This window comes from Sturnira hondurensis, unplaced genomic scaffold (assembly GCF_014824575.4).
Source record: "Sturnira hondurensis isolate 20B ecotype Veracruz unplaced genomic scaffold, ASM1482457v3 Scaffold0008860, whole genome shotgun sequence".
Lineage (NCBI taxonomy): Eukaryota > Metazoa > Chordata > Mammalia > Chiroptera > Phyllostomidae > Sturnira > Sturnira hondurensis.
Genome location: NW_028081491.1, coordinates 473035 through 694171, shown reverse-complemented (window position 1 = coordinate 694171; position 221137 = coordinate 473035). Strand labels below are relative to the sequence as shown.

Below are 221137 nucleotides of genomic sequence, written 5' to 3'. Positions count from 1 at the left end.
ATTAAGCTTTTCCTTTTGCTCTGACTCGCTTTTTCATGGTGGAGATCTCTCTATATTGTATACTGAGATTTGCCTCATTCTTTATATTCACTGTATAGCATTTCATGATATGTATAACTTATTTGACAATACTATTCCATATTGTTCTCCTATTGATGGACATTTAGGATGTTTTGATTTTTTCTAATATTTTAAACATTAATGCAATTAACATTCTTAGTTATGCCACATTAGAGACATGTGCAAAATGATGCTGGGTTGGAAAATTACTACGTTGAAATCTATAAAACTTTTTAAAATATATTTTATTGATTATACTAATACAGTTGTCTCAATTTTTTCCTTCCCTTTAATCCCCTCACCCTGTACCCCACTCCCACCAGCATTCCCCAACTTTAGTTCATGTTCATGGGTCATACATATAAGTTCTTTGGCTTCTACATTCCCCATACTATTCTTAACTTCCCCCAATACATTTCCCATACTATTCTTATCTTCCCCCTGTTTTGTGTGTACCAATTATGCTTCTTTTTCCCTGTACCTTTGCCCCATTCTCCCCCTACCCCTCCATGCTGATAACCCTCCATGTGATCTCCATTTTGGTGACTCTATTCCTGTTCTAGTTGTTTGCTTAGTTTTTTTTTTTTAGGTTCAGTTGTTGATAGTTTTGAATTTGCTGTCATTTTACTGTTTGTATTTTTTATCTTCTTTTTATTCAATAAGTCTCTTTAACATTTCATATAATAAGGGCTTGGTGATAATGAACTCCTTGAACTTGACCTTATCTGGGAAGCACTTTATCTGCCCTTCCATTCTAAATGAAAGCTTTGCTGAATAGAGCAATCTTGGATGTAGGTCTTTGGATTTCATGACTTGGAATATTTCTTTCCAGCCCCTTCTTGCCTGCATAGTTTCTTTTGAGAAATCCGCTGACAATCTGAAGGGTACTCCTTTATAGGTGACTGTCCCCTTATCTCTTGCTGCTTCTAGGATTCTCTCCTTCATTTTAATCTTGGCTAATGTAATTATGATGTGCCTTGGTGTGTTCCTTCTTGGGTCCAGCTTCTTTGGCACTCTCTGAGCTTCCTGGATTTCCTGGAAGTCTATTTCCTTTGCCAGACTGGGGAAGTTCTCCTTTATTATTTGTTCAAATAAGTGTTCCACTCATGGCTGTTTCTTTCCCCCTTCTGGTACCCCTATAATTTGGATGTTGGAACATTTAAAGATGTCCTGGAGGTTCCTAAGCCTCTCCTCATTTTTTTGAATTCTCATTTCTTCATTCCTTTCTGGTGGGATGTTTTGTTCTTCCTTCTGGTCCATTCCATTGATTTGAGTCCCAGTTTCCTTTCCACCACTATTGGTTTCCTGTGCATTTCCCTTCATTTCAATTAGTTTAGCCTTCATATGTTCCTCTAATTTGTGACTATAATCTACCAGTTCTGTGAGCATCCTGATAAACAGTGTCTTGAATTGTGCTTCTGAGAGACTGGCAATTTCTTGGTTGCTTAGAGTTATTGGCTCTGGGACTTTGAGTTCTTCTTGTGCCATCTTTTGGGCTGTTCATGTCTGTTCCATAGCAGGATCAGATCCCTAGGCGTTCAACAGAGCAGGGCAACAAAGTCGCTGGGTTGTGACGCTGTATGTGGGGGCGGGGTCAAAGAGGAACAATGGCGTCCCGTCTGCTGCCTCCTGCGCCGCCGCCAAAGGTGCCGCAGCTGCCATCGTCACCTGGGCCCACGCGTTTCGTCCCACTGCACGCGAGTGTGCCACCGCCATCAGCCCTCGCCCCCTTGGGCCTGCGTGGTCCATTTCACTGTGTGTGAATGTGTGACCGCGGTCAGTCTGCCCCTCACCCTGACTAGTTCCGGGCCACTTGCGTGTCTAGGTCTGGAGATCTGTCCTGCCCAACCCTACTCTGCTGCTGGCTCCGCCTCTCTTACCGTCCCCGTTGAACGGTTTGTCATTGTCGGACTTCCATATAATTCAATTTTCTGGTCTTTGGCTGTGTCTTTGTTCTCCAAACCTTTGTTGTATTCAAACTTGGTTGTGGGAGAAGGCACAGTGTTTCCACCTATGCCTCCATCTTGGCGGAAGTCCTCTGATGTAAATATTTTCTTGTCTGTTATTTTTTAAAGTTTTTTTTAAGATATAAAAATGTTCTTAGAGAGAGGGGAAGGTAGAGGGAAAGAGAGGTAGAGAAACAGCGATCAGTTACCTCTTGCATGCCCCCAATCGGGGACCTAGCCTACAACCCCAGCATGTGCCCTGACTGGAAACCAAACCAGCAACCTTTTGGTTCATAGGCTGACACTCAATCCACTGAGCTACACCACCCAGGGCTTATCTGTTACTTTTTTTACAATGTTTACAGTATCTTTTATTGTTCAGATATTTTTAATTTTCATACATTTAAACCTGACAATTTTTCCCTTGATAGCTTCTGGGTTCTGTGATTTGTTAAGGGTCTTTCCAACCTCAATTACAAAGAAAGAATATTTTGTTCTGATACTTTCATAGTTGATTTTGGTGTAAGCTTACTATCTCACCCTGAATTTGTTTTCATGAATGTGATATAAAGTGCAAACTAGGTTATTTTGAAAATCCTAGTGAATAACTGTAACAGAGGCAGTTAGATGCTCATCAAAACATTACTGCTTCTTCCTGGGCATAAAGCATTCGGCCTCTCTTAGCCTTCTTTGCAGTGAAGTGTGACCATGTGACTAAGCTGTAGGAAGGAAATATCAGTAGAAATTATGACCCTTCATTTATGCCCAGCCCAAAAATACTTCCTTTTTGCACCCTCCACACTCTTTTTCCTCTTCTGACCAATGCAGTTGAGTGGATAGCCATGGAAACCATGTTTTGAAAGTGCTAATATCCTAAGATGGCAGAAGTCTTGATCCTTGAATCATATTTGAAGGAGGACCACCACCAATCAGGAACACTCATTTTGGATTTTAAGTGAGAGAGAAGTAATATTTTCTGTTGTTGAACATTATAGTTATAGCAGCTAGTGTTTCCTTAACTAATATAAGAGCCAATTTTTCCAACAATATTTATGGAAAAGTTCATCCCTTCTCCACTGAACTGAGATCCTTTTACCTTCATCATACAGTAGTTAATTGGGCAGCAGCAGAGCCATGGCACTGTTTTGTCAACTTGGGCATGGTACATACCTCTAAGTCTGTTCCCCCCTAAGTAAAATGGGTTCAGTGGGAACGTGGTATGTAGTGAGCTCTCAATAAATGTTAGTAGTTCTCAATGTTGTTATATGTTAAATCTCATTAAGCGTGGGCCTGTTCTAGTCCATGACATGTTAATCAATTCCTTACTTGTTTATTGTGTCCTATTCCTTTTTCCTTTTTTCTATAATTCAATTTTTGTCAGACCTAGTACCACCTGTACACCTGGACACTTGGCCCCCAGCTCTATAGGCTCATGCTCTAGGTTTCCTCCAGCCAGGCCCCTTCCCAGCGGGTGAAGAGTCCTGGGGTGTGGATACAGACAAGGGTAAAGAGTAAGCCTCTACTGTCATCACAGTCTGGATGTGTAAGTGCCCTCCTATGGTGCCCAGGCTATTTTGAAAAGGTGCTAATGAAAATGTTCTCCACTCCACAGTTGCAACTTTACACTTACACAGGCCATGATGTGTGACTCAAACCTCCAAAAAAAAATTCTCCAAAGTGGTCCTCAGAAACTCAATCCAGACCAGAGCTCAGCCTGGTTGAAATAATCTCTAGGCCAGAGGCTGACTATCATGGTGGTGAGGGCATGGGGAAGAGGTTGGAGCTGAGGATATAGGGGCCAAAGAGACTGGAGAGAATATAGGAGCTATATAATGTGGTTGCAGAAAAAAGGAGTCAGAAGGACTTGTTTGAGTTTTAATCAATTAGAAGAATTCTAGACTTTTATGCAGAAAACCACTGTGCTCTGGTCTAAATGTTTGTGTTCCCCCAAAATTCATATTTTGAAATCCTCTCTCCCAAAGGTGATGCTATTAGCAGGCAGAGCCTTTGGAAGGTAATTATTTCATGAGGGTGAAGAACTTATGAATGGGATTAAAACTCCCATAAAAGACCCAATAGAGCTTCTGCCCTGAGAGGATGCAGCCAGAAGTCTGTGACCTGGAAAAAGGCCTTCAGCTGATGGTGCTGGCAACTCAATCTTAGACTTCCAGCCTCCAGAACCGTGAGAATTAAATTTCTGTTTGCAAACTCAAACACACATACACACACACACCTACAAAAGACATTTTGTAACAAGAGGACTATAGTTTCATACAAATACAATGGACTTGTAAATTTTGGGCCCATGTAGACCACATAGAAAATAATTACCTTACTGAGTCTTACCGTTATGGGAGCACAGTATAATTTTTCTTGGCTGACTGTGTAACTTGAATAATCAGATACAAATCATTGTTAGCAGTTTAGTGACACTAGGCATAACCTGATAAACCTCCTCAGCTTGTGACTGCCATATTCTCGGTAATATAGGGACACGAGGGATCCAGAATTCTCACACAAGAGTGTTGGGAGTGGCAGTCCTGATGGAAGGCAGCCTCAAGGGATTTGCCCTGATACCACTTTTCACAGCAAACATGATGTTTTTACTTAGGGTGTGTTTACATATCGACACAAAATAGCAAACACTTTTGCAAAACTTATACAAGATTGAGGCAGTTTTAATTATTCATACAAATAGATTTTTCTATCATTACCCCTGCAATTGTTTTTGTAGACACAGGTGGTGATTAGGGCATGCTGACCCCATCTTCTAAGCATTTCTCAACACCCCTGCTGTCAGCAGCACTAGGAGATGGGCGGTTTTACCCTCCCACATAGCCTTGATTGCAACCGAATGACTGTGAGGTACTAATATTTATTCTCTTATGCTTCACAAAAGACATAAGCTTTATTATTCTAGACCCACAGTGATGAATTATCAGCTGGATTTAGAATCAAGTTTAAAATAACTTGTGGCTATGACTAAATATTACTAATTTGGCACGTTAGATAAAATCCAAAACAGATTTAAATGAGGCAGTTTAATGAGACAGCTATTAATAATTTCAACAAGCACTTAAGTCTTGAAAGAAGTCATCAAAGTGACTTGGGATTTTTATCGCACTGACCATCTGTTGGATGCCCTAGTTGTAAGCTTTTCTCAAACGTAGTCAGCACATTATGTATCTATGTAAGCTTTCTGCTGTAGCATTTTATCTTAATTATTGCCAATTAATTAAGGTAAGTAAGGACAAATCTATTTTTAAGTCCTATTCCTCTTCTTTGTGTCAGAGGTCTGAGATTAACTTTGAAGAATGGTGTCGGTACAGTTACCGCTGATACATATTTTTAAAAACTTTTCATTCACGCCCTGGCTGGTGTGGCTCGGTGGATTGAGTGCAGGCTTGCGAACCAGATGATCGCGGTTCGATTCCCGGTCAGGGCACATGCCTGGGTTGCGGGCCAGTTCCCTGCAGGGGACCTATGAGAGGCAACCACACATTCATGTTTATCTCCCTCTCACCTTCCCTTCCCTTCCCCTCTGAAGATAAATAAATAAAATCTTTTAAAAAATTAAAAAATTTAAAAAACCTTTTCATTCATAACTAACTGACTTTGGACTTACAGGAGAGTTTGCAGAAATAGTAGAGACAGTTTCCAAATATCCCTCACTCAGCTTCCCCTAATACTATCACCATAGCCAATGATCCAAATCAGGAAATTAACATTGGAATTATTAAGTAAACTACAATCCTTACTCAAATTTCACCATTTTTTCCACATTCTTCTTGCAGTATCTGTGTAAAATCCACAGAGAACAGGTTATCCTTTGGCCTTATTATCCTCCAGTCAATAACAGTTGTACAGTGTTTCCTTGTCATTCACAATCCTGACACCTTTGAAGAGAATTAATTGCACTGTTGAACACTGTTCAACTTGCATTCGTGACTGGTTTCTTTCACTAAAACATGTTTTAAAGGCTTATCACGCTGAGGGATACATAAACATTTCATTCCTCTTTATGGCTGGAGAGTATTTCATTGCATGGATAAATACCACATGTTGTTTATCCATTTACTAGTTTGTGGATATTTTGATTGTTTCTACTTTTTGGTTGTTATGAAGAGTGGTGGTACGAACATTCATGTACAAGTTTTTATGTGGATGTATGTTTTTATTTCTCTTGAGTAATACCTAGAAGTAGAATTGCTGGGTCATACGACAACTATGTGTTCCACTTTTTGAAGAATTGCATAATTGTTGGTGAAAGACAAATGCCATATGATCTCACCTGTAAGTGGAACCTAATCAACAAAACAAACAAGCAAGCAAAATATAACCAGAGACATTGAAATTAAGATCAATCTGACAGTAAGAAGAGGAGAGGTAGGAGGGGATGATGGGGAGGAGGGGGGAAGGGTTTTCAGGAATAACTATAAAGGACACGTGGACAAAACCAAGGTGGGTGGAATTAGGGGAGGGAGGTGGGGATGGTTGGGGGGGGCAAGTGTTTGACTAACAATAAAGTAATTTTAAAAAACAATATTCAATGACAGCTATGTACATTTATGATGCATTTTATATTTTTTAGATCTTCATTTCAACCTAATGTATTTATTTTCATCATTCTAAAAATAATCAAAATAAATATTAGGGATGTTGAATTAGAAAAAAAAGAACAGCATAATTGTTTTCAAAGCAGCTGCATTATTTTACACTTCTACCAGCAGTGCATAAGGGTTCCAGTTTCTTCACATCCTTGCCAACACTTGCTATTATCTGTTTTTTTAATTATAGCCATCCTCATGGGTGGGATAATGCTTAATTTTTAAGAGCTTTTTAGATTATATAATATTGGCCTTTTGCCTATGGCACATATGCTCTAAATACTTTCTCCCAGGTTGTTAATTGTCTTTGGACTAGATTCAAGAAATTTTTGTAATGCCCTGGTAGGGTGGCTCAGATGGTGAAAACATCATCCAATACATCAAAAAGTTGTAGGTTGGATTCCCAGTAGGGGTATGTGGGAGAGGCAACCGATTGATGTTTCTCTCTCTCTCTCTCTCTCTCTCTCTCTATCTCTCTCATATCAATAAACATATCCTTGGGTGAGAATTTTGAAAAAAGTTGTCACACAAATTTCTTAGAAATTTCATCTTTACCTTAGTAACTTAAGACTCCATCGTTGTCATATAGTGTTACCTATGTATTTGGGTCTAATTTTAACTTTATGTTCTATTTCACTATTTGCCTATTCATTCACCACTGATTTAATGTTTTATTTTATTTAAAATAGATTTTATTGATTATGCCATTACAGTTGTCCTATTTCCCCCTGCATACCCCTCCCCCATCAATCCCCCCCTTTCATTTATGTCCATGTATCTCAAGTTCTTTAGATTCTGTATTTCCCATAGTATTCTTGCCCTCCCCCCTATCTATATTCTACCTACTGTCTATGCTACTTATTCTCTGTACCTTCTCCCCCCTTCTTCTCCTCCCACTCCCTTGTTGCTAACCCTCTATGTGATCTCCATTTCTATGGTTCCACTCCTGATTTAGCTGTCCTCTTGGTTTGCTTCTGTTTTAGGTGTGGTTGTTAATAACTGTGAGTTTGCTGTCCTTTCACTGTTCATATTTTTCATCTTCTTTTTCTTAGGTAAGTCCCTTTAACATTTCAGATACTAAGGGCTTGGTGATGATGAACTCCTTGAATTTGATCTTCTCTGAGAAGCACTTTATCTGCCCTTCCATTCTCAATGAAATCTTTGCTGGATAGAGCAATCTTGGTTGTAGGTCTTCGGATTTCATGACTTGGAATCCTTCTTTTCAGCTCCTTCTTACCTGTAAAGTCTCTTGAGAAATCAGCTGACAGTCTGATAGGAACTCCTTTGTAGGTGACTGTCCCCTTATCTCTGCTGCTTCTAGAATTCTCTCCTTCATTTTAACCTTGAGTAGTGTAATTATGAAGCACCTTGGTGTCTTCCTTCTTGGGTCCAACTTCTTTGGGACTCTCTGAACTTCCTGGATTTCCTGGGAGTATATTTCCTTTGCCAGACTGGGGAAGTTCTCCTTTATTATTTGTTCAAATAAGGTTTCCACTTGTTGCTGTTCCTCTTCCCCTTCTGGTACCCCTATAATTTGGATATTGGAACATTTAAAGATGTCCTGGAGGTTCCTAAGCCTCTCCTCATTTTTTTGAATTCTTGTTTCTTCATTCTTTTATGTTTGGTTGTTCCTTTCTTCCTTCTGGTCCACTCCCTTGATTTGAGTCCCAGTTTCCTTTCCATCACTATTGGTTTCCTGTGCATTTCCCCTCATTTCAATTAATTTAGCCTTCATATGTTCCTCTAATTTGTGACTATAATCAACCAGTTCTGTGAGCATCCTGATCACCAGTATTTTGAACTGTGCATCTGAAAGGTTGGCTATCTCTTGGTTGCTTAGATTTATTGCCTCTGGGGCTTTGAGCTGTTCTTGAGCCATAATGTTTTGGTCTGTTCACACCTGTTACATATGAGGGGCAAAGCCTTAGGTGTTCACCAGGGCAGGGCCACCCAGTCACTGGGTTGTGATGTTGTATGTGGGGGTAGGGTCAGAGAGGGGCAATGGCAGTTCTCTCTGCTGCTTCCCACAAGCAAATTGGGCTCCTCTGGTGCTGGTTTCCAGGTGTGTGGGTTTGTGTACCCTCCAGGATTGTGTGGGTCTCTACAGCGAACTCTCTGTGAGCCTGGGAGCTTTTCCCGGCCCCTCAACCCTGAAAGTCTTTCAGGCTTTGGTGCTTTCAGGCTCTAATTCCCATCGCTGAGGCCCTAGCCTGAGCAGTCTCACTGCTTGCTCCTCTGCTTGGTTTATCAACACACAAATGTGTGGCCGCGGTCAGCCACCTCACGCTCTCACTGGGTCCTCCCATTGCTACCCCACACCTGGGTTCCGCCAGCCACTGCTTGTGCTCTTTCCTGCCCGACCATGCTCCGCCTGCTGACTCCGCCCCTCTTACGGGTCTGGCTGAATGGTTCATTGTTGTTGGACTTCTGTACAGTTCAATTTTCTGTGTTTTGGCTGTGTTTTTGTTACTAAAACTTTGTTGTCTTTAAACTTGGTTGTGCAAGGAGGCACAGTGTTTCCACCTACACCTCCATCTTGGCCAGAAGTCTCTTAATGTTTTAATTATAGTGATTTATGTATATTAATATCTAGTAATGCTAGTTCCCACACATTTATGTATACATTTATGTATATTAATATCTAGTAATGCTAGTTCCCCTTTTTCTTTTTCAGTGTTTTCTTGGTCATTCTTGCATGTTTGTTTTTCTATATTAACTTTAGTATCAACTTTTCTGACTCTCTAAAATGGCTCGTTGGTATTTTTATTGGGATTGCATTAAATTTACAAATTGGAAAGAACTTATATCTTTATAATATTCAGTCACTCCACCCAACAGAGGAAGTCTTTTTATTTTTTCAAGTCTATTTTCATACCTTTCAGTGGTGTTTTAGCTCTTCTCCTTCTTTTTAAATTTAATCTTACAACCCTGGTTAGAGTGACTCATTGTGTTGGATGTACTTCTGCAAAATGAAAAGTCACCAATTTGATTCCAGTCAGGGCACATGCCTGGGTTGTTGGCCATGTCCCTTCTTGGGAGTGTGTGAGAAGCAACTGATTGATGTTTCTCTCACACTTTGATGTTTCTCTCCCTTCCTTCCACTCTCTAAAAATAAATCAAATCATTTTAAAAAATGTAACTTTACATACTTAATCTTGTTTGTTGCTATAGTAAATCATGTTTCCTCTAACATTATGTCTTCTGTTTATTGTTTGTGTATATAAAGACTTTTGATTTTTGTATGTTAATGTTATATCCTGCTATTTCACTGAATTATTTTGTTTAAATTAATTTTAGTATTGATTTTTCTGGAAGTTTCCAAGTATACTCTCATATCATTTGCATGACAGATATTTTTACTTCCCTACCCATTCTGATGCCTCTAATTGATTACTCTTGTTTAATTGTATTGGTTAATACCTCTAGTATAATGGTGAATAGTAGTGAACAGTGCACATCTTTGTCTTCTTTGGAATTCTAGAAGAATTAACTGTAGTATTTTTCCATTAAATAAGAAAGTAGGCTTAGGAGTAAGGTATATATACATATATTTTTTATATCATGTTAAGAAAGTATTCTTTAATTACTGTGTTCTTGAGTGTTTCATGATAAATAGGTGTTCACCTATTCAAAGGCTTCTTCAGCTTCTATTAAATAATATTTCTATTAGATTTATTAATATTGGCTATGACATTAATTGATATCAAGCCAAATTTGCATTCCTGGAATAAATCCCACTTGGCCATGGTGTGTTATTTTCTTTTTTTTAAAATTTATTTATTTACCTTTAGAGGGGAAGGGGAGAGGGAGAGAAACATCAATGTATGGTTGCCTTTTGTACATCCCCTGCTGGGAGTTGGCCTGCAAGGATCTGGCCTGCAACCCAGGCATGTGCCCTTACTGGGAATCGAACCTCGATCGTCCGGTTCGCAGGCCCACACTCAATCCACTGAGCTACACCAGCAAGGGCCATGGTGTGTTATTTACTTAATGTGATATTGAATTCTTTTTGGTAACATTCTGTTTAGAATTTTTGTATCAATATTCATGAGTGATATTGGAAAATAGTTTTCTTTCTTTATACTGTATCTAATTTAGATATGTTATATTTGCTTCATAAGAGGAATTAGGTTTCCTTCCTTTTTAATGTTCTAGGTTAATGGTTTAGTAGATTCCCCTGTGAAATCATATGGGTCTTATGCTTTTTCTTAGTGTAGTTACTTAATACTTTTTTCTGTTTCTTCTGTGGATGTCAGTTTCTTTAAGCTCTTTAACTCTTGTGGAGAATTATTAATTTGCTCTAGGTTTTCAAATGTATTTTCATTGATGTATGCAGAGCAGTTTCATATGGTTTTAATTTTTTTTCTTGCCTCAATGGTTATCTCTCCATCAGAAATATATGAAAGTATCTGAAAATCAACAGATAGTCATTTATAGTATGTGTTAAGAACCCTAATACAACCCTGGCTGGTGTAGCTCAGTGGATTGAGCATGGGCCTGTGAACCACACAATCATGCCTGGGTTGCAGGCCAGTTCCTGGTTCCTGGCAGGGGATGCACGAGAGACAACCATACATTGATATTTTTTTCTCTCTCTCTCCTTCCCTTTCCCTCTAAAATAAATAAATAAAATCCTAAAAAAATAAAGAACCCTAATACGATATGTGATAGTATGTAGAGAGAATTTCTTCTTTTTCTTGGTACATTTCTATATTACATTTTCCAGTGGAAATATTCATATGTTACTCATTTACATTTTTAAAAAGCCATATGGACAAAAGAATAAGGCTCAAGAGGACACACACATGCACAGGGGAATGGCCTCTAACTGCTAAGTGTCTGCTATACAGGGTCTATGGCTCAAAATACTGCTCTACAAATTAACTTGTCAAGATACACGAGTCAGAGCCCTGGCTGGTGTAGCTCAGTGGATTGAGCACAGGCCTGTGAACCAGAGGATCGCAGTTCGATTCCCAGTCAGGGCACATGCCTGGGTTGCAGGCCAGTTCCCTGCAGGCCAACTTCCAGCAGGGGATGCATGAAAGGCAACCATACATTGATGTTTCTCTCCCTCTCTCCTTCCCCTCTAAAGATAAATAAATAAAAATAAAATCTTAAAAAAAAAAAAAAAGATACACGAGTCAGCCCATTGTGTTAACAATTACATTGCAACTGGAGCACATTTTTGAAATGATGACATTATTAGTTAAATGAGCACATTCTTAATGTATATGCTGCCCCTCTTCCCAACCTAAATGGAAAGCCTCTTTGTGAACTTAGATGAAGACTTCTCTCATAGTAGTAACAGAGTCCCCTGGTTATACCAGGTACTCAAATGTTGATTATTACTTTGACATAGTTATAACACCTTATAATGATGCAAAGCGCCTCCACATATTGAGTATCTCTATTAGGTAGATTTGGAAGGGTATCTGCATTTTACAGCTGAAAAAAATCTCAGAGAGATTCAGTGGCTTTGCTCAGGCCATCTGGCTCACACACGGTGGCGTTAGGGGTGGCACCAAGTCCACTCCTCTTCCCCTTGTGCTGCAGTGATCATCACGGCCTGACTTCTCCCAGGTCATGGTTTAATGCCCACCACAACGTTTGCACAACAATAATGTCCATAGCAGAGCTATCACACTGGCAAAACAATTTAGATATTGTGCTTTTAAATGCTCACTCAAGCCTTAAGAGGGTAATTATGTAATGACTTAGGAATCCCAGTCACTTTAAAAGACTTACTATAATGACAGAAATGATCTGTGATGCTAAGAAAAAGAATCAAATACATTATATTGCTTAGCATTTCTATTTAGCTGAAAGTATTCAATAAGTTCTTAGTCATTCCACTCCCATTCACTCAACAAGTATTTATTAAATGCCAAGTATGTGCCCATGATGGTCCTCAGCACTGAGGATACAGTAGTGATATCCTCTGGAACTCTCACTCCAGTGGAAGGAGACAAATAACAAACAAATGAGTATATTCAGTGGAAAATTGTAGAGGAATATAAAGTGGGAAATGGGGCTTTAATTAAGCCGGTCAGTGAAGTCTCTCTGATAAGCAGACATCTGAGCAGGCATGTAAAAGAATTTAAGGATTGAGCCATACTGGGGAAAGCTAGCTCCAAGCAGAAGGAACAACAGGTAGAAAGGTCCTGGGGCAGGAAAGAAAATTCTGTCATTCTGAAAAGTGTAGAAGAGAAAGCAAGTTCTCTCTTCCACAGAGGCTTGCAACTGCTCAACATCTCTTCCAAGATTCAAGAATGATTGTGCAGTGTTTTGTATTCACATGACTGTTGATGTTTAAAATAAGCTTTCTGCCCTGGCTAGTGTGACTCAGTTGGTTGGAGTACTGTCCCATAGCTGAAAAGTTACAGGATTGATTTCTGGTTGGTGCACATGCCTGGGATAATATTTATCCCCAGTGTACAAGAGGCAACCAATTGATGTTTCTCTCTCACATCAATGTTTCTCTCCCTCTGTCCCTCCCTCCTTTGCCCTCTTTCTAATAACAAAAAGCATGTTGAAGAATCAAGATGGCAGAGGAGTGAGTGGTAGATACCCTAACCTTCTCCCAGGACCAATCTGAAAGTAGCTAAATTGTGGGGAAATCATCTAGAATAAACAACTGAACAATAGTGGGAGAGAAGCCGTATAACTATGTTCAGACAGAAGGAACAGCATCACCACAACGAGACTGGGAGTCCAGAGGAGGTGTGAGAGAGTGGGCTGTGCTCCCATGGGTGGCAAATTAAGTGCCTGAAGGTTATTTCAGTGGCTAGAGGGTTTCCTCCAAGAGGTGTGGGGTCTACATCCAAAGCTAAATTCCCCAGCCTATGGCACCACAGCCCAAAAAGAACCCAGATAGCATCCAGCTTTGAAAAGCAACAGGGTTTCTCTGTGCTAGGCACAGACAGCTGGAGTCACAGAGAACCATTTAAAGGGCCAATGCATACATTTACCCTGGGCTCTGACAAAGGTGGGGACAGAGTGGACTAGAGACGATTGAGGAGAGTCTGGGGTTGGTGGCTTTAGGGAGAGGACTGAGAGAGTAGCCACCAGTCATCCCCCATACTGCAGGAGCCATCTTGTTCAGGTAGACCATTCATCTCTGAGTGGCAGGAGCCTGAGGGGAAGCAATAGCCCCACTCACAGGAAATACTCTGCCCTACCCTGTGGTGCTTAAGCCTGACTGCAGATTATAGGCTGATTAGATTAACAGCTGAAGAAGACAGCCACAGACTATGGATCACTGGTAGTCTTGAAGACAGTGGTAAACACTAGAATCTACTGAGATGAGTTCCACCACAGCTTTCTTCATGGTTTGTATTATTTTTCTCTCCTGCATAACATTTGAACATTCATTTCTTGTCTTTCAAGTTTGTGCCTATTAGGTCACTAGTTTTTATATTAGTTTGTTTCAAATCTTCTATTTTGCTCCTCCATTATCTTACTCCATTTTACTTTCTTCCTTCCTTTTCAGTTTTATATTCTCTCTTTCTACTACTTGTTTCCATTCCACACTGTCATTCTTTCTCCCTGCTCCAGCCTCTCAAAACCATTTTTCTTGTCATTAGTCACCTCACATTCTTTTTCCTGATCTTAAAATACCCTTATTCTCTCTCCACCTTTATAAATCCTTGCTCATTGGTTCTGGATATGATACTTGTTGTTACATTTCTTCAATTTATTTCTAGATCTTCACTATTTGTTTGAATTTCAAATTTTACCATATCCCTTTCCTATTCTATTTTGCCTTCTTCCTGCCCTTTCTTTTTTTTTTCATTTTAGATTTTAATTTTTCCCTAACTTAGCCTAGTTTTCATTCCTCACTCTTAGTATTCCTTCTTCCTCTGGCCTTTCAAAATCACTTCCCTTTCCTCTTAGGCTTTTCCCCCCTTTTTTCCCTCTTATTCCCATCCCACCTATATTAATTAGTTCATTTGTTGTTGATAGTGCTGTGGTGGATCTTTTTCTACAATTTGGTTCCTATTTTTAAAATTTATTTACTTCTGTTTTCTTTTTCATTATCTCTTTCACTATATATTTTTAAAATTTCTGTTTAACAGGTGCAAACAGACCAAAATATGGCTAAAGAAGAACTCAAAGCGCCAGAGCCGATAACTCTAAGCAACCAAGAAATAGCCGACCTATCAGATGCACAGTTCAAAGCACTGGTAATCAGCATGCTCACAGAACTGGTTGATTTTAGTCACAAATTAGAGGAGCAAATGAAGGCTAAACTGATTGAAATGAAAGAAAATGCACAGGAAACCAATTGTGATGGAAAGGAAACTGGGACTCAAATCAAGGGAGTGGACCAGAAGGAAGAAACAACCAAACATAAAAGAATGAAGAAACAAGAATTCAAATAAATGAGGAGAGGCTTAGGAACCTCCAGGACATCTTTAAATGTTCCAATATCCAAATTATAGGGGTACCAGAAGGGGAAGAGGAACAGCAACAAGTGGAAAACTTATTTGAACAAATAATAAAGAACTTCCCCAGTCTGGCAAAAGAAATAGACTTCCAGGAAATCCAGGAAGCTCAGAGAGTCCCAAAGAAGTTGGACCCAAGGAGGAACACACCAAGGCACATCATAATTACATTAGCCAAGATTAAAATGAAGGAGAGAATTCTAGAAGCAGCAAGAGATAAGGGGACAGTCACCTACAAAGGAGTTACTAACAGACTGTCAGCTGACTTCTCAAAAGAGACTTTACAGCCAAGAAGGGGCTGGAAAGAAATATTCCAAGTCATGAAATCCAAAGACCTACAACCAAGATTGCTCTATCCAGCAAAGCTTTCATTTAGAATGGAGGGCAGATAAAGTGCTTCTCAGAGAAGATCAAATTCAAGTTCATCATCACCAAGCCCTTAGTATCTGAAATGTTAAAAGGACTTATCTAAGAAAAAGAAGATAAAAAATATGAGCAGTGAAAGGACAGCAAACTCACAGTTATTAACAACCACACCTAAAACAAAAGCAAACTAGGAGGACAGCTAGATCAGGAGCAGAACCATAAAAATGGAGATCACATGGAGGGTTATCAACAGGGGACTGGGAGGAGGAGAAGGGGGGAGAAGATACAGGGAATAAGTAGCATAGAAGGTAGGTAAAAAATAGATAGGGGGAGGGCAAGAATAGTAGGGGAAATATAGAATCTAAAGAACTTGAGACACGTGGTCATAAACTAAGGGGGGAATGGTGGGGGAGGGGGTGTGCAGGGTGGAGGGGAAGGAAGGGGGAAACAGAACAACTGTAATGGCATAATCAATAAAATATATTTTAAAAAAGAAAGGAAAGGAAAAAATTTTTCTGTTTAAATCTAATACTATACATTTCCCTTCTCTTGCTCCATTCTGCCTTTTTCATTCCCTTTTTCTCCACTTAGACTGTGTTCTCTCCCTCTTTGTCTTCCAAAAGAAGAGAAGAATGATCACCAATGGCTATCGGCAGTTGCAAAAGCAACACCAAAAGCCGGGTTCACACTCAGGTGAGAACACTGTGCCTCCTCCTCATGGTTTCAGGTGCTCTACATGTTCAGAGAAATTTCTCTAGTAACAAACTATAGAAATGATTCTTGAAATTATAGTTTTCTCTTTTTTATTTGCAATATAAATTTTACTTTCTCCTATTGACTTGCCCTGATTCCCTACTCTTATTATTGCTCCTCCTTCTACCCTCTAAAAGTCATTTTTCTTTCAGTTGGTCACCTCAAGGCTAACATTTAAAGTAGATTGAGAAATAATTAGCTTCCCAGACAAGAAAAAGCTAAAGGAGCTTATTAACACCAAATAAGTACTGCAACAAATATTAAAGGACTTCCTAGAGGAGAAGAGGAGGAGGAAAAGGAAGAGGAAGAGGAAAAAGAAGAAGAGGAAGGGGAAGAGGAGGAGGAAGAGGAGGGGTGGATGGGAAGAAGGGTAGAAGGGGAAGGGGCAGGAGGGGGAGAAGAACAGAAAGAAAAAAGGGTCTAACAATATAATGGCACTTAATATGTATCTATCAACAACCACCTTAAATGTAAATGGTTTAAATGCTCCAACCCAAAGACATAAGTAAGGTGAATGGGTAAGAAAACACCCCATACATATGCTGCCTTTGAGAGACACATCTCAGATCTAAAGATACACACAGACTAAAAGTAAATGGATGGGGAAAGATAATTTATGCAAATGAAAAGGAAAAAAAGCTGGGGTAGCAGTACTTATATTGATAAAATAGACTTTAAAACCAAGGCTATAGTAAGAGAAAAGTCACATTACATGATAAAGGGAACAATCTAGCAAGAGGATATAACCCTAGTAAACATTTACACACTCAACACAGGAGTATCTAAATATGTGAAGCAAATCTTGATGGACATAAAGGGAAAGATGGACAAAAATACAGTCACAGTTGGGGATTTTAACACCCAATTGACTTCAATGGATATATCTTCCAGGCAGAAATTGACAAGGAGACAGTGGCCTTAAACAACACACTAGATGAAATGGATATCTTCAGAGCATTTCATCCCAAAGCAGCAGGATATACATCTTTTTCAAGTGCATATGGAATGTTTTCTAGGAGAGACGACAACTAGGACACAAAGCAAGTTTCAGTAAATTTAAGAAGACTGATATTGTATGAAGCATCTTCTCTGATCACAATGCTATGAAACTAGATATCAATCACAAGAAGAACACTGAAAAACACGCTAAGACATGGAAGCTAAATAACATGTTATTAAACAATGAATGAGTCAACAATGATGTCAGGGAAGAAATTGAATGATACCTTGAAAGAAATGAAAAGAAGGGCACAACAATCCAAAACCTGTGGGACACCGGGAAACCAATCCTAAATAGGGAAATTCATGGCATTAGAGGCCTATCTCAAAGCAAAAAAAGGAAAAAAGAAAAAGCTCAAATAAACTATCTAACTTCACACTTAAAGGAACTTGAAAAAGAAAAACAAAGCCCAAAGTGAGTAGAAGAGAGGAAATACCAAAGATCGTCGCAGAAATAAACCAAATACAGTCTGAAAAAAACAATACAAAAGATCAATGAATTCAAGAGCTGGTTCTTTGAAAAGATAAACAGGATTGACAAACCTTTAACAAGAGTCATCAAGAAAAAAAAGAGAAAAGACCCATATAGATAAAATCAGAAATGGAAAAGGAGAAATAACAACTGGCCCAAAATAAATACAATGGATTGTAGGAAAATACTATGAACTATATGCTAATACACTGGACAATCTGGACAAAATGAATAAATTCCTAGAAAGGCAAAATCTTCCAAAACTAAATCAGGAAGAATCAGAGAATCTGAATAGACAGATTACACCTAGTGAAATTGAACCAGTAATCAAAAAACTCCCAACAAAAAAAATCTTGGACAGGATGGCTTCACAGGTGAATTTTACCAAACATTCTGAGAATAACTAACACCTCTCCTTCTAAAACTCTTTCAAAAAAATTGCAGAGGAGGAAAGGCTCCCAAACTCATTTTATGAAACTAGCATTATTCTAATTCTGAAACCAGATAAAGACCCTACAAAGAAAGAAAATTAAAGGTCAATATCCTGATGAACATCGATGCCAAAATCCTCAAGACAATATTAGCAAACTGAACAGAGCAATGCATCAGAAGATCATACACCATGATTAAGTAGAATTTATTATGGGAATGGGATCTTGGTACAACATTCATAAATAATTTGTTTGTATGATTCCCCATACAAACAAAATGGAAAATGAAAACCACATGATCATATTAATAGATGCAGAAAAAGCTTTTTTAAAAATATATTTTATTGATTATGCCATTACACTGGTCCCATTCCCCCCTTCCTTCCCCTCTACCCTGCACACCCCTCCCCCACCATTCCCCCCTTTCGTTCATGTCCATGTGTCACAAGTTCTTTAGATTCTATATTTCCCATAGTATTCCTGCCCTCTCCCTATTTTCTACTGTCTATGCTACTTATTCTCTGTAACTTATTCCCCCTTCTCCTCCTCCCACTCCCGTTGCTAACCCTCCATGTGATCTCCATTTTTATGGTTCCGCTCCTGATCTAGCTGTCCTCCTAGTTTGCTTTTGTTTTAGGTGTGGTTGTTAATAACTGTGAGTTTGCTGTCCTTTCACTGCTCATATTTTTTATCTTCTTTTTCTTAGATAAGTCCTTTTAACATTTCAGATACTAAGGGCTTGGTGATGATGAACTTGAATTTGATCTTCTCTGAGAAGCACTTTATCTGCCCTCCATTCTAAATGAAAGCTTTGCTGGATAGAGCAATCTTGGTTGTAGGTCTTTGGATTTCATGACTTGGAATATTTCTTTCCAGCCCCTTCTTGGCTGTAAAGTCTCTTTTGAGAAGTCAGCTGACAGTCTGTTAGTAACTCCTTTGTAGGTGACTGTCCCCTTATCTCTTGCTGCTTCTAGAATTCTCTCCTTCATTTTAATCTTGGCTAATGTAATTATGATGTGCCTTGGTGTGTTCCTCCTTGGGTCCAACTTCTTTGGGACTCTCTGAGCTTCCTGGATTTCCTGGAAGTCTATTTCTTTTGCCAGACTGGGGAAGTTCTTTATTATTTGTTCAAATAAGTGTTCTACTCGTGGCTGTTTCTTTCCCCCTTCTGGTACCCCTATAATTTGGATGTTGGAACATTTAAAGATGTCCTGGAGGTTCCTAAGCCTCTCCTCATTTATTTGAATTCTTGTTTCTTCATTCTTTTATGTTTGGTTGTTTCTTCCTTCTGGTCCACTCCCTTGATTTGAGTCCCAGTTTCCTTTCCATCACTATTGGTTTCCTGTGCATTTTCTTTCATTTCAATCAGTTTAGCCTTCATATGTTCCTCTAATTTGTGACTAAAATCAACCAGTTCTGTGAGCATGCTGATTACCAGTGCTTTGAACTGTGCATCTGATAGGTTGGCTATTTCTTGGTTGCTTAGAGTTATCGGCTCTGGGACTTCGAGCTGTTCTTAAGTCATAATGTTTGGTCTGTTCCAACCTGTTATGTTTGAGGGGCGGAGCCTTAGGTGTTCACCAGGACAGGGCAACCCAGGTCACTGGGTTGTGACACTGTATGTGGGGGTGGTGTCAGAGAGGGAAAAAATGGTGCTTTGCTCCACTCCACTCTCTCTCAGGTTTTTTTCTAATTGGGCCCCTCTGGTGCTAGTTCCCAGGTATGTGGGCCCATGTACTCTCCAGGACCCTGTGGGTCTCTCCAACGAACTCTCTGTGGACCTGGGAGCCTCTCCTGGCCCCTTGACCCTGAGAAATTCTTTCTAATTGGTGCTTTCAGGCTCTAATTCTCACTGGGGCCCTAGCCTGAGTGGTCTGTCTCACTGTTCACTCTTTTCCTTGGTTTATCTGGGTGCAAATGTGTGACAGCAGTCAGCCAGCCACCCTGCGCCCCCACTGGGTCTGCCCGTCGCCACCCCATGCCAGGGATCCACCAACCACCTCCGCCTCCGCTAGTGGGTCAGTCCAACTGAACGGTTTTTCCAGCCAGACCCCACTCCGCCACTGACTCTGCCCCTTACCGGTCTGTCTGAGTGGTTTGTTTTTGTTGGACTTCTGTACAGTTCAATTTTCACTGTTTTGGCTGTGTTTTTGTTTCTAAAACTTAGATGTCTTTAAATTTACTTGTGGGAGGGGGCACAGTGTTTCCACCTACGCCTCCATCTTGGCCGGAAGTGAGAAAAAGCTTTTGATAAAACCCAGCACACACCTATGATAAAAACTCTCAGCAAAGTGGGATTAGAGAGAACATACCTAAACATGACAAAGGCCATACATGACAAACCCACTGCCAGCATCATACTCAATGGGCAAAAACTACAAGTGTTCCCCATAAGATGGGGATCAAGACAGGGATGGGGAACTTTCACCTCTCCTAGTCAATATGGTACTGGAGGTCCTAGCCACTGCAATCAGAGAAGAAGAAACAGAAGGCATATATTTGGAAAGGAAGAGGTGTAACTGTCATTATTTGCAGATGACATGATACTGTACATAGGGAACCCCCAAGGTTCCCCCAAGAGAACTGATAAATGAATTCAGCAAAGTAGCAGAATACAAAATTAATATCCAGAAATCAATTTAAATTTTATATGCCAATAACTAACAGGGAAATTAAGAAAACAATACAATTCACAGTTGCTTCAAAAAGAATAAAATACCTAGGAATAAACCTAACCAAGGATGTAAAAGACCTGTACTCATAAAATTATGAGACACTGAGGAAAGAAATAGAAGATATAAATAAGTGAAAGCACATACTATGTTCATGGATAGGAAGAATTAACATCATTAAAATGTCCATACTGCCCAAACCAATCTATAGATTCAACACAATTCCTATCAAGATAACAATGACATATTTTACAGAACTAGAACAAATATTTCAAAAATTTTATGGAACCACCAAAGGCCACACACAGCAACAGCTGAGAAAGAAAAACAAAATTAGAGGAATCATGCTACCTTATATCAAACAAGGTCATAGTAATCAAATCAGCATGGTCCTGGAATAGAAACAGATACATATATCAACAGAACAGAATAGAGAGAAATAAACTCATACCTTTGTAGTCAATTAATATCTGACAGAAGAAGCAAGCATATACAATGGGCTAAGGATAGTTTATTTAATAAATGGTTTTGGCAAAATTGGACAGATACGTGCAGAAAAATGAAGCTAGACCACTTTCTTATAACGCACATGAGGATAAATTCAAAATGGACCAAAAACTTAAAATATTAGACCGGAAAGCATAAAAATCATTGAAGAAAACATAGGCAGCAAAGTTTCAGACATTGCTCGTAGAATATTTTATTGGATTTATCTCCCCAAGCAAGGGAAACAAAAGAAAAAATAAACAGTGAGACTATATCAAACTGAAAAGTTCTTCAACAAAATAATCAACAAAATAAAAAGACAACCCACAGAATGGGAAAACATTCGTCAATATATCTGATAATGCAGATTGGAGGAAAATGGCGGCAGAGTAGGACAGAGTAACTCCAGTTCTCATATCCCTGGGAGAAAATCCTGGCATATTTAATGAAGAACAGCGCAATCAATTCCCCAACCAACAATTCCCCAGCACTTATGAAAATAAGAGACCAGAGATAGTGATGAACCAGACAGCTACAGGTCATTGGGGTCTCAGGGACTCGAGTAAGGACGGAGGCGGCCAGGCCAGCGGCAGCCATTGGCCCATGCCTAAAGACCTCAGAGCCATGGCTGCTGCAACGGTCGGGGCCCAGTGGCTTCCGCCTGCACCCAGCAACAGGGGCATCTGCCACAGAGGATTCATTGGGACCCGGCACCTGTGAGTAAAGACAAAAGCGGCAGCAGCAGGGCCAGCTGCCCTCAGGAGCCAGGTACCCCAGAGTAAAGTCAAAAGCAGCACCGGCGGGACCAGCAGCCATTGGCCGGCGCGTAAAGACCTTGGAGCTGCTGCTGCTGCAGCTTCCAGGGCCCAGAGGCTTCTGTCTATGGCCAGTGTCAGGGCGTCTGTCACAGAGGACTCATCGGGAGCCCAGCACCTGTGAGTAAAGACAAAAGCGGCAGCGGCAGGGTCGGCTGCCCTCAGCCAGTCTATAATGCCTCGGAGCCACTGCTGTTGCCGTGTTAGGGGTGTAGAGGCTTCCGTCTGTGGCCAATGCCATGGAGGACTCTTTGGGAGCCCGGTACCCAGTGGAGCCTTGGGCCGGCTGAGGGGTCCTTGGAAGACAGCTGGCTCCATCCTTCCCCATCTAGGCAGGGCTGGGTGGCAGAGACCTGTCTGCCTAGGTTTTCAGGGAGGGTGGCAAGGACAGGGGGCCGTGTTCAATTGCGATCTCTGTGGTTGCCAACCCACCAGCCCGCCAGCCCAGGAAATTTGAGAGGAGCATTGTCCTAACCGGTCGGGTTGGGGATTGGGCTGGGCTGAGAGGCAGGCTTTCTGGAGAAGTTTTTATTGGAAAGTGGACTGAGGTGTTCTCCTGTGAAGGCAGCTTGACTTGCTTCTCACCCAGCCACAGGACTGGGAAGGACCAGTACCAGATCCTGTGGGACCTAGGCAGCCTGTTGGGTGGGCAGGCGCCCGCACCCCAGTCTGGTAGCCTGGCTGGCGCCCGGGTGTGCATCTGGGCCTACAACCCAGCCCACAGAGGGGTCCTGCCGAAACCCGAACAACCAGATTGGACAGTTTGAAACCAACAAGGAAGGAGGGTTTTTTTGTTGTTGTTTTTTAAAAACTTTTTAAAAACTTTTTTCAGTAATCGTATATATTTTTTAATTTTATTGTTGCTGTATCTTTCAGTACTCTGTTCCCCTCCTTTCTTCTTTCCTGTTTTAGTCCTTCTTCCTTTCACCCCAAACTTATTGCTTTTTCCTCACTTCTCTTGCCCTTTTTTTGTGTGTGTGTGTGTTTGTTTGTTTGTTGCTCGCTATACCACTGTATATACTTCATAACACATCTCTTGGGTCTTAGCCCACTTTACAGGTTCCTGAATTCTATTACTGTAGTGATTAACTCTACTTGCTCACACGCTATGCCTATTTACTATTCTTTACTCTCACCTTACCTCAAAATCTGACCACCTGCAACCTCACTGCTTTCTAGATACAACTCACAAGAATCCCTCCCCAACAAGAGACTTAACTTTGGTCTATCCTTTCTTAAAAGTGGCAAACTGGGTTGAAGATTACAGTTAACACTATATAGAGCCTAATATTATAGAGGCTCTATTATAATAGAGCCTCTATTATAGTTAACACTATATAGAGCCTAAAGATCTTCTATCTTTTCTCTACCGGCTGTGACTGTAAATATCATAAAGTACTCTCCTGCTGTCATAAACCATTTTGCCTCCCCCACCAGCTGATCACACACATACAAAGAAAGGAGTAGGTGGAAGCAGAGAACATCAAGATACCTGCAGGAGACTGCACCACTGAATTTTACAGTTATTCTACCACAGAAGTTCACACCATAAACCTAGGGTGTCAGAACAGACCAATTTAAGAAGCTGAAGCTAACAAGAAGAGTCTCATAAACAATGGGAAGACAAAGAAACAATGCCCAAATGAAAGAAAAGGTGGAAGTCTCAGAAATAATGTCAGAGGAAAGAGAAGCAAGTCAGCTATCAGCTATTGAATTCAAAGCACTAGTTATGAGGAAATTCAAAGAGCTCACAATGAGCTACCAGAAACTAGAGGGGAGCTGCAATGAGCTCTCCGAAAACTATATCAACATGAAAAAGGAAATAGAAACTATCAGCAAAGGCCAAGAGGAAATGAAGAATACAATTTCGGAACTGAAGAACAAGTAGAAGGAATGAAAAGCAGGATCAATGAGGCAGAAGATTGGATCTGTGAGTTGGAGGACACAGTAGAAAGAATCTCCCAGAAAGAGCAAGAAAGGGAAAAGATGCTCATAAAGAATGAAGAGGGACTAAGAGAAATGCAAGATAATATGAAATGTAATAATATCCGAATAATAGGAATACCAGAAGGAGAAAAAGAAGAACAAGGGATAGAAAACCTATTTGAAAGAGTAATGATGGAAAGTTTTCCTAATTTGATGAGAGAAAAAGTTATATGAATCCAGGAATCACAGAGAGTCCCATTCAAGAGGAATCCAAAGAGGCCCACTTCAAGACACATCATCATTAAAATGGCAAAATTCCAAGACAAAGAGAGAATCTTAAGGGCAGCAAGGGAGAAAAAGGAAGTAACATACAGGGGAGCCCCAATAAGTTTAGCTACTGACTTCTCAATGGAAACACTCCAAGCAAGAAGAGAATGGCAAGAAATATTTCAAGTAATGAGAAACAGAGGCCTACAACCAAGGCTACTTTACCCAGCAAGGCTCTCAATCAAGATAGAAGGCCAAATAAAGAGCTTCCAAGACAAAAGAAGTCTAAAAGAATATGCCTCCACCAAACCAGCTCTGCAAGAAATAGTAAAAGGACTGCTTTAAGGAAAGGTAGGAAAAGAGAGAGACAGAGAGGAACTGTGGCACAAAAATGGCAATGAATAAGTACCTATGAATAATAACTTTAAATGTAAATGGATTAAATGCTCCAATCAAAAGACATAGAATAGCTGAATGGATAAGAAAGCATGACCCACACATATGTTGCCTACAGGAGACCCACCTCAGGACAAAACTCCATCACAGAATAAAAGTGAAAGGCTGGAAACAAATTTTCCAAGCAAATGGTCAAGAAAAAAAAAAGCCAGGGTAGCAATTCTAATATCAGACAAAATAGACTTCAAGAAAAGGGCCATAAAGAGAGACCCAGAAGGTCACTTCACAATACTCAAGGGAAGAATCCACCAAGAAGACATTAACATCATAAATATATATGCACCCAAAATAAGAGCACCCAAATATATAAGAAAAATCCTAGAAGACTTCAAGAAAGATATTAACAGCAACACAGTTATAGTAGGGGATTTTAACACTCCACTGTCAAAAATGGACAGATCTTCCAAACAAAATATCAACAAAGATATAGCTGCACTAAAAAATACCCTAGATGAAATGGACTTGACTGATATATAGAGCCCTTCATCCCAAAGAAGCTAAATACACATTCTTTTCAAATGCACATGGAACATTTTCAAAGATAGACCACATGATAGGACACAAAATGAGACTCAACAAATTCAAAGAAATAGAAATCATACCAAGCATTTTCTCTGATCACAAGGGACTGAAATTAGAAACCAGCCCCACAGGAAAAAACCCAAAACACCCAAAATCATGGAGACTGAATGGTATGCTATTAAACAACAAATGGGTCAAGATTGAAATTAGGGAAGAAATCAAAAAGTTTCTGGAAACAAATGAAAATGAACTCACAACAACCCAAAACTTATGGGACATGGCCAAGGCAGTCTTGAGAGGGAGGTTCATAGCAATACAGGCTTACCTAAAGAAAACAGAAACATTTCAAACAAACAACCTAACCTGACACCTCCAAGAACTTGAGGAACAACAACAAAGACAGCCCAGAGCAAGTAAAAGGAAGGAAATAACCAAGATCAGAGCAGAACTAAATGACATAGAGACTAAAAGCACAATTCTAAGGATCAATGAATCCAAGATTTGGTTTTTTGAAAAGATAAACAAAATAGACAAGCCTTTAAGTAGGCTCATGAAGAAAAGAAGAGAGAGGACCCCAAAAAACACAATCAGAAATGAAAGAGGAGAGATTACAACTGATACCACAGAAATAAAAGGGATTGTAGGGAATTACTATGAAGAATTGTATGCAAATAAGTTTGAAAACCTAGGTGAAATGGACAAATTTCTAGAAAAATATAATCTTTCAAAACTCAATGAAGAAGAAGTAGAAAGCCTGAACAGACCAATAACAGCAAATGAAATTGAAGCAGTAATCAAAAAACTCCCATCACACAAAAGCCCTGGACCAGATGGTTTCACAGGAGAATTCTACAAAGCATTTAAGGAAGAGCTAACCCCTATTCTTCTTCTTCACAGACTATTCCAAAAAATCCAAAAGGAGGGAAAACTCCCAAACTCTTTTTATGAAGCCAGCATCATCCTAATTCCAAAACCAGATAGAGACACAACAAAGAAAGAAAACTTTAGGCCAATATCACTGATGAACACAGACACTAATATCCTCAACAAAATATTGGCAAATCGCATCCAACAATACATTAAAAAGATCATACACCACGATCAAGTGGGATTCATTCCAGGGATGCAAGGATGGTTCAATATCCGCAAATCAGTAAATGTAATACACCACATAAACAAAAGCAAAGACAAAAATCACGTGGTCATATCAATAGATGCGGGGAAAAGCTTTCGATAAGGTACAACACCCATTTATGATAAAGGTACTCAGCATAGTGAGAATAGAGGGAGCATTCTTCAATATAATAAAGGCCATATATGAAACTAAAAGCTTTTCCACTAAGATCGGGAACAAGACAAGGTTGTCCACTTTCACCACTTCTATTCAATATAGTATTGGAAGTTTTAGCCTCAGCGATTAGGCAAGAACAGGAAATAAAAGGCATTCAAATCGGAAAGGAGGAAACAAAACTGTCATTGTTTGCACATGACATGATAGTGTACATGGAAAATCCTATAGACTCTACCAAAAAACTGCTTGAACTAATAAATGAATTTGGCAAAACAGCAGGATACAAAGTCAATATCCAGAAATCAAAGGCATTTTTGTATACTAACAATGAATCAGCAGAAGCAGAAATCAAGAAAAAAAATCCCATTCAATATAGCAAAAACAAAAATAAAATATCTGGGAATAAATCTAACCAAGGAGGTAAAAGACCTGTATGCAGAAAACTACACAACACTGAAGAAAGAAATCAAGGAAGACACAAACAAATGGAAACATATACCATGTTCATGGATTGGAAAAATTAACATCATCAAAATGTCCATACTATCCAAAGCAATTTACAGATTCAGTGCAATACCTATGAAAGTACCAATGGCATATTTCACAGACATAGAACAAACACTTCAAAAATTTATATGGAACCATAAAAGACCCCGAATAGCAGCTGCAATGTTAAGAAAGAAGAACAAACTATGAGGGATCACAATACCTGATATCAAACTGTATTACAAGGCCACTGTAATCAAAACAGCCTGGTACTGGCATAAAAACAGGCACATAGACCAATGGAACAGAATAGAAAACCCAGAAATAAACCCAACTCTCTACAGTCAATTAATATTCGACAAAGGGGGCAGTAACATAAAATGGGGTAAAGATAGCCTCTTGAACAAATGGTGTTGGGAGAACTGGACAGCTACATGCAAAAAAAATGAAACTTGAGCACCAACTTACATCATACACTAAAATAAATTCAAGGTGGATAAAAGACTTAAATATAAGCCGTGACACCATTAAAGTCCTAGAGAACATTGGCAGGAAAATATCAGATATTTCACGCAGCAACATTTTTACTGATATGTCCCCTAGAGCAAGGAATATAAAGGAAAGAATAAACAAATGAGATCTCATCAAAATTAAAAGCTTCCGCACAGCTAAAGAAAACAGCATTAAAATAAAAAGACAACCAACTGTATGGGAAAACATATTTGCCAATGATAGCTCAGACAAAGGTTTAATCTCCAAAATATACAAAGAACTCACACGACTTCACTCTAAGAAGACAACTAATCCAATTAAAAAATGGGGAAAGGACTTGAACAGACCCTTTTGCAAGGAGGACATACAGAGGATCCAGAGACACAGGAAGAGATGCTCAATATCGCTAGCTATCAGAGAGATGCAAATTAAAACCACAATGAGATACCACTTTACACTGGTGAGAATGGCTATCATAAACAAAGCAATAAACAACAACTGTTGGAGAGGGTGTGGGGAAAAGCGGACTCTAGTCCACTGTTGGTGGGATTGCAGACTGATACAACCATTATGGAAAACAGTATGGAATTTTCTCAGAAAACTAAAATTGGACTTGCCTTTTGATCCAGCAATTCCACTAGGATTGTATTCTAAGAACCCTAAAACACCAATCCCAAAGAACCTATGCACCCCAGTGTTCATAACAGAACAATTTACAATAGCCAAGAGTTGGAAGCAACCTAGGTGCCCATCAGTAAATGAATGGATCAAAAAACTATGGTACATATACACAATGGAATTTTATGCTACAGAAAGAAAGAAGGAGCTCCTACCTTTTGCAACATCATGGATGGTACTGGAAAGCATTATGCTGAGTGAAATAAGCCAGGTGTTGAAGGACAAATACCATATGATCTCACCTTTAAGAGGAAGCTAAACAACAAAACAAACAAGCAAGCAAAATATACCCAAAGACAGTGAAATAGAGAGCAGGCTGACAGTGACCAGAAGGGAGAGGGAAGGGAATTTCAGGGGAAATAGGGGAGGGATTTAGAGGAACATATATAAAGGATACATGGACAACAACTGAGAAGGGTGGAAATGGGAGGGAGGCGGGGAGCACGGGGGGGGGGGTGGGATGGGAGTAATAGACAGAAAAGTGTACTTGAAAAATAATTAAATAAAAAACTGGGGGACTTCCGCCAAGATGGAGGCATAGGTGGAAACACTGTGCCTTCTCCCACAACCAAGTTTGAATAAAACAAAGGTTTGGAGAAACAAAGACACAACCAAAGGACAGAAAATTGAATTATACGGAAGTCCGACTACATCTAACCGTTCAATGGGGACGGTAAGAGGGGCAGAGCCAGCAGCGAGCAGGGTCGGGCAGGACAGGGCCCCCGACCCAGGCGCGCAGGCAGACGGGAACCAGTTGGGGTGCGGGGCAGACCGCAGGCGCATATTCGCGCACAGTGAGACAGACCACGCAGGCCCCAGGGGGCGAGGGCTGACGGCGGTGGCACACTCGCGTGCAGTGGGACAAAACACCTGGGCCCGGTGACGGCAGCAACTGCGGGCCGTGGCGGCAGGCGGCAGATGGGACGCCAGAGTCCCTCTTGGACCCCGCCCCCACATACAGCGTCACAACCCAGCGACTTAGTTGCCCTGCAATACCGGTGAGAGCCATTGTCGCTCTTTGACCCCGCCCCCACATACAACGTCACAACCCAGCGACTTAGTTGCCCTGTTCTAGTGAACATTTTAGGGCTCTGATCCTGCTATGGAACAGGCACGAACAACCCGAAAGATGGCACAAGAAGAACTCAAAGTCCAAGAGCCAATAACTCTCAGCGACCAAGAAATTGCCAGCCTCTCAGAAGCACAATTCAGGACACTATTTATCAGGATGCTCACAGAACTGGTAGATTATAGTCACAAATTAGAGGAACAAAGTCACAAATTAGAGGAATATATGAAGGCTAAACTAATTGAAATGAAGGGAGATGCACAGGAAACCAATAGTGATGGAAAGGAAACGGGGACTCAAATCAATGGAATGGACCAGAAGGAAGAACAAAACATCCCACCAGAAAGGAATGAAGAAATGAGAATTCAAAAAAATGAGGAGAGGCTTAGGAACCTCCAGGACATCTTTAAACGTTCCAACATCCGAATTATAGGGGTACCAGAAGGGGGAAAGAAACAGCCACGAGTGGAAAACATATTTGAACAAATAATAAAGGAGAACTTCCCCAGTCTGGCAAAGGAAATAGACTTCCAGGAAATCCAGGAAGCTCAGAGAGTGCCAAAGAAGTTGGACCCAAGAAGGAACACACCAAGGCACATCATAATTACATTAGCCAAGACCAAAATGAAGGAGAGAATCCTAGAAGCATCAAGGGATAAGGGGACAGTCACCTACAAAGGAGTACCCATCAGACTGTCAGCGGATTTCTCAAAAGAGACCTTACAGGCAAGAAGGGGCTGGAAAGAAGTATTCCAAGTCATGAAATCCAAAGACCTACAGCCAAGATTGCTTTATCCAGCAAAACTTTCATTTAGAATGGAAGGACAGATAAAGTGCTTCTCAGATAAGGTCAAGTTCAAGGAGTTCATCATCACCAAGCCCTTATTATATGAAATGCTAAAGGGACTTATCTAAGAAAAAGAAGATGAAAAATATGAACAGTGAAAGGACAGCAAACACACAGCTATTAACAACCACACCTAAAACAAAAGCAAACCAAGAGGACAGCTAGATCAGGAGTGGAACCATAGAAATGAAGAACACATGGAGGGTTAGCAACAGGGGGGTGGGAGGGGGAGAAGGGGGGAGAAGGCACAGAAAATAGCATAGATGGTAGGTAGAAAATAGATAGGGGGGAGGGCGAGAATAGTGGGGGAAATATAGAATCCAAAGAACTTGAGACACGTGGTTATAAACTAAGGGGGGCAGAATGGTGGGGGAGGGAAGGTGCGGGTGGAAGGGATTGAAGGGGGGAATTGAACAACTGTAATGGTATAATCAATAAAATATATTTAAAAAATTGGAAAAAATATATATCTGATAATGGGTTAATATTCAAAATTTATGAAGAACTTATAAAACTCGACAGCAAAAATCAAACAGCCCAATTAAAAAATGGGCAAAGGACCTGAACACACACTTCTCCAAAAAGGACATATAGATAGTCAATAGACATATGAAAAGATGCTGAACATCACCAATCATCAGAGAAATGTAAATTAGAATCACAATAAAATATCTCACACCTGTCAGAATGGCTATCATCAATAGATCCGCAAACAAGTGCTGGCGAGGATGTGGAGAAAGGGGAAATCTTTTGCACTGTTGGTGGGAATGCTGATTGGTGCAGCCACTATGGAAAGCAGTATGGAGATATCTCAAAAAATTAAAAATGGATCTGCCTTTTCACCCAGCCATCCCACTCTGGGAATATATCCAAAGGAACTCAAAACACTGAAAAAGCATAAGCACCCCTATGTTCATTGCAGTGTTATTTACAATCTCCAGGATATGGAAACAGCACAAGTGTCCATCAGTACATGAGAGGATAAAATAAATATGGGATATTTACACTACTCGGCTGTAAAAGAAGAAAATTTTATCATTTGCAACAGTATGGACGGACCTGAAGAACATTTTGCTACGTGAAGTAAGCAAATTAAAGGAAGATAAATACCATATGATATCACTCATACATGGAAGCTAATGAACAAACTGAACTAACAAGGAGAATGGGGACAAACTCATAGATGGAGAGCAGATGACAGAAAGTCCAGGGGGAGGTGAGAGGGTGGAGGGATTGAGCAAACAGGAAAAAGAACTCGTGGAGGTAGACAACAGTGTGATGATTGCTGAGGGGTGATATAAGGGGACTGAGTGGTCATGGAAAAATATGCAATAAAGATTAAAATTTTTAAAAAGGCTAATTAGGTAATAGCTTTAGTTTTCAAACCGAGAAGTTTGAGGCATTTTTCAATTACTAAAAAGAAAATAAATGCAGACAATATAGGCCTTTTGTTCAGTAAAAGTAATCAATATAAATACCCCTTGTTACAGCAATTAGTTCAATTCAGTGACAATGATGCTGATGTTGACGTTCAAGTCCCCTTTCTTCTCTGGCTGGGTTAACAGCTCTAAACCTTCACACGCTGCAGTGCCAGCCGGGGCCACGTGTGGAGAGGAACTTGTTAAAGGGGAGCCAATACAGAAGAAAATAAAGCAGAGAGAACGGCAGTAACAGAGCCAATCAGGTCCTAAAATAGTTTACCCCCAAAGTCCTTTGTTTCACTTATTCCAGATGGGTTTCCTGGGCTCACAACTGGAAGGACCCAGAAAAATGTAGAACTCAAATGTTCTGAATTCTAAATTATTTAATTCAGCCTTGATGCAGTAAAGTTATAACCAATCTCAAAATTTTAATAGTAGGAAAAAATTTAACTTCAAAATTTTAACTTCAAGTGAGTAAAAAAACGGTTCTATTTGCTCAGTGCTCTGAGGATCAAGTTGCCACCAGAAAGTGGCCTGGAAAAAACCTCAGTGACACCAAGGAGAACACAAATATTAGTAGGTTGGGTACAGATCCTTTCCAGATTTAAAACGTCTGGTCATAAGTAGATTCTGGCTTGCTAGAAGTTCTCTTATAGCATCTTGGTTGTTAATGGTTTGTGGTTCTACAACCCCTAACTTTGAGACTATGCACTTGCTTTATTCATTTGCTGTGAGAAACTGAATTTGAACTCATTTATCAACCTTGTAACAATTAAATCAGAAACTCAGTTTCACTGGTGTTATCACAATAGACTCAGCTGGCATAAAGGGCAGAAGAAATTCTCTCAGAGTTAAGAAAAAAAATTTTTGTGTATATTATGCAAGAAGAAACAACAAAAATAAATATTTTTACCTTTTAAAATTTACTTCTTTGGTTTTATCTTCCCATCAAAATATGAGCACAGGACTGATTATAATCATCCTAATTTTATAGAAGAGACAAAATAAGTGAAGAGATAGTAGTAATCCAGTTGTAGAACAGAGTTATGTGGAATCACTCTGGTGATTGACAAAACCACCTTTCACAGCCTATAGGCCCATCCTCCTTGGCCCTCACCCAGTTGTTGGTCCCTGAATGTAATTAAAAGTAATAAAGCTAAATGCTTTTTTAATTTTGAACTGATTTCTCTGTGTATTTAAATCAATCTTGAAGGTGTCAGTATATTTTATTATTCCTAATGGAATTCATATATTAAATAACCAAAAATAATTTACATTTTGTATGTAGTTAAACTTCACTGCATTTCCACTGGTACCAGTAAAAAGTGGCTGTGGAAGGGATAGTGGGATTATTCAGCATCCACACCTCACTGGTTTTTTTTGGTATGTCTTATTATCTAAACTATATGGATGTGTGTGTGTGTGTGTGTGTGTGTGTGGTTTTGATTTTTTTCTGTTTGATATCATAATTACTAGACATAGTTTTTATGCCTTGGAATTATTAGAAAGTTTAGTCTATTCAACTGACCACATTAAATATAATGTTGCAAGTAACTTGTGCTAATGTGTGAAGTTGTACTTCAGGAATACACTCATGAATGCAATCTCTCAGAAAAATGGTCAGGAAAAAATGTGAGGCTGCTTAATAAGTTACAATCAGTAAGTTCTACATCAATGAATAGCTCCGTAGGAGCTAATACCAGCTAGAGGTTACTCATCTCTATTTCAGTGTTTTTAAAGGTATATATCTTTTTAATTTCTGTATTGGTTTTTAGAGAGAGGGGAAGGGATGGAGAGAGGGAGAGAAACATCAACGTGAGAAACATAAATCAGTTGTCTCTCAGATGCTTCCCAACCAGGACTGAACCGTGAACCCAAGCATGCACCCTGACTGGGAATCAAACCCACAACCTTTAGGTTTACTGCCAACGATACTCCACCAAGTAGGCCACACAGGCCAGGGCTAAAAGCATTCTTAACCCTGAAGCAACTAGTATTAGTTTACCGATAACTGTTTTAGGCAGTTATGATTTGGGAATTAGAATAGAGTGCTCACAGGGCGTGCCTTAAGAACTTGCTGTGGTTGGCTATCTCAGAAATGATAGAAGGAGAACGGGGGAATGGGATGTCTTTGAATGTCCAGTAGGAAGATGACAGGCCCTTCTCTCAAGTGGTTATGATTCTCTGGTGGTGTGGTTTCGTGAGGGCAGCTTAAAAATGCCGGAGACAACTTTGGCTTGCAGAATTGCTTCTCAAAGTGTGGTCTCTGGTGCATATGGTGATTCTGTGGCATGAAGAATCTTTGGAAATTTCATTCACTTCATAACAGTGAGGCATTGTTCTAACTCTCTCTACTCTCAGGACTGATTCAAAATGATGATGACGAGAGTAGTAATGTTGATCGTAACTTCGACTGAGGGCTTATACTCCGTACCAGGCATGGTTTTGAACACTTTGTACACATTATCTGGCCTTATCCTCACAATAACCCTCTGAAGTAGGTACCATTATTGTCTTCATTTTACAGAAGAGAAAACAGGCCACACAAATGAGGAACATTGCGAACCAAACAACCGTGGTTCGATTCCCAGTCAGGGCACATGCCTGGGTTGCAGGTCAGTTCCCAGCAGGGGACACACAAGAAGCAACCATACATTGATATTTCTCTCCCTCTCTCCTTCCCTTCCCCTCTTAAGATAAATAAATAAAATCTTTAAAAAAGAGAGATAGATGATTGGAAAATTGAAAAAAAAAGAGGAACATGACCAAGGTCACAAAGTTAGTGGCCAAGCCAGGATTTAAATCATGGTCTAACTCCAAAATACATGTTTTTTATTTTATTTTTAAAAATATTTTATTTATTTATTTTTAGAGAGAGAAATATCAGTGTGTGGTTGACTCTTGCACGCCCCCTCCTAGGGTCCTGGCCTGCAACACAGGCATGTGCCCTCACTGGGAATCAAACCCTCAAGCCTCTGGTTTGCAGGCTGGCACTCAATTCACTGAGCCACACCAGCCAGGGCTGTTTTTTTTAAATGTGGTAAAATATACATAAAATATTATTTTAACTGTTGGACAGGATAGCAAAATCAAGGCAGGAAAGAGGAGGGAAACACGTCTCACCCACTAACTCAGCAGCTCTGAACCTGGTCCAATAATATTGCCAGGTGTTCCAATATCACAGAAAATACCACGCTAACACGGGAGGAGGGCAGTCCTTGAAATTCTATGAATCGTCTCTACTATCTGGGAAAGAAAGCCTTTGAAACTGTGTATTCATCCTAAGGTCTGGAAGATGGTAGGAGATACAGAGTGCCAAAGCCCATAAAACAACTCTGGTTAATTGCCTACCTCTGGTCACTATCTGTTTTACAAGGGAGTCCCTAATGCTTTCACAAATAACTGGGTAGCTGCCTCAACTTTAATCAACTGCCTCTTGTCATGTACCTATTTTATAACAATATGAACAAAGAGGTTCTGGAGCAAGATAAGGATTTGGGCTAACAGACCCCCCCACATATACCTAAGTTTGGGTACTCATGTCTTTCCCCCTCCCTCTCTCCCCGAAACCTGCCAATCAATGTGTACTTCTCCACTCCATCCTGCCAACTATGTAAGTCCTCAAAACAAAGGACTCTCTTGGCTTTCTGGCTGCCTGGCCTCAGGCCACCCAGCCTTTGGCCATCCTTGCACTTGCAACCCTGGCCTTTGGCCATCCTTAGCTTTCGCTGCCATTACCCTGCTTTGCCTATGCCTTTTGCCTCTCACCTAGGAAGATCTAGGCCCCTGTTTTCCATGACAAATCACCAATAAACCCTGCTTGCACACTAATAGATTTGTCGATCTGTAATTTTTTACTGTGTAGGTGAGAATAACTGAGTTTCTGGAATTTGCTCCCGTACCATAACCGCTTTAAAGTGTGCAATTCAGTGGTATGTAGTACATTCACATTTTGTATAACCATCATCACGATATAGTTTCTGGAAGTTTTCTCCACCCCAACACACTACCTCATGCCCATTACACAGTGACTCCCCATACCCTTTCCTCAGAACCCCTGCTAACTGCTGATCTGCTTTCTGCCTCTATGGATTTGCAAACTATGGGCATTTCATATAAATGACATCATATGATATCTATGTCTTGCTTCTTTCACTTAGCATAATGGTTTCATGATTCAACCATATTGTAGCAAGCATCAGTAACTGATTCCTTTTTGCAGCCAAATATTTATCCATTGTACCAAATTTTGTTCATGTGTTCATTAGTTGATGTACGTTTGGATTGTTTTCATTTTTTGGCTGCTGTGAGTAGTGCTGCTATAAACATTTGGGCACAAGTTTTTGTTTGAGTACCCGCTCTCAATTCTTTAGGTAAAAACATTACAGTCTTTTAATCATAAACTTATGCTGACTAAGGAGACGACCAAAATATCTCAACATTTTCAGACATTCAACAAATTTCGAGAATCTATTGTACAACCACATAGAATGCTAAGCACTGGGTATATAAATTGCAATGAAAAGGTCAGATATCATCCTTGTCCTCCTGAGGAATGACAGAAAATTAAATAAGTGAGTAAAACACAGACCTGGCAGCAGTTAGGATTAAGGGTTCCTTTTCCACTTGCTACTAAAGGAAAAGTAAAAAAGGGCAATGATGCACCTGAGCCAGATGCTCTAACAGGATTCTTCTGGATGCAAGAAACAAGTACAACTAAGAGTAGCTTAGTCCTGGCTGGTGTGGCTTAGTGGATTGAGTGCCAGCTTGCAAATCAAAGGGTTGCTGGGTGGATTCCGGGTCTAGGGCACATGCCTGGGTTGCAGGCCCGCGCTCAATCCTCTGAGCTACACCAGCCAGGGCAATAAAATTTTTTAAAAAATAAAATAAAATAAAGAGTACCTTAAACAATAATGGCATTTATCATTTTATATAATAATAAATCTGAATAGGAAGATTCCTGAGCAAAGTAAGTTAGCAACTCAATATCAGGAACTAGGTTTTCTCCATGCCTTTGGTCTGCCATCCTCATAGTCACAATAGGGAATGACTACTCAAGGCATCATGTACTCTTCTCAAAGAACAGAAGTGGGAAGATGGCAGATGCCCTCCCAATCCCTTTTTAGGTATAAGAAAAATGCTCCCAGGTATCCTCCAGAATACTTCCCCTTGGACCTATTCTGCCAGATTCGCATCACAAGCCTATTCCTACACTAATCATTAGCAAGGGAATAGAAATACAATACATGATTTAAGATTAATCAATTTGGAGGCTGAAAGAGGGCCCAACTTCCCCTGGGGCATACAGCCACCTATACCCTAACAAAATACAGGTTCTGGGGAAATGTAAGAGGAAAGAAAGAGCTGTAGGATGGGCAGCCAAGAGTGTCTGCCCTGGGGCCTAGGCAAGAGTTGCTGGAAGAAGTCCAGCTTTTTGTGTTCTCTGAGCTACAGGCCTCAACTGAATGTCTCCAAAGAAAAACAAACAAAACCCCAAACTTCAACTTGTCCAAGGCTGAACTTACGATCCTCATCAAAGTGTTCTCTCCCAGTGCTCTAATTCTTTGTGAGTAGCACCACCATTCCAGCTGTACCAGAGAGAAAAACAGGTCATCATACCCCCTCTTGCTCCTCCTCAACCATATCTATGTATCACCAAGACTTATTGATAAAACCTGCAAAATAGCTCTTGAATCTACTACTCTCTTTACCTACACTGCCATCATTCTAGCCCAAGTCACTATCATCAGTTCTTTCCTGGAGCTCTGCAACAATCTTCTGCTTAGTTGAACTCCCTCCAAGTCCTTCAAGTTGCAGCCAGAGTAGCCTTTTCAAACATATGCTCATGTTTAAAATTTGCTTCCTACTGCTCTTAGAATAGAGAGCAAATAAAGTCTTCCCTGGACTCTTTGCAACCCAGGTCACAGGTCTTCCTGAGTTTGTGAATGGGCTGTGCTCACCCCACCTTAAAGATTTCTGCACCTACCCTTGCTTCTGTTCGTTGCCATCTTTCGGATCTCTGCTTAATCAGCACTTCCTAGGGAAAACTTCAGATTCCTTTGCTATCTCATAAAGAAGTCCGTGCCTTTCCTTCAGGACATTTTTCTTCGTACTACAAGATCCATGAAAACACGGAGCTTCTATTTCCTACAACACAATGCCTGGCTGATTGTAAGTGTTCAATATATAGTTGTTCAATGGAAAAATGAATACATAAGCTTCAGAGAAGAGTTGCCAATAACGAATGTGACTCCAGTCCCAGAGAAAACATAAATAAGAGCTGCAACCCACCCACACAGACTGACCTGCACAGACTACAAAAGTTGGAGCCCCTCCCAGTAGCTCCGCCTCTTGGAACCGGCCCCTCCTTTTGAGTGGAGAGGTGGGGCATAAGATTGCCGGACACGGCAGCAACCGGCCTCTGATTGGGTTTTCAGGGTGCCCGCTAGGAAAAGGGGCGTATCCTCGGGCTCTGATTGGCTCTCTGGAGGCGTGTGGGCAAGAGGTGGTGGCAGCGTGGTGCTGACGCCGGGCAAGAGGCTAACCCGGCGGGTAGGGCGGCAGAGGCGTGCGTGATGGGCCCTTGCCACCAGCTTCGCTGAGACTCGCTCGCGTGGGCTGGTCTCGGCCGGTCCGCAGTGGCCGCAGCAGCATGAAGGGCGCTCTGGGGAGCCCCGTGGCCGCGGCGGCTGCAGACGCCGCGATGCAAGAGAGTTTCGGCTGCGTCGTAGCCAACCGCTTCCACCAACTGCTGGACGACGAGTCGGACCCTTTCGACATCCTGCGCGAGGTCGAGCGCAGACGCCAGCAGCAGCTGCAGCGCAAGAGGCGAGAAGAGGTGGCGGCAGTTGGGACCGGGGCCAGCAACCGCGGTGGTAGGAGCCCGGCCGGGGCCTCGGGCCACAGACCCGGCGCGGCCAGCGGCCGGCGGGAGTCCCAGAAGGAACGCAAAGGCCTTCCGGCTCCCGGCGCGCAGCAGCCAGACAGCCCCGGAGGAGGCCCGCAGACACCTGGTATGCGTGCCCGGCGGGTACCTAGGCGCCTCCGAGTGGGCAGAAGGGGGAGGGGAATGGGGTCATGTAGGTCACCGTTCTAAAGCTGCCCCAGTACTCCCAGTATGAGACTGGTCACTAGAACTTGATCCAAAAAAAGGGAGGGGGCTTGGGAATAGTTGGGTGAGCAGAGGGTCCTTATGGCAGAAGAAGATTAGAAAAGAGGGACGGTGCGGGGCGGGTGTCTTGCCCCTTCCGACCTTTCCCGGTCCTTTCTGGGGGCGGGGGCTGCAGGTTTGGAGTAGGGGGTCTCAAAACCCAGAAACAAAGCCTTGACAAGTTGGGCAAAGTTAAGGGATACTGCTGGGGTGGTGTGTGGGTTAAAAACTAGGGTCGCTACTCCGGGGCTCACCAGTCTAGAGCTAGTAGGGACCTTCTCCATCCTCCAGCCCACCCTCTCTGCAAGATCCGTCTCGGGAAGCAAAAAGAGGGGCATGCTGGGAGGGGAGCCCCACTTTAGGGAGGCTGGGTGCACACGGCCTCTGGCGGTGGTGGCGAAAGCCCAGGGTGTGTGAAGAATCGCTAGAGTGAGACGTGCGGGCCTCTGTGATGGAGTGAAGGCCTGGGTGACCGCTGGGGTGAGATGTGACGTCGGCGCGAGCAGAATGCGGAGGGGTGGACGTGGGGTCCCCGGAACCTTCAACCCATCCCCTTAACGTAATTTCCAGTATTGAACCGGCATTATTTTTCAGTACCGCTCGTGGTGTTGATGGGATGTGTGACTTGTCATTAGCTCAGGCTGCTTTCTTTAACCTCTCAACAAGGATATTCAAAGTTTCCCACTCCCTGTTTAGTCAGAGTTGCTGCGCAGGGCTTGGTGTACTACTATTTGCATATAGGGAGGGAGGGTGCTGAAGAGTTCGTTTCTCACCTGAACTACATCAGTGGTATAGTCATCAAGACTACACCTGTGTTTACTATTTTCCTAAAACATGGCAGGCAGTAGTCCTATGGTTTGCCTGAGAGTGTTTAGATTGAGATGTGTAGCTCCATCACTGCAGCCAGTATTTGGCAGTGTATTCAATATTCAATTCAGCTTTACTGGCTAGTTCCTGGCTTGATAACAGTTGTGCATCCCACAAACTGGCAGTTACAAAACAGTCACGGGGATGGAAAGTACAGCAGAGGGAATATAGTCTGCCAAGTGGGTAGTAAAGTTATGGGAGGGATCACTTCCTAAGTTACATAGATATCTAACCACCATGCTGTACACCTGAACCTAAAATAATACTGAATGTCAACTGTAATTGAAAAAAATAAAAAAAATTAATTGTACATTCCAACCCCAAGCAAACAGCTGTTTTAAGTATTGGGGCTTTGACTCCTGCACCTAGGTAATGTTTACCTTTATGTTTGAAAAGTACAGTCCAGCGATATCACTTGAAAATACGAAAATCAAGTCACTGTAATACAGATGTTGAAAATTATTTAAAATGGTATTTCAAGACGCCTTTATAGGCCATAAGTTTGTGAGTATAAACAGTGAGTGAGACTTGAGATGTGATGTGCATTTTGTATTGTTTTATTTTTCTCTTAAATTTATTTTAATATGGTAACAAAAGAATAGAGAAAGGCTAAGCTTTTCCTTTCCCTTTATTTTTTAACAAATGAAAATGTATATTTTATCCTTGAGAATAGTGTGAAACTGCATTTAGTGCTAACATCACTTTGTAACCTTTGTAAAATTAAAAATGGCATGCATTTTTGTTATAAAGATTTTAAGCAGGTTAGAATTGTAAGAAGTGAAAATCTCTTCTTTTTCCTACTGTAAACATCTTGTATATATAGACAAATGCACAAAGCTGTTTCTTTTTTTGTAAATTTAAACGATGTAAACCGGATTATAGTTTGCTTCTTTCACTTAGCATTATAATCTGTTATATTGATAACTTTTTTTTCTGTCACTTGTTCAGGAGCCAAGTGAACTGGCTTTTGATATCTATATTAAAGATCTTTAATTAATTTTGTAGTACGAGTGGAAATATTGTCATTCTAGTTGGTTTTCAAGTTTGTGTTATTTCAGGAGCAACAGCTCGTTCATTCCTATTTACTTGACTGCTGTACTAAACTTATCTGTAATGAGTGTTAGAGAGATGTTCACTCGAGGTTTTGCAGCCCTAATTGATATGGACTGTGCTTTTCTAGCACTCAAAAATTTTAATGTAGTTAGCATATTGTGAGTGAATGCTTAGTGTTGTCAAGAAATAGTCAAAACATGTTTGACATATAATGGAAACATTTATTAATCTGAAAAGAATGTGGAAATCATAAGGGTTTTTCATGGAGGTTTTAAATGTCCTTCATTATTTAACAATATACAGTTGACCATTGAATAACACGGGTTTGAACTTCTCAGTTCCACTTATATGTGGATTTTTCAGTTGACCCAAATTCAGGGGTCAGCTGTACATTGATCCTTGTTTGAGCCTTGCTCAGTAAATTCTTTCTTGAAGTCTTCAGAGGTTTTTTCGTCTTTACTTTTCTTAGCTTTCCAGAACTATTGTTTTTGAGTCAAAGGTCAGCTTGTTTTGTAGGAAATCTCATTGCAAATTTTATTGTATTCTGCCCCTTCATGGGCTTGGATTTAGATCAGTGAACAACTGTATGAGCCAGCCTTTTATTGGAAAGGACTGCTGAAATTCATTGTTTGGGTTATCCACTTGGAGCTGCTGATCCAGCACAGAAAAACAAATGAGGTTCTGTTGCGATCTTAATCTCTTAGTACTAAATTGTGGGAAAACAACTGTACCCCTATCATCTCTCATGTTGAATTGGGCTCAATTTATACATAGAAACTTTGGAAGAAGTTTTAATATGAAGTATGCAGTAAATGTCACTTTAAGTTTTGAATGATCAATTCCAAATTTAACTGATACAACTCAAAAATAACCTTGAGGAAGAAGAAGGTGGTATATGCTCCTAAGTAATTTTGTAACTGAGTGTAGATTTTAAGATTTTAAAAAACATTACAAGTTATAAATAGGAAATTTGAAGCTGTATTAAAATAACATTTACATTGAGAGAAAAGTACTTAAAGGTGTTATTACTGTTGACATGTTTGCTTATGACTGTTTTGTCATGGTCTATTATCATTTTCAACTTGTTAAATAATTCATTTGCATAATATTTTCTATCTTACGTTTCAAATGAGTCCTCCAAATCTTATCTCTGCTAGAAAGTATATACCCTTGGATCTGGCACAGTGTTGCTGTGCCACTGGGCACGAGTGGCAGCCTCCGTTTTGTCTCCGCAGTAAAAGCATGGTGCTCTGTCACATGTCCCCTGTTCAGACATGTCACAGGTTGGATTGTGACTTCAGTACAAGCTGTAAACCGGATTTAAGCATTTCTAGGTTATGGAACATTAACTTTGAGGTTGAACTTAGATCTGTCATATAACTTTTCACATTTGAAAAAGTTATGTTAAGTAACTTGTAGAATTTTATGTTAGTGGTATCACACACATGATTTTTTGCTTTAAAATGATATCAGTAAAGTATTGGGACTGTGTTAATACGTGTGCCCAGTTTATAAAATTTAGATTAAAAATATTAAGTGGGAAAATGGAAAAATATGTATAAATATTGGGTTGCACAAAAATTCCATTTAATTTATTCCGTAAAATAAAAGGCATTTTTCATTTTCACCAATAACTTTATATTTTGAGTGTGTCATCTGTCTTCATGTGATATAATTGATTGTTCTCTAATAGTGTCTCAATTTGATTGCTCTCAACTTCAACTGGTCTATGTGACCTTGGAGCATCGTCCAGGGAGAAATTTCCAGCGTGAAGCTTTGCAAACCTCTTTTGACATGCCCCATCAGTCACAGCGCCTTTTCTATACACTGCAAAAATCTATTTTTGAGTTCCAGTTGTGTTTTTATCTTGAAATAATACAGCATAATGTACTGAAAATGTTGTGTATTTTCTTCCATCTTCAATATTAAAATGGCTGTACAAAAATTCACCAGTTTCTTTAGGTGCACTCTAATATGACAGCTGTCACAATATAGTCTAATAACATTGTTTTGAATGAAGTTAAAGACAACAAAGCACTACTAGAGATCTCTTAGAGAAGAAGCCAAATGAACTTTTTGGCCAACCCAAGACATTCCTTAAGAATCACATTTATCTAAGTAGGAGTGGGAACCGATTTCAAAAATACTCATTAATTCAGATGCATTTAATATTTGTATAGCCATATAACCAATTGAAGGGTAGTTTATAGAAAAATCAAAGGTACTGGAATAAACATTGTACATAATGTTTGAGATGGAAACTTTTAAAATATATACAAAGAAAAGATTAACATTTTTGGAAGATGATTTAAGTATTGGAAAAAGTTTTTCAGTATTAGATGCTTATAAGACATCGCCATAACATTTTTAAGGCATCAAACTGGAGGGGCAAGGAGTAAAGTGAGGAGGGAGGGGAGGAGTGAAGTGGTCGTCCCTGTCCCAGCTGAGTGTTTGGCCCCATGGATGAGAGATGTCTCTTTGGGTGCTTACTGGCCTTTGTATGATTTGGGCAGTACAACTTTGGCTTCATATTTCAGAAGTATGGTCATAAATACATAAATATCATCAAATAGCAGGAAAATCTTTTTCTAAATAAAAGAGATAGTAGTGGTACAAGCTATATTTAAAACCCAAATGAAGCCTTAGTAGCTAATGCTAAACTATAGTTGGGACTCTAAAAGTGCAATTTAAAGTACAGTGTGTTTATCCTAAAGTTTTTTTAGATGTAGTTTAGCTACCATGTTTTGATAAAGCTGCTTTTGTGAAATGTAGTTGGTTTAGCAATTATATCTGTAGCTGTCACAGACACGTTGTGATATACCTGTCACTAGAAATAAGTTGGTATGGTTTAATCATGCTTAATCATGTTTTCTAGAACATAAGGGAAAACATGTAATTCAATAGAAACTTAAAACATTTATATGACTTAAAACTTTTATTTAAAAGCAGTTGATGCTGGACTATAGTAATATCAACTTTTCTTCTCTCAGCTTTTCCAAATTTTCTGATTTTCCCACGTCCTTGGTTTCTAGCAAAGTGAAATGTAAAAGTAACTGTAAGTAACGTGCTGTCATTGGTGTTCCACCCCTCCCCTTTGATGTTTTACTGGCAGGCCATAAGCGAACTCCCAGAAGAGGAGAGCAGCAAGGATGGAGTGATAGCCGGGGGACAGAGGTGACGCAGGATAGAGCAGAGCGGAGATCCTACAGGGACTATCAACCCTACGAGACTGAGAGGCAGGTGGACTCTACACCCGAGAAGTTTACAGATGACAAGTATGTACTGCAGACAGATCTTGGCCAGGAGGATTGAGAACCGGAATGGTTTTCAGACAATGACTAGCCTTTGTGACTTTTTCGTAGTGCTGGCCCTGGGTATTGCTTGTCAATTTAAATAACAAATCATATGTCCTTAGATGCCATGTGAAGGATCTTCCATATATCTCTTAAACAACCTTAAGTCTTGGTTCAGGCAGTGATTTCATGATGAATTATTTATTGGTAACTATGAAAAGTACTCATAAAAAAAAACTGCATAGGAGTATGTTCAAGCGGTTAAATTTTCTTCTGAAGTTTAGGCTAGGGATATAATTATGTTTTTGATTTAGCATTGTTAATGTAGATCACTGATGAATTTAAATAAATTGCTAGCTCTGTAATCAGGTCCGTAGGCTATCATGATGAAATTTGAAGAAGAGCTCATGATGTGTAACACCAGTTTCTGGCTCCCATACTTTAGCAAGTGCTCTGACCCAGAAGATGGTCTTGGGCTGGTGCAGTCTGACACCACCCTTGAGTGGCATCATGCAGACCATCTGTGCTCACCTGTACACAGTAGTAGCAGTTCTTTGTGTCTTATGCTTGGCAGTAACAGGATGGATGCTTTCTGCCTGAAGTTTTTGTTTAATTATTAAACCCACGTAGTACTGAGTTTAGACTAAATCAAAACAACCTGTGAATCACATTTAAAGGTAAATAAATTTTAAAAAGGCTTAAGATGCCTTGATCAAATAGCTCATTTGGTTGGGGCATTGTCCCATATACCAAAGGGTTGCTGGTTCAATCCCTGGTTCAGGTACGTACCTACGTTGTGGTTCGATCCCTGGTTGGGGTACAAACAAGAGGCAACCGAAAAAATAGTTTTCATCTTTCTCTCCCTTCCTCTCTCTCTAAAAATCAGTGAACATATCCTCAGGAGAGGATTAAATTTTTTTTTAAAAAGGCTTGAGGAAACTAGAGCAGTGTGTAGTGTAATTTCCAGGGAGCCTTTGTTCTCAAGTCTCTCAACTTCTTGACTACTAACCCCATTTACGATCCTGGCTACAAGTTAGAACCAAAGAATATGGCTTTGTAAAACTCAGTGTGAGCGGATGGCGACTTCTACAGACATGCTCCCTGGCAGTTACACACTCAGAACATCAGTGTATGGTGCATCTGCCACCACGTTGGAGGTGAGGGTTAGAGAAAGGCCTAATTCTACCTTTTTTGGTGGTTACTTCAGAGAAAATTGTGGCCACTGTGTAATGGCCACAGTCTGCATGCTTACAAAGAGCCTTCTGGATCCGAGCTGCTTAATTTTTAGGAAGCATTTGTGTGTTTTTTTCTCACTTTAGGAATTTATTCGGTGGAAATAAGAAAATTATAGCTCAAAAACACAAGCCCATATTTCCAGTTATTTTTTAGTTGCAAAATTATGAGTCTTTAAAAAGGATGAGATAGGTCCTTACATGTTAACATGAAAAGACCCCTCTTAAGTGAAATCATACACGTGTGTAAGACTAGGGATTGTGTGGGGTATGGGGTGTGGAGGTGTTTTTTTCTTTTTTCTTTAAAAATGATTTCAGATTTACAAAAAGTTGTAAGAATTATACGAAGAATTCCCATATATCTTCATCCAGATTCCCCAAATGTTAACATTTTACCACATTTGCTTTATTATACCATTCTCTCTCCTTTTCGTTCCCTCTCAGCCTCTCCCCGTACACATTCGCTCTTCTGTCTCACATGAACATATCTTTTTTGTCATTTGAGATGAGAGTAAGGTGCAGAAATGCCCCTTTATCTGAAATACTTTAAATGTATTTCCTAAAAACATGGTATAATTATCAAATTTATTAACATCCATACAGTTCTATTTAATTCTCTAAATTACATACTCTACAGCCTATTCCGATTTCACCAGTTGTCCTAGTAATGTCCTTTCAGCAAAAGAAAAAAAAGTTTGGTTCAGGGTCCAGTCCAGGAATGTGCATTGCATTTGGTCTTCTTTAACTGGGAGCAGCTCCGTGGTCTTCCTTTATCTTTCATGAATTGGACTTTTTTTTTTTGAAGCATAGACGCCAGCTGTTTTATAGAACAGCCCAGAATTGAGTTTGTCTGGTGTCTCCTCATGGAGCAACCCTATGCATTTTGGCAGGAATACTGCAGAAGCGATGTCCTGTGTCCTCCTGTATCATATTAGGAATATGTAGGAATTTTTACTTTCACAGAAATTTGAATTTTTTTGGTAAGTCATGTGTCATCAGAAAAGATACTTTCCTTAGTTTCTTTAAAAGTACTTTTCTATAATAAAGGTCCGTAAGATCTTTAATAAAAGCAATTTATAGTCTCTTCAGACAATTTGGAAAACATGTACAATTATAAAGAAAATTAAAACCACCTATCTTACCATCTGAGATGATTACTTTTTAAAAAATATATTTTACTGATTATATCATTACAGTTGTCCCATTTTCCCCCTTCATTCCCCTCCACCCTGCACACCCCCTCCCACCCACATTCCCTGCCTTTAGTTTATATCCATGTGTCACAAGTTCTTTAGATTCTATATTTCCCACACTACTCTTGCCCTCCCCGTCTATTTTCTCCCCACTGTCTATGCTACTTATTCTCTGTGCCTTCTCCCCCCTTCTCCTCCTCCCACTTCCCTGTTGCTAACCCTGCATGCGTTCTTCATATCTGTGGCTCCGCTCCTGATCTAGCTGTCCTCCTAGTTTGCTTTCGTTTTAAATGTGTTTGTTAATAACTGTGAGTTTGCTGTCCTTTCTCTATTCATGTTTTCTATCTTCTTTTTCTTAGATAAGTCCCTTTCACATTTCATGTAATAAGGGCTTAGTGATGATGAACTCCTTGAACTTGACCTTCTCTGAGAAGCACTTTATCTGCCCTTCCATTCTAAATGAAAGCTTTGCTGAACAGAGCAATCTTGGATGTAGGTCTTTGGATTTCATGACTTGGAATACTTCTTTCCAGCACCCCCCCCCTTGCCTGTAAGGTCTCTTTTGAGAAATCAGCTGACAGTCTGATGGGAACTCCTTTGTAGGTGACTGTTCCCTTATCTCTCACTGCTTCTAGAATTCTCTCCTTCATTTTAATCTTGGCTAATGTAATTACGATGTGCCTTGGTGTGTTCATCCTTGGGTCCACCTTCTTTGGGACTCTCTGAGCTTCCTGGACTCCCTGGAAGTCTATTTCCTTTGCCAGATTGGGAAAGTTCTCCTTTATTATTTGTTTCAAATAAGTTTTCCACTTGTTGCTGTTCCTCTTCCCCTTCTGGTACCCCTATAATTCAGATGTTGGAGCGTTTAAAGATGTCCTAGAGGTTCCTAAGCCTCTCCTCATTTTTTTCTTTTAGTTGTTCATTCTTTTCTGTTTGATTGTTTCTTCTTTCTGGTCCACTCCATTGCTTTGAGTCCCAGTTTTCCTTCCATCACTGTTGGTTCCCTGTGCATTTTCCTTCATTTCACTTAGTGTAGCCTTCATTTTTTCATCTAATTTGCAACCAGAATCAACCAGTTCTGTGAGCATCCTGATCATCAGTGTTTTGAACTATGCGTCGAGAGACAGGTTGGCTATCTCTTGGTCACTTAGAAGTATTGGCTCTGGGGCTTTGATCTGTTCTATTTGAGCCATAATGTTTTGGTCTGTTTGCACCTGTTACGTATGAGGGGCTGAGCCAGGGCAGGGCAACCTAGTGGCTGGGTTGTGATGGTGTTATGTGGGGGCGGGGTCAGAGAGGGAGCAGTGGTGTTCACTCTGCTTTCTCTGGGATTTCAGTCCCCTCTGCTGCTTCCCACAAGCAAATTGGGCCCTTCTGGTGCTGGTTCCCGGGTGGGTGGGCTTGTGTATGTTCTAGGACCCTGTGGGTCTCTCCAACAAACTCTCTGTGAGCCTGGGAGCCTCTCCTGGCACCTCAGTCCCTTGGTGCTTTTAGGCTTTATTTCTCATCGCTAGGGCCCTGGGTTGTGCGGTCTGTCTCACTGCCCTTTTTTTGCCTGGTTTATCTGTGTGTGGATGTGTGTCTGCGGTCAGCCAGCTGCCTTGTGCGTCTCACTGGTCTTGCTAGTTTCCTCCCTGCAGCTGGTTCTGCTAACCATTGCCTCTTCCTGCTGTTAACACCTCTCTGCTGGCCACTAACTCCACCCCTCTTACCGGTATGGATGAATGGTTCATTGTTGTCAGATTTCAGTAGAGTTCAGTTTTCTGTCTGTTCTGGTTGTGTTTTTGTTTCTAAATCTTTGTTGTCCTTAAATTTGGTTGTGCGAGGAGGTATATATAGTGTTTCCACCTATGCCTCCATCTTGGCTGGAAGTTGATTACTTTTAATACTTGGCTTAGTTTCTTCTTTTTTAAAAAAAATTGTTTTAACACATAGATGTGTATTGGGTTGGCCCCAAAGTTCACTTAGTTTTTTCTGTGTGATAGCTGTAGGAGTACTTATCATATTTTTAGGACCATAAGACACACCTAGGTTCTAGAGGAGGAAAATAGGAAAAAAATTTTAAAGCAAAAAATGTGGTAAAATATTTAATAACCTGTGACCCCGCTTTATCACACCCCCCACAGTGAGCCAGGTAAGCTACATTCAGACTATAAGATGCACCCTCTTTTTTCCTCTGAAATTTGGGGGTGGTACATCTTGTAGTCTGAAAAATACAGTAGTTGTCTGTAACTTCATTTGAAGCAATTTTGTTAGATTATATTGTGACAGCTGTCATAGCACCATGCATTAAGAAAAATCTTAATCAAAATTGGTGAATTTTTATGCAACCATTTTAATATTGAAGATGGAAGAAAATGTACAACATTTGGGCATATTATACTTTATTATTTCAAGAAAAGTAAAATGCAAGTGAAACACACACAAAAAGATTTGTGCAGTTGTATGGAGAAGGTGCTGTGACTGATCAAACGTGTCTAAAATAGTTTGCAAAGTGTCTTGGTACTGTTGACATTTTGGTAAAATAATTCTTTGCTGTGCGGCTGTCTTAGGCATTGAAAGATGTTTAGCAGCACTCCTGGCCTCTACCCACTAGAAGCCAATAGCAGGAGATAGCCGACATACTCCAAATATCCAAATCAATAAAATTACTGGTAAAAATGAAAATGTCTTTCATTTTAGAGAAAAAAAACTAAATGAACTTTTTGGCCAACCCAATACTTAGAGCTTAAGATGATAATGCATATACACTAAGTATTTTATATATTCTTTTCCATTTGACATGGTGGAAGTCTTTTCCATGTCATTAACAATGTTTGGTGAGCATTTTATTATCACCTATTGTTTCAATGTATTATAATGTAATCATTTCCTTAGTGTTAGACCTTTGTTCAGCTTCCAGTTGTTTGCTTTATAAAGAATTCCCAGTGAGCAGCTTTTTATATATGTAGGGACTTTCCCAGATGGAGTTCTGGAGGTGGGAGTCCTAATTAGGGGCACGAAGCAGTCCTTCTCATGGATCCCAGCGTGGGCCCAGAAGCACTTCAGTGCAGGTTGGATGGATACATGAAGTGTAAAACTAAACAAAAATTGTGTATCAACACATAGTGACAAATCACTATCCTAGTAACCTATCAATTTACTCTGTCACTAATGATCTATAAAAGCATTTCTCATAGCACTGTCTCCAGACTTAAATATAATAAGTTAATGTTTGATTTTTGCTTATTTGGTAGTGAAGATGGTTATCACCTTTCATTCCTATAACACCTATACATGTTTATTGGACAGAATTATAGGATCTTGATAACCTTAACAGACTATCTGACTAATTCGATTCTCTCAATTTATGGGTAAAGAAACAAAGACCCAGAGTTTCAGCAATGTGGTTTCTGGTCACAGCCAGCTAACATGGATTTTTATCCCACTAAGGCAGAACCCATGTTTTCACAGAGAAGCAGTGTCACAAATGGTGCTGGGAGTGACTGTCAGTGTAGCTGTGGTAGGGGTCAGCCACGTCACTTGTTGCATATGGTCTGGGGGCACAACCGCTGTTCTTAGGGAAGAATGTGGTAGGGATGCATTCCTTTAGGCTCCAAATGATGAATTTAGGTGAACTCTTAGAACACAGACTATTAGGAAATTAGTCTGCCTCTGTCTGGACACACTTGGCTCTTTTCTGCAATTTACTGCTTGTCATTTAAAGTCAGTTCCAGTTCCAAAAGAATCACATGTTTAATTTTTTCCCTCCTCATAAAGAAGCATTTTAAAAAAACTATATATACATAATACATACCATTTTAACCACTTTTTTTAAAAAGATTTTATTTATTTATTTAGAGGGGAAGGAGAGAGGGAGAGAAACATCAATGTATGGTTGCCTTTCGAGCGTCCCCTGCTGGGAGTTGGCCTGCAGGGAACCAGCCTGCAACCCAGGCATGTGCCCTGACTGGGAATCGAACTGCGATCCTCTGGTTCGCAGGCCTGTGCTCAATCCACTGAGCTACACCAGCCAGGGCTTTAACCACTTTTAAATATACAGTTCAGTGGCATTAAGTCTACTCACATTGTTGTGTAACCAACCATCATCTCTGTCCTTCTCCAGAGCCTTTTCATCTTCCCCAGGTGTACCCGTTAAACACCAACTCCCCACACCCTACCCAGTGCTTCGTTCCCTCTGCCTGTAAGACATACTCATGTCTACTTGTCAGGATTGTTGTAAGAGAGTGGGTGACAAGTATGTAAAGTGGGATGCTTGGCTCAAAGGTTATTTTCCTTCCTTTAGCTTGTGAGTGCGTCACAAAGCTTCTGAAGTGGAGTATAGGATTCTTTGGTATCACTAACCTGTGCCGAGAAGGAATATTTTATAATAAGGGGAAGTAAACAGTTGAGAATATATTTAATTGGGGCTGGGGGTAAACTTGTGCAGTAAAGTAAAAAGGATTAAAAAATACACCAGAACACACAGGGCTATTTTTATGGCAGTTTCAATCACTATTACAATTTAAATGAATTTGTAATTTTGTCTGTATCTAATCTAGATTTTATGTAAATGTAGACCTGATTTTGACTGTTGGCATTATTTTCCTTGTATATTTTTCTTCATTTCCTCTCAGTTTTTAAAAAAAGATCTTATTTATTTTAAGAGAGAAGGGAAGGGAGAGGGAAAGAGAGGGAGAGAAACATCCATAGGTCACCTCTTGCACGCCCCCAACTGGGAGCCTGGCCTGCAACCAAGGCATGTGCCTCGATGGGGAATTGAACCTGTGACCTTTCAGTTCTCAGGGTGGCACTCAATCCACTGAAACATACCAGCCAGGGCTCAGTTTTTAGGTAGGTTTTTTTCTTTTCTGGTCCTATCCAACTTCCTGGTTAACAACTTACTTTTCTTTTGTCATTGTTTTAGAATTCTGTGTAGGTACTTCAGTAGAGAGTCAAGATTTTACAACAATAAACTCTTAAANCTTTAACCACTTTTAAATATACAGTTCAGTGGCATTAAGTCTACTCACATTGTTGTGTAACCAACCATCATCTCTGTCCTTCTCCAGAGCCTTTTCATCTTCCCCAGGTGTACCCGTTAAACACCAACTCCCCACACCCTACCCAGTGCTTCGTTCCCTCTGCCTGTAAGACATACTCATGTCTACTTGTCAGGATTGTTGTAAGAGAGTGGGTGACATGTAAAGTGGGATGTAGAGACTTCAATAGAGAGTCAAGATTTTACAACAATAAACTCTTAAAATTTGGTTTGGGGGTTATTTTCTAAGTTTTTTTGTACATTTGGAATAGCAACGATTAATGAGCCCCCTTTAAAAAAAGTTTTGGTAAGGGGAAGTGGGAGACAAAAGCCAACTTGCAAAGTTAGTTTAGAATGGGATTTCTTACAGAGACTGGCATGAAGTTAGTGATCCATGCGCCTCTAGTTCTTTATCTTTTCGAGTAAGGAGAATTAGGAGTTTTACATCTTTTTACCCATGATGGTATAGTAGCTTTTTTTTTTAAGTCCTCACCTGAGAACATCTTTTCATTGCTTTTAGAGAGAGAGGAATGGGGTGAGGGAGAGAGAGAAACATGGAATAACAGAGAAACACTGATTGGCTGCCCCGTGTAGGCTTCCATGACTAGGATCAAACCTGCAAGCTTTTTTTTAAAACTATTTTATTCATTTTGCTATTATAGTTTTCCCAATTTTTTCCCCTTTACCCCCATTTTGCCCTTCTCCCCCCAGCCCTCCAGCATTCCCCCCTCTTAGTTCATGTCCATGGGTTGTACATGTAAGTTCTTTGAGTTCTCTGTTTCCTATACCATTTTTGACCTCTCCCCATCTATTTAATTCCTACCAATTATGCTTTTTCTTCCCTGTACCTTTTCCTCCCTATTCCTCCCTTCCCGCTCCCCATCGGAATTCCTCCATGTGATGTTCATTCTCTGATTATGTTCCTATTCTAGCTGTTTGCTTAGTTTTTGTTTTCATTGTTTTTCTTTTCCTTTTTTTTGAGGTTCATTCGTTGATAGTTGTGAGTTTGTTGTTGTTTTACTGTACATAGTTTTGATCTTCTTGTTCTTAGATTAGTCCCTTTAACATTTCATATAATAAGGGCTAGGTGATGGTGAACTCCTTGAACTTGACCTTATCTGCCCTTCCATTCTAAATGATAGCTTTGCTGGATGAAGTAATCTTGGATGTTGGTCCTTGCCTTTCATGACTTGGAATACTTCTTTCCAGCCCCTTCTTGCCTGTAAGGTTTCTTTTGAGAAATCAGCTGATAGCGTAACAGGAACTCCTTTATAGATAACTGACTTCTTTTCTCTTGCTGATGTTAAGATTCTCTCTGTCTTTAACCTTGGGTAACTTAATGATGATGTACCTTGTTGCATTCCTCTTTGGGTCCAACTTCTTTGGGACTCTGGGCTTCCTGGACTTCCTGGAAGTCTATTTCCTTTACTGGATTGGGGAAGATTTCATTATTTGTTCAAATAAGTTTTAAGTTTCTTGCTGCTGTTGCTCTCCTTCTGGTCCCCCTATAAATTGGATAGTTGAATTTCTAAAGTGAGGCAGAGAGAGGTGTGACAGGCCCTGGGTCCAGTGGGTGTGGCAGGGGGAAGGTGGGGGTTGGAGAAAGGGCCCAGTTCTTGGCTTGGGCACTCTTGTGTTGTGAGTTGGGGACCGCAGGGGGAGCATGGTGAGTCACTGTGGGTCACATACCTGTAGGGCTGGGCATGTAAAGAGGGGTATGTCCAGTAAGTATCTGGTTTTGTGACCTGGAATCAGAGACACCCCAAGGGAGAGACATGGGGTCGCGTGAATGAGGGTCAGGTAGCATTAGCACAGGGGTGAGGACAAGGTGTGTGGCGCTGGTATCCAGAAGAACCAGGGAGGCAGCTGTGTGCAGAGCACCCAGATATGGTCGGTGGAAAAGGCAAGGTGCAGAAGTTTCTCTCCTGTGACTCTGGATCTGCCTGCCCCTGAGAAGTGCCAGTAAGCAGCTGAGGAGCACGGGAAATACTTTGGCATTTTGTACTGTATATGGCTATGATATATTACAAAAATAATTGTTCAGGGACAGATGGGGAAAGAGAAGCCAGAAAGGTCAGAGGAAAATTAGTGCTGGCCATGTCACCTGGTGAATAGGTGTCAAATAACTTAAAGACAAAATTTACGATTGGACTTAACAACCAAGAGGTTTTTAAATTTTTAAGAGGTTGTTAAATTTTTAAAACCAAGAGGTTGTTAAATAAGAATTTTTAAAATTCTTATGTGTTTGAAAGAGAGAGAGAGAGAGAAACATTGATTTGTTGTTCCACTTATGTATTCATTGGTGATTTCTTATATGTGTCCTGACTGGGGATTGAACCTGCAACCTTGGCATACCAGGACAATGCTCTAACCAATTGAGCTACCAGGCCAGGGCTTTGTCCTTGGAAGTTTATGTGGAGCAATGAGGGTGGAAGTCAGGTTGTCCTAGGATAATATATTCAGCTACAAATGTCACTGATTGGTTATGTATTTGGGAGGAGACATAATTTGAAGTTTAACTATTTTTCTTAGTATACATAACATTCCAAATTTAACTTAAATATTTAGTATTAGAACTGGAATGAACCTTAGAGTTAGTTTATCGAACCTCTCATTTTGTAAATGAAGAAACCAGATCCAGAGAGAGAAAGGGGTGTCCCTCTAGAGATTAGTGTAAGACCTGCCCAGGGCCTACTTCTTACTGGCTCCCCCACTTAGTAGCTTTGGACAAATTACCTATTTCCCTGTGCCTTGGTTTCCTCATTGCCTCATGGGCAATAGTTACATATTATAGATCTGTTGCCAGAGGTAGTATGTATTCAGTAAAAGTTAACTATTAATTATTCAAGCCACCATTCTTTCCAGTATACTACAGCCATAATGTCTTGATAGAATTTTCTTTATTAACAAAAGTCTTAGCTCTTTAACTCACCACTTTCCATTTTACCCATGTTTTCCTAGACCCGTTGACCGCTTTGATCGAGAAAGACCACTAAGAGGACGTGGAGGCCCGAGAGGGGGCCTGCGGAGCAGAGGCAGAGGTGGTCCCGGAAACAGACCTTTTGACCGTTTTGAGCAGAGAGGGAAACGGGAATTTGAGAGATATGGTGGGAATGATAAAATGTAAGTTTCTTCGTAAATGCTATTTTCACTTTAAGATCTTAGTCATCATAATATGAATCTGCTATATGTTAATATTTAATTGACTTTATATTAGTATACTGTCATTCAGAAAGAGCTGATCCTGGGATAACTTTTAGATCAGCTTCTCTGAGTTGGAGATGGACTAGAGGCCAGCTTCCAGTTTAAGGGAATATCCTTTCTTTCTCTAGAGCAATCAGAACCGAAGACAACATGGGTGGATGTGGAGTTCGCACCTGGGGATCAGGTAAAGATACCAGGTATGGTGCAAATGTGTGCATTCTGTGAACCTACAGCTAAGTGGAAGTCTTGATCTTAATTGGCCTTTCATGGAAATTATGTCCTCTGTTGTGCTTGCAGTGCCTTTATACTGTGTTCCTTTAAGTAGAGATTGATTTTAGGCTTTTGTTTAACTTTAAATAATGGGTTTGCTATGTTGTAATTAGATTTGAAAACTGTTTTTAAAATTCTTTTATTTTGTCTTATTTTAGCCAAACAAACTTGTGTGTTTGCTCATGCACCAAACAAATGACATTACATTTACAAAAGCCTCAAAATGTGTTTTTTTAATTCCTGGATATTCTATATTTCATTTTTCTGTGACTTTCCAAAGTTCTTATATACATTGCATCTTCATTTCCTGAAATCATTTGCAGATTGAAGCTCAGTGACAAGTTTTGCCTGAGGTTCAAATTTGACATTTCTCTGAGGCCTCGTGGTGTCTCAGGTCTGTTCCAGTTTTGCTCCTTAAAGGAGGTACGTGGTTCTGCTGTGTCTGTCATTTCACTGCTGCAGGGATGATGCCTTCCTGGTGTCTGCAATGGGATAGGCAGGAAGTACTTCAAGGCAGCGTAGGGTGACAAATGAGTCACCCTAGGACATGTTGCAGGGCAGGCTTTCTACAAATTTGAACTCGTGAGAGGATCCAGACTTCCAGTTTTCTTCTTTTGAATATAAGCTTTTTATATAAATTTATTTTTCTTAAATTGTTATTTTTAAAGACAAATTGTACACAATAATATCAAGTATAACATCAGATTTACTACCATTGCACATTGTTGTCCTTGAAAGGAAAAAAAAACTTGTTAAATGTTATTGATCTGGGCTTCCATAGGGTTTTTTTTTCACTTATGAGAATTTAATGAACTCCTGCCTTTGTGGCTTCAAGCTACCAGGACACAGGCCCCACCAAGACTCCTTATCTTGTCCTCAGCTCTCCTGCTGAGGAATTTGGCCTTCACGGTGACAGGCTGCTTTGGGAGCTGCGGTGCCCCAGGACTTTGCACTAGGCTGATCCCATCACAGCAGTGATGGGAGCAGTTCCAGTCTTGTTTTCAGCAGCATTTACCTGTGTCTACTTACTGACCAAGGTCCACAGTTCATCAAGGTTGACAGTGGGGCAGAAGCTCTGGTTCCTCTTTAAGTGGTCATGCCTCGTACCACCTTCCCAAAGTAACCTGGGTGGTGTTTGTCGGAGTTGACCCTGTGATGATGGAAGGCACCAGCATTACCTTGGCCTCTCGGTTGCTTCCTGTGCTTGATGATGTGGCTGCGGCTGTGGCGCACATGGCCCCAGAGTTTCCAGGTTTTCCTCAGTCTGGATGGTGTGTGGGTGGCTGAGATGCCTCCATAGGATCTTTTTTTTTTCCCCCCAGAGCATTTTTAAAAAGATTTTATTTATTTTTAGATAGCTGAGAAGGGAGGGAGAAAGAGAAGGAGAGAAACATCAGTGTGTGGTTGTGTCTTGCTCTCCCCCTACTGGGGACCTGGCCTGCAACCCAGGCATGTGCCCTGACTGGGAATCAAACCGGCAACCCTTTGGTTCACAGGCCAGCACTCAATCCACTGAGCCACGCCAGCCAGGGTAATAGGCTCTGGACTCTAAATCTTTTTATTTTGTTTTATTTTACTGTGATTATAGATAGATTATATATTTTTAAAAAGCAATACAGACAACTCTTGGATTATCTGATTTGCTACTTTAATGCTACCACTCCATTTCAGTTTGTGTTTGAACTTAAAATTATTTTTGGCTCCAAGTGATAACTTACCCTAAGGTGTCAGCCTTGGCCTTGTAGCATGAAGAGGTGACCACATGTGCTCCTGGCAGAGTGGCATGTCTGATGTGAAGATGAAAGATGCCCTGTGGCACTCATTTTGGATTGATTTGTTAGTTATAAAGTCAGAGCTCTTAGGTGGTAATAATCTAGAATCAAAAGATTTTCCTTAGTGTAAGACTTTAATTGCTTATTTAATAAATTGAAATTTTGATTTGCCATCATGAATACCATGTAGTACAGTTGAATTATGTGCAACTTTTGATTAATAGACAAGAGCAGAGGTGAGCCCAACACAGGAAGTGATGTGTCTGTTCACAGCTGGCACGGCCGGATGCTGCACAGTCCAGTGTAGGTGTGAGGGCTTCACTGTAGTTCACAGTTCCTGTTTGGAGATATTAGCAGCCTAATTAGATTTGTGGACAAGCTGCTTTTAAAATGGTGTGGGCTGAGCCTTTTCCAGTGTTACGGTTTTCAGAACAGTTTGATTGTGAGAAACAATCAAAATCTCTTTTCCTGTGCTGAAAACAGAATTTGTTCCACCAACAGTAGTTTAACAAGTATAATGTCAGATATTACGTGCTTGTTACCAATTGAAATAGACACCCGTGAGTGCGGTTTTCAATAATGCTGCCTTCCACCTTCTGTTGCGAAGAGCAAGACAGTTTATGTAGTTATCAAGTAACATTTGGCTAAAATCTGTTCACTGTCATAGATTTGGTTAAATGTGAAGTTTGATTGAATGAACTAGAAAACAAAGCCTTGAGGTGTTCAGCATCGTTTTGTGGAACATGCTTGTGTAAACAGGCATGTGCTGTGTTAGAAAAACTGAAGTCAAAATACAGACCCGGGAGCTCTGGAGTGGTAGCTCAGGCAGCTGGAGCATCATCCAGATGTGCCACGGCTGCAGGTGTGACCCCTGGTCGGGACAATGACAAGGAGCAACCGACGAATGCATCGATAAGTGGAACAATGAACTGATGTTGTACACCCATGCTCTTTCGCTCTCTCAACAAAATAAATGAAAAATTAAAAACAAGGTAGACTAAGCTGTGGAGCTAGATCATCTAATCCAACATGGATGATTACTTTAAACAAAATAACAAAATCTGCCAGAATAAATTGTACCTAATTTTGAAACATGATTGTTTTGTAGTTTTGGTCATATGGTTCTATAAGAGCTATAAATACAATGTTAGTTTTGGTTTATTCATAAAATAATAATTAAAAAATAATTTAGGTCAATACAGGAGAGACCTGTGATTTTTTTCTTTGAAATCAGTTGCTCAAGTTTTAGAAATACAGAATTTTACAGAGTGTTTTTGTTTTGTATTCTGCTTCTCTTTTCCTTCCCCATGTCTTTGTAGCCACTGAATGAATTTTAATTGTTGAAAGCTATGAACTGTCGGTATACCTGTGTTTTTTATCCCCTTGGTTTATTATGTGGTCAAGGGAGTAAAGAAAAAATTGGAGTAATCTAATGCTGAGGCTGCTGCTGGACTTTGGGGCTCCCGGATGCTAAAAATTCCCATGACCCCATAGGGTCAGGCAGGTGTGCAGAGGCAGCCTTTGTGATGGGATTTGTGCTAGGCAGAGCAACAAGGATGTCCTTCCAAACACTAGTGTTTGGAACTGGTAGGGTAGGCTCATTCACTAGAGTGTCATCCAAACACATCAGGGTTGCGGGTTCAGTCCCTAGTCAGGCCACATAGAAGAATCAGTGGGGCCCTGGATGGGGGCTCATTTGGTGGGCAGTGTTGTCTTGTGCACCAGGAGGTTTTGGGTTTGATCCCCAGTTAGGTCACATACCTAGATTGCATGTCTGGTCCCCAGTTAGGGTGCGTATGGGAGGCAGCCAATCAATGTTCCTCTCTCAGAATTTTCTCTCACATTGATATTTTTCTCTGCCCTGCCTCCCCTTGCTCCCGCTCTCTCAAATCACTAAACATATCCTTGGGTGAGGATTTTTAAAAAAATCAACCAATGAGTACATAAATAAATGGAGTAACAAATAGATGTTCCTCTCTGTCTCTCCCTTTCCTCTCTCTCAAAAAATCAATAAATGAAAATAAACACAAGTGCATTTGATTTAGGACCCTTTATAAAAGTAAAATATCATTAAAATTTTATGTTGAGAAACTGAGTTGTTTTACTAAAAGTTGATTATAATAGCTTTGATTTGAGAATTTAAAAATAATTTAAGAAGTCTATTCTGTTATTCTGTTACAGTTCAATTTATATTTACTTTTGAAAAAGTAGCTTATTTTATGAAGCTGGGTTATGTATGTAGTATAAAATATTTCTAACATGTGTAATATCCATTATATTGACATTCTATATCCATTATATACTCAAGTCATATACAAAGTCGATATAATTATTGACGAATTTTAGCATTTTCCTGAAAACGAAATTTCTTATGCTGGGGCTTTTTAAAAATATTTTATTTATTCGCTTTTAGAGAGAGGGGAAGGGAGGGAAAAAGAGAGGGAGAGAAACATCTATCCATTGCCTCTCGCGTGCCACCACCAGGAGACCTGGCCCACAGCTCAGGTGTGTGCCGCACCAGTCAGGGTAGGACATTTTGGTTTTTAAGTAATGATCAAATGGGGTTAATGTTACCATAAAAAGGAAGATTAAAACCATATTTTTAAAAGTTCTCATTGTTTTACATTGTATTATAATTTTTGAATATGTAGATTGTGTGTTTAGATGTGATGGTATATAAATCGATGTTTCAAGCCTTATATTTCTAGTATAGTTGTTATCTGGTTGTTTGTAATTCTACACACTTATTTTTGTGGAGTGTTTTTACTTTTTTACCATTTTTTAGAAGTCTGACAGAAGCCCTGGCTGGTGTGGCTCAGTGGGTTAAGCACCAGCCTGCAGACAGAAAGGCTGCTGCTGGTCCGATCCCCCAGCAGAGGGCGCACGCCTGCATTGCCAGCCGGGTCGCCAGTAGGGGGTGTGCGAGACACAGTCACTCAGTGTTTCTCTCGCTCTTATTCTCCCTGCTTTCCCCTCTCTAAAAATAAATAAATAAAAATTTCTAAAGAGTAAAAAAAAAGGTCTAATAGCGCATATTCTTACCTATTGTAAGTCATTTTATGGTCCCTGTTAATACTGGGAATTTCTTAAGTTTATAAGAGTTTTGAATAATTCTTCTGATTCTATTTAATCTGGTTTTAACTTTAGGCCATTCATAGAAACTTTTGTTTCTCAAAGTACATTCCTTTCACATTTGTGGAAATAATTGATGTGTATTAGCGGATAAGAGCATTTTCTCTTTTTCATTTTGATGTGGATTGCCTGTATGTGTATATATAGGAAAGAGAACATTGAAATATTTTTTCTATTTGGAATATCAACATTGATATGAATAAGTTTGTATGACTAGAATGGTCTCGCTGCTTTTCAGTGATGTGGAGCCACCTGTGCCTGTGGAGGAGCCCCCCATGGTGGAGGAACCCCCAGACCCCCTGGAGGAAGGGTCTCCAGCCAAGTAGGTATTTCATTCCTTTTTCCCATTGGGTTATTGGTCTTTTTCTTACCGATTTCTATGAGCTCTTCACAGAGCAGAAAGCTTATTTAGCCTTTCATCATATCACAGAGGGTTTATCTACTTAATGTATTAATGAATAATTGAACTAATTAGCCCTGGCTGGTGTGGCTCAGTGAATTGAGCCGTGGCCTGTGAACCGAAAGGTCACCAGTTCAGTTCCCAGTCAGGGCACATGCCTGGGTTGTGGGCAGGCCCTCAGTGGGGGGCGTGTGAGAGGCAGCCACACATTGATGTTTAAAGAAAGAAAACAAAATAAATAATTGAACTGATTAATATTCAAATAATCTAATGAATGGTTAGTAATGATAATTAATGGCTTAAATTCAAGCCTTCTGCCCTGTGCCCATGCCTCTTTTCCATCAGCAGTGTGTACTGTGTCTGGTCTCTCTCTTGTCCTGACCCCTTCTCTTGTACCTTTATTCTCTACTTCCTCTTTCCTTTGTGGGGCTAAGGTCTCTGGTCCATCTCTAGCATTCTTGCCAATTCTTTATACTCCTTTGCCCCTTGGATTTTTTGTTGTACCTTGCTAGCAGAATCTGCCGCCCGGGTAACTGCTAGCTGTCTGCCTTCCTTCTGCCTGCACCCACAGGCCGAGCACTACACGTCGCAGTGGGGCTGACAGGAACCCCTGTAAACTCTTGATCACCAGCACTCTGAAATGAGCCCTCAACACTGCCCAGCAGTCTCCATTGCTGGGGTATACTCTTTCTCTCCCCCACTACCATGACTGGTTTAATCCTGCCTGTCTCCTCAAATCTCTGTCACTGACATTTGCCTGAACCTGCTCTTTCATTTTCTAGATACATCTTTGCCCCTACATAACAGGGAAATTAGGAGCCACCAGATGGCTCCTACTCCCCTCACCTTCCCACTCCCAAAGGTGCGACCTTGCCTGTACCTGCATGGCTTCTAGCCTCCTTGCCCCACGGTGAAAGGGAGGCGCCATCTCTCCTCCCACCTCTTCAGGCTTTGGAGCCTGTTCGTTGCTAACTTCACAGAAATCTCACAGTGTCATGTATCTTCTCCCTTTATAGTTGTACTCACATCTTTCCTCCCAACCCTGGTCTTCCAATCAACATTTAAAAAATTAACATTGTAAACATGCTCAATTTCTCCTGTTTTCTCCTTTTGCCCCACATTCTCAGTCAGCTAAACTTTTTCAGGTGTGTGTTCTTTCTTCCTTGTCTGCCTTCTTTCTTACTCTTCACTCTAGGTCTGGCTCTGCTTTCATTGCTGTTCTGAAACAATCACCACCTGTCTCCAGGCCTAATGTATGTTTTAGTCTGTGCTGCCCTTGACCTCTCAGAACATCAGACTTTATTAATCTTATTAAGCACACCCTACCATTGGTTTCTGTGATTCCGGAGTTCTCTGGCTTTCCTTCTGCCTCTCAGCTCCTTTGCAGACTTATCCTTATCTCTCTGGCCTTTTAAAATACTGAGTTCTTAAGGGCTCTGCCTTAGACCTTCTTTCCTTTGTGTAGTGTCTCCTTATAGGAACTCACAGACCATGTAGTTTGAATTGTCATTTATATACTGACTCTAGAATACATGGCTCGGGCTCCAAACTTTAGCATGGACTCTAGGCCTATGTATCCACCCTCCTACTGGACACCTCCCCTTGAGCATCCTCAGTGCTCCTCCTGCACAGCATGTCCACAGCTGAGGTCCACATACCTCCGGTTCTCATCAGGTTTTGCGTCTTGGGGGACAGCATTGCAATCCAGCCAGTTGCACAGAACAGAGCCTAGGGGTCATCCTTGAGACCGCCTCCTTTTTGATGCCCTTCGTCCCCAAAATCCAGTGTGTCACTCTGCCCTGATGATTGGTATGTTTTTCTAATATCCGTTACCTTCAGTCACCATCATAGTCTCAGTTATTGCCATCTGACCTGTCACTATAGGTCCTAATGGGGCTCCCTGCATGCTCACCTTCTACCAGCCTGTTGCCACACTGAAGTAGCTTTCACACTGGCAATCTGATTGTCATGCCCTCACACCTGGTAAGACCCCCGTGGCTTCATGTCCCTTTTCTGTTCCTTGTCCTGACCTTCATGGTCCTGTGTGGTCTGGCCGCTGCAGAGTTACTGTGTGTTCTCTGGGATCACCAGATGGCCCTTATTTTATGTTCCCTTCCCCTCACTTGCCATAGGGCTTTTACAAGTACTGTTTCCTTTTTTGTCTTGTAGCTCTCTTCCAAATCCCCTTCCACCCTTCACCTATTTAACTTTTACTTGTCCTTCAGCTTCCAAGGGGCAGGGTGTCTATTGGTTTAAGAATATGGACTCCAGCCTTGGCTGGTGTGTCTCAGTGGTTTGAGTGCTGGCCTACGGACAAACCAAAGGGTGGCCAGTTCAATTCCCAGTCTAGGGCACATGCTGGGTTGCAGGCCACGTCCCCAGTAGACAACGAAGAGACAACTAATTGATGTTTCTCTCCCTCTCTCCCTCCCTTCCCCTTTCTAAAACTAAATAAATAAAACCTTTAAGAAATGAAGACTATGGACTCTAAGCCCAGTATGCTGGGTTCAGATTCTAGCTCTGCCACTTACTGGCTTGAGCAAGTTATTTAATCTCTCCGTTTCTCAGTTTCCTTCATCTGTAAAATGGAAGTAATAATAGGATCTACATCAGAGGGTTGTTACAAGGGTTGGTTGGGGGAATCCATATATGTGTTATGTAGAGTAGGACCTGGCATGTCATTGATGCCATATAAAAATATCTGCTATTTTTATTGTTACTTACTGCAAGAAGAAATTGTTACAATGAGGATTTTGAAAGTTATTAAGTTATCATTCAAAACAACTAAGAAATAAATTTAAAGATGTAGATTATCAGTTACAATGAACCTTGGCTGGGGTGGCTCAGTGGATTGAGTGCCGACCTGTGAACCAAAGGGTCACCAGTTCAATTCCCAGTCAGGGCAACCCAATTCCCCTGGTCTGGGTTGCTGGCCAGGTCCCCAGTAGGGAGTGCACAAGAGGCAGCCACGCATCAATGTTTCTCCCTTCCTTCCCTTCTGTATAAAAATAATGAAGTAAAATCTTTAAAAAAACAGAGCCCTGGCCAGTGTGGCTCAGTGGGTTGGCCTGCAAACCAGAGGGTCACCGGTTCAATTTCTGGTCAGAGCACAAACCTGGATTGTGGGCCAGGTTCCCAGTAGTGGGTGCGCTGGAGGCAACCCCACATTGATGTTTCCCTCCCCTTCTTCCTTCCTTCCCCTCTCCCTAAAAATTTAAAAAATCAAGTCTTTAAAAAAATAAAAAAACACTTACAATGAACAGCTGGCCAGCAAACCTAGTAGAATTGCAGGGCTGCACAGACCATGCTGAGTTCTTGTTTCTGCGTTGTCATGTGTTAAAACTGTTACTGAAATCTCTTAATTGCACAGTTACAAGATTTTGGTAATTTCAAAATTAGGCTTGTATGTGAGAAATACACTAAAAATGGTGATGCTCTCTAATCTGGGCTTTGCCCAAATATTAATCTAACACTCAAGCTTTTGACATTTAGCTAGTGTATATTCAGTGCACCTTTTGGCTTAGAACTTCTTGAAGGGTGCATTTAATATATCAGTCTTATAATTTTGGGTTTTATACCTAGGGTCCTGATCCATTGTTTTTAAAAAAGTAATAAGTATTTATTTGATCCCTTTTGAGTTGATTTTTAAATAAGTTTTGAGGTATTGATAGAAGTTCCTCCTTTTTGCATACACAGTCGTTGTAGCACACTGAGCACCATTACTGAAAATCGGTTGCCCATGTATATGAGGGTATATTTCTGTACTTTCTGTTTTGTTGGTCTGACTGTATTATACTGGTATCACACTATCTTGATTACCCTAAGTCACTTTTTTTTCCTTAAGCCACTTTTAATCTGAGTTTTCTCTTTTTTTCCCTTCTTATAACTTATTTGTTCGAGAAACTAGGTCATATGTCCAAAGAGTTTCCGAGAGTCAGAATTTTATTGACAGCATCCCTGTGGGCAGCGGTGTACCAGCGGATACTCAACATTTGGTTCTCTGGAATGAAAAGCCCACATCTGTTGCATTTGCTGGTTTCTGTAGTGTAAACACTCTTACCATGGCTGGTTTACCAACATGACATCCCTGAATGCAGAGTCAGGGAGAGATGTGCAGTACATAGCATTATGTAGTATTTCCGCTATACACATACAGTAGGCATAGATAACCCTAAGAGCACAAATAAAGGTAAAATGTGCTGAAGTAATTAGGGAATAGTGATTTGTGGGTGTTATTTAAATTTTTAGATATAGTTAATTATAAGTTTATGTAATTTAATTTTTAACAATGACTATGTTTAATAGCTGGTTCACGGAATTTCTGAAAATCTATGCTACAAGCCAGTTCCAGCACAGCATTTCATGTAGAGTAGATGAATGTTTTTCTCTGTCTCTCATATTTTGTGTATTTCCTGAAAATTAATAATTGAGAGATAAAAGTTTGATCAAATTCAGGTTCAGTTTTTTAAAAATATATTTTATTGATTATACCATTACAGTTGTTCTATTCCCCCACTTCATTCCCCTCCACCCACACCCTCCCTCCCCCACCATTCTCCTCCCTTAGTTTATAACCACGTGTCTCAAGTTCTTTGGATTCTATATTTCCCCCACTATTCTCGCCCTCCCCCCTATCTATTTTCTACCTACCATCTGTGCTATTTTCGGTGCCTTCTCCCCCCTTCTCCCCCTCCCACCCCCTGTTTCTAACCCTCCATGTGTTCTTCATTTCTATGGTTCCACTCCTGATCTAGCTGTCCTCTTGGTTTGCTTTTGTTTTAGGTGTGGTTGTTAATAACTGTGTGTTTGCTGTCCTTTCACTGTTCATATTTTTCATCTTCTTTTTCTTATATAAGTCCCTTTAGCATTTCATATAATAAGGGCTTGGTGATGATGAACTCCTTGAACTTGACCTTATCTGAGAAGCACTTTATCTGTCCTTCCATTCTAAATGAAAGTTTTGCTGGATAAAGCAATCTTGGCTGTAGGTCTTTGGATTTCATGACTTGGAATACTTCTTTCCAGCCCCTTCTTGCCTGTAAGGTCTCTTTTGAGAAATCCGCTGACAGTCTGATGGGTACTCCTTTGTAGGTGACTGTCCCCTTATCCCTTGCTGCTTCTAGGATTCTCTCCTTCATTTTAGTCTTGGCTAATGTAATTATGATGTGCCTTGGTGTGTTCCTTCTTGGGTCCAACTTCTTTGGGACTCTCTGAGCTTCCTGGATTTCCTGGAAGTCTATTTCCTTTGCCAGACTGGGGAAGTTCTCCTTTATTATTTGTTCAAATAAGTTTTCCACTCGTGGCTGTTTCTTTCCCCCTTCTGGTACCCCTATAATCCGGATGTTGGAACGTTTAAAGATGTCCTGGAGGTTCCTAAGCCTCTCCTCATTTTTTTGAATTCTCATTTCTTCATTCCTTTCTGGTGGGATGTTTTGTTCTTCCTTCTGGTCCATTCCATTGATTTGAGTCCCAGTTTCCTTTCCATCACTATTGGTTTCCTGTGCATCTCCCTTCATTTCAATTAGTTTAGCCTTCATATATTCCTCTAATTTGTGACTATAATCTACCAGTTCTGTGAGCATCCTGATAAACAGTGTCTTGAATTGTGCTTCTGAGAGGCTGGCAATTTCTTGGTCGCTTAGAGTTATTGGCTCTGGGACTTTGAGTTCTTCTTGCACCATCTTTTGGGCTGTTCGTGCCTGTTCCATAGCAGGATCGGAGCCCTAAAGTGTTCACTAGAATAGGGCAACTAAGTCGCTGGGTTGTGACGCTGTATGTGGGGGCGGGGTCAAAGAGGGACTATGGCGTCCTGTCTGCCGCCTGCCGCCATGGCCCTCACTGGTGCGTCAGTTGCTGCCCTCACCGGGCCCACGCGTTTCGTTCCACTGCACTTGAGTGTGCCACCGCCGTCAGCCCTCGCCCCCTGGGACCTGCGTGGTCCGTCTCATTGTGTGTGAATGTGCGACCTCGGTCAGTCTGCCCCTCACCCCAACTGGTTCCGAGCTGCCTGCGCGTCTGGGTCGGGGGCCCTGTCCTGCCCGGCCCTGCTCGCTGCTGGCTCCGCCCCTCTTACTGTCCCCGTTGAACAGTTAGATGTAGTCGGACTTCCGTATAATTCAATTTTCTGTCCTTTGGTTGTGTCTTTGTTTCTCCAAACCTTTGTTGTATTCAAACTTGGTTGTGGGAGAAGGCACAGTGTTTCCACCTATGCCTCCATCTTGGCGGAAGTCCAGGTTCAGTTTTTTTGGCAAGGTTGTTTCATAGGTTGTAGAAGGTCACTGATTATCATTACATTTATCCATTGAGGCTGCAAATTGGTCATCTAATTTCTGTCATTCTTTTTTTTTAAGATTTTATTTATTTATTTTTAGAGAGATGGGGAAGGGAGGGAGGGAGAGAGGGAGAGAAACATTAATGTGAGAGAAATGTCATTGGTTGCCTCTTGCATGCACCCTGACCAGGGACTGAACATGCAACTCAGGCATTTGCACTAACAGGGAGTCAAACCTGTGACTTTTTGCTTTGCGGGACAATGCCCAACCCACACTCATCAGGGTGAAATTTTTTTGTGTTTGTTTCTTTTTCCATGCTGAAAGTTCCAGTTGTCAGTAACATTATGGTATTACTCATTTGTAACACAAACTGCGGTCACAAGTAGTATTATGGACACCACCTCCAATAATACTATTGCTACACAGTTATAGAGATAGCTATAGAGAGGAATGAGTAAATTCCTATTTTAAAGGCACTTTTAACCATTTCTTCTGCCCTGACTGGTGTGGTTCAGTTGGTTGGGTGTCGTCCTGTAGAATGAAGGGTTGCTGGTTGGATGTCTGGTCAGAACATTTGCCTTGCGTTTGCCCTGTCCTGGGTTGGGACACATGGGGCAGGTAGCTGATTGATGTTTCTTTCACACATCAGTGCTTCTCTCCTCTCTTTCTCCTTCCCCTCTCTCTAAAAATAAATAGATAAAATGTTTTTAAAAAGTTTCTTCTGTTGGGTACATCACCAACTTCATAAACAATTTCATTAATTTTCCTTTTTAAACCAGTGATCCTTTACTCTGCAGGAGAGCGCCTAACCAACTGAGCCACACTTGTCAGGGCTTAATTTTTTCTTTTTCTTTTTTTATTTTAGAGATTGAATTTTAGTTTAAGTTTGTTTTATAACTACATAAAATATTTACCTGTTTTCAAAAGCGCAGTCTAATACAGCTTCTATCTCTGGTCTTTCCCTGGTTTATACTATAATTTAAAAAAATTGTATGTGTATATATTTGTATTGCTTTCCTGGTGAATACTAACATATATTGCATTTCACCTTGCTTCTTCGTCAATACATCCAGGTGGTGCACCATAGCAATATACAGAGAGGTATTTCTCATTATATTTTATTTTATTTCATTTATTTATTTAGGGAACTTATTAAACTTATTTTCTTTTTTTTATTGTGCAGTTACAGTTGTTTCCATTCCCCCCCCATTACTCTCCCATGCCCTACCTTCCCCCACCTCCCACATTCAGTCCTGCCCATGCCTGGTTATCTTTGTCCTTGGGTCCTTTATACACATTCCTTGGTGACTGTTCCCCTTCTTTCCCTGTTATCTCACTGTCCCCTCTGCTTACTGCCAGTTTGTTCTTTATTTCCATGTCTCTGGTTCCATTTTGCTTCTTTGTTTTATTGATTAGGTTTAACTTGTAAGTGAGATCATATGGTATTTGTCCCTCACTGCCTAGCTTATTTCACTTAGTGTAATGTTCTCCAGTTCCATCCATGCTGTCACAAAGTGTAGGAGTTCCTTCTTTCTTTCTGCTGTGTAGTATTCTATTGTGTAAATGTACCATAGTTGTTTTTTTTTTTTAAGATTTTATTTATTTATCTTTAGAGGGGAAGGGAAGGAGAGAAGGAGAGAAATGTATGGTTGCCTCTCATGAATACCCTGCTGGGAACTGGTCTGCAACCCAGGCACGTGTCCTGACTGGGAATCGAACCGCAATCGTGTGGTTTGCAGGCCTGCGCTCAATCCAGTGAGCTACACCAGCCAGGGCTGTACCATAGTTTTTTTGATCCACTCATTTACTGATGGGCCTAGGCTGTTTTAGCTCTCGGCTGTTGTAAATTGCACTGCTATAAACATTGGGGTGCCTAGGTTCTTTTGAATTGGTGTTTCAGGATTCTTAGGGTATAATCCCAGAAGTGGAATTGTCTGGTCAAAGGCAATTCCATTTTTAGTTTTTTGAGGAAATTCCATACTGTTTTCCACAGTGGCTGCACCAGTCTGCAATTCCACCAACAGTGCACTAGGGTTCCCTTTTTTCCACAACCTCACTAACACTTGTAGTTTATTGATTTGTTTATTATGGCCATTCTGACCCATGTAAAGTGGTATCTCACTGTGGTTTTAATTTGCATCTCTCTGATGGCTAATGATGCTGAGCATCTTTTCGTATGTCTCTGGCCCTTCTGTATGTCCTCCTTGGAAGTGTTCAGGTCCTTCGCCCATTAAAAAAACTTTTTTTATTATTTATTTTCAGAGAGAGGGGAAGGGAAGGAGAAAGAGAGGGAGAGAAACATCAGTATGTGGTTGCCTTTCATGTACCTCCCACTGGGGATCTGGCCCACAGTTCAGGCATATGCCCTGACCGGGAATTGAACCAGTTACCCTTTGGTTTTGCAGGCTGGCACTCAGTCCACTGAGCCACACCAGCCAGGGCCCTTTGCCCATTTTTTAATTGTGTTGTTTGTCTTTGTAGTGTGGAGTCATGTGAGTTCTTTATATATTTTGGAGCTCAAACCCTTGTATTTAAGTCTTTTATCCATCTCAGCTTTAGTTTTGTGTATGGTGCAAGTTTTGGTTGTTAAGTTTCATTTTTTTGCATGTAGCTGTCCAGTTCTCCCAACACCGTATGTTGAAGAGGCTATTTTTACTCTGTTTTATGCTCCTGTCCCATTTGTTGAATATTAATTGACCACAGAGACATGGGGTTATTCTGGGCTCATTACACTTATGTATGTATGTATGTATGTATGTATGTATTTTTTTATTTACTTATTTTAGGAGATTACTTTTATTTTTATTTATTTTTTTGAAAATTTTATTTATCTTTAGAGGGGAAGGGTTAGGGAGAGAAATATCAATGTATGGTTGCCTCTCGTGAGTCCCCTGCTGGGAACTGGCCTGCAACCCAAGCATGTGCCCTAACTGGGAATCAAACCTCGATTGTGTGGTTCACAGGCCTGTGCTCAATCAACTGAGCTACACCAGCCAGGGCTTATTTTTATTTTTGATACTTTTTTCCTTTTTAAAAATTTTTACTTACTTATTTTAAAATATATTTTATTGGTTATGCTATTACAGTTGTCTCATTCCCCCCCTTTATTCCCCTCTGCCCTGCACACCCTCTCCCACCTGCATTCCCCGCCTGTAGTTCATGTCCGTGGGTCATACAGATGAGTTCTTTGACTTCTACATTCCCTAAACTATTCTTAACCTCTCTCTATTTTCTACCTACCATTTATGCTACTTATTCTCTGTACCTTTTCCCCCTCTCTTCCCCATAACACCATAAAAATCTTCCCCACTCACTCCCCCACTGATAACCCTCCATGTGATCTCCATTTCTGTGATTCTGTTCCTGTTCTAGTTGTTTGCTTAGTTTTGTTGTGTTTTTTTTTTGGTTTGGTTGTTAATAGCTGTGAGTTTGTTGCCATTTTACTATTCATATTTTTTATCTTCTTTTTCATAGATAAGTCTCTTTTACATTTCATATAATAAGGTCTGAGTGAAGATGAACTTCTTGAACTTGACATTATCTGGGAAGCACTTCATCTGCTCTTCCATTCTAAATGAAAGCTTTGCTGCATAGAGTAATCTTGAATGCAGGTCCTTGCCTTTCATCACTTTGAATACTTCTTTCCAACCCCCTTCTTGCCTGCAAAGTTTTCTTTTTTGAGAAATCAGCTGATAGTCTAATGGGAACTTCTTGGTAGGTAACTGTCTCCTTTTCTCTTTCTGCTTTTAAGATTCTCTCCTTATTTTTAATCTTGGCTAATGTAATTATGATGTGCCTTGGTGTGTTCCTCCTTGGGTCCAACTTCTTTGGGACTCTGAGCTTCCTGGACTTCCTGAAAGTCTATTTCCTTTGCCAGTTAGTGATGTTCTCCTTCATTATTTGTTTAAATAAGTTTTCAATTTCTTGATTTTTCTCTTCTCCTTCTGGAACCCCTGTGGTTTGGACGTTGGAATGTTTAAAGATTTCCTGGAGGTTCCTAAGCCTCTCCTCATTTTTTTGAATTCTTGTTTCTTCATTCTGTTCTGGTTGAATGTTTCTTCCTTCCTTCTGCTCCAAACCATTGATTTGAGTACTGGTTTCCTTCCTGTCACTGTTGGTTCCCTGTAGATATTTCTTTATTTCTTTATAATGCAGTCTTCATTGCTGCCTGGGCCTTTTTTATGGTGTTGAAGTATAACTTCAACTCCAGTGAGTTCTTGGAGTATCCTCATTACCAGTAGTTTGAACTGTGCATCTGATAAGTTGACTATCTCTTCATCACTTAGTTGTATTTTTTCTGGAGCTTTGATCTGTTCTTTTATTTGGGTCATTTTTTTTGTTTGTTTCAGCATGCCTGCTATGTAGTAAGGGACGGAGCCTTAGGTATTCACCAGGTCAGGGCAACCCTGGTTGCTTCATTGTGACACTGTATGTGGGGCAGGGGTCCAAGAGAGAACAATGGCACTTGCTCCGCTCTATGCCAGTTTTTAGTCACTTCCCCCACTACCCACAAGCAAATAGGGCCCTTCTGGTGCTGATTCCTAGGTGGTTGGGTTTGTGTACATCCTGGGACCCTGTGGGTCTCTCCAACAAACTCTCCTGTGAGGCTGGGAGTTTTTCCCCCCTTCAACCCCTACAGGTGTTTTGTATCATGTGTTTGAGGCTTTATTTCCCTACACTGGAACCCTGGGTTGCTTGGTCTGTCTTGCTCCACAGTTGTGCCTCCTGGTTTATCTGCACGTGAATGTGGGACTGCCTAGTCTGCAAGCCACTGCTGGGCCTGCCAGCTGCTGCCTTGCCGAGAGTCCTCTCCGCCCTCCTGTCTATCTCCCCGCCTCCTACTGGTCTGGGTGAATGTTTCTTTTTTAACTCCTTAGTTGTCGGATTTCCATACAGTTCAATTTTCTGGCAGTTCTGGTTGTTTTTGTTTTTTAAATTTGGTGGTGTTCTTTGGTTGTGTGAGGAGGCACAGTGTGTCTACCTATGCCTCCATCTTGGCTGCAATTTGTGGGCTCATTACATTTTAAACTGCTTAATGTTCTGTTTATTATCTAATTTTTTCCACCAAATTTTCTCAGGATGAGTTTGGGTTCTTCCCAGCATTTTAATATTACAAGTTTTAATGTCTTTTCATATTTTTTGCAATATTAGTTTGGGATATATTTTAATATCAGTATTTTCCAACCTTATTATTCATAATTTCAAACACAGCAAAGGTTAAAGTATTTTACAATAAACACCTATACCCATCAGCTAAACTGATACAAACAAAAGTTATTATGAAATGTAAAAAGAGTAAGTCTACACTAATTGTTTTTGATAAATGCATATACTTGGGAGACCCAAACTCTTATCCAGATAGAGAATGTAACACATCATTCCAGGGAGTTCCTTCATGCTTCTTCAGAGATATCCTCTGCTTGGATGGTTTAGTGCCAGCTTGGTATTTAAAATCACGTTACAAATGTGTCTTTCTGCTTCCTCTGTGATTAGGTTTCTCTTCTGATTTTGCTTATATTTTTCATATTATTAACCTGTAATCTAGAACTTTGAATTACATTTGCTCTTTAACTCTGATGGTATGATAGATTTGATTCCCTTTCTGCTCACACCCTTAATGATTTTTTTCCATTAAACCTTATTGAGCCCTGGCTGGTGTAGCTCAGTGGATTGAGTGCTGGCCTGTGAAGCAAAGGGTCACTGGTTCGATTCCCAGTCAGGGCACATGCCTGGGTTGCAGGCCAGGTTCCCCAGTAGGGGATACATGAGAAGCAACCACACGTTGATGTTTCTCTCCCACTTTCTCCTTCCCTTCCCCTCTCTCTAAAAATAAATAAATAAAATATAAAACAAAACAAAACAAAACCTTATTGATATGTAATTCCTATACTATATACTTCATCAACTTAATCCGTACAGTTCAGTGGTACTTGGTACCAGTTTTTTAATATTGTGGTCAGGTATATGTAACATGAAATTGGTATTTTAACCACTTTCAAGTATACAGTTTAGTGGTATTAATTACATTCACATTGTTTGTAGCCATCCCCACCATCTTTTCAGAACTTTTCACTGTTGTAAATAGGAATCTGTGCCCATGAGATAGTAACTCTCATTCCCCCTGCCCCTCAGTCTCTGATCACCCGCTTCTCCTTTGTCTCTGTGACTCTGCCTGTTTAGATGCTGCTTAGCAGTGGAATATATAGTATTTGTTCTTTTGTGTCTCACATCACTCAGCATAATGTCTGGTTTATCCATATCATAAGATATATTAATATTTCATCTCTTTCTTTTTTGTATATTATTTCTTTTGGTGGTAAAATAGGTGTAAAATGAAATTTATAATTTTGATCATTTTAAGTGTACAATTAAGGGACATGTAGTACATTTCACAATGTTATGCCACCATCGCCATGACCTAGTTCTAAAGCATTTTTTCTACTCCATTCCCATAAGCACTCAGTTCCTGTCTACCCTCCCCCAGCCCCTGGCTAACACTACTCTGCTTTCTGTGTCTGTGAAGTTGCCTTTTCTGGATATTTCATATAAATGAATCGTATGTAAACTTTTTTACCTGACTTACCTTACATAACAGTGTTTTCAAGATCTATTCCTGTTGTAACATGTGTTACTTTTTCATTTCTTCTTATAGCCAAATACTCTTTATTATAGAGGTATACCATATGTTGTTCATTCATTTGTCAGCTGATGGACATTTAGACTGTTTCTATTTGGTTATTATAGATGAAGCTGCTATAAACAGTGTTATTGAAATTTTGTGTGATTCTTAAACAAGAATCACGTGGAAGTACGTTTTTGCTTCTCTCGGGTGTACGCTCAGGAGTGGCATTGCCAAGTCAGATGGCAGTTCTGTGTGTACATTTTTGAGGAACTGTCAGACTGTTTTCCAGCGTGGCCACACCATTTCATGTTCGCACCAGCAAAGCGTGAGGTTCCAGTTTCTCCACATGCTCATCAATTTGTTAAATGTCTTTTGGGGTTTAAACATCCCAGTGAGTTTGCAGTAGTGTAAGTTGTTGTGGGTTTGGTTTCCCCAATGGCTAATGATGTGGAGCATCTTATTGGCTATTTATAGACCTATTTTTGGAAACATATCTGTTCAGAACCTTACCTATTTTTTGTTGGGTCTTTTCTGTTTATCAATTTGTAAGAGTCCTTTCCATATTCTTAGATGTAAGTGCATTATCAGATATATATTATCAAATATTTTCTACCATTTTGTGGGTTGGTTGCCTTTTTACTTTCTTGATGGTATCCTTTGTAGCGTAGAGGTTTCCAGTCTTGGTGATGTTCAGTTTGCTTGCTTTTTCTTTTGTTGCATGTGCTTATGGTGTCATATATAAGAAACCATTGCCTAATCCAAAGTTGCGATAGTTTACCCCTTTGTTTTCTCAGGTTTTTTAAATTCTAGTTCTTGTGTTTATGGTGTGAGGTAAGGGTCCAACTTCATTCTTTTGCTTGTGAATCTCTTGTTTTCCCAGCACCTTTCTTGAAGAGACTGTTCTCTTTCTGTCTTCGGTATCCTGGTCCAAAAAATCAGTTGATCATAAATGTGAGGGTTTATTTCTGGACTTCATTAACTTACATGTTTATCTTGTTTTCTTTTAAAAACTTACAAATTTAAAGTGGATATTTCTGAAACTAGACATTTGTGGCCCATTATTTTATAATCTGTTCATGGTTTCCTCCTTTATTTTTTTTATCTCAATAGTGTCTCCCATTTTCTTCTACAGTTATTTCATTATGCATAATGCCACCTGGGAAGGGGGTGCCTGGCAGTCAAGTGCAATGTTCGTGTAACATTCTGTTTAAAGACTGCTTTGAACACAAACAGGAAGTATCTTAAGTTGGCAATGATGGCATAAAATAAGGAATTTTATGGCTCAAAGATTTTCTTATTTAGATTTGAGGTGCAGTGCTGTGAAAGTATGTTCAACAAATGGTTATGACTTTTTCTTTGATAAAGTAGACATTTCAGACCCATCCAAAATTAATCTTTGTGATTATATACTTTCTAGAGTTCCTGAGTTGGAGGTAGAAGAAGAAACTCAAGTTCAAGAGATGACCCTAGATGAGTGGAAAACTCTTCAAGAACAGACCAGACCAAAGCCTGAATTTAACATCCGGAAACCTGAGTCCTCTGTCCCTTCCAAAGCAGTGGTGATCCACAAGTCCAGATATAGAGATGATGTAAGCACGATGTTTTGTATGTGGAGGTAATCTTCACTGTTACCTTACTGGAAAGGACATGGGCCTTTCCACTTCTGTTTTGAAAACGTATCGTTAGTAGTGGGCATTCTAGTTGCTACCTAAGAGTAACTGAGATGATGTGTGCCTAGTTTACGGAATCTTTATTGTGAAATAATTGAATCTTGACCTGTTGACAGTTAAAGCGGTAGTAGGACAGTGGATTCTCCTCTGGACTCAGAACTGTGCTGAGACTGGGCAAATACTTTAGGTTCATTACGCTTCATTTTTGTCTTAAAAGAGATATACAGAATGTTTCATGAATGATGCCATTTCAAAGGGTGACTGACTATTCTGCATTCCATGATCTGATTACCCTCACCTCCAATCCTTGGAGCATTTCGCTGGGAGGAGTTGACCATTTTAAACTGGTCGGGGTGCTTTGCACTGTGAGGCCTTTCTTGTGTTCCTGCAGCAGCTTTGCTCCCTTTGCAAAACAGCTGACACTCAGACGAGGCGGCTGGATGGGCCTAGACAGGCCCGGCAGCCTATTGTCCAGCCAGGGTTGCTCCCAATGTCTCTCTCCTGTGAGGGCCTTACTGCTCATGGTTTATGTTCAGCTCTTTAGCAGAGGCTTCAGCTTTGAAAATATTTGTCAGCACATATTGATAAGTATGGTCAGCGAGTCATTTAATTGTATTCTGTTTAAGTTTTTGAAGTTATTTTAATTTTAAAATTTATAATTGGCACCATTCAGCCACAGCTGTTTATCTTGATACCAATGTCCGTGTCAGTGGTGGTGATGAGCAGACTCCTCCTCTGCTGGATGCTGTTCACTTATTTTCTGTTGGAAACTCAGGAGTGTTGCACCAGGTAGATTTGCCTGTGTTCCCATTTACACATAGGTTAGCTGTGTTCTTTGTATGAATACTTTCATTAAAGGGTTATTTATTATTTTTCAAAAATATTTTTTTTATTTATCTATCTTTAAAAGGGAACGGAAGGAGAAAGGGAGAGAAACATCAATGCATGGTTGCCTCTCCTGTGTCCCCTGCTGGGAACTGGCCTGCAACCCAGGCCTGTGCCCTGACTGGGAATCGAACCACTATTCTCTGCTTCAAAGGCCCACGCTCAATCCACTGAGCTACAGCGGCCAGGGTAGAGGGTTATTTATGATACACATTCGCCTCCCATCCTCCTGTTGGGTCCGTGCAAGCTCTCAGAGGCCTTACGAGTAAGTTTTGAGCTGTCCCACTACCAGTGACTTTTTGTACACATACAAGTCTCTGGGGGGATTTTTTTTTACAAGTACATCAGTTAGCTGGGTTAGTTCTTGTCTTCTTCACTTTCTTTGTTCTTTTTTGTTCTGGGGAATTGTGAATAAAACCTGGCCTAAAACAAATGTGCAGCTGACATCTCAGGTAAAAATAGAAGCTGTTCTTCCTTAATCCACACCAGACGCACCCTCCCTGGCCCCAGAGAGAGGGCCCCAGGAATATTTGAAGCAGCTGGGTTGGCTGAGTCATCGAGCTTGGTCTCTGAGAAACACACACACAATTTGGGTCCTTGTTAATATTACAGCATTGGAGATTTTAGCTGGGAATTGTTCTTAAAGCAGCATAAGCCAAAAATCTCGGTGTGACCAGTTGACTTTGTTCTGGGCACCCTAAGAGACAAAAACACCTGAATAATGAGTCTTACTTCTTGGAGCCCTGTTGTTTGCAAAGTTCAGACCAACACTAGCCTACAGATAGAGCCAGGCCCTCCAGGCACTTGGCCTCTGACTGTAGCTCACTCAGCATCCGTTGCACATTGTCCCTTCTTACTGGGGAGGCGCTGCCTGGTCCCTGTGGTTTTCTAAACCAGGAGGCATTGGTTTATTATTTTGCAGCCTACTATTTTTTTGGTGTGTATCTTTTTACCAGAATGCCAGTTCTCCTGAATCGTTCTTTTCTTCACCTTTTTTTTTTTAGCTACAAGAGGCCATCTATTTAAGGTCTCTGCTTTATGTTAATCTGGGATGTTCAAGGGACATAAATGTCAAACTTGAAACCTATAATAAGCATATAGTCAAAAGGGGTTGATGTGCTCAGGGAAATGTGATTGTTTTTTAAAAACATGTATTGATAGACTGATTTTAGAGAGAGGAAGGGAGAGAAAGAGAAACATTGATTTGTTGTCCCACTTATTTATGCATTCATTAGTTGCTTCTTGTATGTGCCCTGACTGGAATCGAACCTACAACTTTGGCATATAGGGATGATGCTCTAACCAACTGAACTACCAGATGAGGGCAGGGAAATTTGATTTTATTTCCTTGACAAGTTGTAGGAACATTTAACCTATAGCACTATGGGGTTTCTCATCCAAGATCATTGACCTATTTCCCTAGGTTTATATTTTACTTAATGGTGAGGGTTTTTTTTAAAGATTTTATGTATTTATCTTTAGAGGGGAAAGGAAGGAGAGAGGGAGAGAAATATCAATGTATGGTTGCCTCTCGTGAGTCCCCTGCTGGGAACTGGCCTGCAACCCAGGCAGGTGCCCTGACTGGGAATCGAACCGCGATCCTTTGGTTCACAGGCCCTCGCTCAGTCCACTAAGCTACACCAGCCAGGGCTTAATGGTGAGGTTTTTTTCAATCCATTACTAAGAGTTGAAACCAAATCAGAATTGGAGATTTATTTAATATAGTTTTATTTTAAGAAGAGATAGACGTTATTTGACCTCTTACAAGAAAATGTACTTTCTCAAAGTATTGTATAAAGCAGTTCTTAAAAAGCAGTTGGCATTCTTTCTTTAGCGTTGGTGGCAGTCCTCAGACACCCACACTCTGTTGTGTTACTATTTTCATAGAGTTCAAGTAAGAATTGTTCATTGCAGATCTTGCCGTTTTTAACATATGATGTTTGTACGGTCAGCACCTACACTGAAAGGAGTTTCTCCAGCAAGTTCTCTTCAAGGAAGGAGAATATTTCCTTATTTATCAAAGTGACGTCTGTGAACAAATAAAACAAAAGGCAGATATTAAAATGTTTTAATCTGCCCTGGCTGGTGTAGCTCAGTGAATTGAGTGCGAGCTGGGAACCAAAGGGTCGCCAGTTTGATTCCCGGTCGGAGCACATGCCTGGGTTGCAGGCCAGGTCCCTGGTGGGGGCCACGTGAGAGGCAACCACCTATTGATGTTTCTCTAACTCTCTCCTTCCCTTTCCTTCTCTCTAAAAATATATAAATAAAATCTTTTAAAAATGTTTAAATCTTAATCAAAATAACATTTGGATATAAAACATTTATCTCAGTTGTTGTTAGTCATGTCAAATTTTATATCTTAACCTGTTAAACTGGTAGAAATTTGGTCTCAGTGGAAGTAATAGTAAGTTCAAAGATGTTTGGACTGTGAATACAAGAATGTGTGGCTGTGAAATGTGACCGCCACCCCTCTCTGCGCTGGATCCAGAGCCGCCCTGTCACCTCCCTCTGCAGCCCTGCAGCCCGTGGCACATCAGGGAGGGCCGCTTCTGGCCGTGAGGCTGTCCTGGCTTCCCTGTGGCCCGTCGCTGGGACCCTGAGCCCAGTGTCTGTTCATGGAGATAGCTGTGTGCATGTGCTTGATGCTGTAACTGTGTTTCAGATGGTAAAAAATGACTGTGAGGATGACACCCACATTTTCCGGAAACCAGCCAATGACATCACATCCCAGCTGGAGATTAATTTTGGCAACCTCCCTCGTCCTGGGCGTGGAGCCAGAGGTGGCACACGGGGCGGCCGGGGAAGGATCAGGAGGGCAGAGAACTATGGACCCAGAGCAGAAGTGGTGGTAGGTATTTGTATTTTAAATCCTGGGTGGTTTTCTGAAGAACCCGAGAGGACGAGGATGTCCTGGGCCTGCCTAGTCTGATTTCGGAGGGCCATCCAGTTCTGTTGCGTGCTCTTCCTGTCTAGTGTGGGTCTGAGGTGGTAGTGTTCGGAACGGGGATGTCAACATCATGGGCATCCGTTGAGTACAGCCCAGCCCTGGCCCCCAGGGTCTCCAGGAGGCCCACTGTCAGCCCTGAAGGTTCCCCACAAACCAGAGAAAAACTCGTCTGCCTCAGGCAAGATCCCCAGGCCTCACTGAATCAGTTTGTGTGACAGTTGCCTACTCATGATGGCCTGATTGTGTGCCCTGTACCCTATGGCACAGACAGAATGCTTGACGGCTCAGCCCATTCTTCCACACTCCTCAGCCAAGTCTGCTCTGCCTCTAGGTCACAGACTAGTTGCTCCTTACCTCACAGGACCTTGCCTGCTCACCCGAACAGCTCCGGCAACCATGCCTACTCAGAGAAGGCTTCTTTGATTGCATTTCCTAGCAGACCAGCTCAGAGTCCTTGAGCAGGGGATTTTGTTTCTTCTCTTTGAAGCATCATCTCCATTTGTGATTGTGTTCTCACTGGTTGGATTATCGATTGTGTCAGTGGACAGCAGCAACCGCTGCTTTTCTCCGTTTCCGTGTTCATCATTGGTTTCCCCAGACCTACCTAGCACAGTGCACGTGTAGTAGCTGCTTTGTAAACATTTTATGAGCAAACATATAAATACCTATTCAGTGGGAGTCAGGGAGACGGCCCTGTGGCCAGTGTGGCCCTGGAGTCCTTACGACAATGAGCAGGGGCCGCCCCTTGCCTATGGCTGGTCTGGGAGATGTTTTTGCTGCCCGATTCCCTGGCTTCTGGAAGCAGCCCCAGGGAGGAGTGCCTAGGTTGCTCTACTTGAGCAAGATGAAAAAAGGGTTCTGTTCTGAGAATAGAAAATACATATTCACTCCTCTGCAATACCTGAGCTCTAGCCACCCTCAGCACTAGTGTGGAGTGTGGTGCTGTCTGTCCCCCGCCTGCCCCTCCCCTGCTGCCGGCTCAGAACTGCCCTCAGGCCCCTCCTACGTCATGGCAAGTTGCATTGTTTCAGAATCCATGATCTCTTGCTCATTCCCTGAGGCTTACCTCTGGGGGAACCTGCTCTTCCTGAAAAACTTTCCCTGATTGCAATGTGCACTGTGCCACCAAGTTGCTTTGGACACCCTAGCGCGGGGCCTCTGTTTCTGGAGTCACCAGCAACTTTCCCAGTCTGTCTCTCCCTTCACCTCTCGATCCCCTCCAGGGCAGGACTCGTCTGGAGCCGTCCTTACAGTTCCACATAGTGAACAGCCCTGTGTATTGGATGAAGGAAGTGCCAGATACGAAAAGGGGGAAGGGGAGGGGGGGGCACTGCCTGGCACTTTGTAGTGGGGACGGGAGTGAGAAGGGAGAGGCACCCTTGGACTTTGCAGCTCAGAGGTAGCACCTCACCTGCCGCCCTGAAGCTCTCCTCTTTCCAGTGGGGCCCTGTCCCTCCCCTAGGTGACAGCAGGTGCCATGTGTCCCAGTGTTCTGCCCAAGTAGGAATGGGGGAAATGACCATTGGTTTCAAAACTTTTCTTTCTTAGATGCAAGAAGTTGCTCCAAACCCGGATGATCCTGAAGACTTTCCTGCTCTGGCTTGAGAGTCCTGTTTCCCTGGCAACTCGGAACAGCACTGGCACCCCTGTGAAGAGACTCTTCTTGCTGTGGGGAAGAGACTCAGACTCTAACGCAATAGATACTGCTTCTCCCCCTTCAGTGTGAATTTGTGGCACTTTGTGACCCGGGGTGGGGAAGACAGGGATTTTCCCACTTACTCAGAGCTACAGCTTCAGGCAGGGGTTAGTCTGGCACTTCCCCAAGAAGGTGGAGAGTGGGGATTATTTTTTTATGGAAGGACTCCCAAATGAAGTTTAAGAATAATGTTTGAACTGTGTACATAGAGACTGTAAAATAGAATCTACTGAGTCTGCTCAGTTGTATAGATACTGGAAGGCTGTGTCTGTCCTCAGGACCAGAGGAAATACATATAACTTGGATCGTGAATTTAAAGCAGTCACAGCTTAGTTTTCAGAGACCAAGAAATTAAAATACAATTGTATGTACTATTTACTTGTAAATGTTACACTCTCCCAGGATTTTTTGAGTTCTGGTTTTCATTTAACCAACAATTCTAAACAGCTATTGTGCAGTCACCGGTCACCACTCTGGGACAATTGGGATACGTTTTGATCTAAAGGTTTAAGCTGCCTCATGGTTTCCGTGACCACACACAGCCCACGTCTGGTGTAAATGTGCGTATTTAGTGTTTGGGCGGATTTTAGATGAGTACTAAGTATTTGATTTTTAGAATCACGTTATTTGCCCCACCAAACGAAGAGGGTTCCAGGTGAGTGTCGCACCTTCATACCAGCTTCTTTTCTCCTTCGAAACTGGAGTCCGAATTCAGCACCTCTGTACAAAAGCCCTCTGTCCTTATCCCGGGCAGGACTTGTAAATGACTGTTATTTATTGCACATCTACATAGTTTTTCTCAGTCCTTGCACCAATTTGGGTTCCTGTTTCTTTCCTTTGGTGAATGTCTGGGGCTAGGGGCAACCACAGAGGTCCAGTAACTCCCCAGGTCCCTGTGAGGTTTAGTGCCAGGCATGGCGGCTGGGCCAGAGGCAGCTGTCAGGGCTGCTGGAAGCTGGGGTGATGCTCTCCCCACCTGATTGCAGAACCGTGGGTAACATTTGCCTGTTGTCATACAGTTAATGTGCTTGTTAGAATTTGAGCCTTGGTTCTAGAATCAGGTCTTTTTCCTCCTCTGCTATACTGTCTAAGATGGCTCTAAACTGGAGTGTAAATAAAGGTTGGTATTACTTCCGAACTTGTGTATAGAAAACTAAATTGTTTGGTCACACCAAGGTCAAAAGAGAATGTTAGAAAAAGCCCCAGTAAAGAGTCATTTTGTTGAGAAATTGAAACTGAGCCCCTAGCCATGTGACCGGCAGTTGAGGACCTTCACTGTGGGTGACAACCTACTTTTGTCTCTTCTCATTGATACCCAAGTGCTGAGGTGTCTTAGTTGACCCTTTTATTCCCTCTCCCTACAAAAGACACAATGACTGGGTACCTCTGACTAAGTTAAGAAACCTTGTGAGGATGCCTGACAGGCTCAGTCATCATAATCTGCTGGTGCAACACGAGGCTGCCATCGGAGTGGACGTGAAGCTCTCGTGTTGTCATTTTCCCTTGGCTTTGACGATTAGTAAAATGGAGATCCCGTTCAAGGAAATTCCCTAGTTTTGTGGTAGCACTTGCAAAGCCTGTAATGGTAGGTTTAATGTTTGCAAACCCTGTAGTCTCCCCGACACACTGGAGAGTCCTGTGCCCCGGAGCAGTCTTGGGGACCTGACTGAGCTACCTCTTAGGGATGTGGTGAGGCAGAGGGTGTGGAGTTTCGGTCACCGGGTTGCTGGCAGTCCAGTGGCCCATGAAGACAGCAGGACACTGTATTAAGGCCTAAACACAAGGCAAGGCCTTCCAGGTCAAAGTTCTCTGACCAGTAACTTTATACCAGGCCCATTAACCTCACAAAAGAAAACTCCAGGTGTGACAGCTTCTGGAAAGCGGAGGTTAAGCGCATCTGAGTTCCAGGGCAGGTGTGCCAGCTGCAGCGTGACCCAGGTCCCTTCTCAGCCAGGAGCTCACTGCTGGACCTCAGGCTGCCTGGGCAGCTGCTGAAGACCTGACAGCTGTCACCCTGCCTATGTGGATGAGGTCTGGGAAGAGGCAGCCTTGCTCCAGAAGCTGCTGCCAGCTGGGATGGGCTCAGCCTCAGGAAGGCGAAACCCAGGGCATCTTTAGTCTAATGGTGATAAGCACCTAACGCTTTCATCCTGTGCAAGGAGTGGCCGTGCGAGGCACCCCCTTCCCTAATGTTGGCCAGTGGTTCAAGTCCTCCTCAGTTCACTAGCTCGTCCATGCCATCCCAGTGCGTAGGTATTTCAGGGGTGACAGCATTGTTTTTCTCTCAAAGCACACCATACGGTGTTAGCAAGTCCCGTGAAGCACCTGGACTCCGAGCTGGGAAAGGTCAGCCCTCAATAAAAACAGGCACTGCCTCTTCCAAGCTATTCCATAGCCACGCTGCTAGCTGTGGGCCGGCCTGTCCTCCATCTCAAGACAGCATTACCAGGTTGGAACCTAAGCATATGCCCTGGCTGGGAATCGACCCCACACCCTCTTGGTTTATGAGATGACACTCCAACCGACTGAGCCACTGGCCAGGGCCCATTTTTCTTTTGCTGCTGCTGTCGCCAGATCATGCTGTATGAACAGCCACCTGGCCCTGGCCCTCTCCAGACAGTGGCTGGAAGGTGGGCCCAGGGGCAGCTGGCACTGTTCCCTGTGTGCCATGTGTGAGGCCGAGCCTAGCTGTCGCAGAGGAACAGCCTGTGTTTATGTGGTAAAAAGAATGAAGAAGGAAACCAGGTACCTAAAACAACTCTTTATTGTAAAATACAATACAGATCAAAATGCGAAACTTCTTTGTAATCACCACCTAAGTTGAGAGACTGATTTCCCCAGGAGCCCACCCACCCTCAGAAAGGAGCCACTATCCCCACTGACGGACGCGCTACCAGCCCCCGCTTCGTGCTCCATCTGGAATGACCGCCTTCTGCACTTACTGCTGTGCCCTGTGCTGTGACTGTCTCCCCACTTTACAGCCAGAGACGTGGAGGACATCCATCTTCCTTGCACCAGAGCTAATACTTGGGCAGGGATGAGATGGGATGAGGCACAGAAAATTCAGTTCCCCTGCCCCAATGGTCTTTCTACAGACTTCTAGAATTTCCAGTTAAATGACCGGTATCGGGCAAACCTGCTAGGAGAGGGACAGGGAGAGGGACAGGGAAAGGCCAGGGAAAGGTCATGGACTGCAGGGACCCACAGAGGCACCATTATGTGCTGTGTGCTGCTGGGTGAGCCACGGCAGCCCTGCCACACTGCTCATTTGCAGGGAAAACCGCAGTGAGTTTGCCCCAGAGCACGGTGGGATTAGCAGTGTGCTTAGAAAGCTTCATGAGGTCTGCACAGGTAGAGATGGCAAGACTTCAGAGGCCACAGATTGGGAGATTAGGTTCAAGGTCCCCAGCAAGGTGGAGACAAGAACACTCTCCTGGGGGTTCATACAGCCAAAAGGCCTAGCAGTTCCTGACACCGCCCGAGGCCCCTTTCCGTGGCCACAAAGTTTCCCATGACTCAAGGCAGTAACTAGGACTCGCCCCAACCAAACCACAGTGGCTTTCAAACCTGTCACAGCTCTACTATGGGCAAAGCAGGTCCCATGTGTGGAGAGAGCAGGTCGAGCCAGTGCAGCAGAGAACCAACTGCCTTCTAATCAGCTTTGTCCAAAAAATAAATGAGCAAATAAATAAATAAATAAACAAACAAATAAATAAAGTAGCCTGATTTCAGAGGGCTTACTTGGGGGCACAAAATCTTGTAAACTGGGAAGGAGTGACATCAACTTACACGTAAGCCCCTCAGGGCATCTGCATTCTGAAACCATCAAGGGTGAGAAAACCGCTGGAGAGCAGACACGGCGTCCAGCCCCAGGGGACCTCAGCACAGGATGGACCACGACCAACACGGGCACACAGCACCGGTGGCCCTGCTCTGCACTTCCCTGCCCTCCCAGAAGTTACTGGCAGCATTAGAGCAACAGGGAGGGACAGTTTTAAAATAGGTAAGACGTAAAATGTTCAGCAGTGCAATTGGTCAGATCTTGCACGCTGTGGCAGTGAAGGCAAGAGAGAGGAAGACTGAGCAGGGACGCTGGGGAGGTTTGCAGTGAGAGGGTAAGGTGGGTAGGAAGGAAGAGAAATGCAGAGGCCGGGGGCCTCCATCACAACCCAGGGATTTTCACCCGGGGTCCTTGAAAGGCCTGCCTGGGGGCGTCCTTGGGATGACTGGTGAATGGCTCCTTTACAGCACACTCCCAGGGGGCGCCCACTGGGTTGGGTTGTCCCAACCCAGGACCGTGGCCCAACACAAAACTGTAAACTTACTTAAAACATTGATATGTTTTTGTTTTCACTGCATTTGTAGGTACAGCACCCGTGGATTTGGCCAGTGCACAGCCAGTTTATGAACTCCTCAAAATTTTGTCCAAACTTTTGTGGGGAGATAGAGGGTCTTCAGCTTTCATCAGGTAGTCACTGGGGCTCCTAAAGTAAGAAAGTTCAAGAAACACTGTCTACTGACTTGGGATTGAACTGCTCCCATAGAGGCACCTGCCGGGTTGGGTCCCTTCCCTGACCCAGTGAACCCCCTGGGTCACCCACCAGAACTCTGGCCCTGTGCTGCAATCTCAGTACCAGGTGAAAGAGTCTGAGGCACGGGCCTGAAGAAACCGGTTTAAATCGCACCTTGGATGTCCGCTGGCGAACGCTGTGCCGTCTGGGAGAGCCCTCCCCTGGAGGTCTAGTCCCTGTGGAGCCCGAGCCAGATTAACAGACGGTCTAGAAAGTTTACAGCCCGTGACAGCCAACCATCGCTGGAAAAGGGAGGAAGTAGACAGAGTTGTACTCACAACCCTGGGCTGGTGTTAGGGAGTCGGTCACCGGGGATGGCAAGGACATGCTCTAAACTCCATGGTTAACTGCAAGGCAAATTTGGGGTTGGCCACAGTGGAATGACTGAATAAGAGCAGTCCAGGATGGCCACCTGCGGTCCCTCCGCTGTCCCGTGTATCACCCAGTTCTGTAATCTCATGGCCCGAGACAAAAGCCCGGTGACCTCTGTGCCTGCTGCCCTGCAGGGGTTGTCCAACCCGTGGCCCAACACAAAACTGTAAACTTACTTAAAACATTGATATTTTTTCGTTTTCACCAGTGTTTGTGTATTTACTGTGTGGCCCAAGACAACTCTTCTTCTTCCAGTGCGGCCCAGAGACCCCACAAGTTTGGACACCCCTGCCAGGGAATAAGCCAGGACCAGGCAAGAAGGCAGTTTGCCCCCCCACCCAAGACCAGACCTGAAGTCTCAGAGGAACCCCGGTTTCATGAAAGTCAGGAGCACTGCTGCAGGGCTGAGCTCCACTGCAGCCCCTCTAGGAATGAAACCTTTCCCGGGGCTGCTCCTCGGCCCACTGGGGCTGGGGCCACACTGCACAAGGCAGGAGAATGATATGCCTTCAGTGGGGTCCCACGAGCATCTGTGGCTCTTTTCATCATAATGCTGCCCAGTAAGCTGTACTGGAAGCACATCAGCTGTTCCAACATGAATGTGGTTGGAAATGTGTGGGGGCGTTTGGATTGTCCAACGGCTGGAAACATGACTGGCATTCATGTGTGTGGGGGGGGTGCGGCAAAGGGCTGCATTCTCCAGATAGCCCTACTCAAGGAAGAATTGTCCTGCCTGAAAAGCCATCTTGTTTTCCTTAGAGAAGCTTATCCATGCTGAGAAGAAACCATTGTCTTTCTCCAAGTAAAACAAAGCACAAATCATACCACCCTCTTCGGTCTTTCTTTCCCCAGACAAAGCCTCTTCCTGCCTACAGATATATGTAGCCATTATAAGAATCTGAGGGGTCCAGGCCAGTGCCCTAAAGATGATCAGCCCACGTGCTCTGGCCCTGCTGGGTGGGAGGCCTCCTTACCTGGACATTTCCGGGTAGATGGTGCCCCTGTCATCCAGAAGCATGTCAAAGCCACGCAGACTTGCTAACAAAGAGACGAGACACAGTTAGGGCGGGGTGGTGAGGAGGACCTCTTCCCACATGGGCCGGGCCAGCATCCCCTGCCAGGGCACTGGGGAAAATGGTGCACCAGTAACAGGGACATGGTGTGCCAACCACTTAAAAGACAAAGGCCCCAAAGCTGGACAATGGAGCAGCTAAAAACACGGGACTGTACAGAGCAGGAGTGACACTGGGCAAGGTCCTGCTATTAACTAACCAGCTCAGCAACGACAGCCGCTGCTGGGGGGCGTGCAGGAGTGTGCGCACTGTCAAAGTCCTTTCGGAGAGCATTATGGCGATATTTTAATTTTAAATTAAATATATATGGCTCTTAATGTTCCAGGCACTTGCTCTAAATAACTAGCAAAATATTAATTCATTTAATCCTCATACAGCCATATTAGATGTTGTCATCCGGGCTCCAAAAACACGGCTATTAAGAGGCAAAGCTTTGTATCCAGTCTCAGACCAGAATCCATGCTCTCAACAATGATCCCAAGCTACTTTTTGATGTGATGGACATCCAAACCTTAAAATTTTGCATATTCTTGACCTAGAAGTATCTTCTGTAAGAATCTATCCTAAGGAAATAACCGGCATCACCCAGGAAGTCATAGATGAGAATGTTTACTCAATGTTATAACAGCAAGAAACCAGAAAGCACCTACGTGGTCAACCACAATGAGACTCTCAGAGCAGGCGCACACCACGGAGCAGGTGAGCAGCGTGCGGACCCCTCCCGCCACACTGCCTCCCAACACACCCACAGCTGCCCTTCAGACACACGGGAGGTAGACAAGTAAGAGGTTCTGGGTATTTATTATGCTGCAGGCTGGCTCAGGGCCCCGAGCTAAGGCACACGCACTTTGATCCCATTTAATCTAAACACCACACAATTACTAGTCCAATTTTATAGATGAACCAAGTGAGGGCGAGGGGGCAGATAAAGGATCCCACGGTCACACGACAGGGGGCAGAGCTTGTTTCAGAACGCACACCACTGCTTTCTCATCAACTTGTTATCAGTAAACTCCGGGGGCCTCACGAAGGGACCTCTGAAGTTTCTCCCTGCCCTGGCTTCGGACAAACCACTCTGGAGACTTACCTTCAGTGCATGAATTTCCTCTCACAAGTCAAAAGTTTGACCTCTCCTAAAACACATGAAATTATACAGCAGGTACAAAAGATATCAGATACCGAGGGACCATAATCTGCAACCAAAATCTGTCTCTACCCAATTACCTAGAGGAAATTATTTTAAATGTATAAAAAATTGACTTATTGAGAGCTAGGAGCCAGACACTGCTTTGAGTACATAGCATGTATTATCTCACCCAATTCTCATACTTAAGATAGAAATTCTTTTTACTCCCATTTCACCTAAATAAGAGGGTTTAGCAGATTGTCCATGTGGCAGATGGGCTCTAGACAGCGTAGTCAACAACACAGGAAACAAGTATCTACAGGCCAAGGGTCTCAGGTGCGTCACACATACTGCACAGCCCTGGGAGACAAGCTGCTCCCAGGAGAAACAGACACACCTGGTGATTTCATCCAAAGCCTGGTAGGCCTCAGAGCCTTCCTTGCCACCAAACGTACCTTTTTCATCGTGGTCACATACGTCAAGCTGCTTGGCCCACACAAGCTCCAGTCAATCGCCAGGAGGTCACACCCAGTGTTGGCCTCCTGGTAAACCATGGTGCGAACAAGTGGAGCTGTAGCTTTCAACAGGGGGCAGAGCCTGCAAATCCCACCCTGGTCGTAGTTTGGATAAGGTGAGAAGACAGTTCCCTTTGGTTTGCGCTTTGAAAACTCATACCCCAGCATGGATCAAAGCTAAGTTCCTTAGGGACCTAGACAACACTCTTTACAAACAGGCTTCTGTGTCAGACACAACCTCTGCCATGATGACCCGGGCATTAGGCCTTTAGGATCCTGCCCTGCAAGAAACCATTCAAGAGGGAAGGTAGGGGAACAGCCCAGTGGACGGAGTCCCTGGTTAGATGCATCAGGACAAGGCGTGCTCAAGCTCTAGTCCTGCCTTTCACCCAGCCCTTTGATCCTGACCTTGGCAGGTAAAATGAAGGGACTACTGTCTCTGACCCCTGAGGGCCTGATGGATGTGTCTTACTTTCCCAGAGGTGAAACCCTGACATCGTTGGAGCGGGTGGTGGGTGTGGGTAGAATGACTTCATAATAGGAGTGCTATCACCTGCTCGCTGTTTTATCCTAGGGATGGACCAAACGGTATCCCCAGATTCTCGTTTAAACCCGTGTCCCCAGTACCTTACAATATGACTGAACTTGGATACAAGGCCTTTAAAAGGTGATTAAAAGGTGAAGTTGAAATGAAACCATTAGAATGGGAGGGGGGAGGATGGGGGGTGGGATGGGATGGGAGTAATAGACAGAAAACTGTACTTGAAAAATAATTAAATAAAAAAATTGGGGGGGGGGGGAAGAAACCATTAGGATGGGCCCTTACCCAATCTGACTAGTGTCCCAAGAAAAGCAGATGAGGCCGACAGAGGAACGCCATGGTTGGAGTGCTCAGACAGAAAGCCGAGGAAAAGCATTGAAGGGACCAACACTGCCGACACCTTGACCTCAGACTTCCGGCCTCCAGAACTTCGGAAGCACAGATTTCTGCCATTGGAGCACCCAGCTGGCAGTGTGGTGCTTCTGTGCCCTGGCAGACACACACAGAGTGTCACAGCCACATTAACTGCCCCCACAATTCGGGATGGTCAGTGAATGAACACAAACAAACCTAGATTGTTTGGTTGACACTTTTAATTACATGATTATAATTACACAATTTCCACTATTCAATATTTTGTATAAAACCAGTTACAATACACATGATTTTTCAAATACAACATGTATCAAACTACATAGATATGCAAAGTTTACACGCCATTAAGAAGCTTTATTTTAAAAATACCTTCAGGAAAATAAACATTCATTCAACCAGTTCTTTCAGCTTTATAAAATATGATTAGAAATATACATTTTAATTAAAAAAATCAAGACAATGATTGACCAGATACTGATTAATCAGTTACATTTTAAAACTTTTAATACTCTGTACATGAGTGCAGGTTAGATAAAGTATGCAAATTATTAATATAAAACTGCAGTACTAAAATTAGATGACATACCTGCTGACATTTAATTCTACTAGGCAACTGAGGAGGTACCTTCCTACCCAGTACTGGTGAGCTATCCAGTCTTTCTGCACACCTGCAGCACCCCCACCTAGCGGCATGGAGAACACTCAGACTTAGAAGACAAGAGCAGCGAACCTCACAAGGCAGATTTAGTGAGAGAAGTATGGAAGAATCAAAATAGGCTTTTTACGTCGAGTTTTGATGAGCACTGCTTTCCAAAATGCAGGAATAAAAAATGCACAGAGACGCAGCAGACCTCCTTTAGAACAAACATGAGAGGAACGCACTGCTCATGTGTCATGGACACAGATTCAAGCAAAGGAAAGGCTCCCGGAGCTCTTGGCACAACACGGCCCAGACGCCTGAGGGTCCACACAGCCTGCTGTCAGGGATCGGGCTCCCAAAGGAAACCCCTTCGTCGAGTGAGAACACTGGGGGGCGCCTCGAAAACTTGTCTGGGCCCAAGAGAAGAGGTAGAAATCACCCCTGAGAGGGGGAAGAGGTCAAGGGAGGAGGAAGGTAGGGGATCGAGTTTGGAACAGAACTCTCCCGGAAACTGGAAGAGCAGCATGCAGCTAGGACGCAGCTACCCTGACACGTCAGGCTACCTGTCTCAGCGAGGCGCTGCTCAGGATGGCCTTCTTCACAACAGGTCACAGAGAGTCCTGGTTTTGAAGAAACACCAAATAGAAGTCTGTCTAGATTTCCCGGCACCAGTGCTGCAGACACCCATCCTCTGGGTTGTCCCTGACTTTTGATGATTTGAGTGCTCAGAAAGCTTCAAGAGTACCTAAAAATATTTCCAATTTTCATTGCAATGGAAATGACCATGGTGTACTTTTGAAGCTATCTAAGTCTCTTAAGGTAAAGGAATCTCTCCACCTGACTTGCTGTTTCACATTCCATTGCAAAAAGGTTTCCTGCAATAGCTTGAAATTAGAATCTCAGGAGATTCTGGGTGTGCTGATTGTTCGGTTGCGGGGTGTGTGTTGATTGTTCGGTTGCGGGGGGGGGGGGGGGGGGGNGGGGGGGGGGGGGGGCGGGAAGAGTCCACTCTTACTCACAGCAAGAGCTTTCCATCAGTCTGACCCAGAGACTTCCTAGATTCCAGGTATGTCCTCCAAAGTTTAACACTGTTGCTATGTCCTTCTGTGTTCCAAGAAATGACTATCAAATCACTAGTTTCCTTTGACTAATTTCAGCAATGAGCCTGTTAAACACAAGGATTTTTAGAGAGCGCCACAGTGATAGGAATTCTAGCTGGAAACATGAGCAGCCAACACAAAAAGGCCATTAGTAAAACAGTAAGTACTGTGGTTAACACTGAAGTCCAAATTTTCATTCTTGGTCAAGACACCAAATGGCTTATTTGCTGGGAGGGGATAGCACATTTACTTGTTCTGACATAATAAAAAGCCAAACCAAGCACAGTTCAGATGGAAATTTGATTCTCACAACTACCTGTATTATATTTATGCAGGAGATCACCTTTAAAAGTGTAAAGGGAAGAAAATTTGCCCTGAGAATTCAATGTTTATGCCTGGGCAGTTTGAATATCTAGCATTCTCTCTCTCTCCCAGAATGATCCAACAAATGGAATGTTTCTCCTCCTACCCAAAGCTCATTGGAAAGCAGTCTTCCCATCAGGCAAGTTGGTCTTTGTGTCTATGAATTTCTAGGGATAGAAAAACCACTGTTTTTCCGAGATCCAGGCCCCAAAGTGTAAAAGCCAGCATGACCTGACCCCCTCGTGGCCTAATGGGGAAGTGCTGCTTGTGTGGCCAAAACAACGGCAGCTTCCACTGCCCCTCAAAGGGAGGCAACCTCAGGAGAGTAAATACAGAAGTGGAGTCAGGGCCTTCTGATTATTTTTGCACTGACACACTTTAATCTGTTCATGCCAACCACTTCTTCTTCCTCACAGTTCTGTTTAAAGGACAGGTTTAAGAACATGAAATTATCTACTGACCCGATTCATTCATCTCATAATGTGAAGGCATTTCACCTTTCAATAATGTATCCCCCGATCCTCCAAACTAGGACAGGCCAACAGTGGTTAACAACAGCTACAACCATTCATTCACTTAAAAATACTTTTGTATAATGGACCCCATTTTTTTAGCAGCAAATAAACTCTGTGTTTGTGATTGCTTTACATCACAGACTCTGCTGTGTGTCTGTAGGGGGAGAAGGCACTGCACAACGAGTCAATTCCCTAACCAAAGGCAACAGTGAGTGTCTTATATACAAACCACTGAAACCCACATGTGAGTCACTGTCACTGAAATCAAAGGTTGTATGAATGGCCTTGGGCTGATCACATTACCAAAAAGTCCACAATGGTAGACAGAAAGACCCTAGCAAAGCAGTAAGTTGTTTTTTTTTTTTTTTAAAGCTACCATTGTTTTGGATTACTGTTTCCAAGGAGAAACAGCAAAAGTGTGAGGTTTTTCCATGCTAAGAAGGAAGTACGATTTTAATCTGTATGACTAGGCAACCAAATAATTTAGCCTCTAAATGACATAAAAAGGAATGACTCCAACAATCTTCCAACTCTGAGGCCAGTTTCTCCTCCGAGTCTTCTAAAGCTACTACCGATATTCTCTTGCAAGTTTTAGGACACCAGCGCACCTACTGCTCCTTCGCGTCACAACCTGCAGCAGTCTCCGTACGTGGCTTTCACAGAGTCTTGTTAATAAAGCACTCTTTGGTGGAAGACAAGCAGCTTGGGTACTTAACACAGTGAACATTACAACAGTATCACAGATATTAAAGTGAAGATGATTACACCAAATAGTATCAAATTACAGAAAGTACCATTTAAGTAATGCCTGCTTTATATTTATAAATTTTGACACAGGGTGAACAGAAAATAAATAGGTAAAAAACCTCCATCAGATGCTTAATTCCTCTGAAGGCCAGCAGCGAAAATGATTGCCATCACAGGGACACACACGCACCCACAGAGTAGTCAGCCCTCCGATCACAGAGGGCTTTGGTATTTACACCTGAGACGGAATTTACAACAGCTCTTCCGTTGTTCAACGTGAGACGTTTCTACACAAGGAGAGCTGGGCTGTCCTGAGGTCATCCCTTGTACTCAAACCTCATGTAGTTATTTCAACTCCAGTGGACATTTTCTTCATTGAATAAACTTCTTAGGTGGAAAGCAGCTAAGGCTTTTTCAATTTTGTTTTGTTTCCAAAATAAATTGTGCTAAGTCCTGTTGTAGTTTTCTGTTCCTAGAGTCTTCCTTCAGTTCTGGTCACAGGGTTTTACTTAACGCAAGACTGTTTTAGTCCTTGAAATGGAGGGACTACGGGGGGGAGAAAAAAAAGGATTTTACCATGAAGGTTTCCAAGTGTCCTGTACGTAGTTATCAAAGACAAGGAAGGCAACATAATAAAAAATACTGACATGCTAAAGAGTATACTCTTCGTATAATTCTTTAATGACAAACACTTTGGAAAAAACAGTACAATACCAACCATAAAGACAAACAGGAGAGAAAGGCAGAGCAGAAAAAGGTTCAGTTCTGCAAAAATAAAAATAAAAAAAATAAAAAAATAAAAAACAGTCAAAATAAACGAGGGGGGGCAGGCAGAAGCAGCTGAGCAATGAGAGTACCATAATGCCATTAAGGGCATTTGCTGCAAAGCACTCCTTTTCCTTCTTTCCCTCTGAGGAACCAGGCTGCGGGAAAAGCGAAAAGACGAAAAGATAAAGAAGTGTTACTCGATTGTTGCCCAAGCCAGAATTCGGTCACAGAAAAAAGCTCGGGCACGTCAAGCAGTTTCCAGTTCAGCGGAGCGCGCCGGGCACCGCACCTGCTCCGCACCTTCCTCCGCACTCAGCGTGCGGCCGCAAGGGGGCTGCCCGCCGACTCCTAACCAGGTGCCACCAGTCACTCCAGGCAAAGACACCAGAAGACCCCTTGTCCATTCGTCAATAATTACCCTTGATTGACCCTCACCCTACCTCCCTAGTTCCGTTCCACAATTTATTACTTTACACTCTCAGGTAAATAGCAACTTTCAGAAAGTTGAGAAAAACTAAAGCTCAAGAAGAGAAAAACCAATTCCAATCCCTCACTGGGACGATGACGACAACGCTCTACCAGAGTGGCTCATCTACATCCACCACGGGGCTTTCGGAGACTTCAACAGAGCACCGAGTATAAAAGTCCAGGTCAGTTCACAAGTGGGAAAGTATCTGGAATTCCAAAGGTAGATTTACATTTTAAAAGGTCAGAGGTAACCAAGCATTTTTAAAAAAAGAACATTTAGATATACGACATTCTGGGGCATCTATAAGGATGTGCTTTTGGAGATAATGGCAATAACAAAAACTAAAGCCCAGAGGTGATGGAACAGTCACTGGGAAGAGACTCTAAAGGGCAAGACACAAAATGACAGGAATGATGGTGGCAAGAATCAGAAATGAGAAGACTTAAAAAGACCCCCTGCTAAAAATGTCCTAACTACAGGGCTGGTAAAGAGCCCTCCCAATATGAATAATGAGGCACAAGACCCCCCAGAGCAATGACCACTGGGTGGGTTTGGCAGGTGGAGCAGAAAGTGATGGTTCCCAAAGATGCAACCTGGAATAAAAAAATTATTGTATATGACAGTGTTCTTAGCAAACGGATGAGGTTATAACTGAAACAGAAAAGAAAGAAAAGACTGCTGCAAAGAAAGAGCATAAGCTGACAGAAGCACGCACGCAGTGGGCGAGCTGTAGGCAGACAGGAACTGAATGATGTCAGTGAGGTGGGTTCTCAGAGGCACAATGGTGGCATTTTCAAGACTCAACTAAGAGAGCTCTCCAGAGAGTTCATGAGAGAACACTGAAGAACAGGCCAATTCTTCACTGGATTTATTAGTAAAAGAAAAACACTGAAATGAGTTTCTAGCTACAACAAGAAGTGGGAGGTGTAGGAGCACATCAGTTTACTTCTTTCTGCTCAGGAAGGGGATGAGGAAGATACACACCGAACCGCCTGGCACGGAGGGTCAGCTGCCCACCACCCGCCACCAGATGCTGCCACTGCCAGAGCAGAGCTTCCCCCACAAGGCTGAGGGTGAGGTACCGCCTATGTTCAATGGATGCATGAGGGAATAACCATCTGCCATGAGAAAAACAAATGCTTATGACAATAGGCGGGGTTTTTTCAAGTATCAAATATTTGGCCTTTTCACATGTTTGTGGAAAAATTCTCCAAAGCTGTAGAGCCTCTCAGTAAACTGTCGAAAGTCAAGAGGACCATATCAATTGGAAGTGAGTTTAGGTGAGGTCTTCATCCTGGAAATCTCTAAGAACAGAACAAGGCATAGAAATGAGAGGTCAAGTTCCTACGGCACAATGAAATGACGACGACGATGACGACGACACGTGAACAACATAAGCCTGCAAAAGAGAAGGCTTCACAAATGGGAATGACAGCAGACTGGCAACCCTGGTGCCTTATTTATGAACATACACTGAAGGAATGAACTATTTGTTTTTGTATTGTTGTCTAAAGAAAGGAATTCTATTCAAAACTTTACAATTACTAAATAAACTTAGCTCATGCTTTTTGGTCCTGAATCGGATTATGCACAAAAATGTTAATCCCCTCATCACTCTCCAACCAAAAATGAATTACTATTCAGTAGGATAAAAGCTTCAGTTTACAGCTTATCTGCCTCAACTCCCATTATTCCCTGGAAGCCAGGGCTGGGACCCATATACAACATATTTTTCTTTTGGGAGCTGTAGGTGGCTCACAGGGTGACAGGAACACAGGTCAAAGCCCCAAAGGAGGCAAAGGAGCCCCTGCACGAAGGGGGCTGGCGAAACACAATGAAACCCAGTGAGTTCTCACTACTTTACTTCTTTACCCTTCCCAATTTCTGATAGTCCTCTTCAGAAAATTAAAAGTCGTCTTTTTGCTTTTCAACACTATCCCCAATGCCTGGAAACTGCTTTGGGCAATTTCAATGTTTAATCAAGCACATTCAGTCCGAACTCAACTAGACGCCCCTCAGAGCATCTGGTCCCGGGAACTCGGGGAGACGCTCACTGCACAGGAAGCATCTCTGCTGAGAACACAGGTTGAGACCACTAGACAGGACCTCGGTGGAAAAACTGTGCCACGGCCACGCCCCTCAGAGGAGCGAGGTGTGACCAGGCCCACCCCATGGGGCTCCCAGACTCCGTTCCTCTGAAACCTGAAGAGCACAATCCAGAGAGGGGGAAGCAGAGTAAATATGCAAGACACACAAGACTGTAACGGAAGCCTGAGAAACTGTACCTAAAAAGATTATGTCCATTCACCAACAGCAGGCTTCTTCCTTTAATTTTTAGTAATTTAATTCGCCTAAAAGTGTCAAAGTTCAAACAGTCCCATTTCATTCCATTTATTGTAATAAAGTTGGGGGGAAAAGGATAAAAAAAGAAAAGAAAAAATCTCCAACTGTCTTACCAACCATAACTGTTAATACTACAGCATATTTTCCTTTATCTTATTTTAATACTTATTTGGAAATATATACATTTATAAATATTTATAAATATAAATATTTATACATCTATACATTTCTATATACATTATATAAAGCACATTGTACATTCTCAAAATTAAGAGAAATACTCCGTAACAATCATGTACAGCTCTTTTCACTTATTGCTTCATGAGTATTTACCCAGATCATTAAATTTTCTTTAAAAACACGGCTCTAAATTTATTTGGTATAATTCATTAATCTTTAAACCCTATTTCCTCTTTCTCACTGCTATATATAACATTTTGGTTTTATGTTATAATGTACCTAAGTCTTGGATTTTTGGTCAACATTTCTCTACTATTCTTCTTAAGTGGAATTAGTATGAACGGCTAATACTTTTCTAATGAAAAATTTTAAATTCTAAAATCATGAGTCAGTGCCTGACTCTCAAATACTTGTACTGGGGCACGATCACATTCTCATATAAGTAAAATTGTAGAAAGGAATCAACAAAGAGGAAAAATAGCAGAACCGAACAATTTCTTAATAAAGCAAAACACACGGGGCCCTCTGGCCTGCCAGTGAGTCCTTTGCGACACAGACTGTGGAGACCACCCCAGAGCCTCACTCAGCACTGGAGATGGGCACCTCTGGCCAAACCCTCACAAACACGGGGGGGGGGGGGCAGAAAAACGACAAAGAAGCACGGAATCTGTGCAGGACGTTTTACTGAAGCCTGGTCTGGGCCGCCTTCCGCGGCCTGTGGTACTAGGAGGGGCTTGCTGTGCCAGGAACTCAGTGCCTCGCACAGGACCACACAGGCTGCTGCCTCCGGCCTGCCTGCCACTCCTGAGGTGATACTATGTGCCTTACAGGCTCCTTCCTCAAGAGGGATCTGTTTTTAGAATATGTTAAAAATAAAACGTCTGCCTTCAGTTCATGACAAATATCCAAAGATAACAGTGAGTAATGGTTTTAGTCACAGAGCATTCCATTTCTGCCCTCATTAATGACGAAAGTGAAAGCTGCTGGGCTCGGAGTGAAAGAACGAGTCCCCTTAGGTATGTACTGAGGCCAGGAGGGCAGTCTCTGGGTCAGAAAGGTCACAACTCACTCATTCCCCCTATTTCCACCATCATAATTGTTTGTACTGAATTCCCCAACAATTACGCTGAATCTGATACACAGAAAGATTTCCTCCAAGTCCTGACAGAGACTTTGGAAATTCTTAATTAAGAACTTCCAAATACGACATTCTCAGCTTTCCCATGTTATGACTCAGGCACCACATTTCCAGCACTGAGAATATCTTTGAAAAACAAAACTAAACAACAGCCTGCATTGAAATGGTCCAGATTTTCTTACATGACAAACCAGTCAAAAACACTCAATTAATTTCCCATCCCAGGGACTCTGCTTCTCCTATCTCCATTTCTAGCTCCAGAAGACTAAACTGAGAAACCAATGCTTGGAACGTTTCGGGAGAGCAGGATTCTTTTCTCACCTTTTAAAACTGCTTTTTCTTGAAGCAGATCTGGTGGCTCTTTTAGTAACGCCTGCACTGCCAGAAATGCCAGGTTCAGGCGTTTTACAGCTCTGAACACTGGACTGAAGGATTACTCTGAAAACAGTTGGAAAAAAATAACATTATATTCACGGAAACAATCTGCAAATACTTGACAGGAAGGCATTTTTGCACATTAGTGCAATTATTTAATGAGGAATTGATAGGATTTGCCAGAAACGCATTTGCCAACAAACCGAAACACATTTTTACATCGAGCTCTTTTGAAATGAAGCATCTCATTTCTCTATGTGGGTCACAGAAAGATAATTAAGAGTTACTTTGGTTTTGGAAAACAAATGACCTGGCATTTTCAACAATTCCTACACCAGATAAATCAATCAGTAAAACAAATCTGTGTCCCAAAGTCAAAGTAGATTCCCAGAATTCTAGTCATATAAACAAGAACTCATTGAAACCCCCTAAAATTCTAAAGAATGTGAACATAAATATCTATACAATATTTACTCCTCAGAGCTGAGAGTAAGGGCAATACACTCTGAATCAATACCAATTTTATAAAAACATCCCAAATTTTAAAAACATGTTCAAGCAAAATGTGAGTTTTGTCCGGATTACAACTATTTACTGGTCACCAAGTACCCATTAATAAGAAAGTGAAACCGCTAAATTTTGTAAGACTTGATTTAATTGAACTCTAAAAGCCTCAAGGAAGCGATGCCTCTGGGAGTAAATTACCCCAAGGTGTATTAATGAATCAGAAAGAACTCCCCAAGATTAAGCCCACGTGTATGTTAGGTGGAAGGTGGCTTTTCTTGTTTTGTGTTTTTTTTTTAAAGAGACAGGGGGAAGGAGGGAGGGAGGGAAACATCGATTGGTTGTGTCCCGCACGCCCTCGACGTGGGACCTAACCCCCAACCCAGGCCTATACCCGTCTGGGATTGAACCTGCTACCCCTCACTCTGCTGCAAGACATGCCCAACCAACTCAGCCACACCAGTCAGGGCTGAAGGGTGTTTTTAAATTCCTCACCCAATTGTCACAGGGAAAAGAGGAGAAAACATCAAGTGATAATGACTGAAAGGCTGAAATGTATGCACACACACTTATATATTCCATCTTGGTTTCTCTGTAAGAGAAAACACTGACTTGAAAGAGCTTCCTGTTCTCATTTCCAAACATAATGGTAAAGTGGCCGATGATAACAGACTTGAAACCATTTTCTCAGAGTAAAAATAAACCGTTACAACAAACCAGTAGTCCTGCTTCCTATGCCTGCATTACCACTGTTAGTTAATAACCAAAGCCAGGTCCTTAGACACTGTAAGTTAGATTAGTAAATTCCTATAATCTTAGCATTACCCGAAGCACTAAATATTCAATCTTCGGTAAAATGCTAATTTCCCATCACTAAAGAAACAATGGGTTGTCCTGTACCAGACAGAAGTCTGGAGATCGGTGGTGTTCCAGCTGTTTGGGGAGAGGAGGGAGAGGGCTGAGGGGGGCTGCCACCCCAGCTCCCAGCTCTTTCTGCTGTACCCACGTAGGGTTTCTGAAAGCCTTAGGACACGGCCTTCCGTCTGGCTGAGGGGCAGTGATCTCAGGTAAATGAGCCACTGCTCAACTCAGGATTCCTCACAGAGTTTTATCACCCTAAACGTTGAATATTTCAGCAAAAGAGAAAAAGTATAGGCAGACACAGCTACGTGATTAAAGACACCAACTTCCCTGGCATATGAATTCTACTCCTGAAAACTAGGATTTATTTTAAAATCCTTTCTTATTCTGTAAAATGAGGGGGTGATATTTGGTGATCTTTGCTAAAAATCTAAATCCAGAGTTGTTCACAAACAAAACAAAACAACAGCAAAATCCAGCCCAGGATGCCTCCACAGACATTTCTGATGCCCAGGCCTCCTACGCTGGGCTGCCAATGTTGTCTCAAGGCCTCTCGTCTGCTCACAAGGCTCATGGTTTTTATCCCCATTTTTACAAATGGAGAAAATGAGACTCCTGGGGGCGTTTTTGAAATACCACACCTACTTTTGGAACAAGGCCATTTATGGCCAAAAGTATAGACAAGCACCACACTGTAAAATGAATGATATGAGGAAAAATAAGAGTCAATACATTGCCTACTTGGGAAATTGAAGCCCTGAGTTCTTAAATTACCTATACTGAAATATCTTCAAGACAAGTTCTATTCAAGACAGATACTCCTGCTAAATCCAAGTTTAATTTGATAGAAAACTTTAAAAAAGTATTTTAAAGTACCTTTAAGACTATTGTAAATAATTAATGTGAAACTTTGAAAATCCAAGCATGACAGGCATTTGGTATGTGTTATCACACTAATAAAAATTCAGGCACCAGTTATTTGCAGTAATGACAGAACAGTTATTATATCTGTAGCTTGTGTATCAATAAAGTGGGGGGAAAACCCAGCAACTATGCTTAGATACTACCTGTGATATTCTAAAAGTCACACCAGGTAAGGTGGCACAGGCTGGCAAATTCTGACCCAGGCTAAAAGGGAAGGAACTACATCCCACTCTGCAAACCAGGCCAAACACGTAGATCTGTGGAGCACCATTCAGCACCTGTGTTTTCTCCTTTCCATCTTTCCCTGGCAGAACCCTTGATCCTACTCTTTTCACCTCCTGACCACACTGCAGGTCACTTAGTTCTCTGCAGTATTCACTTTGTTCTGAGCCCCAGTATTCCCAGATTTTGGACCCAACAATGTCTGCAACTTGACACTACAGCAAAACAAAAACTGAAAAGCCAGGCCTCTCGCCTATTAAGCCACAAAATGCTCTGAGCATAAACACCCCCAATTCCAAGAAGCGAATCCATCAGAGCAACTATGCGCTATGTATGCTGGTTGTCGACCACCGACACAAAACAAGCTTCCCAATGATGGGCCCGAGGCCCTGCAACTTCCACAGGATCTACCCCACTAAGGGCTTGGCCCAGCAGCTCAAGTGTCCTTGTCAAGATCTCCACACGTGCCACCTAACAACGTATCATGCTGCCAAAGGGAAGTGCCAACAATGGTGCCCAGGAGCCATCACCTCAAGAGACAACTATGAGGATTATACTTTTTAAAAAAAAAGATTTTATTTATTTATTTTAAATAAAAAAGATTTATTTTATTTATTTAAATAAAAAAGATTTTATTTATTTATTTTATCTTTAGAGGGGAAGGAGAGAGGGAGAGAAACATCCATGTATGGTTGCCTTTCATGTGTCCCCTGCTGGGAGTTGGCCTGCAGGGAACTGGCCTGCGACCCAGGCATGTGCCCTGACTGGGAATTGAACCACGATCCTCTGGTTCGCAGGCCTGTGCTCAATCCACTGAGCTACACCAGCCAGGGCTGAGGATTATACTTTTTTATATCATTGTTGCTGTTAAAAGCTTCTGTTTCTGAAAATTCCAAATTAATCAGTCAGGCTAGGTTGAATACTCTGCTTCGGGTCTAATCCAATGGCAAATGTTAGTCATAACAGAAAAAGTTAAACCTTATATAGAATAGTAAAAAGAAAAGAGCCCAATTAAACTCATTTAACTTACCCAGGAAAATGATTTAATCACAAAGTACCTAGGTACTGTTAAGCAATGTGCCACCCATTTAGAATCACACCTATTCAAGATAGCTTTGCCACAGCAAATACTTTAAAATAAATCTATACAGTACCTAATGCCCTTGAGTCTGAATATCTAGAAATCTAAGATTACTAAGAGAAACAAAGGGAAAAAACACCTAAAAGGGTAATCTATATTAGAAATACAGCTCATCAGCTTATATAGTAAGTTTGTATTTAATAAGATATTTAAGAAATAGCATAAACAGAAAAACAAGCAGCTTTTCCTTAATTCTGAAAAGAATGAAGTTGGCAAGCTTTCATCTGAATGAAACCACAAAGACTGGACTTAGTTACTGTGGCATTTTATTTTGGAGGAGGCCCTAGAAGGAACTTTTGTATTTCTTTATAACTCCCAAGTCTCCCAAGTCCAAGTTGGAGCAAGGAAAGAAATTCTTGAAATACGAGCCAAAAAAAAATTTCAAGAGAAAAAAGAATGCAACCTGGACATAAGAGGGCGGCGGCCAACCGCAGCCCCACAGGGTACACCTCCTGTCCCTGGGCTTCCTGACTACCACACCCCAAAGTGGTAGTCCCTATTACCTATACCCCCCCCTCCCCGCCTTAAGCTTTTTGCCACACCCTTCTGCAGAAAAGAAGTGTCTTCACTGTTAAGGTATTCATTTAAGGATGAAAGATACCGAGAGAATACAAATTCTGTTTAACCTAATAAAGGCATTTTGGTTACTTTCAGGAAAGAAGGAAAGTAGGTGTAAGGAGCACTGAGGGTCACGTAGAAACACAAAGGTAAGCAAAGAACTGTGGTCTTCGTGGCTTTCCTAGTTTGGGTTAACATCAAGTTTTGAAAATTGTACTTAATGGTAAGGTGGGCAGCGGGGGAGTTAAATGGGAGAAGAGAAACTTCTGCAAACTCTCAAGACAGAAGACTTACCAGGGAAGCATCTGCCTGCCGAGAGCAGGCTGTGCTCACTGGCAGAAGCAGAGGGGAAACAGGATGGCATGCTCGCTAGACCTTCAGGCTGCAAAGTCAAATCTCTACTAATGGCAGAAAATCAGTGGGAAAATTACTTTTGCTAGATTGGAAAGGGCATACCAAAGATACTTCTCTAGAAAATTAGAGGAAAGTTCTACGAGACAACTGATCGAAAGAAAAGCACCCCAAATTATTCCAATCTAACTAAATGAAAAGAAGCTAGGTCAGTGTATTTTAAAACTGCAATTTCAAAAAGCCCATTAAGAGGAAGCACAACTTAAAAACGAAGTGTGTTGTTTTTCATATCCCACGTATGAATAGTGAAGGCCTTCCTCCCCGCCACCATCCCATTAACTGAGGAGCTGCAGAAAAAGAACCTTTGAAAAAAGGCAAATCAATAAAGCTAGGAGAGCTCGCAGTGAGGAAAACATGCATCAGGAGACACACACTGGACACCAGGGCGAGCACTGGTAGAGAAATGGAATGGAACACTTACACAGCAGCTATTGGCCAAAGGGTCTTGACGGCTACTGTGTTCTTAAACCATCGAGACAGAATAGCACGATGGGAAGAATGTAGTCACAAACAATCCACCAGATGACAACACTACACAGTGCAGAGGTCAGCACAGCTAGGGGACATCTGGAAAGGGGGTGAAGGGGAAAGAACAGATGTTCAAATTGGAAGACAAAATAAATAAAATGATAAATAAATAAAGCCATGTGTGAATGTTAGACACCCTGTGACGATGCAAAGGGGTTGGAAACAAGGGTGGAGTTTCTCCATTTTGTGTTAGCAAAAACATGCCGTCTCCAGTATTAAACTGCCTTGGTACTTGGTAACAAGAGTAGACCCAATCTCTAGTCTAGTAACTGCTCCTATGTTAATTGTATAATACATAAATCAAGAGACGCTGTTCTATAACAAATTCTTCAAAAAGCACAAGATATGCATGCACAGAAAAATGAACCAACCAGGGAGAAAAAGGAGGCAAAACCGACCAAACAAACAAACAAACAAACAAAAGGCCCTGGACTGATAACTAACCACCACTCCCTAGGAGGCAGGACTAGGAGCGGACACAGCACAGCAGGACTGATCTCACTTTCACGGAGCCATAAACTGTACCATCTAGGACTTTCGGCAAACTGCATGCTTTGAAACAAGGATTACAGAAATACAGCCAACTCCAGGCAACACAAAATAAAAGAAAACTTCCCTTATATATTAATATAGTAAGTCCTCACTTATCATTGTTGGTTTTGCAACTTTATATGCAAAACAATATACCACAAAACCAATTTTATCATAGACAATGAGATTAACAAAAGTTAATTTCCTACGGCATCTCATCAGTGTTAACAAAACATTATTTGAGGGCCAACTGTACTATATATATTTCTCCTCAGTTGTTCATTCTCCTCAGGCAGCCAAATACGGCTTTCAGCTTGGTGTTTCCTAATCCACTTGTCTGGCTTCTAGCAGTAAGACAGGAACCCTCCTCACAGTCGCAAGTGTGGTAACTCCTTCCAACCACTGCATTTCCAAACGGTCACCCAGACACATCTGTGACTGAGTGTGGAAAGCGTTGTGCCAAGTATTGGGCTGATCAAGTCAGAATGAATGATTTGGCCTACTGTGCCATCTGTAGTACTGTCCTTGTCACCCAAACCCTTGAACACTATGTGTCAGGCACAGGCATCCTGTATGGGCATGAAATGAAATCGAACCCACACTTTCATTTACTCCTGCCACCAAAAAAAAAATCTACTATATGTTAGGATTACAGGGGCTTAATATTCACAGAGAATGTAATAAATGACCTTGGAACAGTACAGAACTCTCTACCCATCCCAATTTTCATTTGTGGTTACTGATTTAACAGCCATCTTGAAGGCAGAATGGCCTGAATATCAAGGTGTCTACATCATAGATTTTTATTTGTTCCTGTAGTATAAAGCTCACACCATAGGAATTCTTTTCCAATTATGAAAACACACCCACCTACACCGTAATGTCAAGGAGGATTAAAGGCTTGTGCAGTCACCCTGACGAGCAAGCACTTCGAGGTCATGGTGCCCAGACGCGAAGTGCTGCCTCCACGGGACTCGGACCAGACAGGCCTTTGGAAAAATGGCCACCGTCCAATTTTTAATGACTCACTTTCCCCAAATACTGATATAAAATAGAAGCCAGTAACTGGAACAATATTTTATGTACTATAACCTTCTTTTAAGCATCACTAGTACTTAAACATATTTTTCACTAACTTTCCTTATTACAAGTATTTTTACTCAGACCTAAGTACCAACAGAGAAGAAAACTAACTTGCCCACGCTAACAGGAGTCAAAGCCAAGAGGCAGGAACCGAATTTAGATTTCTCAACCTAAACTGCTACTGGAAACGGCTCTCAGGGGACTTCTATTTCTAAAATAACAACAAAGACGTGGGAGGGAGAGAAAATCTCCCGTTGACCTCCTTTCCTGGGGTCCAAAAAGCTACAAATAAGAGCAAAACAGACATGATTTTCATGGCAAAGAGGATTTCAAAAGCAGAGCGGATAAGCAAAGGGCTGCAAAGGAAGAGGGCAACGTGCGGGACCGACCTAGAACTCCCCAGGGTCTGCACACACAGTTAAGGGCTCTGAAGAACATGGGCAATTCTGCCTTTTCCTTGCAAGGCGTGGCCTACAAGTTTGTTAACTCTGTGTATGGAAGGAGGACAGTTTGGGGATTATTCTATTATTCTTAGGATTACAATTAAAAGGGGTCCTGAAATAGTTCCTTTTTAGCAACATTTAAGAAAAAACTTTTACTGAGGTATTTTACTTAGTTGTAATTCATGTCAAGAGTGCTTCAAGCAAAGGGCCAGGGCCCTTCATTTCTTTTAGGTGTAAGGAGTCTAACTACACAACTGAACAAATGACTGCCGCCCCCAGCCTGTGACAGTGACTTCCACTCGGCCTCCACCGAACGCCTCCAACTCCCACCCCAGGAACCTCGAACACCAAGGTGAATGTAACAGGATCTAGTGTTGCCTTCTAGTTTCCAACCAGATTTAGAATCGTAGTCTTCCTTTTTGTTTTCTTTTGTATTACCACAAACCTAGCAGCTATGAGGGAGACATTTATAGCCTCAACTCTTCTAGAAAACAGCAGTGATTTGAACTCTAGAAAACACATTCACAAGGTAGCAGACTCAGCAACAAGAAAATTTCCTAAAAGTCTTATTTAACAAACACTTTTGACAAAGCAGAGTTCCCATCTCCTGACTCCTAACTTGACTGTTGAACAAAAGGCAACCAACTGTTGAGAAATAAACTTGACAGTGCAGCTTCTTAAAAACAAAGCAAAAAACCTGGGCACAGTGAAAAAGTAACCCAGAAAATCATCCCTTTTCTAGGGTTTACTAAGTGTGGTCCCTGGACCAGCAGCACCTGCAACACCTGCAACACCTGGAAGCAGGCTGTGCCCCAGACCCATTGGTCTCACCCTGCACTTTAACAAGCTCACCCAGGAGACTCAAACATGGACTAAAACCTGCGAAGCTCTGCTTTGTGAACTGCCTGTGTCCTCCATCATGCCTAAAATTGGCTTCAGAATAATTATCTAGAGGGACTATAATGTTTCTAAATAATCATTAAGGCTTTAAATATACTTCTTTAAAAAAGATTTATTTATTTTTAGACCAAAGAGAAGAGAGGGAAAGAAACATTAATGAGTGGTTGCCTCTCACACATCCCCAACTGGGGACCTGGCCTGCAACCTAGGCATGTGCCCTGACTGGGAATCGAACTGGCGAACCTTTGGTTTGCAGGGTGGCACTCAATACACTGAGCCACACCAGCCAGGGCTAAATACACATTTTTTATTAAATTAAAAACAAAACTGCACTTGGGAGTTAAAATTACAAAAAGTGCACCAGTCTTAAAGCATTCTAGCTGATGGAAGCACCTCTGCAAAGATAATGCTTAAGTAACACCTATCAGCAATACTGATGCTGCCTTTGATGCCTTTCATTCACCTGGCACTTTATGTTGGAAAACTTGATTCTTTTCTTTGGCTCTTTTACGAGCCTCCCAAGGCAGAGGCCCCCAACAACACATGCCTCAGGTGTAATTCCACTTTACGATTTAAGATTATGAGGAGGTACTGGTAAAGAAAACACTTTTAATTTAAAAAAAGGCTTGCCCTTGTCTTTCATGAGTGTTTATTACATCATTAGCTCTTTACCGTATTACAAAATGCTTACTGAAGAAATGACCCATCTCCAACACAAAAAAAGGGGAGGGGCTAGAAATCTGATATTCCACAATGATAAGGGAGGTTAGTGGAAGGAAGAAATCCAGTGTCAAAGGTGGGAGCACCTACTAAAGAATACCCTAGGAAAACAGTACAATGGTCAAGTTTTTGATTCTATATTTTTTAAAACATATTGGATATTTCCTTGGGCTCGAATCCAAACTACCACTCGCACAAGGCAAGTACAAGTGAACAAGCACACCCTCACCGACTACAAAACATCCTATCCCCGTGCTAAACTTTCTTCTGAAACTTACCAGTAACTCCTCAAACAAAAAATTCATACAAAAATAGTCTAATCTTTTGTTGCCCTCAAGTAATACAATGACATTAAGCCACATGTCACTACTGACTGAATTCTACCATTAAAAGAAATTACTTGTAATATATTAAGGAATTTAGAGAAATTCAGTTTTAAGTAATTACGGACATATCTATTGCTTTGCGGTTTACATCTGGTGTCCACGCTTGTGAGAAAGCCACACAGAGATTATGTCTTGAGAAAGGGCACTCTTAACACTGCTCTCCTGTACACAGGCCAGTGTGCCTAGGACAGAAGAGCAGGATTCAGGAGCTGTTCTGTCCTAGGGGCTTCTCGGGCAACACCCCTCGATTTAAAATGACAGTGGCCATTTCTAACTGGCATAATGGACATGCGGCTATGGGAGAAATGTGCAGGACAACATGCTCACACAGGACCGTATGCACAGACTAAACAATATCGCCCACACAAAGGAAACCAAACTCACGTGAGGGGAACAGCGTTTGCTTTTGATTGTCTTCTGCTTTTCAGGGCCCGAAGTCTATCACCTTGTGTCACTCCATTGACTTCGTCGTCATCACTGTACTGTGCAAGTAGAAGAACACTGAGCTAATGATTTAAGTTGCCGTTATTAACGAAGTAAAACACAGCATCAACATTTATCCACGTTTATATCCACATTTACACATGCAACTGTGTACTTCAACTTTCAGATGAATCTACAGGTCACATTTCAAGACAACTGAACATGTTACCTTTCAGACTTGGAACACAATAGCACTCTTGTTCTAAAATGTACAGACTGTGAAGAGGTATAACGGGTTTTCAACACTGAAAACATTCTTTTTTAAAATTTCACCATCTACTTACCACCATTCAATAGCACAGCTACCCCCTAAACTCTTGGTTCTCTAAAGTTCTCCACTTAAGAACTGGTTCCCTAAATCAGCTGTCATGAAATGGGAAAAGATGTCAGGAAGGGAGGGGGGTGTCACTAGGTCCATCTAAAGAGCTTACTTCACATACCTCTCCCACCAATGACTAGTGAACAAAAAAGAATTTCAGTTTAACAGGCACATAACCTTGTTCTAACTATATGAGTAAAAAGTTCCAAGAGAGGCTATAAGTATAAAGAAATGTGTGACAATGATCCCTCTAAATGTGCTTTATTACTTTTATCTCCGGTTTCCTCCATGTCCTACAGGATTCTCAACAGCATTTAAAGCAATGACAACAGAGTGATGGGGATGGTGCAATTACCAGTTCAGGCTCTTGCTTGTCTTGATTCTCGACACCATTGATTGAAATGTCATCAACAGCCAGGAGGAGTTTTGAGACAGCTGCTTTGTGTTTTCCATTCTCCTGACCCCTTAACTTTTGACGAAAATAGTCACCTTCCAACCAGAGGCTTGACTGTTTCCTGTTAGAGCATTTAAATAACATCAAAATATACCTTGCCGGAAAGATACAACCACCTTTCTCCTACTAGACTATCTGTTGTTACTGAAGACTAAGAAAAACTACTTCCAACTATCTTTCAGACCCAGGTGTTCTCTGAGGAATTACGAAAGCTCTCCATCTACTCACATCACCAAAAATTGTTGCTGAGGCCCGATCACTGAACCAGGCCTACAGATCCTGATCCAAGCGATGGTCTCAGCCGCAGTCATCCTGTAATGCTTCATGATGTAGCAGGCTATGAGAGTGCCCGTCCGCCCAAGGCCAGCTAGGAAGAGAAACAATCGAGTGAGGCCTGGTCTCGCGTCCTCCAGAATTACATTGGACAGGTCGGATTGTTTCAAAAGGCTTACCATGATCCTGCTTACCTCACCAGTGGTTCTCAAATTTGGATGCACATTGCAATCACTTGTAGTTTTAAAAAAATACGGTCTCACCTCCAGAATTTTGATTAATTGGTATGCCATGCATCCTGGACAGAGAGAGTTCTAAAACTCCCCAGATGATTCTAGGAATCGCCAAGATTGAAAGTCACTTCATAAGTGACGATTCTCAGTTAAGTGCAGTGTTTTCTACTCTGGGTTTACTGTTAATGGTAAAATCATGTTTCCAAAAACACAGGCTTAAAATCTTACAAAACTTTCCCCTTATCCAACCATTTTTTTCTACTCTACTTTTATACTCATTTTCACATGCAGTTTTTGTTTTTACTATTCCTGCTGTCTTCCTCTACTCTCACCTAAACTACTATCATTACTTCATGTGTTGCTAATTTTATGTGTCAACCTGGCAGGTGTTTTTGAATGGACTTTTGAGTAAGTACATTACCATCCATGTAGGTGGGTCTCATTTAATCCGCTGAACATCTAAACAGAACAAAAAGACCCCCCAAACTAGAAAGAATTCTGCAGCAGATGACCTTCGGATTTCAGTGGCACCACAGACTTTTTTGGGTCTGCACCCTCCCAGCCCACACTGCTGATTTTGTACTCACCGGCCTTCATATCTGAGTGAGTCAATTCCTTATAATATTGTTCTATATATAATTTAATACACATCCTATTGGTTCTGTTTCTCTGGAAAACCCTCACCAATATAGATTTTGGTAACACGACTGTAACAATACATAAAAATGCACAAGTGGCTTTGGAATCAGAATTGTAAAAACTGCAAGAGTTTTAAGGCACATGTAAGAAAAAAACCCTAGATTGCCTTGAAGAAACTGTTGGCAGGAATATGGATGTTAGCACTGATTTGGGAGCAGACACACGTGGAACTGAAGGACATATTATTGGAAACTAGAAGTAGGCGGTCCTTGCTAGAAAGTGGCAAACACCTGGCTGAATTGCGTACTTGTGCTTGGTGGAAAACACAATTTGTGAAAGACAACCCTGGATATTTAGCAAAGCAGATCTGCAAGCAAAGTGCTGGAGGTGCAGCCTGGATTCTTCTTACTCACACAGTAAAATATGAGATAAGATAAATTTAAGAGGAGATTTTTAACCAAAAAGGAATCCGAAACTAAACATTTAAAAAACTCTAGGCCTACCCATGTTGCAAAAGGTAAGAAAGCATGTTTTGAAGACAATACCAAGGGTGTGATTGAACAAGCAATTCTATAAAGATATTACCCATGGATTTAGTCACCAGAAGCCCAAAACAGGGATGGGACTGCCCCACCAGATGGGGTCAGTTTGGACTAAAAAGGGACAGCCATGGGACCAAATAAAGGAGGGCTTTCAGATTCCTGGGCGAAAGAACTGGACGAGAGATCTCTGGCTATAAACATGTCTCATCCTTCAAGAGAACGGAAGTAGGACCCTGCGAGTGACCCAGAGACTGGCAAGGCCACGCTGCCACCACAGGCACCTGGGGCACAGCTGTGTCTGCTCCTCAGATGGGGCTGCCTGTGGTGTCAGTGGACCAGGGTGCCTCAGCCTGTGACTCAGGGACAAGGCCACTGCCTGGGGCCAAGGAGATGGAACTGCCTCCCCTGCAGGCCTGCAGGACCGATAATGGAGCCGAAGGGCATGATTCTGGAGCCTGAAGATTCCACGCATTTCCCTTGCTGGGCTGGACTTGCTTGGGACCGGACACCACTCCCTTGCTTCCAACGCCTCCCATTCCAAGCGGGGGTGTATTTCCTCCGCCCGTCCTACCACTGTATTTTGGAAGCACATAGTTTGTCTGCTTTTGCAGTTTCCAAGCTGGAGAGGAATTCTGCCTCAGGACACACTGTACATGAAGTGTCTGTCACCCATACCTGATCTGGATGATATGCAGATGGACTTCCAACTTGGAGCTGCCACTGGAGTGGGTTAATAATTTGGGGGCTGTTGGGATGGGGTAAAATGTACAGGGTGGGGCAAAAGTAGGTTTGGAGTTGTGAGCACAGGAAATAGAGTTTATTTTTGTATTATTTATTCATTATTGTATTACTTTCCATATGACAACTGTAAACTACTTTTGCCCTACCCTGTATTTTACATGTGAGGACATGAATACTCGGTGGCCAGAGAACAGAATGTCATGGACTGAACTATATGCCCTCCAAACCTGTATGTTGAAGTCCTGTCTCCCACCATGAGAGTCTCTGGAAAAAGGACTTTATGAAGGTAATTAAAGTTGAATAAGGTCATGGAGGGCACTTAACCCAAAAGAATTAGTGTTCTTACGAGAAGAGGAAGAGACAGGGATGAGTGTACCCAGAACACAAAGAGAAGGTGGCTGGCAACAAGCTGGGAAGAGGCCTCTCCAGGAACCAACTGCATCAGCACTTTGTTCTTGGATTTCCAGCCTACAAAGCTCTGAGAAAATAAATTTCTGTTGTTTGAAACTCAGTCTGTGGTCTTCTGCTTTGTACCCCAAACAAATATACTTCCTAATGAAACTCACTGTTCACTTGGTAACCCAATCTTCCCAGTCATCAGTTTTCTTCCCAAAACAAGTATCTAATGCCAGTCAAACCGCAACCCAGCTATAGGCCCAGCTAACGGAATTGAACCTGAAGCATTTGGGTGCACAGGACGACGCTCCCACTGAGCTCCCTGGCTAGAACAAGTCTCTTTGACTTTTTAGGCCATTCTTCCAATATCATCTTTTGATTACAGTTTACAGCTTAAGTAACAGTAATAGTAGCCTTTATAATTGTCCAATGTATTTACTTACCAGAGATCTTTATTTTCTCATAAAGCTTTGAGTGACGAGCTACCATGCTTTCGTTCAGCCTTTAGCATTTCTTGCAGGGCAGGCCCAGTGGCAGCAAATTCCCTCACCTTTTAGTTATCCGGGAATATCTTAATTTTGACCCCATTTTTTAGGAAAAGTTCAGCCAGGTGTATAATTTGTGGTTGAAACGTTCTTTATTTGACCCTTGGAATGTATCAATTAACTGCCTTCTGACCTCTAAGGTTTCCAATGGCAAATCTACTGACAACCTTCCTGGGGTCCCTTGTATGTAATAAGTCGATTCTCTTACTGCTCTCCAGGTTCTCTTTTGTCTCCTGACTTCAGATTGAATATAATGAATATATATATTATATTGAATATAATCAATCTGACTTCAGATTGATTATAATGCATCTGGGTGTGCGTCTCACAGTGTATCCTGCTTGGAGTTCACCAAGTAACATAGATGTGTACACTCACGTCTATCCTCAAATTTGGGAACTTTCAGTAATTATTTCTTCAAATAAACTTTCTGCTCCTTCCTCTCACTTTGCCCTTTGGGACTCCCACAATCCAGAGATTGGTCCTCTTTATGAGATCAAGGTCCCTTTTCACTTTTCAATCTTTTTTCTTTCAATTCTTCAGACTTGATCATTTCAATTGTTGTATCGTCATGTTCGCTGATTCCTTCTTCTGCCTGCGTATGTCTGCTTTTGAATTTCACTAGTGAATTTTTCCTTTCAGTTACCGTACATTTCAGTTTCAGAGTTTCTTTCTGGTTCCTTTTAGTTTACTATTGCTATGTTGATATTTCCATTTTGTTCTTCATTGTTGTCTTGATTTGTTCACATTTTCTTTTAGCTCTCTGAGCACCCTGAAGACAGCTGTTTTAACATCTTTGTCTAGTAAATTCACCATTTGGTTTTTCTTAGGGACAGTTTCTGTCCATTCGTTTTTCCTCCCTTTGAATGAGTTATACTTTCCCATTTCTTTCAATATCTTGTGATTTTTGAGGGGGAGAAAGCTGGACATTTAAATCTTATAATGCAGCAATTTCAAACCAGTGTACCCCAAGAATTTTTAGAGCATAAAATAGACATGACTATTTAGTCAGGGACACTGACCCTTCTTCCCTTGGATTGTCAAAAAAAAAAAAAAAAAAAAAGACAACAGCCAACACGGCAGTTAACTGTCTGGTATGAATGAATCAAAATTATACCCATTTTTGTCAGATCAGCAAAAAATATATATTGTTTTGATGTGCCACATAATTTTAGTAGTTTATGTAAGCCACAAGATGAAAAAGGTTGAAAACTGTTATAATGTCATAACTCTAGAGATTAGATTTTAGCTATTCCCCAGATTTGCCGGGTTTTTGTTCCTAAGTTGAATTTTTCTTAATATATGGAAAATATATTCCTTGTCTTTAGAATCAACTATCTAAGAAGAGAAGAAAAGTTAAATAAATCCTCATGCATTCTTATAGTGTATTAAATGCCGGGCACTGTTCTAGTGGCTAAAAACAGCAATTTGTTAAAACACAAACTCCACAAAGACAAGCTCTTAAAGTCTGCTTTGCTCATCAACATATCCTAGAACCTACCAAACAGTAGGCACTGAATAGATATTTGATGAACAAATAAATACATTCCAATGTGAAAAGCTTTCATAGAGTTACCTATAAACAAATGCAATGTAATTTACTACACTTTTCATATGAAATTAGGGTTTTAAAAGTATTCTTTATATGTACAGCTTTTTTATATCAATCACACCACAATAAAGAGGTTTTAAGAAAAAAGTGATTAACAATAGATAAAAAAGGTACTCTGTAAAAACAAAGGCATAAAGTGTCCTGGCATATAATCTAAACGAGTATGGTGTTTCCACACATATACACATGTAGCCACCATTCTTTTTCTCCTTAATACTCACCTGAGAATATGTTTATTGATTTTAGACAGACGGGGAGAGGGGGAGAGGGGGAGAGGTGAGGGGAACAGACAGGGAGACACGGGAGGAAAGAGAGAAACATTGATCAGCTGCCTCCCTTACATGTCCCAAGTGGGGATAGAACCAAAACCTAGCTATGTACCCTGATCAGAATTAAACCCACAACCTTTTGGTGTATGAGACGATGCTCCAATCAACTGAGCTACCTGGCTAGAACTGTCCACCATTCTTTCACCAACCCTGGAAACGTACCTTTACAATGGACTGCAATGGCGCCCTCGGCACTTTCACAAACATCCAGAAATTCTTTGACAATTGTATCAGTCGGGGTGCTGCCATCCGCAAAGAATAGATCATAGTGATCAAAACCAGCATTTGTAAAGTGTTTGGCATTATACATCCTTTTATTCAGACGAATAATGGTAGTAACGTTGTGATTCTTGAAATAGGGAATGTAAGCCTCTGGAGAATGTTGGTGATAACCTACACAAAGAAATTATCAAATATGCTAAAATGCAGAAAGAAAACAATGGATAACAATATCACCTGTAATTGTGTGGAAACAGTGTCTAGACCGGGGATTAAATACCAATTTGATTATAACTGTAAAAACATAAATTAAAAAAGTTAAAATCCAGGCAGAATAATGTACTGAAGTGATCATGTACAGTTAAATAATTAAGACCATCAAGCTTAATTTAACTCTTAGGCCTTTCTTTGAGGGGGGCTGGGGAATGGATACAGGACAGATACTTTCAATAACAAAACTATACCAATCCCTTATTTTTCCATACCACTTTCAAGTCTGGTTCTTGAATGAGGTCCACAGAAGGCAATAAATCGGCCTGGTATTATCCAATTTAAATCTCCATTTTCTGCTTTCTGCAAAGGGAAGACCAGCACAAATCATTTTTATTCTTACTCTTCTTTCCACACCTCTTCTCAATCCAGAGTTTCTGCAGAACTTCATATCCATTTGCTGTAGTATGAAAGATGTCCATGAATGACCACGAGACAGGAAACTCAAATTCAGCCCGATATGAATGTTCCCAAGAAAAGTTAGTTCGCTTCTCCTGGTCCTAATCACTTTCTTTCACAAGTGTTTCTTTGCTGGGATACTCGGTCTTCAGAAAACAGAGCCAACTACTGCTGTCCCAAATATACCTACGTGCTTTGGTTATTTTAGCCAAGTAAATTCTCATATGGCTGCTGCTAATTAATAAAAAGCAGACTTTTCCATTATGAGGGATCTGGAAACTTCCTCCAATATGAGCATTCTTAACTCAAAGGAGAAAAAACTACCTAGTTAAACTCCTGGCCTCTGAATATTTACTTTTCATTTGTAGAAAGACATCTCTACATTTTGCTAGCCGTTCAATAAGATGGTCACAGAAAAAAATTTTCATTAAACCACTAAGAAATTTGAAATTATAAATATACTGAGATCACAGTAGGTGTTTAGAAAATAAACTGAAATTTAAAACACTTTACTCCCTCTTATTTGAGTCCTTTGTGTTAAAGTACCATAATAATTATTATAAGATAAATACAGTTCAAATTAAACAACAGAAAGAGTTACACAAAGACTTGAGCAGGAAGGAGGAGACTCTTCATAGTCAAGAAGAGGAGCACTAATGACGAAGAAAAATTAGCTCTGCGAATGTGGTGTGCACATGTGTACCTAGGAAGAAGTAGGACACAAACCAAGGGCTGCTCAGTCGAAGATCAGGCAGGACACCAAAACCAATTTATTTCACTATCCCGAAGAACTGGTAAGGCCCTGGTCCATGCTAAAATGTCTAACTGGGAATGAGGACAAGTGCTGCCAGGTGTTCAGAGTTTGGAAGTGAAACCAGAAATCTGAAGTTAGACTTCATTGAATTGCAGGTGCATCTTGAATTCTGAGACATTAACACAGGGGGGAAAACAGGCACCATGGAATCAATGAAACAGTAATATAAATATTCTAAATACACTGTGGAGTTAAAAACCAGTCTGTGAGCTACCTGTGTCTGCAGCCCCCTAAACATTTGCCCCGTGTTTCAATGCAATTTCCCTGCAAGCAAACAACACTCTGGGTGACCCTGCTACTCCCGCCCACACAAGAATTTCTGCACTAGTGAGAGAGAAGCAGGGTAGTGCGGGCATCACTCCTCAGTGACACAGAGGCACCACTGTGCAACATCTGAACGGACATGAAACGGTGTTTTCAGCAGTTTGGCTTACATAAAAACGAAAGTATATTTTATTTTAAATATTTAACTTCATAAGGACAAGCACCAAAACATGGTGTTAATAATCGAGTTACAGTCAACAGTGTAATACAGTGATTAAACACATACCGTACCTTAGCAATGTATCGCTATTACAGGAAAGTAAAGACGGGGGATAGGGCAGGCCCCGGTGAGTCACAGAACATGGTTTATCTTTCTGGTGCATCACAGTAACGAGTGATTGTAGCTATTAATTCTACTCATCAATAAAATAGTTCACTTATGCCTAAGAGTTTAAAATAGAAATTAACTGAAAAAACAGATACGTGAGGATGCCTGCTCAAGAAAACCATACTAAGATAAAAAGATTCCACAAGAATCCTTGGCCAAAAAAGACCTTTAGCATAAGCATCTAATTCATTATCTATTTTAAGGGTGGAATAAATGGTAGAATCAAATTACTTTTCTTAAAAAAACAAAACAAAAAACATAAATAATCACTGTGTTAAAAAGTATCAAGGATATCTGCAGTTTAACCTGCCTAGACTCTCTTCTTTATTGGTTTTCGTGGCTTGATAGGGTGACCCCAACACCCTAGCTCCTGGGATGACCAGTGTATTCTACCCTCTTCTCCCCCATCCCTGCTAGAAACAAGCCTGCTTGAGTGCGAGTCATATGATCTAAGTCAGGCCAATGAGAGGACTCTGTGGATATTCCACTGGAGCCATGAACGCTCTTTTCTGGTGAGTTTGCCAAACGGGTGAATCAAAGCTGCTGGTGGCTTTCTTCTGCATTACTGAGGGCCGGACTGGGGACAAAGTTAGCTTCAGCCCAGCGTCTGGTACGTGTGTAAGTGCCTAATCTGGTCATGTGTGATAGTATACCTGATCCTGGCCTTTTTACTCATGGAAATCAATAAATCTTCCCTTTTATTTAAGCCATATATGTTTACTTCCTGTAATTTGCAACCAGAAATGTCCTGACCTCATACAAATGGTTATGATTAAGGCATTTTCCAGCAGTTAATTGGATGACTAGTTTATTCATGTCATCAGAGTCTATGCTAAGGGGTTTACAAACATTATCTCATTTAAGCACTACGTATATGAAAAGTCATCAATACTAAAACAACGTAAACTAAACAGTAAAGGAAAGAGCCCAGGAGCACACTCATTCACAGGGGAAGGCTGCATTGAACACAGACTTCCCCACTGAGAATGGAGACTGCAGTAAGAGAATAAAGACCGGATTATTTTTTTTACTCTATGCACATCTAAATCATTCAATATTTTTAAAAACAATAATACTTCTATAAGTAAAACAAAGAATTAAAAACAATATCCTTAAAAACTTACTTCATAGTATTCGTATTCATCAAGGTTGAATGAGTTGAAATTAAAGAAGCCATACTGCATCGCCTAAAATCCAAAGGAAAGCTTTTAAGGACAAAGATGCACGTGAGGAACAACCTCCCAACGTCAGGAGGCGCCCCTGAAAGAGCACTACAATATTCAGATTACATGTCATGAATAGTTTTCAAGAGGTGGGATAGATATATCTTTTAAAGGTGTCCACTATCTGGCAAATTAGTTATAACAACATTTCTTGTAATAGGAGTTGATGTTTTATTTTCCTTCACAATCATCCTAGCTGTGCTGAGCTAAATAATCAAGCCTTCAAAGTAATCCCACTAATTTCCTAGATCAACACCACTCAGGCTTCAAATATAATGCACAAGCTCAATGGCCCCTCAACAAATAAGAGGGAAAAGAGAAGATTAGTTTATCCTAAACAATAATCCCACCAAGTTCATAAATCTTTTCACTTTCAAATTCTTCTTAGATTAAGAGATTAATAATGTTCCCTCTACTAAAGACAGCCCAGAAATCAACACTAAAATTCAAAAATTTGAGAAATTTCTTCTTTCAATAAGAAGAAAATACTAAGTTTTCTCTTCTCCTCCGAGTTGCAGTGAGCAGAGCATGCCAAGGGAAATAAGCAGAGGACCTACTTCCGAGACAAGGCTGAGCCGCGGCCTGGGTATTCTCTGGGCCAGACAGCAAGTTAGAGCTGTCGCTTGTTAGAGCAACAAGGTAGCCACTACTAACTAATGTCACCGCAATAAGTTCTAATTTTATGAAATGTAGTTATTTATATTCTAATTCCAAGACCAAATTCGCAATGAATTTTTATTTCCTTGAATTCCAAATACTCAATACATGCCATGATATTTGGACTAGAGATGTTCCTTACAATAAAATAGTTTATAGGAAGTTTCTATTCTCCTTTGAATTTCATGAGATCCTATTAGAAATGGCACTAAAATGGAGACATAATTACATTTATAAATGTTTCGGGAATGCAATATTCTAAATCAGTCACAAATTAATGTATAAATTGAAAATCAGAAACTACTGACTCTTCAGTACAATTAAATATAGTGTGAAAACAGCAATCTTTGACCTACAGTTCCTAATAAGATCTACTTAAAAACAACATCAAAGGAGCTAAGCCAAGAATTAACAATAGAAGCAGCTATACACCATTATAGTAGACTATATCCAAGGCCCTCAAAGTCTTTCTCCTCTCCTTTTTAAAAAAAATTATTTATTTATCTTTAGAGGGGAAGGGAAGGAGAGAGGGAGAGAAATATCAATGTATGGTTGCCTCTCATGTGTCCCCTGCTGGGAACTGGCCTGCAACCCAGGCATGTCCTCTGACTGGGAATCGAACCGCGATCCTCTGGTTCACAGGCCTATGCTCAATCCACTGAGCTATACCAGCCAGGGCTTTCTGCCCTTCTTTTAAAGGTGGTGGGAGTTGAGGGAAGGGAGCCCTAAAGTCAGGACCGTATGCTAGCCAACATTAGCAGCTTCCTGGGGTCCATCTGACAAGGATTGTAACTGCAATCAGATGGGATCATTTACACCTGCGGCCCCTCACTGGCTGGAGCCCACCACCGGCCTGAGCTGAGGGCCTGGTGCAGCTGCCTCACTGCCTGTGGCAACCACCCTGGGCAGCTCCACACACCACAGAGCCACTGGACTTAAACCCAAAAGAATTAAATTCAATACTTTGATGCACAATACAGGGGGGGAAAAGACACACTAATCAAACCCTGAATCTGTATACTAATTAGTCCTCTCGTTTTAATCCACAAAATTCTTAGACAGCCACCACATTGCAGTACACAAGAAAGCAAAACTGGGTTCCTTTTGCCTCTAAAAATACAAATCAAATAAAAACTTGAGATATTGTTGAAGACTTATTGACCCATGGGCCATTCATTGACTTATAATTCTAGTTTCTTATCCTGCCCTGATATATATATCCCCCAAAATATATATCCAAGGGAGTGTTATAAACAAAGTCTGCTGTGTTACATAACTCAGGGGGCCCTGGTTCATTTGGAATATCATCTAAAGGGTGTTCCCTGCAGTCAAAGAAAGCAAGCGCCCTGGTTATGAAACACAGGCATTAGTTTAAAATAGCTGTGAGCCCTGGCTGGTGTGGCTCAGTTGGTTGGGCCACAAACCAAAAGGTCACCAGTTTGATTCCCAGTCAGGGCACCTGCCTGGGTTGCAGGCTAGGTCCCCAGCTAAGGGTGTACAAGAAACAACCCATCAATGTTTCCCATGCACATTGATGTTTCTCTCCCTCTCTTTCTTCTTCTCTCTCTAAATATGAATAAATAATAGAATCTTTAAAATAACAACATAAAATAGCTTTGAGCTTTGACTGACTGGCTCATTCCCACACACCAAAAGCTTGCAGGTTCGATCCCTGACTGGGGCATAAATAAATAAACAACTTTGACAAAGCAGTAGTGACCTACTTAGTTTTATATAAAACCTACTAACAAGCTAATGGGCTGTTCAAATTCTGTTGAATTAGAAATGGAAGGCTTGAAGACACAAAAATGAAGTGTTTGACAGTGCGTGATGAAAATGTAAATAGGATTGGTGGGAATCAGACCCATAAATATATAAATCAAAGAGACCTTGGACATCAGTAATGTACTGCCTTTCTGTTTTTCTCTGAAATCACAACACATGCAAAATCAATTCTGGATTGAGAACCTAATTATACCTGTTTGTCCCTTACTGCTCAAGTGGCTTTTCCAACTCATGCGGGGCAGCTCTCAGATTCAAACTAACTGTTTTCCACGGAGTGTCATTCTAAGTTCACAGGCATCTGGGACGCCCCTGACACCGTGCACACCTCGGAAGACCTCTGGGGAAGAAGCCCCGTCTGCCTTGCACTGTGCTTTAGCTCTCCACACACCGGGGCTGCACCCGGTCGGCCACTTACCTTCTTCACTGCATGAAAACAGTCGAGAAGTGTAATGAAGAAATTGCAGCTCCCATAGGCAGCATCTCTGAAATCCCAAAAGTACAGAAATACATAGCTCAGTTAATTTTCTGCAATATGCTGACCTCAGAACAAAGCTGACTAGAACTTAAAATCAAACATACTCGGAGCAAGTCTCGGGAAAAAGAAAAAAAATCCTTGCTGTTTGGTTTTTAAATAAACCGTAAGCATTGTTATAAATTTTACTGCCATTTCTACCTACCCCAGTAGATACTTTTTATAGATGTGGATCAATAATAACCACTTGGAATTGTAAATGATCTCTCTGGATCATTTTTGGCTTTGATGGCTGAACTTCAAGAGTTACTAATCAATAATGTGGACCCCTGTGCCAAAAGGGCAAGGCATCTGATTTTTCTTCATACTGGAACAAAAATCCTATCCAACTGTTACCAGGAAAGACTGCTTTTTGATTCTGTGCATACATACATGTATCTGTGTGTGTGGTTGTGTATACCTCCATCCAAGCACGACAAAAAAAGGTACTATTTGAAATACTATGTGCAAGCTAAAAGGTATTTTTCTCCTCTCATTATGCTTCTGCAACTTTTAAGAGTTTAACTCGGATAAGTTCTTTTTGATTCCTAAAGGACAACAGTACCGATAAAACCACAGGAAATAAGGCATTAATGACCCTTAGTGGAATCGCTCTACTCTTGGAAAGTGCTTGAGTTAGTTTGAACACAGGTGTGCCCATCACTGATCAATAATCTTACTACACATCTCTTAGTACCAGTGAAAAATAAGGCCTCCTCCACTCCCACCTGCTTCTCCTTTTTGACTACCTTAAGCCATTACAAAGTGAAAGTTTTTCAAATTAAAGAAGATAAAAATTAATATCATTATGCCCCTTCTAGACATGCCAAACAACTGCACCTATCTGAACGGTAATTATTTGCCCCTAGAACCAGGGCAGCTATTGGAGCTAACGACTGCCTGCCCTGGTTGGGTTTTCATATTGTAATCTTACCTGAAAAGTTTTAGTTTCTATCAAACAACAATAAAGAATTTAAAAAAGAGAAAGGAAGATGAAAAACATAATATGAAATTATACACTTGAATCCTATTTAATTTTATTGACCAATGTAATTCCAATAAATGCAATAAAAACATTTTTTAAAGTTCCAAATGGAAAAAAATTTATTTCTTGCACAAACCTTAAGAATGTAGATGATTACAGCAACACGAAACTAAAACTGAGGGAAAGGGCACCGTCTCAGCTTCAACAGTTTCAGACGTTACTGTCTGAAATGGCTAGAATTACTGAGCTGTGATGTTGGCCTTCATGCAGCTTGCGCATGAGGTCTTACGGCATGTCGTTTTTGCTTTGTAAGCTTCTGAATTAAAATGCTACTCCTCTAAAAGCTGGGAAAGGTCTCTATTATCAACAGCTTGTTGACAATACTCAGGAAGGAGAAAGACAACATGACCTGCAGCAGTGATTCTGGTGGGGTCCCTGAGCCAGCAACATCAGCAGCAAGGCAGCTGAGAGAAACACCAGTTCTCGGGCTCCACCCCAGACCTGCTGAGTCAGAGGCCCCAGGGGTGGGGCCGGGTCACTTTTGTTCTAGCAGGTGATGGTTACATATGTTCAGTTTAAGAACCACTGCCCTATAAAACGAACACAAATACTTGTTTCATGAAATAAAGAACATTTTTAGAAAGAGAAGCTAAGTTAAGAAAAGGAAGTACTTTAAGAGTAATTAAAATAAAAATTATCAGTGGAAGTAAGTTGAACTCCCAAATTATACACCTCAATATCTTTAGCCATCTCTCCTTAGCTAGCTAGGATTATCTTCTTAATCAACTGATAATTCTTTTCCAATCAGGTTAAGGCATGTTGATTCAATCTTTGTGAGAACTTAATACATGCATTCAATGCAAATTTTTGGAGAACTGTGGGCCAAACCCTGCTCTAGTCAATAAAAATCACACAAGCTTTAATCTGGGCCTGGCTTATAGTTCTGCCTCATCTGTCACATTGTCTGAATAGACAACAAAAATCTTCCTTGACTCACTCATGTTTATTTCACTAACACCTCCTTCCTCCCACCAAGCAATCAGGCCTCTTCTAAACAGCAGAATAGCAACTATGACTTTGGGAGCAAGCCTCTGCGGGACGAGGGGGCTTGGCACTGTGATCATTTAACAAACTGAGAAAACAGGATGAGAATCAGTCAAGGAGGTCTGCTTAGAAACTGCAAAACGATGACAAATACTAGTTTTTAAGAATAAGTTTTCACCTGAGACTATTCATGATAGCCCAGAAATGCAAATAACCCGTTACCCATCAAAATGACAATGGGCAAATAAATAGTGACATATTCATAGAATGGAATGCTACAAAAGTAATTTTAAAAAAGTACTGATACCTGCCACAACATGGATAAACCTCACAGTTGGGTGTTTACAGAGCTGGATCCCAACTCTCCAAAATGCATACCGTATGATATGGTTCCGTTTACGTGACATACAACGGCAAGACAAACTAACTGATGGTGGTAGGAGTCCTAGCTTGAGGGGGGTCACCGGCTGTTACGGGGGAGCAGGGAATCTGCAGGACGCCAGCGATGCTCTGTACCTTGAACTGGATGGTAGTTGCATGCATACAAGTAAAAGTTGACTGGGTTATATACACAAGATTAGTGATTTAAAAAAATTGTATGTAAGTTATACATCTAAAAAAAGAAAAATATGAGTATAAAACAAATGTTCACTAAGGACCAGACACTATGCCAAGTGGCCAGGTGTTTTACGTCTAGGATGTTACTTAATCCTAACAACCCCATTAGGGAGAAACTGCTGTCATTCCCACGGACAGACGAGGAGACCAAGGCTCACATTTGTAAAGAACCACAGAGATATTACCAGCAGGGCTGAGTGCCACACTCCCATCTGTTTAATGTCCATAGCCAAGCTACAAGCAACTACGCAACACCACCTCTAAAAAGAAGAGAGCAGAGACCAGCCCCGCCAAAAAAATCAACTAAGAAGCTAGAGCACGTGAGGTATGTCAAAGAATGGAACTATACCCTCTTTATAACAATAATCCTAATGTATCAAAAGAAAATACTGAACTGTATGTTATACTATTTTTTCATTTAGAAAAGCAGAGACAGAGATAATAATTCATTAAGAAATCATACACTGTACACAATAATATTATAATAACTATATATGGTGCCAGGTGGGTATGCGAAATATCGGGGGGACCATTTTGTAAAGAATGTGACTGTCTAAGCCACTATGCTGTACAACTAAAACAAATACAAAATATTGAAATTAAACTGCAATTGAACATAATTAAAAAAAGAACCCATACACTGATGTAGACTCAGTGGCTGAAGAATCCCATCTAAGTTGAATTAGAGGTTGCTATGGTGCACAGAAGTTCCCGACTGTGAATGAACGCTCTCCCTGCACAATCCCTCAACATACTCTGTTAGCGGTTATAGCCTCGGAATTTGAAGTGGCAAGGACAGAGGCTATGATAACGCAATTTCTTCTCCAGATATTATCAGGCTTTATCTAATCAATAAGTTCTATAAAATAACGAAATAGGGTGAAGCACTAAACTTTTTAATCTGTTATAGACTGATACTTTTGTGAAATACAATATAAAATACAACAACGTTATACTATTACCTACACATGATAATGCAATCTTTTCTTTGAAAATAAATATGAATTACTAGAAAAGTAGAAACATAAAACCACAGAGTTATAAGCCCAAGTTCTTCTATTCTTTGATTCCACTGACATAAACACACTCTATTAAATTACTATAAAAGTCTCTAAACCTTTATTCTCAATTCCTGTACTTATCCCATCACAAGCTAGTAACAAAAGTCCACAGTCTAGCTCAGTGTCACAGGCCCCACAATGAGAAACAATGATTTAGATAAATCAAATGTCTGGCACCTGTGACTGAAGAGATTTCAAATTTCACAACCCTGAACTGTTTCAAGCTAAGTCCTGTCTATTAGTTACTCCTGAGACGAGAAGCAACCAACCTGCGTTTTAAACACAGGATAGCAGCAAGCAGTATTTATTCTATTTTTGGCCCTCTTATTTAAATGAACGTACAACTCCTTTTACATCAACAGTGTTTCTTGGATCTTCACTTGGGTTAGGTGAAACATGAGCTCATTCATATTTCAGAACATTGTTATAAACTTGAAAAATGCACTATTATAAAGAATTAGCAATATAAAGAATAAAGAGCCCTGGCTGATGTGGCTCAGTGGACTGAGTGCTGGCCTACAAACCAAAGGGTTGCTGGTTTGAACCCCAGTCAGCAGGGCACATGCCTGTGTTGTGGACCAGGTCCCCAATCGGGGCACGGCACGCAGGAGACAACCACACACTGATGTTTCTCTCCCCCTCTTTCTCCCTTCTTCCCCCTCTCTAAAAATAAAATAAAATGCACAGTTTAAAAAGAACAAAGAAGAGTTCTGTAGAACAAAATTATCATTGTCAATGTACCTGTCACTCAGGGGCCAAAAATATAATCACTTTTTTCCTCAAGAAAGTACACGTTGGTTGTCATATTTTAGGTCGAGAAGAAAAACAAGGCACTCTCCAGCTTAGAAAATAACATTCATCGCTTCCTACCCACTCGAATAACACAATACTTAAGACGATCCATGCGCCAGGAGGAAAGGGGGTCATACTGGGTTCAAAGCAATCCTTCTACTCTGCTAAATCACTAACATACTGTCTTGAGTGCAACATGTAACTGTTCTCACAGTCTGCAACTCTCTAACAAATCTCTCTTTCATGGAGTTAAGTCCATAGATGGTCCCCACAAAGTTATTTATTTAGAGGAGATTCTGCTTAAGGTTAGGGAGACTCATCCCAAAGCATATCCACCATTAAGTCAGGTTTAGAACCTTATGTTTTAAATGCAAGACCACACCTTCAAAATCAGGCATTTGTGGTATAGACAACAATGCTAAACCTACTAATTTGTGAGTGGAAGAATAACGCAGTACTTGAAATTATCCACACAGCATGCAATAGTAAAATTATGTCACCTATTTATTACCTATTTAGCACCATGCATTTAGATTATACAGCTAAGTATTTTAGTAAACTTTTGTTAACTAAATTTGATTTAATCTACCACCTCCGTGACACAGCTATTTGGTTTTTTCAGTAGTGGTGTTACACTAGCAAATCCACTATCCACACTAGCAGTGTCCCTGGGAAACGGGGTTTGTTTTTACCCCAAGAAATTAGCTCCGGACTAGTAGGAAACTTTATTTTAGAACTCCCCACGAATGAAACTCCTCTGTGGGAGCTTTGAGTGCCATAGTCCAGGATTCTCGTCCAATTATTCCATCAAGGGGAGTGGTTCTCAGGTAGGAGCAATTCACCACCACCACAACCACCACCACCACCACCTCCAGAGACACCTGGAAATGTCAGGGGGCATTTTTAGTTTTGGTAATTGCTGTGCGGATGCAGGCATTGCTGGCATCTTGGGGTCAAAAGCTAGGGATGCTGCTAAACACCCACAATACAGAAGACAGCCTCCACAACAAAATATCAGTAGTGTTACTGCTGAGTAACCTGTATCTAGAGTTTTACTTACACCCACCCTCAAATGACTATTTACCAAGTCTTCCTTTTTCAGAAACAACTACATCAAGATATTTCTGACAAGGGCCTGATTAAATCAATCTACCGTATCATTCTTATATTTACCTGAAAGGAATATAGGATGTATCTCCAAACATTAATATTCTATATGCTTCTTCTGGAGTTCTCCCCAGATATATAACCTACATTTGAAAAGAGAAGAAAAAGGCAATTTACTTCTAAATGAAGATGCAGTGCTGTCACTGCGAAGTTCCGTGCAGTTCGAGCCAGTCGGCTGCGCCTGCCTCTTCCAGCCTTCCCAAGGGTGTGCTGAGCCGCCCAGTACCCTGCCGGTGAACCCCTTTCTTCAGAGAATCCCTTTTTTCGTGTAACTCTGCCAGAGCTGGTTTCTTCCCTTGCAATACCAGCGGTGACCAACAGCTTTCTTTAACAACCCTTTGTGGTCAGAAGTACAGTTACTTAAAAACAGATTTCCTAAATCAAGACGTTAGACTGAGCACACACTTTTATCTCAGCCCCTTCCCAAAAATTCACCAAAATGACAGTAAACAAGTGTGTGGGGGATGGGTCTGGGGGGATGGCTTGGGACCGAACGCAGTCGAGAGTGGGACACACAGAAGAACAAAGATCTTAATTAACTGTACAGATACGCTGCTTTTTCTTCAGAACTACGCTATGCCTCAATTTAAGTAGATTCTTTAGCATCTGAGGTCGGCACCTGGTATCTATCCCCTGCATTTTCAAAACTGTCTTGTTTCTTGCCCTGACATTTTTGAGTAGGTATGCAATTTTTGATCTGTGAATCCCTTTCTCTCAGTAGTTTATAGATGCTGTCCCACCATCTTCTGATTTCCAGTGTTGCAGGGGTATTTTACCAGCATCATTCTCCCCCCTCCTCCTGCTCATAAGTAAGCTGTTGTAGAAACTTGGAGTTGAGCACCCCGCTGGCCCCCCTGCTAAATAAGTCATCTCATCCACCATTAAGTTTGCCTGGGCCTTTCTGACCCCTCTTCTATGTGAAGAACAAGCCTTTCCAGCTCAATCTTCCTGCTGGGCACAGCATTTGCAATTCATGTATGGGGGGTTGGGAAGGCAGCGGCAAGCATTAGATTGGGCACACACATCCCACCAGTATTAGATTCAGCTCTAAAGCGTACTTGGGATGATACACTTTAAATTCAGAGTAGTATAAAGTATAAAGAAGTCACTGAAAAAGTTACCAAGTTTTATCTCCATTACTTATTATATGAGCTGTTTCCTCCAGCAAATGGTAATAAGCATTCTGAAGGGGGGATCCACACATGTTTCACTGAAACTCTTGCTTTATACACAACACATGTGCTCTGATTCACTGGTTTAATTCACTGAACCAAAATCTATACAAAGGAAGATTTTTTAATTGATAAAAAGCTGACATAAATATATCATTGGATTAAGAGAAATTATACAAATCTGAGACCCAGCAAGAATATTTGAAACTTAGAAAAGGACATACCTGAAAGCAGCGGACTTAGCCTGCAGGGGGCATTTTACCAGTTTTCTGTGTGAAGACTAATAAATGGAAACTTTTCTCAATGTCTAGCCTGTTTCTCAATACGATTTCACCCCTTTTACTACAAGTATTGCTTTGTTATCTAGTATCAAACAAATTGACAAGTATACTATTTCTGATTCATGAGATTACAATTGATCATGAACTAACCACAATATCATATATAACGTCACTCAACATATTAAATTTATCCATATATTTCTCTACATATTTTAAGCATGAACTTATTAATGGACTGTTTTATCACTATTTATTTGAAAAAACAGAGTAACAATTCCTTTATGAAAAAAATTTTTGAATCTTAAATCCAGCTCCCCTCCCCAACTTAGTCATTCTCTTCTAGTCGCCAACATGCGCTCCTTTCCCATCAGTCTTTTCTTGATTCTACTTAGAGCCTTCCTAACAGACCCCTTCCACACCTCCACAACCAAAACAATAGAACAAAAACAAACCAAAAACAAACAAACAAAAAGCCCACACCAACAGGAAAAAACAAAAGCCTACCTTCAAGCCAACAGAGGTGAGTGAGAACAGGGCTTGATTCATTTCTGTATAGGTATGTATGTACACGTATATATACATAATTTAAGTAAATTAGACTTCTTTCAGATTTTCCCTAAATTTCTAATAAGACCACCCCAAATTATATAAAATGTTTCCTTAAGCACTGCATTAATGATAATTTCTCCTGCTCAAGATTCCTGCTCAAGATTGCCCTTCTTTGGTTTTGTTAATTACTAAAATTGCAATGGTATTATTTCCTTCTAATTTTCAAAACAAAAATAGTCTCTAGTACACTGAATAATTGTGGGTTAGCCTTGGAACACAAGTTCAATTCAAATAACAAAACTATAACATTTTTTACTGTGGGGGCAAACAAAAGTCTAATTCCTAGTGATGAACTTTTAAAAGTGTAGTTTTTAAATGCAGCTGGGACAAATACAACCAAAGAAAATAAATAAAATGAGAAACAGAAAGAAAGAAAACTAATAAAACAAAATTCAGTTGGGGAATACCTATATATGAATAGCTAATACTTAGGTATAACAGCTAAGTCGAAGGAAATTTACATATTCAAAATAAGTCTATTTTACAGGTTCAAAATAAGACCAGTGTGAGTGCTTGTCCCGCAAAGCATACAGTTGTGGGTTGGATTACCAGTCAAGGCACAAGCCTGGGTTGCAGGTTTTGTTCCCGCTCAGGGCGCATTGGAGATATTTCTCACATTAATGTTTCTCTCCCACTCTCTAAAAATAAATAAAATAAAATCTTAAAAAAAGAAAAAGTCTATTTACACAACGTAATGGTCTGAAGGTCTGTGCCCCATGCCCCCAATTCATATGTTGAAATTCTAAGTTTTACAAGGTGTTGGTATTAGTAAATGGGGCCTTTGGGAGGTGGTTAGCCATAAGGGTGTAAACCTCATAAATGGGACAAGAGCCTTGCAAAGAGGCTCCATAGAGTGCCCTCACCACTGCCACAAGGTGAGGGCCATCGCCAGACCACACTGTCACCCTGACCTTGGACTCCCAGCCTCCAGAACTGTGAGAAATATACTTTAGTTGTTTATGAGTCTCCCAGTCTCTGTTATTTTGCTATAGCAGCCACAAAGGACTAACATTCAACTATCAAAGAAATTTGCTAGCAATCTGTAATTTTCAGTTTTATACCCATTCACCTCTCCTAATCAGAAGGGCCTTCCCAAATGAAATTATTTTAAATTTGTTATTTAAGAAAAATCCTATAAATGGCTCCTCTATTAACACAAAGTCTCAAATCAGTAAACTCTAAATCAATACAATTTTATGAGCAAGCCATCACTGGGTTCCTGGCAATATGGAAGCTAAGTGGTTGATCAAATTCTTTTGGTATATTTTCATGAGAAGCTATGTGTTTAAAATGGCCACTATAATTCATACTGCTGTTCAAAAATAGGAAGTAACAAATGATGAACAAGAGTAATATTAAACAGCTGTGGCAGTCAGCTTCCCAGACAGCCCCAACAACGCTCATGTCCTGGTACTCCCACCCTCATATGCCCCTCCCACAATGAACACAGCGCCCTGCATAAGCAATCGGATACTGCAGTAACAGCAAAGTGTGACGTCTGAAGACACACCACAGAAGACACTGTGGTTTCTGCCTTGCTTTCTTGAGCTCCTCGCCCCAGGTAAATCAAGCTATTGCTTTGTGAGGGCACTTGGCCAGATCACATAGCAAGGAATTGATAGCCTCACACCAACTGTCAGCAATAACTTGCCAGGCCTGCGAATGGGCCACCTTAGCAGTGGACCCGTCAAGACCCATCAAGCCTTCAGATGACTGCAGCCCGTCAGATCCAGAAACAGACCTACCTAAGTTAGCTACTTCTGGATACCTCCCCCGGAGAAACTGTTTGAGAGAAGGTTAATTATTGTTTTAAGTCACTAAGTGTTGGGATAATTCTTAATATGACAAGATAATAGATTACCACAATAAACAGCAAGGAAGGAAACAATCATTCCAATTTATTAAAAGTGGATAAATAAAAAAATATGTGACAAGTGCAGGGACGATAAGGTAAGAAAGCCCACAGCTTCAGAATCATCAGTAAGGAGTACGTGTTGTTGTTAGTGTGTGTATCTCTCTCTCACCAGAAACCTCTCCGGAGGATCGAGAAGCAATCTCACAAGAATGAAATATTGGGATAGAATATACTCGAGAAGTTAGGTTAGTAGTGAATTTCTCAGTCACAGTACAAGATTCTTTTTTTGCTGAATAATACTGTAGCCATTCCCAGGACGACCCCCACCCACATTTGAAATTACCTGCATTACCTATCTATGTCTCAAAACCCAGGAGGGACTCAATTAGCAATGGCTGAAATAGTGACTGAAACAAAAGGATCCCAACTTGACCATTTATTGTTTAAATCCTGACCATCTCAAATAATAAAACATGGTTACATAGTTACACAATTTTTAGACATGTGTTTCTTAAACAAAACATTTTGAAGTTTAATCTATGTACTTAGAGCCTCTGGTACAGTTTTAAAAACCAAAACATTCTAAATTATCATATCTTACTCAAAAAACGACACAGGGTATTTAAATTCCATAACCAATGTGGCAGCCTTTTGGGTAAAGGGATTCAAAAATGGGCAAACTATTTTCAAATATTCTTCATGGAGGAATGTCACAATGTTTTCAGACTTAGCTATTTTCACATGAGCCAAGTAACAGTCTTTCCTATGTTGAGAACTTGACTGAAATTTTCTAAAAAATCACTCTCCAGATTAAATCACTCTCATGTACTGTTCATGAATCAGTACCTGCTGGAGATAAGCTTAAAGATCCAACTGCTGAATAAAAAAGGCGAGCATGGAAAGACTATATATAATAAACCATTTTTCATGATAAAAATAAATAAGATAAAAATGACTTTCAGTTTCCGCACAAATACTAATAAGAAATCTTAAATCATTGTTAAAAATTTCAGATGGTCTTATTTTTTGATAGTTTTTATTTTTCAAATTGCTATTATTTATAGATATGTGGTAGGTTGGCGTGATGACCCCCAGTTTAGATAAAGGGAGACAAGGCAGGCAGCTAACAAACATGAGGGAACTTCCCAGAGTGAAAGTGCACATGGACATAACATCTCAGGGGGAGGGTCATGTTTTTGAAGACAAAGCAAAAAATCTTAATTTTTTAAAAAATGAAATCTCCAGCCCTGGCTGGGGTAGCTCAGTGGATTGAGCGTGGGCCTGCAAACCACACGATCGCAGTTCAATTCCCAGTCAGGGCACGTGCCTGGGTTGCAGGCCAGTTCCCAGCGGGGGACTCACGAGAGGCAACCATATATTGATATTTCTCTCCTTCTCTTCCCCTCTAAAGATAAATAAATAAAATCTTAAAAAAAAATGAAATCTCCCAATTTTTAAATATTGACAAAAACAAACAAAGTGCTATTGGTTGGTAAACACCCTGAGTTACATAAAGCTGGCAGGCTACTACTATCCAACCTGTGGGGCTAAATGCTCACCCAAGATCATACTGCTTGTTTTTTTGTTTGTTTTTAAAGTCTCACCTGAGGACATGTTTACTGATTTTAGAGAAAGGGGATGGGTGGGAGAGAGAGAAACATCCATGTGAGAGAGAAACATCAATTGCTTGCCTCCCGTGGGCACCCCAATGGGGGGGGGGTGAAACCCGCAACCTTCCAGTTCACAGGACAACACTCCAGCTGAGGGCTCAGGGCCACACTGCTTGTTACTAACTGAAATGGGACTATTACTTAGGCCGTACTTACAGACAAGAAACCACACTATCTAAAACAGGTACTGAAACAAGCAAGGGATCCAAAGGTAGTCCAGAGCTTGGTAGGGTAATCTTAGTTGTAGGCCCTTGATGTAGGTCCCCTACAAGCAAGGTAGTAGGGGTAGTCCAAGCAAGGTAGTCCAGAGCTTGGACTACCTACCAGCCAAGTTGGCAGTGTAGGTAAACACGGCTTGCCTCCTTGCACAACCACATCAAAATTACAACTAAACTACAGAACCACCATCATTCAGGACCATTAGAAATCGAAATGAATGGAAGTCCTATAACTATGGAATTAAAGAAGAAACAACACTGAGACTAGTAGGAGGGGCAAAGACATGGAACAGGCTGGTCTCACACGCATGTGTGGCAAATAAAAATCAGCAGGGGCATCTCAGGAGCGAGGGGTCCCAACCCCACACCAGGTGCCCCACCCCAGGGTTCCAGTGCCAGGAAGAGAAGTCCCATAACTTCTGGCTGTAAAAACCAATGAGGATTGAGGCCGTGAAAGATGGAAACTTCTAGAATTTCCTACCTAAGGAAGTTCCTCTTAAAGGGCCCACACACATATTTACTCAGAATCACTCTCTCTGAGCTCCAGAACTGGTGCAGCAAATAGGAAGCCATCAGAGACTTACAAGGAGGAACTGAAATATCTGGTACGAGGGTAAAAGCTCAGGGGCAGATTTCTCCCAGACAGAAGTGCTGGCAGAAGCCATTGTTCCTTTTCTGACCCCCGCCCCCACCCCCCGACAGAGCTGACAGGCAGGGGCAATATCTGAGACTATATGAACCTGGCTCACACAATTTGCCCCACCCTGGTGATTCCCTGGGGCCCAGCCCAACCAACTTTCAGGCTCACCCAAGCTTTTACCAGTGGCTTTTCCATATGGATGGCTTGTCTTGGCCCATTTTTCAGATTTTCCTAAAATCTCTCAAACAAGCAGCATGTGGCTTCAGTGAGCCTCTACCTCACGTTAAGGTGCCCCAGCCCCGGCACTAGTAGCAACGGCCTTGGTTCAGAGCTTGGCCTCCCTTGGGCACCTCCAAGCCCAGTACAAGTAGCGGACATCTGCAGATAACATTGTAGCTTATCTGTGTGACCCCAGAGAGAACACGGGACATGCCAAAAGCAATCAAGGCTAAACTATAACAGGAGGGTGTACACAGCCCACATGGTAGTGGGTGAACCCTGAGTACCCAGCTTGGGTGATATAATAGGGGAAGCTGGGCCAATGGACCCTATGGGACACCTAACACATGAGGTCACTCTACCAAGCCTGGGAGACGTAGCAGCTCTACCTAATAAATCAAAGCAAATACAAGGAGGCTGCCAAAATGAGGAGAAAAGAAACATGGCCCAAATGAAAGAACAGAAAAAAAACCCAGAAAAGGAACTAAACAAAATGGAGACAAACAATCTACTAGATGCAGAATTCAAAACACTGGTTATAAAGATTCTTGAGGAACTGAGTGTGAACATCAACAGTATAAGAAAGACCCAGTCAGAAGGATATAATGCTTGAAATAAAGAATAATTTACAGGAAATCTACAGGAGAGTGGATGAAGCTGAGAATCAAATCAGTGATTTGGAATATAAGGAAGCAAAAAATAAACAAACAAAAAACAAAACAAAACAAAAACCAACTAATCAGAATGGCCAGAAAAAAGGAAAAAAAAAGAATCCAAAAAAGTGAAGATAGTGTAAGAAGCCTCTGGGACAACTTCAAGCCTTCCAACAGTCATATCATGGGGGTGCCAGAAGGTGAAGCGAGAGAAGAAATTGGAAATTTGTTTGAAAAAATATCAGAAAATGTCCCTAACTTGGTGAAAGACACAGACACACAAGTCCAGGACGTGCAGAGGGTTCCAAACAAGTTGGACCCAAAGAGGAACACATCACAATTTAAATGTCAAAGGTTAAAAACAAAGACAGAATCTTCAAAGCAGCACAAGAAAAGCACTTAGTTATTAGCTACAAGGGAGCCCCCGTAAGACTGTCGGCTGAAAGACTGTCAGCTGGCTGACTTTCTTTCTCAAAAGAAATTGCAGGCTAGAAGGGACTGGCAAGAAATATACAAAATGCAGGGGACCTACATCAAGGGCCTACAACTAAGATTACCCTACCCAGCAAAGCTATCATTTAGAATTAAAGGACAGATAAAGAGTTTCCCAGATAAGAAAAAGCTAAAAGAGAGTTCTTTACCACCAAACCAGTATTATATGAAATTTTAAAGGGTGCTAAGAAGATAAAAAAAACACAATAAAATGACAATAAATATATATCTATTAGCAACTGAATTTAAAAGACAAAATAAACAGGCAAGCAGAACAGAAACAGAATCATAGATACAGAAAACTTTGTGAAGGTGACCAGGTGGGAGCGGGTCAGTTTTCTTCCAGACAGAAGTGCCGGCAGAAAAGGGATGGTGATAAAGGTGAAGGGATTAAGAAGTATAAATCATTAGTTATAAATTAGTCATGGGGATGTACGGTACAGCACAGGAAATAAAATATCCAAAGAACCACATGCATGACCCATGGACAAGGGCAATAATGCAGGGATTTGCCCGAGGGAGTGGCGGCTGCTGGGCAGAGAGGGACAAAAGGGGAAAAATTGGGACAACTGTTAGTAGCATAATCAATCAATTATAATTTTTTAAAATCCACAAAAGTCCACAGCTTAAAAGATCTGCAATCAAGTATCATAAATGATCAAAGGGCCATTTCTCTTTGCTCTCTCCCAAAGTTAATACAACCTAGCAGTTATCACAAGCAGCTAAAATATTAGGCTCACTACAGTGAAAAGGGAAATAAAGTTATGATGAATTGTATTGCCTTCATTCAGCTGCCTCAACCACAGGGCAGAGCCCGAGGGATGCTGTCTCCACTCTGTGGCTCCAATGCACCTCCATCTACCTGGTGCCTGGTCCTACTTACAGGTGCCTGGTTGCTGTTTGCTCTGCCTTTCACAGACACCCAGGAAGGGATTTTGCCCAGGATGGGTGTTTACAAAGACTTTGGCCACCCACATGGCTCTGTTCTCCAGTCTCTACTGCCCGGTCTACACGGCTGTTTGCTGAAGTGCATTTGTACCCACTGCTTCCAGATCCTCTGCCCTTTTCTCCTCTTGTCTTTTATTTTCAAATGAGTCCTTTACCTGCCAGCCAACTTAACCCAGCACTGACTACACTGCTTCCAAAATAATTAAATCATTAAGAAAAAGTAAACCACTGGTTCAAAAGATCACTATTAAAAAATAAATTAAGTCCCTGGAATGTTACAACTGTTGAAGCAATCTCAAACTCAGTGCAATCTAGGATTACGCTGACAGGCTGCTGAATTAGTAATACATTTCTAGGATTTAATTAGCATCATAATTTTCAATATAAATGTTTACAAGGCAATCATTCTTAAGGCTATAAAAACAGAGTAAAACACTTTGAACAGGGAATTCCCATGTTACCACAGTTAGCTCTATGAAAGTAATCTAGGAATCACTTGAGGAAAGCAAATTTGCAAACAGTTTGCTTGTGTCTTTCAAACTCAAAATGCTCTAACCACAGAAAAATGTTAGAAACGATGGTTAATTTCCCAAGCTGGCCCCCCAAAGCCCATTTAACCTACAGAAAAGCTGAATACTATATTACTGTCCGCAGGAAAATGCAAATGCTGAGGCAGTAAGATGGAACTAAAGTTGATAACTAGTAAGACACAGTGAAAATTTCCTTGTTTTCTGATATAGAAATCTGATTTAAGGTATAATAATGGTAGACAAATCCAGGAAAATGAACAAGAAAATGACAGGTAGTGAATGCTCAATTTGTGCAAGATACTCTACCAAAATAAAATGAGAAGCCAGCTCATTCTGAACCTAAGTCCCCTAAGCTTCATCCAATATACAATGACCTCTTATAAATAACTGTTTTGCAACTGGAAATTAATGTTTGCACCTACTAGTAAAACAGCACACAATCTCCATTTAAAGTAGACACAAAAAATTTAAAAGAAAAAGATAGTGACAATTATTTCTAAAATGAATTACTTCACACTGCAACTGTACTAAAAAAAAAAAACCCTGTTCCCTAAATATTAATACATGTTATCAGCTAATATGATTGATATATGTCTCATTTTAAATTTTTTTTATTTGAAAGCTCAGTTGTAAGTTCAGCTATTTCGACTCTGGATTTTAATGTGGGATGTAACTAAAGAACAACAACAACAAAATCCCACTTGACCACAATGCAAATACGGGAATGACTGTACTCATTTGTCTAATCCCATCCACCAATGATGTACATTTGACTAATGAATTTCCAAATTCCCAACTACCAATCAGATGTTGTTAAAAACTAATGGGTAAACCTGCTGGTGTGGCTCAGTTGGTTGGGCATCCTCCAGCAAACCGCAATGTGGCCGGTTCGATTCCCAGTCAGGGCACATGCCTGGGTTACAGGTTTAGGTCCCTGGTTGGGGTGCTTATAGAAGGCAGCCAATCGCACACTGACGTTTCTCTCCCTCTCTTTCTCCCTTCCTTCCCCTCTCTTTAAAATCTAACATAAAATAAAATTTAAAAAAAAAAAGACATAAAGAGAAAACGCTAATGGTGAGTACTGCACATTTTTTAAATGTTTAGCAAATGAGTTCAAAAACCCAGATACATGCTTTTAAAATTTGGTTTTGTGGGCCATTAATGTAACACCTTACTTTGAAAACTGGTAATTACAGGGAAATGACCATTCATTCTGTCTTTTCAGCAAAAAATTAGGTTTCAAGTAACCAAAGAGCCCCAACTGGATGAGGGAAAGCTCAATTCCCATAAAGAAAGCCAGCTAATAAATGAAGGATGAATGAAGTAACTTAATAACATTATACTGAAACTCTAATAAAATGACTGATTCAGGCAAGTATTACCAATTGTTGTTCAAAACACTAACTGTTGATGGGGCACCAAACATATGACCACAAGTCATTCAAATAACACCACACAGAAAACTTTTAAGCCATAACAGAAAACCACACACTGAAGGGATTCAGGTCGATAGCTTTAACCTCTAGTTCACAAGAAAGACAGAGAACAAAGAAACCAGTTCTAGAACACCACAAGGAAAAAAGTAGAGAAATTCAAAAGCTGGAACATTCTACAAGGTAACAGGACTGACCTCTTCAATAAATCAGTGTTAGCAAAAGAGACCATGTGTGCGAGAGATTAAAAGCACAACCACCACATGCAACCTGGATCAGGTACTGGCTTGAGTATTTTTTTATCAACTGGGGAAATATAAATACAATCTGGGTATAAAGATGATAAAACATCATTCACTGAAAAAAGCAGGTGATAAAACTGCACTAGGGGACATAAAACACAGTATACATATTGAACACATGCACCCATGTCCTGCTTCGATAAATAGAAACAAGGTTTGTTTTTAAAAGAAAAGTTTCCCAAATGTCTTCAGGGTACACATATGGGTTTTGTACATATCGATTTCTACAACAAAATGACAAAGCAATGTTTCGAACTTTTATTTTTGAAATATTCACTTAGTCATTAATTTGTTGTGCAAACTCCTTACTTTTGCACTCAAAATTTCATATTAGAAATGACAGGTTAACTACACTACCCCAAAATCTAGCTAGGTTAACAGCCACTGATTTATCATGGCCACTGACTTATCACAACACGGTGGCAAATCTACTATTTCATAAAATGATATAGTTCACTCATCTTTTAAAAGAAAACTTCAGTTATCTTTTTTGTCTTCAACTCTTTCAGTGTGGTTCAACAGATCATAGGTTTCAGGCTAATTTGCTACCAAATATTTGCCATTTGTGCTACCTGGTAAATCCTCTACCCTCTACCACATAAAGGGCAGCACTGGAAATTCACAGAAGACAGACGAACAGTCAAGCTGCTCCTCTCACTTCTGATACCACAGAAGCGCCTGACCGTGCAACAAAAGCAACAGCCAACCGTGGGTGTATCGACCCTATTTTAAGTATCCATAAAGACTAATCTGTTCTGTTTTAGGATAAAAAATTAAATAGGAACACCAGTGTTACATTCTTACACCCCTTCCGCACCCCATATCGGTCCTTTTCAATAAAGGAGGATGAAGCGAGCATGATTCCTTTGCGAGGCTGAGTCTGAAAGGGCAGAGACAGATCGAGTCAGTCCATTTGGAATGGACTTCTCAAGTTTTCCTCCAGATTTTTTGTTTGTTCGCTTTAACATTACCACCTCCCACCCAAGCCAATCACTAAAGAGCCTTACTAGCTCCAAAATTCCTCAATAATTCCAGAAATGGTTATCAAGATGGAAGATCAATTTTTGAAGAATTCCCACTCATCTGTCTAAAAATCTCTTATCAGAGGATTCCATAGACTTCGACCAGATCAAACCTTCACTTACCTATTACTTTGATGTTAATTCTTTTGAGGTATCCATGTTATAGTATCCTGTCACTCCTTTGCTACTATCAATAATTTTTTTTCTTAGATGTTTTTCTCCTATGTCCCTGCCTAGCGTCATCACAGCACCACGCTCCTACACAAGCCATCCCTTTGTGGCTGCAAATACTTTTGCTACAGCCAAGAACTGTAATCCTCCTGCCAAGTTGGCTTCTGGCTGAGCCAAGGAATGAACTCAAGTGGATGTCCAAATTGCTGACCTGGCATTTTCCTAACCTTGAATCAAATCAGTGCTAATCCGAGAGCACAAAATCCTGAAAGGATCTGCAATCTAAACTATACTAAATCCCCCCCAAATTAACTTCTGCCTGCTATTAAAAAGGGAGTCGCTGTTGCTGAACCCCACCAAGACAATACCTAACCTACCTGCAGACTCAGCCATCCCAGGAATGTAATTCTAAACCAATCAGTCTGGAATTTCCAGGTCAGCAATAAAGATAATAAAGATAATCTAACTCCAAAACCCCCCTGCCTTCCTTACCTAGGGGAAAGTGCCCTTGCCTGAAATAATCTACTCTTACAACTTCGGTCTCACCCTCTCTACCTGTAAAAATCTTTCTTCTCTCTCTCTCTCTCTTTTTAACAGCTGGAGCACCTTTCTATTTAATTACCAGATGGGATGAGTCCTAATACATGAATTATTAATAAAACCAACTATATTTAAGTTTACTGGGCTGAACTTATATTCTTTAACAATGCCCAAAACCATAAACAAAATCAAAAGGCCAACACCAAACTGAAAAGAAATATGCCAACAAATTTCAATGAATATGCCAAGGGGTTACTGTTTTTAACTGGCAATAAAAAACAGCAACAAAATTTAAAGAGATTTCTTATTTATAAAATTTTCAAATGTTTTGTTTTTGAAACAACCCCTGCTTACTTCCCACCGTGCCCACAGCCACCCTCCTGCAGGGGTTCTGCACATGAAGTCACCAGGCCTGGTCCCTCAGGCCCCACCACCCTGGGGACATTCCAACCAACTGCAGACAACTGCTGGCCCAAAGCAGCCCAGGCAGAGCTTCGTGTTTGCTCCTGTGCAATGGGAGGACTTTTACTGTCATACCATGGACCATTTCTTTAGGGTCCCCTTTAATATATTAAAAACCTCAGGAATCCTGGCTGTGCCCGTCTTCCTGTAAAGCTGTCTTGATTTCCTCTAATCATGGGGTTCCTCTCCCCAAAGAGCGGGAGCAGCCTTTGCATACTGTTTTTTTCTGGGGAATTTGCTTTGGCTCTCCCCTCCCCCCACACCCAAGGATTTTTGCTGCTAAACACAACAAACATGGGAAAAAAAGAAACACCACCACCACATGTGGGTAAGCTTAAGAAATCAAATACTAATAAACACAATCTACAACCCATGCTCCATAAAATCAGAGATGATAATAAAAAAGTTATCTCAGAGGCATTTCTCAACTACTTTTGTAAGTACAAACAGGAAAATAAGACCCAAAAGGGCCTTAATCTTTGTTAATTATATACCTTAGACATAGGAGGAAAAAAGGAGTTATTAAATTCTGAGGCAAATTTTAACTAGTACCACGCACCAACTGTTGGTCTACTCAATGTACATTCTAGGTGATCGAACTATGAATCAGACAAGATATAGCAGTGTATCTTAAAAGAGAGGGAGCATGACAAAAACAGTAACAAGCTGAGGGAAGAAAGAACTTACAAACAAAAACAAACTTTTTTTTTTAATCTAAGAGAGTAATTATCACAACTATGGTGGCCTGGAATGGAAGACACAGCCCCTTGCTATCCTTCTCACCGAGTGGGGCAGCTTGCATCCGCACCCCCAAAAAGGTGCGGGACACTGCTCTGGAGGAGCTCTCAGCCGCCTCAGGAAAAACTACTGCTTAGACACGCCTCCAAATGCACACAACAGGCACAGAAAAATTGACTAAAAAAAAAAACCCTCCATGATATTTACAAATAAATGAAATTCCTAATTCCTGGGTAAATACCAACTATTCCAAAACATACTTTCAGTGGCCCAAACAGACCGACCACGAGATGCGATGTGTAAACAGCAGGGGACGCCACGGCTTTCCTAGGCGCTGACACACCAAGCCTCCTGCCAGGTGTCTGGATGAGAACGAAGGCAATCTTAGAACCAGACCTTAGTTAGGAAAAACTGTATTCAAATTGTAAAGCACTTTTACCTCATGTGGTGTACTTCGATTTTTCTTTAAGTCAATCATTGGGCCAGACTCTATTTTCACAACTTCACTAAATGGATCATGAGTTAAGAACAACAGTTTTGAGAGCCTTACTTTCTAACGTTAACTGCCACAACACAATGGTTTTTATACTAACTGGGCAATTTTTTTTGAAATAGACTCTTTTCAAGTAGTTTTAGGTTCAGAACAAAATGAGCAGAAGGTACCGAGATCTACCACATGCGCCCCACCCCCACATACGCACAGCCTTCCCCAGTTGTCAATTTTTAAAAAGCGAAACATGTTTCTCTGAAAAAAATCAAGACATTATCTTAGAGAAAAAATAATCTCAAATTCCCAACAGCGAAGTAGCACTGTGCAGGCATTTTCACTCACATGTCCGTGGGGTAATTAAAGACTCACCATGTAGCATCCGACGAGGAAGGCTGCGTTTGCCTGTTTTCTTTGATCGGGGCCAGTGAAATGGACAATTTTCTTCCTTATCATTGTAAGGGACTGAATAAAGATACAAAACTGTTAGTACTTTCTTTTTAATGTGAAGTTCTCTAAAGTTTTATTTTATGATGAAGATAAATTCCAAAGCTTAGCATTCATATTATTAGCAAGACATTTCAAAAGATTAACTTTGATTCCCCAAGTACTGTGTATCTCCCCATAAAATACATATTCTTGGATTAGAAGTATATGCAATTAAAGAGAAAACAAAAGATATGAACAGATATAGAAAGTATAGAGCACCTCTGAAGGAATATGTAAGAATCTGGAAGAGGGGAGGGGAACACTTTTCTTTCACTTTCCTACTGTTAAAAAAAAAAAAAAAGACCAAAACTTTCTTAGTTGACCTAAAGGATAAAAGTCCACAGACAGCTGAGGGTGGGAAAAAAATTCTCTTTCAAAATTAAAGCAAAGGAACACAAGTGGCGGGGGCGGGGGGATATTATTCTTAGCTTCAGAGCCCTCTTGAAACAAAAGACCTGCCCATGACAACTGGAGAAAGGGGTGGGGTGAGGGGCACACAAATACATGACACGGTAAATGCTTCTATTCCTATCCAAGAGAGACAAAAGTCTAGAAGGAAGAGCCTGCGCCTCTATATTAGCCTCTAGTGAATATACATATAATACAAAAAAAGGCAACCCCATAATTTCCACTTTCCAGGTTAGTAGCTCATTTGACAGATGATTCTAACATTTATGATGTGAAATTCTAGGTTTGATATTCAAGTGAAAAGAATTTGCCATACTCACCCATACAATTTTAATATAATTTAATTTTTAACTGAAAAGAAATTTTATTTCTTCTGTGTAGTAGCCTGGTAACTTAAGTGACCGAATAAAGCTGTTTTTCAAAAGGACCTGTCTGTCCCCAGGTCCAGCATTTTTCACTTGAGAACTTATAGTGACTAATTAGGAACTGCTAGCAGTATATACACTTATTACTGTGCATTAGCAATAATTCGGTTTTTAAAATAAATGGATGGGGTCTAAGTTCAAACTAAGTCACAGTAGGACATCAGAGGAGATTCAAGACAGAATCAGAGAAAGTAAGATGAGCAGATTTCTCTTTATTTGCTAGCACTCTTCTATGCTCAGTGTGAAGGCGGAAAGAACAATGACCGCAGCAAGGGAAGCTTCTCCTTAGGTTTTGGTTTCAGCTCCACTAGGTCAGATAATAAGAGGTTTACTCGATTAATCAATTTTCACTTTGACTTTCAAGTATTAGAGCATCACCAACCCAAACCTGAACCAAATACCCAAACTTAAACTATTCAATCAAAACTATGGAAAACTGCTCTGGCTGGTATAGCTCAGCAGATTGAGTGTGGGCCGCGAACCAAAGAGTTGCTGGTTTGATTCCCAGTCAGGGCACATGCCTGGGTTGTGGGCCAGGTCCCCAGTGAGGAGGGGTATGCGAGAGGCCACCACACACTGATGTTTCTCTCCCTCTCTTTCTCCTTCCTTTCCCTTCCCTCTAAAAATAAATAAATAAAATCTAAAACAAAAAACAAAAAAACCACCTCTGGAAAACTAAAATATACACTATACCTTTATAAAGCAAAAAAAAACCCATGAATATGTCCCAAACACCACTGCAGTAAAAAACATGAAATTTCCTTTTTCAAACAAGAGATATGCTTTCCTTACTTCCCCCTCCCCAAGATCAGGCTAACAATGATTAAGTCAAATCTTAAGTAAAAAGACTTTACCTTTAATTTCTTATTTATCTTGCAACAATATCTGTAAACCATTGCCAGATTGAGTGGTCCAAAATCTGCGTAGAAGCTTTAAAAGTAAAAAACAAAAATGTGTATGTATATTCCGGATGCCCTGAATATGTCTTTCTGGAGCTACAAGATCAAATCAAGACAAGGAAGCATACGCCAAATTATTGTCAGTCACACAACTTCAAGGTACTGCCTTAACTAGTGGAAGAGATATTCTGGTATATAATGCCTATTAAGAAACACGAAAATTGGCTCAACTAAATCTAACCTCAACAACACATGAAAATACCTTCTGAATAAAAAGGTTATTTTTCTGCACATCTCCACTGGTAAAAACACATCTTAGCATATTCGTTTATTATTAGTTTCTCTCACTGTACTGTAATCTATTAGAATGTCAAATACAAATTGTTAAATTTAGGAAGATTCTTTCCTTTTGACTTTTTCCCTAAGGGTCTATTTTATTACTAAGGTTAGTTAAAGGAAAAAAGCCCTGCAATTATTATCAGTCAACAGATTTGTAGTTTTCTAAGGTTATCCTATTTATAAACATACCTTTAGATTCTTCAAAATAAAAAAAATTAACAGTCTTTAAAAAAGCAATACTTACTTTTCATATTCAAGTTCATTATCTATGCTGAAATAATGTACACCTGATGAACTCTTTGGTCTGCTGTAGAGAATGGCAAAACAAAGGCGATCTGAAATGGAAAAATTGCAATGTTCCTTCCTTCAGATTATTTTATACAATTTCATGTATCATGATACAACTCTTTTCAGATGAAGAGAGTTGCATCTTATTTTTTCCATGCAGGTTTCTGATGGTAAGGGTGCCAATACTTTCAAAATGTTTTGACTATTTTGATGCGTGATAAAAAATTAGCAAATTTTTTAAAAGAGAAATTGTCTTTAGCCATAAGTTTCAATAATGACAAGTGACTTTTCATGGATCAGTAAGGCTTGATTTCTGGGAGAATCTCTCATCACAAAAGTCTAGTTCCCCTGGGCTAAGTAAGGTATGTAAGCAAATGGCCGCATGCACTTGAAGGCTAGTCATCAACTTGGATGACTTTTGCTATGTAACACTGTGTTTGCAAGACATCCTCAACAGTCATTCAATAACAAACTATTTGAAACTCGTTGATAAAGATCGCTTTCCAAACTGCTTCAAACTTAACATTTAAGGCTACAGAACACAAACAACAAAAGGAACCTTGGATTTTACCCAACTGTTCTTAGGGATCACAACTATTTTTGCAGTGATTTTTACAATTAGACAAATTACCATCACAACAGAAACAATGAGCTTTCTGCATGAGCATGAGATGAACTTGTTTTGTATAAATGCAGTTAGGCTGCTGTAAGGTTTAGCAAGAACGGTAAGCCGTACTAATAATGTTTAGAGGCTGCAACCTTTAATTCTTCCCCCACCTTACCACAGAAAAAGTTGCCTAAAAATCCTCTGTGAAGCAAAGTCATCTAAAATTCTTAGTAGGACTACTAGTAATGCTACTAGAATACTTACACTAAAAAATTGTGGCAAAATCAAGTCCAGCTTTAAGATACTAAGAAACAAAGGATGCCAGCCTACATCCTTTGCCCAAACGGTAATTTAAACAATTGTCAGCAATTCCACTCATGTAATTGCTATACTATTTCCTTGTAAATGCCTCAAATAAAATATCTCGCAACCACAAACACTCAAAAGGACGACGGGCTTTATGAGTCTTTTTCCAACCACAAATGACCTTTGATCCTCGGCACAGACCACTGATTTTGCTCCCTTGGGCGGAGAGACCGTGGTGACCTACCATCCAGGGGCTCCCCTAGGCACAGGTCTGTTAACATTCTCCCCAAAGCAAGAGCACACGTGCGGATTAGGAGCTTAGGAGGCCACCCACACCCATGAGACAGCACTTGCCGTGGCTCCAAAGGTTTAACGCACCTTCTGGCCAGAAACTGGGGCCTCCTTGAACTCCAGGCGCCTCCCAGTACCATCTAAATACAGGTGTCCCTGTGGGCATCCGGTACCCTCCGCACTCACCTTTGATTACCTCGGCCACCAGACGGGTCCCAGTGCCCTCCCGGCTCATGACTGACTCCAAAGCATCTGGAAGGCGGGACAACCGGATGGCCAGGGAACAACCAGCCTCGGAGAGAGGAGACGCCTCAACCACACCCCCCGAAGTTTAAAAACAAAAAGTTTAAAGGGCCGCGCCCAAGCAGTGGAAACAGCCTCGCCTCTCGGCCACCCACTCCAGCCTACCGGGCGAGTCAACCCAGGAAGTTTAAAACTTCTCACACAGCCCCAAAAGGAGCGGCGAGGGACTGTGGTGCGGAAGCCAACCCCTGGCGCCCTGACAGAACTTTGCCCCGCCTGGGGACATGGTGACACCGCCTCTGGGGACTCTAGGCAGTCCTCTACGGTGCAACGCCCTCCAGCGCCAAAATTCTGCACTGCTCACAGGGCTGTGCAGCAGAGCAAGTGGGCGCTGGCCTAGTGAAAGCAGCTCTGAAAGCCAGTAAATAAGTACTCGGAAGAGAAGGGCTAGCTAAGTGGTAACACCAACTGCGGGGGGACGGCCCCCGTCGCCTTGGCGTCGCCACCAGGGAGTGCTGCAGTCGAGCCAGGGGGGAGGCGCAGTCCTTGAAAAGCCAACCCCACACCCTGCCCCCGTGACCAGTTGAAAGCCGGGTAGGGTGGGTGGGAGTTGCGCCCGCTCTCTCAGTTTCAAGTTCCTTGGAAGTGCTGGCGTCTCATTTACAATGGATGTCTTAAAAACAGTCCAAAATTTAATAAGCCTGTTACTGCGGTCATTCAATTCCTTTAAAGGCCTTAAGGATGGTTAAAAAACAAAAGTTGTGATACCTTGCTAAGGAACCATTTAAACTATTTTCTAAACCCGTGTTTCTGTTAGTCTCGAATGAAAAAGATACAGTATGATTTAGTCCGAATTTTGTTACAAATAATATGGTGCTGGGATTGGGGTGGTTTTTATTCCTTCCTTTACTTTTCCAAATTTCCTACAGAAAGCTGTTACTTTAATAATCCCTGAAAAATTTTGCAGTGACCCTCTCTTAAAATAGACAAGCAACACAGCAACAAACTCCTTCCCAGGAATTAACACTGTATTTATAATCCCAGTACAATCAATATATAGGTTCTATGTCACATATACATTTTTTCCTCAAAAGTAAACAAACCATCCTAATTTTATTTTAAAATTCTAGACAAATCAAAGAACTTTAATATGAAAAACAAACCCACAAATTTCCTTTTTGTGCCCAACTGGAGAAGGCCTTTCTAAATGAAGAGTATAAAAGCCAGAAGAGAATCGACTGCTAAATTGATACTTATTTTTTAAAGGGTCTGGTGGCAATTGACACATATAAAGCAGAAAACTATTTGAAATTCATCTCATGGAGATGAGCACCTCCAACTTTATGTTCTTAAAAAAATAAAATGCTAATTTAAACTACAAGGTCCTAGTTTTCCTTCTGACTGGTAAAAATCAAAGGAGTTTGAAAATGAATTGTATTGCTGAGGCTGTGGGGAAACTAACATTGCCTGTGGGTAGGAACACCAGAGGAACCCCCCAAACCCAGAAATATCTTTTGGAGGGTGAGCCCCTTACAGTCTTCTCCCACTAGGTGAGTGTTATAGGAACCCCTCTGTATAATGTACGTTTGGCTTTGGTGGATTTTTTTGGAAGACTCTTGCCCACTTCATAACGGTGATTTATGAGGGCACCTGCCCACCCTACACAGAATATTCAGCAGTTTTTGACCAAAAAAATGGCATGACCTCTATGCCCCACCCTCCATTCTCAAGATCTTGCCACTTTTTACTTTGTTTCCCCATGAAAAAAGTCCTCAAAGGAAATGTTTTGCTGATGTGGAAAAGGTGTAACAAAAAAAGTCAGAAGCACTAAAAGGCATCAAAATCAACAAGTTCAAAAACTATTTTGAGCAGTGAAAAAAGGCTTGATAGGTGTATTACATCAAATAGAGAGTATTTTGAAGGTGAATGGAGTTTAAACATGTAAGAATACACAATTTTTTATGAATATATTCTGGGTTTTTTGGGGTCCTGGCTTGTATAAGCTGGGACAACTTCCATTTATGGCAATTCAAAGCAACATACTTTGCCACTTCAAAATATATTTTGGGGATATTAATTTTTAAGCTGGTTATTAAGAAACAAAAGACTCAGGAAAAAACCTTTCACCTTCCCATCTCCTGTGGCCTGCTTAAGGAATTCAGACAGAAATACCTGCTTAAAGAAAGGGAGCATGATCTTAGCAACATAATAAATTAAGCATGGCAGAAATCTGGCAAAAGCCTGCTTGTTAGCCTTGCTTTGGAGTTCCATTGTTTCTGGGTGCACACTAAGAATTTGATCTCACATCTCACACATTTGCTCTCTCTACCCGAAAACTGCCTGCATTCCCTTTGAAATCCCAGACCCTTGCCTCTCTTTCCTTTGTCCAGAAAGGCATATAAACTTCAACTGTCCAATGCCTCCTTGGGTCTCATCTTTTTACTCGCAGCCCAGCATGTGCATTCAAAGTGAGTTCTAGACATTTTCTTCTGTTAATCTGTCTGCTACTCTGCTTACCAGCCCAGACAGAAGAACTCTGAAAGGTGACTAGAAAATTATTTTTTGTGCCCTCCACAGAACCTTTCATAAAAGTAATGGTCAGAACACTTAAGACTGCAGGAGTTAAGCTTATAGACAGGTTATTATGTTTTGTGCCTGCTTGCTAAGAATATTTACTAAATGACTGTTGTGTAGAAAAAAATGTTTTATCTGAGACTAGCTTTCATTATATATAACCTGGTAGAAAGGTTGTGGAAGAATGGATGAACCTCACTACCTGGGGTTTTCTTGCAGTTACTATCAAGAAGTCCTAAGACCCAGGCCAGACCAAATTGGCCCAGGGCAGTTTCCATCAGTGTGATGCAGAGCTGAGATCTGGCATCATTAACATGTCCTAAAACATGTGGGTCACTGTCATGGCAGACAGACACTTGAGCCAGGAAGATTAAGTCACACAGAAGTAAGCCAGTCAACCTCTGCAGACAGGTATTTTCCTAGGACTCTAAGCCAAGAACTTCAGTAAATTCTATTTATCTACTAAAATAAGCATTTCAAAGGGAAGGAAGAATATGTAAGTGGTCTGTCTCATTTCAAATTTCTTGGCAGTAAATAACAAAAAACACTTAATGAGTATGCTTACTATATAGTTATTAAACTCTGATATAGTTATCAGAAGCAAGTTTTTACTCACAATACTCATTCTTTACCTCTCATGGTATTTCATGGCCCTCCTAAAAATGTTTAGGACTTACCACTATTCTAGTGATGTCAGTAGTAGTTTTTTTTTCTATAGATAAACCTGTCAGGAAGATTTTTTCCAATTGTCGTGCCAGTTTGGCTGTGATTTTTAAGAAAATGGCTTAGAGAAAAGAGGATTACTGAAGAAAGAAATTAAAGATACAAATCACTGGAAACACATGTTACATTCATGGATAGGAAGAATTAATATCATTAAAAATGTCCATATTACCCAAAGCAACCTATAGATTCAATGTAATTCCTAACAATATTCTAATGATGTATTTCACAACACAAAAACAAGTATTTCAAAAATTTACATGGAACCACAAAAGGCCACAAATTGTAACAGCAATCTTGATAAAGAACAAAATTGGAGGAACCATGCTACCTAATATCGAACTATACTATAAGGCTGCAGTAATCAAAATGGCATAAAAACAGGCACATATGAGGTGTGTCCAAAAAGTATCCAGCCTTGTAATATGAAAAAGAGACATTTATTGAAGAACATACAAGATACAAGAGACATTGCACATAGGACTATGATGTCTAAGACCCCTTCAAAGTTATGATCTTCTTGAAGAAATCTGGTTCATTGATCGCAGTGTGAATCAAGTCACTACTAACTTCAGCATGATGTTCCTGCTGTTCTGGCAGAAGCCACGGAATGAATGTTGCCATGACATGGCTCATGCCAAGATCCTGCATCAAAATCTCTGGCCCAGTAGGTTTTGGAATCCCCAGATCAGCTTCTGGTTCTCGCAGTCAGCTGCCAATCTTTCTTAATTGCAGCCCATACACTCTCCACATTCTCAGGTGGTTTGCTTGTTGCAGGCCTTCCAAAACAGGGATCACTTTCAACAGATTCGAAGCCATCTTTGAAGTGTTTGTGCCACACTTTTACTTGTGTTTCACTCATTACATTGTCCCTGAAAGCCTTCTGAATCATCCAAATAGTTTCCACAGAGGAATGTTCAAGCTTAACACAAAATCTGATGTAGATTCATTGCTCTACTCAGTCATTTTGAATGTGACGGCCACACAGTGCACATGCTCACTCAGTGGTGCCTACTGCCCCCAATGACTAGTACAGTGAAGTCATCATTTTTCACACATGTGCATTCCAGTTTACTCTCCTTAGCTGTCAGGTTACAATGACGTTGTGCAAACCATTCTCGTTATATTAACAATGGCTGGACAGAAGGGGGGGAGGCAGAAAACTGCTTGAACAACAATAAAATTAAAAGTACTTTTAAAAAATTAAATAAAAAAAGAAATCTTAACAATGGCTGGACATTTTAGTGTATCAATGGAACACAATAGAGGGCCCAGAAATAAGCCCACACCTTTATAGCCAATTAATATTTGACAGAGGGAAGCAAGCACATACAAAGGGCTAAAGATAGTTTATTCAATCAATGGTGTTGGGAAAATTGGACAGACACATGCAGACACATCGGCCAGAACTGCAAACTAAAACCACAATGAGATATAACACCTCGTATCTGTCAGAAGGGCTGTCATCAAACAAGTGCTGGCGAGGATGTGGAGGAAGGGGAACACTTTTACATGCAGGTGGGAATGGAGACTGGTGCAGGCACTGTGGAAAGCAGTATGGAGTTACCTCAAAAAATTAAAAATAGAACTGCTTCAAAAAAAAAAAGAACTGCTTCATGACCCATTGATTTCACTTCTGGGAATTTATCCAAAGAAACCTGAACACTAATTCAAAAAAATATAAGCACTGCTATTTTACAATCACCAAGATATGGAAGCAGCCCAAGTGTCCATCAGCAGATGGATGGGTGGATAAAACAACTATGGGACATTTATACAATGGAATAATACTCAACTTGTAAAAAAAGAAAATTAGAACCTTTGTGACAATAGAGGTGGACCTGGAGAACATTATGCCAAGCGAAATAAGCCAGTCAGAGGACAAATATCATGATTTCATTCGTATGTAGAATCTAATGAACAAACTAAACAAGCCAAATAGAGAGAGAGACTCATAGATCGAGAGCAGGCTGATAGCTTTGGGGGGGGGGTGTTAAAGGAAGGGTCAGAATAAAAGAAAGACTCATGGACTGGGACATCCATGTGGTTGATTGTAGGGGGGAGGGGAATGGGTAGAGGTAGAAGAAGATATAAGGGGGATAAAAGGTAATGGAAAAAAGTAGAATAAAAAAATCTTCGAAAAGAGAGGATTAAGGGTACATGTTAAATTTTTTTATGTCAACCAGGGCAAAAGATCTGAAGAGATTTTATGAAGAAATTACAGGAATGTGTGCAGGTTTAAAGACTCACGAAAAAGGCATTCAAATCAGCTGAAATACCACCTCACAGCCACTAGATGGCTAAAATAAGAATGACAACACCATTGTTGGAGAAAATGTAAAGTAATTAGAACTCTCAACATTGTTTGGGAATATAAAAGAGTATTAAGCCTTTGGAAAAGTTTAGCAGTTTCTTACAAAGTTATATACACCTTTCCCTATGACCCAGCAACACAACAACTAGTAATGTATACATACACAAGAGAAGGTAAAACCTGTTTACAAAAGGACTGGTATGTTAATACTTGTAGCAGCTTTGGAATGCCAGAAATTGGAAATAACACATATTTCCATCAGCAGGAGAATGGATAAGCACGTTGTACTATATTTATATTCATACAATGGAACACTACTCAACAAAAACAAACCAACGAAGTGTTGATTTACAAAACAAAACTGATGCATTTCTAAAACACTGTGCTGAGCAAAAAATAAACACAAAAGAGTTCATGCTGTATAATTCTCAAAACGTAGTATTCAAAAACAGGTGAAACTAATTTATACTGAAGCAATTAACAGTGGTTGTTTGGGGTAAGAGGGAAAGGGGGCCCTAGGGAGTAGTTCATAAGAGTATACATTTGCTAAAAAATCAAACTGTACACATAAACCTGTGCATTTTACTATATTTGATCTATACTTTTTAAAGGGGTAGAGGTGGGGGGCATTTAGTGGCCCATACATGGTAGATCTATGAAAATACTACAGAACTAATCTAAAATATTTTGTAAAAATATGTGAAAAGACTACAGAATTAATATTTTTATATAGAATGCAATTAAGACTTATCTTGATTTAATTAAGTGTACAATATAGACCATGAATAGTCTATATTACATTGCAACTAAAAAAAAGGCATATAAAAAAAGATAGTGTCGCTAATTGAAGGATTCTTTCAGAGATGCCTGAAATAATATTTTTATCCTTTAGCAGACTGTAAAAGAATTTTTTAAAAAGGTTCCCTTGGGTCCTAAAATCTTCACAAAGGAAATTTCACAGAAATAGGGTTTATCATTAAATGGAAATTTTATCTGCCATTTTTTATTCTATCAAACACATTATTTTAAAAGTACTCTGGATTGAGAACAAGGAGAAAACTGTTGCTAATACTTTGTCACATGGGATGGAAGAGACTTCCAGCCAAGATGGAGGCGTAGGTAGAAACACTGTGCCTCCTTGCACAACTAAGTTTAAAAATAACAAAATTTTCCCAGTCAGGGCACATGCCTGGGTTGCAGGCAGGTTCCCTGCAGGCCAACTCCCAGCAGGGGACACATGAAAGGCAACCATACATTGATGTTTCTCTCCCTCTCTCCTTCCCCACTAAAGATAAATAAATAAATAAAATCTTAAAAAAAATAACAAAATTTTAGTAACAAAAACGCAGTCAAAAAAGTGAAAATTGAACTGTATGGAAGTCCAAAACAACAAACCTTTCAGCCAGACCAGTAAGAGGGGTGGAGTGGGCGGCGGAGTGGGGTCAGGCTGGAAAGATTGTTTGCTCCGACCAACCCAGGAGCGGCAGCAGAGGGGGAGGCGGTTGGCCTATCCCAGGTGTGGGGTGGGGACGGACAGACCCAGTGAGGGCGCAGGGCGGCTGGCTGAGTGCAGTCACACATTCGTGCGCAGATAAACCAAGCAAAGGTGCGAACAGTGAGACAGACCGCTCAGGCTAGGGCCCCAGAGGGAATTAGAGCCTGAAAGCACCAACTGGAAAGACTTTCTCAGGCTCGAGAGGCCGGGAGAGGCTCCCAGACTCACAGAAAGTTCGTTGGAGAGACCCACCACAGGGTGCTGGAGGGTGCACAGGCCCACACACCCAGGAACCAGCACCAGAAGGGCCCAATTTGCTTGTGGGAAGCCACAGAGGGAACAGAAATCTGAGAGACAGTGGAGCAAAGCGCCATTTTTTCCCCTCTCTGACCCCGCCCACACATAGTGTCACAAACCAGCACCTGGGTCACCTGGCCCTGGTGAACACCTAAGACTCCGCCCCTCAAACATAACAGGTGGGAACACAGACCAAAATATGGCTCAAGAACAGCTCAAAGCCCCGGAGCCTATAATTCTAAGCAACCAAGAAGTAGCCAACCTTTCAGATGCACAGTTCATAACACTGGTGATCAGGATGCTCACAGAACTGGTTGATTATAGTCACAAATTAGAGGAACATATGAAGGCTAAATTAATTGAAATGAAAGGAAATGCACAGGAAACCAATAGTGATGGAAAGGAAACTGGGACTCAAATCAATTGAGTGGACCAGAAGGAAGATAAAAATGACCAAACAGAAAAGAAGGAAGAAACAAGAATTCAAAAAAATGAGGAGAGGCTTAGGAACCTCCAGGACATCTTTAAATATTCCAACATCTGAATTATAGGGGTACCAGAAGGTAAAGAGGAACAGCCACAAGTGGAAAACTTATTTGAACAAATAATAAAAGAGAACTTCCCCAATCTGGAAAAGGAAATAGACTTCCAGGAAATCCAGGAAGCTCAGAGCGTCCCAAGGAAGTCGAACCCAAGAAGGAACACACCAAGGCATATCATAATTACATTAGCCAAGATTAAAATAAAGGAGAGAATTGTAGAAGCAGCAAGAGATAAGGGGACAATCATTTACAAAGGAGTTCCCATCAGATTGTCAGCTGATTTCTCAAAAGAGACCTTACAGCAAGAATAGGCTAGAAAGAAGTATTTGAAGTNTTCCAGGAAATCCAGGAAGCTCAGAGCGTCCCAAGGAAGTCGAACCCAAGAAGGAACACACCAAGGCATATCATAATTACATTAGCCAAGATTAAAATAAAGGAGAGAATTGTAGAAGCAGCAAGAGATAAGGGGACAATCATTTACAAAGGAGTTCCCATCAGATTGTCAGCTGATTTCTCAAAAGAGAAATCAGCAAGAATAGGCTAGAAGGAAGTATTTGAAGTCCTGAAAGGCAAGGACCTACATCCAAGATTATTCTATCCAGCAAAGCTTTCATTTAGAATGGAAGGGCAGGTAAAGTGCTTCTCAGATAAGGTCAGATTCAAGGAGTTCATCATCACCAAGCCCTTATTATATAAAATATTAAAGGGATTTATCTAAGAAAAAGAAGATAAAAAATATGAACAGCGAAAGGACAGCAAACTCACAGTTATTAACAACCACACCTAAAACAAAAGCAAACCAAGAGGACAGCTAGATCAGGAGCAGAACCATGGAAATGAAGAACACATGGAGGGTTAGCAACAGGGGAGTGGGAGGAGGAGAAGGGGGGAGAAGATACAGAGAATAAGTAGCATAGCTGGTGGGTAGAAAATAGATAAGGGGGAGGGAAGTAGAAATAGAAAATAGATAAGAATACTATGGGAAATACAGAATCTAAAGAACATGTGACACATGGACATGAACGAAGGGTGGGGGGACTGGTGGGGGAGGGGTGTGCAGGGTGGAGGGGAATGAAGGGGGGAATTAGAACAACTGTAATGACATAATAAAATATATTTTAAAAAATACTATGTCATATGGCTCCAACTAAGAATTACTTCAAGTCTCATAAATATAGCAGAATAATTTGGAGGTCTTCCAACATCCCTTCTCTTTTATCTTAAAATACTGACCTACTAATAACGATCCAATTCTCATGTTACCTAGACCACCACTGCTTAGTAGAACTTTCTCTGATGATGGAAATGTTCACTATCTGGTAACATGGTGAGTGGTTACTACAATGGACAGCATAGACTTAGAGGAAGCCAGTCCATCAATTTCTAATCTATAGCCTCTGACAAGAAACAAACGGCCTTCAACTGTCTGAAAAACAAAAGGGAGCTATGGCTTTCCTCCTGCTTTTACAGCCTTTGGTTGTTCCAAGAGTCTTGATCCTAAGACATCCAACTCTGATTCTCTCAGCCGCCTGCAGAGAACGAGAGCACCTGTGATCAGAAACACACCTTACCCAGCACAGTGCCTAATTGCAACACTCGGTAATTCTTTGCTTAATAAAGGAATGAATAAATGGAGAAAGGGCAGACTAAAGCTGGAGGAAAGGGACATTTTTCATTTCCTGAGTACATCCTGGTCTACTCACTTTGCACATACTATCTCAGTTATTTTTCACTATTCTTATGGTATAGGTGTCACTGCCCTCATTTTACAGATGAGAGAGCCAGCACCAAGGAAGACTGTGTTAACTGGCACAGGGTCACTCAGTTGGGACAACCAGGTGACACAAAGCTTTAAACAAATATAACCTGACAGTCCTGCAGTTCCGGGTAAGATGGAGCATAGGTAGATATGCTCCTTGTCTACCTTGAAGAACCAACAAAATGATAACAACCAATTCAAAAAGAAAAAACAACCAAAACTGACAGAAAATCATACTGTATGAAAGTCCAAAAACCAAGGAGTTAAAGAAGAAACATTCCTCCAGTAGGTGGGGCAGAGATGGGAAGCAGGGGCCGAGAGAGAACATGACAAGGCAGGGACTGGCTGACTGGGACATACCACACTTGGCATTGGACAAGCCTGGAGGAACAACTGAGGAGCAAGACAAACATCACAACTAATTATTCGCAGTAGAGAAAGAAACTCCCAGCCTCACAGCAGAGTCTGTTGGAGAGGCCCAAGTGATCCTAGAATGTATATAATCCCACCCACCGGAGAATCAGCACCTAAAAGGGAACAATCCGCTTGTAAGAAGCAAGGGAAGTGACGGAAGACAGGGAGAGAGCCAAGCAAGTAGCACTGTTCATTCTCTGACCCCTCCCCAACATACAACACAGCAAAGAGGGTTGCCCCGCCCTGGCAAATACCTGGGGCTCTGCCCTCTACAATGTAACAGGTGTGCTGAGACACAAAAATTTGGCCCAAATGAAACAGATCAAAACTCCAGAAAAAGAGCTCAGCAATGAAGAGATACCCAACACATCAGATGCAGAGTTCAAAACACTGGTAATCAGGATGCTCACAGAAATGGTTGAGTACAGATGCAAAATAGAGGAAAGAGTAAAAGTTATGCAAAGTGCAATAAAGGAAAAACATACAGGGAACCAACAGTGCAGGGAGGAAACTGGGACTCAAATCAATGATTTTGAACAAAAGGAAGAAATAAACCAGAACAGATTGAAAAAACAAGAATTCAAAAAAAATTGAGGAGAGGCTGAGGAACCTCTGGGACAACTTTAAACATTTCAATATTCGACTCATAGGGGTGCCAGAAGAAGAAAAAGAGCAAAAAAATGGAAAATTTACTTGGACAAACAATAAAGGAGAACTTCCCCAATCTGGTGAAGGAACTAGACACGCAAGTCCAGCACGCTCAGAGAGTCCCAAAGAAGTTGGACCCACGAAGAAACACACCAAGACACATCATAATTAAATTACCCAAGATGAAAGATAAGTAGAGAGTCGTAAAAGCAGCAAAAGAAAAGGGGACAGTAACCTACAAAGGAGTTCCCATAAGACTAACAGCTGATTCCTCAAAAGAAACCTTGCAGGCAAGAAGGGGCTAGAAAGAAGTATTTGAAGTCCTGAAAGGCAAGGACCTACATCCAAGATTACTCTATCTAGCAAAGCTCTCATTTAGAATGGAAGGGCAGATAAAGTGCTTCCCAGAAAAGGTCAAGTTAAAGGAATTCATCATCACCAAGCCCTTATTATATGAAATGTTAAAGAGACTTATCTATGAAAAAGAAGACAAAAAATATGAACAGGAAAATGACAACAAACTCACAGCTATTAACAATTGAACCTAAAAAAAAACCCCAAAACAAAAAACAGTAAGCAAACAACTAGAATAGGAACAGAATCACAGAAATGGAGATCACATGGAGGGTTCTCAGTGGGAGGGGGTGGGGAAAGAATGGCTGAAAAGGTCCAAGGAATAAGAAGCATTAACTGGTAGGCACAAAATAGACTGAGGGAGGTTAAGAATAGTATGGGAGGCAGAGAAACCAAAACACTTATACGTACGACCCATGGACATGAACTAAGCAGGGGATTAAGGGGTGGGGTGGAATTCCGGAGGGGAGTCACAGGACAGAGAGAGGGAAAGAGGAGAAGAAAAATGGGACAACTGTAATAGTGTAATAGATAAAATATACTTAAAAAAACACAATGCTTTGAACAAATATAACCAATGTATTCCAAATCAATTCACATATAGGAGCATATACACCAGTGACTGCCCTACAGCATTAAAACAAAAAAGGCCCTAATTTCTCATTATTATATCACAGTGTGGTTTCAAGGAAATCCCATGAAAAAATAATTAAATGAGCCCTGGCTGGTGTGGCTCCGTGGACTGAGCGCTGGCCTGTGGACCGAAAGGTTGCTGGTTCAATTCCCAGTCAGGAGACATACCTGGGCTGCAGGCCAGGTCCCTCGTTGGGGGCGCGAGAAAGGCAATGACTTGATTTTCTCACACACTGGTTGATTCTCTCATATACCAATGTTTTTCTCCTTTGCTCCTTCTCCCTTCCCCCAAAAATAAATAAAATATTTTAAAAGAAAAAATTAAATAGCTCAGTTAACTGACTTCCAAAACTGCTTGTTTTATATGATATGGCTTTCAACATATAATTATTTTATTACTCGAAAGGAAAGATGAGGGAAAAAACATTGCAATCCACATCATGTAAACTGCTGCTTTATTGAACATTTCCGGATCAATTCCCTCCAAAGCTTTGCTTCCTTGGGGGACTAAGGAGTAGACTGAGACACCACAGAAGAAACACTGGGGAATCCAGGAGAGCAGGAAGCAGCACAGTTTCGTGGAAAATAAGAAACCTAATGAATGGGATGGTCACTGAGAGCCCTCTATTACCACAGCCAGAAAGCCTCAGTCGGCAGTGACACATACTACCTTTATTTACAGGTGGTTTTTTAACAAGACATTTTTGCAGCAGTAACATTTAGCTCCCTGCACCAGTCCTACATGAAGCCTTAAGTCCAAGGATTTTAAGAAAAATTTGCTTATACAGTAGTTTGAGGAGAAAAAGGCTCTTGGTTAAGCTTAATGGAATTTTAAGTTAGTCTTTTTTTAAATTGGAAACTGGATTTTTTTAATACAAGGAGAAATCGTTAAAAATCCTGAAATTTCAATTTTAGTGCTGAATTATACTTATTATCTATTTTATAACAAAGCAATATTTAACTTTTGACTATAGAGCAGCTTTATGTTTTACAGTATGAGCTGGATAGTTATAATTGAAAAAACTGTCTGAAAGCACAAATGTAATCTTTCTGATGAAAAATAACCACAAAGTACTAAAAATTCTGATAAAAATTACACCTGGTAAGTTTATTGTTTGTTTGTTTGTTTAAGTTAAATTGACTGCACAGGCACTCTGTGCTTAAACATACATCCTAAATAATTATAATTTCAAATATTCTGTTCCACTCCTAAACATTACCCTTACATTTGTCAGATGAACTTATTTGCTTAAGATACAAGCAATACATGCTCTGAAATCTGTATTCTTGATCTCCAGGAGCCTAATATATTCCAGAAAGGAATATGTATACCAACAGCAATACTAAGATTAGCATGCAAATAAAAATAGATGTGAAACTGAGCTGTTTTTTAAAACCATAAGTTTTTTTGTGATCGAAAACAGCATAACAATTTATCACCATAACCATCTTTTTAAGTGTACACTACATGTGTTAACTATATGCACGTTCGGCAACACATCTCTCAAACTTTTCCACTTGAAAAACTGAAACTCTATACCCAGTGAACAGCAACCCCCCCTCTTCCTCCTTCCCTCAGAATGGCAACCACCACTTACTTTCTGGTTCTAAGAGTCTGACTACTTTAGATACCTTATAGGTAGAATCATACAGTATTTGTCTTTCTATGATTAACTTACTCCACCTAGCATAATGTCCTCAAGGTCATCGTGTTGGAGAATGTGACAGAATCACCATTGCTTTTTTTAAGGCTGGAGTAACACTCCAGTCTATGTATAGACCGCATTTTCCTTACACAGTCACCTGTTAGTGGACATCTAGGTTGCTTCCACCTCTTGGCTGCTGTGGAAAATGCTGCGGTGAACATGGGTGTGCAACTACCGTATTTTTTGGACTATAAGACACACTTCCCCCCAAACTGGGGGAAAAGGGGGTACGACTTATAGTCCAAATGTAGCGTATCTGGCTCACTGGGGGGAGCGGTGGTGGAGTGGGGTCACAAGGTTATTAAATATTTTACCACATTTTTTGCTTCAAAAATTTCTCCCTATTTTCCTCCTCTAAAACCTAGGTGTGACTTATGGTCCCATGCACCTTATAGTCCTAAAAATACGGTCTCTCTTTAACATCGTTTTCAATTATTTTGGATATACACACCGAGAAGTGAGATGGCTGGATCTTACCCTACTTTTAATTGTTAAAGAACCTCCATGCTGTTTTCCATAGCAGTGGCACCATTTTATGTTCTCTCCAAGAGTGCATAAGGGTTCCAACTTTTCCACATTGTCACCAACACTTGTTATTTGGGCTTTTGGGGGGAGTGACAGCGTGGCAGGGATAGTGGTCATCCTAACAGGTGTGGGGCGATATCTTACTGTGACTGACCTGCACTTCCCTAGTAATTAGTGGTGCTGATATATATTTTTCATGTGCTTATGTGAAATAATAGACAATACATGTATCAGTCTCTGCCCCAGAGCTCTTAAAACCCTCAGTGATAAGAACAGTTGGAGTGACTTTCATTCTAGTATTAGGTCTTTGACCCCAGCTCCTGACACAGGATACTAAATTCCTTGGAACTTCCTGGGTAATAGGAGCATCTTTTAGGAGCATCGTTCTAACGAGGTGACTGGGTGGGCTCCCGGGTCACCAGAAAGACAAAGCCATACTATAAGCTTGAAATTTTCAGCCCTGCCTAAATTCTCTGGAGGGCAGAGAGGCTGGAAAGGGGGCTGATGATTGGTCATGCTTATGTGACGAAGCCTCCATAAAAATCCCAGTAATATGGGATCTTCCAGGTCGGTGAACACATGGAGATGCTGGGAGAGAGAGTGGCAGGCTCAGAGGGCGCATGCAATCTCCATGCCCCATCCCAGGTACCTTTCCCCACCTATCTCTTTCATTTGTATCCTATTCATATCCTTTTAATAAACTGGTAAATGTAAGTAAACAGTTTTCCTAAGTTCTGTGAGCTGTTCTAGCACATTAATTAACCCAGAAAGGAGGGTTGTGGGGACCTCTGACTTACAGCTAATAAATAGATCAGGAGCACAAGGAGGGATGGTGGTCTGACCGATGCTATCTCCAGGCAGTGTCAGACTGAGTTAAGTGATAACTATGTGTTGTGCCTGTCGGGTACTGGAAATACTGATGGGAACACTATGTAAAGTACATGATTATCTAACCACTAAGCTGTACACTTAACACCAAAACAAAATAAATTTGGAAAAAAAAATCAGTTACACTTCCAGTCAAGGAGATAGGTAAGTAAACATGAGTTGTCTCCTTGCACAACTATGGCAAAAATCACTAGACTACAAAACAAACATCACCCAGAAACAACAGAAACATCCAGAGTTGTATGGAAGTTCAATAACCAAGGATTTAAAGAAGCCACATTCATTCCGAGAGGTAGGAGGGGCAGAGACATGGAGACCCACAGAGAGGTGAAGATGCAGAACGGGCAGTCGCACATCCATCCCCATGTGGTGGATAAAAATCACGGTGGATAAATATCAGGAGGGATACCTCAGGAGAAATGGGTCCCAACTCCAGAGATGACCACCCAGCCCAGGGTTCCAGTGCCAGGAAGGTAAGTCCCCATAACTTCCAGCTGCTAAAACTAGTAGGGGCTGGAGCAGCAGAAGAAACTTTGGGATACTTGGGAGACTCCTAAAGGGCCTGCAACACACTTGAAACTTTCAGACACACTCCTTCTGGGATTCAGCACCAGAGCAACAGCTGGAAGGGCACCAGTGGAATGTAAGGAGAGACTGAAGTGACTGGCTTTGGGGAGAGTGCTGGGAGGTGGCTTCATCCTGGGTAGAACCCCTGAGGCCAGGCAGGGGCACTATCCCCTCTCTGAGCCCTCCTCCACATACAGCCCCAAGGTTGTGACAAGGTTACCCCACCCTGGCAACTACATAAGGCTCCACTCCATACAACTTACAGGTGTACTTTTCTAGAATAGGCCACGCTACTAAGACAGGGAGTCAAAGCAGCTCTACTTAATACACAGAGAGAAACACAGGGAGGCTGCCAAAATGAGACAAAGAAATATGGTCCAAGTGAAAGAACAGAACTCCAGAAAAAGAATTACATAAAATGGAAATAAGCAACCTATCAGATGCAAAGTTCAAAATGCTAGTTATTAGGATGCTCACTGGGTACTTCAACGGCGTAAAAAAAGACCCAGGCAGAAATGAAGGTGGCATTGTGTGAAATAAAGAAAAATCTACAGGGAACCAACAGTGGAGTGAATGAAGCCAAGAATCAAATCTACGATTTGGAACATAAAGAAGAAAAAAAAAAGCATTCAATCAGAATAGCAAGAAGAAAAAATTTTTTCAAAAAAAAAAAAACAAGGAGAGGCTAAGGAGCCTCTGGGACATCTTCAAACATACCAACATCTGACTCAAAGAGTATCAGAAGGAGAAAAAAAAATGCAGGAAATTAAAAGCTTATTTGAAAAAAAAATGAAAGAAAACTTCCCTAAATTGGTGAAGGAAATAGACATACAAGTCCAGAAAGCAGAGAATCCAAAAAAAGATGGACCCAAAGAGAACCACACCAAGACACATCATAATTAAAATGCCAAAGAGTAAAAACTAAAAACTAAGAGAGAATCTTAAAAGCAGCAAGAGAAAAGGAGAGAGTTATGTACAAAGGAGTTCCCATAAGACTGTCAGCTGATTTCTCAAAAGAAACTTTGCAGGCCAGAAGGGACTGGCAAAGAAGTATTCAAAGTGATGAAAAGCAAAGACCTACAATCTACATTACTCTATCCAGCAAAGCTATCATTTAGAATTGAAGGGCAGATAAAGCGCTTCCCAGACTAAGTAAAACTAAAGGAGTCCATCATCACCAAGCCCTTATTATATGAAATGTTAAAGGGACTTGGTAGTTCAGCCGCCATTTTGTCCTACCCCGCCCATCCCAACGGTGTTTTTCCAAACTTTGAAAGGCCACAGGCAAGTGAAGATGGATGCAGAAGGCTATTCATGAGTGAGTGGAAACTCATAAAGTTGAACAACCACAGAGTGTTCAGCAGGAGAGCCTGCAGGACCCTGTAACCAGGTCTTTGGATATATAAATGTGAAAGGAAATGTTTAAAGAACAGTGATTTTTAAGAGGAAAATGGCGGCGGAGTAGCAGAGAGCAACTCCAGTTCTCGTAGCCCTGGGAGAAAATCCTGGCAGATCTACTGAGGAACAGTGTAATCAATTCCCCAACCAACAATTCCCCGGCATTTATGAAAATAAGAGACCAGAGATAGTGACAGACCAGACAGCTACAGGTCGGTGGGGTCTCAGGGACGTGAGTAAGGATGGAGGCGACTGGGCCGCCAGCCCTTGGCTGGTGCATAACAACCTCGGAGACACCGCTGCCACAGCGGTCAGGGCCCAAAGGCTTCCATCTGTGCTCAGCAACAGGGGCATCTGCCACAGAGGACTCATGGGAGCCTGGCACCCGGTGGAGCCTTGGGCCAGCTGCGGGGTCCTTGGAAGAGAGCTGGCTCCCTCCCTCCCCATCTAGGCGGGGCTGGGTGGCAGAGACCTGTCTGCCTAGGTTTGCAGGGAGGGTGGCAAGGACAGGGAGCCGTGTTCAGGTGCGATCTCTGTGGTCGCCAGCCCACCAGCCTGGGAGATTGGAGAGGAGCATTCTCTTAACCAGTTAGGTTTGGGATTGGGCTGGGCTGAGAGGCAGGCTTTCTGGAGAAGTTTTTCTTGGAAAGAGGACTGAGGTGTTCTCCTGTGAAGGCAGCTTGACTTGCTTCTCACCCAGCCACAGGACTGGTAAGGACCAGTACCAGATCCCGTGGGACCCAGGCAGCCTGTCGGGTGGGCCGGCGCCTGCACCCCAGTCTGGTAGCCTGGCTGGCATGCGGGAGTGGGCCTGGGGCTACAACCCAGCCCACAGAGAAGTCCTGCCGAAACCAGAAAAACCGGATTGGACAGTTTGAAACCAACAAGAGAAGGTTTTCTTTTTAACTATTTTATTTTTTTTACCTTTTTAGGGTACTTTTTTAAACTTTTTTTTTTCAGTAAGGGAGGGTGTTTCTTTTTTTAAATTTTTTCAGTAATCGTATATTTTTAAAATTTTATTATTGCTTTATCTTTCAATACTTTGCTCCTCTCCTTTCTTTTTTCCTGTTTTACTCCTTCTTCCTTTCATCCCAAACTTATCGTTTTTTCCTACCTTCTCCTGCCTTTTTTCTTAATGTTTGTTTGTTGCTTTCTATACCACTGTAAATACTTCACAACACATCTCTCGGGTCTTAGCCCACTTTACAGGTTCCTGAATTCTATTACTGTAGTGATTAACTCTACTTGCTCACACACTACACCTAGTTACTATTCTTTCCTCTCACCTTACCTCAAAATCTGACCTCCCACAACCTCACTGCTTTCTAGATCCAACATACAAGCCTTCTCTCCCCAACAAGGGACTCATCTTTGATCCATCCTTTCTTAAAAGTGGCAAGTTGGGTTGAAGATTACAGTTAACACTATATACAGCCTAAAGATCTTCTATCTCTTCTCTACCAGCTATGATTGTAAATATCATAAAGTACTCTCCTGCTGTCATAAACCATTTTGCCTCCCCCTCCAACTGATCACACACACACAAACAAAGAAAGGAGTAGGTGGAAGCAGAGAACATCAAGATATTGGCAAGAGACTGCACCACTGAATCTCACAGGTATTCTACCACAGAAGTTCACACCATAAACCCAGGGAGTCAGAACAGATCAATTTAAGAAGCTGAGGCTAACAAGAAGAGTCTCACAAACAATGGGAAGACAAAGAAACAATGACCAAATGAAAGAAAAGGTGGAAGTCTCAGAAAGAATGTTAGATGAAAGAGAGGCAACTCAGCTATCAGATATTGAATTCAAAGCACTGGTTATTAGGAAACTGAAAGAGCTCACAATGAGCTACCAGAAACTAGAGGGGAGCTACCATGAGCTCTCCGCAAACGGTATCAACATGAAAAAGGAAATAGAAACTATCAGCAAAGGCCAAGAGGAAATGAAGAATACAATTTCTGAACTGGAGAACAGAGTAGAAGGAATGAAAAGCAGGATCGATAAAGCAGAAGTTTGGATCAGCAAGTCGGAGGACACAGTAGAAAGAATCTCCCCGAAAGAGCAAGAAAAGGAAGAGAGGTTCAGAAAGAATGAAGAGGGATTAAGAGAAATGCAAGTCAATATGAAACGTAATAATATCCGAATAATAGAAATACCACAAGGAGAAGAAGAAGAACAAGGGTTAGAAAACCTATTTGAAAGAGTAATGATGGAAAATTTTCCTAATCTGATGAGAGAAAAAGTCACATGAATCCAGGAATCACAGAGAATCCTATTAAAGAGGAACCCAGAGAGGCCCACTTCTAGACACATCATCATTAAAATGGCAAAATTCCAAGACAAAGAGAGAATCTTAAAGGCAGGAAGGGAGAAAAAGGAAGTAACCTACAAGGGAGCCCCAATAAGTTTAGCTACTGACTTCTCAATGGAAACACTCCAAGCAAGAAGAGAATGGCAAGAAATATTCCAAATAATGAGAACCAGAGGCCTACGACCAAGGCTACTGTACCCAGCAAAGTTCTCAATCAAGACAGAAGGCCAAATAAAGAGCTTCCAAGACAAAAGAAGTCTAAAAGAATATGCCTCCACCAAACCAGCTCTACAAGAAATACTAAAAGGACGGCTTTAAGGAAAGGAAGGAAATGAGAGAGACAGAGAGGAACTCAGGTACATAAATGGCAATGAGTAAGTTCCTATCAACAATAACCTTAAACATAAATGGATTAAATGCTCCAATCAAAAGACATAGAATAGCTGAATGGTTAAGAAAGCATGACCCACATGTATGCTGCCTACAGGAGACCCACCTCAGGACAAAATACCATCACAGACTAAAAGTGAAAGGCTGGAAACAAATTTTCTAAGCAACTGGACAAGAAAGAAAAGCCGGGGTAGCAATTCTAATATCAGACAAAATAGAATTCAAAAAAAGGGCCATAAAGAGAGACCCAGAAGGTCACTTCATAATACTCAAGGGAAGAATCCACCAGGAAGACATTAACATCATAAATATATATGCACCCAACATAGGAGCACCCAAATATATAGGGAAAATCTTAGAGGACTTCAAGAAAGATATTGACAGCAACACAATTATAGAGGAGATTTTAACACCCCACTGTCAAAAATGGACAGATCTTCCAAACAAAATAGCAACAAAGATATTGTGGCATTAAACAACACCCTAGATGAAATGGACCTAACTGATATATATAGAGCTCTTCATCCCAAAGACAATAAATACACATTCTTTTCAAATTCACATGGAACATTTTCAAAGACAGACCACAAAACGAGTCTCAACAAATTCAGGAAAATTGAAATCATACCAAGCCATTTTTCTGACCATAAGGGACTGAAATTGGAAATCAATCCCACAGGAAAAAACCCAAAACACCCAAAAATCATGGAGACTGAATGGTATGATATTAAACAACAAATGGGTCAAGACTGAAATTAGGGAAGAAATCAAAGTTTCTGGAAACAAATGAAAATGAACTCACAACAACCCAAAACTTATGGGACATGGCGAAGGCAGTCCTGAGAGGGAAGTTTATAGCAATACAGGCTTACCTAAAGAAGATAGAAACATTTCAAAGAAACAACCTAACCATATGCCTGCAAGAACTCGAGGAACAACAACAAAGACAGCCCAGAGCAAGTACAAGGAAGGAGATAACCAAGATCAGAGCAGAATTAAATGACATAGAGACTAAAAGCACAATTCTAAGGATCAATGAATCCAGGAGTTGGTTCTTTGAAAAGATAAACAAAATAGACAAGCCTTTAAGTAGGCTCATTAAGAAAAGAAGAGAGAGGACTCAAATAAACACAATCAGAAATGAAAGAGGAGAGATTACAATGGATACCACAGAAATAAAAGGGATTGTAAGGAGTTACTATGAAGAACTGTCTGCCAAAAAATTTGAAAACCTAGGTGAAATGGACAAATTTCTAGAAAAATATAATCTTCCAAAACTCAACGAAAAAGAAACAGAAAACCTGAACAGGCCAATAAGAGCAGATGAAATTGCAGTAATCAAAAAACTCCTGTCACACAAAAGCCCTGGACCAGATGGTTTCACAGGAGAATTCTACAAAGCTTTTAAGGAAGAGCTAACCCCTATTCTTCACAGACTATTCCAAAAAATCCAAAATGATGGGAAACTCCCAAACTCTTTTTATGAAGCGAGCATTATCCTAATTCCAAAACCAGAGAGAGACACAACAAAGAAAGAAAATTACAGGCCAATATCACTGATGAACATAGATGCTAAAATCCTCAACAAAATATTGGCAAATCGCATCCAACAATACATCAAAAAGATCATACACCATGACCAAGTGGGATTCATCCCAGGGATGCAAGGATGGTTCAATATCCGCAAATCAGTAAATGTAATACACCACATAAACAAAAGCAAGGACAAAAACCACATGGTCATATCAATAGACGCGGAAAAAGCTTTTGATAAGGTACAACACCCATTTATGATAAAGGTACTCAGCAAAGTGGGAATAGAGGGAGCATTCCTCAATATAATAAAGGCCATATATGAAAGACCTACAGCCAACATCATACTGAATGGGCAAAAACTGAAAGCTTTTCCACTAAGATCAGGAACAAGACAAGGTTGTCCACTTTCACCACTTCTATTTAATATAGTATTGGAAGTTCTAGCCACAGCAATCAGACAAGAAAAGGAAATAAAAGGCATCCAAATCGGAAAGGAGGAAACAAAACTGTCACTGTTTGCAGATGACATGATAGTGTACATGGAAAATCCTATAGACTCTACCAAAAAACTGCTGGAACTAATAAATGAATTTGGCAAAACAGCGGGATACAAAGTCAATATCCAGAAATCAAAGGCATTTCTGTATACTAACAATGAATCAGCAGAAGCAGAAATCAAGAAAAAAATCCCATTCGATATAGCAAAAAGAAAAATAAAATATCTGGGAATAAATCTAACCAAGGAGGTTAAAGACCTGTATGCAGAAAATTACACAACACTGAAGACAGAAATCAAGGAAGACACAAACAAATGGAGACGTATACCGTGTTCATGGATTGGAAGAATTAACATCATCAAAATGTCCATACTACCCAAAGCAATTTACAGATTCAATGCAATACCTATTAAAGTACCAATGGCATATTTCACAGACATAGAACAAACACTTCAAAAATTTATATGGAACCATAAAAGACCCCGAATAGCAGCTGCAATGTTAAGAAAGAAGAACAAAGTAGGAGGGATCACAATACCTGATATCAAACTGTATTACAAGGCCACTGTAATCAAAACAGCCTGGTACTGGCATAAAAACAGGCACATAGACCAATGGAACAGAATAGAGAACCCAGAAATAAACCCAAATCTCTACAGTCAATTAATATTCGACAAAGGGGGCAGTATCATAAAATGGGGTAAAGATAGCCTCTTCAACAAATGGTGTTGGGAGAACTGGACAGCTACATGCAAAAAAATGAAACTCGAGCACCAACTTACATCATACACCAAAATAAATTCAAGGTGGATAAAAGACTTAAATATAAGCCATGACACCATTAAAGTCCTAGAGGAGAACATTGGCAGGAAAATCTCAGATATTTCACGCAGCAACATTTTTACTGATATGTCCCCTAGAGCAAGGACTATAAAGGAAAGAATAAACAAATGGGATCTCATCAAAATAAAAAGCTTCTGCGCAGCTAAAGAAAACAGCATTAAAATAAAAAGACAACCAACTGTATGGGAAAACATATTTGCCAATGATACCTCAGACAAAGGTTTAATCTCCAAAATATACAAAGAACTCACACGACTTCACTCTAAGAAGACAACTAACCCAATTAAAAAATGGGGAAAGGACTTGAACAGACACTTCTCCAAGGAGGACATACAGAGGATCCAGAGACACATGAAAAGATGCTCAGTATCACTTGCCATCAGAGAGATGCAAATTAAAACCACAATGAGATACCACACTGGTGAGAATGGCTATCATACACAAAGCAATAAACAACAAATGTTGGAGAGGGTGTGGGGAAAAGGGGACTTTAGTCCACTGTTGGCGGGATTGCAGGCTGGTACAACAATTATGGAAAACAGTATGAAATTTTCTCAAAAAATTAAAATTGGACCTGCAATTCCACTGCTGGGATTGTATCCTAAGAACCCTAAAACACCAATCCCAAGGAACATATGCACCCCAATGTTCATAGCAGCACAATTTACAATAGCCAAGAGTTGGAAGCAACCTAGGTGCCCATCAGTAAATGAATGGATTAAAAAACTATGGTACATTTACACAATGGAATTCTATGCAGCAGAAAGAAAGAAGGAGCTCCTACCTTTTGCAACAGCATGGATGGAACTGGAAAGCATTATGCTGAGTGAAATAAGCCAGCTGTTGAAGGACAAATACCATATGATCTCACCTTTAACAGGAAGCTAAAGAACAAAACAAATAAGCAAGGAAAATATACCCAAAGACAGTGAAATATAAAACAGGCTGACAGTGACCAGAGGGAAGAGGGGAGGGAATTTCAGGGGAAATAGGGGAGGGATTTAGAGGAAGAAATATAAAGGACACATGGACAACAACTAAGAAGGGTGGAAATGGGGGGGGGGAGCACAGGAGGGTGGGATTGTGATGGGAGTAATAGACAGAAAACTATACTTGAAAAATAATTAAATAAATTTAAAGAGAAAACTTTAAAAATAAAAAAAAGAAATGTTAAAGGGACTTACCTAAGAAAAAGAAGATAATCAAAAGTATGAACTTGAAACGGCAATAAATTCACAACTATCAACGCTGAATCTAAAAAATAAACTAAGCATACAAGCAGAATAGGAACAGAATCACAGATATGGAGATCACTGAGGGTTATCAGCTGGGCGGGGAAGGGGGAGATTGGGGGAAAAGGTACCGGGATTAATAAGTAAAAAAATGGTAGATTCAAAAGAGACAGGGTGAAGTTAAGAATAGTATATGAAATGGAGAAACCAAAGAAATTATGTGTACAACCCATGGAAATGAACTAAAGGGGGGAGTGCTGGACGGAATAGGGGTACCAGGTGGAGGGGGCCAAGGGGGAAAATCTGGGACAACTACAATAGTATAATCAATAAAATACATATTTTTTAAATGACTTAAAATTGTAGGACTTCGGAGGAGTGACTGTTCCGTGATGTGACGGCCGCCTGACACTGCCTGGCTGCTGCAGGTCACTCATGCCAGATGCAGCCGGATCTGGGCCAGAACAGAGACTGCTTCCCACACCCACTCAGAGTCCATTTACCTCTCCCCTGTGCCCCAGGTGTGCTGGTTCCTAGAACAGGCCCTCGCCCTACCCTGAGCATGTATATAAGGTGTTTTCCCCATACCTGGGGTAAGTCATGCCCCAATACCCCTAAACCATGCTGCCCTGTCCTATATAACCTCTTGGCACCTGGCATGACATCACCAGGTATGTAAGTTCCCTCAAAAAACTCTTGACATATGCTGCAGCTGTCAGCCTCTGTCTTTGGTCTGTCTACCCTTTGTTTTCCCCAAGGACACCCAGCTGGCGTCACAGAATTGCTTGGTGTGTGGAAACAACCACACATTTGGTGACCAGAAGTGTCTGAAGTGAGGTGTTCCGTGTGACAACAAAGGAGACACACAGGAGGGAAGATTGGGAGGTCTTTTTCTAATTCAGCTTGTTGGCCATTTGTGTATCTTCTTTGGAGAAATGTGCTTTTGCCCAAGTTTTAATTGGGTTATTTATTTTTGCTGTTGAGTCCTAGTTCTTTTATCATAGTTCTTTATGTATTTAACCCCTCATATTAACTCATGTACCACGTTATCATTCACAAATATTTTCCCCATTCTGTACGTTGCCTTTTCACTCTATTGATTGTGTCCTTTGATGGATGCGCAGAAGTCTCTAAGTTTCATATATTCCCAGTTTTCTATTTCTGCTTTTGTTGCCTGTGCTTTGGCAATAAATCTTTGCCAAATCCAATGCCATGAAGCTTTTCCACTGTTTTCTTCTAGGAGACTTACAGTTTCAGGTCTTACATTTAGGTCTTTCATCTATATTGAGTTAATTTTGTGTATGATGTAAGGTAGGAGTCCAACTTCATTTTCTGCACATGGATATCCCCTCTTCCCAACACTAGTTGAAGAGATTAGCCCTATTGTTTAAGCCTTAGCACCACTGTCAAAGATCATGTGACTAGACACATAAGGGTTTACTTCTGGGTTCTACTGGGTTCCATTAGTTTGTCACTATGCCAATAGCATACTGTTGTGATTACTACAGCGTCAAATTATTTTGTTTAACTTATTTTTAGAGAGAGAGACAGGGAGGGAAAGAAATATTCATGTGAGACAGGAACATCAATTGGCTGCCCCTTGCATGCACCTCGACCAGGGACCAGGCCCTGCACCGAGGCATGTGCCTGACCAGGAATCCAACTGGGAACCTCTGGCTCTGGGGAACTACGATGCTCGACAAACTCCATGATACCAGTCAGGGCCAACTTTTTTTTTCCTTTTTAAGGTCTAAAAGGTTCTCTCTGTTGTACACCTGAAACTAAATAATACAAAATAATACTGAATTTTTAAAAAATCATAAAAACCTCTCTCTGCCAGCACCCTCACTTGACCCTCTGGTGTGGCCCCTTGAGGTTCGTGTGCCTCCTCCAGGATCTCTAAGTAATAAACTTACCTATTTCAAAACAAGAAAGTCTAAAAAAAGGGCTGTACTACCAGATGTTAAGCTGTATTAAAAGGCCTTCATTACTAATACAGAATGTTCCTGGCACCTGACAGACATATATACAATAGAACAAAAGTTATGAAATAAACCCACACGCATACAGGAATGTAATCCCTGATAAAGATGATAAATCAAACCAGATGTTGAGTAAATAAATGGTACTAGGTAGCCATCACAAACAAACTAGCAAATAAGTAAATAAAAGTGGCTCCATGATCCCACAACAGAATACAATTTCAAATAAAGAAAATATTCAAATGTAAGAAAATAGAAATATAAAGGACACAAGAAAACAGATAACCAAGACAGAGTATGAGGGACCAGATAATCCAGCAGACTCCTTGTTGAAGATATGCAACTGAGTCCAGGAAATCAAGGCAGCAAGAGTTCATAGGACACAGGAGGAAGCTGCAAAGGAAGGATCCCAGACTTGTACAAAGTCCCAAATATTTAAGAGTACACCCTGCCTGGTGTAGCTCAGTGGATTGAGCACAGGCTTGTGAAGCAAAGGGTCGCCGGTTCGATTCCCAGTCAGGGCACATGCCTGTGTTGCAGGCCAGTTCCCAGCAGGGGACACTTAAGAGGCAACCAAACACTGATGTTTCTCTCCCACTCTTTCTCCTTCCCTTCCCCTCTCTCTAAAAATAAATAAATAAATAAAAAGAGTACAGAACATGCATGTGAGGAAACCATTAGAGGCCTAGGCAAGACACATCTGAAAGGTTTAGAACAGACAGCATTAGGCATTTACACAAGGCTGGGGAGAGTATGTGTCCTCCTGGGCCATTATGTAAAAACCCTTAAGTTCTAGGGCACTGGATTACTCTTGCCTGAACAATGAACTGAGCACTGACCCAGGCCCACCTAACAAACCATAAAAGCAAGATTGGAAAGTATGAAATTGTTCCCAAGTAACTTAACTGCATCCCTGAACAAAGCTCAAGAAGATTTATAAAAATACAAAAATATCCAGCACCCACTAAAGTAAAACTCTGTATCCAATCAGACTGCCAGGTATTCAAGGAAGCAGAAGAGCATGACCCGTAATGAAGAGAATAATCAGTCAATCAAAACAGACGTAGAACCTATGTAAAAGTTAGAAAAGCAGAGAAAGACATTAAAAGTTATTGTAACTGTATTCAAATGTCAGTAAGTAGATGAGAATATATATCCACATAAAACTTTATATATATATATATATATCCATCCATCCATAGGAGCATTAGTCATAATAGCCTAAAAGTGGAAACAACCCAAATGTCCATTGACTAATGAATAGATAAACAAAATGTAATACAGTCATACAATGGTGTTTTTTCATTCAGTCATAAAAAGGACTGAAGTACCGAAACATGCCACAGCATGGATGGACCTCACAAACATGCTCGGTGAAATAAACCAGTCACAGAAGAGCACTAATTGCATGACCCAATTTCTACAAAATGTCCAAAACAGGAAATACATAGTGACAGAAAGTAGATTAGTGCTTGCCGAGGGCTGGGAGGGAGGAGAGGGAAAGGGAAAGGGAAAAACTGCTATTAGGTGCCAGTCCTTTTGGGATGTTAAAAATGTTCTAAAATTCTACTATAGTGATAGTTGCACAACCCTGTAAACATACTACCTCACCATACTATTTTTAAAATACTAAAATGTAAATATTTAATATTTAAATGTTATATGAAATATACTATTACTCCCCCCCCAAAAAAAACCCTGAAAGGTACACTTTGAATTGGTGGGTAGCATGGTATATGAATTATGTCTCAATAGGGTCATTATTTTTAAAATTGAGTTTAAAGAAGTAGAAACACAGAAGATTTTAAAAGATCCAAATAAAGCTTTTCTGAAGATGAAAACTACAGTCTATGAGATGAAAAATACATTCATCGATGGGATTAATGACAAAGAAGAAAATAGGAGAAAAGATTAGTGAACTTGAAGGCATAGCAGTGAACCTCTCCAAATGAAACAGAGCAAGAGAAAGAAAAAAAATCTAAAACTTGAAAAGAGCATCTGTAAACTTGAGACACCATAAAATGGCCTAATACAAACAAATAATTGCATATTAAAGAAGGGAGCAGACAGAAAAAAATATTCTGAGGAATAATGGCTGAAAATTTCCAAAGTGATTAACACTGTACACCCACAGATTCAAGTTCAATGGATTCTAAGCACAAGAAATATGAAGAAAACTGCACCATAATCAAATTGCTCAAAACCAGCTAGTCTTGAACATCTCTGAAATTATGCTAGTGATAAAGAGGACATCTGAAAATCAGCCAGAGGAAAAATTCCATACTACATACAGAAGCAGAGATAAGGGTATAAGATTTCTTACTGGAACAAATGCAAATGATAAGACATCATAACAGCATGTTGCAAAGAAAAAGAAAAATGCCAAACCTGAATTTTGTACTGAGCTTTCAAAAACAAAGGCATAATAATGAAGGCATTTTTACACATTCAAAAGGTGGAAGAGCTCATCACTAGCAGACCTGAACTATATGAAAAGTTTTTTGAAAATCCTTCAGGAAGAAGGAAATGATACCAGTTGGAAATCTGGATCCATACAAAGTTATTAAGGGCAATTAAAATGGTATCTACATGGAAAGATTATTGTTAACAACAACGTATTGGGGAGTTTAAACTACAGAGATAAGTAAAACGCACAAGAACAATGGTATAAAGGCCAGCACAAGAAGATACGTTAGAAAACATGTGAGAATTCTTCAGTAATACTGTTGAGCCCAACTATGAGCTGAATGCCAGAAGACATGAGTGCAAAGGTTAGCAGGCTCATCTATAAACTTTGCGTGGCAAACACACATCACCAGCACAACTATAAGAAAGTCAAAGCAATGACAAGTAGAAAACATTTGCAAATCCTAACAGATAACAATTTTCCTAATATTTAAAGAGCTAATGCATATAAATTGGAAGTAGCCAATAGCCCCAAATGGGCAAAACACACATGTAGTAGATTTTCACAAACTCTACCTGTGCTCTTAAAAGAAATACAAATGAAAACTACATTGAGACTATAACCTTCTACTGGCAGGACTGGCAAAAATTCAAAAGTTTGGTAACCCACTCTATTGGTGAAGTTATAAATAACTCCTCTCACACATTGCTGGTGGGACTGTAAATGGATACAGCGTCTATCAAAATTACACACACACACACACACCCCTGTAACTGGGCAATTCACTTTTGAAAAGCCCTGCCTGTTACACAGCCGGGAATATGAAATGGCGCATGTAATAGGTTATTCATTACGGTATTATTTTTGTAGCTAAAGACTGAAAACAATCCAAATGATGATCAATAAGGGCTTGGTTAAAGCTGTCATGTGCATTATAAAGTGAAATTCTATGCAGCAATAAAAGAATGAGGAAATCTTGTAAAATAAAGGAAAAGATCTCCAAGATATATTATATTCGATCAATTTAACATGTCAAGTTTTCATATCTGAACATCTCTGCAATTATGTTGTATCTTAAAATCTGTGACTTACAGTTATAACTGGCAGCACGTTTCCTTTCTTTCAAGCACTTAGTATACCGGGTGAGGCAAAAGTAGGTTTACAGTTTTGAGTTTGCAAAACACAGGATTTATTCTTTCACTATTATTTATTAATTATTGCATTATTTTCCATATGAACAACTGTCAACCTACTTTTGCTTCATCCTGTATTTGATATTTTAGAGTCAAGGAAATACAGTATCAGTTGAGAAGAGCATGGTACAGAATTATAAAGGGGTGCAGAGTGGGGGTCCCCTGAAAATAGCAGAGTGTATCTCCCACCACCTTTGATTAGGGGAAGTAGATGATATGCTGGTTAAGACACCTTGCATAACAATGGCAAGTTAACAGGCATGCCTTTCCTGAAGGGAAGAGGACTACCACCCAGGTGGTATGTGACCTTAAGGTGTATGTGACTTTAAGAGTGTGTAACTCGTGACACATCTAGGGGAGGCAGACACCTCCCTGGGAACTCCTGCCCTAACACTGGTAGCCAAAAGACGGTAAAAGATGTGGGGAACTGGCAAAAGGGGGATATGGCAGACTCTGACACATCATAGGAGGGACCGGACATGAGGTCGCACAGGAAGTTCGGGGCCAAGCCTTTAAAATCAGGGTGGGCTGAAAGAGAAGGTCCGCCACAAGGTCTGGTGTGTAAGGGGGAAATTACTTGGTTTGGAATAAGAGCATGCCTCAAGGTCTAGAGTAAGAAACAGGAGGCCAGCTGGGAAGACTGCCTGGAGAAGCTGGGGACGACAGAGCTGATGGAGCTGTGCAGGGACTCACCCAGCCAAGCAAGGATTTGTGAGGGATGCCTGGAGCTGACCTGTGACCGGGAAAGCTAAGCTGCAGACTTCTGCTTTTCTGAAAGATGGTACCTCTGAGTGGCCTATTCTGAAACCAGCCTGCTTTGGCAAAAAGAGGCAAGATTATGTGTTCTGGGGTGTTTTAAAGGGAATGGGACTTAACAGCAGAAATCTGCCATTACTCTAAATCTGTATAACCTTTAAATAAACAACCCCTTTCCTTTCTCACCAAACTCTTGCCTTGGGAGTCATACTTCTTGGCAGTGGGCAGCTGAATCCCACAGCTGTTCCGGAACAGCATTGGTGGGGTTCTGTAACAGAGTCATGTAGAATATACTATATTTTAGTTCAAAAAGAATCTATTAAATGGAATGTAGTATCCTGGAACAGGAAAAATAAGGTGTTCATGGGGAAATCCAAACAAAGTCTGGAGTTAATAATTCACATCAAAGTTGGCTTCTTAGCTTTAACAAACGTACCACAGTAATATAAGGGAACATATTAAGGAAAATGGGTAAGGGATATACAAAAGCACTCCGTATTTTCTTTACAACTTTTCTGTAAATCTTAAACTATTCCAAAATAAAAGTTTATTAAAATAGTAATTTAAGGAACACTTTATGAAAATGCTTTTAAGTACTCAAGGCAAACATCAAAGACTAAAACCTCCGGGGAACAGCGGGTAGGAAGAATTAGACAGGAATGAGCACGGGGGGTCTGCAGAAGACTGTCCAACCTGCTCTTGTCTCAGGACCATGTGAATGTCCGTATCACACAAAATACCAAGCTAAAAAATTACAGAAAGGTACTCTATGAGGGCACAAAGGGCATAAAGAGGAGTTACTTTAAACAGAGCTTATATTTACAATCTAGAGACCATGATAAGAATCCATGGTTTGGCTGGAAAGGTCTACTCCTAAAATTCTCTACCCAATTTTAAGTAAATAAATTTATGTACATTATCCTCAGTGGAGGAGCCAGAAGGAAATAAATACATCACTACGTGTCCATACAATGGACTAATATGCATCCACTGAGATACACAGGGGTGGGACAAATGTGGGTTTACACGTGTGAGTATGCAAAACACAAGAGTTTATTCTTGTACTATTACTTACTGATTATTGCATTATTTTCCATACAAACTGTAAACCTACTTTTGCCAATCTTTGTACATTGAGACACACACTTATGATAAAGATCCCACTGTAACATGAGGTAAAAAACAGCAATGATAACTGTATTCATACTGTTTATCTTGTGAATGTAGAAACATCAGAGGTATCTACATACGCATACAAATATGCACTGACGATCTAAAAGTCTAAATGTAGTCATTAAAGCTGTTCACCAAGCTTTATTTCTGGCTCCCTTCCTAACAAGCACATTTCAGTCCTCCTGTAGCTGGGTACGACCCTGTGATTAATTGCGGCCAATGGGCATCGAGTGTAAACAACCATTGAATTGTTGATTGAAGACATTCCACAGCACCCTTTTTCCTCTGGCATAGGGTGCTATCAGCCTAGGTCCCCAAGCAGTGCAATAGATGGAACCCCTGTTGCTCCACAGTAGATGGGAAACAAACAAGAATTAAGTCTTCGTTTTTAAGTTGCTGAGATAGAAGGGGGTGGGGAAGAGTTGGGGTTGTTAAAAACAAGTCTAAACATACTGATAGAGGAAACATCCTTAGTAGTAGAATAACAGATCCCTTTTCGTGTGTGTGTGTGTGTGTGTGTGTGTGTGTGTGTGTGTAAATAATGAGCACCTGTATCTGAGAAACTTCATTTGGGGATGAAAGTGAGACACAGGTCTGAGCATGGGCCTTAGCATCCAACGACACTGACTGCCCAAAAGTGATCACTGTCACATCTCAATCTACAGCTGCTCAAAAGCCTCATTCCTGAGGACCCTCCAGCTCCCTTTGTTTCAATTCTGTGCCAAGCAAACACTGTAAGAACAATGGAAAAAAGCAAGGTACCAAAACGGTTGGAATTATGTGTTGTAATTTGCACAAAGATTCAAACATACATCCCATCTGTACACACAGACAGAGTGTTGTTTGGTCGGCCACATTTCAATAATGTAGAAAGCCAGATAAATGGGCTTGCACGGACCAATAATGAATGTGTGGTGATCCCAGGAACATGAATGCACCTCAAACACATGGGCATGATTAAAGAACAGGAAAGATCACCAGCACTACTTTTTCAATTAAGTTCTAAAAGCTGCCCACTGATATTCAAGAAAATGAAGAAAAAATATTTCTAATGCTTTCAAAGTCAAGGCTTTTATCACTGAATCTTGATTTCACGTGAAAACTTCAGCATTGTCAAGTTCCAACTCTCATAAGATTAGCAGTATGACATTTTCCCCCTCTACTAAGAATAGCAGACTGAATTATTCCCAAAGAAAAATGAAAAGGAACTGTGCAAGGCTTTGGTAAGATGAAGAAAGCATCTGAAAAGGCAAGAAAACAAAACTTACACCACATATTGTAAACTGTAATTTCCCAACTTTGTATCTGTGTAACATTTTATACACACATATGGCACACAGATTATAAATTCTTGAGCCATTTAGTAAGCAGATTTACATTGAAACATTCCTCAGAGTACCTAATACTTGTTATCTGGCCTTATTAGAAATAAAATGACATAAGGTGGCTAACCTCACAGGCAGGCACAAACTCCATGTAGCTGGGGATGAGGAGTTCCTGGAAATGGGACCTGTGCAGAATCAGTCAAGTCCCCATGGAGATCCAGCCCTGGCATTCATTCTACACGCTCTGGCTCAGCTGTTTCAGTCACTTCACATTCACTGCGGTCAGGACTGTCTCTGCACCTACTTCTTCTAGGTGCCGATTACACAACTGTGAAGTCAAACCTCCAAAACTCCAGTGTTTATGAAGCTTTTCATAATAATCAAAGAACTTCCAACCACCCTTAATTGCACACTGATCTTTACCTATTTTCCTTACACAAGTCCTCGTTCAGCTGTGTTTTAAACTTCCAGCCTAGTACTCTCCCACTGGTTCTAGCAAACCCACCCTGTCACCCGTACTCCTTTTCTCCCCTTTCTCAACATTTGCTACCAAAAGTGCCCTACCAGGACATGGGAGACAAGGACACACTCAACTCGGGATAATGCTGAGTGCTAACCGGCTGAAAACTTACAGTAACAGCACAAGAGCACACAAGAACAAGTCAGTACTGTAACTGACTGCAGGAGCCACTGTAAGAGCTCCGGCCCCAGCCCTCCCCCAACTGCAACACTTTCCAGTTGCACCAACATTTCTTTCAGGACTTTCTCTGGCCTGTGAAGTCCATGCTGGCCACCCTCACAGCACTTCAAAATTATCACTCAGCCTTTACTAGTACATAAATACCCCAGTCCCCTCAATCCTCATCTGTTCTCTACTGGATCCCACGTTTCCCCTGTGGGATTAAACTCCAGTTACCACTAGAGTAACTTGCTTCAATGAGCCACCTTTATACCCTGCCCTTCCTGACCCTCTCTTTCCCCAGCTCCCCTTTGAGAGCTTCCTGGGATCATCTCCCAAAGACAGCATAGCTGACCCTTAAACAACTTGGGTTTGCACTGCGTGGGTGCACTTGCAAGAGATTGTTTTCAGTAAGTGCCTGTACTGTTTTCAATCTGAAGTTGGGAGTTTGCAGATCCAGGGTCCACAGGATGCACTGACCTATGGCATTTTATATAGAGGACTGGGCATTGGTGGAGATCGCTTTTCAAGGGGGTCCTGAACCAATTCCCACAGACACCAGGCAACAATTAAGTTTTGTGGAGTCAAGTCACACGTGGTTTTCGACTGCATCAGACTGGGTGCTGCTAATGCCCGTGATGCTCAAGAGTCAACCGGGCCTGCACTGAAGTCCTTGACTCAGTGTGTTCTGTAGTTCTCTATATGCCTAGTTATTTCTTAGTAAAATATTTTTAAGACAATATAATTACAACAAAGCAAAACTGGGTACGGTTATGTTATATGGGATGTGTAACAGGTACACACAAATTGGCATTAAAAACTACTCTTGAGGCATAAAACAACAAAACTTAGTAATTCATAAATCTCTATATATTTGTTTTCTGAAATCATTTTAAAATAAAGTGCTTAATCCAAAGCTTTGATTTCTTTCAAAGTCCAACTTTATTGCTTAGCCTTCAGAATATCCCCCACATTTTAATTTTTGTTAATTCCCAAAAGTGTCATATTAAGGAAAAAATTCCTTTAACACTGTGCCTGGAAATGACTGCCTTCTGAATTCCCAAACTGAACCTCTAAAGATTTATTTGAGCAAAACAATCTGAATAAATCCTAATAGATAAAGGATGCTTTGAGGTTTATTCTTTCCCAGTTCTCCTGAATATGAGAGATGTCATTAAATAAAGTATTTTTTTCATTTTGAAGCCAAGTTGTTATTTAATTCAGGTTAACTGCTATGTCTTGATGCTTATTACTGGCAGAATGTAAGAAAGGCACTGTGAGACAGGTCTGGGGTACGAAAAGGATATAAAGGATATTTCCCCCATGCTGGCGTAAAGTTGATCCCCAATCCCAGCAATTAACGCCCCCCCCCACACACACACACACACTGACACCACAGTTAGGGGCAAAGGTGCTGTCGCAGAAGAAGAAAGCAGAGACTTGTGTGTTAACAGTGATCAAGAACAGTTCCTGCTGGTTCTGGAGAAAAATAAGAGAACCTTTTCAAAGGGTAGCTCAAGCCTCCTCTCCAAAGACCCCATTCACTCAGAGGCACCAATTACTGAGTGACCGTGCCATTCACAGATGAGATCCTGTGTGGTAGAGATATGGACATAGACATGAACTTAGATGTGGATGTAACGACCCAGGCTGTGCGCTGTGTCGCTGCCCAGAGATCAGGGGGCAGGCCTGCACTGTCTAGTGCATTCTGGCAGCAGCCACTGTAAGGATTACGTTATAAAACGCATGCAAACACATCCTGAGTGGATTTGTGCTTCAAGCCCTTTCAGCCACAACAGTTTAAAAGTAGAATATAGTATTAATAGTGGAGTTAAAATCTTATCTCAGTTGTGTTTGCTAGCTAAATTCTAAGCTTTTTGACAGTTTACTGTCAAAAAAGAAATGCATGTTAAGATGCTTCAGTGTCAGATACTAGGTGCTTCCAACAAGCTCTCTAATGACAGGATTACAATAAAAAATTCCAAGAGCAGACTGAGAATAGCTCCCAAAATGTAAAACCATAATATTAATTCTATTATACATTAATGTCAAAGCAATTCTTCCTTAACACCTATTAAAATGTGAAAATCAGAATGCCTTTCAGTTCAAGTCACACACACCAAACCTAGTTCTTAAAATATTTAGCAATCTTCATCTTTAGTGCCTTCAATTTAAGAAGCAATACTTACTTGGCTTAAAGGGTGCTCTAGAATTACTTCTTAATAATAAATAATAAATAATATATTCTCAAGAAAAAACAAGGTATTTCATTTTAAATTATATCTTCTGGGATAATTTGAGGTTCAAAATAGAGCTATAGAGTTAATAGGAATGTAAACCTTTCACTTTTGCCATGTTTTAGTAAATAGGGGTTTTGGTATATTAATTGTGTGTGTGTGTGTGTGTGTGTGTGTGTGTGTAATTACATAAAATGAAGCTTTTTACACCCTGGTTTCTTTTAAAGTTTAACACACACATGCAAGCAAGCACAAGAAGGGCACCATAAGACAAACCATCCTTACCATGACATATTGGAAAGAATAATTCATTTTGTGCAGGAATGACATTTCCATCACAAAGTTCTCTCAAACTAGCATTGTTTCAGTGGAAAGAACAAATTTACATAATGACTGATTCCTTCATTACCTGATTTCATTAAGATGATGATTTAAGGGCCTATTCCTTCTCAATTTTTCAGGGATAAGGAGGAAGAGGTCATTATAAATTTTCACCTTCCTCAATAATATTTGGCCCCATCCCTTGATCAAAGTAGTTACTCAATAAATATTTGTTGAATGAATACACTCATTAACTCCACAGCACAATTCACACAAATACAAATTAGTAAAAATAAGCAAAATGCAGAGAATGATTCAGCTGCAATGGTCCTAAAATAAAGGGCCTTGAAGAATTCAGAATCTTCAATGACATTATACCATTATGGACTGGGTATGTACAAAGATCGATGACACAAATTACACAGCAGTGCCAAGAAAGTAATCTTACTTTCAAATCAGAACTTGAAGGAACAACAAACATCACTGACATCAGGAACAAGATGTTTCTCTTTTGTGAGAAGTACAGTGCCAACCAAATTGTAATGGTATAAAAGTGAACTCCCAGAAAAATAAAGTCAATATGTAATATTACACGATTAGAATAAATTTACCCAGCCTAGCTTCCTCGGCTTTTGGGAATGAAAGACAATGAGATGCAATTTTGAACTGAATGGCGAAGAAAGCATCCTAAGAGGACTACTATTCTAGAATATAAATTATACTAAGAATTAAAAGAGCTGACTAAAAGACCAAGAGAATAAAGTCAGAAGTCTTTTTAAAAGCTAGGGGGGAAAATATATGTATATATGGGGCCACTCACATTTGATTTGGCTTTATTTGAGGAACCTGAAAATCAAACGGAATCAGAATACTCTTTAAGTTCACGTTGGCATTCATGATTATTTCCCTCTTGCCAAACACAGTAAATAAGACAGACCTGTCCATTAAGCCAAGCAATGCCTGGAAATAACTAAGTAACCTAGGGTAGAACAACTCATTATGAGTACCCTTTCATCAAAAAACTTTAAAAAGTGAGATGCAATTAAAACACAAAAAGTTCAGTACTACCAAAATATCCACCGTCCAAAACACAGCATTCATCATTGACCCAATAAAATTTCACAGAAACTACTTTCAGCATTACCTAGACACAGAAACCAGCAAAACTTTTCATATAAAGACAAATTTCAACTTGAGTCATAAACATACAGAAGATACTCTACAGTTATTTAAAAAAAGGAATCTGCTACCAAGGCAGAAACCATGAATTTGGCCAAACACTAAATTTTAGACAAGCAGACAGGAAGGGTTCCAACCAAGAATCACAACTAACAGATTAAATCTACAGTTTTAAAATCATCAGAAAGAACCGCGAAGTAGAGTCAATGATCTGAATACCTTTGTTGGTGCAGTATCCATGAAAAGCTATAGAAAAAAAAGAGAGAGAGAAAGAGAAGGGCGTAAAACTTTCATATAAACTCCAGAATCTAGATGAGACATATACATTCCAGTTCAATGTCCTTGTATTTAGGATATTAGAAATGATTTTATCCTGAAAAATGTTTCCAAAGGTAATCCTTGTCTAAATCAGTTGTTGGCATATCTGGAAATGAAATGACTAACCCCAGAAGCTAAAAACCAAATACTGTAAAGAAACAGTACTGAAAGATAGGTTAGCTCCTGCTAAGCTATTATTCAATACAATCTCTCCTTTTTTGGTCCACAATAACCCCTGCATCTACTTACCTCGCTCATAAAGGTCTCTGTCCTAAGTGACAGATGCCTTTGAAATATTCGGATAAACAACTCTAATCATATTTTCATTTCAACTTACAGATAATTATAAAAGTAATTTTCCTGTAAAGGACCTTAAAGGATTTACTAAGATTAAAAGTATTCCTTAACTGGGAAGGGAAACAAAATACTGGCTACTCAAATTAATTTTTTCCAGTATAATAAAAAATAGATTTAAAGATTTAATTTCTTGTCTATATACAACACCCACACATTTCAAATAAATGGGGTCTCTGTGCTACACATTAAGAATGGAAAGGCCTTTGGAGACGGCTGTTTATCTTAGCCCTGCCCCCCAAACTGCCCTGTCTGCCAGGAATATGCACCACCAGTATCAAATCTTTGGATCTGTGTAATACTCTCTTACAATGGCTGTAGTCGAGCACAGTGATGCTTTAAGTTAACCACTCTGAAAAACTGGTATCCTCTCAGTAAACTATTTTTCTATAAACTTCTACCGGAGAGACTCCAATGGAGCCTTTGCATCTTTGCGAAGACCGCCCCCCCCCCGCCCCGAATATACTCATCTGCAATTTAATATTAGGAAACATACACACTCTTCAGTATAACAATTTGTAACAATAGCTTCAAAAACAAAGCAATGACTTGGATTTATTCTTCCTCTTACGAAAGATCTTTAAAGAGAAGGCTTCATGTTTTTCCCAAGGCAGAAAAATGAACAACAAGGTGCCAAACCTCCTCGGCTGCTCTGACAAACACTGAGCCAGCGTAGGGTCTGTGCCATGAAGATGGTGCTCAGAAGCAGAAAGGGACACGCTGCGTTTTCACGGTGCTGATTTCACCAAACCTTCTGTGCTAGCACACGTTTGGGGAAATGTCTGCTTCTGAGCTACACACCCTTCCAGCAGTGATGACTGTCTCTGCCTTCTCGTCCCCAACCTGGCTGTCAACGAGGCACCAGGACAGGCACTTCACATACGGCCCCTTCTTTCCATCCTCCCAACAAATCTGAGCATCTTTTATTTCTAAACAGATGGGAAAATCAAGACTCCAAAGGTTATTAATAATCTTGCTGTGTTCAATCCCCATGTGGGCAGACACTAGCTTACCCTGGTCTCCTCATGTCTAACCAGGAGAATTAGCTCTGTAGAAACTCTACTCATCAAAGTTTTTCTTCCCCATAGACTTCAAACACGATGTGGTTCCTCTATGTGCTGGTTCTCCCTCAGGTCCTCTTAAGTTTTTTTTTCTTCACTTCACACACAAAACAAACCCTCCGAGAGCATGGAATATCTCCAGCAGTGACCTATTTTTAGCACTTGAGACAAGGGGAAAAAAAAAGTCTGGCAGAGTATTCATTACACATTTGTCGAATGAATGAAATATCAGGAAAATTTGGGCTGTGATGACAGCCAATTTGGAAAACAGTGCAAGCTTTGGAGGACCTGAATTGTGTACTTAGTCTGCTCATTTCTCCAAATTAATGAGATTAATTACTCATCTCGATAAGCTTACCTTTGCAGACACTACTTTTGGAGCATCTACTAGGACACTGTCTACTAGCCTAAGTAGCACAGGACTAACTAGTAGATATTCAACAAACCATTTATGTACAGCTCTGTGAAACAGCATTATATGTTGGAATAAAAGTGAGGTAGTCAAGACTTTCCCAAAACGAAGCCATCAATTTGGCCAAAGTTACTGATCTCTGATCTTGGCTTCTTCAGAGGGAAAAGTAGATGGTTATGATATTTCTGGATGATCACCTGAAATTCTTTCAAAAAAACAAAACATCTGTCCTACCAAATCAGAGACCCCTAGAGACTACCTCAGAAACCTGCAAATGTCATTCCATCCTAAAAATCTACAATATGATTTCACTCCAGTCTCCCCTAACCCCAGCAGGAACTGAGGAAATTCTTGCTCATTCCAAGGCACAGAGAAGTTAGAGTTTGTTTTGCACCGACTGGCACTGCCACATCCCCTTCTTCTTTATGTCCAACAATTCTCTGGGCCCACTGAAGCAGTAACATTAAAACCGTTACATTTTTGTCTTTGTGTAGTGTTGGAATGTCTCAGGAAGTATACTTAAAGCAGCTAACATGGCAGCATTGGAAGAATTAAGTAAGCACACAAATCAAGAAAATTAGCTCATATTATGCACATATTTTAAAGTATAGAAATCATACGCAAGAAGAAAAATAAATAGTACATACTTTGGTGAGCTTCAATTATTGAAACACAACAATCCACTATTATCAGGGGTGTCAAACTCATTTTAACCAGGAGTCATAACAGCCTCGAGGTTACCTTCGAAGGGTCGAATGTAATGTTAGGACTGTGTCAATGTAGCTACTCTGTAACAGTTAAGGGAGAGCTCAGTGCTGCTACTGGGTAGAAACAAGGTGCTGCCAGGCCAGGTAAAACAAGGTAGAGGGCTGGATTCCGCCTACAGGCCTCATGTCTGCCACCTGTGCACTACATGAAACTCTTGCAGAAAAATGAATTTATTTCCTCCTTGAATCAGTGCCCCAGGTAACAGCATTCTTTCCTATTAAAAAAATATGCTTCCGCCCTGGCTGGTGTAGCTCAGTGGATTGGGCGCAGGCCTGCAAACCAAAGGATCACAGTTCGATTCCCAGTCAGGGCACATGCCTGGGTTGCAGGCCAGGTCCCAGCACGGGACTCACAAGAGGCAACCATACATCGATATTCCTTTCCTTCTCTACTTTCCTTCCCCTCTAAACATAAATAAATAAAATCTTAAAAAAATATGCTTCTATCATCACCGCAAACAATGAACATGCAAGACTGTTTTACATAGTAAGCATGCAATAAATACTCCCTAAATTAATGAACAAATTATTCCCTGATGATGTCCAGTAGTATTTTTAAAAACCCTGAGAAGGGGCAGAGCATAGTGTTGTACCTGTTTAATTTTACTTGATGAGTATCCAAGACACCACTAATCCAGTGCTTTCAGATGGCAATCCTGACCTGGACTACAGCCCCTCCAATGAAACAATTTACTGTTGTAATACAGACACCTACCTACTCTTTCAAAGGTAGGCTATCATGGTGGGCACTGAAAGAAACTTTTTTAAAAATTTAAGACAAACCACCAAGAGTCTTTTTTAGTTAGTTATTATTTTTTTACTACTTGGAAATTTTTTAAAAAGTAAAATAAACTGAAATTCTGTACCAACAATCCATCCTGTAAATTACCAAACAGATGATGCAGTGTTATAATCTTTAAACTTTATTTCCTATGTTAATGAAGGGAAAGGAGAACACCCACTGTCATTTACAGAGGGCCCTATTTAAGGAATAAGAATATAGAGATCGAACATATTCATACTTCTGGCCACAAGAAGGTTCTTAAGAAAATCAAAAAACCAACATTTTCTCCTTTGGTGTTTCTCCCATCTTCAGAGTTTTCTAGTTTCCAATAAAACTGAAAATCATCCTTACTTCCCTTCTTCTCCCCTGCTGCCTTGACTAGTAACAAATAATTCTGACCATATCTTTACTCAGCATCTGTTTAACATTAATGTATACACATTATACTGTATTTATGGCCATTCTTTCATAGTGCACTGGAACTGCACCAGGATTACAGCTCAGGTAAAAATCCATGTCACTGAACATGGCAAGAACTCAGTGAACAGTCAACAACAGCTTGATGGGGTTGGGGTAGGAATAGAACTCCCATCACTCCACCCCCGGTAAGAGTAAATGCCAGTGGAGCTGGGTGGCTGGCTGGACACTAAACAACAGTGACCACCTAACAAATGACTAAAGGAATGAAATAGGCATTAAACATTCTGTATTAAATGTACACATACAAAAATATCTTAGAATCTATGGGAATTCAATTTATAGATAAAATAGGTTGTAATTAAAAAATCAAAGGACTTAAATAAAAATTTGATATGTTTAAGGGCAGGGTTGGCAGAAATTATAATGTGCATTAATGTTTTACAAATCAACCCCAATGGGAAAGAACTGTCACAATCCTGTAACAAGCGTTGGCGAAAATGTAGAATAATTAGTCTGTTGATGGTAGGAATGTTGGTAGAACAGCTGCTTTGGAAAAATGTCTGGCAGTTGCTCAAAAGACTAAACACTGGAATTACCATGCAACTCAGCAATTCCCCTCCTAGGTATATACCCAAAGGAATGGAAAATATATGTCCACATAAATGTTGATAGCAGCATTATTCATAATTCACACAAAAAATCCACTGATGAATGGATAAACCTACATATACTTTGTCCAGCCTCTTCAATTTATTTTACTCTACAGATCCAGTCACACGTGTAGGTAGATGTACACAGTCATGCTAATGTGGCCATTTGCAATAGGGACTGGAAACCCTCCAAGGTTACCATTTATTACCATTAAATGAAGCACACTTGAGCCACACAATGCAATACCATTCAGACATTAAAAAGAGGACTGGTGTGGCGCAGTGTGTTGGGTATCATCCTGGCAAACTGAAGGGTCACCAGTTCAAGTCCCAGTCAGGACACAAACCTAGGTTGTGGGCCAAGTCTCCAGTTAGGAGCATGCCTCTAAATAAATCAAAAGCTTCTCTTAAAAAAAAAAAAAAAAAGGACTGTTCTTGCTTATATGGCACAATTTGTAGCAACCCAGATAGGCAAAGAAAACTTAAGGGAAGAAAATATTAGGGGGGAGGGAAACTAACTACATCTATACATCTCCTTTGCTAACAGTCGACTCCAAAATGCGCATGCATTGCTGTTTAAGTTACAAGAACAGCAACTGAGAGAAAACAAGTTGCCAAGAATGGGACCAGGTTGTCATTTGCTGAGGATGAGGCCTTAAGTCTTCCCTACAAGCCCAATAAAAAGTAAAACACACACTACACCCACAGTCACTTTATGTCTTGAATATCACATCAAAACAGACTGATTTAGCTGTTGGGTTTTTTGTTGTTGTTTTTGGCCAGGACACCTGAAGAAATCTCTTACTTTCCCCTCATGCGGTCTTACAGAGAATGCACCCTTCCATTTATCTGGGTCTGTAAGCCAAATAACAGCATTTTAATTGTATGTAATGCACCACCACTCTTTCCTCAATATTCTGCTTGTGATATTTTCTGAAGCTAATTCATTGGTCACTGCCTCAGAATAGCCAGCCATGTTGTATTTTTCTCAATGAAGTAGGAAGAATATTTAATCCAATAACTTTGCTGTCAAAAATGTACTTTGTCAACAGGATTCTGTCTAAACAAGCTTGAAAACATGTACATTTAAAATCACATATACTTTTGCATGGTTTTAGATTTTAAAACCACATCCACTTTGGCCTAAGTGAGGCCCTGGCCCAGGCATGTGGCTTGGTTGGACATCAGCCTGCAGAGCACAGGGCTGCAAGTTTGATTTCCCATCAAGGGCACCGGCCTGGGTTGCAGGCAGGACCCCATACAGGGCATGCACAAGAGACAACTGATTGATGTTTCTCTCCCTCTCTCCCTCCACTGTCCCCATCTAAAGATAAATAAAATCTTTTCTTAAAAAAGTCAAAGGAGGCAGTTTTGCCTACACTAATATAAAACAATTGGTCTGCTAAGAAATAATGTGAGGAAAACACAATGTGAATGTGCAAAACAAGATGTTGCATGTTACCATGCTTGGGTATGGTAGAGAATGTCTATGTGTATGCACTCAGTCTAATTCTGCAATGACTCACAAGAAACTAGGAACATACATTGCCTCTGGGGAAGAACACCAGGTGGCTAAGACCAACTTTTCACTACATACTGCTATGTACCTTTAGAATTAAGAATTCTATACCATGTAAATCCATTATTTGCCCTAAAATTAAATGCTATTAAACAAAGTTCCTTTGAAGAGGCATAAATAACCAAGGCATAATAAGGACTGTGTGGGTCATCCACCCACAGCCCTCTACAGCAGGGCCAATTCCACGGAGTACACACCATGGTGGGACCTGGTCTCATCCTCAGCCAGCTGGCTTCACCTCCTACAGTAGCACACTCGAGTTACCACGGTCCTAGCAGATGCCAGCAAGGAACAGGGACTTAAGGTAAACACTTCCTCCTCCCCCTTCAGTTCTCTAGAGCCACCATCAACGCTGAGAAACCTTCCACTCTCCTCTGGGCTTTAAAAGAAAGAAAAAAGACCATAAACTGTCCATCAATCTAGAAAATTGTTTCTACGGCATTTCTGTGTTCGAACACTTTCGAAATTAATGTTCTGACCACTCGAGCTCACCTGGTGCATCTACGGTGGCTACGGGCGGGAAACACTTTTAAAAATCCCAGACATGCCAAGGTTTACACATAACACACCAAACAGAATGCAAATTCCCGTAAAACTGTAGACGGTTGCGCTGTTTACAAAGCGTTTCCACATACATCATAGCCTTTGATAACTTCTCAGGCTTCAGTGTCAATCCTGGCAAACCCAACCGCTGCCAAATTCGATTTATTGTCCTTCGAGAATTGTGGAATCAGCACTAACAATAAAACAGTTATCAACGGGCTGCTTTTCTACTTGCTGGTCTGGGTGAGATTTCTCAAAAGTGACAACGCCGGTCATTTAACAAGTTGACCAGGTTTAAATACCACACACTCGACAAGTTGTATCTTGCGACCCCGGAGGGGAAGGACCGCGTGCAAGCGCTGGGGAGGAGGCAGGGCACAGAGCACCAGAGAGAGGAGATGTCTGTCTCGACTGTCTCGCCCGGCCGGGGCACATCGCCCCAAGCAGGACTCCTATCCAACAGCGAAAGGTTTGGCAAACGCCACACAAACAGCTCCCATGCGGGCGTGTTCCACGCGCTCGGGGAATTCTCTGAGGTGACTCCCAGGTTCAGGCTCCTGGAAGGGCCAGCCCAGCACACAACCCCAGGACGTGGTATCAACCAGAACTTACAAAAACCCTGAAGTGCCGAGCAGATGCCTCCCATTTAGAAAGGTGACCCCCGGCCCACCTTGCTAGGGTAGGAGGGAGGCAAAAGGATAAAGTTACGGCTCGCCACAAACCCGTATGGCAACTAGGGGTAGGGGGACGCTCCGCCGGAGCCAGGCTCCTGAAGGGGGGTGTGTAGCGAGCTGGGGCTTTTATAGAAGTGGAGTGGGTAAAGGCGCCTCGACTGCAAGGGGCCGAGGGGAAGGGAGTGCTGGGGTCCCCGCACAGGGTGCGGCGTGTCTGGGGCGTCCCGCCACGCATTAGACCGCTGGCTCACCGGTGATGTCCAGGTACAGGTCATCCTGCTGGTCCTGGCGATGCAGTTCCTGCGACGTGGAGCTACGGCTCTTCTTCGCTCCCAGCGAGGAGGAAGAGCCGCGCCGAGAGCAGGGGGGCGCGGCGGCCCAGCTCGCCCGCCACTCGCTCTTCCGCTTCATGGAGGCAGCCTCGGCGCGTCAGGGGGCCACAACCATGGCCCCGCGCGCCCGCTCGCCCGACGAGGCCACCGCCAGCCACGCGCGCGGGCGCTCGGGGCAGCGGGCGCGGAGAGGCGCTGCGTGGACGGCGGGAGACCGCCGATCCCGGCGGGAGGCGACCGCGCAGGAGCTGGGGGAGGGGCAGGGCCCAGGGCGCCTGCCCCGCTCCCTTCGGCAGTTGCCGCTCGACCGGCGCGGCAGCCCAGGCTACAGCGCCTCCTGCCGCGGCCGGCAACCCCCAGCCCGCCCCCAAGTGCCCGCAGCTCGCTGGTGCGGAGGAGGCGACGCTGCTGCGGCGGGCGGCTAGGGCTGCCTCTGGCCGCCTCGGGTGACCACGCACGCCCACCGCGAACGCTGCTGCGGTAGCGCCAGAGTAAAGCGAGCCGCGGCACCCGGGACCCCAGGAGGGCTGTTCCGTGGAGCTTCATTCACAAAAAAGGGCCCACAACCCTCCTCGGGGCCCTCAGACCGAGGCCTTTCATTGGTGAATGGGGCGTGACGTCATGGATACGGGGCCTTTCTACAGGCAGGTACCCGTGACGCCATAAAGAAAAGTCTGAGTGGTTCAGCCAATCAAAGGTAGAAGTGTGTGGGCGACACTCCACCAGCGCCCCAACTTTACTGTTTTTTCTGTTCCTCGAGCTGAAAGACTCCAGTTCCCTACTTAGTTTCCAAGGCATTACATCCCCGTCCTAGTAACTCTAGTTCTTTGGCGTGTATAGTATTTAAAGGAGTTTTTGGTTTTCCTTGTAATCGCGCCAACTGGAGGAGGACTTTTGTCATGGCTTCTGGCTTGGACTGATTAAATTGTGCGCCTCTATATAGACTTAAGGTAGATTTGGTTTCAGAATTTAACGAGCTGTTCGAGTCAGCTTTTGATAACATACGCGTAGCATTCGAAAAGAACCGGCACGGGTTCCTTAAGGAGTGGCTAAAACTACGGTGGAGACAGGATATACAGCAGTGGTTTGCATCTCGGAGTCCAGTGCCGGCATCGGCTTAGTAATTTATAGGCTAATTACTAATGTTTTTCTTACCTAAGGTATCTACAGGTCAAGTTATTGAAGTATTGAAGCAAGTGGTGAATTTAATTCTTGAACCTTTTATCTTGCAAATCGAAGTCCATATCCCTTTGTTTTTCTACTGGGTTAAAATAACGCCAGAAATTTCTGGAACTTAACCCACATTTGGCAGGACCTTTAAACAAATTTCCATGGCAGGCTCTAAAAGGATGAGAAGATTGGAGGGCAGTCTTTACATTTCTTAGCTCAAAATTCTACGTCGTGCAAACAACCGGTATTCCTAATTTTTCTCCAATATTTTCACCTTTTATCCTGTGGTTCCGCAATTACAGCCGGCTTCTAGAAGATTAAGTTGAATTCAGTCAGTCCTCCAGGAAGCCTCTCAGAAATGCAAATTTTGATGGATTGCCTCCCGGATGGGGTCTTTGACTTCTATTGTTGAAGGCCTGTATCTAAAGCACTGCTAATTAAGGAGGAAAGGGGGCTGGGAGTTGAGGGTTCAGTGTGACTGTCTCAGTGGAACAGTCTGAAAGTAGAGCTCAGCCACTTAGACCAGAAACTTAGCAATCGTGTCCATTCTTCTCTTATTTCCCGTAAGGAAATGGGTAAAGGCCTGAAATTAAAGATGATCGACGTTTTTGTCTGTAGGGTCAGCAAAGAAGCTAGAGACTTAAAGGCTGTGGTACGTAGTGCAAATGACTTCAGAAAGCAGAAACCCGCGGGTCCCAGGTCCATCCTCTGTTCTAATTGGGAAGAGGAGACCTTTCACCCTGGCATAGGAGCTCAGCAGTAGAAATGCCACGCTTTCCAGACTATCCGGAATTTCACAAGAAGAGGTCTCTTCTTGTTGTTTGTTTTGTTTATTGAGGTATAATTGGTTATAACGTATTTGTTTCAGGTGTACAACATAATGATTTGAAATTTGTAAATATTTCGAAATTATCACCACAGTAAATCCAGTTAACATCTCAGTAGGTCTTGTTTTGAATAAGTATTATATGGGAGCTATCCCCTTGGCTCTCTAGAATATAATTCAAGAACTGGATGACTTATTTATTTGAGAGTGGCTTACATAAATGGCAAACTAAAGCGAAAATGCCAAGAAGTTAACTTAATTTCTTTTTTTCCCCTCATCTTCAAATACAGTGTTTGGGCTAGAAATTCTAACAAAGTGCATGTTTTCAATTTAAAAAATGTCATAAATACAGATAATTATACTGTTTAAGCATTTTTACATTTTACAAATATATATTTTATTAAAGGTTTTGTTAGTATAACATCATTAAGAGAAAAAGTGTATGATAGCACTTTATAATTATGCAGAAATATCTTCCACTGTTGGAAAAAGAAAGTCTATGTGCTTAGTGTACATGTGAAAGTTTTAAACCCTATTTATATTTTGTTCTTAGGTCATGTTTGGATAGGGGCTGCAAGTGCTGTTTCTTACAGATACTTGTTCTGTGGTTGCACTTGAACAATTCGAATCTTCCTGCGCTTCAAAAAAGGTGACCTCTGGGCTCCTAGAATTTGGCCATGGGAAACGTAGTTTGCTTAGTTGGTTGGTGAGTCTTTTGTTCATTGTTTGACCATTAATCATAGAATTTTAGAGCTTGGTACAGCATCGACACCATTTGGTCCAAGTGTGTCCTTTCGCAGTGAGGACCTGGGACCCACACCAGTGGCAGTGGCAGGGCTGGGGGCAGGACCTAAACCCTGCAGGACTCGAAGTTGTTTTTCTCTGAACTCAGAGAACAGATGCTCTGTCCTCTACTTGTGGGCAGCACAGGAAAAGCTGCAAAAGGAGGGGAGGAGTTCTAGGTAAAATTCACCCTGAGGGAAAACAGTTACTACAGAGTATTTTCTTAAGTGTGTATTTCAAATGAGTCGTTCTGAAAAATTTTAAATCTTACACTGAAATTTGGAGAAACTGGTTGATACGTACATGATGCTAAAGTTTTAATAATAATACAAGTTTTAGAATCTGGATTACAGCTTTAATTATGTGAAGATAATTTGTTTAAGTTCAAAATTTAATTAAAACTAGAGGGCTTACATGAAGGCATATGAAAAAATGGACACACACTAAAGTCTTTACTAGCATTCTATTTCTTTGAGAAAAATTGGGTGTGTCTCATTGGATATTCTGGCGATCTCAGCATTAATTTGAAATCCCCTGTGTTCCTGACCTTGTGAAAAGGGTGAAAAATGGATATTTACTGAGCTCCCATCAGAGGCTTCACACAAATGCCAGTAGGTGTTTTTGTTGTTGTGGGAACGGAATCCCCCCTGTACTGGTTGCAGGTCAGGTCCTTATCCCAGGTCCTGCACTGAGTTTGGTTTGAAAACCCATGCTCTTCTTAGGGCCTGCACCATTCTTCACGGGTGGGGAACAGAGATTAAAAGGATCTTTTTTTGCAGATGGATTTTTGAAATTGAACAACCTGTACAGTTGAGTAAAAGTTGTAAATTTTTTATTAATTTTTTGGACCGCAAACCAAACTCTGTAATTGAGGATTTTTAAAACAATATTCCTGATATTAATTTGTGGGGTTTTTTGTTATGTACACTTGGTCCCACACAAAACACAAAATAATAATAATAATGGAATGTTGAGGAAAGGGAGTGAACATTCTGGTTGTGTGGAGTCTTGTGATCAGAGAACCACTGAGAATGCTTCCACCCCAAGGCGGGAGAGACCTGTGCCTAGGGAACTCAATAAGCAGCATAGAACTCTGTCTTTCATTTACTTTTTGAAAAATGCTGGCATGCATTTAACATACTGTCAGATACTCAATATGTCAATGAAGTAGAACGTAGTAATCTGGGAGAAAATGAAAAAGATAAATGAAGATCAGTACATTCATGCTCTCTTTGGCTAAATGCTTCTACGAAGAGTGAGGGGGTGTTTGTGCTCAACCTGCTGGTTAGCTTCAGGAATCTAGGTCTTCTTTTATGATACCGGCTTTTTATCTGAAGGATTCTTGGTGGCTTTTTTCCCCCAAGTTCCTGAGTAAGGAATTTTTCTTTCTCTTTGGCTCTATCTCAAATGACCAAAATAATGTCTCTACATGTTACCATATTTTTTAAATTATTTATTTATTTTAGAGAGAGGAAGGCGGGGCAGAGAGAGAGACAAACATCAATTTGTTTATTCACTTATTCATGCATTCATTAGTTGATTCTTGTATGTGCCCTGACCAGAGATGGGACCGCAAGCTTGGTGCTCTAACCAATTGAGTTACCCGGCCAGGGCTGTCACTATATTTTTTATTTTTAAATAAAAAAAAACAGAGGTGCCCTGACTGGTGTGGCTCAGCTGTTAGGGCATCATCCCGCAAAGCAAAAGTTCGCAGGTTTGATTCTCAGTCAGGGCACATGCCTGCGTTGCAGGTCTGGACACGGTTGAGTCACATGCAGGAGGCAGCCCGTCAATGTTTCTCTTCCTTTCTTTCTCTCTCCCTTTCCTTCTTTCTAAAAATAAATAAACAAAATGTTTTTAAAAACTTTGTTTAAAACAGATGTGTATATACATATGAAACTTCACCCTCACACCCCAATCCTACCCTCATAGATAACCACCTTTAACAGTCTGCATTTAGATGAAAAGACAGCTTTTAAAAAAAATTAATTGGTTCATACTGTGCATATTTTCTGTGAACTGTTTTTTTCACTTAATATACCATCTTGAAAATTTCCCTTGTCAGCTCTTATGGCCAACTTCATTCACTCTAATGGCTGTATAGGTTTATCTTTTTGTTTTCCAGAATTTATTTTCCTACAGATGGACACTGAGGTTTTGAGGGCGGGGGCTGCTATTGCAAACAAGGCTGCAGTGAATGTCCTAACAGGTGTATATCCACAGGAGACAGAATTACTGGGTCAAAGGGTATTTACTTTTTAAATTTTGATAAAACTAACACTATTTGTTGGTACCTGTTTCCCCACACTCTTGAAAATTACTGATATATAATCAGTACTTTAAAGTTTGAGAACAAAAATGATATCTCACTCTTTTCATTGCATTTCCCTGAGCTGAGCATACTGTAAAGTGGTCATTAGATGTTTGAAGTATGTTTCTCAGAATGCCTTATTTGCCCATTTTTTGTTTTCATTTTCCCTTAGATAGGTGGTAGCTGTTTATATATTATGGATATCAGCGGTCTTTCAACTTTTGCTGATATTCCCTATCTACATATTTTTGTCATATTACTCCATGCTACAAAACTTTTAATGTCCAATCAATTTTACCAACTTTTTTAAGGGGTCTAAGCGTTGGATCTTATTTTTCCCACCCCAGTATTTTAAAAGTATTCTTTATTTGCTTCTATTTCTTTTAGAGGTGTTATTATATTTAGCTCTTTAATTCAGCTGGGATTTATATGGAGGACATAGAATAAAGTAAAAATCTATTTTTCCCAACACTTTTTAATTACAGAGCCCATCTTTCCCCACTAGTTTGAAATGCTGTTGTTTTATACATACAGTTCTCACATGTACTGTAGCCTGATTCCAGTCTATATCTATATTAACATTTTTTGTCTATGTCCATGCACACTACTTAGATGATAGTAGCTTTATAGTGTGGTTTGGTGTTCAGTGGGATAAGTTCCTTCTTACTGTTATTCTTTTCCAAAGAAACTTTTTTTAAGGAGAGTTTTTGTTACTTTTATGTACAAAAAGCAGAACAGCATACACTTAGCCAGCTTGGTGACGAGCTCTTTAGCCTTGGCTGTTTCTAGCTTGGCAGTGAGAACCACTGACTTTGGAACTAGGATGTTACCCCCTAGTGATGGTAGAGCTCATCATATCTGTCATTGTAATTGGTCCAGGTGGCTTCCACCAGCTTAGCCAGAGGTGCATTGTCTTCTGAGTTAACCTGTGTGAAGGCAGTGGTGGTGCAGGTCTTTCTATGGACTGGACACCCCAGCCTGGACTTCCCCTTGATAAAGCAGTAGAGAACCCCATCTTATGGCTCACAGCGCAAGCAGGAAAACAGCAAGCTTGATGGATCCGCATTATGTGAAATCACACAGCTGGGCCTTCTTGTTCTCCACCAGGGTGCTTGACAGTGTTAATCTCTGCTGGAAGGACAGGTGGCCTCTTGATGGGCACATCCCCTTTGCTGGCAGCTTTTTTCTCAGCCTGGGACATCAACCTCTGTTTCTTCTCTTGCTTTGTCTTTGGTCTGTACTTGTGGGTGAGCTTGAGCAGCTGAGTAACTAGCAGTCCAGGTCAATTGGTCAATGGCAGGAGGCACTCTCAGATGCTTATATAGAATAACTCTGCCATTGCCGCCAAATGTAGCGGGGCCATGTGTCACAGTAGGTGAGGTCCCTTTTGCGCTGGATGAAATTCTTGGGCTTTTCTCAAATGGGATTTACCACCTTCTTGGCCTCCTGCTTCTTCATGGCAGCGGGGGCTGGCACTATCTTCTTCCCCTAGCCTTCTTTTTTTTTGGCATCTTGCACAGCAAGAGCAGAGAGAAAGCCAAAGTTTTATATATGTGTGTGTGTATATATATATTTTTTTAATAACCCTCATCCAAGGATATGTTCATTGATTTTTTTTTAGAGAGAGAGAGAAGCATCAATCGGCCACACCCCCACCCCCAGCATGTGTTCCAACCAGGGTTCAACCCTGAAACCCAGGCATGTGCTCTGACTGGGGATCGAACCCACAATTCCCCTGTGCACGGACCAATGCTGCAAACAACTAAGCCACCCAGCCAGGGTGAAAGGTATTTTTGTAATATGGCTATCTCCACCTTAAACTAGATCTCAAGCTTTGCCTAGCTAAAGAATGAGCTAAAAAGAGATTACAAGCCTCTTGATGAACACAGCATCACCAATAAAATATTACAGATGAAAATGTTTAGCCTGAATCTAATCAAGTCTTGAGGTCTGACTGTAGTTCAGAGGTAATATACCAAGTAGAGGTAAATGAATAATAAGAAAACCATCTAATAGATCCTAGTGTGGGTTTTTTTACAAACTCTATCTCTTCAACAAGTAAATGTGATGGAAAAAAACTGGGGGGACTTGTGGCCAATGAAAAGAGTCTTCAGGACATAACAATCAAATGGAATGCCCCATCTCTGGTCTAAACAAACCAGCTATAAATGACACATTTAGGACAAGCGGAGACATTTATGAATGGACAGCATCAGGAGATATTAGGGGATTATGATAATAATAATAATGCGGTTATGTAGAATGGCCTTATTCTAGTGCTGTGGACTGAATTGTGTTTCTCCAAAATTCGTATGTTGAAGCCCTAACCCGCACGCCCTCCTGTGGGGGTGTCTGGAGGTGGGGCCTTCCTGAGGGAATTTAGGTCCAGATGAGGCAGTGAGGGTGCAGCCCTCACGTCGTGATTAGCTCCCTTATAAGAAAAGGATGAGAGAGAACGGCCCTCTCTGTCTGCCCTATGAGAACACAGCTAAAAGGCAGCTGTCTGCAATCCAGGAAGAGGGTCCTCATTAGGAACCAAATCAATCAGGACCTTGATCTTGGGCTTCTCAGCCTTCAGAACTGTGAGAAATAAATGTTGTTTAACCCGCCCATGCTATGCGACTTCGTCACAGCAGCCTAAGTCAACTAATCTGTCTAGGAAGAGGCATACTGGGGAATTTATTGATGAGGTGTTAGAGTGTAATACTTTAAAATGGTGCAGTAAATATACACTCTATATTTCATTCTATCAATCTGCTTATCCAGCTATGAAGGAACTATGGCAAAGTATTTAATTTTAAGGATTATTGAGTTCAGTAGAGACAGCCCAGGGCAAGTTTGAGCTGGAAGGGCTCTGGGCAACTCTGTGCTCACTGAGGAAAAGTAATGAAACGTGGGCAAAAGAGATCCTAAGAAGCTGAGAGGCAAAATGTTATCATATGTTTTCTTTGTGCAAACTTGCCAAAGAAATTTGGCAAGTTTTCTTGCCACAAGAATTTCTTGTGTCCACAGGAACACAAGAAGCACTCAGGATGCTTCAGTCAACTTTTCAGAGCTTTCTAAGAAGGGCTCAGAGAAGTAGAAGACCATGTCTGCTACAGAGAAAGGAAAATTGGAAGGCGTGGCTCAGGCCAATAAGGCCCGTTGTGAAAAAGAAATGAAAACTTACATTCCTCCTAAAGAGGAAACAAAAAGGAAGTTCAAGGATTCCAATGCACCTAAGAGGACTCCTTCAGCCTTTGTCTCGTTTTGTTCTGAGTATCACTCACAAATCAAAGGAGAGCGTCCTAGCCTATTCCTTGGTGATGTGGCAAGGAAGCTGGGAGAGATGCGGAGTCACACTGCTGCAGATGATAAGCAGCCTGACGAAAAGAAGGCCGCTAAGCTGAAGGAGAAGCATGAAAAGGATATTGCTGCATACTGAGCTAAAGGAAAACCCGATGGCACAAAGAAATATAGGGAGTCATAAAAGCTGAAAGCACTGACTGATGTAGCTCAGTGGAATGAGCGCAGGCTGGCCTATGAGCCAAGGGGTCTCCGGTTTGATTCCTAGTCAGGGCACGCCTAGGTGCAGGTAGGGTCCCCAGTGAGGGGCACATAAGAGGCAACCACACATTGATGTTTCTTTCCCTCTCTCCCTCCCATCCTCCCTCTCGAAAAGTAAATAAATAAAATGTTCTAAACAACAAACAGAATTATTGAACCCAGGTAATTGTTGTTTTTTCATTGTCCTATTTTTTTCTGTGTTTGAAATTTTTCTGATATCATGATCAATTTTTCTCTATATTCTCACATATTTAAAAATTTTTACTATGATTTCACCTGGCATAGCATTTCATTTCTAGATTAACTTGAGAAAATTTATATATCTACAATATTGAATTGTCTAATAGGAATTTCTTCTTTTAAGTATATTTTATTGATTATGCTATTATAATTGTCCCAATTTTTCCCCTTTGTCGCCCTCCACCCTCAACCCCACTTCTCTCCAGCAATAAACTCCCTTAGTTCACGTCCATGAGTTGTGCATACAGGTTCTTTGGCTTCTCCATTTCCTATATTATTCTGAAGCTCCCCCTGTCTATTTTGTATGTACCATTTATGCCTCTAAATCCCTGCACCTTATCCTCCATTCTCTCCCATCCCCTCCCAGCTGTTAACCTTCCAAATATCTCCATACCTATGATTCTGTTCTTGTTCTGGTTGTTTGCTTAGTTTGATTTTCTTTGTTTTTTAGATTCAGTTGTTGATAGTTCTGACTTGGCTGTTATTTTAATATTCATAGTTTTGATCTTTTTCTTTTTTAAATCTATTTGATTGATTAGGTTATTACAGTTGTCCCATTTCCCCCCCCTTCATTCCCCTCCACCCTGTACTCCCCCTCCCAACCACATTCCCCCCCTTTAGTTCATGTCTATGTGTCACAAGTTCTTTAGCTTCTATATTTCCCATACTATTCTTGCCCTCCCCCGGTCTATTTTCTACCTACCGTCTATGCTACTTATTCTCTGTACCTTCTCCCCCCTTCTCCTCCTCCCACTTCTCTTTTGTTAACCCTCCATGTGATCTCCATCTCTATGGTTCTGTTCCTGTTCTAGTTGTTTGCTTAGTTTGCTTTTGGTTTAGGTGTGGTTGTTAATATCTATGAGTTTGCTGTCTTTTTACTGTTCATATTTTTTATCTTCTTTTTCTTAGATAAGTCCCTTTAACATTTCATATAATAAGGGCTTGGTGATGATGAACTCCTTGAACTTGACCTTATCTGAGAAGCACTTTATCTGCCCTTCCATTCTAAATGAAAGCTTTGCTGGATAGAGTAAACTTGGATGTAGGTCCTTGCCTTTCATGACTTGGAATACTTCTTTCCAGCCCCTTCTTGCCTGCAAGGTCTCTTTTGAGAAATCAGCTGACAGTCTGATGGGAACTCCTTTGTAGGTGACTGTCCCCTTATCTCTTGCTGCTTCTAGGATTCTCTCCTTCATTTGAATCTTGGCTAATGTAATTATGATGTGCCTTGGTGTGTTCCTCCTTGGGTCCAACTTCTTTGGGACTCTCTGAGCTTCCTGGACTTCCTAGGAGTCTATTTCCTTTTCCAGTTTGGGGAAGTTCTCCTTTATTATTTGTTCAAATAACTTTTCAACTTGTTGCTCTTCCTCTTCTCCTTCTGGTACCCTTTTAAAAAAATTTTTTTTCTAATTTATTTATCTTTAGAGAGGAAGGGAAGGAGAGAAGGAGAGAAATGTCAATGTATGGTTGCCTCTCGTGAGTCCCCTGCCAGGAACTGGCCTGCAACCCAGGCATGTGCCCTGACTGGGAATCGAACCGCGATACTCTGGTTCGCAGGCCCTCGCTCAATCCACTGAGCTACACCAGCCAGGGCCCCTTCTGGTAGCCTTATAATTCAGATATTGGAACATTTAAAGATGTCCTGGAGGTTCCTAAGCCTCTCCTCATTTTTTGGAATTCTTGTTTCTTCATTCTTTTCTGATTGGATGTTTCTTCCTTCTGGTCCACTCCATTGATTTGAGTCCCAGTTTCCTTCCCATTACTATTGGTTCCCTGTGCATTTTTCTTCATTTCACTTAGTGTAGCCTTCATTTGTTCATCTAATTTGCGACCAAATTCACCCAATTCTGTGAGCATCCTGATCACCACTGCTTTGAACTATGCATCTGATAGGTTGGCTATCTCTTGGTCTCTTAAAAGTATTGGCTCTGGGGCTTTGATAAAGCCCCTTTGTTCTTCTGATTGAGCCATTTTTTTTTTTGGCTGGTTGCTCCAGTTACATGTCCTGAGGGGCAGAGCCTTAGGTCTTCACCAGGGCGGGGCAAACCAGTGCTGGGTTGTGACGCTATTGTGGGGGCGGGGTCAGGGAGGGAACAATGGCACTTGTTCTGCTCTCGTATTTCAGTCCTTTTGGCTGCTTCCTACAAGCAAATTGTGCCCTTCTGGTGCTGGTTCCCAGGTGGGTGGGCTTGTGTACATTCTAGGACCCTGTGGGTCTGTCCAGTGAACTCTCCTGTGAGCCTGGGAGTCTCTCCTGGCACTTCAACCCCCACAAGTTTTTCAGTCGGTGCTTTTAGGCTTTATTTCCCGGCACTCAGGCCCTGGGTTGCCCAGTCTGTCTCGCTGCCTATTTTCACCTGGTTTATCTGCATACGAATGTGTGACCGACGTCAGCCAGTGGCCTTGCACACCTTACTGGGTCTGCCTACCACCGCTTTTTCCTGGCCGCCTCTCCCCGGCCACTGACTCCACCCCTCTTACTGGTCTGGATGAATGGTTTTCAGACTACCATACAGTTCAATTTTCTGTCACATCTGGTTGATTTTTTGTTTCTAAATTTTTGTTGTCCTTAATTTTGGTTGTGTGAGGAGGCACGGTGTGTCTACCTATACACACATCTTGGTCGGAAGTCTGATCTTTTTTTTAAATAAGTCCCTTTAACGTTTCATATAATAAGGGCTTGGTGATAATATATTCCTTTAGCTTTACCTTGTCTGGGAAGCACTTTATTTGCCCTTCAATTCTAAATGACAGCTTTGCTAGATAGAGTAATCTTGGTTGTAGGTCCTTGCTTTTCATCACTTTCAATACTTCTTGTCAACCCCTCTTGTCTTAAGGTTTCTTTTGAGAAATCAGCTGATAGTCCTATGGGAACTCCTTTTTAGGTAACTCTTCTCTTGCTGCTTTTAAGATTCTCTCTTTATCTTTAATCTTTGCCATATTAATTACAATATGTTTTGGTGTGGTCCTCTTTGGCTCCATTTTGTTTGAGACTCTCTGTGCTTCCTGGACTTGTATATCTATTTCCTTTCCCAAATTAGGGAAGTTTTCTTTCATTATTTTTTCAAATAAATTTATAATTTCTTGCTCTTCCTCTTTTTTTTCTGGCATCCCTATGATTTGGATGTTGGCATGTTTGGAGATGTCCCAGAGTCGTCTTATTCTCTCCTCATTTTTTTTTGTTTGTTTGTTTTGTTTGAAGTCTTTCTGCACTGGCTAACTGGCTTTATTTCTTCCTTATGTTCCAAATCGTTGATTTGAACCCCAGTTTCCTTCTCTTCTCTGTTGGTTCCCTGTGGATTTTTTTCTTTTTTTTTTTTTGTAAGATTTTGTTTATTTTTTATTTTTTTAGACAGAGGGAAAAGGTGGGAGAAAGAGAGAAACATCAACGTGTAGTTGCCTCTCATGCCCCCTACTGGGGTCCTGGCCCACAACCCAGGCATGTGCCCTAGATTGGGAACCAAACCAGCAATGCTCTGGCTCACAGGCCAGTGCTCAATCCACAGAACTATACCAGCCAGGGCTGGATTTTTCTTTATTTCACTTACTGTAGCCTCCATGTCTTCCATTGTATGTTTGCCATACTCAATGAGTTCCCTGAACATCCTTATCACTGGTGTTTTGAACTCTGCATCTGATAGGTTGGCTATCTCCATTTTGCTTAGTTCTTTTTCTGGAGTTTTGTTCTGTTCTTTCATTTGGGCCATATTTCTTTGCCTCCTCAATTTTGCAGCCTCCCTGTGTTTCTGTATATTAAGTAGAGCTGCTTTGACTTCCAATCTTGGCATACCTGTTACATTTGTAAGGGGCAGATCCTTAGGTATTTTCCAGGGCTTGGCCACCCACTTAGCCCCTTCTTGGCACTGCATGTGGGGGAGGGGCCAGAGCGAGAACAGTGCTGCTTGCTTGGCTCTCAGCCCATTTCTGTTCACTTCCCCCACTCCCGGTATTCCACTGCCCTGGTGCTAAATCCCAGAGTGGGTGGGTTCGTGTACATTCTAGGATCATGGGGGCCCTTTAAATGGACTCTCCTGAGAGACCGACCAGAAGTTTCTTCCACTGCTCCAACCCCCACTGGTCTTTACAGCCAGAAATTATTAGGCTTTATCTTCCCAGTACTGGAACCCTGCACGGTTTATACTGGGGTTGGGATCGCTCACTGCCCAGGTGTCCCTCCCGAGTCTCATCTACCACATATGAATGTGGGACCACCAGTTCTACCACCTGCCACTGCCCTGCTGCCACCACACTGCATCCTCTCCACCCCCGCTCCCTGTCTCCGCCCCTCCTACCCATCTGGATGAATGTTTCTTCTTGAAATCCCTGGTTGTCTGACTTCCATACAGTTTGATTTCCTGGCAGTTCTGGTTGTTTTAGTTTTGATGTTAGTTATGATCACATGTGTACCTACTCCTCCATCTTGGCTGGACTCTAATAGGAATTTCTTAAAATACTGAATTTATTTATTTAAGGGAAAAACTTTATATTTCCATTTATTTAAGTCCTTTCTATATCCTGCAGTAAGTACACCACCCTAGGCTTATTGTGAGGTATTACAGGGTTTTGCTGCAAGTGTGAATGGGGTTTCTTTTTCCTCCAATATAATTTTGATTTGAACATTCCTGGTAAACAGAGAAGCTCTCTATCTTGTGCATTGTTCTTATATCCCACCATTGTTACTTGAAGGTACAGCCTGTATCCATACTAAGGAATGCAGACTTTTTTCACTAAGTATCAACTTCTCAGCTCCTTTTGTTCACCAGGGAGATAGTATTTTAAATTATTGTTCAGACTAATTTCAGTTTTTTTCTCCTGGTTTCTCATGATGCCCAAAGGTGTACTGGTACAAAAGAAATCAGACCTGTCACAGTCTGACCAGAAAGCAGAATCTACTGCCTCGGGGCCCTTTTATTTATTACTTTATTTATTACTTTATTTATTATTACTAAGGCCCAACTACACTATGAAATGAACTCTCCTCTTTATTTCAGTCCAGATTCTTGGCATGCAGTCTCTCATCTCCTCATTTTTACAAGTGTAAAGGAGGCCTCAAGAATATTTATTAAACTTGTGTTCAAAGTAAGCTCTGGAGGTATGGTAAAATTGTAATTTAAGCCACAGAAATTTCCTGCTGTATCTACTTTCAATGGGCTTTTTAAAAATCAAAGATAATTAACAAACAATAAAAACTGTAATCTTAGATATTAGTTCAGAAGTATAAATGAGTTTTAAAATTATATATACCTGTGCGACCACCACCCAAAACAAGATATAGAATCGATGGGCCTTTTTTATTTTTTCAATTATTTTTCAGCAGCAGTTTACATTCAGCGTTATTCTGTCAGTGGGCCTTTTAAAAACACCATTCACACAAAGATAAGCACGGCTCCCAGTGTCAGGCCCTTATACAGAATTCCCCCTTGCTACTCCAAACTACCCCCCTCTCCCTTCCGCTGCTTGCCGCTCCCCATTGCCACGGACACCCCTTCCACAGCACGCCTCAGCTTCTGAATTTCCCTCCCACTCTCTCACCCTGACTGAGTTGGATGAGCTCTGTTGGCTGGCGTCTTGGTCCTCTTCTTCAGACAGGACTTGGCTGTTCTCTCTTGGGCTCTGCAACATTTTCGGCAGCCCTGAGTTATCCCTGCCTTTGGCCAGGCCAAATCTTCCTGCCGGCCCAACCTCTCCGCCCCCAAGCCCAGCCCTCCTCCCACTGGGGCTTGGTGGTGGTAGCACGGGGTGGCTGGGGGCAGGGTAGTAATGAATAGAGATAATCAAGCCATCTGAAGTAGCTAATAACCTCCTTCACCTTCACGACACACATTTTTCTTTCCAATTGTAGGACAAGAAAGACATCCTTGTCTGGCTCTATCCTTATCCACAATGTTAGAAGTAAATTAAAGGAATAAATTTCAAGTCACTTCTATAGTTGTAGAAGTGTGAAGGCATATCCTTTATCTCCGATTGTGGCTGGGAAGAAAATTCCCTGCAAAGATTTTCCTGGTTTTGGAAGAGAACTGGCTACCAGTTTCAATAGATCGGGTAAATTTTTTTTGTCTTTTCTATTACGAGTTTTCCCACCAATGAGGACGTCTTAGCCCAGTCTTGGTTCTACACTCTCGTCCACCATTTTCCGTAGAAGTAGAGAGGACAGGAAAAAGTAATATGCACTGATCCACAGTTTTAAATTTTTAATGCTGGGAAGTTTTCACTGTTTATAATTCTTTTTACTCTTCAGTGACACTAGTGCACAAAATGGGCAGATTAAGTTGTACTCTTCATTAATTTCCTCTCTTTTTAAATGAAGATTCAGCCCTGGCTGGTGTAGCTCAGTGGATTGAGTGCGGGCCTATGAAGCAGAGGATCGCGGTTCGATTCCCAGTCGGGGCACATGCCTGGGTTGCAGGCCAGTTCCCAGCACGGGACGCATGAGAGGCAACCATACATTAATATTTCTCTTCCTTTCTCCTTCCCTTCCCTTCCCTTCTGAAGATAAATAAATAAAATATTTTTTTTTAAAAAAGAAGATTCAAGTCAGAAGTGAATTATTTTATCCCAAGTTAGGGCCTATATAAAAGACAGAAGCACAAGGCTGAAATGGTGCACACTATAGACAATTTACTTCTAGAAATTATCTGCAGAAGTGGATTGTCATTTAACAATATAAAAAGGAAAGCAGTTATGTTTTTACACTTAATGTATTATTTTACTTTGTGCACTATTAAATATTATATATAAAAAAGCTTATATTTCTGAGTTAGATCTGGCTGCCAAAATGGCATTAAAATGTATTTTGAAAATCCAAGTAAAGACTTTGAGGATTACTCTTGTCCTCTGGCCAGCATGGACCATGGACCATCTTGTCCCTAATAAATTTTCAAGATGGCACATCTCATCAAATCATTTTATCAATTAAAGTGTTCTAACAGGGCCCTGGCTGGCCAGCTCAGTTGGTTGGAGCATCATCCCAACCCCAGTTCAATCTGGTCAGGACACATGCAAGAATCAACCAATGAATACATGAAGAAGTACATTCTCTCTCTCTCTCTCTCTCTCTGTGTGTGTGTGTGTGTGTATTTGTGCGTGTATGTATGTCTGTCTCTCTCTCTCTCTCAGCAATAAATAGAAATTTAGCCCTGGCTGGTGTGGCTCAGTGGATTGAGTGCCAGCCTGCAAACCAAAGGGTCACTTGTTTGATTCCCAGTCAGGGCACATGCCTGGGTTGCTGGCCATGTCCCCAGTGGGGGGCATACCAGAGGCAACTACACATTGATGTTTTTCTCCCTCTTTTTCTCCTTCCCTTCTCCTCTAAAAGTAAATAAATAAATATTTAAAAATATTCTAATAGCTTCCAGCCCTGTTTAGGGAAAGTCTTGAATTTATTTCCTGGATTATCTTACATGTCTCTATGAGAGTCATTTTTTTAAAGATTTTATTTATTTATCTTTAGAAGGAAAGGGAAGGAGATAAATATCAATGTATGGTTGCTTCTCATGAGTCCCCTGCTGGGAACTAGCCTGCAACCCAGGCATGTGCCCTGACTGGGAATTGAACCGCTATGGTGTAGTTCGCAGGCCCGCGCTCAATCCACTGAGCTACACCAGCGAGGGCTTGAGAGTCATTTTTTTTAAGTTTGAAAACTTTCAAACCCTATGGAAAATTACACTTAGAGGGAAAAGTTTTAAAATCTGAACTACCTGAAGTGCATTATAGACACTTAGTGATAGTGTCATCATTAGACACTAATGATATAGGTCATTATATCTCCTAAGAACCTATATCTCCTATAGAACAAGAGCATTCTCTCACATAACCATAATTTCATTGTCAAATTCAGGAAACTTAATATTCCCACAATATAGTTATCAAATATGTAGCCTGATGCAGACACCAGCTTGCAGTGCCCTCAGCATCATGGATAAGATATAAGACAAATTCACACGGACTACTGAGTCCTGTGGAGGAAAAGGGACAGCATGGCTACTCCCTCAAGGGGGGAACACCTCAGAAGAGCCTGGCTTCTCTCTCAAGGGAAGAGCACGCTGACCCTCTTCTATGTATGTATGTATGTAAGTATGGAGGATGGGATGAATTATGGATTATTTATTTCTTGTGTCCTGTAATGGGATATATATCTTTATAGTTTGTATTTTGATGCTAAGATTATCTCAGATTTGACTAATGGGTGCCACTTCATACTGGCTCTTGTGTCCTTTTGACATGTCCCCATCAACATTTTAGTACCTTCTTACTTCCTGGCACAGGGTGTTCCAGATTTAATGTGTCCTTTCCTTGCCCGGCCCAGAAGTCAGCTATTTTTCCAGAAAGGCCCAGCGGCTTTCAGTGGGGAATGGTATTTAAAAAGCATATGAGGCCTCCATGACTTGGCTCAGGTCTCATCTACATTTCCTGGGATTCCTTTTCTGCCTCATGTGCTCAAACACATATGCTCCCAGGACCCCCAAAGTGCCGTCTCCCACCATACTCTTGCCTATTCCTGGATGCCCTCACCACTGTTTTTCTGTGGGCCTCATTCTACTCTTTTTCACAGCCATTCAAGTATTAACTGATGGGTGGTCTTCTCTCATCACCTCGAAATCGCACTCTGAGTGGTGCTCCTGGCACCACCTCCTCCTCAACTCTTCTCACATGCTGCAAAATAACATCTCCTTGTTTTAACCTCTACTTGCCCTCTTCCCAGTATGCATGAGTGTATTTGCTAAGTTTTTGAGAAACAAAATAATATTATCCAAGATAACATGAGAACTATGATTGTAAAACAATGAGGTTGATGTTCTTTGTTGTACTACATTTTTATGTGAATCTTCTATAACCAATTAGAATCTAATAATGCAGAGACAGTTATAGTGCAGTGACAATTTAGGATGATTATTCATTATAAAAATAACTGCATTTGTTTATTTTTTTAAAATATTTTTATTGATTATGCCATTACAGTTGTCCCATTTCCCCCTTCATTCCCTTCCACCCTGTATACCCCTCCCCCACCATTCCCCCCCTTTAGTTTATGTCCACGTGTCTCAAGTTCTTCAGATTCTGTATGTCCCATACTATTCTTGCCCTCCCCCCTGTCTATTTTCTACCTACCATCTATGCGACTTATTCTCTGTATCTTTTCCCATCCTCTCCTCCTGCAACTCCCCTGTTGCTAACCCTCCATATGATCTCCATTTCTATATTTCTGCTCCTGATCTAGCTGTCCTCTTAGTTTGCTTTTGTTTTAGCTGTGGTTATTAATAACTGTGTGTTTGCTGTCCTTTCACTGTTCATATTTTTATCTTCTTTTTCTTAGATAAGTCCCTTTAATATTTCATATAATAAGGGCTTGGTGATGGTGAACTCCTTGAACTTGATCTTATCTGAGAAGCACTTTATCTGTCCTTCCATTCTAAATGAAAGCTTTGCTGGATAGAGCAATCTTGGATGTAGGTCTTTGGATTTCATGACTTGGAAACTTCTTTCCAGCCCCTTCTTGCCTGCAAGGTCTCTTTTGAGAAATCAGCTGACAGTCTGATGGGAACTCCTTTGTAGGTGACTGTTCCCTTATCTCTTGCTGCTTGTAGGATTCTCTCCTTCATTTTAATCTTGGCTAATGTAATTATGATGTGCCTTGGTGTGTTCCTTCTTGGGTCCAACTTCTTTGGGACTCTCTGAGCTTCCTGGATTTCCCGGAAGTCTATTTCCTTTGCCAGACCGGGGAAGTTCTCCTTTATTATTTGTTCAAATAAGTTTTCCACTTGTGGCTGTTCCTCTTCCCCTTCTGGTACCCTATAATTCGGATATTAGAACATTTAAAGATGTCCTGGAGGTTCCTAAGCCTCTCCTCATTTTTTTGAATTCTTGTTTCTTCATTCTTTTCTTTTTGATTATTTCTTTCTTCCTTCTGGTCCACTCCCTTGATTTGAGTCCCAGTTTTCTTTCCATCACTATTGGTTTCCTGTGCATTTCCCTTCATTTCAATTAGTTTAGCCTTCATATGTTCCTCTAATTTGTGGCTAAAATCAACCAATTTTGCGAGCATCCTTATCATCAGTGTTTTGAACTGTGAATCTGAAAGTTTGGCTATTTCTTGGCCACTTAGAATTATAGGCTCTGGGGCTTTGAGCTGTTCTTAAGTCATAATGTTTGGTCTGTTCGCACCTGTTATGTATGAAGGGCGGAGCCTTAGGTGTTCACCAGGGCGGGGCGAGCCAGTGGCTGGGTTATGATGCTGTATGTGGGGGCAGGGTCAGAGAGGGAAAAAAATGGTGCTTTGCTCTGCTCTCTCTCAGATTTCTGTACCCTCTGTGGCTTCCCACAAGCAAATTGGGCCCCTCTCGTGCTGGTTCCTGGGTGTGTGGGCTCCGTGTACTCTCCAGGACCCTGTGGGTATCTCCAACGAACTCTTTGAGAGCCTGAGAGCCTCTCCTGGCCCCTCAACCCTGAGAAAGTCTTTCCAGTTGGTGCTTTCAGGCTCTAATTCCCATTGGGGCCCTAGCCTGAGCGGTCTGTCTCACTGTTCGCTCCTTCACTTGGTTTATCTGCGCTCGAATGTGTGACCACAGTCAGCCAGCCGCCCTGCGCCCTCACTGGGTCCGCCAGTCGCCACCCCACACCTGGGATCCACCAAACGCCTCCACCTTCGCTCCTGGGTTGGTCGGAGGGAACGATCTTTCCAGCCCGACCCCACTCTGCCGCTGATTCCACCCCTCTTACTGGTCTGGCTGAAAGGTGTGTTGTTGTCGGACTTTCGTACAGTTCAATTTTCACTGTTTTGGCTGTGTTTTTGCTTCTAAAACTTTGCTGTCTTTAAATTTAGTTGTGGGAGGGGGCACAGTGTTTCCACCTACGCCTCCATCTTGGCCAGAAGTCTGCATTTGTTTATTAACTAGATAATACATGCACATGTTTTAAAATTCAAAAGTGCAAAGTAATGTATATTAAAACCTCTCCATCTTGTCCCAGCCAGTGTGTCTCAGTGGTTGGGCGTCGTCCCACCAACTGAAAAGTTACCTGTTCAATTCTCCAATCAGGGCACATGCCTGGGTCACCGGTTCAGTCCCCTGGAGCATGTACAGAAGGCAGCAATCAAGGTTTTTCTCTCACACTGATGTTTCTTGCTCTCCCTTTCTCCTCTTACCCTTTTTCTAAAAAAAAATGAAATAAAATAAATAAAAATCCATTTGATTGGTATTCCCAAATCACCCACTTGCCCTCCTATAGGTAAACAATATTTTCAGTATTTTATATATCCAGATATATAGTATACAAGCATATATATTATTATGTACCCTGTGTGTGGCTCAGTTTCTATCTTAAAAAACCTAAAAAACCCCTTACAACAGCCCTGGATGGTGTAGCTCAGTGGATTGAGTGTGAACTTGTGAACCCAAGGGTTTCTTGTTTGATTCCCAGTCAGGGCACGTGCCTGGCTTGCAGGCCAGGTCCCCAGTAGGGGGCACTCGAGAGGCAACCACACATTGATGTTTCTCTCCTTCTCTTTCTCCTTCCCTTCCACTCTCTCTGAAAATAAATAAGTGAAATGTTTTTTTTAAAAAAACAGAATGACTTTCTAAAAGACAATGTGTGATTACAATGAAGCCCATAGATTTTAAGTTAATATTCAAATAATTTCTCAACACTAGGACACAGGGTACATTATTTTTAAAAAAGGCAGAAAGATGCTTAAATTATTTATCCATAGTCACAGGTCTCTCAACCAGAATGTCTCTGGTACTACATATTTTTCCCTAATTTCACAGTATTCATAAATATTTTTTTCCAATGCATTTTTTAAGTGTTTGCTTTTTCTCTAACACTTTCATAATTAATTCCCAGGAGGCCTTCATGCTTACCAATAAATACAGACACGAGCATCAAAATATCAAAATCTGAGCTTTCAGCCTAGAAAAAAAGGAGAAGAAAGATACTGATTTATGCAGAAAGATGATTGTCATGCTTAGGAGAGCTGTGTGCATGTTGCTTGGAAATAAGAGACTATTCTTTATTTACATCAAGCCAGTAAATACACTCACATATGGCTTTTTAAGGCCTAGAAGACAGAATCTGAAAATGTGAGTGATTAGAGGCTGTTCTCAAAGTGAAGTTAAATAACAGGGTTGGAATTATTTCTAAAGAAACCGTAAAAATATTGTGAGGGCTTACCTCTTTTTTAAAATGGCATAGTTAGAAGATTGACTTAATGTTTAAAATGATTTTCTAGAAACAAGTTTTACTTCCATAAGAGCTTTGATTAAATACCTCATCATGGTGAATAAAGCTAATCACACTGTGGTCTTTGTGAGCCACTTATAAGAACTCACATGCAGCCCTGGCAGGGTAGCTCAGTTGGTTGCAGCGTGGTTTCTATATGCCAAGGTTGCAGTTTGATCCCTGTTCAGGGCACATACAAAAATCCACCAATGAATACATGAATAAATAAATGGAACAACAAATGTATCTCTCTCCCTTATTCTCTCTAAAATCAATAAATCATTTTTAAAAATGTTAAATCATGAGCAAACCTTCAAGCACTTCAGTCCAGTGCGTTTTCCTCCAAGGCCTCTTCACTGGTTACTACACCTTGCAGAAGGCTCTTGATTATGTACTACCTGATTTTGTTAGCTACCCTGATATTCTTCCTACCTTCCCCAAATATATTCTGAATCATTGAAGGTAGAAGTTCTCCTTTATCTGTCCTTTAAATATTTATTTATTTCGTATTCTTTTTAGAGAGAGAGGAAGGAGAGAAACTTCAATGTGTGAAAGAAACATTGACGGGTTGGCTCTCACATGCCCCAGCTGGGGATCTGGCCTGGAACCCAGGCATGTGCCCTTACCTGGAACCCAATCAGTGACCCTTCAGTTCCCTGGCCAGTGCTCAATACACTGAGGCACACCCACCAGGGCTATCTGTCCTTTATTTATTTTTTATTTTTATTTTTTAAAAGATTGGTTTTTAAAAATATTTTATTTATTTATTTTTAGACAGAGGGATAGAGAGGGAGAGAGAAACATCAATGTCTGGTTGCCTCTCATGCGCCCCCTACGGGAGACCTGGCCAACAACCCAACCATGTGCCTTGATTGGGAACCAAACCGGGGACCCTTTGGTTTGCAGGCTGGTGCTCGATCCACTGAGCCATACCAGTCAGGTTTATCTGTCCTTTAACTCTCCCACATTCTAACACATAATAGGCACTGGAAAATATTCTTCCCTTGATTATCAGGCCATATCATCTATAAGGCAGATGCTAAAGAAGAAAGATGTCCCCAGGCGTTATCATTCTAGGTGGGAACTGAACTAGAGCTTAGTAAACCTGTATGTATTACTTTTGCAGGTTTAATTTACATGTATATATGTAAAATTATTAACTGCCTTCTCTTTCAACATTTAGGCTGTAAAGGCAATTATTGGATAGTAGTGTAAGGCACAAGCCAATTAATGCATAAGAAAACAGGCTATGTTATATATACAACATAGTGATTAGATTAGATAACATTAGTGTGTATACACACACACACACACACACACTGTATTTTGCCATGTATAATGTGTTCCTGTGTATAATGGGCACCCTCTTTTTTTGCCCAAACTGTCAGTAAAAAAATCTATTGTTTTAATTTTTTATTCAATTTATATTTATTTATATTTAGAAGCAAAAATAATGATCATATTCCATGGTATTATTTTGCATACAGATATTGTTATGCTTTCTAGAGTTATACTTTTAATGCATAAGCATAAATAAAATAATTTAAAACATTTCTATATATACAGAATTAGCACTACCCATGTATAATGCACATACTTATTTTTCCCTCAAAAATTTGGACCAGCCCTGGCTGGTGTACCTCAGTGGATTGAGCGTGGGCCTGCAAACCAGAGGATCGCAGTTCGATTCCTAGTCAGGGCACATGCCTGGGTTGCAGGCCAGTTCCCGGCAGGGGATGCGCAACCACACATTGCTATTTCTATCCCTTTCTCCTTTCCTTCCCCTCTAAAGATAAATAAATAAAAATCTTTTAAGCCCTGTCTGGTGTAGCTCAGTGGATTGAGTGCGGGCCTGCGAACCAGAGGATCGCGGTTCGATTCCCAGCTGGGGCACATGCCTGGGTTGCAGGCCAGTTCCCAGCAGGGGACACATGAGAGGCAACCATACATTGATGTTTCTCTCCCTCTATCCTTCCCTTCCCCTCTAAACATAAATAAATAAAATCTAAAAAAAATTAAAAAACAAAAGCTTTAAAAAATATTTTTAAAAATTTGGACCAAAAAGTGTACATTACATATAGCAAAATTCAGTGCATGCATGTGTGTATATATCTGTCCAGAAAGTATCCAAACTATCCAGCCATGTAACATGAAAAATAGAGCCCTGGTTGTTGTGGCTCAGTGGACTGAGTGTCGGCCTTTGAACCCAAAGGTTGCTGGTTCCATTTTAAGTCAGGGCATGTGCCTAAGTTTTGGGCCAGGTCCTCAGTTGGGGACATGTGAGAAGCATCTCTCTACATCAGTGTTTCTCTCCCTCTCTTTCTCCTTCCCTTCCTCTCTCTCTATAAATAAATAAATAACATCTTTAGAAAAAACAAAACAACAAAAAAGAAAAATAGAGACATTTATTGAAGAAGATGCATTGTACATAGGACAATGATGCCTCGGTCTCCTTCAAAGCAAGCACCTTGAGACCTCACACAGTTCTAATCGCCATCAGCTGCCCTGTTGTATTTTCCTAAACCTCCTTGAGAATCTGAAATCTTTTCTCTTTCAAAGGCGATTTTAGTTTTGGGAAAAGCCAGGAGTAAAAGGGCACCAAATCTGGGCTGTAGGGGACTGAGTCACCTGGGTGGTTTGATGTTTCACACAAAAAAAGTGCAGATGTAGTCATGAGCAGGTGTATTGTCTTGATGAAGCTGCCAATCACCAGCTTCCCATAGCTGTGGCCTTCTGAATCATCTGATAGTTTCCACAAGGGAATGTTCAAGCTGAATGCAAAATTTGATGTAGATTCGTTGCTCTACTTGCTCAGTCAGTTTGAATGCAACAGCCACACAGTACCCATGCTCACTCAATGGCATCTCCCACCCCCACTTACTACTCCAAGTGAAGTCTTAGTTGTTCACACATGCGCATTCCAGTCCACTCTCCTTGGCTGCCAGGTTACATCAATGTCATGCAAACTGTTCTTGTTATTATTAACAATGGCTGGCCTTTTTCCAGACAGATCTCATATGCGGGTACCTTAAGCAATTTATACTTAAACATAATTAATTCATCCATTCTCCTGGTGATGGACATTTAGGCTGTTTCCAATTAATAGCTATGATGAACAATGTTGCTAGAGACACTTTTTGTGCATTTCATCTGGTTTACATAATACTGACTCCAGAGCTAAACGTGTTTTCAGTTTACTAGATATTGACAAATTATTCTCCAAATTCTCCAGTTTGTCCACTCTACATCAAACTAGAAAGCTTCTGTGCAGCAAAGGAAAGCATTAACAAAATAAAAGGCAACCTAAGGAATTGGAGAAAATATTTGCAAATCATGTATCAGAAAAGGGATTAATATCCAAGATGTACAGGACTCATACAACTCAACATCAAACAGTATGATTAAAAAATGGGCAGAGGGTCTGAATAGGCATTTTTCTGGAAGAGACCTACAGATGATTCACTAGTAGGTGAAAAGGTGCTCAGTCTCATTAATCATCAGGGAAATGCAAATCAAAAGCACAGTGAGCTATTGCCTTACACCTGTTAGCATGGCTGTTGTCAAAAAGGTAGCGAGGATGTGAAGAAAAGGGAACCATTGTGCACTGTTGGTGGGAATGTAAATTGGTGCAACCACTGTCAAAAACAATATGGAAATTCCTTGCAAAATTAAAAATAGAACTACCATATGATCCAGCATGATTCTACTTGATACCCATATGATTCCACTTCTGGGTATTTAGCCAAAGGAAACAAAAAAAACTACCTTGAAAAGGTACCTGCACCCCGATGTTGACTGCAGCATTATTTACAATAGCCGATATATGGAAACAACCAGTGTTCATTGATCAGCAAACTGATAAAGAAGATGTGTTATATACGATTGAATATTACTTAGCCATAAAAAGGAAATATGGCCATTTATGACAGAATGGGTGGACCTTGAGGTCATTGTGCTAAGTTAATAAACCAGACTGAGAAAGATAAATACTCTGACTTCACTTATATGTGAACTGTAAAGAAAAAATAGAACTCAGAGATTCAGAGAACAGATTGGTGGTTGCTAGAAGATGGGTGGGATTGGGGTGAACGGGTGAAGGTGATAAAAACTACTATCTCCCAGTTACAAAAGAAAGCAGGGGTGTCAAACTCATTTTCACCGGGGGCCACATTGGCTTTGCAGTTGCTTTCAAAGGGCCGAATGGAATTTTAGGACTGTATAAATGCAACTACTCCTTAACTGTTAAGCACTGCCACCAGGCTGGGTTTGGCCTGTGGGCCTTGTGTTTGCCACCTGTAGAATAAAGAATTCAGCCCTGACCGGGTGGCTCAGTTGATTGGAGTATTGTTCCAATGTGCCCCGGTTTTGGGTTCCATCCCCTGCCAGGGCCCATGCAAGAGTCCACCAATGAGTACATGGGTGGATGGATGAGTGGAACAGCGTGTTGGCGCTTCTCTCTCACTTTCTTTTCTTCCTCCTTCCCTCTCTGTCTAGAATCAATCAATGAAGAAAGAAAAATAGAAATCATGGCAATGTAATTATAGCATGGTGATGTGGAAAGGAAAGAAACTTTCCTCTATCCTCAAAATTCTTTGGCTGGTCTCATAGTAATTGACTAGATATGAAACAGTTTGGCAAGTGAAAATTACCAAATTCAATACGTATGTATGAGGACTCTGCATCCATTAGAGAATCAGACTCCACATGCACTATAGGTTCAGAACAGAAAGGGATGGGGGTGTGTAAAACATCGTTTTAAGACTTCCCAAGTGAGGGATGAAGTAAGTTGCCTTGGAAGCTTCCAAGTAGCATTGCAGGATGATTTAAAAAAGCAGATATTTAGTAAATAGTTTTCTTGCCTTACAGATAAGTCAAAAGAGGTTATCTCTGATAATCTCTTATTATGGGCAAGGCCCCTAATTCCAGTTCTTCTAGGTTGTTAAGGAAAGGGCCTAACTTTCTCTTTAGCTCCTGGCTAAAGTTGCCTTTAGCTCAAAACAGTCCACACACCACATGTGAACATACTGGGGTGGCTCATACGAACCTCCACAGTAACTAACTGGTTAATAATACTCTATTGCATCTTTGAAAGTTGCTAAGACAGTAAATCTTTAAAGTTCTCATCAAAAGAAAAAAATGGGGACTATATGTGGTGATGAATATTTAATTAGTTATTGTGGTGATCATTTTGCAATATATACATTTATAAAATCATTATGTTGTCCATATGAAACTAATATGATGTTATATGTCAGTTATATCTATCAACATGAGAAATGTCCAAACCTGCAGAGCATTCTCTCGTGAGAGTTTATTTGATCTAAGTTGACAACACGCCAGGCAGCAAGGTCTCAAATGCTCTGGAGAACACGTTTGCAGCAGCGGGTCTTGAATTACTGGGTCGTTGACAAGACTATCTGCTGTCTTAAGGGTGGTTACACTTATTTCACAGGTATATTAATTAACCTAGCACAAAAACAATGAAGAGGGCTTGCTTAATGCAAAGACAAACCTTTTTCTAAAAAATTATAGGCCTGAAGCATGTCTACCCTCCAAGACCCACCCAATCGTGAATTGTGATCAGATTACCCTGTGAGGTTACTTCCCATAGACCCGGTTTTCCTTCCACATATCTCAATTTAAAAAGTTAGTGCTTGCTTCGGCAGCACATACAGTAAATTAGAATGATGGAGAGAGGATTAGCATGGCCCCTGTGCAAGGATGACACTCAAATTCGTGGAGTGAAAAAAATATGCTCTCACCATGAGTGTATGAGAATACCCATGACTAGATCAGTGATTTGCACCCTTTTTTATCTCATGGCACGCACGAGCTAATTACTAAAATTTGGTGACACACCAAAAATATACTTTTTGCCAATCTGAGAAAAAATAGGTATAATTTTGATTGATTTGCCCCAGATGGCTATTGTGTTGGCTGTCATTTTTCAATTTGACAGTCTAAGAGAAAAAAGGTCAGTGCCCTTGTATAAATAAATAGTCAGATATTGCACATTTTAAAAGCTCTTGGGGCACATCAGTGTGCCTGCCATAGAACACTGGTTGAAAATCACTGCTCTATATCCTCAAAAGTTGTCATACTTTTTATATTTTGCCAAATTCCTGAGTATAATAAAATAATATCTCATTGTGGTTTTAGTTTTGCAAGGTCTTAATTACTACTGAGGTTAAGCATGTTCTCATGTGTTTATAAGCCATTTACAAGGTTTTTTTCCTTATGAATTTGTGGTTGTGTAGTAAAGAATGTGATCTGTCCCCAAAAGAGGTCTGACCTTTGCCATCAGCTCTTTAGAGGTAATCTCTAAACCCTTGGAATGTCACCCTGCTAGGGGGAGTGTCTTCGTTTGCCTGATAGACTAGTCACGTGACTGACAGTGTCATCTGTGGTGTAGTTTTGAGTTATCATTTGAGTTTGGTATCAGCTTAGCCTCCGGACAGCTGGGCCTGAAGTCGGCGACATGGGCAGTCAACCACGGAGCCCCAGCAAAGACTCTGGACACCAGGGTTTGGATGAGCTTCCCTAACGGGCAACATTCCACACATAACCATGGATGCTGGGGAAACAGTGCTGTCCTGATACCAAAGAGGCAACTGCGAGCTCTGCATGTGGTCCTTTTTGGGACTGCCTTATGTGCTTTTGTTTCCCTGGCTCATTTTAATGTTTGTTTATTTGTTTGTTTGACCCAATAGGTTACTTACTTCTTTTCAAAACATTTTATTTTTCACTTACAGTTTACAGTTAATATTTTTGTATTAGTTCCAGATATATACATTTTAGTCTTTTAAAGATCTTAAAGGCCTATTGATTTTAATCCTTTTCCTGTGATAAACTGTAACTGTGAGTACAGCAGCTTTCAGTGAGTTCTATGAATCCTTTTAGAGAATTACAATCAAACCTGAGTGTAGTTTTGGGAAACCCCTGCACTGGCAAATGGTGTCAGAAGTAAGGGTGGTTTTTGCACTGTGCCCTCTAGGTTTGCAGTAGTTGATATTTTTTGTCCATATCCTATTATGTTGTTTATCATGTTTAAAAATTGAGTTGTAGAAGTTATGATACATTCTTGGTATTAATCTTTTTTGTTGCTATGTGAGTTGCATTTATTTTTTTAATGTTAAGATTCAGATTTTATTTATTTATTTAAAAATGTTTAAATAACTTTTTTTAGATTTACTTATTTTTTCTAGAAAGAGAAGGGAGGGAGAGAAACATCGATGTGTGAGAGATGTGCCCAACCAGGGAACTGGCCTGCAACCTAGTCATATGCCCTGAGCGGGGATCAAACCATCTACCTTTTGGCTGACTGGCTGGCACTCAGTCCACTGAGCCACACCATCCAGGGCTATTTATTTATTTTTTGAAAGGAGGGAAGGGAGGGAGAGAAACATCAATGTATGTGAAACCAACATTGGTCAGTTGGCTCTCGCACTCTCTCAACTGGGGACCTGGCCTGCAACCCAAGCATGTGCCCTGACTGGGAATCAAATTTGCAGCCTTTCAGTTCCTAGGCTGGTGCTCAATTCGATGAGCCACACCAGCCAGCGCTTCACTGCATGTCTTTTCTCAATTCATTTTTCCCTGTTTTGCTGTCCACTGATAAATAGAAGATTTTGATTTCATAAGATGTCTGAGTATTTTCCTTTAAAATTTTTGTTTTCTTTTTTAAAAGATTTGCAATCCTTTTATTTATTTTTTGTTTTTATTTTATTAACTTTTATTGTATTTCCCATTACCAAGGATTTTTGTTTTCTTTAAAATCTTATTTAAGAACTTCTCTCCTACTCCAGTTTCTTAAAGATATTCTTTTATAGGAAATAAAAGTATAAATGTTTTATTTTTCACATTAAGGTCTTTAATTCTTTTGGAGTTAATTCTTTTGGTGTTTGGTGTGAGTTAGGAATCTCTATCAAAGAGAATTAGATTTGGCTGCAAATAATATTGATTTAAAAAGCAGTGGCTTAGATATATTGCACTAATGTATTTATATTTTCCTATGGATAATCAAATAATCCAGCACCATTTATTTATTAATACTCCACCCTTTCTCCAGTTATCTACAGCATGGACTTGACCATATTCTAAGCATCTATCTATGTGTATATCTGTTTCTGGGCTTTCTCTTCCACTTAATTAATTTATAGACATATCCTGCCAATTCCACACCATATTAGTTGCTGTGGGCTTATTTTGCATTTTGATATCTCATAGAACAAGCCATTTCATGCCTCTTGTTCTTCTTTAGGAAAGTCTTAGCTTCTCTTGACATGTTGTTCTTGTATATAAATTTTAGGACCAGCATCTCACATTGCTGTACAGAAAGAAGGATGAAGTTGCTATACAGAATGAAGTTGCTTTACAGGAAAAGTCTGTAAAAACTCTGTTAGGAATTTGTAGATCAATTTAGGAACAACTGACATTGTTAGAATAATGAGAATTCTCTATGAATATGGTACATATCTGCATTTATTCAGGTCCTTTAAAATTTTTTTAAATTAACATATAATTTACTTATAAAGATTTAACACATGTTAGACTTATTCCTGAGAACCTTATAAGTTTATTGCCCTTATATATGATTTTTTAGCTTAGGTCTCTTATTTATTAAGGGTATGTAGAAACACAACTGAAATTTGAATATTGATATTATTTCCAGCAACCAATCTTATTCATCCTAAAAATTGGTCTCTGTATTCTTTTTTGGTTTTCTGTGTAGACAATCATGTCATTCTTGGAAACAAGAAAAATAGTCTTAGCCCCAAGGAGCCTGTGTCCCTAGCAAACATCCTGTAAGTTGATTGCCATCTGTTTAGTTTCAAAATTTTCCTTTCAGTTGAGTCAGACCCCACCCTGTTCCCAAGTGTAGGCTCTGTAAGCCAATAGCTAACCGCCACATCTGCTTCTGTGCAATGCTTACTTGCTTGCCTCTATATAAGGACTTAGCTGTAAGCACTGGGCGCGACTCTTGTTTGCAGCCCCTGCAGGCACCGTGTCTCTGGACACTTAGAGAGTTTGCCCCTGCGCAGGTTAAACTTGGCCAATAAAGTAACGTCTTTGGAACCCTGAAAGTCTCTGACATTTGTTCTCGCGGTTGGTGGATGCAACATCATATGTGTTAAAGTTTTAGTTCTTCGGTCAAGATAGAGGCATAGGTAGACATGCTTCACCTCCTTGTACAACCTTAGAAAGAATTACAACCAGATCTCAAAAACAAACAACATCCACAACTGTCAGAAACTTAGCTGTATGGAAGTCTGACAACCAAGGATTTAAAAAAGCTGCATTCCTCCTGATGGGTAGGAGGGATGGAGCCTCGGAGACAGGGCAGAGAGGCCATGTGCCGTGGACAAGCAGCAGTGGCAGCGGAACAGATGGTCCCACATTCATGTGCGGTGGATAAAAATTGGAAGGGATATCCCAGGACCAAGTGATCCCAGCCCAGGCCAGACACACAACCCAGGGTTCCAGCACCAGGGAGATAAACCCCATTAACTCTGGCTGTAAAAACCAGTGGGGATTGGGGTGGCAGAAGAAACTACCATTTTCACTGCTTAACAGGTCCACATGGACTTAGAACATATACAAACCCCAGGGCAGCAGCCAGAGGGGTGCCAGTCGCGTATGGGAAGTGGGTGGAGTGACTGGAAATGGGGTGAGTGCTGGACAAACGTCCAGAGGCTAGGCGGCAGCATTGTCTCTTCTCTGGCACCACAGAGCCAAGAGTGGTGGAACAGGTTGCCCCACCCTGGCAATTACCTGAAGCTCCACCCCACATAATTTGCAGATGCCTTTGCTACACTGGCTGCCGCTACTAAGACAGGGAGTAAAAGCAGCTCTACCTAATAAACAGGAACAAACCCAGTGAGGCTGCCGAATTGAGGAGGCAAAGAAATACAGCCCAAATGAGAGAACAGAACAAAACTCCAGAAAAAGAACTAAGCAAAATGGAAATAGGCAACCTATCAGATGCTGAGTTCAAAATAGTGGTGATAAGGATGCTCAGAGAACTCACTGACTATGGCAACAAAATAAAGAGAGAAATGAAGTTTACACAAAGTGAAATAAATTCACAGGGAACCAACAGTGAAGGGAAGGAAGTTAGGGATCAAATCGATGATTTGGAACAAAAGTAAGAAATAAACATTCAACCAGGACAGAAAGAAGAAACAAGAATTCAAAAAAAACGGGGAGAGGCTTAGAAATCTCTGGGGCAACTTTAAACATTTCAACATCTGAATCATAGGGATGCCAGAAGTACAAGAGGAAGAGCAAGAAGTTAAAAACTTATTTGAAAAAATAATGAAAGAAAATTTCCCTAATTTGGTGAAGGAAATATATAAGTCCAGGAAGCACAGAGATTCCCAAACAAAATGGACCCAAAGAGGACCACACCAAGACACATCATAATTAAAATGCCAAAGGTTAAAGGTAAAGAGAGAATCTTAAAAGCAGCAAAAGGAAAGGAGAGTTATCTGCAAAAGAGTTCCCATCAGACTGTCAGCTGATTTCTCAAAAGAACCTCTGCAGGCAAGAAGGGGCTGGCAAGAAGTATTCCAAGTCATGAAAGGCAAGGACCTACATCCAAGATTACTCTATCCAGCAAAGCTGTCATTTAGAATTGAAGGGCAGATAAAGTGCTTCTCAGACACGATAAAGCTAATTGAGCACATCATTACCAAGCAATTATTACATGAAATGTTAAAGAGACTTATTTAAGAAAAAGAAGATCAGAACTATGAACATTAAAATGACAACCAACTCACAACTGTTAACAACTGAATCTAAAAAATGAACTAAGAAAACATCCAGAACAGGAACAGGATCATAGTTATGAGGATCACTTGGAGGGTTAATAGCTGGGAGGGGGATGGGGGAGAATGGGGTTGGGGAGAGTACAGGGATTAAGGAGCACAATTGGAACAAAATAGGCAGGGGAAGGTAAGAATAATGTAGAAAATGGAGAAGCCACAGAAATTACATCTTGGGACCCAGAGACAGGAACTAAGGGTGGGCGCACTGAGGGAGGGGAGGGGGTACTGGGCAGAGGGGGAAAAATTGGGACACTTGTAGCAGCATAATAAATAAAATATACTTAAAATGAGGATGTTCTAGTTCTTATAGCTTTTATT

The 221137-nt window shown here is 41.0% G+C and overlaps 2 protein-coding genes, 2 non-coding genes and 3 pseudogenes across 13 annotated transcripts; 3 read left to right on the top strand and 4 right to left on the bottom strand.

Moving 5' to 3' along the window:
• Window positions 1-16005: 16005 nt before the first annotated feature.
• On the bottom strand, window positions 16006-16219 carry LOC118993737 (small nucleolar RNA U3). The gene has a single exon (XR_005067933.1). It is a non-coding gene; the product is annotated as a small nucleolar RNA U3 (small nucleolar RNA).
• Window positions 16220-38009: 21790 nt separating this feature from the next.
• Window positions 38010-81322, top strand: HABP4 (hyaluronan binding protein 4). Its single transcript, XM_037056192.1, has 8 exons — window positions 38010-38519; window positions 43689-43851; window positions 54276-54437; window positions 54647-54715; window positions 59931-60014; window positions 74404-74575; window positions 78204-78389; window positions 80037-81322. The coding sequence occupies exons 1-8, from the start codon at window positions 38159-38161 to the stop codon at window positions 80091-80093; spliced, it is 1254 nt and encodes a 417-aa protein (XP_036912087.1). The 5' UTR covers window positions 38010-38158; the 3' UTR covers window positions 80094-81322.
• On the bottom strand, window positions 55361-56105 carry LOC118993674 (60S ribosomal protein L27a-like; annotated as a pseudogene).
• Window positions 81323-84888: 3566 nt separating the features above from the next.
• On the bottom strand, window positions 84889-189466 carry CDC14B (cell division cycle 14B). 10 transcript variants are annotated; one of them, XM_037056184.1, is made up of 14 exons: window positions 188824-189466; window positions 142617-142707; window positions 141989-142064; window positions 140185-140277; window positions 125377-125453; window positions 119608-119674; window positions 116652-116714; window positions 113878-113965; window positions 113336-113566; window positions 108092-108230; window positions 107765-107924; window positions 106992-107089; window positions 102438-102583; window positions 91236-92668 (listed from the first exon to the last, which is right to left on the bottom strand). In XM_037056184.1, the coding sequence occupies exons 1-13, from the start codon at window positions 188981-188983 to the stop codon at window positions 102469-102471; spliced, it is 1458 nt and encodes a 485-aa protein (XP_036912079.1). In that variant the 5' UTR covers window positions 188984-189466; the 3' UTR covers window positions 91236-92668; window positions 102438-102468. The 10 variants fall into 10 exon arrangements, with proteins under 10 accessions (XP_036912086.1, XP_036912079.1, XP_036912078.1 ...); XM_037056183.1 differs by lacking the exon at window positions 102438-102583 and adding an exon at window positions 97342-97458 and having other exon boundaries at window positions 188824-189465; XM_037056190.1 differs by lacking the exon at window positions 188824-189466 and adding an exon at window positions 144051-144384.
• Window positions 189326-195659, bottom strand: LOC118993686 (60S ribosomal protein L7a-like; annotated as a pseudogene).
• Window positions 195660-196884: 1225 nt separating this feature from the next.
• LOC118993685 (high mobility group protein B1-like) lies at window positions 196885-197483 on the top strand (annotated as a pseudogene).
• An 18160-nt stretch (window positions 197484-215643) lies between these two features.
• LOC118993738 (U6 spliceosomal RNA) lies at window positions 215644-215749 on the top strand. Its single transcript, XR_005067934.1, has one exon. It is a non-coding gene; the product is annotated as a U6 spliceosomal RNA (small nuclear RNA).
• Window positions 215750-221137: the final 5388 nt, after the last annotated feature.

Excerpts from the sequence above, each read along its gene's own strand:
- HABP4 (XM_037056192.1), top strand. The coding sequence starts at position 38,159 with ATGAAGGGCGCTCTGGGGAGCCCCGTGGCCGCGGCGGCTGCAGACGCC. Across the intron at positions 43,852-54,275 it reads GAGAAGTTTACAGATGACAA|ACCCGTTGACCGCTTTGATC; the intron begins GTATGTACTGCA and ends ATGTTTTCCTAG. Across the intron at positions 54,438-54,646 it reads TATGGTGGGAATGATAAAAT|AGCAATCAGAACCGAAGACA; the intron begins GTAAGTTTCTTC and ends TTCTTTCTCTAG.
- CDC14B (XM_037056182.1), bottom strand. The coding sequence starts at position 188,983 with ATGAAGCGGAAGAGCGAGTGGCGGGCGAGCTGGGCCGCCGCGCCCCCC. Across the intron at positions 119,675-125,376 it reads ACATCCTATATTCCTTTCAG|AGATGCTGCCTATGGGAGCT; the intron begins GTAAATATAAGA and ends TTGGGATTTCAG. Across the intron at positions 108,231-113,335 it reads CATTGCAGTCCATTGTAAAG|CTGGCCTTGGGCGGACGGGC; the intron begins GTACGTTTCCAG and ends TTCTCTTCCTAG.